Below are 288,358 nucleotides of genomic sequence, written 5' to 3'. Positions count from 1 at the left end.
ACTTGGCCTCTGACTGCAGTCGGGTGGCTGTGTTCCTGGTGAGAACACCGGTGCAGCCCATGAGTTATGGGACATGCCTCCTCCTTGCCCCAGGGGGAATCGAAGCTTCCAGACTCAAGGGCAGAGAATGCAATAGCTCCAGAGCCCTCCCAGTGAGATGGGGAAGCTGAAGAGAAGTTGGTGCCCAGGGCTGGCCCAGAGCACCAACCTGGCAAGAAATGGCCGCTCTGGCCACCAGGAAGGAGCAGATGCTGGGGAACTTGGCTATGCCACAAACGATGTTAACACAGACCTACCACACCATGGACGCACATTCTAAATGACTCGCCTCTCGGAGCCCAGGTCAGGACTTCTTATGTGTGGATTTCTCTTCATTTGCTGTTAATCAGAGGCTAAGAGGGACTTTGGCATGAGTTGATAAATAACCACTCACCTCACCTCTCAACTCCCAGCTGCCATGACAGGGCGCTTAGTGAATGGCAGTGTGCTTGTATTTCCAGATGGGGGTGGAGACAGACAGAGGACTGCCGTTCCCAAATCTTGGTTCCAGGCAGAAAGGATGGAGGGCAAGTGAGGAGAGGAAATGAAACTTTGCTTTCAGTTACCCTTGTCCTCCCATTTCCCATCTTCAAGAACCAGTTTGAGGTGAATGTCTGGCAAATTGGTTGTAAATATCCTTATAGTTAATTTTTCCTCATGTCATAGGATTCAAGGCCTCTTGAGAACTCCATCCCCCTTCATGGGCTCCATAATCATAAGTATTCCAGCCAAACCACTCCGAGTTCTCTTGTTTTCTGTCCCGGGATCTCTTCCTTTCCTCAGCGGCCCCATCTCTCCTGCATCTTATGTGTTTCAATTCTCATCTCCCTTGAAAAAGACCATCTTTGACTAGAAAAGCAGAAACTCTCCTGTATCCATGAAGATCTTTAATCACACCCTTGTTCTTGAGATGCAAATAAAAGAAGTAGTGGTGTTTTCAAGCCCTTCAGGCCTTCTTTGCCATGTCTAAAAGGAGCAACCTGAATTGAAGGAATTTTAAAATTTGACAAATTTCTTAATTTTTCCAGTTAAAAAAATACAGTTGTTATGTTATCAGAAAACTCATCCTGAAGAAACAAATGCCCACAAGTAAATAGTGCAGGTGACAAATCATTAAGAAAAAATGAAGCCCTTTTTGTGAGTCCTATTTATGGCTCAGTTATCCTGTCCTAAGTACCCACATAGAAATAAATTCAAGCATCACTAAAACAACATAGAATCTAATGTTCAAAATGTCCTAGAAATAAACTCTTCCTCAAAGGCACACACACAGCTACTCTTCTCCCAGCCAGAAGCACAGACCTTCCCGAGAAAATCCAAGCATCATAGCACGACAGTGCTCTGCCATCTGGTGGCCAAAAGTGAAATGACCCTCAATACTCAACCCAAAGACTGCAGATAGTCATGTGAATTCATAGAAATCATGAACAACACAGTTTCCTCAAGTCCTCTACCAATGAGCAGAGAAATGGCATTCTGAAAAAACAAACCCAATTTTGAAGAATCTTCTTTAAGCCGCACAAGCTCTTACGTTGCTTGCTTGGATGAGCCTGACTGGTTACCACACATGTACAGAAAAACTGCAGTTATTTAAGTCTGCAAACCTCTTTGCTCAAATGTCTACAATGACCAACCATTGTGCCACGCACATGTCTATTGGTAGCCAAGTGGAGGAAACAAGTAGCTCATTCTGATAATACAATTACAAGACGGGGACCTGGTACATTCTGAGAGCCACTCGTGAATGTATTTACAGAGTTCTGGTCCGCAAGAGCATTTCCCAGAGTCTGGTCTATGAAACACCAGTTCCGGAGATAACTTACAAAACCGGTCAGAGGGCTTCCCTGATGGTGCAGTGGTTAAGAATCCGCCTGCCAATGCAGGGGACACAGGTTCGAGCCCTGGTCCGGGAAGATCCCACATGCCGTGGAGCAACTAAGCCCGTGCGCCACAACTACTGAGCCCGCGTGCCACAGCTACTGAAGCCCGCGTGCCTAGAACCCGTGCTCTGCAACAAGAGAAGCCACCACAATGAGAAGCCCACGCAGTGCAACAAAGAGTAGCCCCCGCTCGCCGCAAACAGAGAAAGCCCGTGTGCAGAAACAAAGACCCAACACAGCAAAAAAAAAAAAAAGTAATCAATAAATATCTGATGAATAAGTAAATGAATAAATTATTTAAAAAGGAAGGGGGATGAAATCAATGTAAGGAACAAAATAAAACTTCAAAGAGGTATTAATTAATATTCTCAGAGAGGAGTATAGTGTCCACCCAACAAGAGTTGGAAGCTATTAGGATAGTGGGGCTGACAAAAATAACCAGGGAGTAAGAAAGAGCTTTACAGAGTAAATATGTGGTAGCTGAAATTTAAAAAATTCAATAGAAGGCTTATTAGATTAAGCTGACAAAACCTTCTAAAAAGCTAAACCAAAAGAAAATAAGATGGAAAATGGCAGGGGAGAGTGGGGGCAAAGGAGTGGGCAGGGAGAAAATTAGGGGATAGATCAAGGCAATCTCATATCTAATACAAGTTCCAAAAAATAAGAACAGAGAAAATGGAACACAGCTGAGCAATAAAGGGAAATCACAGGAAGTCATGTGTGCACCAAGCCAGAGAGCCCCAACCAACTGGAGCAGACCACAGAGGGCGGGGACTCAAGGAGACACAGGACTGATGGCTTGTGTGATTTGTCTGAGCATTTGGAGAAAGCATTATAAAGTACTTTGTTGGAAAGGTCTGTTGAAGTGTTTAGGGAAAAAGTTTGTGTAGTGGTAGATCCGCAGAAAACTACAAAACTGAAAAATTAAGATAATGATTGACTCCAGGAAAAGCAAAACATTATACAGTGTGTCAACGAAAAATTAATCAGTCGATGCAAGAAAGAAATGGAAAAATTTGTTTCGAATTTTATTTTATTTTTTTATACAGCATGTTCTTATTAGTTATCCATTTTATACATATTAGTGTATATATGTCAATCCCCATCTCCCAATTCATCGCACCACCACCACCCCCGCTCTGCCACTTTCCCCCCTTGGTGTCCATACATTTGTTCTCTATATCTGTGTCTCAATTCTGCCCTGCAAACCGGTTCATCTGTACCATTTTTCTAGGTTCCACATATATGCATTAATATACGATATTTGTTTTTCTCTTTCTGACTTACTTCACTCTGTATGACAGTCTCTAGATCCATCAACGTCTCTACAAATGACCCAATTTCATTCCTTTTATGGCTGAGTAATATTCCACTGCATATATGGACCACATCTTCTCTATCCATTCGTCTCTTTTTTTTTTTAACATCTTTATTGGAGTATAATTGCTTTACAATGGTGGGTTAGTTTCTGCTTTATAACAAAGTGAATCAGTTATACATATACATATGTTCCCGTATCTCTTGCCTCTTGCGTCTCCCTCCCACCCTCCCTATCCCACCCCTCTAGGTGGTCACAAAGCACCGAGCTGATCTCCCTGTGCTATGCGGCTGCTTCCCACTAGCTAGCTATTTTACATTTGGTAGTGTATGTATGTCCATGCCACTCTCTCACTTTGTCACAGCTTACCCTTCCCCCTCCCCATATCCTCAAATCCATTCTCTACTAGGTCTATGTCTTTATTCCTGTCTTGCCCCTAGGTTCTTCATGACCTTTTTTTTTTCCCTTAGATTCCATACATATGTGTTAGCATATGGTATTTATTTTTCTCTTTCTAACTTACTTCACTCTGTATGACAGACTCTAGGTCCATCCACCTCACTACAAATAACTCAATTTCGTTTCCTTTTATGGCTGAGTAATAGTCCATTGTATATATGTGCCACATCTTCTTTATCCATTCATCTGTTGATGGACACTTAGGTTGCTTCCATGTCCTGGCTATTGTAAATAGAGCTGCAATGAACATTTTGGTACATGACTCTTTTTGAATTATGGTTTTCTCTGGGTATTTGCCCAGTAGTGGGATTGCTGGGTCGTATGGTAGTTCTATTTTTAGTTTTTTAAGGAACCTCCATACTGTTCTCCGTAGTGTCTGTATCAATTTACATTCCTATCAACAGCGCAAGAGGGTTCCCTTTTCTCCACACCCTCCCCAGCATTTGTTGTTTGTACATTTTCTGGTGACGCCCATTCTAACTGGTGTGAGGTGATATACCTCACTGCAGTTTTGATGTGCATTTCTCTAATAATTAGTGATTTTGAGAAGCTTTTCAGGTGCTTCTTGGCCATCTGTATGTCTTCTTTGGAGAAATGTCTATTTAGGTGTTCTGCCCATTTTTGAATTGGGTTGTTTGCTTTTTTAATATTGAGCTGCATGAGCTGTTTGTATATTTTGGAGATTAATCCTTTGTCCGTTGATTTGTTTGCAAACATGTTCTCCCATTCTGAGGGTTGTCTTTTCATCTTGTTTGTAGTTTCCTTTGCTTTGCAAAAGCTTTTAAGTTTCATTAGGACCCATTTATTTATTTTTGTTTTTATTTCCATTACTCTAGGAGGTGGATCAAAAAAATCTTGCTGTGATTTATGTCAAAGAGTGTTCTTCCTATGTTTTCCTCTAAGAGTTTTATAGTGCCCGGTCTTACATTTAGGTCTCTAAACCATTTTGAGTTTATTTTTGTGTATGGTGTTAGGGAGTGTTCTAATTTCATTCTTTTACATGTAGCTGTCCAGTTTTCCCAGCACCACTTATTGAAGAGACTGTCTTTTCTCCATTGTATATCCTTGCCTCCTTTGTCATAGATGAGTTGACCATAGGTGTGTGGGTTTATCTCTGGGTTTTCTATCCTGTTCCATTGATCTATATTTCTGTTTTTGTGCCAGTACCATACTGTCTTGATTACTGTAGCTTTGTAGTAAGTCTGAAGTCAGGGAGTCTGATTCCTCCAGCTCCTTTTTTGTCCCTCAAGACTGCTTTGGGGGCTTCCCTGGTGGCGCAGTGGTTAAGAATCCACCTGCCAATGCAGGGGACATGGGTTCGAGCCCTGGTCTGGGAAGATCCCATATGCCATGGAGCAACTAAGCCCCTGCACCACAACTACTGAGCCCACGTACTGCAACTACTGAAGCCCACACGCCTAGAGCCTGTGCTCCACAACAAGAGAAGCCACCGCAATGAGAAGCCCGTGCACCGCAGCGAAGAATAGCCCCCACTCACCACAACTAGAGAAAGCCCACGCACAGCAAAGAAGACCCAACGCAGCCAAAAATTAATTAATTAATTAATTAGTTTTTTTAAAAAAGACTGCTTTGGCTATTAGGGGTCTTTTGTGTCACCATACAAATTTTAAGATTTTTTTTTCTAGTTCTGTAAAACATGTCATTGGTAATTTGATAGGGATTGCATTGAATCTGGAGATTGCTTTGAGTAGTATAGTCATTTTCACAATATTGATTCTTCCAATCCAAGAACATGGTATATCTCTCCATCTGTTTGTATCATCTTTAATTTCTTTCATCAGTGTCTTATAGTTTTCTGCATGCAGGTCTTTTATCTCCCTAGGTAGGTTTATTCCTAGGTATTTTATTCATTTTGTTGCAGTGGTAAATGGGAGTGTTTCCTTAATTTCTCTTTCAGATTTTTCATCATTAGTGTATAGGTATGCAAGGGATTCCTGTGCATTAATTTTGTATCCTTCAACTTTACCGAATTCATTGATTAGCTCTAGTAGTTTTCTGGTGGCATCTTTAGGATTCTCTATGTATGTCATCTGCAAACAGTGACAGTTTTACTTCTTATTTTCCAATTTGTATTCCTTTTATTTCTTTTTCTTCTCTGATTGCCGTGGCTTCCAAAACTTCCAAAATGTTGAATAATAGTGGTGAGAGTGGACATCCTTGTCGTGTTCCTGATGTTAGAGGAAATGCTTTCAGTTTTTCACCATTGAGAATGATGTTGGCTGTGGGTTTGTTTTATATGGCCTTTATTATGTTGAGGTAGTTTCCCTCTATGCCCACCTTCTGGAGAGTTTTTATCATAAATAGGTGTTGAATTTTGTCCAATGCCTTTTCTGCGTCTATTGAGATGATCATATGGTTTTTCTTCTTCAGTTTGTTAATATGGTTTATCACATTCATTGATTTGCATCTATTGAAGAATCCTTGCATCCCTGGGATAAATCCCACTTGATCATGGTGTCTGATCCTTTTAATATGTTGTTGGATTCTGTTTGCTAGTATTTTGTTGAGGATTTTTGCATCTATATTCATCAGTGATATTGGTCTGTAATTTTCTTTTTTTGTAGTATCTTTGTCTGGTTTTGGTAGTAGGGTGATTGTGGCCTCATAGAATGAGTTTGGGAGTGTTCCTTTCTCTGCAATTGTTTTGAAGAGTTTGAGAAGGATGGATGCTAGCTCTTCTCTAAATGTTTGATAACATTCACCTGTGAAGCCATCTTGTCCTGGACTTCTGTTTGTTGGAAGATTTTTAATCACAGTTTCAAATTCATTACTTGTGATTGTTCTGTTCATATTTTCTACTTCTTCCTGGTTCAGTCTTGGAAGGTTATACCTTCCTAAGAATTTGTCCATTTCTTCCAGGTTGCCCATTTTATTGGCATAGAGTTGTTTATCGTAGTCTCTTAGGATGCTTTGTATTTCTGCAGTGTCTGTTGTAACTTCTCCTTTTTCATTTCTAATTTTATTGATTTGAGTCCTCTCCCTCTTTTTCTTGAGGAGTCTGGCTAATGGTTTATCAATTTTGTTTACCTTCTCAAAGAACCAGCTTTTAGTTTTATTGATGTTTGCTATTGTTTTCTTTGTTCTATTTCATTTATTTCTGCTCTGATCTTTATGATTTCTTTCCTTCTGCTAACTTTGGGTTTTGTTTGTTCTTCTTTCTCTAGTTCCTTTAGGTATAATGCTGGATTGTTTACTTGAGATCTTTATTGTTTCTTGAGGTAGGCTTGTATTGCTATAAAATTCCCTCTTAGAACTGCTTTTGCTGCATCCCATAGGTTTTGGATCATCATGTTTTCGTTGTCATTGGTCTCTAGGTATTTTTTGATTTCCTCTTTGATTTCTCCAGTGATCTCTTGGTTATTTAGTAACGTATTGTTTAGCCTCCATGTGTTTGTGTTTTTAATGTTTTTTTCCCTGTAATTGATTTCGAATCTCATGGCGTTGTCAGAAAGGATGCTTGATATGATTTTAATTTTCTTAAATTTACTGAAGCTTTATTTGTGAGCCCAGATGTGATCTATCCTGGAGAATGTTCTGTGCGCACTTGAGAAGAAAGTGTAATCTGCTGTTTTTGGATGGAATGTCCTATAAATATCAATTAAATCTATCTGGTCTATTGTGTCATTTAAAGCTTGTGTTTCCTTATTAATTTTCTGTTTGGATGATCTGTCCATTGGTGTAATTGAGGTGTTAAAGTCCCTCACTATTATTGTGTTACTGTCAGTTTCCTCTTTTAGAGCTGTTAGCAGTTGCTTTATGTATTGAGGTGCTCCTATGTTGGTGCATATATATTTATAATTGTTATATCTTCCTCTTGGATTGGTCCCTTGATCATTATGTAGTGTCCTTCCTTGTCTCTTGTAACATTCTTTATTTTAAAGTCTATCTTATCTGATATGAGTATTGCTACACCAGATTACTTTTGATTTCCATTTGTATGGAATATCTTTTTCCGTCCCCTCACTTTCAGTCTGTATGTGTCCCTAGGTCTGAAGTGGGTCTCTTGTAGACAGCATATATATGGATCTTGTTTTTGTATCCATTCAGTGAGCCTGTGTCTTTTGGTTGGAGCATTTAATCCATTCACGTTTAAGGTAAATATCAAGATGTATGTTCCTATTACCTATTTTCTTAATTGTTATGAGTTTGTTTTTGTAGGTCCTTTTCTTCTCTTTGTTTCCCACTTAGAGAAGTTCCTTTAACATTTGTTGTAGAGCTGGTTTGGTTGTTCTGAGTTCTCTTAGCGTTTGCTTGTCTGTAAAGCTTTTGATTTCTCTATCAAATCTGAATAAGATCCTTGCCAGATAGAGTAATCTTGGTTGTAGGTTCTTCCCTTTCATCACTTTAAATATGTCATGCTACTCCCTTCTGGCTTGTAGAGTTTCTGCTGAGAAATCTGTGTTAGCCTTATGGGAGTTCCCTTGTATGTTATTTGTCGTTTTTCCCTTGTTGCTTTCAATAATTTTTCTTCGTTTTTAATTTTTGTCAATTGGATTACTATGTGTCTCGGCATGTTTCTCCTTGGGTTTATCCTGCCTGGGACTCTCTGTACTTCCTGGACTTGGGTAGCTATTTCCTTTCCCATGTTAGGGAAGTTTTCGACTATAATCTCTTCAAATATTTTCTCGGGTCCTTTCTGTCTCTCTTCTCCTTCTGGGACCTCTATAATGAGAATATTGTTGCATTCAATGTTGTCCCAGAGGTCTCTTAGGCTGCCTTCATTTCTTTTCATTCTTTTTTCTTTATTCTGTTCCACCGCAGTGAATTCCACCATTCTGTCTTCCAGGTCACTTATCCATTCTTCTGCTTCAGTTATTCTGCTATTGATTCCTTCTAGTGTATTTTTCATTTTAGTTATTGTACTGTTCATCTCTGTTTGTTCTTTAATTCTTCTAGGTGTTTGTTCTTTAATTCTTCTAGGCCTTTGTTAAACATTTCTTGCATCTTCTCAATCTTTGACTCCATTCTTTTTCTGAGGTCCTGGATCATCTTCACTCACATTATTCTGAATTCTTTTTCTGTAAGGTTGCCTATCTCCACTTCATTTAGTTGTTTTTCTGGGGTTTTTTCTTTTTCCTTCATGTGGTACATAGCCCTCTGCCTTTTCGTCTTGTCTATCTTTCTCTGAATGTGGTTTTTGTTCCACAGGCTGCAGGATTGTAGTTCTTCTTGCTTCTGCTGTCTGCCCTCTGGAGGATGAGACCATCTAAGAGGCTTGTCAAGAAATGGAAAATTTTATCCAAGCCAAATTATAACCCAGGAAGAGCATCTCAGAAAACTCTGAGAACTGTTCCACCCATTAGAAGTCAAGGCACGGTTATATAAGTTTTTTGAGACAGAGAGCTGTGCATCAAATGATGTATTATTGACAGTTTACACAATCCAGATCTAAGCATCATTGTGGCCCCTTACAAGGTCAAGAAGGAATGTTATCTCTTAAGGAGTTGTCTTGTTGATGCTGGAAGAATGTTGCTCTTTTTGGCTGAGGATGTATTTCTGCCAATGCAGGAGGTTTGGTCGACGCATAATGCAGATACACAATGCACAGTGCGGGGAGAGCCGGGAGGTCGAAGGGCAGAGAAAAAACGTTTTATGTTTAAATTTTTCCTGTTTTGCCATAAACTATGAATTTTATTTCACACATGTAACCTAGCAGTAAAGAGACAGGACTGTTAATTTATCCGCCAATGCTGATATCACCATTTTGGGAGAATGGGGGAGAGAAAGGCAGAGTGGAGGGAAGAGTGTAGAAGGAGCTAACTCCTCAACTACCAGGAAGCCAAGAGACGTGTCCAAAATGGATAAGTACTACACAGTAACAGGAGCATATTATTTATCAATATGGAGTAAATACAATGGGGGCCTAAGGAGAGTAGAGAGAAATGGAGCAGTAAATGAATGTTTTTCTTTATAAGACTTTTGATACACATTGACTTTTCACCTATGTGTACGTATGTCTTTGACTAAATGAAAGAAAAGGAAATAGGGAGAGTGAAGGAGATGCATGGGAAGGTATGGCAGATAGTGAGATCTGGGGCCCGGTGCTGCCTTCCTTCTCCTTTCGGATATTTCCAAATTTTCTGTAATAGAAGTGTAATGTGCTTATAATTGAAACATTTCAACAAACACTTTTAAAAAAACATACTTACAAATATTTATGCCAAAGTCATAGTCCCAAAATGTTGATATGCATAGACATTACCTGTGGAGTTACTTAAAATGCAGAAGCCCAGGTTTTACCCTCTGAGATTCTGGACCATTACGGATGCCCTAAATAGACCAGAAGTGCCACGTATTGTTCAAAATATAAAGCAATACCAAGCCAGGAAACTTTTCTTCAATTTCCTAAATTACCCAATCCACAATACATATAGAATGGATAGGAAGTTTAAATAGTGTTTTTCTAGACTGGACGATTTTCTAATCTGTGTGTGTTCCTGCAAAAGCCTCTGCTTTGCTAGTGCTCTCAGCAGCTGCCAGCTGGGGTACAGAAATTTGCATTGCAGCACTCTCCCCGGTTACGTAAGAAACACTGCTCCGGGACCCCATTCCACACGGGGGCGCTCTCCTAGTTTGGTCCCTGTACCTCAGAGTCCATACGAGATCCAGTTCTTCCTTCCACTCCCAACATCTGGGACCACTCCGTAACCACAGGGGCAAGAGACACACTTGGAGCTTTCCTGGAAAGTACAATTTGTTTGAGAGCAGCAACAGCAGCTAGTAAATTCAACTGAAAAAAAAAATTAGCATAGTGAAGCAAGTTCCCTCAGGCAATGGGAGTCCCAGCCTCCACTGGAAGTGTTCAAGCATTACTCATTCTGCTCTACCACCCCCAACCCCTCATCAGGGGATGACATAGAGAGCTTCCCACAGCCAGGAAATGGCTGGATTTCAAGGTCCCTCATAACCCAAGAGTGGTAGTTACCTACAGCAATTTTGCCTTTCCCCATACCACCCCCACAATCCCCCACCCCCACCCACCCCCAGGGACATTTAACAATGTTTAGAGACATTTTTCTTTGTTACAACTGGGGACTGGGGTGGGGTGCCACTGGCTTCTACTAGGTAGAAGCCAGGACTGCTGCTAAAAATTCTACAAGGCACAGGATAGCTCCCTCCACACACTCCAATAAAGTATTATCTGACCCAATATGTAAGCAGAGCCTAGAATGACAAACCATGTGCTAGAAACTGTGATACAATTATTCAAATGAGGTTAAAAGATAAGCTGTCCTCTTCTTTTACCACAATAAAGCTCTATTATCTATTAATACTTGGCTTGATAAAATGTGTTCTATGTGCAGAAATTAAAACCATTTACAGACAGGTGCATCAGTCACCCTTTCCCAAATAGGATCCAAACACACACTATCGCCACCTCTCCTTAGCAGGCACAGCTGTAATCTCATAAAAGATGCTTTGCATGATATGCTTTTCTTTAAGTCTTACTTCACATCAGAAGCTGGAGATGGTAAAAAATAAAATCTGTATACAAAGCTAGTGAGAAAAACAATTTGACAAGTGATGTCCAATGCTAAAAATAAAGTAAGAGGTGTTAGTTTACTAGTATTGAGGAGAATATAAGATGCTATAAAGCAAGTTCGAGATGCTATAAAGCAAGTTCAAGAATATAAGATGCTAGAAAGCATGACATTTGTTGGAACGGATGGTACAATTGCGACATCATACCAGAAATAAAAGATCTGGCAATGTGCTAAGGTAAGGTGGTCTGTTATGTTTTATTATCATGTAGATGTGGTGAGGCCAACAGATTAGGAGACGACTGATTGCCACTGAAAAGGATGTTTGTAACTCATACTTCTCAAGAGGAGAGGGAATGGTGTGCCACACAGGGCCACACGAGGAAGCGCCAGGGTCAGTTAGGAGGCAGAAGAGGGAAGCAACAGCAAGAGTATTGCAGTTTTCATGGGAAGGAATGGGTGAAACAGGGTAAGCAGGCTAGTTTGAATAATTTCATCAGGCTGGACACAAAGGGTGTCTCTAGCTGTCTGGTACCTGGCCCCAGGTGAATAGGGCAGGTGGATAGTGGTCCAGAGTGTGACAGCCCCATTGAAGGAGGTGATTGGGGTGTGGGCTCTGAATCAGTTTCCTTCCTTCTGACAAGCACACTGGAGGGCAAGCTGTTTACTATCTCTAGGAATTGGCTAACCCTGGGAGGGGCAGTCCCTTCAGGGTCATCAAGGCCCCAAATAACAAAGCATCAGAATACAGAAAATAAAAGACATGGTTAATACACAAAGGGAATGTCAGAATGAATAACAAAATATCAAAACAGTAAGCTTATTCTTGTTGAGTGTGCATGGGTCCATGGGAAGGAGATATATGTCCAAGAAAGGTGAATGAAGCATGAGAAAGAGGTTTCTCTCTCCTCTGTCCATCAGGTTTAATTCAAATGGCTGGGTCATATAATGGGTGAACAAAACCAGACATACACCCAAGCGCACATCAACTGATGAGTGTATAAATAAAATGTGGCATATTCGTACAGTGGAATATTATTCACCAATAAAAAGGAATGAAGTACTGATACATGCTACATCACAGATGAACCTTGAAAATCTCATGCTCCGTCAAAGAAGCCAGACACAGAGGGTCACATATTGTATGACTGTATATGAAATGTTCAGAACAACCGTTGTATGTAGATTAGTGGTTGCCAGTGCCTGAGGGGAAGGGGGAATGAGAAATGATTGCTAACAGGTACAAAGTTTCTTTTGGGGGTGATGAAAATGTTCTTAAATTAGATAGCAATAACGGTTGTATGTCTATGAATATACTAAAAAAATTAAACCGTACACTTTAAAAGGGTGAAATTTATGGTGTATTAATTATATCCAAATAAAATTGTTATTAAAATAAATAAATAAACAGACTGTGCAAGTTTCCTCCTAAGACACAGTGATGAATTTATAGTGACTGAATAAGAAGGTAGGGCTCTGGGCTGGCTGTCAGCCCAGGGGAAGGGCCTGCCCCCCAATCCCTTCCCGACTGCCTGGTGTGGGTAATTGTATTCCACCCGTAGCTATTTATAACTTTGAGACTTGAAGGCTTTTGATAGTCGAGAGCGTCCTATTAACATGCAAATAATCCTGGGAGAGTTGTAAAATAGCAATCACTCCCCAAAGTGGAATGCAGTCTTGCAAAAGAAACTGCTGGCCACCTGCATTCAAATGTGTTAGTGTAGGTATTGCAAAAACTGCCGTGAGCCTCAGCTCAGCAGGTGACAGCAGGTAAAAGGACGGAGGGTGTCTCAATCTGGGACAGAGAGCGAAGGAGGTGGAGCCTGGGAACATCCCGGGCTTCACGGGGAGGCATGGAGGTGAAGGCAGAGAGTGGCAGAGACAAGCCCGCACTCCCCACGCCGAGAAGACTCTCTTCATTCTCCCTGAGTTGACAGTACGGCCACCCACATCAGGATGGGACTAGGGTACAGACTGGAAAAGACCTCAAGTAGGCTCGGGGGAAAATGGAGCAGGACAGGAAGTTAAAGAAATCAGCAGGCACAGCATCACAGGCCAAGAGGCAGGGCAGGGCTCAGCTGGCCTCAGCCAGGTAGGAGAGGATAGAGGATGCTGAGTTCCAGGGACGGGACCTTAAGGCAGCAGCACCAGGACAAGCACAATGAGCCTGAATCTCTCCCCATATCAGGTTCTGACCATGGTTCGGTTCTGTACAAAGTGAACACCAATGACAGAAGTACCAGGCCAGCCCTCACCAGCCTCAGTAGAAGGATGTGCTCTAAGAAATACGTTGGTGATCGATAGATTGCCGTGACCTCCCTGTGTCAGTAAACATTACTGAAGTTCTACCTGACACAGGCCCTGCAGCATGTGGAGAGATTGACACTTGGTCCCAAAACGGAGCGGGGAGCTAGTTACACCCAGAGCTGGAAAGAAGGCAGAAGGTGTGCCTCCTGTGGTCGCTGGCAGAGAAAGGCATCCTCCTTTTAGACTCTGCAGCAGCGTCACTTCAGACAGTGGACTGGGGGCGGTGGCATAAACCGTGTCACTGCCTCCTATTTTGTGAGCAGATATTATCTGACAGCCTGGAGAAAAGGTACTTAAGAAGGGGAAGGGGGAAGGCACACACGGAGATGCTGCTGTACCCAGAAGCGGGAAAGCCATCCTGCATCCTGGTCTCAAACTTGAGTGAGCACCAGAATCACCTGGAACAGAAAGGCACATGGCTTCGTTAAGTCCGGGGTGGAGCCTACCAATCCCCAGACGACACTGATGCAGCTGCTGCCCATCGCAGCCAGAAATTACGAACCAGCCCTGGGTAAACTCTCTCACCTGTTTTCTCAGGTCACCTGAGCAGACGGGTCCTGAGAAGAAACACACACAAGTCTACAAGGAAAGGTCCAGCGCCACACAAGCTGGCTGGGGAGAAACAGAGGGAGAGATTCCACTGAAAAACACAAGGAGTGGAATAATAACAGCAGCTAACATGGATTGATTGTGCCCTTAGCATGTGGGGAGGACACTTTAAGTGCTCTATGATTTATCTCACTTAAACCACAGGACAAGCCCACAACGGTGGTGCTATTCGTATCTCTGTATCCCCTGTTTAGTTGGAAAGGGAAACCCAAGAACAAGGGTGAAAAGCAGCTGGCCAGTGCCAAGATTCAGGTCCAGATCAAGTGGACCCACATCCTTAACCACTGTGCCCTGCTGTTGGCAGAGGAAACAGAAATGACACTGGAAACAGAGATGCTCGAATCTTCTTTCCCTCATGAATCCTCCCGCTAGGCCTTCAGGAAGGCACCTCAACTTTGCAAGCTAGTCTCTTTCGGGAGAGAAGGAGGTGAAAAGGGAAGTGTATTCATTTGGTAGGGATGCCCAGCCGAAGTACCACAAACTGAGTGCCTTGAACGACAGAAACGTACTGTTTCCCAGTTCTGGAGGCTGACAGTCCAAGAGAGAGGTGCCGGCAGGTTTCCATCCTTCTGCTGGCTGCAGGGGAGAATCTGGTCCACGCCTCTTGCTTAGTTTCTGGTGGCTTGCCGGCCATCTTTGGCGTTCCTCGGTGGATGGACATATCACCCCATCTTTGCCTTCATGTTCTCACGATGTGTGTGTCTGTCTCCAAATTTCCCCTTTTTGTAAGGACACATTCATACAGGATTAGGGGCCTCATCACACCTGCAATGACCTAAATTCCAAATAAGGCCATACTCTGAGGTGCTAAGGGTTAGGACTTCAACATATAATTTGAGGGGGACATAATTCAACCCATAAGAGGAAGCAAAAATCTTCCTGGTATGAACTCCAAATGCCTAGATCCTAAAGATATCAAAAATACTTTGGGAATTCCCTGGCAGTCCAGTGGTTAGGGCTCTGTGCTTTCACTGCCGAGGGCCCGGGTTCAATCCCTGGTCAGGGAACTAAGATCCCACAAGCCACAGAGCACGGTCAAAACAAAAATACTTCCCTGGGCAGGGCCAACCCACCATATGTATACACTAAATAAGAAGCCCCACTTTTATCCAAGACTTTAGAAATAGGAAAAAAAGTAGGAAAAAAAGAGGAGTACCTTAAGGGAATTTTATAATGAGAATTCTTTTTTTCCTAACACTTTTCTTCAACTTTAATGCTTCTCTTTCAGGTATATCTACCATCCAATTATAAAGTAGGAATGCAGCAAGTCAGGTGAAAATGGTCTTTTGGTACCTGCCACTAACCACTGTGTGAACCTCTCCTCTTTGAACAGCATTTGAATAAAAGCTGTGCTCATTTGAGGAGAGCGAGGTTGAATCAGAGAAGATGGATGTGAAGATTTCTCGGAACAAAGGTCTAAGAAGTAAAGCAAAGAGAACTGATGTTCTGTATCAAACCGCCTGGGAAAGACAGCAATCTAGTGATTTCATTATTTGACATTTTCCCACTCCCTTCCACGACTCAGGGTGGGGTGTGTCAAAGGTAGAAAAACACAGTGTCTGAATCTCACAAGAAGTTCCTGTGACGGGGGACGGGCAGAACAACTTTTCTTTGGGGACAGCATCCTAATTAATTGGAGAGAGTACAGCAAGGGCATTCTTGAGAATGCCAATTTACATCCAACACAGAATTCAATTTGCCTTCATGTATATCATGATTGTTTAGAGAGGGGATGATGAAGGGACTTGGGGTCCAGCCTTTGCTATAAATACCTCATTCACTCTCTCCTTTATTCACTGTTTGTTGGACCCCGATGATGTGCCAGGTGTTGTGAAAACAGTGAGTTAGAAAGTGAGATTGAACCAGTGCCTCCTCTTGTGGGGCTCTTCGACCTTCAACAATACTTTTCTTCGTGTGTTAGTTCCTTAATCCGAAATTTGAAAATTGAATTTCCCTAAAGGATTCAACTCGGGCTTCTCTGGTGGCGCTGTGGTTGAGAGTCTGCCTGCCGATGCAGGGGACACGGGTTCGTGCCCCGGTCCGGGAAGATCCCACATGCCGCGGAGTGGCTGGGCCCGTGAGCCATGGCCGCTGAGCCTGGGCGTCCGGAGCCTGTGCTCCGCAACGGGAGAGGCCGCAACAGTGAGAAGCCCGGGTACCACAAAAAAATAATAAAATAAATAATAATGATAATAAATTATTGTAATAGCATCCTCCAAGCATATTAAAGACCACAGAAGTGAGCTCTGCCCTACAGGGTGCCACAGGTGAACATTTGCCTATGTCAGAGTAAAGAGCATTACCACCAGCCTTCCCTGTTCTCCAGAGACGACCCTGGGGCCTTGCAAGTATTGGCAGAATTTTAGCAGACGGTGAAATGACACACACACGTACACTCCCCCCGCATGTGTGTGTATGGTGAATGTGTGTGTGTGTGTACACGTGAACACAGATATCTATGATCTGTTGGGCTGATGATGCTGGCAGTGAAGCAAGGTGGGGAGGAGAGAAAAAAAAAAGTGTTGAGAGAGAGGAAAATGGAGAGATATTTAATCTCAATGTAACCTTTCGGTGACATTTCTTTCTGCAGTAGCCGTCTAGCTAGCGAATGATGCAGCTATTCTTGGGTTAACACCTTAAGAGAATTTTTTGATTGAAAATGTGGATTCTTTTCAAGAAAATAGGGAAAGCTACATATTTAGATGCAAGCCATTCAGGCCGAAGGCACAGCAGGCTAGGCCTTATCGGGTATGAATGTGCCATTGACAGCCTTGTCCTGTCAAGCCTCTGCTGTAATTAATTACACACGCCCTTCGAGATTTCAACAGAAATGAAGCTCTGAGGGTCTCCTGGGGACGATCCACGAAAGCCACAAAGCAGATCTCTTGGACACAGACTGAAAACATCAGGTAGGAAGGGGTTCCCTCGGCTGGATTCATGGGAAATAAAAGGAAAAATAACTTAATTTTGGTATTTGTGACAGGCAAGGCCTACAAATCTGCAAAGCCTCCACAGGCAACAATCTGGTTTCCTCCTTTTCCATGAATGATGCTCTGGGAAGGCCGAGCCGGAAGAAATAAAAAAACAACAGCCCTTCATTCAAAGTAGCTCCTTGGAGGAGCAAGGTCAGAGGGGTGAGAAGGATGGGAACATGTGACCCAGAGGACACACAAAAGCCAGGGAGGGGGCAGGGTGGGAGGGCTGTCACTGCCACCCCCCTCCTCCAGCTCTCCCCACCAAAGCCAGGGTCACAGTGTCAAGTTCTCCCCTAAGATCTCCTTTTGCTCTCAGGAAAAAAATTTTTTTTCTACTTGACATCTATTTTTAAAGATTTTTTTCCCCCTGTAGTGTACATGCTCAGGTCAAAAAGTTCACTCAGGGACTTCCCTGGTGGTCCAGTGGTTGAGATTTCACCTTCCAATGCAGGGGGTGCAGGTTCAATCCCTGGTCAGGGAGCTAAGATCCCACATGGCTCGGGGCCAAAAATCCAAAACATAAAACAGAAGCAATATTGTAACAAATTCAATGAACACTTTAAAAATGGTCTACATCAAAAAAAAAAATCTTAAAAAAATAAAAGTTCACTCAGTTCACTTTCAAAATGCCTCTGTGGTGCCCCTGTCTGAGCAGCTGACACAGGCGCTGAGAGCCAGGGCTTCGAACCTGCCCAAACTTACTTTGCAACAGTACAGAGTAAGAAAGGACCAAGCAAGGGATGGGGCCGGGGAGGGAAAAGCACTGACTCCTGGGCAGAGAGAGGCGGGAGTGTCTGAGGCCAGCTGCTACCTCAAGCATTTCAGCATCAAAAGCTGATCCAGCTGGAGTTACGGGAGCTCCATGTAACTAACTAGCATTTTCTCTTTTCTTCCTGGCTAATGGCGTGTGTGTGTGTGTGTGTGTGTGAGAGAGAGAGAGAGAGAGAGAGAAAAGATCCACTCAAAGTCCTGTCAAGAAACAACCGAGGGACTTCCCTAGCAGTCCAGTGGTTAGGACTCCATGCTTCCACTACAGGGGGCACAGACAGGTTAACTGAGGGGTGAAACAAGATGTTTTCTAGCCAAGAGGAGAATACACATAGATGTGTGTGTGTGTGTGTGTGTGTGTGTGTATGAAATGGGTATTTGTATCCCTCAAACATATATTTCTCAACTATTTTGTGAAGAAATTGAGAGTAGGAGATAAAACAGAGTGTTAATATTCACTTCTCATTTTCAGCCCGAGGAGCTCATTGGGCCTGAGCAGGCCTGAGTCCATTACTTAGATTGGGCTTGTTATTCGTTTCTCCATTTATATCCATTTATTGCATGTATATTTATTTTCTTTATGAAAATCATCATTTCTATGTACAGCAGAATATCCATGTTTAGTTCTCCCTCAGTTCTCCTCATTCTTTTTTCTGAATATTGAAAAATCTTCTTTTCAGAAAAATGTTGATTAGACTTGTCTACTGGGTGAAAAAAATCCATTCTCCAAGTGTAAAATGAATTAGTAGGAAAGGAGCTTTTTGGAAAAAATAGAATTATTGAATCTAGATTGGCGTAACATATATTATACTGCAGTTTACTCTGAAGAGAGAGGTGAGATATGGATGACATCATTCTAACAGAAAATCTCTCTGGAAAAATACTTTCCTGCTTTGAAAGAATTTTAACAAACAGTATTTTAGATGTAAGATTGAATCACATTGTAGGTCAAAAACAATTAAACATCCATAATTTCAATGACTGATTCGAATACAAGAGGACTGAGAAAAGCGTCATTATTTTTTTACTTAAATACAATAGAAGTTCAGCTTGAATTGTACATTTAAAATGGGTGAATCTTATGGCATATAAATTATATCTCAATGTTGTAAATTAAATGTTTGTGTACCCTCCAAAATTCATGTCGAAACCCTATGCTTCAGTGTGGCCTTTGGGAGATAATTAGGATTAGACGAGGCCATGAGGATGAAGTCTTCACGAGTGGGATTAGTGCCCTAATAAGAGTGGGGAGAGAGCTTGCTTCCCTCTCTGCTCCCTGCCATGTGAAAATACAAGAAGGTAGCTATCACAACCTGGAAGAATTCAACCATGCTGGCACCCTGATCTCGGACTTTCAACCAGGGAGAAATAAATTTCTATGGTTTACAGGCCATCCAGTTTATGATACTTTGTTATATAGCAGCCCAAATGGACTAAGACATGCGATAAAGCTGTTACAAATACTATTGAGTTATTTATTCATAACTATTTGCAAAGCACTAACCCATTATTTATAGGTAGGAGATATACTGAGGGTCCATGAAGCTCTATGAGTTATCTAACTTATCCAGAGAAGGGGAGAAAAACAAGCCACAATGAAAAGCCCAGACCTTGCTCCTCTTGGCTCAGTCCCCTACCTCACAAGACTTGAGTGTAAAAGGGCCCAATCTATTGCCAGCATTTGCAGCTCTCCAGGACAGGAGGATAATTAAGCCAAGGCCACAGAAGTTTGTAGAAAAAGAACCAGAAACTAAAGTCCACCGTCTCAACTGCTTCTTTCTCCATGGTAAGTTAACCATTAACTTGAGACCAAACAGGGACTTCGTCTTTTTCTCTGAGGCTTCCCTCTTCTACTGTGACACACCTGCTTCTCCCTACCCCACCTCCTAGCCCATCCTGGAAAGTGTTATCAGACAACAGCCTCCCTGTGGAAGTTCACCTCAACCCAAAGGGTCCATGCTGGGAGACAGGAAAAAAAAACAGAATTGGCAGTAACACTCTGAAAGTCTCCTGGGTGCTGTTCCGCGTGCCACCACGCTAGCATGCTTTCCTGGTAGCAGATGGATCCACTAAACCTACAGGAAGCCCTCTGAGAGGTGCTTCTCAAACTTGAATCCGCAGCGGATCTAAAACGCAGATTCTGATTCTTTGGGTCTGGGCTGAGCTCTGAGAGTCTGTATTTCTCCCAAGATCTCGGGAAATGCTGATGCTGCTTGAGCAGGTGCCACACTAAGCGGTGAGGTTTTGAACAGCACTGTTCAGAAGAAACGTAAGGCAAGGCAAAAACGTGAGCCCCGCAGACAATTTTAAATTTTCTGGTAGCTACATTAAAAAAGTAAAAAGAGGGACTTCCCTGGCAGTCCAGTGGTTAAGACTCCATGCTTCCACTGCAGGGGACCCGGGTTCGATCCCTGGTTGGGGAACTAAGATCTCACATGCCAGCGCGGTGCGACCAAAAGAAAAATAAGTAAAAAGAAGCAGATGAAATTAAATTTAATACTACATTTTTAATACATTTAATAAAAATGAACTTATTTACAAAAGAGAAACAGACTTAGAGAACGAACTTATGGTTACTGGGGGAAGGGCTGGGGGGATAGTTAGGGAGTGTGGGATCGACATGTACACACTGCTGTATTTAAAATGGATAACCGACAAGGACCTACTGCATAGCACAGGGATCTCTGCTCAGCGAAACGACCTAAATGGGCAACATTTAGGTTTCCTACTGAAACAACCTAAATGGGAAACAACCTAAATGGGAAAAGAATTTGAAAAAGAATAGGTACATGAATATGTATAACTGAATCACTTTGCTGTACACCTGAAACTAACACAACATTGTTAATCAACTGTACTCCAATATAAAATAAAAAGTTTTAAAAAATTTTAATACTACCTTTTTATTTAACCCAATAGTTCAGAATGTCATCATAACTAATGTAAGAATTTATTTTTGAGGTGTTTTACATTCTTTTTTTCATATTAAGTATTTGAAATCTGGTATGTATTTTACACTTACAGCACATCTCAATTCCAACAAGCTGTTTTAAGGGCTCGGTAGCCCCATATGACCAGTGGCCACTGTTACAGGACAGCTGTAGGGACCTCCTTACACGGCCCTGTAATGCCTGGCCAGGCACCCCACAAGCAGCAAATGCTAAGGGGAATTATTCCCATTCTACTCTATTCTTTCCTGGTGAGAGGTCTGCTAAGAGTTCCTGGAGATTCAGAAAAGGAGACAAGAATTGTCTTGTCTTTTAGGGAGGGGCATGATTCCAAGAGAGGAAGGAGGGCATTTGCATTTGGGAGCCTAGCAAGGACATAGGAAGTTCAGGGTGGCCAAGTGTGGTGGGTGAGAGGCAAGGAAGAGGCCCCAGAGCTCCTGAGCTGCTCTCCGGTCCCTGACTCTTCGCCACCCATCACTGACCTGGTGCTGCTTGGGTCCCTGCCCCAGACTCTGAGGTCACGGCCAAACTCACCAACCCTATGACTTGAATTTAGTGCCAAAATCAAAGAGGGCAAGAAAGAAATTAAAGAAGTATAAAATAAAGAGAAAAAGGAAAGTGAGAAAAGTGGGAGATAAAAGAATCCCAAGGAAAAGAAAAACTCCTCTAAACACTTAACCTCTATTTACTTTCTCACTTCCTCACTCTTAGTTCCCAGACTACACACAAAAAGATAAATTTTGGAGACTTTTTTTCCTGCCTTAGCCTAGAAACAGGAGGAGGCTTGAAGCTACAGCATTTAGCTTTTACAAAACCAGCATGAGACTATCCCTCATGACTCTTCTACAGAATTGGCTTCTGGAAGTCATAGAACTGGAGGACCATCGACTTCAAACTCCCTTCAAGGCAGGAATTCTTTCAGAAACAAGGACAGCCAGCCAGCCCTTCCATGAGAACTTCCAGAAAGAGTTCACTACCTCCATAAGACATCCTTTTCCATTTTTAAGAAATGTTACAAAATTGTTTCTATCAAGTGGAAATTTACCTCCATTTAATGTTCATCCACTCATCCAAGTCCTATTTTCTGGAACTACGCAAAATATATGTCATCCTTATCCTTTAAATAATTGAAGACAGATGTTCTGGCGGGCTTGTCCTAGATCTCTTCCTGTTCAAGTCTGCCAACACTTTTATATCAATCTGAGACCAATATATATAATATTCTAATTGTCCAGAAAGAGAATTAGTTAAGTAAATTGTAGTCCTTCCATACAATGGATTACTATGCAGCCATTTAAAAATGATGATGGAGACGGAGATTTATTGACATTGAAAGATTTTTACCATATGTTAAATGATTAAAAGGCGGGCTAGAAAACCATATGTATCATAGGATCCCATTTTAAAAATACATATATAAGTATAGATAAACAGAGAGAAAAGTCTAGGAGAATACACACTAAATTATCACAGAGGTTATTTATGGGTGAAGGCGTTATAGATATTTTCATCTTTTTGCTTAACAGCATTTTCTCATTCTTTTACAGGAACATGTGGTACTTGTATAGTAGTTAAATAATGTTTTCTGTAAATAAATTGTAACCAGTCTTCACAGCAGATAAGGATCGGTGACAAATCATTCATCATTCATTTATTCATTCAATGAATGAATGTCTACTATATGTCAGACACTGTTCTAGGTGCTGGGAGACAACAGTGAACAAGACAGTCAGAAATCCCTGCACTTCTGGAACCTACATTCTAATGAAGAAGACAGATATCAAAAAAGAAATAAGAAAAATATATAGCATATTAGTAGTAACAAGTGATCTGGAATAAAAATAAAACAGGCAAAGGGTGGCAAGTGTACGGGAGGTTGAAATTTTAGATAAGATTGTCAGGGAAAACCTGACAGAGAAGGTGCTAATTGAGTGAAGACCAGAAGTAGGTACAAGGATGTGCCACAGTTTAGGTGTGTGTGGAAAGAGAGTCAAGGGAGAGTAAGTACAAAGACCCTGAGGCAGGAGCATGGCCCACATTCAGAAACTATCAAAGAGCCCAGCAGGGCTGGAGTGGAGGGAGCTGGGGAGAAGGAGACAAGGTCAGAGAGGAAACAAAGGCCAGATCAGCGGGGCTTCGCATCACTCTAAGATGGGCAGCCCACGGAGGTTTCTGGGCAGAGGGCTCACGTGATCTGACTTGTGTTTTAACAGAATCACTCTGGCTGCTGCTGTTGAGAATAGACTGAAGTGGGTAAGACCAAAAGCAGGGTGACCAGGTGGCCTCTGGAATCATCCAAGCAAGAGATGACAGTGGCTTGGACCACCATGGTAACCGGGTGGTTAACCAGATTAACCAATTGTTAGTGACCAGAGTATATTTTGAGAGTAGAAGCCTCAGGATTAGCTGACGGTCTAGACGTGGGGTATAAAAGACAGAAAGGGGGGCTTCCCTGGTGGCGCAGTGGTTGAGAGTCCGCCTGCCGATGCAGCGGACACGGGTTCGTGCCCCGGTCCAGGAAGATCCCACATGCCGTGGAGCGGCTGCACCCTTGAGCCATGGCCGCTGAGCCTGCATGTCCGGAGCCTGTTGCTCCGCAAGGGGAGAGGCCACAGTGGTGAGAAGCCCACGTACAGCAAAAAAAAAAAAGACAGAAAGGAGCACGGAGGTTTTGAGGAGGAACGATTGAAGTGATTGGTATTCGAGATGGGGAAGACTGGGGAAGGGGCAGACAGGGTTAGAAGTCAGGAGCTCAGCTTTGAACATTCAATCTGAAAACCTCTTGGTGGTTTTCACCAAGTGGAGGTATCAAGAAGATAAATGTTTCTGGAGACAAAAGGAAGGACACTGGATAGAGATATGCTAACGAAACAAAATTCAACTGAGAGACAAAAAACATTCAACTGAGGACATTTGAAAGATCTTACTGGCTTCAGGCACTGATTCATGAATCAGGCAGCATCTAGTCTAGCAGATAGAAAGGAACCCCAAGGAGCTGTACAAAATGAAAAACTTTTATAGGCAGAAGGGTGCAAGAACAAGAAAGTTAGGTAAAAATCGGATCGATTTTCACAAGGTTACTTTCCCTTTTGGCAGGGGCCTATCAGGTAGATTATCTAACTGGTGTTGATCAGGGGATTCCCGACTGACTGGTTCAAGGTTCCATTTCTGGGAAAATCAAAACCTTAATTAAGCTAAATCTCGGTTTTGGTGACATGGGGCTTCGCATAAGCAACTCCTTTTGGGGTCTGTTGTTCGTAATAGACATAAATCAGGAGCTGTCAACAGATGGGACTTAAAGGTATGAGACTGCAGGAGATGACAAGACTGTCGGTGTAGGGAGAAGAGCTGCAGGTCTGAGCCCTGGTGCACCCGACGTTATAAGTTCAGGGAGAAGAGGAAGATCCAGAGGGAGACTGAGAAGCAGCTGAGTGGAGAAGGAAAAAAGACGGAGAAACTCTAGCATCCTAAAACCTAACTGAAAAAAGAGATTGAAGACGGAGGGAGTGGTCAACTGTGTCAAGGGCTGCTGCTAGGATAAGTGAAGGGAGGAACGAGGGTGACCTTGGGATTCAGTGACACAGAGTTGTGAGTGACCTTGGCCAGAGCAGTTCTGGTGGGGCAGTCAGGGCTGGAAGCAGTGGTGAAAATCTCCTAGGAGTAGGATCAAGAGAGGCTGGGAGGAGAGAAACTGGAGACAGCTTTCTGGGAGCTTTGCTCTAAAGTGAAGAAAAATAGAATCGTAACTAGAGAGGAGGAATCCAGAGAGGGTTTTTTGTTTTGTTTTTTCTGAGATGTGAAACATAACAGCATGTTTGTCTGTAAGTGGAAATGATCCAGTAGAAACAATAGGGAAGAGAAGGGAAAATTACCGGCGCAGTGTTTTGGGTAGATGAATAGGTATGGGATCCAAGCACCAGTGGGAAGTGAAGCCCTTGCTAGAGGCACAGGCTCATCATCCACTGTACCAAGACAAAAGGAGGAAATGGGAACAGATGCATCTACCAATAAGTGGATATATTGTAGGAGTGTGTAGGGTTGGTCTCCGATTGCTTTAATTTTCTTAGTGAAACAGGAGGCAAAGGATATCTGCCCAAGGTGAGGATGAGGTGTGAGATGAGGTTGGAGGAAAGAGGAGAAAGTGTGAACCTATCGTCTAGGAGAGGGAGAAGAGTAAAGGGATTACGGTACTTGTTTGCTAGGCAGCGTTAAAGGTAGGCACGCTTGAATTCAGTGACCATAACATCATGTTTGAGGCCTCCGATTTATAATTCCTTTTTTTTTTTTTTTTTTTTTTTTTGCGGTACGCGGGCCTCTCACTGTTGTGGCCTCTCCCGTTGCGGAGCACAGGCTCTGGATGCGCAGGCTCAGTGGCCATGGCTCACGGGCGCAGCCGCTCTGCGGCATGTGGGATCTTCCCAGACCGGGGCACGAACCCGTGTCCCCTGCATCGGCAGGCGGACTCTCTACCACTGCGCCACCAGGGAAGCCCCTACAATTCCTTTTTAAAGAATAACTAGGAATCAGTCAATGGAAATATTGACTTCATTACTAAAATCACAGAGCCCTAGACTTTTTGAATTGGAGGATACTTTAAATACTATCATTCAGCTTCTTTCTTTCAAAGAGAAAAACATAGGAGACCAGGGAAGTTAAGATGTTTACTGAACGAGGTCCCTAAACAAGTTAGTGGCAGAACTCAGATCCTTATGGAGGGGAAGAGAATAAATAATTGAGTGGTGTGTCCCCCAGATACAGACTATACATTAATAGCTGGAATGTATATAACACTTCCTCGCTAGAGATGTACAATAATGGCATGGGCTACCTGAGAGGGAGTGAAGGTTAAAAGACATCTTTTAAGTGTTGTGAAGGATGGCTCATGCATTACAGAGTTAGTCTAAATTACCCTTCCAATTCCAATGTTCTACCTTTCAGATGAAATGTTCAAGAATACTGTGCATGAGAAAAAGTGTACCAGGGCAGCGTTAGGACTACTAGGGTAACTAAGGCCCACAGATCACTCAACAAACCTCCTCCCCTAAAGTCTTCAGCTACAACTTTTGAAATGGCAGAACTGACTGAAGTTTCTTATTTCCCCTGCCTGTGCTACGGTACCTGTGCTTATCCAGCAGGAAATGTCTATAAAACAAGTAGCCAGAGGAAGAGGTAGGAGACTTAAGATGCTCGAATATTAGCAGGACAGATAATTAGTCCTTGAATAATTGATGCACTTAGGCTCCCAGGCTATTATTCTGACAAGCATTCCTAATGGTGCTTAAACTAATCCAAAGATTTCCCAGTGCCAGTCAATGAATGGACCACAAGTTTGCTCCAAAGGAAGTGCACAGAAATGATGATTATGTTGCTATTCTAATAAATAGGAATTGCCACAGGAGAGATGTTGCCTTTAAACAAAATCTGGGGAAGTTTCCTTCAATCTAGTTTGTTTCATAGCATGTTCGTAGTTTTTAAATTTTTCTACAGCATATTGGAAAAGAATTGGGGGAATGATAAGGACAGATATAACATGTCCACTGATAATTGCCGTGTGTCAAGCAGGGCTGGCAGATTCGGCCAGAGCCCTGTTAGATTCAGTTTATTATTTACATAGCAAAAGAGCAAGGAGCAAAGGTGCCAGCTCCTGTGTCCTCTGTCCCACAGAGGGGGCCAGGTGACAACAACATGGACGATAGGAAGCTCTATTGCAGAGGAGCTATCACCAAGCTCAGCTAAAGAGTTTAAAGCCTGCAGTTGTGCGCTCAGAGTAGGGACAAGGCCTCAAACCTCATCAGAGGCTGGGAAGCAGTGAGGAACTGTCTCATGTTGGCTTCCTAGGGAGACTGGGAGGCAAGTGGGAAATGCCTGATAGCATCTTCTCACAAGTCTCTCATGTTCTGAGACAATCACAGGGCCTGAGTGGAGACATGCACAGATCGCCATGGCGCCAGGGCGGAGCCGTCCCCTATACCATGGTGGGCTTAGAGTCTCTTGGGAAGGATGGTGAAAGAGAGGGAGGAATGACATGCAGAAATCAGTAAAAATAGTCAAAAGAGCTCTGATTAGGAAGCTGAGTCACTGACTAGTCGGCAAGAGAAAGAGGACCTACAGGCAGCATTGGCTCATTGAGGGGGGACCCACTAGGAGCAAGGAGCTGACAAATAGCCCATTGGACACAACATAACGGGAGAGTCCAGGGCATCCCCAGCACATGGATCTGAAAACACTACTTCACATCAACAAAATCAAAAGCTATTCAGAACAAAGAATTTTTTTTCTTTTCTTTTCTTTTTTGCCGTACACAGGCCTCTCACTGCTGTGGCCTCTCCCGTTGCGGAGCACAGGCTCTGGACGCGCAGGCTCAGCGGCCATGGCTCACGGGCCCAGCCGCTCCGCGGCATGTGGGATCTTCCCAGACCAGGGCACGAACCCGTGTCCCCTGCATCCGCAGGCAGACTCCCAACCACTGCGCCACCAGGGAAGCCCAGAACAAAGAATTTTTAAAGGCTAACGAACTGTTCTGAGAAACATATTATGTTATGTCATATAAATATGCAATTGAAGAGTTTCTGTCATAGATGGTGCTCCCTCATTATTGTCAGCAGACTTTGTTAGAATCTGGATCTTCCTAATCCTTCAGACCCTACACAGCTACAACCTGGTGGAATAAGCAGGGAAAAGTATAATTTAAAAAGAGAGAGAGAGGGCTTCCCTGGTGGCGCAGTGGTTGAGAGTCCGCCTGCCGATGCAGGGGACACGGGTTCGTGCCCCGGTCCGGGAAGATCCCACATGCCGCGGAGCGGCTGGGCCCGTGAGCCATGGCCGCTGAGCCTGCGCGTCCGGAGCCTGTGCTCCGCAAAAAAAAAAAAAAAAAGAGAGAGAGAGCTTCCCTGGTGGCGCAGTAGTTGAGAGTCCGCCTGCCAATGCAGGGGACGTGGGTTCGAGCCCTGGTCTGGGAAGATCCCACATGCCGCAGAGCAACTAAGCCCATGCACCACAACTACTGAGCCTGCGCTCTAGAGTCCGTGAGCCACAACTACTGATCCCACATGCCACAACTACTGAAACCCACGTGCCTAGAGCCCATGCTCCACAAGAGAAGCCACTGCAATGAGAAAGAGTAGCCCCCGCCTGCTGCAACTAGAGAAAGTCCACGTGCAGCAACAAAGAACCAGTGCAGCCAAAAATAAATAAATTAAATAAATTGAAAAAAAATAAAATAAAATTACCTTTAAAAAAAAAAATCACTTTTGTTCCCCTACTGGACTAGTTCCATGGCATCAAAAATAGCTTCCAGGGCTTCCCTGGTGGTGCAGTGGTTGGGAGTCTGCCTGCTGATGCAGGGGATGCAGGTTCGTGGCCCGGTCTGGGAGGATCCCACGTGCCGCGGAGCAGCTGGGCCCGTGAGCCATGGCCGCTGGGCCTGGGCGTCCGGTGCCTGTGCTCCGCAGAGGGAGAGGCCACAGCAGTGAGAGGCCCGCGTACCGCAAAAAAAAAAAAAAAAAAAAAAGCTTCCATTCTTAGTAATTTAAGCATTATTTTATCAGAACTTTAAGAATATGTGACTTTAATGTTTCATTGCATTATCTACCAATATTTTAATTTAGTCTTAGACCCAAAACACTTTCCAAAGGAGAGCATCTCCAATCTGGTAATTTATGTCAACAAGAAAATATGAATTAATATAAATCAGATTTACTGCCAACTTTTCATGAATAAATTTATTTTGTTAAGTAGCTTATTAATTAAATAGGAGTATGATAAGATAAATGATAATAATACAAATAAATTATAGCCCCTCTCTTGTTATTTTCAGAGAGAAATGTTGTAGGTAATAGCCATGAACAGGAAAACATGTTATACTTTCAATACCAAAATTCAAAAATAATTTTGGCATAGCTGCTCCATCAGTATATGAAAATTAAATAAATTAAAAAGAAACTGGAACACGTTTTTTTTAATTTGTTTATCTTATTTATTTATTTTTGGCTGCATTGGGTCTTTGTCGCTGCACACGGGCTTTCTCAAATTGCGGCGAGCAGGGGCTACTCTTCGTTGTGGAGCACGGGCTCTAGGCACACAGGCTTCAGTAGTTGTGGCACACAGGCTCAGATATCCTTGATTGTGGTGCATGGGCTTAGTTGCTCCACAGCATGTGGGATCTTCCTGGACCAGGGCTCGAACCAGTGTCCCCTGAATTGGCAGGAGGATTCTTAACCACTGCACCACCAGGGAAGCCCCTGGCACACATTCTTACTGATTAATATTCCACACATATTTTGAGCGAGACATGAATAAATGAATGCTGACAATCTAGCATATGCTGTGACAAATGAGTGTCATAGACAAGATCAGCAACATTGAATATCAAGATATATTTGAAGATTCCTCGTCTTCTCCCTACCCAAAGAAACCAGATGTATTATTTGGCTTCTGCTAAGCATCACAATGAACAACAGTTTATTGAGGATCTGCTGTAGGCACTGGGCCACCATCCCAAAACAAGGATTTTTAAAAGACAGCTATCCTAATGTAGCTTGTTCTTCTTGAGCAGACATAGGACATAGAAAGATAAATATATAAGTCAAGGAAACATATTTTGCATCAAATTATCACTACAGGTAATGAGTGTTGCCGAGGGAAAGTAACTAAGGATTTCTCTGGAGGAGGAAGTCTTCTTGAGGGTAGGATGGCTTGAAGGAAGGTAGCTCTTAGATAAGGAAAGGGAAGGTCTTCACAGTATGCACTATCACAGGTCTAGACAGGACTATGGGTATATGCACTCAAGTGTGTATAGATAAGTTTGGCTGGAAGAGAGGAGCTGTGAAGGGAAGCACATTTGTTGTTGATGCTCATGCAATGAAATGTGGTTCATACAGGTTAGAAGAGACAACATGTGGAGCCTTGAAAACCAAACTATGTTGGGGACTTCCAACAGGGGAATGGAAGGAGATTGAATGAAGGACGTTCCCACTGGAAATCATAAATTGCTCTTGGCCAATTTGGGAGTGTCGTGGGAAGGTCAGTCTGGCAGGAACATATGTAAAGGATGGGTTTGAGGAAGGAGAGATTAGAAGCAGGGATACCAGTCAGAAAACTAATGTGCTGGTTCAGTCACCAAGTGATGAAAAGCTGGGAGGCTGGGAGAGATCAAGATGACTGAAGATTCTAGTGTGGGTGACTAGGAGTCTTTATACTTGCTGAATGAATGATTGAACAAGGGAGCAAGGGCAGAAATTCAGAGTGAAAGCTGGTTTAAAAGGGATAGATGGTAAGTTTGGATTTAGACAAACCAAATTTATTGTGATGACTGAATACGGAGGTGGAGGTCCTCAGGAAGCAGCAGGAGATGTGAGACTAATCAGAGCAGTCAGAGCTGTAGACATATGTTTGGAATTAATCCCCAGGGAGGTCAACGTTTAAGCCATGGCAGTAGAAGGATCCTACACTGGGAGCTCATGTACAGAGAAGAACAACAGAGAAGGCTGAAGAATGAGGTTGAGACATGTTCAAACTTAGGGAGAAGAAAGAGGAGCTGGAACTAACAAAGAACCCAGAAAAGACATAATCTGAGAATTAAATGGAGAAACAGGACAATGAAACGTCGTCAGTGCTGACTGGATCAGAGCGGTTCAGGAGAATGACAGCAAAGATCATAGATAGCCTTGGAAAGAATGGCTTCAGGAAAATAACAAGGTGAAAGCTAAACTGCAATGGATTAAGGAGTAAAGGTGGCAAAAGCAAGTGTAATGCTTAGCAGTAGAAAGAAATGACAGCAGTTGAAGGGAAAAGAAAGTAAGGGAAAGATCTTAAAGAAATATCTGTGGTACAGAGCGTAAGTACTGCAGGGCACCATGCTTGACCTCTATGGACTGTGGAGGTGATATATGGTTTGACTCTTTAAATTTGATTTCTACTTTTTAGTTTAGCAGTTGACATGCACATCTTTTGATAAAGGACCCTCTACTAATTCTTTATACTTGTATTTTATTTTCTTAAATACTTTTTAACCCAATGTATATTCTACAAGTAAGGATACAATGATATATTTTGTTCCATTACATGAAGCTTTGTACTATATAAGGTTAAATGTAGAATTTATAAAAGTTATAAAGCAAAAGACAAATATATTTTAGTTTACAGGGTTTCAGTAACTGAATACATCCTAGAATATTTTGGAACTTGAGTAAGAGTAACCCTATTTGTTGGTTACCCATGTCTTCTTGTATTACAAAAATCAGCACTCCTTTATCAGACCCTTTATCTTCAGACACTTCTTACCCAATCTTCGTGCCTATCCTCATCCTCCTCCTCCACAGCTAACTTTTGTTCTTTTGCTCATTTTCTTTCCACTTTCCCCTAGACACCTATGTTGTTTGTATCTTCAGTCTTTTCCTCTAGTCATAAAATGAGCATAACTCATTTTGAGTCTTTTCCTCTAGTCATAAAATGAGCATAACTCATAAAATGAGCATAACTCATAACAAAGTGCTTACTTAGTACGTGCCAGGGACTACTGTACATGCTCTCCATGGGTTGTATCATGTAATCCTCCCAATGCATTTTATGGATGACGAAACTGAAGCAGGGAGAGGTTAAATGACTTACCCAAGATCACATAGTTTGTAAAAACAATGAAGCCAAGATTAGAAAACAAAGGAAGTCTTACTCCAAAGTCCATAGCCTTAACCAATTGCTACATTGCCTCTCACCAGATCCTGTAAGTCTCTTCAAATCTGCATTCCTTCCAGTCATGAACTTCTTCAGAGTACTAACTTCATTCAGTAATATTTTCCTGTGATTATGGGCAACCTACATCGTGCCAGGGGGCTGGGGGTTCAGGCGCTAAGAGTATGGACACTGGAGCGCCCTGTCCAGGTGAGGTGAACAAGAAGTCATTAGAATGGAGTGTGAGGGGTGAATGCACGTTCACAGGCCCTCACAGGCCAGCGGCAGGGGAGGGGCTGACTTTCCTCAACACCATCACCCCTAGGCAAGTCAGCCTGCTAGCCTTTACTAGATAAGAGACTGGAGAAATTATTGAAGCTCTTTTCAGGTCTGTAAGTAAAATATAACAGATTATGTAGTGTTCTCCAAAATCTGTCCTTATCTTTCTTCTCCATCACTTATAGCTGGCTTCAACAATCAACTGTATGTCCATAGCTTCTGCATCTGCAACGTCAGCTTGGTCCTCTCTTCTGAGCCCTAACTACAATCAGTTGTCCATGCCAATGGGATGCCCCTGCTTCCAACTCAAACCTTAAGTATTTAAAACCCACTGAGAACCAAACCAAACCAACCCACTGACTCTCTGAAACCGTTGTGTGTAGAGAGTGGTGCTGTCCACACCTGCCACCAGCACCTCCATTCTTCCAGAAATCCAGGGAAGAAGCCTCTTTTTATTCTTCCTTCTCCTCCCTTGGTCCTGACATCTAGTCAGTATGTTTCCCAGTTTTTTTAAAATTCCTCCTTCCTTTCCATTTTTTTTTTTACTGCCACACCAGTTTCAACTTCCTTAGCAAGCCTAACCATTGCAGTAGCAGCATCCTAACTCACCTCTCTGCCATGAACCCCGTCTCTTAAATGAGGCCAGATTAGTCTTCCTGAATCACAGCTGACCATCTCTCCCTGTCCCACTGCCTAGTCTATCCTTCCATGCTCCTTATGCTCTCACCCCCATTAACGTCTCCTCACCACTCTCCTTCATACATCTTATACATGTCAAGTTAAACCGCTCCCTATTTTCAAACCAACCATGAGGCATCCTGTGTATGCAGCTTCCTGCATCTGGAATACTTTATTTTTGGATGTCCAAATACTGCTCATCCTTGAATGCTCTGATCAGATGCAAAATTTTCTCTCCCCTTTGGTTGGAAATGATCTGACATGAACTTACACAGCATTCTATTGCACTTCGAAGCACTTGACTTATACCTTGTTTGTGTAGTCGTGCATCTTCTCTCTTCTACGTGGCCGTCTTGGAGTGCACAATCCCGTTGTGATTCTTTCTTATATGAATAGATACTGTCCTTAACACAAAGTGCTCAAAAATATAAACAAGTGAATAAAAAGAATGGAAGGGCAAAAAAGACAAAAGATGGAATGGCAGAAGATTGGAAAGATGGAAGAATAGAGACAGTAATACAGCATATTACCATGGGCTAGAATGACACTGCAGAATTCTAAGCAGGAGGCATCTTTCCATCACAGGGATTTAAAGTAGGAAAAATAACTGACTATAGTGACATGTTAGAGAAGAATTTTCCAAGAAGCCAGTTATGTGAAAGAAACAAAGTAGTACCACCTTAATGTTCAGATGCACACATTGCTGAAAGCTAGAAATTAATGCAAATAAGTAGGCTTTTAAACAATACAGGTTTTTTTTTTTTAAGAATTGTTGTTTTGGAGGGTTTTTTAAAATTAATTTTTATTGGAGTAGAGTTGCTTTACAATGTTGTGTTAGTTTCTGCTGTACAGCAAAGTAAATCAGCTATACTTATACATGTATCCCCTCTTTTTTGGATTTCCTTCCCATTAGGTCACCAAAGAGCACTGAGTACCCCGTGCTATACAGTAGGTTCTCATTAGTTATCTATTTTATACATATTAGTGTATATATGTCAATCCCAATCTCCCAATTCATCCCACCCCCTCCTCCCCCCCTTGGTATCCTTGTTTGTTCTCTACGTCTGTGTATCTATTTCTGCTTTGCAAATAAGTTCATCTGTATCGTTTTTCTAGATTCCACATATAAGCAATATTATACGATATTTGTTTTTCTGACTTACTTCACTCTATGACAGTCTTTAGGTCCATCCACATCTCTGCAGACGGCACAATTTCGTTCCTTTTTATGGCTGAGTAATATTCCATTGTATATATGTTCATCTTCTTTACCCATTCCTCTGTTGATGGACATTTAGCTTGCTTCCATGTCCTGGCTATTGTAAATAGTGCTGCAATGAACATAGAGGTGCATGTATCTTTTTGAATTATGGTTTTCTCCAGGTATATGCCCAGCAGTGGGATTGCTGGGTCATATGGTAGTTCTATTTTTAGTTTTTTAAGGAACCTCCATACTGTTCTCCACAGTGGCTGTATCAATTTACATTCCCACCAACAGTGCAGGAGGGTTCCCTTTTCTCCACACCCTCTCCCACATAGACTGTTTGTAGATTTTTTGATGATGGCCATTCTGACTGGTGTGAAGTGATACCTCATTGTAGTTAATAAGGGAGATGAAAGAGCAAGGAGCTAGAGATACGCTAATGAAGGAGTTAAGAAAACATATTCTCTTCTAAACTTGAATTTTTGCTTGTACCTGGCAATCCACAGGCTCTCACCCCATTAAACACCACCCCATTAAACACTGCCTAACTCAAACATTTCACTAATAAGCTTATCTCCTTAAGGCTATTTAAAAAAAAATCAAATCAAGAACTCAGCACAATCTCAAAAGTTTCTGCATTTACACAGATATCTAGAAAATTAACCTTAAGTAGAAAAGGAGTTTAAAATCAACTACTATATAACTGAAGAAATGGACAGATCAACTTCAAGCATTATTCTTCATACCCTGTCAATTTCAAATGCAGAGAAACGGATGAATGAAGCTGTCAGTGCTGGCCATTTCACTAGCACTGTAGTCATCTGCTTCTAGCTGCAGAACGTTAATTTCTTTTAGAGAAGCAATGTACAATTTTGGAATGTATCTTAAACATGCCTGGATTAGACAGAAATCAAGGAAAAAGTACAAATGTCCCACAAAAATTAAAAATCATAAATCTCTACACGAGGAATGTGTGATTAGAAGATTACTAATTTTTCTTTGTGAATTTTTTCCTAGCCTCTATTTGTACCACAAAATCCCTCAGTACAGGAAATGAAAAGTTCCAATCCACATATTAAAAAAAAAAAATTCAATTCCAAGGAGATACAAGGCACCTGGAAATGCCTTAAAGCAGCGGTCCCCAACCTTTTTGGCACCGGGGACCGGTACCCATCTGTGGCCCAGGGGTTGGGGACCCTTGCCTTAAAGGAAGAGTGTTTCTTCCAGTTTTTTGTTTGTTCTTATACTTATGAAACTATGAAAATGAATAGAGAAAGGGCTCCTGATTAAATGAAATAGAAATTGGCTTGTAAGACCTCCATTATAGCATATAACAATTTCCAATGCAACTTCCAGTTGGATTTCAAGGTTGGATACCACATTAAAGTCATCTTGAGTAGCATTTAATTGATCCACGGTTATTACACAAATATTAATCGTTGTTAGTCTAACCATAAAGTACCATGAATATAGCATCCTGGGGTTCTTGACAAAATATAAGGTATAAATATATACACACACACACACACACACACACACACACACACACTCTATTTAAATAACAAAGGGGAAAAAAAAATACCTACCCTGGATTAGCAGCTTCCATCAATATCCAGGCAAAAGAAATTAAACCAAAAGCAAGGCTACTTCACAGCAAGATTTATTAATACATCCAAAAGAAAGAAAGAAAAATCATTTTGTCACACTATATACAGATAATACATACAGTGTTTTATACACATATTACATCAGTTTTTACACAAGAAAAATATACATAAAAATGTAAACCTTTGTATACAAAAACCCTTAAACAAATTAAACAAGGACCAGATAACAAAAGGAGACCAATCCATTATTATTTCATCAAATTTTTAAAACGGTGATACAGTACATTCATTGAGATATATATGGAAAACGTGAGCCATCTCTTCTTGTTTAAAGGGAAATTACAAACCGAAAGCCCATCATCTCCCAAAATGTGGTCTCCCCCAGCAACTGCACACCCAATGCTATAGATATGCCTTTCCTCAGAACTGGGGCCTCTTCCCAAAATCTGCCAGTCTCCTCATCTAGCTCCTACAGTCTGTGCAGAAACAAGTGGCTCCTAGCTTTTGTGCATATAACTAAGCTTCCAGCCACTCTTTACACAAATACAGAGAAGATTCTCAGTTTGTAAGTTCCCTTTAAGCAGCTTTTTTTTTTTGTATATATTTTTCATGTATGGCCTTAAAACATACTTGTGTGCCAAGGTGAAGGAGAACACTGAAAAAGAAGGGCTTTGAGAACGGCTAGTCCTTGCTACCGTGCAGTTACTTCGTTAGAAGAGATTTCGAAACTGTGCAACCTGTCATTTTACTGGTTTCCAATAAGCTACCTCACCTTTGATTTCCCACTGCAACTTGGTTTCAATCTGTACTTCAGTACTCTGGTTAGTACCGCACAATTGCCAAGAGGCTTGTTAAAGGCTGCTTCTGATATCAAGTTTCAGCTAAGCTACTGTGTGAAATCCCTCAAACCCCAACCTCTAGAGTCTTCAGGGGTACTCTTACTCCACCTGTTTTCTGTTAACATCTTAAGATTCAGGATTGTCCATTTACACACTCCTCTCTCTATAAGGTCTTGAAATGGAATCTGCTGCCAGCTCATCACAAAATAAAATATGTAACAGTTTTCTCATAATATTCTTTCATTCAGTGTATCAAATTGATATACTAATGAAAAATACCTGAAGCTGTGGGGAGTAAGAATTAAATCTAGGTCAAGTGCGTGCAGACTTGGAGTTCTTAAAAAAAAAAAAGTCTGGGAAGACCTCTAACTAAACAAATGCAAAACCTACTTAAGACAACTGCATGAGAGAGCTGCCTTCTCTCAAAGCTGAATTTTGAACAAGGCTGAATAACAATTAGGTGATATATTTCCCTGCAGCTAGAGAGTAGTTAACTTCCCCCAGGCAAAATGATCTTAATGATCATTATTTATTAATGAAAGGAAGAGGCAAGTTGGTGAATTAAGTTGGTCTAGGAGATGGTGGATGACATACAGTAATGGAAATGTTAGGATTGCTTTATAACTGAAATAAACAGGTTAGTTTGTGGTACATCTCCATTTCAGAGAGAGGAAAATGCACAAGGTTCCCCAAGTGAGTCTCCAGCTCTCTTCCTCTCACGGGACAGATGGCATTTTTAAAATGACAGTCTCCCTTTCAGTTAAAAAAAATAAAAATAACAATAAAAGGAAAAGGAAGATAAATAAATAATGTGTGGACGTCTTTAGATGAGACTTTTAAATGTTCTTTAAATAACTTTTGATAGTGTATTTTAAATCATTACATACAACTGCCATTGCAGTGACAATATTCCAGTAGGGGCAGCATTTTGCTAAATGTAAAAGATTGCCATTTAAAACTCATACATATACATATGTATATACAGTATATCAACACTATTTATATACATATATATCTAGAGAGCAACATTTCATTGCCTTTGAACATCTATATATCCACTCCCACAATATATACTAGAGACATACTGTGTGAGTATATATGAAAGTATATGTACACATGCTCCGACATGTATATATACACTTTTGTCTGTGTGTGCATAAAAGCTTTAAAGGCACAATATATAGGGATGCAAGTTTTCTAGAGAGCTGCAGCAAAGGTAAGACAGGATGTCACCAATGTGAGAAAAGTCAAAAGGAAATATAGCAGAACTCATTACACACGAATTCACTAAAGCAGTTTCATCATGAATAAAATGAATTATAGAATTTAAGAGGCTTAGGTTATAGAAGTCAAGAGGCTTTCCATTAAAATGAAAATGGTAAATTTATGATTAAATCACAAAGCAAACCAAACTTTTGAAAGGACAAATTAATGACAATAAATAACAAAATAAACCTAACACTAATGTCAATCATAAAATCATAATTATGTTCTTTTTCAATTTAAGTAAAACGTCCCAAAATTATCTAGGTAAAACTTTCGAAGCAGTCTTGTTTGAACGTGGTTTTTTGGGTTTATTGGTTGTTTGTTTTGAGACAAAGATGATGCCCAATTCTCAAAATTACTATAAAAAGTATTATAGGGCTTCCCTGGTGGCGCAGTGGTTGAGAGTCCGCCTGCCGATGCAGGGGACGCGGGTTCGTGCCCCGGTCCGGGAAGATCCCACATGCCGTGGAGCGGCTGGGCCCGTGAGCCATGGCCGCTGAGCCCGCGCGTCCGGAGCCTGTGCTCCGCAACGGGAGAGGCCACAGCAGTGAGAGGCCCGCATACCGCAAAAAAGAAAAAAAAAAAAAAAAGTATTATATACAAAATTTGTATCTTCTGGGAAATTTCAGAGACAAAGATATTTAAAAGAAATGAGTGAAATAGTAATGAAATATGGCTAAGCCAAATGATTCTGGCGAGAAAGGACATAATAAAGGGAAAAAACACAACGAAGTGTGATTTTTAAATGTTGAGAGATTGACTTAGAAGGTAATGAAGATGAAGAATAGTGAGACTGGCAAGTAAGTACAGTTCTAAGAGGAACTCATAAACAAGACTATAATCCTAAGGACTTCCATCTTTGTATGCTCTGACGATTACCCTAGACTGTCACCTCTTCTTGTTTATAGAATAATCCAGAATTTTCCATAGACGTATAATCTTGCTTAACAAAGGCTGTTTATCTATTATACACACACTTTTTTTAGGGAAATATATGTATATATATATTTATCTATACACACACATATACATACGTGTATATATAGATTTATACAAATGTATAAATAAACATAATACTTCTCAATCTTTCCACTGACAAGGCAAGTTCACATTCAGCAAAGTGCCACCACATCCCATATACACATCTCTGTACAGATATACACAAAAGGGTCTATTTTCACCCTTCAATCAGGGGGAATTTATTCTAGCAAATCCCATAGTAACTGAAGGGAGAAATGGCACCAATACAACCTCCCTTCTTTCATTTGCATGCATATGTACAAGAAATACGCAGATTTTAAAAACCTATAAAGCGAAGAGTGAATGAAACTGGGAGATGCTGCAAAAAATACAACTGTAAAAAGAACAACGTACAAAGCTTTCCCAGGTCTTGAGTTATCTAAGATGAATGAGGCTTCAAAGGTAACTACAAACTCAGATGGATTATTAGAAGTTGTTTTGACATGTTTCAAAGTATATGATTTTTTAATATTAAAAATAAATGTGATTGGAGCATTTAATAACAACTCTAGCTTTGACTATTTTAGACCACCAGATACTTCAGTAATGAATGTATAGCAAAAAGACAAAACTCAAAATATAGGAATGTATTTTTTTTTAAATTCCAGATAAATCAGGTAAATAGTCAAAGGTAGCATAACTTTTCGTATAGCCAAAATATGGGGGTTGGGGGGCATGCTAACTTCATAAATAACAACACAACTGAGTAACTTTTTTTTTTTTTTTAAATTTTGGAAATAACTGAAATCAACCCAGCTTTGAAATGTTCATGGTGAAATGATCCCACCAACTCTTTAAACAAAGCAGCCCCTTAAAAAATGGCATTCTTTATAAAAGGCCTATACTTTTCTTAAAATTTCACCAAGAAAAGGTGATCAATAATATCTTATAACTCAGAAGATGAAGAAATCTATTATTAACATAAAAAAGGTTCAGCTGATCTCTGGTCCCATCACCCCAATAGATAAACACAGCTCATGTCCAGGTCTGTTTCTCTTATTTTTACTCTCAAAAGTGAGAGGCTGGTCTTTAGAACCTGCTGTTTCTTGAGTCATTTTAAAAACACAGCATAAGTTAATCAGAAGGTTAAAATAAAATGCACATGATATCAGAGCTAGCCTTTTAACATAACATAATCAAGAATTTGGTGTATTTATACAACAGAGACGATGAGAAAGTAACTCCAATACCCTCAACTAAATAAATCATATTTCTACTATACATTGTTACCTTTTTCTCTTTTGACCTAAGCACACATTCATCTCTCTCACACACGTGCCCCCAATGTATATTTTTGCATGTGTGTGAAAGCACAGACATATACATGCACACAAGCACTTTAATTCTATTTTTAAGTCACAGTGGGAATTCCTTAGTGAGGAGGGATAAAAAGTTCCTGAATAAGACACTGAGAACATCTAGATTTATTATTTTCTCTATTTTACTTCCCAACTTAACTGTAATTAAAGAATAAATCCATAGGAAATAAAAGAGGTTTTAAAAACTTAGTTTACAAATTCCAGCTACAGTAGTTGGGAGCTTTACTTGATCTATGTATTTCTATTTACCCTGTAACTAAGCTTCTAGCCATCGTAAGTGTAAACCACACATCATTTACTAAAGAGACATCATTCTCAACAGTTCTATGAGCAGTAATAAATGGTCTAAAGGTGTTCTATGTTTTGAGGCCCCAGGATATCCTTTTATTTTATATATCTGCAAGGTAGCAAAGGATAGCTATACACCTTGACACGGCAGAGATCCAGTGTAAAAAGGTGCTTCACTAGTTTGTTTTGTAAAAAAAAAAAAAAAAAAAAAAAAAAAAGCTCATATATAATTTTTTAGCTATTAAACACATAGGCAACATAATTCATTACACTCAATACAGCTTTAGTATAAAACTTATAATTTATGAGGTGATGTTAATAGTATAAATTAATATACCTTTTCTCTTAAAATCTACAATAAGTATTCTGAAAGCTCATTGGGGAAGGAAATTTTTTAAATAAAAGTTTTAAAGCTGTGCGTGGTGGGAAAGGATTCTGTATGCTGAGGCTGAGATGAGAGCCTGAAGGAGAAGGAAAAGCGTCCCATGCAAGACACCGTGGGCTACGAAACCAAATGTTTTCTCTTTCTTGCGCTCTCTTCAATGATGAGTCACCTTTAGCTTCTTTTAAAACTATTTTCTTATTTTAAAAACTGCCCTAATTTCCACAAGGAATCCCTGAGACATACTCAACACTATACAGTGAAAAGAACTATCACTGTTGAGAGGAACTGATTCAACCCTTCAGAGCAGATGAAGACACCGTCACAAGCACCAAACCTCCCATCCCTTCCACACTCCTCGGCTGGAGCCAACTGTACCTCAACAACGCAGGGTGGAGTCCTTTCAGGGCAAATCAGTCTATTCCCCAAGTAAAAGCAAGGGTGGCATTTAGCTGCATTAGAGCCTTCTGCACGGCATGTTGAAATTTTTTCCAAGGGTAACTTTGGGTGCATATAGAGCTTACTTCAGTGGTCCCCAGCTTAAAAAAACAAACAAAAACCAAGTGAAAGAAGAAGATTCTATTACTCTTAGGCCAGGAGCAGTACAGATTGTGTGTGTGTGTGTGTGTGTGTGTGTGTGTACACTTCAGTGCCGGGGCTCTAATAAGACTGTTTTTGGACTGAACTTCAGATCACCAAAACCCTGCCACTCAAAAGTAGCCAAACAGCCCCAAGATTTGGGAACCTGGGGTAAAAAAAGTCATTCCAAGTTTGCTCTCTTTTTTTCTCTCTGAAATGCCATGTTTCTTTTTATTTGCTCTGTATCACAGTGCAGAGAGGAAAGCTAACAAAAAATAAGAGCTGGAGTGAAAAGAGAATTTTTGCTATTTAGAAATAAGGCTAAGTTTGACCCACAATTTTCGCATTAATGACACCGGTCATTAGGAGAGACATAATTATTCATTTATGTTTTATGTTTTCTTTCCTAACTCACTGGTTAGGAAAGAAGAAAATGCTTAACGGATATCCAACTATGTCCTTCACTGATATCTTAGTACACATCTTTTGAAAGGTGGCATTTAAAAAATGCTACTTTATTCTATTGAACATGGATTTCGGGTCCTTCCAGAATATGATATTGGAAAGCTTTATAAAGTTCAGAATATTAAGAAGTCATTACATTGTTTTACTTTTCTATAGAATGCCCATGAAAATTCAGTTGTTTTCAATGTATTGAGAGGAAAAAAAAAAATCTACGTTCTATCACATATATATTCCCACCACCCCCCTCCACCCCATCCTCAAGAAATATATTTCTTGTCAGGAAAAAATCCTTGGAGCGATGTAGGTGTCTGTGATGAAAGATCTGGTATGACTACATTTTCTTCCAGGGAATCCTTTAAATTGCCTCATTAAACTGCAGAGTTCTGTTGACCATTTAAAAGACCACTGTATTATTCTATATATACCAGATTAAAAACAGAATTTAACAGAATGTTAAAAGAAGGCTAAAAAGAAAAAGGATGAAGAAACTGGAAACGAGACACCTAAACAAAATTTAAAGGAATTTCTAACCCTATAAAACTTGAACTGGTTCACCTGGTGGTGTTAACATCCTCGTCTCCTTGCGATACCATCCACAGCAATCTTTTGAACTAACGGGAGGAAAAGGCAACGTGCCCCACACAAGCACTGCCGACGAAGCTACCACCCGTCACCACCACTCCCACCATGCAGGGGCACAGGAAGGACTGCAGGCAGGTATCAGTGAACTCACAGGATGGGTGTGACCTACATAGGCTCAAATTCTAGTGCCCAATGATAAAAGCCCAACGGTAAAGGTCAACAGAAATATAAATTTCTTCATGTAAGAAGCAAATTGTACAGCTAGGGCATCTGCATGTATCACGGACACTGTTTCCTTCCAAATCAAAGAACTGTCTTTGCCTCTGTGGATCATGATCACCGACTGAGAACGAGCTCTGATAAGGAAAAGCTTCAGTGTTAGTCGCAGAAAGTGATGATTCTTAACTTGCGGTTGAGAGGTTGGGCTTATTTAAGAAATAAATCTTATAAATAACTATTTGGCAAAGATAAAGTATTAGCTTTCGTTAGCCTTAAACCGCTCAAGACAATAAACTACAATTTTAAGGAAAAGAAAAAAATTTTTTTCCAACTTTATCTCCATACCTACTATTTGCTTCTCATTAAATTATACTCTTTTCATGGAAGGACACTAGACACGCCGTACTGCCTGCCAACATGAAATTGCTCAGGAAGTCATTTATGAAGCAGTTCTATCTCACATGGTAGGTTACTAGAGAAAATAATCCTTTGCCATATAAGCTATGCGACGATAATTAGAAAATTTTTCCATTGCATAGTCTGTCACTTGGTGGGTTAAATGTAATTGCTATTTACTATTGCGAATTGTTAACTAACTACATAACCTACCCAGATGTGCAAATTGCTAAGCCATTTGTACAGAAGAAAAACAATGTCTTAAGTACTTTAATTAAAATAATACTAACAATTATGCAGAGGGTGCAAAGGAGAAAAACACATCTTTCCTTCGGATGCTACAGATCACAGCCAGTGAATATTATACGTTAGAATGGAATTCAGATTCTCAGAGCACAGAATGTATCCATTAACTGCAGCAATTTTGTAAATTAAATCACATTAACACAATCTAACTGGCCTTTATAAATGGTCCCAAAGTACTGCAGAAACAGAGTGAACCTTCTTTGCCACTATTTCTCATGAGTTTAACACTAGAGTGAAAGCTAGTATCCACCTAATTAGATAGAACCTTATATAAAATTTGTTTTTGATTCCAGTATTGCCTTATTATAGAATAAGTGCTATTTTAAAAGACACTGATTTTCATATTTCTGGAGTAAAAGACACTTCATTCCTTTCTTTACATATTAATAGCCAACCTACTACTAATAGACTAGAATTGCTCCATTAGCTGAAAGAACAACATAACAGATATCTCTCGGTTCACAGATGTTCTTCTCTCTTCCAAAAAGGGACTCACAAGAAACAGCAAGAACAAACAAATCGCAAGCTCGGATATTTGTTTCGAAGTAGACGAAACGAGAAGAAAAATTTGTTTTTTTGCTAACTCCTCAAACCTACACTGGTACTTTCTACAGGTGCCCTTCCTTCAGCTATCATCGTGGGCATCTACACAAAAATGAATTTACTCAAAGTTTTTGGTGTGAAGCTGTAACTGGCAACATTCCTGATCATTTCATGCCTCCTTAGCAGAAAGCAGAAAAGGGCTTAAAAATGCACAGAAAACAGAAAATTGCAAACAATAAAATGTGCAACTTACTGCAAACTCAGTTTTGATAACTGAAGAATTTTAAGCAGCTACCACAAGGGACAAATAGCCAGAAAAATTCAGATCAACGTCCCATGACTTGCCCTTCACTGTCAAAGAAAGGCTGATGAGAAAGTCAATGTGTATGTACCACTTTTACCTCCATAAAAAAGAAAGTCAATGGGCTGCTCTGCTACAACCTTTAATTAGTACACAATGGAGACGGAATCAAATCACTGGGAATGGACAGTTATCTCGTGATGATTATAACGGGATGTGAAGAGTTTAGCAAACTAAATGACACTTTTGAGCAGAGGTAACTACTCATCATCATTTCATTACAGTACATTAAAATAAAAAAGCTTACTAACATAGGTTCACAGGTGAAAAATATTCAGATGATCTCTTCTCACCCTTCAGAATAGAAATTTACGGTGCTACCAAATATAATTTTGCTTTGTGACATAATTTTATAATTTAGACATTTCTCAATCTGCAAAAAAGGCAAAGCTATTAAAAAATAAATCTTCCAATCAATTATCATGATTAAAAAAAAAAACTAAATATATTACAAACATATTTTTGGCCCACAAAAAGAAACTTCAATAAATACAAAATAGGGCATATAATGATTTCATACAGTCATGTGACATTTCCCCTCCATAATCTCAGGCACGTTTTATCTGCATAATGCCTGCTGATTACCATCATTCCTTTAAAAAGCAGAGAAAGGAAAGCTTTCAAAAGAAGGGACTGGTTAGAATTAGCACGGCATAAAGAGCACACATATAGGAAGTAGGAAAATACATCCAAATCTTTACCTATTGAAAAGGAATTAAGATCAAATATTCCCTGACAAATGAATTATTATATCCCATCATTAATAGATATGTTCTCTCTACTCATCTTAAAATATATATATGTAAATTAGACTAGACTCAGGTATAAATAGCCAATGGTATCTCAAGGGACAGTGAAACCTCTCAGCAAAAGCAGAGTACAGATGCCTTTAAAATCTAGTTCCACCCTTGGGCGGGGGGATCGGGGGTCGGGGAGAAGGCAGGTAAAAAGAAACCTCACATATTCATTTCATAGTCACCAACTTACTAAACTATCCAATGGGATTTTTAACCCTAAAGTTCTGGTACTTAAAAAAAAAAAAATTTCCCCAAACTTAAACCTAAATACTTAAATTATTTTAAAAGTACCAAAGGGTGGGTAAAATTTGTCTAATTTCCATATTCCGCTTTGAAAGAAACTTTAAAATGTGTATCCTTCAGATATTACACATCACTTCACAACTGGTACATCGATTCTACAAGTGTCTTCAACATTTTACAAATCTTACCAAAGAATCACTACTGTAAACATGAAAAATTCAAAAGCAAAAGATGGATCAAGGAGTTCACAGATCCCATCTTTCCAAACCTATCTGACCTATCCTGCTTTTCACATCAAAATATTTTAATTACATCTTGCGAATATATTCCATGGAAGAGGGATTTAGAAACAAATGCATGTCTAAAAAGGCAAGATAACCAACCACCAGACCTCAGAATCGCAGCAACCCTGCAGTCCCTCCAGGCAAGCTTTTCACGACATCTGCAGGGCACTGACATGAATTCAGCTTTTTGTGTTCTGGGCTAACTTAGCAGAAAAGGGTTGTGCTATTCACGCCACCAGACCGCCACCCTTCTCCATTCAGGAAAGTCAGTTAACTCAGTGGGAAAGAATGACCAACCTTATCAGGGCTGTGAGATGTGGGAAAGGAGAAGAGCCTTCTACTCATTAGGAAAGAAAAAAAAAAAAACAAAACAATGGGACAGCTGCTTCCTGCCCTGCACAAAAACACACGCGTGGGTGCACACATACACACAGGCAGTTAAAAGACTAATTTTTTTCTTTTTAATTAAACATGATCACAATTAGGAAGGGAATCCTGGCCTCATGTGATGTTTAGCAGTCGGTGCTAAGTCAGAGCCTTGATCTGCCTCTACACACCACTTGCCATCTCTTACACAGGAACTCAATGAATAGGCTCATTCCATTTAGAACCACCTATGTAAAGACCTGGTATTAGAATGGAAAGCATTGATCTGAATACTAGGAAATAGTAAAGGGCACTGGTAATCTGAGGTATCTTTCACTTCTAGGACTTGCTGCTAAAAGTCGATTCTATCCAGTCACTGTGCTGAGCCACTAAGGAAACCACTGGGGGAGAGTGGACCTGCCAGGAGGGAATGAGCACCAGTGCGAAGGAGCACATGTGAACACTGAAGCGAGGTCCACTGTGGGGTAACCTGCTTAACTGGAAAAGGGAGTTCTCCTCTAGTCCCCATCTGTTATTTTTAAAATCTTCTTTAGGAAAAGGGGAGAGGGGTGATAAAGAGGAAAACAAGATAGAAAACACCAGGTTCCCCATCTGCCTGCAAGCACACAGATACGCTCAGTTAGGGGAGGTAAAGGGAGAAGACGCATTATTGGTACTTGTAGCTGTGGCACCTGTCACTGTGAAGCCTGTGGGAGGCGCTATTGAGCTGTGGCTGGGCTGCAGGTCCTTGGGGATGCCACTGTGAGAACTCAGCTGGTGGCCGAAGGCTGCGCTGAACTGAGGGAGTTGCTGCTTGGGAGAGGTGGAGGCCAGCAGTTCAGCAGAAGGCCCCATGCCACTGAAGCTGGTCTGCGGTAACCCCGGAAGCACACTGGAGCTGCTGGGGGTCACGGTGGCGAAGGCAGGCTGTGTGGTCTCTGAGTTCGAAGTGGTGGGTGGTGTGGACAGGGAAGTGGAAAGAAGATGTCCATCTGCGCCGAGAAGGTTGCTAAATGGAGAGGGATCTCCGAGGCTGACAGGGAGATTGCCCCAGTGAGTTCTGGGGTTTACGACTCCTCCAAGTGGCACCTCAAGTTGGGCTGGGAGCAAGTGCTGCGCCATGATGGGCATCTCTGCTGAAAAGGTAGCTGCCATGTTATCACCAGAGTAAGATGTTGTGTGGGGAGAGGTGATATGGTCGCTGTAGGGAGACGGCACGTGCTCACTGTCATAATGGCTTCCGTGGGGCGAGGAGTGTGAATGGTCACTGCTGTATTGCTGTCGTGAGGTGATTAGGTCATCTGCCTTGCTCAGCAGCTGGGCAGGATGCGGCCTCTGCGAGGCATGGCTGCCATCGTGAAGTCCATGAAACTGTCCTGGGAAGGCTCTCTCCCCAAGGGCACTCTGGCTGATCAGAGTGGCAGAAGTAAGGCCAACGTTGGCTGGGGCAGAGAACTGCCCCTGGATCTGCCCTGCCAGGGGTGTAGGTGGGTTAGACAAGGTAGCAGAACGGAGCAGGCTCTCATCCAGCTCTAGACTAGAAAAGTTGTCGTGGACTATACGCCCATTCAGCAGCTCCCCCAGGTCCGGGTTTACCTCTCGGCTCAAGGACTGAATTCCTGAAGCTCCAGTCCCTGTGGAGAACACCCCTATTCCTCTGTCTGACAACTCCTGGACGGGCACACCATCTGACTGGGTGAGCACCCCAATGGTACTCAGGCACTCAAGAGACGTCACGGCCTGCAAGGCCCGCTCAAGCTCCTCGGCCTCTTCGGTGGTGGGGAGGAGGTCCCCGTTCTTGCCTGAGTAAACGAGAGCCATCAACAGTCAGCAGAGCTTTCACCGCCCCAGACCACAAAAATCATACAGCGGAATTATGTGTAACAATATTCTATTAAGGATCGGATGGAAAGGAAAAAAGTGAAACATTCAGCTGCAGGACAGGTGTGAGGGGTCAAGCTGTCCCGGAACCTGAATCACATCTTCAGTTCGTTTACAGCACTATCAAAATCCGTCTGAGCCAAGTGTTCAGTGCTTAGGAGTCTAAGCACTACCAATTTAAAACACGTGGTGACTATCTGATTTCACGTATGTTTTTACCCGAAGCTATATGAACGTCATTAAAACGGAAAACATGTCAGTCAGTTCAGATCTGACACAAAAGGCTGTGTGGGAGGAGCCGCCTTTGCTCCTCTACTCTTGGGCTCTTCCAGCTGGAAGGGCAGCTGTGAAGCCTACGATACAGAACTCACGTGCATATCTCAGCGCAACACCAAGCACTCAGCTCACTTCATAGGTTACCTTTTGAAATGCTTTTGCGTTACTCTCTACCCTTCCCCTCTCATCCTTCTCCCATTTCTAAGTGATTTTCACAAAATGGAAGTCACAGGCCTCACTGATTTCATTTCCAATATAAAAAACCCATTGTTAGGAACTTGACTAATCACCCCCAAAATATCCAGTTTTTAATGGTGAAAGAAACCTTCTAAGAGTAGAAAAGATTTCCCCTGAAAGCACTAGAGAATTGGCAGTATTAAGTCAACTTTGTTCTGGAAAAGTGCACTTCAATTGAAGTACATGGTGGGGTATTAAAATGAGGACAAGTTCTGAAAGGTTTCAATAAACTCAAATTTAAAATGTCTTTGTTCAAAAATAAACGAAGGGTGTATATGTATAACTGATTCACTTTGTTATAAAGCAGAAACTAACACACCATTGTGAAGCAATTATACTCCAATAAAGATGTAAAAAAAATAAAATAAAATAAAATAAACGAAGGCAGGTGCCTTCCCTGGCGGTCCAGTGGTTAGGACTTAGGGCTTTCACGGCCACGGGCCCACATTCAATCCCTGGTCGGGGAACTAAGGTCCCGCGTGCTGCGCGGTGAGGCCAAAGATAATAAATAAGTAAAGGAACAAAGTTATAAACGTAGCTCTCAAACCTACTGATCCACTAAGGCTAGGATATCAGTCTAAAAACTGTACATGCCTCACCTTCTAAAAAGAGTAAAACAGCTTCAGTGCTTTACCTTTCCTGTCTCTGGTGAAAGACGTTACACGTGAGGAGGGATACTCCAAACATATCTCAAAAAAGCTACCTCCCCCTTTAAAAAACTCATTTTAAAAACCAGTTTTCTCCAATCAAAACATTGACCATACCTTCAAAAAAATCAAAATCTTGTAAGTCATCAGGTAGCCGCGGCAGGACGTCTGAAAAGTCCTCCTGGTTCAATTCCAAGTCATGTGGAATGTCAGTGATCTCATTGGCAATGTCATCCGGCAGCTCATCAGCACTCAGCTCTGGCGTGGACGGGCTCCTGGGGAAGACGACACGATTGGCCCCGCCCCCCCCCACTTGACCTCCACATCAGTGTCCCCAAGACAAGTCTGTCGATGCAAAAACGGAAAATCCTAACTCAAAATGTCTCCCTTCCTACTCTAAGAGAAGAAATTCGGAAACCAAAACGACAGAACTCGCCATATGCAGTTACACACTTCTGCAACGCTTACCCATGTATTAAGAGAAGACAACCATTTGGAGATACTATTTTTACTGCAAATTAGAATGAATGACAATTTGGTGCACTAGTAAAATGAATTACAATTTGGTATATCAAGTGTGTCTTAGTACTTTATAGTAGAATTTAAAATCTGGTCAAAATAATAATTAAAAAAAAAAAAAAAAGAAACAGGGCTTCCCTGGTGGCGCGCTGGTTAAGAACCCGCCTGTGCCAATGCAGGGAACACGCGTTCGAGCCCTGGTCCGGGAAGATGCCACATGCCACGAGGCAACTAAGCCTGGGCGCCACAGCTACTGAGCCTGCGCTCTAGAGCCCGTGCTTCGCGACAAGAGAAGCCACCGCAATGAGCAGCTCACGCACCGCGACAAAGAGTAGCCCCCGCTCGCCGCAACTAGAGAAAGCCCGCGTGAAGCAACGAAGACCCAACACAGCCAAAATAAATAAATGATGAATGAATGAATGAATAAATAAATAAATTTTAAAAAATGAAACAGATAAAACTGGGATGTTTAGCTGAAACAGAAGCCTCATTCATCTGGTCAAAATGCTTATTACCCCTGACAAAATTAATAATGCATCAGATTTCTGATGGAATATTTCTGTTGGAACATATATGGAATTTCTGTTGAAACAGAAAAATCTGAGAGTAGTCAATTAAATTCCCAATATCAGCATTTGCTCTCTTGGTTATCAAAAGCTTTACTTCAGATCTAACCCCATCAGATATTTTGTAAAAAAGCATATTGAAAACTACAAGGTCTAGGCTTATATACCAAATGGTTCCTTTAGCCTACTTCCAACACTAGAAAAGTAAACGAAGCCAGATGTTCTGAGAACAATCAGAACACGTAAAGCAGACGTAAACTCTGGCGCCACCACTGACCGGATGTGAGAGGCCTCCACTGGCAGTGAGACGCTGGTGGGCATGCTGAGGTTCCCCTGAGGAACTGCAGGGGGAATGGGCTTTTGGGGTCGACGAGGTCCACGCCTTCTCTTCTTCTTGTGTTTTTTGGTAAGTGCAGGAGGCTTGGTTTTTTTCCTGGGTTTCCTCTGCTGCTGGTGCTGAACTTTACGGGAGCTATCTCCTCTCAAGAAATTATCCTTTGGAATGAATAAATGGGTATTTTTAAACTGAGATTATTTGGGAAAAACCAAACAGCTATCTGAAAAAAATACTTGTATCTCTTAAAATTCTATATAGTGCCTAAAACTATGTATAACGATAATTAAATGAATAAGAAATTCATTTTAAAATTTAATTCAAATCAATTCAATATATACATATAGCTCATCCCACATTTACAGGCATTGTCATAGGTGCTGTAGTATAAAAAATTGAATAAAATTTGATTTGTGCTCTCAAAGAACTTAGTCTCCCATGGGAAAAACATGACTACAAGGATACATAAATACAGTAGAAAAATTGGGCAATAATGATATAAACACCTTCTAAGGGTACACAAAAGGAAAATCCTGTATTTGTAGTTAATGTGAGATTAAAGGACAAACAGGATTTTAAGTTGTTGGGATAAGGGGGAAGATCATTCTAGGCTAAAGGAAATGGCACAAACAGACAAAAAGGACAGCAAATAATTGGGTATGACTATTGCTCGGGGTATAATGGAGGACAAAATATAAAAGTAACCTGTAAAGAAGTCTGGAACCAGATCCTATACGACTTTGAATACTCTGTTAAGGATTTTAAACTTTATTTTATAGGCAATGGGGAATGAGTTTTGATGACAGGAGTACATGTTTTAAAAGGATTAACTATCCTGCTAGTAACGTAAAGGGATAAAGAGAAGAGGCAAGTGAGTGGAGGAAGAAGTTCCAATCAGAGGGCTATTTCAACAAGTATTACGAGACTGATAAATAGCTGAGGGCCAAGTGAGCAGGAATGGAAAAGCGACGGCCTGTTGAGAGAGAATTCTCAAGATGTGACAGATCCTTGGATGTGGTGAGGATGTGGGGAATATAAAATTCTCAAATGTGTCCAGGATTTCTAGCTGAGGTGATTGTTAGGGGATAATGCCATTAGTTGGGATACAGAACACAGCAGAATCAGGAAAAAAGTTAAGGAATTCAGTTGGCCCCAGATAGAGTCTGAGACGTGAAGACGTCCAGGGAGGCAGGAGAAAACCATATCTGGTGCACAGGAAGGAAGACAGGGATGGAGATGGAGACCTGGAAATCTTGACACAGTAAAAGTCCTTCAAATAATTTATAGGGACCAGGGAGACATGGTAAAGAGAGAAGACAATGGGCACACAGCTTTATAAAACTGTTGCAGTTAAGTGAGGAGGCAAAGGAAGAAGAACCAGGAAGGAATAGAAACCTGCACTACAACTAGCTTTCTTCAGCTAAGTACCCTTAAATCTGAAGACCCAGATGCACATTCTACTCTCTCTACAATCGGAAAGCATTTTACAATGACGGCATATTATTCCTGCCGTCAGCCAGGTGATGGTCATTACAGTTGGTGCTGCCTACATGTTCAAAGTTGGTCATAGCTCTTTGTCCTGTCACTGTTTGAATGAAGGTATATGCATTGTTGGTTTTACATGCAGAGGAAAAACTGCTGAGTATGCAGAAAGGCACAAAAAGTGGCAGTGTGTAAAACTGTTACTGGTGAAGCAAATATTCACTATTGAAGAACTGACCACAATACCCCCCACCCACCTTTTTATTGCAAAGCCACAACCAAAGGAAAAAGGAAAATAATCCACAAAGTGGACAAAGCTGTGTTATAGTAGATGTATGTAGAAAATACTGCCTTTCACACACCAAGAATTAGCTGAAACCAGGAGTGCTATAGAAGATAAAAATATCTATGTCTATTTATCTAAGACTAAAAAAGCTATTTTGGTAAGTATAAAATAAAAATTTTAAGTGATAAGAAATGCACTGTGCAACATTTTTTCCTTCTTGGTGGTATATAAAACAAGCGTGGTTTTTACGATTGATGTCACCTTTGAGTTGATGAACTCAGTAATAACTCTTATAATCAAATACATAAAAAGACCTGAAGACTAATAATTATCACTAACATCAAACAAATTCAAAGCAAGAATAAAATTAAGCATAAATTCAGGAAATCTAAAAGATGTTTAATCCCAGACAAATACTTGAATCCAAACACAATTACAGACTCAAAATTCACAAATTTAGAAAACAACAAAAAAGAGGCTGCTTCCCAGCCTCTGTAATTCCTTTTGGTTCAACACGTGACGTCTACTTTTTTTATGCCCACTATGTAACTGAATAAATAGTGAATAAGCAGCTACCAGTACCCACCAGGTGCTGGCATCCATTCCAGGATTTCCCTCTAGGACCAGTGTGAATCTTGAGCAGGAGGGAGGAAGAGAGCTCTAGCCAAGAATATACTAATCCTACTGGCTCTGCTTCTGGGCTTCTGTCTTACTCTCACGCTTATGCTGTGTAGCCACACAACGTGTTTGGTAAGGTGCCAGCTCCTCCACACAGAAGTGCCCATGACTGAGACCCTGCCTGGCCCTTGGTGTTCCCTTACTTGGCTCCTCCAAAGAACACCTGTGTCCTAGAGGCTTTCCTAAAGCCAACTGTTCATGTACCTACACTACTTACAAACACTGTTCACTCCCAGCATTCTCACTGTCCCATTCTACTTCTACGCAGGACAACCCATTTAGTAACTTACCATCTGTTGTATGGTCTCATACCTGCTGAATACCATGTTCTGTCTGCCAGCCTGGACCTCGCGCAGCTCTAGCCTCTTCTACCAATGGCTGTCCTATCAAGTGGCTGAGTCTAGTTCAGAATCTCACCCCTATCCCCCACAAGCCATGTGCCTAACCGATAATTTATTCAACCATTACTTACGGAGCATCTTTGTTCCAAGCACTGGGGATATAGTAGCACTGAACAAAAAAATGTTCCTGCCTTTGTGAAGTTTACATTCTAGTAGGGGGATTCAGACAATAAACAAACTAATGAATACATAACGTTAGGCAAATATAAATGTTAGGAAGAAAAATAAGGTAGAGTACAAGGATAAAAAGTAGCAGGGTAGAGGGGAGGCAGAAATGAACTGACACTTGATCAGAAACCTGAATGAAATGAAGGAGTGAGAAATGGAGAATCTGGGGAAAGAACACTCCAGGAAAAGAGAAAAACAAGCAGAAAGTCCCTGAGGTGGGAGCATACTTAGAGTGTTTAAGAAAGAGCAAGAAGGCCAATGTTGCTGGAGCTGTGGAAGTGAGGAGAGGGTATAAGACGAAGCTGGAGCGGTTGCCAGGGCCAGATCAGGAAGTGCCTCATAGGCATGGTAAGAATTTCAGATTGGATTCTAGATGCGATGGGAAGCCACTGGAAAGTTTTGATCAGGGAACTAAAATGATCAGATGTATATTCTAAAAGGCCTGCTCTAAAGGCTACATACTGAATGATTCCATTTAGAAGACATTCTGGAAAATGTAAAATTATACGGACAGAAACAGATCAGTGGGGATAGAAAAGGGCTGACTACAAAGGGCAACACTAGAGACTTTTGGGGGGTGATGGAATGATTCTGTATCTTGATTATGTATCTGTATGCATGTCAAAATTCATAGTACTGTACACTAAAAAGAGTGAACTTTACTATATGTAAATTCAAAGACAGTGGGACCCACATGCATAGTCTACCCTGGCTGATCTGTGAGCAACACATCCGGGCACAGGAGGCGTGGCAGGAAGAAGGGAGACTAATTAGGAGGCTATTACAATAATGCAGGCAAAGATGATGGTAGCCAAGGCTAAAACGGTAGCAGCGAAGTTGGTAAAATGTGTGTGAATTCAAGATACTAGTCTGAAAGTAGAGCCATGAGATTTGCACAGTTTTTATCACCCAGTGTTAGTCTCTCACTGGGGGACGGATGGAATACAAGTGTTTGCTGTACTCTTATGTAATTTTAAACTTAAAAATAGCTCAAACTAGGGCTTCCCTGGTGGCACAGTGGTTGGGAGTCCGCCTGCCGATGCAGGGGACACAGGTTCGTGTCCCGGTCCGGGAAGATCCCACATGCAGCGGAGTGGCTAGGCCCGTGAGCCATGGCCGCTGAGCCTGCGCGCCCAGAGCCTGCGCATCCGGAGCCTGTGCTCCGCAACGGGAGAGGCCACAACAGTGAGAGGCCCGCGTACCGCAAAAAAAACCCAACAACAATAACAAAAAAAAAATATGGAAGTCATTCTTTAACCGTGATAACACCTCGATAAGCTAACAAAAATGTCTATGTTTTAAAATTAAAATGGGAAAGTAATTATTCAATATTTGTATACACAGTTCAGTATACAACTTTTCAAAATATATGGTCCATAAAGGAAATCTAGAAAACGAAACAGGTTCTTAGAGAAGAAGCCGGTAAACTTCATACACGGCTACTGAGGTCCAGAAAGGATGACTCATTAGTCCATGTTATACATATAGCTAGTGGCAAAGCCAGGACCACAGTGTTACACTACTAAGTCCTGTGCAATGGCCACTTGGTTACCCTGATGCATCCCTGCAAACTAAAATATGCTCATAGCAGGTAAGAGTTGTCTTATTCAATTTTTTAATACATAGGTACCTAGCACAATACCTTGCAAATAGCAGAACAACTCAGTAAGTGTCTGATGGGTGAAATGCATTTATTTTAAGTGATTATATAATTCAGGTAGTTCACTAATTCAGACTTTTCTCTCCAAATTATTCTGAATTAATTAGGGCTTACGCTACCAGCATTAACTAAAGCAATAATTAAGTCCAATGGAATTATAATAAGGGTTGGCTTTTGGCTGAAATTTCATCAAATATCCAAGACATTTGCAGAATTATATATAAGAAAAGCAAAATCCTAGAGAAATGGAGCAAAGAAAGATCTTGGGAAATCTGCCTATGTATAAAAAAATGTATCTTGAGAAGTATAGACTAGCTATAGATAATAAACAAAATGACCACATCTAACTAACTACTAAATACTTTCTAGAACAGTGTTTTCTTTCAGTGAGGGTATAAAATTAATTCAATCAGTTTTGACCAGCATTTTTCTTTTTTTTAGTGAAATAGAAGAGACTACAAAATATGAGGTACTAAAAGAGTATTGTTTCACAAAACTCGTTTCAGTGATTTACATACACATATAGTTTGTACTAAGTCATAAAATATTTCCTACTCTGGACAGCTATCAAAACTTTGAAAGCCTCAAGCTATTATATATAGGATGGATAAACAAGTTCCTACTGTACAGCACAGGGAACTGCATTCAATATCCTGTGAAAACCATAATGAAAAAGAATATGAAAAAGAGTATATACATATATGTATAACTGAGTCACTTTGCTCTACAGAAGAAATTAACACAACATAGTAAATCAACTATACTTCAATACAATTTAAAAAATATATATATGAACTTTGAAATCCTCTGTTGCAGAAAATAAAATTTGAACTTACCATTTTTTTGGCATGTTCTTCACACAGAGGTGTCTGGTGTGTAATGTCAAAAACGGGCACAGAGCACTGCTGTCCATCTGCAAACTTGGCCGTGCAACTTGAGAAGAGTTGCTGAGAGCGGTTCAAGAGGATATCTGGGTTTTTTTTAAGTTAGGAATAAAATACACTCAAACCATTTAATTTTTCTACATAAAATTTGTTTCTTCCCTAACTTGTGCTTAGTAAGTATAAATTTTATTATCTATAAAAGCTAAAGAACCAACCCAACTACTAATAATAGAAAAATGATAATAGTTATCATCTTTATTTCTCAGAATATACTTCTGAAGGAGTCTATTTTGCTAATGAGCTTCTAACATGAGTCTCCCATTGTGATTTATGGCCATTGTGATTTCTGTTATTTAGACAAGCAGGGTCATTTCCTTCCTAACACACTGACTCCTAAAAGTTCCACTATGATGATTAAAAACAAACAAACAAAAAACTTTCTTTTAAGGAAAATTTCTGCCTAAGATACTCATCAAGAATAAATATTTAAAGATATAATTACAAAAAACTTGACTACCCAAATTTGAATTTTTCATTTCACACTTCCAACACCAAACTCAAACTTATAACTTATGAAAAATTACTTTTAAATCAAAATTGTACTGTTAAAATTGGAACATCAGCTTTTTATCATCATCATTTTTAAGCATCTATACTTTTAGCCAGCCACTAACTACATTTCCATAGATTTACTTTTTATCTATTAAGGAAATACCTTTCATTTTTCCTTTATGCTTTTACGGTTAAGGTTATTTATAAAGCCTTTACTGCATAGAAACTACTGCTGAAAAAGCTGTGAAAATACAACACCAAGAACAGAAAGGAAAGCAAAAATCAGATAGATAGCAAAGAAGAGTAATTGCAACTATATAAATTTTTAAAATGCCACTCAACTTCAAATGTTTAATAAAAGTGAAAGTAATAAGATTTCATAACCAGTCTGAAGCTCCTTAACATAGGTTTTCCTCAAGCATATCCTGTCTTAAGATATATTCTTTCCTAGTCAGTGATGTTTGTTATCTTTCATCTCAAATCAGCACCATATTCTATAAAAATAGCAAATTAATCCCATACCAAAAAGTGTACTGTAAAACTGCATAACTTTCTTGGAAGACTAAAAACAGCTTTTGAATAATGGGATTTGACTTTCCCATCAATGAGTGTCATGGTTGCCTCATACAAACTACCTAGAACCACTGGAAGGACCAGAATCCTATTAACAAAATTTATTTAAGTGACAGCCACTGGAAAAACCTACTACTTGCTGTCAGCTTTGCTCATTTGATATGATTCTTGAATACAGAGTCACAATGATATAAGCAGAAAAAAACTATTAATAGGACACCAAGAAAATCAGAAGTAATATAAAAATTATTTTCAATTATTACAGTTATGATTTCAAAAGCCATTCATCACTTGGCCTGAGAATGAAATATATCATCCCAATGAATTAGTACTTTTCAATGCACACTTGATTTAGTTAAGAGGATACGTTGGAAACAATGTCTGGTGAATGGAAGGGCTTTGTTGGTGCACTGTTCACCCTTCACGGTCCCACTGCATGCTGCTGGCTCCACCTCCTTCAACTTGGTCCGGCTTATGCTAAGGAACAAAAGCCACAAAACTGATTTTTAAAAATGGTTTAAAAATCCAGGGCAATTATTTAAATAATGTTACTACTCTGTAACACCCACATTTTTAACTACCTACATTCATTATTTAAATGCAAATATGGGGGCTCCCCTGGTGGCGCAGTGGTTAAGAATCCGCCTGCCAATGCAGGGGACACGGGTTCGAGCCCTGGACTGGGAAGATCCCACGTGCCGCAGAGCAACTAAGCCCGTGCACCACAACTACTGAGCCTGTGAGCCACACTACTGAGCCCCTGTGCCACAACTACTGAAGCCCGTGCGCCCAGAGCCCGTGCTCCACAACAAGAGAAGCCACCGCAGTGAGAAGCCCGCGCACCGCAACAAAGAGTAGCCCCCACTTGACGCAACTAGAGAAAGCCCACATGCAGCAACGAAGACCCAACACAGCCATAAATAAATAAATAAATTTATTTTTTTAAAATGCAAATATGAATTACAATGACCAGTTCCAATACTTTTCCAACCTACTGACAAAACAAATATTACATTATAATTGGTCTCAGCTATGTCTATCTGTTTTTGTTTTTTTGCTTTTTTAAGTGATATTTTGGTTCCTTTTACTTTACAAAGAGGCAGTAGAGAATAGTGATGAAGACCATAGACTAGATCAGAAAGACCTGGTTCTGAATCTCCGCTCTACCTCTTATTAGCTCTGTGACCTTGGGCAAGTTACTTAGCCTTGCTTAAGCCTCAATTTCCTCACCTGTCAAGTGGAGATAAGAGTACTTCTAGTCGACAGGCAAGCACCAAAAGACATAACACACCTAAAACACTTACCACATACAGTATATAGTATGGTAAATAGATAATAAAGAGTCAATGGTTGTTAGCCACCACTATCATCATCATCATCATTTTTTCAGTTTATTTTTTTTAACATCTTTATTGGAGTATAATTGCTTTATAATGGTGTGTTAGTTTCTGCTGTATAACAAAGTGAATCAGCTATATGTATATATATCTCCATATCCCCTCCCTCTTGCGTCTCCCTCCCACCCTCCCATTCCCACCCCTCTAGGTGGTCACAAAGCACTGAGCTGATCTCCCTGTGCTATGCACCTGCTTTCCACTAGCTACCTATTTTACATTTGGTAGTGTATATATGTCAACGCTACTCTCTCACTTCATCCCAGTTTACCCTTCCCCCTCCCCGTGTCCTCAAGTCCATTCTTTACGTCTGCATCTTTATTCCTGTCCTGCCTCGTCAAGCTGCTAAACAATACAGCTGCAGAAAACTTAACCTAATGCATGAGGAATGGGATACAGAACAGAAAGCTACGCAGTGAAGAATCTCCTTTCCACCCTCGTCTTGATTTGCTAGTTCCCACTCGCTCTATAATAAGTATTCTTTTTTTAAAGGAACTCCTTTATTTATTTACTTATTTATTTTTGGCTGTGTTGGGTCTTCGTTTCTGTGCGAGGGCTTTCTCTAGTTGCGGCGAGCGGGGGCCACTCTTCATCGCGGTGCGCGCGCCTCTCACTATCACGGCCACTCTTGTTGTGGAGCACAGGCTCCAGACGCGCAGGCTCAGTAATTGTGGCTCACGGGCCTAGTTGCTCTACGGCATGTGGGATCCTCCCAGACCAGGGCTCGAACCCGTGTCCCCTGCATTGGCAGCAGATTCTCAACCACTACGCCACCAGGGAAGCCCAGTATTCATTTTATTAGTTTGTGATCCTTCCATAGTTTTATACAAACATAAAAAAAATTTAAAAATAAACAATATTTAAATTCTTGAAAGTATCAATATAAAAACTATGCTATCTATGTAATTCTATAAAGCGTCACAAACTATTAGGCCTTTACACATGCCTGAGCATGGAAAAGAATCTACTTAATGCACTGAGTCACAAGTCAGGCATCAAAAATAAAGAGATATTTTGAATTGTTTGTTTCTAATATCTTTCTAAGGATTTAAGTGGAATGATTTACACTAATTAGAGAAGGTCATATAGAATAAGTTACATATGAACTTATTACATAAAATCTAAATAAAAGAATATTTTCATTATAATTGTAACTTTCATATAAACAGTAAATGCAAATAGATGCTTCCAGGTGCTGCCCTAGAAGTTGCTTCAATTAAGAATTCTGCAAGGGCTTCCCTGGTGGCGCAGTGGTTGAGAGTCCGCCCGCCCATGCAGAGGACGCGGGTTCGTGCCCCGGTCCAGGAAGATCCCACATGCCGCGGAGCGGCTGGGCCCGTGAGCCATGGCCGCTGAGCCTGCACGTCCGGAGCCTGTGCTCCGCAACGGGAGAGGCCACAGCAGTGAGAGGCCCGTGTACCGCAAAAAAAAAAAAGAGTTCTGCAAGATTTGTCAGATCACAAGAGTGAGGAACTAGGTCATTAAGCCCTGTAAAAAGAATACACACTTTCAAAAAAAACGAAGCTTTACTAATTTGGCAGTTAAGCCTAATTTCTCTTGGTCTAGATTTAAATAGAAGGTACCTCGCTATTTTGAATGGATAATTTTCATTGAGCAGTTTAATAATTTGCTCAGCCAGCTACCAGGCCTAGTGTTACAACACGACCCTCACTTTCTTTACCCTAAACGTCAAAGTAAACCATTAGTTTCATTTTTTTAAAATCACCATTATGTTCCAACTCACCAATCTTTCTCTGAAAATACACCCAAAGTCAGAATTTCAATATCTCCATGGATAATTAAGGTAAAAATGCCTGCTGTGATGTTAGATATATTTTATTATCCAAATAATCCCAACAAAACAAAGGTTTTGATGTTGTTAATACGAAAATATCTACGACGGGCTTCCCATTTGTATGCTCTACTGGATACCCCATTAAAAAGGAAGTTTTCACACAACCAACACTATCTCTCTGCAGGATTGTGGGTTACAAGATACTGAGATTTGGGTTTACATACTTTAAGCTATTTCAATGACTTGTTCCACATATTCACCAATAAATATGACAAAGTTATTATATAAAGAACCTTTTAATGTTGTTCAGTTTATATCTAAACTATATTTAAAGAATACCTATTAGAAGGTAGTCACTATAGTTTTAATTTCTAAAATATTTAGTGACTTCCCTGGTGGCACAGTGGTTAAGAATCTGCCTGCCAATGCAGGGGACTTGGGTCCGATCCCTGGTCTGGGAAGATCCCACATGCTGCAGAACAACTAAGCCCGTGCGCCACAACTACTGTGCCTGTGCTCTAGAGCCCACAGCCACAACTACTGAGCCGGCGTGCTGCAACTACTGAAGCCTGCATGCCTAGAGCCCGTGCTCCGCAACAAGAGAAGCCACAGCAATAAGAAGCCCACACACCACAACGAAGAGTAGCCCCCGCTCCCTGCAACTAGAGAAAGCCCGCGCACAGCAACAGAGCCAAAAATCAATAAATTTATAAGTAAATAAATAAATGAAATATTTAACAGCGGGACTTCCTTGGCAGTCCAGTGGTTAAGACTCCGCGCTTCCACTGCAGAGGGCGTGGGTTCGATACCAGGGAACTAAGATCCTGCATGCCGTGCAGCACAGCCAAAAAATTTTTAAAGAAATAAAATTTTAAAAATTTAAAAATAAAATAAAATATTTAACAGCAATCTTTTAAATGTCTTTTGTGGAACTAGGTCTTTGAGAACAAAAAATATTAAACACAGAGGACATTATTCAACTGACAGCTGATTTCTGCAAACCTAAAATATATGTAATGTAAAGCAGTTAGTTACTAATCACCAAGGAATGATTATGGCACACTGTCATATGATTATCAGTGATGCACTGAGCAATAAACTTTTTACTAATCATGGGAGACATAACCAAATGACATCACATAAATCTGAGAACTATAATCAAGTTCATCTTGGTGTTTGTTTTGTAATACTTAGTTATCATGAAATTTTCTTAAAAACATCACTAAGGGTGGTTTGGGAGATGTTCTGAAAAGGAAGCAGTCGATTCTGCCAGTTAAAAATCATAGGCAAATACAGTTTCCACACAAACAGCAAATTGTCCCAAGCTCACAGTATAGTCTCTTTCATCTCTGACAGGGTCATTATAATATACGAGACCCGATACATACAATGGTCTACATCTAGATTGTTTTATGTTGGACAAAACTCAAATTTCTACTGAAATTATACTCTTGAAAGCATTATATAATATAAATGTTAGATACCATTATTTTAAAACCTATGTCAAACTGAGGGAGTTCTTTCAATAAACAGAAAATAGACCTTCACTTGTTCAATTCTATTCATTCATTCATCAACACTGGAGATTAAAAACAAAATATACATTGTTCCTGCCCTCATAGAAACCACTGTCTAGCATGACAGACAGACATTAATGTAAGTATAAATTCTACAGTGAAGCAGAGTACAGAGCACAACAGCATATATATCAGGGGGACCCAACACAGTCAGTGGAATCTGGGAATGCTTCTCTGAGAAAGGCAAGTCTCTGAGTAAGAAGTAAGCTAAGATGTTCTAAGATGATCTAAGATGTTCTATGATGTACGCTAAGATGTTCTATGACAGACACTACCTCCACTACGGGGGACTGGGAGCTCTTAAGAGTGAGGGGAGCTTTTTTCGTCTCGGCCGCCGACATGCCATCCCGACTAAGGAAGACCCGGAAACTTAGGGGCCACGTGAGCCGCGGCCATGGCCGCATCGGCAAACACCGGAAGTACCCGGGAGGCCGCGGTAATGCTGGTGGCACGCATCACCACAGGATCAACCTCGACAAACATCACCCAGGATACTTTGGGGAAGTTGGTATGAGGCATTACCACTTAAAGGGGAACCAGAGCTTCTGCCCAACTGTCAACCTTGATAAATTGTGGACCTTGGTCGGTGAGCAGACACGGGTAAATGCCGCCAAGAGCAGGAATGGAGCTGCTCCTGTCATTGACGTGGTGCGATCGGGTTACTACAAAGTTCTGGGGAAGGGAAAGCTCCCAAAGCAGCCCGTCATCGTGAAGGCCAAATTCTGCAGCAGAAGAGCTGAGGAGAAGATTAAGGGTGTCGGTGGGGCTTGTGTCCTGGTAGCTTGAAGCCACATGGCGGGAGATTCATTAAATGATAACAAGTGCTTTTCCAAAAAAAAAGCAGTGAGGGGAAATACTGCAGGCTGCAACCACTGTGGAGGTATAGTAGATATACATACACAGTTTCAAACAACTTAAATATGCCAAGAAGCAGAAAAATCTTAAGGGCATAGTATTTTTTGAGATACCCAACGGAAAAAAAGGTTATTTTTTTAGAGCAAATATAATGAAAACCGAATTACACAAAATGAAATTTCAAAAATTATATAGCTGTGTAAGGAATATGATCAATAGCTACAAAGCAAAGGTTAATTTTTAGTTTTCTGCTTTTTTCCTCAAATGACTCATGCCATGATCACTACAGAGAAATTAAAATACACAGACTACAAATTTTTTTTAACTTTATCAATAATCCCACCATCTAGAGATAAACACTGGTAATATTTAGGTATATAAACGCCGAAACGTTTTATCTATATAACGTTTATTTGCGCATGTGCGCACGTGCGCGCACACAGAAAAAGACTAGAAGGAGACAGGATCAAGATGTTCACAGTGCTTGGTCTGTTTTGTGAATGTTGACATTATGGTGATTTTCTGCCTTTTTCTATATTTTTCAAATTTTCACAATAAGCAAGTACCTTCATTATAAACAGAAGGGATTCCCCCCCAAAGAAATCCAATGTAATAAAACATTTTGAATACATGATATATGGGATTATGTAGATATTAACAGAAAATACAATGGAAAGAAAATTTTAAAATAATATAAGTAAAAAACATACAATACCACTTTTGTGGCTTAAAAAAAACTAAATATTACTTTTAAATAACACAAAATTTCTAAGCATTGTATTTTTTTAAAGACAGGTAACATTCTTGAATCCTCTACTGAATAAATTCTAATCAAACTCCAGCAAAATTACAGTAATACTTTAATTTTACTGTCACCTCATGGCAGGATTATTCTGCCATCATAGAACTTTGAGCAACAAAACCAAAATACAATGCTTAAATATTTCAAGATAATATGCCCACCACTCATTGTGTCTCGACTATCCTCTCAAAAATTAGAGAAAACAGACTGAGGTGAGTTCTTAGAAAGAGGTGGTAGTGTGAGGCTCTGACCTGGTCCGACTGCATGCAGCTCTCTGTAGCTCCTGGATCAACTGGCCAGTACATTCTGGCTCTCTACTGGCCGCCTGCAGCAAAGCTTTCCTAAACGTGTGCCGGCATTTCTTTTGACGAGATTCTGCCCGCTCCAGGCGGCAGAGGTGCTTATATTTCTGCTGAAAGTAAGTGCAAAGTTGGGTCACCCTGGAGCTCCTACTCTCTGTATCATCATCATCCGACCTAGAGAGTGCAGGGAGAGAAGCAGAAAACCTGATTACACGTTAGGCTCATTTTAAAAAGGGGAAAAGCAGATGAAGAAGGGGGGCTGGATGCACAGGCCTGAAACTTGAGGCATGTGAGCACACATTTAACAAAATTAGAGGAAGAGAATTTCAGTAGAGCCGCTGAAAATAAGTACAGTGTTTTTACAATAAGTGAGCAGTAGAGACAATCCAATGCTCTAAGAAGCTTAACCTTCTTAGCGTGTCATGATTAGACACTCAATGCATCAGTGTCTTCCAAGTTTTAAGTGACTAGGGATTTTGGGGAAGAAAATAATTTCTTTACCTCTACTTACTAAAAAGTCTGAGTAAATGACACGACGGTTATGAGGAAACAGCATAATTTCATAAACGATAGGTCATACCAGAAATAGAGCAGTGAATTCCAATGGACCATGAATACTATCTAAGAGCTGCTCTTTCAGATGTACTGGTTTTTAACTACCCTTTTTTTGCTAAGCACTTAAAAGAATTTTGATTCTAGGGATCACAATCATTCTACAGTATTTTTTTAAACTACAGGAGATATCCTAAACAACATTTCATGTAACAGGGAATTACATAGAGGCTTTTCTATCATTAACGCTAATGTTGATTGATTGGTGGCCCCTGCTGGAGCACTCCACTGAAAAGGATGCTGAGGGCACATTCAAGCTCAACAAGAAAGAGAGCTGTGGTTAGTTAGCAATGTCTACCACCAGGGAGGTTAAAAAGGTCACCTTTCTATAGAATAAATGTGACCTCATTTTTTTTTTACTGTTAGGAATAATGCACACAAGACTTGAAAACTGACCTGTGTTATTTTACCTTCCTTCTCTTATAACATAAACAAACAGCACACATATGACACTACAGATGACATATTTATTATCTTACTAATATTCTGTAAATCCTTTCCTGGTTTCTCTTCTTGAGTGGTAGTACCTGTTTTTTCTTCAGAATAGCCCATAACAGGCTACTCTGTAAACTTCTGTTTGGTATATGTCTTAAGAGTCATGTTCTCTTCAGTATAGTTTCTACTACAGATATACCAATTGAAGGATCTCACTTCAACCTTTTCACCTATTAGACATTCAACATTTACTCTATGTCTATCATGCTTTGTGAAAAAGCTAGGAGCTTTTTAAAATTGCAGTTTCCCAAGACCTACCCTACATCTACTGAACCAGAATTTCCATGGGATGGGATGCAGCAATCTCTATTTTAATTGTTCCCCGAAGTCCCACAGCAGGTCTCCATTCGGGAATTGTAGTAGAGCCAGTACATGCTGTTAGTATCTTTAATGTGAGGTAGAGAACAATAAACATAGGAGAGGTACAGATAAAATGCTTTTAAAGTTCCCTAGAAAGACTGCTGGATGAAAGGCTTTTTGTAGAGGAGATGACAACAGAACTGAACCTTGAAAAAAGGGTAGAATTTGAAGATGAGCACAGAAAGGTACCTCACAAGGATAAAGCAATATAAGCCAAGATACAGAGATGGACAGGATGGGAAACAGCAAGGACTGAGTAGCTTGGTTTGGCTAAGGCGTGGGGAATGCAGGGGAGTGCTGGTGGGTTAGGTAGCCTTTCTAAAGCTAAAGGCCAGATTAAAGAGTTCAACCTTTATTCCATAGGCAATGAAGAACCTTGTAGATTATTAAGAAAATAGCTAACAATAACAGAGCTATGCATGAGAAAGATTACACTGTCAGAAGATATAAATGGAAGAAGAGACAGAAGAAGAGAACAGTGAGGAAATTATGATAAAACTCCAGGTAAGAAATAACAAGAACACTACACCAGGGGGGCAGCAGCAGGACTAGAGAATATCAGAGGTAATCTGCATGTATGAGAGACTCTGGGGACTTCCCTGGTGGTCCGGTGGTTAAGAATCTGCCTTCCAATGCAGGGGATGCGGGTTCGATCCCTGGTCGGGGAACTAAGATCTCAGATGCTGTGGGGCAACTAAGCCCGTGCGCCCCAACTACTGAGCCAGCGTGTTCTGGACCCCGCATGTTCTGGACCCTGCACGGTGCAACTAGAGAAGCCCACGCGCTACAACAAAAGATTCCATTTGCTGCAACGAAGATCCCATGTGCCACAATGAAGACCCGAAGCAACCAAATAATTAAAAAAAGAAAAAAGAGAGAGACAGACTTTGTCAACTGGGCAAAGAAGATGGAAGGGACAATAATCTCCCAGCTGTTTCCATTGGCAAAGAGCAGGAAACAGGAGCAAGAGCAGATCTGGGGTAGGAAATAAATTCCATTTTAGACCTAGGTAATTTAAAGTACAGACGAGGGGCTTCCCTGGTGGCGCAGAGGTTAAGAATCCGCCTGCCAATGCAGGGGACACGTGTTCGAGCCCTGGTCCGGGAAGATCCCACATGCCGCAGAGCAGCTAAGCCCGTGCACCACAACTACTGAGCCTGCACTCTAGAGCCCGCAAGCCACAACTACTAAGCCCCGCGTGCCACAACTACTTAGCTCACACGCCTAGAGACCGTGCTCCGCAACAAGAGAAGCCACCGCAATGAGAAACCCGCGCACCGCAACGAAGAGTAGCCCCCACTTGCTGCAACTAGAGAAAGCCCCAGCAGAGCAACGAAGACTCAACGCAGCCATAAATAAATAAGTAAATTTATGTTTTAAAAAAAGTACAGATGAGGCAACATAGGGAGTGGTGGAGAAACAGTTGGAAATTATAAACTTGGGCACGTTTAGAGAAGAGATACAGATTTCAGAGTCAACGGCTAACAACTGGGAGGGACTAAAAGTAAAAGGCCACAGAGATAATAGAAAGAACACAACACATAAGGGCCATTATCACAGAAGAACTTGGTGACTGGGTATGAAGGATAAGAAAGGCAATAATGACTTTGAATCTGTATAACTAAGAGAATGGAAGCGCCATAACAGAAAGATGAAAGAGAAGCAGTAAGTCTTAAAGGGAAAATAAAGCTAGGGTGGAAAATCAACTGCCAACGTTGTTATTTAAAAAGACTCTTATTACTGCAGAGAAAATGGACTAGATGAGTGTTTCTCAAGTTAACCATGGGAAGATGCACCTGGATGCTGCATGTTACATCATGATAAAAGTTTTCAAAGCTTATTCATAACTTCCAAAATTATCTTGCTGTGGTCCAGTAACAAGCAGTTTGCAGACTAGCACAGATCCACAGACCATCCTTGGCACTGTCCTAAACTAGAAAATCTTCAAGATGCCTCCCACTTCTAAGATGCTAGACATTAATATTTCAAATCTGGTTGCTGAGGAAGAGTAGCAAATTAGGAAGAGAAAGGCCAGTTCCCATAATATACCAGCAGTGACAAGGGCTGGTACCTACAGCATTTCTCGATGTGTGTTAAGTTTCCTTCTTTCTTTAACTTTTCTCATCTGGGTGAAATGGAGACACAGCTGGCTCACCCAACTCCCATGGTCAAGAGAAAGAAATGATACATGTGAAATCACAATATAAGTACAGGTATTATTATTAAGATGCTACTAATAGCTCCAAATAAATACAGAGCAGTAAATTCCAAACCTGATTTCGTAAAACTTCAGGCTTGTCTGTAATCTCAAGGCATGACGTGAAATTTTCCAAATAAAAGTCACTTTATCTTATTTTATTAAAACAACAAAAGAGCGAAAACTTCCCACAAAGAAAAGATTCATGACCAGATGGCTTCACTGGTGACTTACACAAAATGTTTAAAGAATTAGGGGACTTCCCTGGTGGTCCAGTGGTTAAGACTCTGAGCTTCCACTGCAGGGGGCATGGGTTCAATCCCTGGTCGGGGAGCTAAGATCCCGCATGCCACGCGTATAGATAAATAAATATTAAGAAAAGAAGGCATAGTCAGAGCTGAGGGAAAAAAATAAGGCATAGACAGTTACACCTCAATAAAAAATAAATTTTTTTAAGTGACAGCAAAATAAAAACTTTTTCAGACTTTCAAAAGCTGAAAGAATTTATCACTGGAACACCTGCACTACAAGATATATTAAAGGAAATCTCTCATACAGAAGAAAATGACATCAGATGGCAATCTGGAACTACTCAAAGAATGAAGAGCTCTCTAGAAATTGTAAAAACGTGGGGGATTATAACATGGGTAGAAGTAAAATGTACGACAACTATAGCACAAAGGATGGGAAAGGAGAAATGGAAGTACACTGTCATACGGTTCTTATACATGAAGGGGTATAACACTTAAAGATACACTAAGGCAATTAAGTATGTATACTGCAAACCCTCAAGCAACCACTATAAAAATAAAACAGAGGAATGCAGCTAATAAGCCAAGAAAGGAGATAAAATGAAATCATCATAATCAAAAAAGAAAAATGGGAAAAAGGACAAGAACAAATAGGACGAACAGAAAACAAACAGAAGATTTTAGACTTAAATCCAATAGTATCAATAATCACATTAAATTTAAATGGTCTAAATACCCCAAATAAAAAGCAGAGATTGTCAGAGTACATAAAAAAGTAAGACCTAACTATATGCGGCCAACAAGAAACCCACTTCAAATATAAAGACTAATATAGGTTAAAAGTAAAAGGACTGAAAAAGATACCAAGTTAGCAGTAACCAAAAGAAAGCTGGAGTGGCTATACTAATATCACATAAAGTAAGATCTCAGAGCAAACACTATGACTGGGATAAAGAGCGTCATTTTATAAAAATAAAAGGATCACTTCATCAAGAGAACAGAACAATCTTAAATGTTTATGTATCAAATAACAGAACTACAAAATGGGTGAAGTAAAAAGCGAAAGAACTCATACAAATCAACAGCAAAAAGGCAAAAAATCCAATTTTGCAAAAGAAAACATACAGATGGCTAATAGGTATATAAAAAGATGCTCACCATAGTTAATCATCATTAAAACGCGAATCAAAACCACAATAAGATATCACCTCACACCTGTTGGAATGGCTACTACCAAAAAGAAATAAGTGTTGGTGAGGATGCGGAGAAAAGGGAATCCTTGTACACTGCTGGTGGGAATGTAAATTGGAGCAGTCACAATGGGAAACAGTATGGAGAGTCCTCAAAAAATTAAAAATAGAACAGAATTACCATATGATCCAGCAATCTCACTTCTGGGTAAACATAACCAAAGGAAATGAAATCACTGTCTCAAAGTGAAATCACTGTCTCAAAGAGATATCAGCATCACTGTATCATTATTCACAATAGCTAAGATGTGGAAGCAACATAAGTGCCCACACACAGATGAATGGATAAAGAAATTGTATGATATGTATACAATGGAATATTATTCAGCCATAAAAAATGAAATGTTGCCATTCATGACATCATGGACGGACATCAAGGGCATTATGCTAAATGAAATAAGTCAGAAGTAGAAACAAATACCATATGTTCTTTCTTATATGTGGAATCTTTAACAAAACAAAACAAAACAGGGACTTCCCTGGTGGTCCAGTGGCTAAGACTCTGCGCTCCCAATGCAGGGGGCCCAGGTTCGATCCCTGGTCGGGGAACTAGATTCCGCATTCATGGTGCACCTAAGAAGCCCGCATGCTGTAACTAAGATCCTGCATGCCACAACTAAGACCCAGTGCAGCCAAAATACACAAAGAAAACAAAACAAACAAAAACCCCCATCAAGCTCATAGATACAGAGACTTAATTGGTGGTTGCCAGAGACAGGGGTAATGAGTAAGAATAATAGGTGAACTGTGTTTTGGGGGATTTTGTTTTATTTGTTTTTTAGTTTCCCTAAATTTTTAAAATTTTATTTATTTTAATTTATTTATTTTTGGCTGCATTGGGTCTTCATTGCTGTGCATGGGCTTTCTCTAGTTGTGGAGAACGGAGGCTACTCTTTGTTGCAGTGCACAGTCTTCTCATTGAGGTGGCTTCTCTTGTTACGGAACACGGGCTCTAGGTGCACGGGCTTCAGTGGTTGTGGCACGCAGGCTCAGTAGTTGTGGCTCACGGGCTCTAGAGCGCAGGCTCAGTAGTTGTGGCGCACGGGCTTAGTTGCTCTGTGGCACGTGGGATCTTCCCAGACCAGGGCTTGAACCCACGTTCCCTGCATTGGCAGGCAGATTCTTAACCACTGCACCACCAGGGAAGCTCAGTTTCAATAAACTGAATAATAAAAAACGATCCTGTTTAGTCTCTCATGGTAGAAATAAGACAGCAAAAGAAACTTTGTGAACAATGATACCAAGAGTCTTATTCAGGGGCTGAAGGTCGTCCTGCTCTCCATCAACATTGCCTCACCCCATCTTCCACACCCAAGCATACATATGTTGTTTTTATTGGCTACAAAGCAAATGTGATAATATTAAGGGATGGTTTACAAATAAAGAATGTAATTTTCAAAAAAAAAAAGTGAGAGAACTAAAAGGAGAAATAATCAAATCCACAAGTGGAGATTTCAACATCCCTTTCCAGTAACTGACAGAACAAAATGAAAGAAAATCACCAAAGATGAAAAGAAAGAAAATTAAAGAAGACCTGAACAACACTATCAACCAACTTGACTTAATTGACATTTACAGAACACTGTAATCTAAATGTGGTCTCTGAACACAGTACAATTAAATTAAAAACCAATTCCTGATAAATCCCCACATATGTGGAAACTAAATACCACTTCTAAATAACCCATAGATCAAAGAAGACATCAAAAGGGGTATTAGAGGGAATTCTCCGTTGGTCCAGTGGTTAGGACTCTACTCTCTCACTGCCAAGGGCCTGGGTTCAATCCCTATTCAGGGAACTAAGATCCCACAAGCCACGCAGCATGGCCAAAACAGAAAAAGGCGGGGGCGGGGAGGGGGAATTAGAAAATATTTTGAATTGAATAAAAATGAAAACACGTCGTATCAAAATCTGTGGGATACAGCTAAAACCAGTGTTTGGAGGGAAATGTATAGCACCAAGCACCTATGTTAGAAAACAAGAAGGACTTCCCTGGTGATGCAGTGGTTAAGAATCTGCCTGCCAATGCAGGGGACATGGGTTCGATCCCCGGTCTGGGAAGATCCCACATGCCGTGGAGCAACTAAGCCAATGAGCCACAACTAAGCCCACATGCCGCAACTACTGAAGCCCGCACGCTGCAACTACTGAAGCCCATGCTCCGCAACAAGAGAAGCTACTATAATGAGAAGTCCACGCACCGCAACGAAGAGTAGCCCCCACTCGCCACAACTAGAGAAAACCCTCACACAGCAACCAAGACCCAACGCAGCCAAAAATAAAATTAAAAAAAAAACAAGAAATATCTCAGATTTAACTGATTTAAGCTATTACCTTAAAAACGTCAAAAAAAATTAAAGCCAAACAAAAGGAAACAAAGAGCAGAAAGCAATGAAATAAAAAACAAGAAATTAAAATAAAAAAAAAAAATCAATGAAACCAAAAGCTTTCTTCAAAAAGATTAAAATCTGGGCTTCCCTGGTAGTGCAGTGGTTGAGTCTGCCTGCCAATGCAGGGGACACGGGTTCGTGCCCCGGTCTGGGAAGATCTCACATGCCGCGGAGTGGCTGGGCCTGTGAGCCATGGCCACTGAGCCTGCGCGTCCGGAGCCTGTGCTCCGCAACGGGAGAGGCCACAACAGTGAGAGGCCCGGGTACCATAAAAAAAAAAAAAAAAAGATTAAAATCTATTTGAAGCTATTTTTTTATATTTATTCATTTATTTTTTGGCTGTGTTGGGTCTTTGTTGCTGTGCATGGGTTTTCTCTAGCTGTGGCGAGTGGGGGCTACTCTTCGTTGCAGTGCGCGGGCTTCTCATTGCTGTGGCTTCTCTTGTTGCGGAGCACAGGCTCTAGGCGCTTGGCTTCAGTAGTTGTGGCTCAGCGGGCTCTAGAGCACAGGCTCAGTAGTTATGGTGCACGGGCTTAGTTGCTCCGTGGCATATGGGATATTCGCAGACCAGTGTTCGAACCCGTGTCCCCTGCATTGGCAGGAGGATTCTTAACCACTGCGCCACCAGGGAAATCCCTATTTGAAGCTATTTTAATTAAAACTTTGAAGTTATTTGCACAAGGACAAATAGGCCAATGGAAGAGATTAGAAAATGCACAAACAGACACACACATTTATGTCAAGGCTTCCAATGCAATGAAAAATAAGTGTTCAATAAATAGTGCTGCTTAAATAGAGAAGCCATATGGAAAAAAAAAAAAAAAAGATCCTTGGCCCTAACTCACATCATATATAAAATATACAAAAATAAATTCCAGAAAGATTGTCAGTGAAACAATAAAGCTTCTAGACGATAATATGAGAAAATAGCTTCATGACCCTGGGGTAAGCAGTGATTTCTTATAAACAGGTCACAAATTAACCATACAGGAAAAAACTAATAAACTGTACCCATTGAAATTAAGAAATTAAGAACTATCAAAGACATCTTTAGGAATGTGAAAAGGGAAGCAGTTACTGGCAGTACTTACTGTTCCTTAATAGTACATTTAAGATACCAACTTATTTCTGCTACTGAGAGACGTAAGTAAAATCTTAAGAGCTCCACTTTGGCATAGGCATCTACAACTAAACTAAGTAACCAAGGTACCTCTGCCAAAACGAGGCCAAATTTTCTCCCCAAATTTCTTTAAGTACAATTTTGGTTTTGGAAGAAAGCCCATGAAAAGGTTCTTCGGGGGGAATGTAGCGATCACGCCACTGTGCCTTTTTTTCCCCCAAACACAATGAACTCACTGAGCAATTTTAAATGGCAAAACCTTGAGAAATTTCACATGGCCAAAACTTCTTGAAGATATAATGGACAGGCGAGGTAGGGCCAATTTTCTACAGCTCTCCATTTTCTATTACACTGAAGCACAACAAGAAGCTGGAATAAGGTAGTTCTATAGGTAGGCTAAAAAAAGAGGACAGAGGTTCCTGTGAGAGAACACAGTGGCAGATGCAGATGTGCAGCTGCAGGCACAGAAGGGATGGTAAACCAACGCAATCCCAGTTTCCCCCAAGGAAAAGAACGTAGTGCCCCATGCCTGAAGCATAATACTAGTTCAACAAGAATATGCTGAACAAGTGAATAAACAAATGAGTGAAGAGGAAAAGATTAAAGGGACAGCTGGGCAGGAAGTAAGGAAAATTGCTTGTAAAAAGGAGAAATATATACTGAAGGAAAAGAAGAGCCAGTCAAAGAAGAAGCAAGTTAGCCAAACTGGCCAAGAAAGTAAAATGCTACAGAGATGAAGACAAAGCTGATGGTCACAAGTCTGTAACAGCAAAAGAAATATTCTGAGAACTGCACTAGAAGGCAGAAATGGAATATACATGGCTCCTAATCGAGGGCAAATACTCCCAATACTAATGTTCAGGTAATTTTCAGAATTAAAATAGGATTCTTAGCTATCATTCATCATTTCCCATGAACCAGGTATTGTGCCGAGCACTTAGTTATGTTATCTATTTATAGCATTTGGAAAATTAACCCAAAATATCCCAAGTCAGGCTAAGCTGATGTGAATATTAACCTTAGGAAGCACAGTTGATATTATCTATAACTTAGAAAGCTTAAGCTCAATTGTACTTCTGTCTGAAAACAAGAAATGCTAATGGTGAGGAAACAGTCTTAAATGGCATATAAAATGGAATCTCAGAGAGAGAAAAAAAATATATAGCATTTTCCAATAGTAACTAGGAGACAGGGGAGACAGGGACAACTATACGGGATATAAAGCCCAAGAGTGGAAATGGAGGCATCAGGCTGTTATAGTTTAATGACACTGACCATTAATAAATCCAGCTAACTCTCCTTGCTCTAATCCATGTCCAAATAAGCTTCGGACTATAATTTGCTTCCCATATAGTTTTGCTTAGTGAACATCTGTACTACTTAATGATGATACTTCCTACTAAAAACTGTCATTTTGGCTTATACATTAGCCTCTAGTGAATCAGCTCTCTAAGCCTAATCATTTCTGGGTGTACTAACAAATCACATTTTTAAGCCTATAAATTCAGAAACCGGACCTTAGAATGTATATGCATACTATGATACTGTGAAATTCTAGGAGTCGGCCTGGGTGCAGATAGTCTCCCCTCTGTCTTGCTGAACACCTATTCAAACCACAGTACTTAAACGAAAATAATAATTAGCTGAGTCTGTGAGTCATCTTTTAGCCCCACAGAGAAGGATCTGTCTCAGTCCTGTCACACCGCACCAAGCATATACCTATTATGCTGAGGCAGTCCCCTGAAAGAGAACTAGTCGTCTTCTTACCACTGAAGGGGCTGGGCATTAACCTACAGCTTTCTGATAAGGTAGATATCGAGAACCTCTAACGAGATTATTTCAAAAAAATATTTTAACACAGAAACATTCAGCGCATTAGAAATATCAGAGAATGGATAGGGATATCCCTGGTGGCACAGTGGTTAAGAGTCTGCCTGCCAATGCAGGGGACACAGGTTCGAGCCCTGGTTCGGGAAGATCCCACATGCCGTGGAGGAACTAAGCCCATGTGTCACAAATACTGAGCCTGTGCTCTTGAGCCCACGAGCCACAACTACTGAAGCCCTCGCACCACAACTACTGAAGTCCGTGATCTGCAACAAGAGAAGCCACTGCAATGAGAAGCCCACGCACTGCAACGAAGAGTAGCCCTCACTCGTCACAACTAGAGTAAGTCCTCGCGCAGCAAAGACCCAACGCAGCCATAAATAAATAAATTTATCTTTAAAAAATAAAATGAGGGCTTCCCTGGTGGCGCAGTGGTTAAGAATCCGCCTGCCAATATAGGGGACACGGGTTCGAGCCCTGGTCTGGGAAGATCCCACATGCTGTGGAGCAACTAAGCCCGTGTGCCGCAACTACTGAGCCTGTGCTCTAGAGCCCATGAGCCACAACTACTGAGCCCGCATGCCTAGAGCCCACGCTCCGCAACAAGAGAAGCCACTGCAGTAAGAAGCCCGCCCACCAGAATGAAGACTAGGCCCCACTCGCTGCAACTAGAGAAAGCCCACACACAGCAACAGAGACCCAACGCAGCCAAAAATAAATAAATAAATTTATTTAAAAAATAATAAAATAAAATGAAATTAGCATATATAGGAAAAATCAATCTACTACAGTGGAAATTTAAGAATAAAAAGAGGGCTTCCCTGGTGGCGCAGTGGTTGAGAGTCCGCCTGCCGATGCAGGGGACACGGGTTCGTGCCCTGGTCCGGGAAGATCCCACATGCCATGGAGTGGCTGGCCCGTGAGCCATGGCCGCTGAGCCTGCGCGTCCAGAGCCTGTGCTCCGCAACGGGAGAGGCCACAACAGTGAGAGGCCCATGTACCGAAAAAAAAAAAAAAGAATAAAAAGAAAAAGGAAGACTCACGTGTGTCTTTCGTATCTGAGGGTCTCTCGGATGGACCAGGCAACCTGGTATGGCGAGGCCTGCTCTGAGTCCTCCAGTTCTTCTCCACTCTCTTCAGACCAGTCCAACCCTAGGACGGAGGAGAGGATGTTGCAAGTTAGAAAAAATGAACATTTATTTAAAATTTAGATAAAAAGCTACCTGAAATACATACCCCGACACCTATAACAAGTACTCTCATAGTGTGAATAAATCCCTCCTGATGAGTTTCAGCCCTGTTCTGGCAAAGGTATCAATAATGAATGTATGACACGCACTCGCATTTAAAATAAAGACATTACAACAAAGGCTATATTCCACGGATGAACTTCTTTCGTCAGATGCTTCACAAATGGAGTAGAAACAACACAAAGCAAAGAGAGAGTTCAAGTCAAAAAAAGGGGTAAAATTTCTTAAGTATCAAAATGTTATACACTAAAATAATGTCAAAAAACATAAAACATGTTCAAAATGACAGGAGAAGAAGCCTAATTCATGTTCAGGCAAGAAAAAGTCAAAAGGTGCCAGTGGACTCATGCTATACGTCAACAAAGAAGGGGCCTAGAATATATTGTGAAAGGCAGGCACATTCCATCCCCTTTTCCCAACAACATCTCTGGAGGAAAGGACACCATCCACTAGGCAGGGTCATTCCCAGGCTCTTGTCCCCTACGGGAAGAGGGAAGGGCAGGATGGCAATGTTCTATTTCTAGTATCGCTTGGGGTTTCTTTCAGTTCTTTTAAACAAGAGCTGTCACATTTTGAGTTCCATTTGGAAAACAAGGTTAGAGGGAAAAGTGGAGAAATACAGTATAATAATGCTTATTTATTTTGTTAAATCCTATTATTTTTAATGACTGGATAATTGTTAGCTTCCAACATACAGGTTTTGCCTTTTCTTTTTTTCTTTTTTTTTTGGCCACACAGCAGAGTATGCGTGATCCTAGTTCCCCAACCAGGGATCGAACCTGTGCCCCCTGCAGTGGAAGCACAGCATCTTAACCACCTGACTGCTAAGGAAGTCCCAAAGGTTTTGCCTTTTTAATTTTGTATCTTGAAGAGGTCTTCTGTTTGTTTTTTGTTTTTTTTTTTTGCGGTACGCGGGCCTCTCACTGTTGTGGCCTCTCCAGTTGCGGAGCACAGGCTCTGGACACGCAGGCTCAGCGGCCATGGCTCACAGGCCCAGCCGTTCCGCGGCCTGTGGGATCTTCCTGGACCGGGGCACGAACCCGTGTCCCCTGCCTCGGCAGGCGGACTCTCAACCACTGCGCCACCAGGGAAGCCCCTCTTGAAGAGGTCTTAAATACTGATGTTGCATAGCCTAAAATACAACAGTGTGTGGACTACATAACCTTAATAAACTCATACCACTATGAAACTTTAATTAGATACCTTGATGACTAGTATTCTATGTCTTCCTTCTCGAGACCCTCAAAAATCAAAAGACCATCTTCATTAGGCACAGTTAGTTAAAAAGGACCTCACAGATTTCTTCCATAATTTAAATGAGTTTACATGTGCCAAATTGGGAAATTAAGAAAAGGTTAATTGAAATGCAAATTATAAATGCTTAAAATTAAATATTGCCATTGGCATAAAGAAACGCCAAATCTAGTTCCAAGATGACTATTCAAAATGTCAGGTCATCTTAAAAACTAAGTTACTTTCTCTAACTAAAATAATTAGTAGTTTATTAAAGAGTAAATCAAAAAAATAAAAAACAAATAAGTGACCACATCATCACCTTCAGGATGTTGAAAGGTGAGATCCTTCAAACACAAAGTGACACTCAAGGCACCTTTAAAAATTGGAACATGAGTTGTTATTTTTTATATTTTCTGTAGAAGTCATAATAATGTCTACTAAGATACCCATGCTTTCTCTGAAAAAGTCAAGATCTAAGTCATAAGAAGTAAGATGGAAGTGTTTCTCCTGTTGTAAAATTAACTGTCCAATAAAGCAAACCTTTGATCTTGGCTTCATTATCACTAGTTTCAACGTAACTAATTGAGATAACCAGCCCAAACAGGACTGTAGAAGCCAATTAAATACTGCGTTTTTCTTTAAGTATTCTTTGCTGACATGAATGCAGAGTACACTTGGTTATAATAGTGCACTGTAATTTCTGGTTTCTCCAAAATAAACTTTTAAAAATTTGGGTCCCTCATATGCTTGAATTTTTAAAAAATAAAAAGACAATACTTTTCTATGAGTTTTAGTTCTGTTCAAAATGATTGAAAGTCAGCCCTCAACACAACATAAAATTTCATAGTTTCAAAAGCTAAAATATTATCAGCATCTAGAAATAAACAGAAATATAAATAAAAATTTAGCAGATGATATGGGTAAAAGGTAGAATAAAAGGCAAACATTTGGAAGAAAAGTTAGATCTCTGCCTCAAAACTAATGCCTACTGAGTTCCAAACAGATGACTAAAATAATAAAAGGGCTAAAAGAAAATATAGGTGAACATATTTATATACTCTTGGAATGAAGAGAGCCTAAACAAGAGGAGGAAAAAACCTGATTCAACAGGAAGAAATCTTTAAAAAGAGAGAGAGAATACATAAAAAAATTTAACCTCTAAATTCCAAAACCTTTATAGTAGATACTAAAAGCAAGTAACAAATGGGAGAAGAGGTTTTGCAACAAACATTAAATATGTATAAAAAGCTCTTACACCTATCAATAAAAAAGAGAAATGCTTAAATAAAAATGGATGAAAAAACTGACAAGATAAAATAGGAAATACATATGTCCAAAAAAAGTAGTATGAACCAATATTCAAAACTACATTATTAATCTAAAAGAGCAGTCCTTACTCAAAAGTATGGCCCACAGATCCCCAGGGGTCCCTGAAACCCTTTTTAGGGAGATGCTTAGGTCAACGCTATCTTCAAAACAATACTAAAATGTTATTTGCCTTTTTTACTGTGTTGACATTTGCACTGATGGTAAAAACAACAACAAAAAACCCATGGTGGGTGAAACTGCTGATGCCTTAGCGTGAACCAAGGCAGGGGCACAAAACTGTACCAGTTGTCAATATATATTCCATACCATGACTTGCAATTAAATGAAAACAAGTACACAAAAAACAATTTAAGACCATCCTTGATAAAGCACTCATTTATTAAAGACTTTATTTGATTATATCTTGATTCTTGTGTATCTGTCTTTATGATGCTGTGTGTGATGAAATGTGAGGTATATATAAAACAACTCTACTGCATCCGAAGAAAGTACAGCAGCTGTCTTGAGGAAAAGCACTTTGTAGGACTCTTAGTTGTGACCTGAACTAGCTGCTTTTCCCTCATTCAATACCAATTTTATTTGAAAGAGTGACTGACAAACTATTGGCTATCTTGCAGTCATTTTTTCTAAAATGAACATAGTGAAACCATCACCCCAAGGAAAACAATGAACAGTATTTATTGCCAATGGTAACATTCAAATGTTCACTTGAAAGCTCAGTTTTGGGGGAAAACTTGAATTTATCACTGAAAGTATGACAAATACCTAAGAGTTGGACTTCTCCGATAAGACTGGTGTTAATATTAATGAATGCAATCTAAAATTTTTGTATAATGAAATGTGTCAACATTTGGGACATCTGTGTAACTCAGTAGAGCAATATCTTCCAAATGACCAACATACGATGTTACAACATCACGCATGGGTAAAATATTCATTCAAACGTCAATGGAGGGGGGCTTCCCTGGTGGCGCAGTGGTTGAGAATCTGCCTGCCAATGCAGGGGACACGGGTTCGAGCCCCGGTCTGGGAAGATCCCACATGCCGAGGAGCAACTACTGAGCCTGCGCATCTGGAGCCTGTGCTCCGCAACAAGAGAGGCCGCGATAGTGAGAGGCCCGCGCATCGCGATGAAGAGTGGCCCCCACTTGCCGCAAGTAGTGAAAGCCCCCGTGTAGAAACGAAGACCCAACACTGCCAAAAATTAATTAATTAATTAATTAAAAAATAAAATCAATGGAGGGCTTCCCTGGTGGCGCAGTGGTTGAGAGTCCGCCTGCCGATGCAGGGGACACGGGTTCGTGCCCCGGTCCGGGAAGATCCCACATGCCATGGAGTGGCTGGGCCCGTGAGCCATGGCCGCTGAGCCTGCGCGTCCGGAGCCTGTGCTCCGCAACGGGAGAGGCCACAACAAGTGAGAGGCCCGCGTACCGCAAAAAAAAAAAAAAAAGAAAATCAATGGATTTTAATGTAACAGTATGCAAAATTCCTAGATATGGTTTCAGATTCCATGTTGAAACTAATTTTTAAGAAACTACCACTTGTCAAGTTTTGGTGTAGAACCAATTACAAATATCTACAATTATTTGGAAAAAACTATTAAAATATCCCTCCATTTTCCAGCTACAAATGTGTAAGGCCATATTTTTATCTCCTAACCAGAAAAAAAAAACCCACATATCAGGACACATTGAATGCAGAAGCACATATCTAGCACATCAGACATTAAGATTTGCTAAACAACGCCAAACAATGCTGCTCTCCCCATTATATTTGTTTTTGTTTTAGAAAAGTTATTTTTCATAAAAAGAACATGTTAACATGCAGTAACTTTATTGTTATTTTAAAATGAATTAGTTTTTTTTTAATTTCTCAGTTTTAACTTCTAATTCAGTAAATAACAGTAAATATAACTCACATATACAAAATCTCTACCACGTCCTCGATAATTTTTGAGTGCAAAAAAAGTGATTCTAAGGCCAAACACTTGAGAAACACTGATCTAAGGTATGCAAATTAAAGCAAACTTTCTATCAAATTTGCAAAGGCTAAATAATAATAATAATATCTAATATCCAGGGCTATAAAGATGTAGAGAAACTGTCATTCTCATACACTGCTGAAAGAAAAGTAAACTGACAAAATAATTCTGAAGGAAAATTTGGCAATATACATCAAAAACCTTTTTAAAAAGTGTAAAAGCTTGGGATCAGCAATTCTGCTTCCAGGAATCTATTTGAAGGAAAAATTAAAGACGTGACGGTAATTATTTTACTGAGAGGGCTATATAGTTACAACACTTTACACTTTAATAAATTAGAAATGATTTAAATTCAAGAAAGAATTCAGCTGTGACAAACTGTGTATGAAAAATTACTAACGTGATAATACATTGCAAAACATTTTTAAACAGGTTACAATACTGTACATACAACAGGAACTTACTTTTATATATCTAAAAGAATATGCCAAGATATTAACAAATAGGTATTAATAAGGCTTGGGGTGTTTTAATTTATTACTTTGCTTATCTATATTTTTTCTTTAAGTTTTATTAGTTTTTTTAATTACCAAAAGTCATACATGGTTTAATAACAAATGAAATAATATGAAGCTATAGAAGAAGAAATATCACTCCCATCTCCCCAAAACACATCCTGTCCAATTCCATCCCCCGCCATGGTAGCCAATGTTAACAGACTGATAGTGTACATCCATTCACACTTTAACTATGCTCATACCAGAGAGGCATACATCTATCCATATGATTGATCAATAGATATACTGATGTCCCTTGTTTGTTCACTTTGCTTATTTTTACAAACATGGGACAGTACAATACCTCTTGGTATTCTTCTACTTGTTAATGTATCATGAGCACATCCAGGTAAAAGATGGAGATTTCATTCATTCTTTTTAATAGCTGCATACTTCATAAAATGTATATGTACCAGAATTTACTCAATTCTGAATTTCCTATAGGTTATAAAGGTTGTTTTCAGATTTTTAATACTGCAAGCAATACTGTAAGCAATGCTGTAGTAAACATCCTGGAACACATATCTTTACATTCTGATATTTTTTTTATCCATAGATAGAGTCCCAAAAGTGAGCTTGCTGGCTATACATATACTTTTAATTAGTATATATTGTTGCATTACTCACCAGCAAAGTATGAGATCCCATATCCTCATCAACAACAGATATACTTTTTGCCAATATGATGGTAACTCATTGTTACTTTAATTTGCGTTTCCTCGTCTGTTACGAGGATTGAGGTTTTCATTTGTTTATTGACCATTTATATTTCTTCTTCCTCTATTCCCATCCTTTTCCCATTTTTCTATTGCTGTCATATGTCATGCAAATAATTTTTCCTAAAGTTAGAATCACAACTCACAACACATTCAAGAATAAATTCCAAGTGAATCAAAGGCTTAAATGATCAAAAATAAACAAACTATTAATAGAAAATACAGAATAACTGTATAAACTCGCTATCAGAGAGATTTTCTTGAGTAAGATAAAACTCAGAAGCAAAGGAAAGACAGACATTTGACTACATTAAAGTTTTATCTGTAATTTTTTGCTTTCCAATTGTGAACAGGTATTACTTTAAGATTTTTTTTTTTTCAGAAAACTGTCAGCAGATATTTACAATGCTATCTTATTCCAAAGTCCTGTGATAAGACATGTGGAGAACTTCATTAGACACACAGGGACTGAGCTCAGAGGCACAAAACCAAACACAACTGCTTTTAATACTGCTACTACTACTGCTAGAAGCTATAACTGGAATTCTAAATTCCCAGCTCCTATTTCTTCTGTAACCTGTTCACCAGTCACTGTCCTGTCCAGTAGCATATTTACTTTAAAGCGGTCTACCTAAATACGAATCTTTAATTGACCACTCTGTCCAAGTATTCTTTTACTCCTATGACATGAGAAGGTTATGAAAATAAAACCTTGTGCAATAGGCACGTCTTGTCACATTACACACACATGATATGGTAAAATAGACGGTAACTCACCTAAATGGGGAAACAGATCAGTGTCCAGCTGATGTTTTTGGGTGCACAGTTTCACCAGTCTCTGCAGTCGACTTATACAAGAGAAGTGTGGAGAGAAGGCTGTGGCTTTCATAAGGACCCGGTCAGTCCTGGGCGGGTCCACGACGGGAGCCCTACTAGATGGCAGGAGGGGCAGAGGCCTCTTGTGAGACAACTGCCTGGCTTGTGCTATAGTGTGTGGAGTGGGGGCCACTCCCTGCATTGGTAGGCTGGTGTTCTGAGGTTGAGGTGACTTGCAGACTAGACCCTGCGGTGGCGCTGGAGGTTTTAAAGTGGATAAAGGTGACAGGTGGGAGTGCTGCTGCGGAGGCTGCTGCTGAGAAGGTGCAGGAGGGGGACTAAAGTGCTCTTGTCGAACTTTTAAAATCTCTGTCTCTCTCTGGCGCTGCCGATTCTGGGCCAACTTGCTCTGCAACTTCTTTCTCACAGTTGCCCCTTTCTTTAGGTCATCATCTTCCTCGTTGAAAGCAAATGGGTCTTCCAACTCAGTTTCCAGGTAGTGGAGAGGGACCCTTGCCCCCGGTGGAGAGAGGGACATTCCATCCAGTCCATTGGGCATCTTCAAGGCCAACGTGGGCACCGTCAGGCTAAAGGCCATGGTATCCATCTGGTGCCTGACCTTTACCTCATCTATAGGATCATTCTTTTTCTTCCTCTCTTTTTTCGGGATAAAGCCAAGTACCTGCAAGTGGCTGTTGCAGTACCTTTAAAAATACACACATATACAGGAAAATGTTCATGATACATATTAAGAAAAGGAGAATATAAAACTACGTATCATAAAATGTGAATCCTAATATGTTCAAAATGCATGACTATAATAACTCTTTGGCATTCATGGATGTGATTTATACAACTTCCACTACCCTCAAGCAATCCTCAAAGTCTGTGCAATTTTGCTAAAGCAAATATATGAATTGCACATGTGAAGAGGCTGCCAGACAGAAGCAAGTCATTCAAATAGTGAGTGGCCCTGGATAACCAACCACGCAGCTATTGCTTCTCACACTGCTTTGTTATTCTCTATTCATAGCATACAAAGTAGCTCATCAGGAGTCTAAAGGATCACTTAAAATTCTCTTATGGAGAAAAAAATACATGTCCCAATGCCATTCAAGTATTGGAGATTCACAAAGATCTTATGACATAACACTTCAGAATGTTAAATGTCAAAGAAATGATACAAATGAACGTATTTACAAAACAGAAACCGGCTCACAGACTTAGAGAATGAACTTATGGTTATGGGGGGAGGGGGGAAGGATGGAGGGAAGGGATAGTCAGGGCGTGCGGGATCCACATGTACGCACTGCTGTATTTAAAAAGGATAACCAACAAGGACCTACTGTATAGCACAGGGCACTCTGCTCAGTGTTATGCGGCAGCCTGGATGAGAGGGGAGTCTGGGGGAGAATGGATACCTGTATATGTATGGCTGAGTCACTTTGCTGTGCACCTGAAACTATCACAACATTGTTAATCGGCTATGCTCCAATATAAAATAAAAAGTTTAAAAAAAAAGAAGAATGTCAAATGTCTACTGTGTGTGTTCTACACACACACACACATACACACACAAAGAGAGAGAGGGAGAAGGAGAAAATGAAATAATAAAACTAGTTAGTGCGATAATCGATTAAATGAGTTTCTCAATAGCCAGCCACGTGTTAAGTACATGGATTATCTCCTCTAGCTAGTTTCTACCTGCAGTAGGTACTAAAATAATGCCCTTTATACAGATGAGGAAACTAAATTTTATACAAATTAAATAACTTGCCCAAAGCCACCTATCTGGAAAGTGACAGAGCTGAGACAAACTAAAAATCAAAGCTTGTATAGCACAGGAAACAATATTTAATATCCTGTGATAAACTATAATGGAAAAGACTATGAAGAAGAATGTATATATATGTATAACTGAATCACTGTGCTATACAGCAGAAATTAACACAACATTGTAAATCAACTATACTTCAATTAAAAAAATAGAAAAAATAAAAGTCAAAGCTCACAAAGACTCAATAAGTCTTCAACAATGAGCAGGTTACTTCTGTAATATAAATAATATTTTAAAAATACTATGAAAAGACAGAATCCTTCTACATAATGAGAAAGTAGAATGCATGTTATTCCAATAAATTTCACTGAAATCCTGTGAAGGCTTCTAACCAGTAGAAAAGTAGTATTTCCTAAACTGGTATACCTCATGCAGTTCCAAGGTATGTTAACAATTATGTCATAAAAACAGTATTCCATGCTTAAATAAATTTGGAAAATGCTGGCTTAAACAGAATTAAATAATGATTTCATCATTTGTTTCTGCTAAACAACCTCTCAAAGCATTCTGTATGATACTGTGCATTATACACCAAGGGTAGAAATCTACCCATATAGCATTGCTTCCCAAACACATTTAAAACGGCACCTATTTTATTGCAGCATATTTATGACATCTCCATAGAACACAGTTTGGGGAAAAAGGCAATAAAGTAAATAATGCCAATCCCCAAACTCAATGGGCTGCAACAAAAAACTGTTTTAATGATTGTTAAAAACACAGATTCACCAAAAATCAGGACACATGGTTTTGTTGGTTTGTCTTAAAAATAAATCTATCAGAGGCACTCTTTAATTTTAAATAGAACTATTAAGAAAAAGCTTTCTGGACAGTAAAGAGACGTTACACTGTGTGTGTGTGTGTGTGTGTGTGTGTGTGTGTGCGTGCACGCACACGCGTGTGCCTAGCAGGTTTGAGCTAGGTCCCTTACACACCTTAAACAGAACAGAGTCATAAAGCTGCAGCCAACAGGGAAAAGGGTTTCAGGGATAACTGTACTAAGCTTCCCAACAAAGAGTTAATGGTTTTTGTTATTTTCTACTCATTTTCAAATTAACAAAAGGATTAGTACTATTAGTGGGGAGAAATGAAGTGGGTTTTTTAAATTTAGAAATCAAACTCTTCTGCTCATTTACATGGGCAGCCTGGACTGGTAAATGAGGCTACTATGTACTACATTACCTAATCCAGCAGAGGCAAATCCGCATGTACAGTCCTCCTTCAACCCCACCCTCAACTCCCACTCCAGCCACTGTCACACTATCACAACATTTAGCCTGAACTCTTAAAAACTCTGCCTCTTCTAAAAGGGAAAATTCTTCATAACTAGAATTAGAACAGCTTCGTTATGAACAGCATTTAAAGTAATGCAAATATGAATTTCCAGTCTAAAAGAATACAGGGAACTGACTGCAAATGGGTTGTTTTGAGGGGATGAAAATGTAAAATTAGACTGTGTTGATAGTTGCACACTCCTGTAAATAAACTAACAAATACTGAATTGTACACTTCAAATGCGTGACTTGTACGGTATGTGAATTATATCTTAAGTTGTTTTAGAAAAGAATAAATATAGGAAACAAGAAAATTTCTTGGTAAATACATACCATTAAATAAATATATATATAAAATTATATCAAACTTAAATTTAAAATACTATATAAAGTAACCAACTTAATATACCCATTTATCTCTAAGCTATCAAGGCTACGGTAATGGGCCTTAGCTTCCCACTGTATATTAGAAAATGGACTTTTCAATTATACCAGTACTTCTACCGAACATAACACTATTCTATCGAAAAGACAGAATCCCATAAGTTAGCACTTATAATACACACCAGGTTAAGTTACACACCAGATATTAAGAAGCTTCCTCTAGCTGACTACCAACCAGATAATTCTGTCAATTAAAAGTCCTTGGGAATTTGTTTTCTAAAACTATACATAAAACCATGTCAAATCCGTAAGTGTCCAAGCAGTAACTGCCTTAACAATGATAAAAGCTTATTTTCAAAAGAATATTAATCTTTTCTTCACTGTATCATATAGTACAGTTATAACTATTATATTTATACACAGGTTTAAACATATTATTACATGAATTCAATCTGGGTTTCTTGAGGTAATATATTACCTCCTACTAATGTCTACTTTAATCTGTTTTCAATCAACCCTACAACAAGAAAAGTATTCATAGCATTTGTGATGTGATTTTGGACCAATTCTGAAAAAATGTATAACTTAGCATTTATTAAGCCTAGTTTCTCTTGACACAGCAACACAAAAGTCCTTTCCCTTCTTGTTCTAAAAAAAGAAAATTACTTCAAATATAAAGGTGAAGATGTATGCTTCAGAGAATTAATATTTTGGAGAAATTCAGAGTGACTCTCACTTTACTTCTTGCTTTTAGCTATTAAGATAACACGTCGACTGAAATAAAAAAAATCCAAGGTTGACAAAAATTGCAACTGTGTGTGATAAACTAAATTTAAGACAAAATTATAGAAATGTGATTATAATGGATCTTGAAGTAAAAAAGTTAATCTAAGTCCATCCATTCTTCAAGTTAGAAAAGGGCAGCAGTAAGAAATTATTTTCAGTCAGCTAAAACCAACTGGACAGACATGCTTAGCCTAATACCTTGGTACCTTTCTCACCTGAGATTAAAATTTTATTCCTTTCCTCACTAAACAGCTGTTTCTAACTTTCAGGTATTGTAATCTGAAGCCTAAAGTGCTCATTAGAAATTCTACGAGAGTATTCCCAAATCACCACATTATACTATACTCATTTTCGTGGGATATTTATCAACACAAATTATTTATTTCACCCTAAAAGTTTAAAAGTTGCTCACCATGACATATAAAATACAGGATTCCTTTTCAACCAATTTACGTAGGTGACATTCGCTTATATATAGGAACAAAAATAAAGGTTGTATATGTATTTTTTAAAGACAGAAGTAAAAAGTTCAAATTTCTACCTAAAGATAACAAGTATTTGAAACTTTTAGGAAAATAAGCATGCATCTCTCTGTAATATCCTACAATGATCAGCATGGTTTCTGGAGAACTGAGAATAAAGAGACATAAAAAAAGAGATTACATGTGAAATCATACAAATTTTCCTAAGAATATGAAAGATGAATAATCAGCATAAGACTCCTTTAAAAACACCTCCACATTTTATTTAACTCAGAAAAATATAAATTCATAATCCTAGTCAAAAAGCCTACTTTACTATGAAAATACAGTTTCTAAATTATAGTAAATATAGTCTATATGGAACCCTTTTTAACCAAAAGAAGTCTGAGAGGAAGTAAATCTGAATGATTCAAGTAATCATTCTTTTGAATAACTCTTTTTCAATAAGTACATACCATTTGCTACCTTTCAAACAAAGATTTAAAAACTCTAAAATTATTATCATTAATTATAACACCTAAGTAGTTCCTATAATTTCTCTCACTTTGGCTGATGAAATTCTAAGTAGAGAAATCAGGAAATACTTTCTAAGGCTACAAACCAAACACATCAGTGCCAAGACTTCAAGCAAAAAAATTTTTTTAAAAAAATAATCCTAGAAAGTCCATTAAGTAAAAAAGAAGAAAACAAATATACATTTCAAATAATTCCCCAAAGTTACTACTCCATTTCTTAAATATTGCCATCACTCATCTTTAGAACCATTCTAAAGTTTACTTAGATTACCCCCAGAACTCAACATTTAAGTTCATCATATCAAAACACAAACAAACAAAAAAAACCAACTCCCAAGCCTACTAATTAATAATCAAAGATTGCTTTCCACTGTCAGCGCTTACCTGCGGTCCTCTGATTTAGGGATGGGGTTGGTGCAGCGCTGGCTATTATACTTGGCCACATATTCACATTGCTTGAAGGGGGCAGTCTTGTCCTCCAGAACGTGTCTGATACAGAAAGCGTAGCCGTTGAGTCGCCGCTGCTTGCACAGTTTGGGGCTATATGAGCACAAGGGCTTATTGTCAACCTCAGAGAAGTGTATATGTTTCCCTTCATACATCACGTGACTCTATTCCTTGTGAACATCAGCTAAAAGACCACCACAAAAAAAGAAACCCAAATGATAAATCAGAGAGTATAATGCAGATTTAAGTTGAGAATTTCACTGAGGGACTTCTGCCCCACAGCCATACCTGATTTTAAATCTTCTGCACCATAGCAATGTTAAGAGAACCCCAAGGATACCACAGTTTGGAATGCTGCAGAATCAAGATGAAGCAGATTGTCTACAAAAATATCAAAAGGCCTAGTTAACAAAGAGAAATAAGCAAAGCTTGCTCATCTGGGAAGTAAAATACTAGGATATCACCCTTCCTAACAGGATGGATTCTTCATTGTAATCCAACATCCCAATATTGAATTCAAATAATAAGACACATTATAAAATATTAAGTTGCCCTTCCACTCCAAATTGAACTAAATAATTTTTGCTTTGGTTAAGTTTTGTAAATAACTCAAAGCAGCAGGGCTCTTCCACCAAACTAATGTCATAAGGTGGCAAGTCACTTTTTTCACTACTGATGGTTGCATGCTATGCCTATTTTCAGAACCCAGGTCTCTTTAAAATGACAATGGAATGAACTCATAGACCCAAAACTTCCCCCAGAACTTCTACATTTTTTGATATGTTGGCAAAATATTTAGCAGCTTATAACAAATGTTTCTATAAACTACAAAAAAAAGAACAAATTCCTGTTTTAAAAAGTCATTTTCCCTCTAATATTCCCCCCTACCTATCCCATCCAGACTGTAAATTTCTTGAGTCCAAAGACTGTTCACCACATTTCCACCATTCAGTTGAGTGCTCTGCAGCACACTGTCCTATAGTATAATTATCATGGCTTATGAGTCTTTGGAGGTTTAAGAAAACAGAAGGAAGCAATCACACAATAGTCACTATCTCTCTACACACAAAAGGTCCAGCAGTAACATTTATGTACCATAACACCATATAGTCTGCAATGAAACTGAAACAACTAACCTGTCACATCAGGACATAGGGGGCTGCTGTGGTCTAACCCAGGGATCCCCAACCCCCAGGCCGTGGACCCGTGATGGAACCCGCGGCCCACCAGGTGGGCAGCCGGGGAGTGAGCGATGCTGCATCTGCCACTCCCCATCACTCCCCATCGCCCACATGATCACCTGAACTATCACCCCCACCACCCCACCGGTCCGTAGAAAAACTGTCTTCCATGAAACTGGTCCCGGGTGCCAAAAAGGGTGGGGACCACTGGTCTAACCCACCTTCTCCACATTCCAGAAGTCCCCCAGACAGCTGATGAACAGCTTAGATACCAGCTACAGAGAAACTCAAGAAACACTCTGTCACTTCCAAAACTAAATATGAAACTCCTTATACCAGTGAATGACAAGATACATAAATCCTTGAAGAGTCAGAAGATAAGTCTGCTCAAGTCTGATTATCTGCCAAGGTAACTACAGTATCCACCTTGAACAAATGATTTAACCTCAGTTTTCTCATCTGTAAAATAGGGATAATATTAGTAGCTATGTTATCAGGTTGCTCTAAGGATCCGATGATACAAAGCACGCAACACGCGAAGTACCATGCCTTGTATAAGTTAAGCACTGAAGAAATAGAAGTTATTACTCATAAATGTTCTTATTATTACTACATTTTACCTGCTGATGATAAAGGTAGAGAATTTGTACTACCTTTGAGAAGCATTACACTTACTTTAGCAAAAAAAAAAAAAACCTGAAACATTAGCCTGGTTAATAAAAATCACATTTATTACTGAGCAAACCTAATCATACATCAATGTAAAACAAAAATAAGAGCTTTCCCTTTTCACTTTATCAGGAGGCAAGGAAGAAAAGTTGGACTAAAAATTTAAATTTAGCTGCCCCGAAGGTCTGGATGTTCAGGACAGGAAATTATTTCAAAGCAAACCCATGCTGTTTCATTTTTACACCCTCTTTGGCCTGCTCATCCACCTGGCAAACATAAATCTTTCATGAATTAGTCCAAGTAAATCTACATGAACTTCAGGAAATAAATAGGCTGGAAATAAGTGACTGAAAAAAGTAACTGCCAGTATGAAAAAAGTAGCCTATATATGTATGAGAATATTTTATAAATCATATGAAGGGTTAATGTTCACTTTTTACTGACATATTATATCTAGGTGGCATCATATCTATCAAGATTGATGATTCCCCCTTTCTTTCCAATGTTTATGCATCTTCTTTTTTCCTATTTGCATTGGCTAGAACTACTGGAACAATGTTAATAATAGCAACCACTGGTACTCCTAACTTTAAATGAGAACTGTTTTGAGTAATGGCAGCAATAATGCTGACTTCTGTGTTATGTTAAAAAAGTATAAAGAAATTCGTACTTTATTAAAAGTTGTTTCTTTTTTAAAAAAAACTCAGAATTGATGGTTAATTTTTACTGAATTCTTTCCCAGCTTCTAGGGAAATGATCATTTTTCTCTTTTGTACTTTTAAAAATATGTACTAAAAATATTTAGTATTGGGCTTCCCTGGTGGCGCAGTGGTTGGGAGTCCGCCTGCCGATGCAGGGCACGCGGGTTCGTGCCCCGGTCCGGGAGGATCCCGTGAGCCGTGGCCGCTGGGCCTGCGTGCTCCGCAACGGGAGAGGCCGCAGCAGTGGAGGGCCCGTGTACCGCAAAAAAAAAAAATGTACTATTTAGTATTTCCTGATACTGTACTCTTCTTACACTCCTGGGATGAAAGCAACTTGGTCATCATGCATTATCCTTCTAATGTATGGCTGAGTTACAGTTGCTAATATTGAGGATTTCTGATTTTTGTATTTTTGAGAATGTCTAGAGGTTTTTTTTGTGCTTTGGCAGAATTAGGTGTTAATATAATATTTTAAAAAACAATTTATAAAATCTATGTTCCTGAACAGTTAAAAAGCATTGTAGTTATAATGTTACTTAGAAAGTTGCCTGGGCCTGCTAGTGTTTTCTGCAGATCAGGTTTTCAAGTTTATCTGCACACAATTTAGCAATGTGACCTCTTACGTTTAAATTTCTAAATATCTGTGACTCATTCTCATATTCTGTGTATGTCCACACATATACGTGATATTTGTGCTTCCTCCTTTTGTTCATGATTGGGTTCAACAGGAGTTTATCTGTTTAATATTTTTACCAATATCCTCCCCCAAAAAACAAAAGCAAAACAAAACAAAACAAAAACCTCTTGGATTTATCAGCACCTCCATGTATTTTCTAATTCATCAATTTCTGCTTTTATATTTGTTCATTCTTTCTGCTTTCTTTCCATTTATTTTATTATTTTGTTAACTTCTTGGGCCTAATTCTTTTATTTTCATTCTTTTCTTGCTTAGTAATTTGTTTACATCTATGAATTTTCCTGAGTACTGTTTTAATCATATCCCATAGGTACTAATACACAGAATTCTGATTATCAATACTTTCTAGTTGATTTGGATTTTATTTTTTTATTTCTCCTTTGACCCAAGAGTTATTTAATTTTTTCAGATGGTAGAGTTTTATGCTTCCCTTTGTTTTAGTGCTAGTTAAGAATAAGGAGCATTGGGAATTCCCTGGCGGTCCAGTGGTTAGGACTCTGTGCTTCCACTGCCGGGGGCCCAGGTCCAATCCCTGGTCAGGGAATTAAGATCCCACCAAAAAAAAAAAAAAAGAAGAAGAATAAGGAGCATACTGGTGTCTGAGTGATTCTCTGGGCCCAACAAAGGAACCAAGTTTCCAGAGCTCTGATGACAAGGGGTAACACCCCAAAATATGGACTTATTTTCCATTCCACCTTCATTGGCCTAGCAGCTACCAAGAACAAAGGCTGCATCTCCAGATACCTAGTAAACAAACGCAGTACTGCTTCATGAACTGATTGCTTCTCTGAGGTGCCCACAAGCGTATCTGGGGAGAAGCTTCATGAGTAAGTCGAGGAATGGCTGTCTTATAAGACTGGAGAGATTCCACAAAAGAATGGATGTCATGAAGGAGGCAATGGTTCAGGCAGAGAATAGATGCTGAGATTATAAGGAAGCTGGAGAAACAGAAGAAACACTTGAAGAAGGAAAAGAGAAACAGCTGGCTGCAACTGCCCTCACATCTTGAGAAAACAGCAGCAGTGTAGAGGAGTGTGAGGAAGGACAAAGGTGCTGAGACCTTGCTGAGAGCCCAGAGAGCTGACTGCAGCACACACTCATGCCCTGGGCAAGTCCTCCGCTGCCTCCCAGGAGTGTAAGACCCCAAATGAAGAAAAGCAAAAGCCCCAGTAGGCTCCTCAGGAGAATGGAATGGAAGACCCATCTCTTTCTCCAAACCCAAGAAAAAGAAATCAAGAAGCTGGTTAGCAGTGACCTTGAAGAGACAGCTAGCAGTGGAAGTCTTCCCAAGAGGAAGAAATCGTTCCCCAAGGAGGAACCAGTTAGTGACCCTGAAGTCAGAAACAAGAGTGCCCCCAAGAAAAAGAGGAAATTCTCTTCCAAGGAGCAGCCACTCAGCAGTGGACCTTTAGAGTCTGCTGGCAGCAAGAATAGCAGCTCTAAGGAAAAGTTCTAAAAGTTATCCCAGGAAGATCAGAATGGACACTTCCCTGGTGGGGCATAACCCACGGAGATATTTCTCAACCCATCCCCTATATCCTAATAAAAACAAATTCACAAGGAAAAAAGAAAAAGAAGGAGCATAATCTGCATATATTTCTGATTTTGGATTTGACTGAGTTTTTATTTGGGGACTAACAGATATTCCTGGGAAAGAGTATTCGTTGTTTCCAGGGTATGTTGTTAGTTGTATCATATATCATGCTATTAACATTCACTATGTTATTACTTATTTCGTTTGCTTTCTCTATCTACCAAGAGCTGGAAGAGATGAATCAAAATCTCCTACTATCATCTTATTTGTTTCTCCTTGTATTTATTTTATAAATTTTAAAGCTGTATTATTTGATACAGAGATTCATGATCACTAGACTGTCACTCTTTATCATTAGGAAATATAACTCAATTGATGCTTTTTGTCTTGAATTCAACCTTGTCTGACACTAATACCTGGACTCCATTTTTTTGGATGTGAACTTGCTGGTTAAGTCTTTACCCATCATTTTACTCTCAGGTTTTCTGAGGCACTGTTTTAGATCACAGGTCAGCAAACACTGGCTTATAAGACAAATTTGGCCCACTGCCTGTTTTTGTAAATAAAGTTTTATTGGAAGGCTGTCCTGTTCATTCATTTACATGTTGTATATGACTGCTTTCATGCTGTAACAGTAGAACTAGTAGTTGTACCACAAAGCCTAAAATATTTACTAAATTATTATTTGTTGGTCCCATTTTTAGATGCACCTCTTAACAGGTTTGACTTTTTTGCTCCAATCTGAGTCATTTTCTTTTAATAAATGAGTTCATCCAATTAATAATTTTGTATTTACTTACATGACAAATGTTTCATCTTAATTTTATTACCTTATTTTTTGTATTGTTTTTAGCTTTCAATTCTATCTTTTTATTACATATTTCACTATACAGTCTATTTTCTTGGAAGATTTATAGTCTGTGTCCTTTAAATAACATTTCTTTACTCCAAACTAAGAAAATTAGTATATTTAGCATTATTGTGATTAATCTCATGTTATGAATGAGAAAAAATTCCGTTTTTGTTAACTACCTACCCATTCCAACTCAGTGTTTCTTCCTTAGATTAATGTTTGTCCTACATTTAAAATTATTCGATGCTAATCACTACTCTTTTAACTTCGTTTTCAATTCATCTCTTGATTCAATAGTTTATAAAATATTTACCTCCCTTTTCCACATTCCCCACCAAGGACTGATTTATGGAAAATAAGCCATGGTTTTTGTTTAAAAATATAAGTCAACTGAAATTATACTTAAACTATAGCTTGTCTGGACATAAGTCTTGGATCATATTTTTTTCTTTTCTGTCTATTGACTTTGTATAATTTTTTTCCATGTCTCCTAGAATGAAAAAGCCTGAGGCCAGCCTCTTTTATCGGAGGTTTGATTGTTTTCCCCCCCACTTTAACCTAACAATAAAAGTCTTTATGGGAATTCCCTGGCGATCCAGTGGTTAGGACTCAGCACTCTCACTGCCGGGGCCAGGGTTCAATCCCTGGTCAGGGTATTAAGATCCCGTAAGCCACGTGGTGTGGCCAAAAATTAAAAAAAAAATTTTTTTAAGTCTCTATATTTAAATACTAGAAGCCATTCTAGAATTTCGTCTTTTATTGTGGGAAACTCTTCCTTAGTATCTTGAATTTTTTTTTCTACTTCATTTATTCTATTGTATCCTTCAGGGGTACCAATTATTGGTATGCTAGATTTACTGTCTTCCATATCTGTCTGTCTCTAGTCTTTATTTTTCGTTTATTTATTTATTTGCGGTACGCAGGTCTCTCTCTGTTGTGGCCTCTCCCGTTGCGAAGCACAGGCTCCGGACGGCCATGGCGCACGGGCCCAGCCGCTCCGCAGCATGTGGGATCTTCCCGGACCGGGGCACGAACCCGTGTCCCCTGCATCAGCAGGTGGACTCTCAACCACTGAGCCACCAGGGAAGCCCTTTAGTCTTTATTTTTACTTTTTCCATTTTGGATTGTTCAAATTTCTCAAGCTCACCTCCATTATCATCAGCTATAGTGTATATGTGCTGTTTTGAAAGTGACCTTCATTTCTACAATGACTATATTTTCCTCTTTTATTTCATACCCTGGTTCCCTGAGCTCACTCTTATATCTTATTTATTTCTTGAGCTTTTGTATCTCATCTTTAAACTCCTGTTTCAGAGGAGCCATGTCTCGCCCCCAACTCTGCACACCACCTCCCAGCATAAGGAACTATTTATTCATAGTTTTCACTTTCTCTGTTCTTTCTGAAAATGATCATCTCCAACACTCCTCCCTTAAGGCTTGACTCAATGTTGGATTAGTCTCCCCAACTCGCAGGGGCCCACATGGCATAGATTAGGGGATGATAATTTAGGCTTTATTTCTGTTCAGTTGACCAGATCAGCACCTATATGGCTGCATGCTGCCAGTTTCTCCTCTACTCTCAAATTCTTGCAAAAATAGTAGGACTCTACGGTTTGTTATTCAACCCCACCTCTCCTGCCACTCAGGGAGCACAATGTATATACCAACTTTGACATTCCTAGTAAGGGGATCACTAGTTTCGTCCACATGGTGTGTCACCTACTTGGGAGGAAGCTGCTCCCCCCACTTTGCTTGAGTTCTACAGAAGAAATCATCCTCTCCTTGCATCCTCTCTTGCCCTGGTTCCATTCCCACTGCACTTAAATAGCACTAATTCATATATTCTGATTACAAGGGTTTTTTTAGTTATCAATGATTGAGTTTTTCTTCTGTTTCTCATTCTCCTTATTCTTTTTAGTTGGTTTAGAGAACAGAGATGTCAGTATTCTGACATCATTAACCAGAAGTATCTTTTAAAATTCTGTATAGTAAAATGTACCAAAATAAAATCAAAATCATAAAACAAATTATCTAAGTTTTACAACAAACATATTCCTTACGTTATTTTCTGTTTATTTTAAAGAATCAACATGTTATTAAAGAAGTTACTAAACTTGATTCATTTTCACTACGTCAAATCCATGTGATTCTAGCTTTAATGACAAGTATTTATTTATTAAACACTGATGGCAAGTCCATCATTTTCGGAGAAGCTATAGAGAATATTAATAGTAAAAGACATAATTTTTTCCCTGAAAAGATTATAATCTATGCAATGAGAGGCACTCAATAGAAAGGAAGTGAATAACTGGAGGACTTCACCCAGAGCTCTGAGCACCCAGGCGCCTCTGGTCTCACTAAGCCCAAGGATAGGCCCTCTGTCCAGAGCAACGGATGTCTTCCTCTTTGTGCCCCCTCCTCCAGCCAGCCCTAGCCTCAGAACACAGCTCAGTTGTCACCACATGCAGATTCCCTAAGGCTGAGTTAGTTACATGCTCCTCTGAGGTACTCTGTGCATTTCCCTGTTTTAACCCTTATCACATTCTACTTTAATTGCCTGTTCTTCCGTTGTCTTCCGCCTTTGGAAATAAGCTCCTAGAGGGATAAACAGCTTTCTGCTCATCATTATATCCCAGAGCTCAGCATAGTGCCCAGAAGTTAACAGCTGCTCAATAAGTACATGCTGCCTACATAATAGCTTGTGTAGTACCTCAATTCTAGGTTGTCTACCCAAAACAGATTACTAGATTCACCCACCAATCATTAATTTTTAAAAATTACTAAATTGGTACTTCAGACAGTCTACACAATAATTTCTAATAGCCATAGCCATATACCAAGAGAAAGTATAATTTAGAAGCTTTAAATTTTTTGAATATTGCAGTACATCTGAGGTAACACCAAACGTTTCATCAAATAGATTCACATAATTTGCTACCCAATTGTCTATCTGGCAAATAATGTTTTGTAAAACAATGTAAGGGGCTTCTCTGGTGGCGCAGTGGTTGAGAGTCCGCCTGCCGATGCAGGGGACACGGGTTCGTGCCCCGGTCCGGGAAGATCCCACATGCCACGGAGCGGCTAGGCCCATGAGCCATGGCCACTGAACCTGCGTGTACGGAGCCCGTGCTCCGCAACGGGAGAAGCCACAACAGTGAGATGCCCGCATACCGCAAAAAAACAAAACAAAACAAAAAACAATGTAAGGGGTTTTCCCTGGTGGCACAGTGTTTGAGAATTTGCCTGCTAATGCAGGGGACACGGGTTCAAGCCCTGGTCTGGGAGGATCCCACATGCCGCGGAGCAACTGGGCCCGTGAGCCACAGCTACTGAGCCTGCGCGTCTGGAGCCTGTGCTCCGCAACAAGAGAGGCCGCGATAGCGAGAGGCCCACGCGCCACGATGAAGAGTGGCCCCGCTTGCCACAACTAGAGAAAGCCCTCGCACAGAAACGAAGACCCAACACAGCAAAAATAAATAAATTAATTAATAAACTCCTACCCCCAACATCTTCTGAATTAAAATCTACCTATTCAACTTCCTCCTAACTCTAAGAATTCATTAATCTATCCAACTGCCCTCTTTCAGCGTTTGCCACAAGGTGCCAAAGCTCTTGCTAATGACCTCTATGCCATTACAAATGGGTGTTTAATTGCAATATCTTATAAACAACTTCTCTTCAACCTTAGTTTTTTTTACATCTACCTGTTATTTTTTTTCTATTAATATTTCTTTGATTTTTAACGTATTAAAGTCCTACTAAAAGCCAACTTTCCATCTCCTTTTTGAACAATCACCTACCTGTTCTCCATTTTCAAATCCCTCTTTTAAAAGCCCAATTCAGGGACTTCCCTGGTGGCGCAGTGGTTAAGAATCCACCTGCCAATGCAGGGGACACAGGTTCGATCCCTGGTCCAGGAAGATCCCACACGTCGCGGAGCAACTCAGCCACCGCGCCACAACTACTGAGCCTGCGCTCTAGAGCCCGAATGCCTAGAGCCCATGCTCAGCAACAAGGGAAGCCACCACAGTGAGAAGCCTGTGCACCACAACGAAGAAGAGTATCGCTGCTCGCCGCAACTAGGGAAACTTGCACGTAGCAACAAAGACCCAATGCAGCCAAAAATAAATTAAACTAATAAAAAAAATTTTTAAGCCCAATTTAATCTTTATACTTATATTTTCAATTCCTTAATGTATTCAAACTCACTTTATATACCATAAAAGGAAAGAATGTTGGGGGACAATGGCCCTCTGCTTTGAAATCTAACTTCCTTCTTAATGAGTATTATTTAATATCAAAACCACTTTGTCTATAGGGACTTCCCTGGCAGTCCAGTGGTTAAGACTGCACTTCCAATGCAGGGGGCACTGGTTCGACCCCCGGTTGGAGAACTAAGATCCTGCATGCCGCATGGCATGGCCAAAAAAAAATCACTTTGTCTGTAAACTGGAAACAACTATTCATCTGGTCTTCTCTACATTAACAGGTTTTTCCTTTTAAATTAAAGAAGAAATCATCACAAAAGCGCTAAGGTAGATCTCAGGGGAAGAAAAAAAAAACTATATATTTTTCATTTTTTACGTCTAGCCTCCCACCACTTAAGTTCCTCACCCCTACTCCACCAAAGATGAAGTTCACATGGCCTTCACTCATTGACATTCATTGTAAGATAAAATAAGAGATGAAACATATAATTTATAAAGTCCACATGATCTTAATCAAATGGCTTACAGACCCTAATATTTAAATACAATCCCACTGACTAATCCACTTAGAACTATACCTAAGCTCTACCTTTTAATACACGATGAATATCACTAAAAAAAAAAATCCTAACCAGACTAAATTTATCACAGCTATAGTACATACTATATTCCGCTGTGGAAATAACTTGTTTAGAATTAGAATACAAACAGATCTATGCTCCCTTAAATAAGAGAATTAAGGTAATTAAGCACTTAAGAGCAGCAGTAGAATATACACTCTTATTATTACCAAAAAAGCAAAAATAACTTATTACTGAGAATAGACCCACAGAAAGAATACTTTCACAGCAAACATATCCATATACTGAAATTCAAGAGAAGGAAATATGGGTCGGTGTAAAACAAAACAAAAAAATCCTTCTTGATATTACATGCTGAGTTTAATGAAAAATAAATTCCTTTCCAGTTTCTTTCTTCTGCAAAAACGGAGGAATAAGACATTAGCAGGGGGCTTCCCTGGTGGCGCAGTGGTTGAGAGTCCGCCTGCCAATGCAGGGGACACGGGTTCGTGCCCCGGTCCTGGAAGATCCCACATGCCGCGGAGTGGCTGGGCCCATGAGCCACGGCCGCTGAGCTTGCGTGTCCAGAGCCTGTGCTCCGCAATGCGAGAGGCCACAAAAGTGAGAGGCCCGCGTACCGCAAAAAAAAAAAAAAAAAAAAGACATTAGCAGGGAGAAAAGTAAGAAAGATAAGCTTTTTTTTTTCCCCTGAAGTCCCTGTTTATATTTCTTTTTTTTTTTAACATCTTTATTGGAGTATAATTGCTTTACAGTGGTGTGTTAGTTTCTGCTTTATAACAAAGTGAATCAGTTATACATATACATATGTTCCCATATCTCTTCCCTCTTGTGGAGACAAAAGACCTGTATGCAGAAAATTATAAGACACTGATGAAAGAAATTAAAGATGATACAAATAGATGGAGAGATACACCATGTTCTTGGATTGGAAGCATCAACATTGTGAAAATGACTGTACTACCCAAAGCAATCTACAGATCCAATACAATCCCTATCAAACTACCACTGGCATTTTTTACAGAACTAGAACAAAAAAATTCACAATTTGCATGGAAACACAAGACTCCGAATAACCAAAGCAATCTTGAGAATGAAAAATGGAGTTGGAGGAATCAGGCTCCCTGACTTCAGACTATACTACAAAGCTACAGTAATCAAGACAGTATGGTACTGGCACAAAAACAGAAATATAGATCAATGGAACAGCATAGAAAGCCCAGAGATAAACCCACGCACATATGGTCACCTTATCTTTGATAAAGGAGGCAAGAATATACAGTGGAGAAAAGAGCCTCTTCAATAAGTGGTGCTGGGAAAAACTGGACAGGTACATGTAAAAGTATGAAATTAGTACACTCCCTAACACCATACACAAAAATAAACTCAAAATGGATTAAAGACCTAAATGTAAGGCCAGACACTATAATACTCTTAGAAGAAAACATAGGCAGAACACTCTATGACATAAATCACAGCAAGATCCTTTCTGACCCACCTCCTAGAGAAATGGAAATAAAAACAAACAAATGGGACCTAGTGAAACTTAAAGCTTTTGCACAGCAAAGGAAACCATAAACAAGACCAAAAGACAACCCTCAGAATGGGAGAAAATATTTGCAAATGAAGCAACTGACAAAGGATTAATCTCCAAAATTTACAAGCAGCTCATGCAGCTCAATAACAAAAAAACAAACAACCCAATCCAAAAATGGGCAGAAGACCTAAATAGACATTTCTCCAAAGATAAGCTTTTAACAAAAGCAACCTACAGCCCTTTCGGTCTTCCAACAGCAACCATAAACCAATTTGCAAAAATTTGAACATTATTCTCTTTGGGACTGCCACTGTATCACCTCCATGTGGAATCTCTGCGTGTCATTACTGTTCTTTTGAGTCTCAAGTTTCAGAAGCACGTTCATTTCACTGCCACAGCATTTTCCCCTAATTGCCATCTGTAATTTTATATTCTACCCCCTTTTAAGAGCCTGGACCTACAACATACCTTACAATTTTTTCTAATCCAACATGAACCTAAATTCTCAGAATGTTAGTTTTCTAATATATTTAATACAAACAAAAAGAATTTTTACTTATTCCAGATCATATAAAGTCTTAAAAAGCATGTCCCCCCTACTTTAAGCTTTTTTTGAAATGAATTTTAATTCAACTTCATGGAGCATAAAAATGCGATACTAAACAGATTATTATTATTATTATTGATTTTTTAAAAAACCAGCAATATCCCACATATCAATGTGAAAAGTAGTAAAATTAGACTCAGAAATGATAAAAATCTATGAACTGATGTGATTCAAAGAGAAAGATCAGTGAGAAAAACTGTCTATCACCCCAAAATATAAACAATATTCAACATGAAGTTCAAACTTCAACATGAAGTTCAAACAGAAATGATAAAAATCTATCAACTGATGTGATTCAAAGAGAAAGATCAGTGAGAAAAACTGCCTATCACCCCAAAATATAAACAATATTCAACATGAAGTTCAAACTAGAATATTTAAAAATAAATTGCTTATTGAATGTCTATTATGTGCCAAACACTGTGCTCAAACAGCATTGTACAAATAAGTTTGCACTGTGAATTTTAATTAAAATGGCCTTTATGCTAGTCGAATTCTTTACCTAATTTACTAGAAAGGTAAGGATAGCTCATGCAGCAGTTAAGAGCACTTACTGGCTTTAGTGGGCATCAGAGATGGTGCTTCAATCTGGCTCTGCTAATTACTGGGTGTCTGACCTTGGGCAAGTTATTTAGGTTTCAGTTTTCTCGGTTGTAAAGAAAGGATTTACAATAGTATGTACCTCATTGAGTCACTTAGGAGAATTAAATTAGGTATTTCATGTGCATGGTACCTAGCACATACTAATCACTTAATGTTAAGTACTATTAGAAGCAGTAAGTAGTAGTTTATTGGTATTATTTTAATCAAAGACCTGCAGGGCTGAAATGCAGTCTCCAGCTGCTGCTGGTTTTCTGAATGGTACAACATAATTCTTGGTTAAGTCAGGTCCTCCCACCTTCTTGAGGCTAGGGTAACAGAATCCACTGAGACCTGTTTTCTATAATCCATATTAAAAATCTAATATTAAAATATCTTCTACATTCTACAGAACATCTATATTCCTGGTGTTCTGGTGTTCTTAGGATGACAATACTAGCAGAATGAGCAGTGTTTGATTGGGTTACAGCATTTATTAGCTCCAGTTAACAATCCTTTACAACAAATGCTTTCCGAGTTTCTATCCATGCCACAGTCACTCTCAATTGTTACAGAAACCTTATATTGCAGGACAAGAAGAAAGAAAAATTAAGTTGTAGTTACAGTCCTCAAAGTTCTTTTGTTCTAAGAAATCTGAAACCAATGGCCTCTTTGTTGCTAAATTCCAGGTCCACCTTTCCATCCTTATCTCACTTGACCTCTCTGCGGCACCTGACACTTTCTCTTTCTCGAAAACTCTCTTTCTGGCCGCTCAGTCATGGCTTCTCTTGACCTCAGGCTTAAATGTCAATGTTCCCCAAGATGCTCTTAATCTTGTTTTATAGGGATCCAAGATGAAATGCCTACATGGGCCACAGGGGTGGGCCATGGCCGGACTTCGGCAAACTTTGCTTATCTAAAGGCAGCAGACTCAAACCAGTTCCAACAAGTTGTCAGGATTAAAACACTCAGGCGCGCCTGGACCCAAGGGTTCCAGATCTTCCAATTTTTCAAAGACAAAAATCCAAATTTTCCCACAAAATCTTTTCCATGTCAGCAGCTCATTTAAACTGTTGAAATACAAGATGCGTAACCTTGAGCAAGTTATTTTACAAATCTGTTTCCTCATCTATAACGTGTCAATGATAAACTCACACACAAAGAGTGAATGTCAGACAAAACATTTTTCCAGGCTTTCATTTTAATGTCTGCTCTACATCTACCCCAAGATTAGATTATTCCAAGTTTCAAGCAAATGTATAAAACTGTGAATAGGCATAAATGCATTTTACTGGAGAAGGGGCCAGAAAGATCATCAGATTCCCAAAAAAGACTAAGAACCACTGACTAAACCAAATTTTTCTAATTCTACAACTTCAGCTGTTACCTATACGAGGATGGTTCCCAAATCTACATCCCGTCAACCTATGAAGACTGCTTTTTACCTCCGTAACAGCCTCTGCACTGACTCTCTCCATCTCCACTGCCACCTCGTTAGTCCAAACCTTCAATCTCTTCTCAGCAGCTGTCTCACTTGCCCTCCTTCGTTCCACTTTTTGTACAATTCAAATCTTCTAAAATGCAAATAATTTATTTGGCCAAAGGCCTACATAAATGTAAAATGAATCCAAATCCCTTGGCCTAAGTACAAACTCCTTAGGACCTGGTCAGGCTGACCACTCCCTCTCCCATTACAGATTCCTACTCCCCCAATTCCTACAATTTGCAATACAGAATACTCCTTTGTCCTTAGGCATTTATTAGTACTTGCAGGTCCCACCTCCTGGAATGCCTTTCTAACTCCTCCCATTCGCTCAGGGCAGAAATCCCCCCCTGGAAAATGCTAACTGCTTGCCCCTAGGCCAGAATAAGTAGGTTTCCTTCCTCCAGGCTAAACTATCCCTCACCATTCAAAGATGTAAATGTCAGCTTTATTTTTCTTCTCCACTAGACTAAAAACTCCTCAAGGGCAGACAATGTGTCTTTTTATTACAAGGCCCAGGGCTACCACTACAGAAGCTAATCTGTTAAATGAATGAAACACCACTGGCTTCAGCAAATCCTACCGGTCACCTCAGATAAACATCCTACCCTCCCAAGGTGAGCCTACCATAAGCCACAGACTACTCAGCCCTTCAAAGCCATGCAACACACACAGCTGCAGGCAGATAACTTCTAGAGTTTAAAAGGAGCTAGAAGTAAACCCACCTTCTCTGCCCACTGGTGTACTTACCACTCCTTTACATTAACCAACTCAGAGTTCAACGACAGAGACGAGGCTAACATCAAGCTACTGAAACTTTCTATGAATATACTGCTGATTTTTACTGGCACAAAAATATTTATTTGCCCCATGAAAGTAATTATTATATTGTATCTGTACTCAAATACGTATTAGTATTAATATATGCTGAGTCAAGCACTCATTCACAGTGAAAAATTCACATCGAGAATATTAAAAAATCTTTAAAGGAAAATATTATATAAAGGTCACACGCCAGGCACCACTCTAAAGGCTTTATGTGCAATTCCTCATTTAATCATCACAGCAACCCTATGGAAAAGGTGTTATTATCACCCCCTTTCACAGATGAATAAACTGAGACTTAATGAGAGTAATTTACCCAAGTTACATAGGTAGAATTCAAAGCCAATTTGTCTCCACAGCCCAAGCTTTTAAGCAATACAAAACTATACAACACTGTTAAATGGAAGATCCTGAAATTATGCGGTATGCACATACAATCACAAAATAGGGAAAAACACACACACACACAAAATGTTAACAATGGTTATCTCCTGAATGGGATGAATATGAGCAAATATTACCTTTAGTCAGAAAAAAAGCAAACAAACGAGAAATAGTATAGACGGTGCTAATAGAAAAGTAGAGTGGGTTAGGGGAATTAGGAGCCAAGCACATGGGCTATCTCATCTAATCTTTACAACAAAAAGAAGTTATTTCTGTTCTATAGATAAAGGCTGAGAACCTGCCCAGTGGAAGAACTGGGATCAGAACCCAAGGCCCAGCCCAAATACGGCTGATGGCAGGATACTATGCTACAAATAAAATGCAACCAAAAAGCTGTCTTAAAACCAAGTCACATTCTGGGAAAGAATCAGAACCAAGTAGCCTGGCATCTAAGTGCAAGGAGGGGAAAAAAGGGAGACCTAAGGTTTTCATTTTAAGCTGATCAAAAGTAACTCTGCAAGTGTCCCCCAAAAAGCCAGGACCAGCCATTACAGTCAGGGTTCTGGAATAAACTCATACCTAAAGGAAGTGGGGAGGAGACTCCGCTGCTGTTTGTTTTGCAAAGCACAGAGTCGCATTAGCATAAGTTAAATGGACTTGGATGGGACACCATTGTATAGGCAGTGGAGTAGCTCCACTGGGGACAATTTGCTGCCTCCACCCCAGTCTCACCATTTCATCCATTGTTTACAAGTTACCAGGTGTGTGTGGGGAGACACGGAGTGCTACCTGTCTCGGAATATTGCTGTTAACTGTATTCACATACAAATACCTCTCATTATCAATAACTACTGTTCCAAAGCTGGATAGTGAGAGCTACTAACCCTGGGGAAACATTTCAGGTAAGAATGAATGGATCAGCATTTTTTTTTGAAATGACATGTTTAATTTTGGGTGCTCTGACTTGGAAATTTTTAAATCCATCTAAACTATAATTTCATTTCTCTAAAAATAGTACTAACATTACTCACTGAGAAAAATGGTTGGGGTAGGGTATACAAATTTCCTTACACAATCTTTTGGAGGAAAGAAAACGATTACTTCAGACTTATAAATGAAAATTAAACATCTGTTTTTGAAACTAAATATTTAACAGTGAGAAAGTATATTACCTTAGCAACTTAAAATTCATTTAATTTTGCCTTGAAAGTCTTTTCTTAGTTTCACATACAATGTATTTGAAAACCACCCTTCCTTCAAAAATAAAGTAGCCCATGGGGTGATTAGATCAGAAAAGATGTGTAGGCCGGGGAGTTCAAAACTTTTGGGATTTGTTCATATACAGATTTTGAAAGTCTGGGAATATGATGCCAACAATATACCTTAAAAATATCAAATTATGAGGCAAAGAGATTTTTTTAAACCTTAAAATGTCCTAAGAGGCTCATAGACTGATTTCTTCCATCCAATATGCTCCAAAAATAAGGACAAGCTATAACAGAAGTAATAATTTTGGGTACACAGTATATGAAAACATCAAAATCAATAAGCAATTTCAATTAATCAATAAAGTTAAACAACCATTAAATGTAATTTGCATTTTTGTAAGAAATCCATACAATCTCAAATATCAAGCCTTTCTTAAGTAAAATACTAAATGGCTGGATGGCTGTCATTGTGGAGAAACAGAAGGAGTTTTATTTTAGGCAGACAAAAGGAAAAGAAGCCACACTTACTAAGAATCACAGAAGGAATCTCACTTCCACGCCTAACAGAAGTCAGCACTGACCAAGTCCTGGGTTACCCCTTGCCCTCTGCAAGTACCACCTTGTCCCTGGGTAACAGTGTTCTGGGTGGGTGGGGGAGGAGGGATGAGCAGTCAGAATGTGGAACACCTCTGCCAGCCAACTCCAGCCTGCTACCAGGCAGGACACACATACCTACACACAACCTCCTGTCCTAGGTCTGCTAAAAAAAAAAGCTGGGAAGAAAAGGGGGAATGAAAGAGGAAAAATCACCTCTCCAAACATGCCCACGCTGGGGGCTGGGAGTGGGGGGCAGGGCACATTAACATTTCGACTTCCACACTAAAGAACACCAGGAGGTTAAGTGTAGCCACAGGAAACATCCCATCCCCGAAAACCAGGAAATCTAGATTTGGAAATTTAAGTTTTCGATTTCTTTTTCTTTTTTTTTTTTTTTAACTTTCAAAACTCACGGCACCAAAATATAGCTAAAATTGGATCCGTTTAAACATAGAGAGAGAGAGAAAAAAAAAAACCCATACTCAAACCACACCGTGTCAGCTATGTTCTGTCCCCCGAGGACTCTTCCACAGACCCTTCTGAGTTGTGGCAATAACAAGTTTCCTTAAAATGCCCATTTTTCTATTTCTAGGGTCGAACCTAAGAGTATCACAGAAATCCAAATAGCTGTTATCAGAATAAATAAACGACTGATCCTTAAACTGCAGACTTTGTTTCAGGAGCTGCCCTGCCCACCTCCACTCCCTCCTCATTCTTAATGCTTCCCAGCAGGGTCCGTCCTGAGAACCTGGGTCTCCCTCTTGGGTCCCGTCCCCGCGCTTGTTTTCCCGGACATTGACCAAATAGGACAGGAAACTCCTCCATCTGGGGGCTGCTCGAGACATCCAGCCCCCTCTCACTGACAGGCTCCTCACCGCTCCCTACCTCTTTCCCTCAGCAAGGCTGTCCAGAAAAGGGGACTCGAGACCCAAAGGAGCCAGGGATGGGAGGAGGGTGGGTGCTCAATCTGAACATAACACCCCCGGTTTCCGGGGTGAAGGCTAAAAAAGCGATCAGGAAAGCCTGCCCCGTAGAAATACCACCTGAATTTACCTCCTCCCTTCCCACTGCAACAAGCCCAGTCACTAACTAATAAGCTAAGACAAATCCCTGGAAAACTTTTGCAAACGGGCCGAGCGGGCCCTCTCCCCAGCCGGGGGGCTCCCGGGGAAGGGGCTGGAGTCTGCAGCCCTGGAAGGGCTCGCCGGGGAGCGGGCGAGGGGTGCAGGGGCGGAGTACCTTCCACGGACAGGAACTGGCAAAGAGTTTCAAAATAGCCGAGTGCTCTCCCCCACGCCCTCGGGGGTCGCGAGCGCTAGGACCGGGGCTCCCCGAAAGGAGACCAGCCCCCAATTCGGGCCTAAAAGGAAACTTTCCGGGCCGCGGCTGCACCTGACTCTTCACCACCCCTTCACCCCACCCCACGCCCGCCAGGCCGCCCGCCCCGCCCCGGCCTGACCGCCCGGAGCGCAGAGGAGGGGGAGAAATAAATTCAACTATTACCGGAATCGGGGGTGGGGGGCGTCGGCGAGAGAGCGGGGGAGGGGGGCGGCTGGGCGCCCATTCCCCGCTCCTAGGCCCTGACGCCCCGGTCCCGGCCGCCCGGGCCTGCCGCCCCGCGGGGGAGCCTTCCGGGGCCCCGCGCAAGATTCGGCCCAGCAGCGCCGCCGTCCCGCCCGGAAGCCCCGGGAGACCCGAAGGGGCACGGGGAGGCTCGGGGTGCGGGGGCAGGGCGCGGCCGCTGCGGCGCCCGCCGGCCCGAGGCCTAACCGGCGCCCCCACCCCCACCCCGGCCCGCGCAGGCCGCGCCGCTCGCCCCGCTCCGGCCCCGGCTGCACCCCCGCCCGGCGGCCTGCCGTCGTCAACCGTGGGCGCCCCCCAGGCCCCCGAGTCCCCAGCCCCCGCCACCCCGGCGCCGGCCCCTCTCACCCTTTCATTCTCTGCCCGGGGCCTGGCGCGGGCCGGCGAATCCCCGGCCTCACGTAAGCGCGCTCGCCGCCCGCCCTGCCTGCGCGGCCCAGCCCGCCGCCCTACGGGAGCCCGGGGATGTGGGCCGGGCCTGGGGCCGCCTCTGCTTACCTTTCAGCTGCTTTTTTTTTTTTCTCCTTCCCCCCTTTTCCCTCGGCTGGTCTGACAGATCAGAGTGAGAGGCGCTGGCAATGGACTAGGAAGCTCGGCCGCCGCTGCTACTGCTCCCCCCTGGGCTCCGGCAAGAGCCTTTCCCTGTCAAGCAAGAGGGGTGAGGATCATATTTTTATTTTGGAAACTAAAAAGTGCTCCCAGGGTCGGTGATTATTAAGGGGAAATCCCTGAATATACTCTCCAGCCAAGAAGGCAGGGCTGCCGGAGCTGCACAAGAAGAGGCAGCAGCCTCCTACAGCACCACTACAGGCACTGCGAGGACATAACACCAGAGAGCAGCTCCTCTGCCCTCCGAAACGACAACTTTCCTACCATCTTGGAGGCAGAGGAAAGGGGGGCCGGGGGGAAAAGTGCACCCGCTCCCGGTAAAGTACAAATTTCGAATTCTCATCTCTGGAAAAAAGTCCACACCGGCCGTCTACACCGGCGCCTGGGGGAAAAAGCGGGGAAGAAACTGGGGGTGCTTGAGAAACGTTTGCATTTGCACCAGGGGGAAAAATGTTTCTGCATCTTCTGATGGCAAGAAATCTTTACAAGACACAGGTTTTCCGGTGATTATTGTTTTCTATTTTCTGTTTAATTTTTTCCATGTTCGTGAGAGTGGTGTTTGAATTTTTTTTCAGGCTAATAATGATTTTTTTTTTTTCCGTTACAGATCTAAGTTCTGGGTCTGGTGGTCAGTTTATAAATTTGGACTTCAAGAGACTTCCTAGCCACTTTATTTGTCTACTTATTTATACGTTTTTGTATTGATATACAGAGAGATTTATATGTTTCCTCATGTATAAAAATTTGTGTTACATATTCCCCTCCAAACTGAGATTGCTGGAAGACAGTTGTAAAGGGATGTCTTTTGTCTCCTTTTCTCAAAGCAATGTAAATAAAACCTATTGACTGTCCAAAAGGGCAAGATACAGCTGTTTATTTTTCACAGTGCAAATTAAGGCAGAGATCACTGGGGGCATAAATACAACTTAAGTATAACTGACCACCTTTATAGAAATAATCCTAATGCTGTTATGATCTGCCCATGAAGAAATATTACTGTAAAACTGAAAACAGATTTTAAAGACAGCTTTAGATTTTCTCTAAGTACAATTGCTTATTTAGAATTATGTACAGGCATTTAATTTTTATTTTAATTTAGATCCTTTAAGGTTTAGATCTTTGGTGCATTACACATGTTGCTGTCCACTTTCTGTGTCACAGAATTGAGAAATGTGTCTATTCTTGTTAGAGTTGAAATGCTCAGAATTTCTAATGTGCTGCCAAACTGTGTGAAGTGCTTTTAATATATTGCAATGGATGTCAGGAATCTACTTTTTTCCAATAAGCAAAGCTTAGTAGATAGATGGGAACAAAGTCACACAGTGCAGAGCTAACACAGGTGAGGGAGAGAAGGGTGCTGCCCACTTGCAGCAATTGCCATAGAACTCTTACTGGAGAAGAACAAATTGCAGAGAGATTTTGCTGTTTTTATGAAGAAAGAGAAGAATACTAGAAAATGAACAAAAAGTCTTTTTGTATGTTCTGCAGGGAATGATGAATCTTGTACAAAGAGTTATTTTTCTGACGCAGGTTGGCTGACATAGTGGGAATGAATTTGTGATAGTAGTGCGTTGCATCAGTAGAATATTTATTTTTAATTGGGGTATAGTTACTTTACAATGTTGTGTTTCTGCTGTACAGTGAAGTGAATCAGCTATGTGTATACCTATATCCCCTCTTTTTTGGCTTTCCTTCCCATTTAGGTCACCACAGAGCATTGAGTAGAGTTCCCTGTGTAGAGTTCTCATTAGTTATCTGTTTTATACATATTAGTGTATAAATGTCAATCCCAGTCTCCCAGTTCATCCCACCCCACCCCCCTTACCCCTTTGGTGTCCATACGTTTGTTCTCTATGTCTGTGTCTATTTCTGCCTTGCAAACAGGTTCGTCTGTACCATTTTTGTAGATTCCACATGTATGCGTTAATATACGATATTTGTTTTCCTCTTTCGACTTACTTCACTCTGTGTGACAGTCTCTAGGTCCATCCAGGACTCTACAAATGACCCAATTTAGTTCCCTTTTATGGCTGAGTAATATTCCATTGTATGTATGTACCACATCTTCTTTATCCATTCATCTGTTGATGGACTCAGTAGAATATTTAATTTCTTTCATTTAAAATTTATTACAAAGCATTTAGAAATAACTGATGACTCAGTTTAAAATGTTTTTTGAGCTTCCAAATTTAGAAATTCCCATAATGTTAAAATGAGTTCAGATAATGCATGTAACAGATATTTATTATTTTCATGCTGACCCCCATCTTTATCATCTATATTTGAATACAGTACCTGAATAGTCTTGGTTTTCTTTTGCAGTTTTTTTCCCTTACTCTTTGCTAGAAAAATCTAAAGTAATTAAAGTAAAATTAACTGATTCTTATTGTCTCAGAAACCTCAGTTATGAAGTTGTGTTCTATTTAGTTATTTTTTTAACGTTTGGAAATCAAACACTTCGGTCACAACAAGGAAATCCGTTCCCTTAATGAAGAAATCTAGACTTGAAAAACGTGTTTTTGAGCAACTTGTTTCTTATATGTGACATGACATGACTTTGTAGATATGCTTTGAATTTTTCAAGAAACTAAGATGTGTTTGCCTTAAGCTGACTGTACCCTTTTATGCAATCCCTCTTGTGACCAACAAGCTTGTTTGTGTGATGTCCATCAGGGGATAGGGATATGGTGCATAATCTTAGCATTTCAATGTCTTTCTCTTTATAAAGCTTGACTTGTACAGGGCTGTGATCCATGATGTTTATCCACCAGCTGAGCTAAATAGCCCAGACTTGGGGAATTACAGCCCCAACAAGAAGAAATCCTGCTAGGTTTGTAACATTGGTGAATTTGATTGGTCAGTGTTTATTTCACTTGATAATTGAACTCATTTCCGGTGTTATCTCTTTTTTTTTTTTTTTTTTGCTGTACGCGGGCCTCTCACTGTTGTGGCCTCTCCCGCTGCAGAGCACAGGCTCCGGACGCGCAGGCCCAGCGGCCATGGCTCACGGGCCCAGCCGCTCCGCGGCATGTGGGATCTTCCCGGACCGGGGCACGAACCGGTGTCCCCTGCATCGGCAGGTGGACTCTCAACCACTGCGCCACCAGGGAAGCCCCCGGTGTTATCTCTAATTCCTAGAAACTACAGGTGCTGACAAAAGTACTGACATAATTAACCTAAAATAAACGTATTTTGCCCAATAAAATTCCCAATACTGTACTCAAATTTGGCTAACATTGAGCCCCTAATACATCTTGGTAACCTTGCTGGACACTTTTATGTATGTGCTCTGGTTTAATTCCCCCAAGGGCTCCAAAAAGCATTATTTTTCTTTCCCTTCTCCCCTCCTTCTCCTCCCTTCCACTTCTTTCTTCTTTTAAATACAGTTGGGATAATCGTCTTCAATTTCAAGGAATGTAGACGTTCTGGGCCCTAAGGCTTTCAATAAGATTCCAAATCCTTTAGCTCTATAGTTTCTGAGGTGCCTTCCACAACTCTGTATGCTATATCTGGAAATGCTAAGTTTCTGCCATTTACTCTTTGCCAAAAACAAACTGAGTAGCCGGCAGCTGGAGCCCCTTCATTCACTAGTGGCAACCAGCGGCTTATTTCACCTTCATGAAGTCCAGTACCTAAGTCTATCCATTGTTTTCAGACAAATATATATTTGTCAGTTGAAATGCACTGTGTTTAAGAGAGATTTCCTTCCTGATCCTGAAAGGGAACAGTACATGTAATGCACTAGCATAATTAGAAATGTTACCTATGTTGTAAAGTTATGGTATTTTCTAAAAGATCTAGTCAGTGGATGAAGTGACCTGGAGCCATGAATGCCAAAGTTTTACCTATGTGATACTTAGAGCAGTAGTGTCTTTTATTTATTCTGTTATTATGCCTTAATTTCACCAGTAGCTTGTTTTGGCCTTTAGTTGAAATAGGAGACACTTGCCTTAATATTTTTACTATTATAAACTTTAATTGATCTGCCTTTTGGTATTAATGATTTTAATTTTGTAAAAATTGACCACCTTATTGTGAACACTATGGTGAAGAAAACACCACCTAGGGAATTCCCTGGTGGTCCAATGGTTAGGACTCCACACTCTCACTGGCAAGGGCCCAGGTTCAATCCCTGCTCCGGGAACTAAGATCCCACGAGCCACAGGGTGTGGCCAAAAGAAAAGAAAAGAAAATACAACCTATATTCTTAAAAGAGCTCATTCACAGATTGTGTGGATTTAAAGTGAAAGATTTATGCCTGTTTAATATATTAGATGTTTTTAAGCAATAAAGCCATGCCTTTATTGGCGAATGTTTTGCTGACAGAATCACCAAGTGTTTAAAAAGACACTGACAGCAGACATGATTATACAAATTTAGTGGGGGGGGTTTGGGAGAGTAGGGGTGTGATTATAAACCTTCCCTAATCACAGAAATGTTTTTTTCTAACATTTCTAAAGGCAAACTCTGAAGTGATACCAAGAGGTCCCTAGTAGTTTGAAAACTTCCAAGGAGGTGAAAAGAAGTGTGTGTACAGAGCCTAAAAGTTTTCAAAAATCATACTATTATGATGGCCATAAATGTAATTTTTTTTCACTTCAAGCATTTCTGTTTTGGAAACATTTGTTGGTAATGTTTCTATCTAAAACAAAGATTTTCGTTTTATTGTGGTTACTGTGCCCTGAAGAAAATGTTTCTGAGACAAGCATTGTATTTGGGAGACATCCACATCATAGCTTTAGGTTATTCGAATATGAAATTTCTATAATATAGATGCAACTATAGTCAAAACACACATGGTCAGGTAATCTCCAAGTTCTGACACCTACCCAGGGGCACTGAGACCTGGGGACTACTACCTAATGCCAAGCCAGAAACCAAGAAAGTCTTTTTTTTTTTTTTTTTAAATCCCCATAAGGGGCAAAAGATACCCTCCAAAAACCAGATGGTCACTGGCAGCAGCAGGTGCAAGACACATCCCTGGTGCCATTTCCCTGCCTTCTCGTCACGCTGCAGGCAGAGGATGCCCCATCGCCTTGGCCATAGCATTCTTGGGCCATTGTATTGACTCCTTACCTTACACTGGGGAAAACACCTCTCCAACTGAAGTTGTTTTTAAAGTAATGGTTAGTAAAAACACCCCAAAGCAGTATTAAAGATTGGATTTGGGCAGAATTATAAGTGTTAGCCAACTTTTTCTATAATTCATAATGAGAAAACTGAGTCCCAGAGGTGGTGGTTAGCTAAAACATTGTAGTAAGAAGAGAAATCCATAGAGTCCTCGGAATGATAGGCAGAGATCAACACAAAGGTGACTGTTCATTTCTGCTACGTTCCTGGTTAAGCAAGCTTTGTAGACCCGCTGGGAACTTAACCACTATTTCCATGGGAAAATAAACCCCAGGTTCCAAATAACTAGTTCACAGCGATATTCTGGAACACAGCCCTTGAATAAGTTTGGACTTCCTGTTGTATAATAACTTTGCCATATATTTGTTACAGGCTGCCAGAATTCAATCGTAAGGGAAAAGGGGGAAATCCTCTCATTCAGTTAAGGTAAGGAATAACTATTTAACACAATTTAAACAGCTTGATTTAAATTCATGTAAGGAAGATTATCAAAGATACAATATGGTGAGGCCAGTTGTAGTACACCAGGAAGAGGAAAAGACCTCAGTCAAAAATAAAAATTGTACTGTTTACCTTAACCGTATACACTGGTGTTTCTGTTTCATACATACCTGGGTGCTGTATGGTCTTACAGTAGGTATTTGCATTCTGTTTTATTCTTAAGGAAAACCAGGAGAAAGAAATGAGGGCACAGAAGTAGATAAGATTCTGCTAAAAATTACCCAACCGAGCCTCCTCCTATTAGGCCAAGGCTGTTTTTGCCCCACAGAGCAAGCCACAGCCATTCTTGTGATGCCTCTTTTCTTCTCAGCTCTGCCAGGTCAATCCTGCTCTGCTCTGAGGACTTCTTCAAAATCTTGTTCCTGAAGCCTTCTGGTGCCAACCTGAGTGTACAGTGACCTTATTCTTACTTTAATGCCTTGAGTTGTTTTCTAGGATTTTTTTTTCCCCACATGCGTTCCTTTTGTGCAGGAGGAGCTGTAATGGTTTAAGAGTTTAATCTCCAGTCCAGGCCATCTGGTTTAGAAACTTGGCTCCACCATTTTCCTTGGTAGTGTGACCCTGGGCAAGCTACTTAACCTCTAAGGAATAAGAACAGTACCTACCTCATTGCATTGTTTGAGGATTACAGGTCATAGTGCATGTAAGGCACAAGGCGGGTCTTAGTGCCGTGTAAAGCTCAGCTGCTCTCTCTGGTTGCTTGCCAGTAAACACCTTACAGGCAGCACATCCCAAGGTCAGGGAGTACTGCTTTGTTTGTGTTGTGTTTTGTTTTTAAACACCACCAAGACAGTGGACTTAGCAGCACTAGTCACAAGTTGAATTAATTCAATACAGAAAAAGATAGAAGACTATGATTATGACATACCAAATACCTACAAAAACAATCCATTTTTTCCCCCAGATATTTTTGAACACCCAAATAGTTGACAGTCAGTAGCAAAGATTTTTAAGTTTAGCTGAGATTTGGGTGTCCTTCAGACTCAATCAAGGTCTTAAAGAATATAAAATGAGGACTTCCCTAGTGGCGCAGTGGTTAAGAATCTGCCTGCCAATGCAGGGGACACGGGTTCGAGCCCTGGTCCAGGAAGATACCACATGCCAAGGAGCAACTAAGCCCGTGCGCCACAGCTACTGAGCTTGTGCTCTAGAGCCTGCAACACACAACTACTGAACTGTGTGCCACAACTACAGAAGCCCACAAGCCTAGAGCCAGTGCTCCACAACGAGAAGCCACTGCAATGAGAAGCCTGCGCACTGCAAGGAAGAGTAGCCCCTGCTCAGAGCAACTAGAGAAAAGCGTGTGTGCAACAACGAAGACCCAACGCAGCCAAAAATAAAATGTAAATAAATAAATAAATTATATATGTATATATATATTTTATATATATATATAATGAGACACAGGAAGAGTACATATAGAACATATAGCAAGAGAAATATTGTTACCAGTTAATGCCTTTTCATTAGCCGTTCTAAAGAGAGAGATGCATTTAAATTTCAATATGAGATATTGGAGAAGACTTTTCTGACAATAAGGCATAAAAAGGTTTACAAAATATCTTCAAAGCAAGTCATCCTGGGACTTCCCTGGTGGTGCAGTGGTTAAGAATCCGCCTGCCAATGCAGGGGACACGAGTTCGAGCCCTGGTCCGGGAAGATCCCACATGCCACAGATCAACTAAGCCTGTGCACCACAACTCCTGAGCCTGCACTCTAGAGCCCGTGAGCCACAACTGCTGAGCCCATGTGCCACAACTACTGAAGCCCACACGTCTGGAGCTGTGCGCCGCAACAAAGAAAAGCCACCGCAAGGAGAAGCCCACACCGCAACAAAGAGTAGCCCCTGCTCACCACAACTAGAGAAAGCCCATGTGCATCAAGACCCAATGCAGCCATAAATAAATAAATAAATAAAAATTTTTAAAGAGTCATCCCACAAAGGGAATAGTAGGTGTTTGACACATTTAGTGTTTCCAATGAACTGTTTGATAGGGCAGGTACTAGTTTATTGTTTTAAAATGCAGTGTTAAGTAGTAGACAAAGTGTGGGGTTTAGATCAGAAAACCATGTGTGAATTCTGGAGCTAATATTTATTTACTAACTGTACAAACTAAGGCAGTTTCCCTAGACCCTCAAACCTCAGTGCCCTCATTCTCAACACAATTGCTTGAATAAGATGATTTATAGAACCATATGTAGTATACTGTATGACATACAACAGCCACTCCACAACTGTCCATTTCCATTTTTTGTTGCTGAATTCATAGAAAGTGCCTAGAATTAAGGCAGGACTTTAATTAGAAAAGTATAAAAAGCGGTCATGCTCTAGAAGCAATTTCTCAAGTACTGAAGAACAAATATCAAATTAATTAGAACCCTATTTACATATTTACTACTTTTTTGCATGATTTGTGTGAGATTTCTCTGTTTGGTTAGTTACTAGTGCTCTTGAGAAAATGATTAATTATTTTTAAAACATATGATCAAACTGTATATTTTCACAGTAAGAACAGGCTCAGCCAACACAAAACCACAAGCGTTTATTCACTCAGCCTTGTGCCAGACAGCTATGCAGTTCCCTGGCACTTGGCTCTAACAGAAAATGATTGTGGGGTCTTATTCAGGGTCCTGGGTGATGCAGTGGTGAGAGACCTCATCTCAGCTCTGGCATAGAGTCTTTACAAGAGGGAACTTAAATCAGTTTCGCAGCTTATGACCTATTAAAAAGAGTAGAGTGATATAGAATAGAAAATACCCAAAGTCATTGCAGTCGAAGTATTATTTCACAAAAAATTTCAGCTATAGATACATATATGTATATTTTTATGGTGGGTTAAGGACAAAAAGTTGAAGAGATACTGCTATATCTTATGAGGCTGACGTTCGTAGCATCCTGCAGTGGTGAAGTGGTGAGCAAGACAGGCGGTCCCTGTCCTCATTGGCTTTACAGTCTAGGTACAGGATAAGGGTCTGAATTGCCCTGGTTGAACACTATAAGGAAGGTGAGGCCTGAGAGGAACTTGGAGACCACTGCGCTTAAAAATATTTTAAGTTTTTTTTTTTTTTCCGACTCCCGGCCAAGCTGGACGCATCTGTGGTAAATGTGCTGGCTGATGAGAACCTTTGAGCCTGGATAGGTTATCTCATCAAAATACAGCTTGTCCATGCAGTTTAGCTGGCTGTACCTCAAAGACACGAAGGAGTGGTTGTATGGTCAGAGAGAACCTGGAAACACTAGGTCTTCGTTGCTGGTAAAAATAAACTGAACAGGCTTGTAATTCAAGTCAATGAAGGAAGTAGATCAGCTGAACATTAAATTGTTTACCTACAAGTCAAAGATAACTTGCATCTCCAGTGGTTGAGAGCAGTGGTTGAGAGTCTGCCTGCCGATGCAGGGGACACAGGTTCGTGCCCCGGTCTGGGAAGATCCCACGTGCCGCGGAGCGGCTGGGCCCGTGAGCCATGGCCGTTGAGCCTGAGCATCCGGAGCCTGTGCTCCGCAACGGGAGAGGCCACAACAGTGAGAGGCCCACATACCACAAAAAAAAAAAAAAAAAGAAAAAGAATTTGTTGCAAAGGTTAACTCCCGAGGTGGTTAACCTTCTCAGTTAGCAGGGTATTTATTGAGTGCTCAATGGGCATGGTACTTGGTTAGGCTCTGCAGGGAAGTAAAAGAAAATATGTGCACAGTTGCACATATGTGCACAGTTGTGCACAGGGAGTTTATGATCTACTTGCAAGGTAAATGACATCTGGGAAGCCCTTGGAGAACAATCAAGGGCTCAGTAGGGAAGAAAAGGGGCAGAGTAAGAGAAGCCTGCCTTGGGTTATTGTGGGAGATCCGGCCCTGACTCAGTAGCCGAGGGACCCCTGGCTGCTCTCAGAACTGTGAGCCTCTCCCACTCTTAAAACCAATGAGAGTACGTGTATAGATTCAAGAAGATCTGTGGACGTCTCTAGCACAGTCCTGGCACATAGGAGATACTAGATCAGTGTTTGTTGAATTTAAATGGAGAGAATTTTTATTTACCTGGACAGAGAAAAAGGCATTTGGTAAAGCAGGAGTGAGCGTGTCTCAACAGAAGGTGTGTGTGGGAAAATGGAGGAAAAGACAGCAGTAGGGTAGGGCCCAGTTAAGAGGACTTTGAGAGCCAAGCTGAAAAGTTCAAACAGATGTAACAGGCAAGATCTTCTGGACTTCCCTGGTGGTCCAATAGTTAAGACTCCATGCTCCCAATGCAGGGGGCCTGGGTTTGATCCCTGGTCAGGGAACTAGATCCCACATGCTGCAACTAATTTCCTGAGTGCCACAACTAAAGATCCCGCATGCTGCAACTGAAAAAGATCGCGCATGCCGCAACTAAGACCCAGCACAGCCAAACAAATAAATAAATAAAAGTTTTTTAAAAAAAGATCTGCTATTTAATTATTCAAGGAGTACCTGTGAATCATTTATACTGTGCTAGGCACAGTGGTTAGGATATTAGGGAAACAGCAGTCCCTGCCCTCAAGTGTCTTACGTCTGGCAAGAAAGGAAAGAATTATTGTTTGGGGGATGTTTTATTTTTATACAGATCCTACTTTTCAAAATATAAACTGTGGGGCTTCCCTGGTGGCGCAGTGGTTGAGAGTCCGCCTGCTGATGCAGGGGACACGGGTTCGTGCCCTGGTCTGGGAGGATCCCACATGCCGCGGAAAGGCTAGGCCCGTGAACCATGGCCGCCGAACCTGTGCATCCGGAGCCTGTGCTCCGCAAAGGGAGAGGCCACAACAGTGAGAGGCCCTGTGAAGGCTAGGGGGTTTTTGTTTTGTTTTTATTTATTTATTTGGCTGTGTGGGTCTTAGTTGCGGCATGCAGTATCTAGTTCCTTGACCAGGGATCGAACCCAGGCCCCCTTTGTTGGGAGTGTGGAGTCTTAACCACTGGACAGCCAGAGAAGTCCCAAGGCTAGGGGTTTTGTCCTTTTTTTTTTTTTCCTCTTGAGCTAGTTTGTTGACTTAGCATCTAGAAGAGTGCCAAGCACAAACTATGCACCATAAATATTTGAATTAATGAATATTTGAGATTTTGAATTTTTAAGCAGTACAATCTCTTTGAGATTGTTAGATAATCAAGATATGGCTTCTGGATAGGTTAAATGAGAAAGGTTCTAAGGAAGCAAGTATGGACTTTCTGTTGTCAATCTCAATACAGGTCCAAGACGATTAGTAAAATATCTGTACAATTTTAATTATGTCAATAACCTTTGAGCATTATATTCCATTTGACCATGTTATAGTCCAGTTAAAAATATCTGGGATTGTTGTTAAGTATTCTTGGCGTATTTCCGTTGTACATTCTTTTTTTTTTTGACCACACTGTGCAGCTTGTGGGATCTTAGTTCCCTGACCAGGGATCGAACCCACGCCCTTGGCAGTGAAAGCTCAGAGTCCTAACCACTGGACCGCCAGGGAATTCCCCAATTGTTGTACATTCTTCATTGGTAAAAACACTTAAAATGTATGCTCTATTTTTGTTTATGTATTTATTTTCTGTATACTCTACTTTTAAATGACTAATGTCACTTAATATTGAACACTTGACAGGCTAATAAATACAATATAAGAGAATCACCCGAAGTAAAAGGCAAACATACAAGAGGGAAAAAGTATGGCTTTCAATTAAAGCCTTTTGTGTGGAAACGCTCAAGCATATTTGAGCAAATATCTTGGAGTGTTCCCTTCCCCCATTTTGTAGGACGTAATCAACTATACCATCTGCTCCTCCAGGTAACTTGGCAGCTGTTAATTAACTAACATTGTTCCCTGAGTTTTGCTGTCACCATAGATGGTTCCAGAACATAAGAACCAAAGATTTGTCAGAATAGCTTTCATACTACAAGTTTCCTTTAAATTATAGACGAGAAAAAAAAAATCAATATTGACCAACTGGGAAGAATTAAATAAATATTTACATAGTCATAAATCATTTCAGTTTTCTCAGAGCTTATTACCATGATGTTTTATATATCTAAATGTTTTAGGTGTGCACAGCAAGAGCGGTTAAGTAATTTAATACCAACAAAATTTATACTTCAAATGGGGAAAGAGTGGATCATCTCGGTTTGTGGTAAGATACACAGATGCTTCCTGTTGCTCCGTCCAGAATGATGTTAACATTAACCTCAGAGGAGGCCGTTAAGCCAGCCTTGAGCTAGATGTTAGGCACTATGTTTCTCTCTATGGAGGAAGGAGGGAAGAATTACGTTACCTAAAATGTATGAGCAGCAAAGTCAGAGTACTTCATGCAATAATCACTGATGCAGTGATAAATTATCACTCAGTCTCTACAGGATGTGTCCAGTTCTCTGAAATGAAGCTAAGAAAAAGATTATAGGGAAAGGAGACGCATGATACCATTCTTAGAAAACTGATGTAAATACTCCATGCAGATCATTTGCCCTTTTTTTTCTCTACTGGAAGGGCATTTCTATCTTGTCTGAATCAAACTGTTCAAACAGTGTTTTTTGCTTCCCTCCCTCTGTCTTGACTTGAATTCAGGCAACTTCTGAAATGTTGATTTTTTTAAGCTGTTGAAAGGATTTTGTGTATTTATAGTTCTACATGCCAACTCCTTAATTTGAAATAATAGTAAAAAGCAAACATCAAAGCAACAACCACAGAAGCCTCCACAATATACTAAGTTGTCTAATTTTTCATTTTTGGATTGCATCCATTAATAGTATTTGTTTTCATTGATCTGTACTGTTGCACCAAAGCCATTATAATGTTGAAGCATACTGAGTCTTCCAAAACACAGTAACTCTTCCAACATGTAGCCATCTTAAAGGAAAATAGCAAAGACAAACAGTAAGCAACACAACAGTTACTATTTCAGCTAAGAATCCTAAAGCACACTACAAATGCTTTTCGTGTTACCTAATAACTGGAAAAACATTCTAGAAGTGAATTGCTTAAGATTACATAGAGTCGCCTGATTCTTTAGAGGAATAACTGGGTATGTTCTGTTGTAATTTTTGTTGTTGTTAACTAAATTACAGACTTTATTCTGATTTTGCAGGTCTACCACTAATGTCCTTTTTCTGCTTCAGGTGCTCAGTCTGTTCTTGTCTTTCATGACCTCCACCCTTTTGAACAGTACCAGTCAGTTATTATTTTTTTTAAAACATCTTTATTAGAGTATAACTGCTTTCCAATGGTGTGGCAGTCAGTTATTTTGTAGAATGTCTCTCAGTCTGGGTTTCTCTGATATTTCCTCATGATTAGATGAGGGAATGTATTTTTGGCAAGAAAATCTCAGACATCATATGTCCTTTTCAGAGCATCCTATCAGGGAGCACATGATGTTGACCTGTGTTACGACTGGTTGTATGGTTTTGTGCTGCTGCTGTGACACGTCCCCGCAGACCTGGCACCGTAGAACAACACCCAGCTTTTTGTGTGTGTGTGTGGTACGCGGGCCTCTCACTGTTGTGGCCTCTCCCATTGCGGAGCACAGGCTCCAGACGCGCAGGCTCAGCGGCCATGGCTCACGGGCCCAGCCGCTCCGCGGCATGTGGGATCTTCCCAGACCGGGGCACGAACCCGCGTCCCCTGCATCGGCAGGTGGACTCTCAACCACTGCGCCACCAGGGAATCCCGACACCCAGCTTCTTATCTCACAGTTTCTGCAGCTTAGAGGGCCAAGCTGAGTGCGGCTGAGCTCCCCGCTCAGGGTCTTCCAAGGCCAACATCGAGGTGTCAGCTGGGCTGTGTCCTCAGCTGGAGCTTGTGGTCCTCCAGCTCATTCATGTTGTTGGCAGAGTTCAGGATGGACTGTTTTCTTGCGGGTTGGCAGCAGGAATCACTCTCAGTTCCTAGAAGCCATTCTCAAATTCTCACTGGTGGCTTCTCCATTTACAAGGGCAGCAGGAGAATTTCCCTCCCCTACAGTCCCTCTCACGCTTTGAATCTCTGACTTCTAGACCCGGATTTAAAAGGCTCATATGATTAGGTCAGGCCCAAACCCATAGTCCCTTTTTTAAAGTCAACTGTGTCACATAACCTAGTCACGGATTAAAATCCATCGTATTCACAGCCTGGATGGTTATGAAAGGCATGTCGAAGGTGGGGAGGAAGGGGAGGGAGTGGACATCTTAGAATTATGCCTACCACACTAGTGCTATTAGCCCAATTACTTGGTTTGGCTGGTGTCTTCTGGTTTCTCCGTTGTAACGTTACTATTTTGCCATTTGTAATTAAAAGATACCTTGGGGGAGATACTTTGAACTATGCGAATATTTTATTTCTCCTCAAACCTTCCTACACTAATTTTAACATTCATCAGTGGAACTGTCCATTCTCCTCCATTTATTTATTTATTTATTTCATTGTGGATGCATGGATATATATTTTATTTGGGGAATTAGAATCCAACACTATCATTATTTTGTTGTTCTAATTGTTCCAGCTTTGGCCATTGGGAGCTCTTTCAGGTTAGCTCCTGTGCCCTTTCCACGTGCTCTCATCCTTTTTCAGCACTTCTTTACTTTCTAACACCATGAGACACTCTAGATTCACCTTGTATTTCTTCCTGCTCCAGCCCCAGAATAAATCACTTTTCCACGGATAACTCCAGTTTTAATCCAAGAGAACTAGAAGTACGTTTCAGTTTGTACTGGCTACAAATTGGTGTCTCCACAGGTTAGGTGCAGATTAATGAATGTATTCGTTTCGATTCGCTGTCCTAACAAAGTACCACAAATTTAGTGGCTTAAAACAACATAGGTTTATTATCTTACAGTCCTGCAGGTCAGAAATCCGAAATGGTTTTACTGGGCTAATATCAAGGTGTCAGCAGGGCTACGTTCCTTCTGGAGGCTCTAGGGGAGAATCTGTTTCCTTGCCTTTTCCAGCTTCTAGAAGCTTCTACCTGCTTTCGTTGACTCCTGCTTCCTTCTTACGTCTTTATTTATTTATTTTTTGGCTGCACCTCATGGCTTCTGGGATCTTAGCTCCCCTATCAGGGACTGAACCCAGGCCCTAGGCAGCAAGAGTGTGGAGCCCTAACCACTGGACCGCCAGGGAATTCCCCTTCCTATGTCTTTAAAGCCAGCAACATAGTGTCTTTCAACCTCCTCTGACTCTTGTCCTGCCTTGCTCTTATTAGGATCTTTCTGCTTACATTGTGCCCACCCAGACAATCCAGAATAATCTCCCTATCTCAAGACCCTTAATTCAGTCACATCTACAAAATCCCTTCTGCATGTAAGGTAACATTCACAGTTTAGGGGATTAGAACATGGACATATTTGGGGGCCATTATTCTGCCAACCACATAAATATATTTGGACTAATGGGACTATCAGTCCACATAAATCAGGCAAAAGGAAAATATCCCTTTAATAACAGGTCCCTTTTTACTTCTTAGCCCAGTAGGTCCCTTTTTTAAAAATTGCAATATATTTGCACATTTGTCTAAATCCTTTGTAAAAGTAATGTCATTAATCCTCCATTGGTAGGACATTGGATTTTTTTTTTTTTTTTTTTGCTGTACGCGGGCCTCTCACTGTTGTGGCCTCTCCCGTTGTGGAGCACAGGCTCCGGACGCACAGGCTCATCGGCCATGGCTCACGGGCCCAGCCGCTCCGCGGCATGTGGGATCTTCCCGGACTGGGGCACGAACCCGCGTCCCCTGCATCGGCAGGCAGACTCTCAACCACTGGGCCACCAGGGAAGCCCAGGACATTGGTTTTGATTTGTCCTCCAGAAGCAGTGAAGAACTCCTGTTCATCTGCCTCTCCTCCTCCTTCACTGTCACCAACAGCACAGATTTTACAGGATCACACCCAGTTGTAAAAGCAATTATTATAGTTTACCATGATGCATTACTCTGCTGTCCAAAGAGCTCGGTTTCTATAATCTGTGTGTACATTATTGGTTGGAAATTACATTGCCAGCGATAAATGAAAAAAATTAAATGTTCTGGGCTTCCCTGGTGGCGCAGTGGTTGAGAGACCGTCTGCCGATGCAGGGGACACGGCTTCGTGCCCCAGCCCGGGAAGATCCCACATGCCGCGGAGCGGCTGGGCCCGTGAGCCGTGGCCACTGACCCTGAGCGTCTGGAGCCTGTGCTCCGCAACGGGAGAGGCCACAGCAGTGAGAGGCCCGCGTACCGCAAACAAACAAACAAAAAATGTTCTCTTCATACTCCTGCCTATAACTGTGCATTTACTTTTTATTCATTTCTGACTGTGCAAGACACTAGATAGATATTAGTGATGACCAGTAAGATGTAATAAATCATGGTTCAAAATATGGGGATATTGCTTTTAGAAGCTTAACCTCAGGGAATAATTCAAATATCTAATTCTTATATACTTATTTTCTGTCTGGGAGTTTGTTTCTAAAACCAAGGTTTTCCCATTCTTACTACTTTCAACAAACTAGAAATACAATTTTGATGTCAAGTATTATGTGTGAAAAGCCATTTAGGGGCTTCCCTGGTGGCACAGTGGTTAAGAATCTGCCTGCCAACGCAAGGGACACGAGTTCGAGCCCTGACCCGGGAAGATCCCACATGCCGCGAGCAACTAAACCCATGCACCACAACTGCTGAGCCCACGCGCCATAACTACTGAAGCCCACGCGCCTAGAGCCCGTGCTCCGCAACAAGAGAAGCCACCGCAGTGAGAAGCCCGCGCACCGCAACAAAGAGTAGTCCCCGCTCGCCGCAACTAGAGAAAGCCCGCGCAGCAACAAAGACCCAACGCAGCCAAAAATAAAAACTAATTAATTAATTAATTTTTAAAAAAACAACAAATAAAAGGAAAGCCATTTAATGCTTTCTATTCTAGTACTAAACTATAGATTGGTTGCATACTAAATCACAGGCTTCTAAGTATACTTTTTCATTCTTTCTTTTTAAAGGATGAAATATCAACAACTTATTAAACACTTATTCCTGCCCAGTGCTTTACACATAATATGTTATTTGGTCAACTCTATGAGGCAGGTGTTACTATCATCATCACCCCCATATCAATAGGTAACAGTAATAGAGATGACATGGCTGCTAAGCAGTAGAACCAGGACTTAAATCTAGGGAACCAATTCCAGAGCTTTCTCCTCTAACACACAGATCGGTGTGTACAGTATCACATAGTGTTGCCACCAGTTAAAAAAAAAAAATTTGGATATAATGATTGTTCCAAATCCTGCTCGTAACTGGATCATTTTCCCCAACTTTGGCATATAGCTGAAAACTGTAATCTCAATAGACTGTGATACATACGAACAGAAACTTTAGAAACAGCCTAAATGCTGCACAGACTTAGTAAATCTAAGTCCTATTGAATGCACATACAATAACTAGAGCCCAGGACATTTCAGACTCAAGTTCATCATTACCGCTGTTGAAATCATCTCTTTAATTTGAGGGCGTTACTCAGGGAGAATGTAGCTCCCAGCACAGTTATTCAGAATAAGGTAGAACTATACACTTGTATCTTTTGCCATTGGCCGTTACTTTCCCATATTTAAGTTGGACTGCTATCAATTTAGGTATTTGCTATGATTTGAATGTTTGTGTCTCTTTAGAATTCATATGTTGAAATCCTAAATGCCTAAGGTGATGATATTAGGAGGTGGCGCCTTTTGGAGGTGCTGAAGTCATGAGGATGGAACTTTCATGAATGGGATTTGTCCCTTCCATGTTGAGGACACAGTGAGAGATGGTAGTCTGCTACCATCTGTTGCAGACCCTGGAAGAGGGTTTTCACCAGAACTTGACCCCAGCCTCCAGAACTGTGAGAAATAAATTTCTGTTGTTTATAAGCTACCTAGTCTGTTGTATTTTGTTATAGCAGCCCAAACAGATTAAAACAGTATTATTTCTCCAGTTCTTGGAAAAATCCTGGATGGAAACTTAAATTTTTGCTGCCTCATGATAGATTTTTTTTTTTTTTTTTTTTTTTTGGCACACGGGCTTAGTTGCTTTGGGGCATGTGGGATCGTCACGGACCAGGGCTCAAACCCGTGTCCCCTGCATTGGCAGGCAGACTCTTAACCACTGTGCTACCAGGGAAGCCCTTGTGATGGATTCTTAACAATATATTCTGTTCACATCTAGTCAGAAAGAATGATTTTCATGTTTACTTTATACATTTGAGTACTTACGTATTTCATTCATAGAAATGTGTAAATTTTTCCATTCCAGAACACCTGAATCAAAAATATTTTCATGTTGAAGTTTGTAGATATTTCCCAACCTAGTTATTTTTTTTTAATTAATTAATTTATTTATTTTTGGCTGTGTTGGGTCTTTGTTTCTGGGCGAGGGCTTTCTCTAGTTGCGGCAAGCAGGGGCCACTCTTCATCGCGGTGCGCGGGCCTCTCACCGTCACGGCCTCTCTTGTTGCGGGGCACAGGCTCCAGACGCACAGGCTCAGTAGTTGTGGCTCACGGGCCTAGTTGCCCCGCGGCATGTGGGATCTTCGCAGACCAGGGCTCGAACCCTGGTTATTATTATTATTTTATTATTAGTTATTGTCTATCAATAACTTTAAAGAAATAGAAGATAGTGTCCTAAAAGACCAATAAAAATTACACAGCATGAAGGGCTACTAGTCAATAAATGGATTATTTTTCTACATTTCTGTATTTTCCAAATGTATAGAGAGGCAGTTACTCAACATTTGACAAACTAGCTAATTTCAGACTTTTTCTCTGGATCTTTTGATTTATTAGTTTGCCTGAGATCAAATTGCAACACCCTTAAACTATATTATGAACAGGGTTCTCCTAAAGAAGATACAGATATTTATTATTTAGGGGTAAGACAAAGTTGTGTTTTTTTAAGAGAGGACCTTAGTTTTAGCTTTGGAAAATTTATGCATGGCCTTGAAAACTTTATTAATTTATTCATAAAATATTTACAGTGAGCCTACTTAAGGAAACTGTACTAGGACTTATACAGATGGTCACATACTATAAGGGGTTGAGAAATTATTGTCTCTGATAGTTTCTGGTGCAATAAAGCACATGTATGCTTTTAGTGACCAGAAAGATACCAGATCTCAATTTCCTATTGGGCCCATAGTTCTTTCCCTGGTCCCTGGATGGGTAACCCTCCATTATGTGTTTTCAGTGATACATATGAAAAATGTATACATTCATATTTGTGCCTCTAAATCCATAGGTGGTAGATAAAGTAGGTGGTACCTAATATCCCCATTTTACAGATGAAAAAATATATATCAAAGACGCAGTCATTTATTATTTTTTTTATTTTTATTTTATTTTAACATCTTTATTGGAGTATAATTGCTTTACAATGGTATGTTAGTTTCAGCTTCACAACAAAGTGAATCAGTTATACATATACATATGTTCCCATATCTCTTCCCGCTTGCGTCTCCCTCCCTCCCACCCTCCCTATCCCACCCCTCCAGGCGGTCACAAAGCACCGAGCTGATCTCCCTGTGCTATGCGGCTGCTTCCCACTAGCTATCTACCTTACGTTTGGTAGTGTATATATGTCCATGCCTCTCTCTCGCTTTGTCACCGTTTACCCTTCCCCCTCCCCATAGCCTCAAGTCCATTCTCTAGTAGTAAGTCTGTGTCTTTATTCCTGTTTCACCCCTAGGTTTTTCATGACATTTTTTTTTCTTAAATTCCATATATATGTGTTAGCATACGGTATTTGTCTCTCTCTTTCTGACTTACTTCACTCTGTATGACAGACTCTAGGTCTATCCACCTCATTACAAATAGCTCAATTTCGTTTCTTTTTATGGCTGAGTAATATTCCATTGTATATATGTGCCACATCTTCTTTATCCATTCATCCGATGATGGACACTTAGGTTGTTTCCATCTCTGGGCTATTGTAAATAGAGCTGCAATGAACATTTTGGTACATGACTCTTTTTGAATTATGGTTTTCTCAGGGTATATGCCCAGTAGTGGGATTGCTGGGTCATATGGTAGTTCTATTTGTAGTTTTTTAAGGAAACTCCATACTGTTCTCCACAGTGGCTGTATCAATTTACATTCCCACCAACAGTGTAAGAGGGTTCCCTTTTCTCCACACCCTCTCCAGCATTTATTGTTTCTAGATTTTTTGATGATGGCCATTCTGACTGGTGTGAGATGATATCTCATTGTAGTTTTGATTTGCATTTCTCTAATGATTAGTGATGTTGAGCATCCTTTCATGTGTTTGTTGGCACTCTGTATATCTTCTTTGGAGAAATGTCTATTTAGGTCTTCTGCCCATTTTTGGATTGGGTTGTTTGTTTTTTTGTTATTAAGCTGCATGAGCTGCTTATAAATTTTGGAGATTAATCCTTTGTCAGTTGCTTCATTTGCAAATATTTTCTCCCATTCTGAGGGTTGTCTTTTGGTCTTCTTTATGGTTTCCTTTGCTGCGCAAAAGCTTTTAAGTTTCATTAGGTCCCATTTGTTTACTTTTGTTTTTATTTCCATTTCTCTAGGAGGTGGGTCAAAAAGGACCTTGCTGTGATTTATGTCATAGAGTGTCCTGCCTATGTTTTCCTCTAAGAGTTTGATAGTGTCTGGCCTTACATTTAGGTCTTTAATCCATTTTGAGCTTATTTTTGTGTATGATGTTAGGGAGTGATCTAATCTCATACTTTTACATGTAGCTGTCCAGTTTTCCCAGCACCACTTATTGAAGAGGCTGTCCTTTCTCCACTGTACATTCCTGCCTCCTTTGTCAAAGATAAGGTGGCCATATGTGCGTGGGTTTATCTCTGGGCTTTCTATGCTGTTCCATTGATCTATATTTCTGTTTTTGTGCCAGTACCATACTGTCTTGATTACTGTAGCTTTGTAGTATAGTCTGAAGTCAGGAAGCCTGATTCCTCCAGCTCCGTTTTTCGTTCTCAAGATTGCTTTGGCTATTCGGGGTCTTTTGTGTTTCCACACAAATTGTGAGATTTTTTTTGTTCTAGTTCTGTGAAAAATGCCAGTGGTAGTTTGATAGGGAAGACCCAGTCATTTAAATCAATAACAACTGCTATGACCCAGGGCCTATTTGCTTTAGTTTCCCTGTCTCTACTCCTAGTTAAATAACAGAAATGATGTGAGCAAAGAACCACCTAGATGGTAAAGCACTAAGATGACTTTCTAGCACTTTCGCAAGCAAAATTTTAAATGTATAAAGAGGATGGCTTACTGCTCTAGTAAAATGCTCCCTCCTCCAAACAAATGATACATTTGGAGGAGAAACGTTTTCTCTTCAAATAAAATTGTGCTGCTCTTTGATCCCATGATGTCATTTCAAGGAATGTGTCCTAACAGATGTATTTAGAAAAGTATGCAAATGTTTACGTCTAAGGATATTTATTACTACATTATCTGTAATAGAAAAAAATATCTAGGAAAGCCCTAAATATCCCATCAATAGGGAAGCAGTATAGCATAGTGGTTAAGAATCACCTGGATTCAAATCCCATCTCCATAATTTACTATGTGATCGTGGACAAATTATCTCACTGTGCTGCTATCTTACCCATCTGTAAAGTGAAGCTAGTCACAAAATTTACTCCACTGGGTTGTGACAGTGTTTAGAACAGTGCCTAATCCATAGTATATGCTCAATACATTTTAGTTATCATTATTGATAGGGAATTGGGATCCATTTTTGTAGAGGCACACGATGGAATGCTAGGCAGCTTTTTAAAAAAGACAGCTTTATGCACTACTTAACCAGAAGGCAGTCTGTTGCTGACTCATTCTATCTCCCTCCCTCCAATGCCCCCCAAAATATGTAGCTAGAGAGGGGCTAAATTTGGTGCGTATATGTTGAAGAACAGAGAGTAAATTTGGGGGGGCTCTGGTGGAAAAGAGTAAATTTCGAGGGTTTGCGGGGGAAGGAAGGTGAGAGGCTTTGGGGCAACATGGAGGGTGAGGAGAGAAAAGACCAGCCAACTTTTCTTTTTTTTAAAGCAAAGAAAACTTATGTTTATTAAAATGTTTGTTAGGTGACACACACTTTGCTGCCAATTTGACATGAGTAAATAATTCCATTTAGTCCTCAGAGTAACCCTAAGGGGTGGGTGTTCTTGCTGGTTGACCACAAAATCATAGAGGTGAAGTGGGCTGGTTAAGTCACACATGGGGCTTGACCAGGATCTGTGAAACTCCAAACCTGTATTAGTTCATGACTTCGAGATACTTTTCTCAGCTCGATGCTCTTCACTTAAATGTCCTCTCTAGGTGAGGAGGCACATCCATCAGTGCCTCCAGATAAAGCATAAGTTCCTTCATGAAGCAAACCACATTGTCTGGCATCTACAAACCTTTACGGCACCATTTTGTCAGAGCCGCTGTTTTCCCAAAAGGGCATGCTTTCTCAGATCTCTGCGTCCTTGCTTGCTGTGCTCCTTCTGTCCACTTGGCTTACTCCTACTCAACCCGCAAGACTCCTCACAGTAAGCACTTCCTCTTGGAAGCCTTCCCTGATAGCTCTTGACACCCTCCCTGTCAGGGCTGTCAGGAAGGTGCCTTCTCTGCTATTCCCAGAGCACCTTGTTCTTGTTCTGTCACAGCACTTGCACATAGATGCAATCATCAGTGACTTGTCTGTCTTTGCCACTGATGACCGGGTCTATCTCCAGCACCTGTACAGTCCTCAACCCATAATAGTTGCTCAATTAACATACAGGAACTGGGGATGGATATTATCCCTAGTTATCACTCTTCTTGAGCTTTTTTTTTTTTTTTGAAGTATAGTTGATTTACAATATTCTGCTAGTTTCAGGTGTAAAACAAAGTGATTTGGTTATACATATATATTATGTATATATCTATATTCTTTTTTTATTCTTTTCCATTATAGTTTGTTACAAGATATTGAATATAGTTCCTTGTGCTACACAGTAAGTCTTTGCTGTTTATTTGTTGTATATATGGTAGTCTTCATCTGTTAATCCCCTACTCCCAATTTATCCGTTCCCTCCTCACTCCCCTTTGGTAACTATAAGTTTGTTTTCTTTGTCTGTGAGTCTGTTTCTGTTTTGTAAATAAGCTCATTTGTACTATTTTTTAGATTCCACATATCAGTGATATCATATGATATTTGTCTTTCTCTGTCTCGCTTACTTCACTTAGTATGATAATCTCTAGGTCCATCCATGTTGCTGCAAATGACCAGCTAACGCTTTTGATGTATTAGTTTGGTGGGTGGGTTCAGGGGAGAAAAGGGACCAGGGAAAGAATTATGGGCCCCATAGGAAACTGAGATCTGGTGGTCTTTTTGGCCATTAAATGCATACATATGTTCTACTGCAACAAGAACTCTAGCAGAGACAATAATTTCTCAACCGTTTATTGTGTGGTAAGCATGCTAAGTCAGAAGTGAGTCAACACTGCTCTCTGGGAGGTGCTTGCCAGGGAAAAGGAATGACTTCCTGGGCTGCAGGGCCGATTTAGGAAAATTCCTTGCCCAGCGCCCTAATCAGTACCTTGGTGCCTGGGAAAAATTAACTTATTCCCAGGGGTGAGCCGTTGACTTGCTCCACTCAAGCTTGAGGATTAGGCATTATAATTTGAGTTAACATCACAATGTTCAAATTTAAAAACTGAGCAGGCACAGTCCTTGCCTAGTAGCCTTAGTTGTAAAGCTATTAAAGATAATAGCAGGTTGGTGTATTCGTAGCATAGAAGCTCCTATTAATCTCTTTGGTAGTTTGCCTAGCAGAAATGTCTCTGACCCCTTTTAGGGTGGTTTCTGTTTTCCTTCTGAAAACTGCTTTTCTTGCACAGGGACTTAATGAATTAACTCACAAAACATGAAATGGAAGAAACAATTCCAATCAAAAAGATCTTAGTGGAATAAGATGTGGACTCTCAAAGAATCAAACAAGTTATTTAAAAAGATTAGGTATCTCTTTTCTGGCAATCAATAGATTTATACAGGGTACCACATTTTCCTGAAGCCACTCCCTTACAAAATATTTATCCTAATATTCCAGTTTTGGATGAGAATCTGAGAATCGTTCTGGTTTAACCAAAGGGCAATATATTTTGTATGCTGAGTCACAATGAAGGAAAGGTACAGATTACATGAGATGACAATGACAAATGTGAACCTGTAGAAAATGAGCCTCATATATGACTGGGAACGACGTGAGAGGAAAAGTATTAGCTAAGAACATGAGAGACAAACCACTAGAGATATAAAGAGTGAAAGAAGTGAGGAGCAAATCCTACCTCTTATGGAACAAGAGGTTTTAAGAGAGATGGACAGCTGCATTTGACTAGAAAGTGAAGGGTAAACATAGGGGAGGGCACCGGTCACAGAGTAAAGACATACGCAAGTTACTGAGGAACAACCCCAAATTCCCAAGGGAATGCTGCTGCCCCTCACTCCTCATTCCCTCTGCGTTTGCAGATACAAAACAAGCTCCATCTCATGACGGGGTGCAGCTGTTTAGTTGCGGCTACTAAGCAAACCATAAATTTCCACTTTATGCTTTATGGGAATTGTAGTTTGGGGTTTGAGGAGCTATCTGAAGGCTCTATTATGATTTAACTTTATCCACATAACAACACATCTCAGATCAAGACCAGGTTACTTTCAGTCGTCAAAGAAAAAAAGCAGAAACAGGCAAAAAAATTTTTGACCTTTATTTTTCTTGGCAGGGGAAATTGAGATTAATGAAATTTAGTCATGCTTTACTGCTCCTTTTAGATTTCCAACATTATCCCAGGGCTTTCCAGCAGCAAGGTATATGCTTCTGTTCTAGAACAATGGGACAAGGTCACCCTAACCCTAGGCACATAAGGAAAATCCCCAAGTCTTGGAAGAGTTTAAAGACCTCAACAGACTCAGTTCCTGTCCTAGTTTGCCCATGACTTGCCACCTTTTTTTAATTCAGAAAATAATTTACATTAATAACATACAGTACATTGTCTGGCAGGGGGGTTGCTTACCCTGCTGAAGAATATAGTAAATCCTGTGAAGTGGAAATGGAATAGGAGATACTGAAAAAGTACACTTTGGGTTCCACTACTGTACTCAAACTGTGATACTAAATATATTACTTGAGGAACATTACTCCATTTGGCCTAGTACTTACCCAATCTGCAGTAACCCAGGGTGGACAATCTGTAGGCAACCTAACAAAGGCTCATTTCCTCCTCTAAATAGCCTTAATCCCCCCAAAAGCATTTCAGTTATAGGTGCCAAGGTTCTTGAGTTATATTTAAAAGCTTAAAGAATTAGAGCCAAAGAGAAGGGCCTGAACTCTATCCTATATATGAGAGGGGACTTACCAACTTTATACTAAATACAAAGCAGTCGAGTTGTGGTAAGTAATGAGAAAATAGCTATAGATTAATTGGTATATTATAGAAACTTCACTTTATAGTTGATTATAGTCATTTTTTCCTGTGTATCTCCCTCTTCATTACTGCAGTATGTATCACAGGGCCGATGGCAGGAACTAATTGTCCCCCAATACCTATTCTCCCTTTGTGGTGGTTTTAATTATTTGACCCTCCTCCCATCAAGAGGTGGGATGTATGCTTCCTCCCCTTGAATCTGGGTGGGCTCTTGAGACTGGCTTGACCAATAAAGTACAGTGAAGTGATGCTATGTAACTTCTGAGGTTGTCATATAAAGCCTTGCAGCTTCCTCCTTGGTCTCTAGGAACCCTCTTGCTCTTGGAGCCCTGAACCACCCTGTGAGTACAACTGTCCTGAGACTGTTATGCTGAATAGGCCACAGGTAGATGCTCTGTAAGACAATCCCATCTGACCCTGTCCTTCCACCATTCCCGCCCAGGAGCCAAACATGTAAGTGAAAATGCCATCTGGGGACTGAAGGTCCTCCAGCCACAGCTGCTCCAGTTCCCAGCTATTATAGTCATCCCCAAATATTCTAGTCATCCAGCTGTGACTCCATCTCCCTGTGCCCTTTCTATATTTTGGATCCACGGAATCTCATGAGCATAATAAAATGGTTGTTGTTTTACACCACTAAGTTTTGGGGTGGTTTGTTACATAGCAAAAGATCAACTAGAACACATCTTAGAATTTCTGTTTTAGTTGAGTAGATGGCTGTCCAGCTGGAAGCTGCATTTCCCAGCATCCTCTCATGCAGGTGAGTGTGGCTATAAGTCTTGCCTATGGTATGTGAATGGAAGTGATGCAATTTCCAAGTCATGTCAATAAAACATCAGTGCTTGTCCTCCACTTCTCGCTCACTCTTCTTGTTGGCTGAGACATAGTGATAATTGGAGCAGCTACGTAGGATCCATAGATATTCTACATGGCTGTCACGGTTTGGATTCCCCAGGTAGCACACTCTGGGCAGAATTCAATGTGCAAAATATTTATGAAGGAGTTCCATGGGGGTCAACACCTGTAAGGGAGAGGAAGAAGGCAGGAGTGGGCAGAGGGAAAAGTTGAGCTGCAATGCAGGTCCAATGACAGCCTCAGCCAGCCCCACAGAACGCTTGAGAGCTAAACAGCCTTTGAGAAGTGTCCTCCATTGGGTCTAGATGGCCAGGGCTTTATACTCCCACGTGAGTCAGTCATTGGATGTGGGTACCCTGGTGTATGCCTTTGCCTGGTTGTAATCATAGTGTATTATCTATTACTGCATAACAAAATAACCCAAAATTTCGTGGTTAAAAACAACAAATATTTATTAGCTCATAATTTCTGTGTGTTAGGAATCCAGAAATGTACGGGGTTGCAATTAGGCTGTTGGCTGGGGCTACAGTCACCTCCACTCAACTGGCAGCCAGGATTCAGCTCACTGATACCGTTACTGGAAGGCCTCTTCCTTACCACATGAGGCCTCTCCACAGGCTGCCTTAAGTATCCTCACAACATGGCAGGCAGTGATCTGAGACGGAGAGAACCAGAGAGCCCAAGACAGAAACCACAGACTGTTTAAAACTTCATCTCAGCAGAGGCATCCCTATCCATTAGAAGTGAATCAGGAAGTCTAGCCCACACGCAAGGAGCGAAGATGACAAAAGAGTGTGAATCCCAGGAGGCAGGGATCATTGGGGCCATGTTAGAGGCTGCCAACCACATGTAGTATGCATACAATTTTGCATCCTATTTTTAGTTTTCATCAACTTAAATGTTTTGTTTTGCTATTTTTCATTTAAACAATGTTTTTAAAAATTACAGAAGCAATATATTCTTATCGTAAAAGCCTTCAAATGCTCAAATGTTGTGGTTTTTTTTTTTTGCAGTACGCGGCCTCTCACTGCTGTGGCCTCTCCCGTTGCGGAGCACAGGTTCCGAACGCGCAGCCTCAGCGGCCATGGCTCACGGGCCCAGCCGCTCCGCGGCACGTGGGATCTTCCTGGACCGGGGCACGAACCCATGTCCCCGGCATCGGCAGGCGAACTCTCAACCACTGCGCCACCAGGGAAGCCCCAAATGCTCAAATGATAGAGGCATACAATCCTTTTCTTTATGCTATTCCTCAGACTAGTTGAACTACCTAGAGGTAAACACAATTGGTTTTTTTGCATCTGCTGAGATACTTTTCATATATGTATTTCTCTTTGTAGTCCTAATACTTAATATTGTATTCACACACAGCAGATACTCTGCAAATCTTTAATAAATGATGGAGCTGAGTTTCAGGCTTTGAGATGTCACTGAATCGGGAGTCGGAAGGGCTGGTTCAAATCACAGGATCTGTCCCTTCATTTACTCCTTATTCTCCTTGGCCTCCATTTCCATAATTACCAAATGTACGTGTGATACTAGATTTTTTTCTACAGTCCTTTTCAGATCCGAAATTATATGCATCTAAGAAGGAAATTAGGGACTTCCCTGGTGGTCCAGTGGTTAAGACTCCGTGCTTCCACTGTAGGGGGCATGGGTTCCATCCCTGGTTGGGGAACTGAGATCCTGCATGCCGTGCAGCATGGCCAAAAAGAAATAAGAAGGAAATTGTTATTCATCTTATGATCTCTTTATATACCAATTCAAATTAAATATTGTAAACTAATTACTAGTTCTAGACTGTACATTTTACCCTGTTTTTCAATATCAACATATGCTTTTCAGTGTAAGTTACTTTAAAAAAATTAAGATGTCAATGATTTTGAATATCAATCAAAGTTTGAATATCAGTCATAGGTAAGTCTTTACTCTTTAAAATTTTTCAGTAATAAAAACCATAAAACACTTTAAGCAAAAGGGTATTTGGCTCTGAGATCTTTGTTCTCTTACAATCTAGATCTGAGGTCTAATCAGATTTCTCATTAACATTCTTGTCTCTTGGGCTAAATGAAATAAGCAACATACTGTGCAACTGTTAAGACATTTTAAAATACTGGTTATTAGAAAATTATTTGGGGATTACTGTTTTCTTTATCTTTTTATAAAAGGTGCCCATTATGTATACACACATACTTTTTTGGTTCCAAAATGTCTTTATCAAGGTTCATTTTTTTCACATGTACTTGTTTCCAAAAGTTGGGTCAATCACAAACCTAAGGTCTAGCTATGCTAAGGTAGGATTAACCTTACAAAATGTCTAAAAAATTGTCATACTCATGCGTGTCATTTATTTCTGCTTGAACTATTCCCCAGCCACACTGGGCCTTTGGTAACAGGGGTTTGTAATCACTTTGCTAGTGACATTTTAACAGTGGTCATGAATGACATTGTTAACATTAAAAAAAAACCCCACCTCTTACCACTGCTTTTGTTGCTAAGCTGCTTTAGTTCTTCTCCCTGTGGGAGCTTGAATCGTGGTGGGGTAATTTGTTCCGGCAATAATAAAGCTGACAGTTTATATTAGCTAAAGCTTCATGTTGGCAAAAGAATTCACCTGTCCCCTTTTATGCACATCAATAGCTCTTACCCTCCTTCAGTACCCTTTCTATCACCAGCATATAGTTTTCCCTCTTCTGATTGCATTGCTTTTTGGTTTTGCTTTCAGAAGTAGTCTCTTTTAAGGGTTAGAATCCAACAGACTCAGTAAATCTTACTGTGACTAGTAGAAATTCCATCAAAATATGCAGAGCTCTGCAATAATAAATTAATCTTCACAATCCTGGTGGACAGTTTGTAGTAGCAGTATTCTGTTACTTAGGTTGACCTTGGACAAGTCATTTAATTCTCAAGTCTTAGGAAAGAAATACATTTCTTTAGGAAAACAGAAGCTAGAGGTTATATTAGGCATGACTTTCCCTCACAATCAATGGAATTGAGTTTTGTACTCAATTCACTTAGAAGGGGGACTTCAAGGGCTCCCATGGATGGTTAGTTGCAACCTCCTGAAACATCCCGCAAAGTTCTGAACACACATTTTCCTATAATGATGGTTCTCAGTCCCTAAGCACATTGAGCATTCACTGTGTCAGGAAATAGGCCAAGCAAGTTTTAGAGGCTTTCTGACTTGCTCCTCATAACAACCCTCTAAGGTTGGCGGTAGGTACAATTATTAGAACATTTATCCTCATTTTACAGATGAAGAAATAGTTAAATTTTTCCAAGTAATATTTCCAAAGTTGAACAAGATCTGTCTGACCTGGCAAGAAACAGTGTTTAAACAACTCAGCACCAAACAATAATAAATTATTGTATACTGAGTATTGTTAACAAGGTATAATACTTTTTATTGATGTATTCATTATAATACAATTCACAATAAATTTGGGGGGCATTCTGTATGAAGTTTAGGCTTAAAAATTTTTCCTGTATATCTATTCAATTCTTATAGTGGTCCACAAGGTTTTTTGAGGCAAAATGGGACAGTAAAAAATATCTCTAATTAAACATTCTTGCCTTTAGTCTTTAACTGGGTAACAATGGGCAAGTTATTTGATACTTCTTGGGTCTTAATACCGATTGTTAGCAGGGTTTTGTGAAAATTAGACACAATGTACTTAAAGCTTTAATGGCACGTATTAGAATATCTTTTCTAAATGGTATTATTTATTATTCCAGGGTCTTCCAGATTGCCGTCTTCACCTAAAAGGACTTGGCCTTGATCCTTTGTAGATTTCTCATTGTTGACTCCCTTGTTGCTTACAGTCAAAATTGCATCAGCTGTTATTCTTCTCATCTATATGTATTTTTCTTCTATCTGGGTCTCTTCTTCAGAAAGTCTTGCAACCATCTTCAATGTTTATGGTCACAATAACCTTAATATTTAGCATTAAGTGACTAATAGGCACCCATGGGACAGACTTTCATGTTTACTTTATGTAAAAACCAACAAATTTTATTGAGTACTACTTAGCCCAAACAAGGTATTCTTTACAGAATTCCAAGTTCAACACATGCTGCCTAGATGGCAGTCCTAGGATCCTGGACCATCTTAGTTATATATCACCTTTTCTCCATTTGAATGCAATATTCCCTCACCAAGAATCCTATGAAGTCTACACTCATTCATTGAAGAGTACTGTGCAAAACACAAAACTGAAAGTGTTTGCCCCCTTGAGGTCAGCAACAGTGCTAAGGGATAAAGAAGGTAGAGAGAGATAAGAAGTTTGTATTAAATTCAAAGACTTTCACCAAGAATTTATACAATTTATACAATTTCAGGCAACTGAGAATTTTAAGCAAAGTACTTTAAGCAAAGTATACAATTTCATGACTGAAGTGAATAAAATAATTCTGAAAAAACTGTTACAGGTGACAAATTTTGTATAATTTTTGAAGATAAAGTACTGGTGACATACTATAGTCTAAAATTTTTATCCTCTGTTGTATCAGTAAAATCGCAACCTATAGTTGGGCTAAGTCTTTGATGAAAGCAAAAAGGAATAAGGATTACAAAACAAAGGATTCTGAACATAGATTTTGAAAACAAATTAATATAGCATTAGATTATCTCCTAGATTAATTGTAAATTTTTAATTTTTTTTGACAATTGAAAATTATGAGAGCTGTTAGTTTTGTCTTTTATTACTGGAATAGTTTAGTTGACTTAATACTACAGATGGTGTTAATATAATAAATATGGAACATCAATGAGGACCTAAATTATGTCTCTTGAAACCTCCCTCATTCCAAGGGTGTATGTGTGTGCAATCTATTATACAAAGAAAAATATCCCATAAATCACCATGGCATTATATAAACAGATTCAAGAGAAAACAGAAAAATGTGTTATCCATTAAGCTTCTCAATACTGATTCTTAGACGTAACAACCTATGGAATCTGTACTAATGGGAGGAAATTATGTGCAGCAGTTAAGAACAATGGGCTTTGAAGTCAGAGAACCAGGCTTGATTCTATGACTCTTTTGCTGTGGCCTTGGGCAAGCTACCCATTATCCATGGGCTTTAGCTTCTTCACCTGTAAAATGAGATAATACTGGCTGACAGGGATGTAAAAGGACAAAACAATATAATGTATGTAAAGCCAGAGTGCTTAGTATGTAGAAAATCCTGACTAATCATTAGCCTTCATTATTATGATTATTATTAGCGCTGTCCAAGATATACATCTGATGTATGATTATATTATATATATTTTCTATTTACCCAGCTTCACAGAATACTTAAATCTTTTCTTTAGCACTAGAAAAAAATAGGTCCTAACGGAGCTATTATTTCATCCATTTTACAAACGTAAGTGATCAATGAAGATAAACAAAAATTCGTATTTTAAGGATTTTCTTTTTTATGTCACAAAGATTACCAGTGCTTTTACATGAAAGGGCATCTATACATGTTTATTAAACTATTTAACATTTACATGCAATACATAAATGTTTGGAAACCTCAAAGTTCTTTGGCAATTGCAATATCGTTTTCAAATAAAGCATGGTAGAACCTTAAATATTACATCATTTAGATTATTTTTTAGAGAGATACACCTCTAAGAGATCATGCCAACGTAACTGTGCTTTAACTAACTGGGTGCTAGTAGATGTTTCAGCATATGGATGGTTCCTCTACTGCATGGGCACCCTCTGTGACAGCTTTGACACATTTAGCCATTGTCTGTGAGGCTCTGCTAATTGAATCTGAAAGATATCAAGAAAATGTGCGTTTTGATAACTTCAAAAGAAGCACACAGTAAAACTTTCCTGTTGCACATATTCAGGAACAACAACAATAAAAAAGACTGGAAGAGTCTATGTAACTATACATAAACATTGTAAAATCAGTAAGTTCAGAAGATAAGCCCCTTAATAGCTAAATGCTTTTAATAAGTACTCCTAGGAATGATTAAATAATTATATACAGCCATACAAAGGGCCAGTATGCAACCATTAAAAATATTATAGAAAAGTATTAAAGACAGGAAAAGAATGTGCAATATACCATTACTGAAAAAAGGTTACAGAACAGTGTACTAAAATCCATGAATTCACTTTATGGGTGAATTTTATGTATGTGAATATTTCAAAAAAGCTGTCCAAACCCTCTCTCCCAGAGTAAATAAGTAATCTCATTTTTAGTTTAAATAAATTAATATATGTGTATATCCCTGGATGACTGGCCAAAATGTTAAACATAGTTATTTCTGGGTAGTGGGACCATAGTGATTTTTCCTTGCTCTTGTGGGCTTAGGTATGTATTCTACAATGAACATAACTTTGATAATACAACTGAAAAAAACCTATTAAAAATAATCTGAGGGCTTCCCTGGTGGTGCAGTGGTTGAGAGTCCGCCTGCCGATGCTAGGGGACACGGGTTCGTGCCCCAGTCCGGGAGGATCCCACATGCTGCGGAGCGGCTGGGCCCGTGAGCCATGGCCGCTGAGCCTGTGTGTCCAGAGCCTGTGCTCCGCAATGGGAGAGGCCACAACAGTGAGAGGCCCGTGTACAGCAAAAAAAAAAAAATAATAATAATAATCATCTCAGGGCTTCCCTGGTGGCGCAGTGGTTAAGAATCCGCTTGCCAATGCAGGGGACACGGGTTCAAGCCCTGGTCCGGGAAGATCCCACATGCCGTGGAACAACTAAGCCTGTGTGCCACAACTACTGAGCCTGTGCTCTAGAGCCCATAAGCTGCAAATACTGAGCCTGCGTGACACAACTGCTGAAGCCTGTGTGCCTAGAGTCCATGCTTTGCAACAAGAGAAGCCACCACAATGAGAAGCCCGCACACCTCAAAGAAGAGTAGCCCCCGCTCGTCGCAACTAGAGGAAGCCTGCATGCGGCAACAAAGACTCAATACAATCAAAAATAAATAAATAAAAATTAAAAAAAAAATAATCTTAGATACAAACTGCACCAAGAACTTGAAAAATATACTCCTATCTGCTTTTAGACAGAAAATATTATAAATTGTCTATCAACTATCTCATAACCTAGATGTTATATCAAGTGTTGTAAAATCTGTAGTAAACAAGTTTGTTAGTCTGCATTCCTTAAGCACATTCTTAACAATTTACATCAGAAACACCATTTGGCATGTTTCACATTTTAGTGTTCTGATTCTTCTACTGTAATTCTCAGAAAAACCTTCACAGATGTTTGTCAGTTAGAAAATTCTCCCTAAATTGCTATACAGTAATTCTTCATACAGTAGTAAAATTTTATATTTAAAATCTGTTAATTCTTGGATTTTCAAACACTACTTACATTTCAGAAAGAAAAATTAGAGTAAAATCAGAAAATATAAAGTTACATTAGTTCTGATATTTGAAAAATCTTCTGAGATTAAAAACATCAAAAAAAAAAAAAAAAAAAAACATCAAATACTACCGCTAGCACGTTGGAATCATAATGCTAAATTAGGTGATTTTACTCCTCTCTACCTTTCATGTTTGGCAGTCATGCTGACAACTGCGTACCTGTCATGTAGAAGTCTTTTATTGTTAGCTGAGGTGGAACAAGTGGATCAGCAAGAAGGTGCTGGTTCACAAGCTGCAAAAAAAGAGTAAGAGATCAATAATAATAGTATTGAAAATTAGTACTGTTACACCAGAGGATACATTATGATGAAAACTGCGTATAAAAACTGTGTTTTTACCTTGGAAAGCTCATTTGCTTGCTGGAAATAATTAGCTCCTTCGACATCATCATATCGAACAAGATTAGGAGAGACTTCTTCCAATCTGTTCCTTACTTGATCCAGAGTATCATATGGAAGAGTCATACCTGCAATCTATAACATAACAGGTTCCAAAAATTGACATAAAGCATTAATACTTAAATATTTCAAATAATACATCATTGCAACTATGCTAAAATAATGCAGTACTACTATGAAAAATATATTGGTGTCCATTTGTATGTATATTAAGCAGGTGGTTAAGTGGGGAATACTACTGTAAATAATTCTTCTAATTCATAAACAGCTGTCAATACATTAGTAATTTGTTTTAGAAAATACACTGATTATGAAATAAAGAAATGCTTTGCTAAATTTGAATGCTTTGGCTAACCTGCTATTGCTCATATATAAAGTTGATAGACAACTGTATATTATTATTTTAAATCTCATGATGCTTCTTTTTATAGTTAAAGAGTTAAAAACACAAGTCAAAAGTAAAAACACCTATTTCAAATCCCCATGTTTTTTTTTTTTTTCGGCCACGCCACGTGGCCTGTGGGATCGTAGTTCCCCCACCAGGGATCAGACCCGCACCCTTGGCAGTGAAAGTGTGGCATCCTAACCACTGGACCTCCAGGGAATTCCCCAAATCCCCGTTTTCTGAACACGTTTCTCCTACAGAGATTATTCAAGTCATCTCTGCATTTCAGACGTGCATCTTCCTTGACTTCGAAAATCATTCTGACAAGCTAACATGTCAAACATTCCATTAGCAGCATCACTAAGGACAAATACCTCAGAAAGGGCTCTTATAATTTTCCAGTCTTCTCTTGCCAAGCCAGGAGGTGTCACTGCTACTTTAGTCTGCTGAGCTCGGCCCTCAGTATTGACATAAGTAGCAGACTTCTCTGTGTAAGCAGCGCCGGGGAGAATAACATCCGCTATAGGAGCTCCAACATCACCATGATGTCCTGTGAAAAGACGGAAAATGGCAAACCACATTTTAGCACAAAGCTGATTAGGTATTATACATGAACACAGTATATATCCTTTTAAAATTACATTTTTATAATTATAAGTATTTTAAAAATTAAAACAATATAGTATTGAAGTATTTGGAATAAAAATTAAAGCCCACTTTGCCCACAGTTAAACTCCCTTCCCAAAGAAAACTATTGTGAAAGCATTTGGTATGTGTCTTCCCAGATTAATTTTTGCAAATACACAAATACGTATAACATCATAAACACACATATTACGGGCAACTAGGTGTATCATTTCTCTTGATCATTACAAAGTGAAAACGCTCAGATGTATGTTAGTGAAATTTGGTAAAGTAAACTGAAATGGTGGAGGAACAAAAAGTGTCAGGAGTATGACATACAGGAGTATGATTAAGAGCATAAACAGAAGATTACAGAAAATAGTATGCTGAAAGACTATCACTCATTAAAAGTTTAACAGAAGGTGTTGGAAGAAAAAAGAAACTTTAATTAATTGAAAGAAAAGCCAATGTACATGTTTGCATATGTACATGTTTGCATATGCATAGAAGTACATATGAACTGTGCATCTATCTAAACCATCATCAATGATTATCTCTGGATAGAACTAGGATAGGATTTCAGTTTATGCATTTTGGTTTAACTTTATTAAACTAAAGATAGGAAATATTACATAATGCTTTTTATGTGGTATGGCAATAAAAAGCCTAGTGTAAGTGTATGGTGTTTGTGTTAAATGAAGTGAAAAGTTATATAATACTTTTCTCTATAAAATATCCAGGAATACTCGACTTCTTTTATTCCAAAGAGGCTTGATTACATTTGCAATGAGTTAGAGATCAAGAAAATGAGTCAAACACAAAAAACCAAAGGAGTGCTATTAAATATAATTCATTAAGTGTCTTATGACACAGGACTCGTGATTTTCTAACTTTTACACTGTTTATATATATAAAAAAGCTTCCCCTTGATTATATAACATTAAATATTCTTTGAAAAACTGAATTTAATGTTACATAATATTTCATAATTTAAATTACTATTACTGGGGGCATTTAGGTTTCTTCTAATTATTTGTTATTAAAAAACATGAGGTGGGGCTTCCCTGGTGGCGCAGTGGTTGACAGTCCGCCTGCCAATGCAGGGGACACGGGTTCGTGCCCTGGTCCGGGAAGATCCCACATGCCGCGGAGCGGCTGGGCCCGTGAGCCATGGCCGCTGAGCCTGCGCGTCCAGAGCCTGTGCTCCGCAACAGGAGAGGTCACAACAGTGAGAGGCCCGCGTACCGCAAAAACAAACAAACAAACAAAAAACATGAGGTGATAATTCTTAATAGCAATAGCAACTATGTAACTAATAAACCTATTTTTTATAAAGGTATTTTTTTAAATATAAAATCTAAAACATTTAAATATCTATAAAAATACATATTAACAAATATGTTTTTAAAATTGGTGTGTATGTAGGGAAATTCTCAAATGGAAAATATTCAATCCACTAAATATATTGCCATACAGTTCCTAATATACACAATGTACTATTCTCTTCTGTTTCTAGTGCCATAGATGCTACTAACCTTGATAAATAATGAAACAATCCTTTGGCAAATCCTGTCGAGTAATACAACCTCCATCTGCTCCCAGAAGAAACAGCACTTTGGGAGGGTTCTTCCGAATTGCTTCCACCCCAGGTTTATAGCCAAGGTCCAAAGCAGCTACTTGGCTTGCAATCCTGTAAAACAAGTACGAGTTTTTAGCATACTTGTTGTGTTTTCATTATAAAAATTTAAATGTGATTCTTGAAATGATACCTAGTCTCTTTTCTATTCAATGCTGTCAAAGATCTTCCCTCATCATTTTTACCCATTTGAAATAGATGTCAAAACCAGAAGCAGCTGTCTTTTACTGTTTTAAGAATGGCAAAAAAGTAAATAAGATGCTTAGGACACTGTTTCTTCATGAAGTAATACTTAATGGACTAATTCTGGAAACTTTATGCCAACTGCAATTGTCTTAAGTTGATTTTTATTCAATACAGTAAGACTTGATAAGTCAAGCACAGTCATTAAGAGAAAAATTAGATGATTTTGAAAACCAAAAGGGAAAAATTTAAACACCACTCATAAAACTAATTCAGAGAAAACTATAATTAGTATACTGTTGTATGTTCTTATGGAATTTTTTCAATGAACATATATTACTATTAGAAGCAGATAATAATCTTTTAAAGAAAAGGTTTCAAAGAACTATACTTTGAACATTTGGGAGTCTTTGGTCTAGTTTGCTGTTGTTAATTTTCTTACAAGAGATAGTAGCCATTTTGAGGACCTACTGTGAATAAAGCTAGTTGGGTTTTACGTATTTGGTAAGGGAGGAGGGCAGGTCAAACGAACTCCCAATAGATGCTGCTGCTCTGTCAAACTCTCTAATGGGACATCAAAAGAATAAAATAGTTTGAAAAATTTAACAAAAGAAGTGCAAGATTTGTATAATGAAAATTACAAAACAACTCCAAAGGAAATTAAAGACCGTAACAAATGGAAAGACATCTATGTTCATGGATTGGAAGACAATATTGTTAAGATGGCAACACTTCCCAATTGACCTACAGATTTAAGGCAATCCCTATCAAAAAATCACAGCTGAATCCCTTGCAAAAACTGACAAGTTGATCCTAAAATTCACATGGAATGCAAGGGACCAAAACTAACAAAATCTATCTTTTTTTTTTTTTTGTCACTCTGCATGGCTGGCAGGATCCTAGTTCCCTGACCGGGGATTGAACCTGGGCCCACGTCAGTGAATGTATGGAGTCCCAACCACTGGACTGCCAGGGAGTTCCCAATCAAATCTATCTTAAAAATGAACAAAGTTAGAGAACTCACACTTTCCAAGTTCAATTTCAAAACTTAGCTCCCCCTGCCGCCCCACCTACACAATATATTTTTTAAATGTCTCTCCTTCTAAGCCTGGATGTCTCTCAATCACACACTAACTTATGACAGAGCCCACCTCATCTTGGAAAACAAACTAAGTAACCTAAGTTTGCCTCTGCGAGAATGATCAGTAAACAAAAAAACGATTAAAAGATTCTCCAAGAATTAGAAAATATGCTTTACTCTGAAATAAACTTACTATAAGAAATAAAGACAAGGGACTTCCCTGGTGGTCTAGTGGCTAAGACTCCGAGCTCCCAATGCAGTGGGCCTGGGTTCGACTGTTGGTCAGGGAAATAGATCCCACATGCCACAACTAAGAGTTCGCATGCTACAACTAAAGATCCCGCATGCTGCAACTAGAAGACCCTGCATGCCGCAACGAAGATACCGCGTGCTGCAACTAAGACCCGGCAGAGCCAAAATAAATAAATAAATAGATAAGATAGATAGATAAATAAATATCCAAAAAAAGAAAAGGAAAGAAAGAAAAGGTTTTAAAATATCTGTTTCATGTTCTCAACAAGCATTAAAAGGTATGTCCTAATAAAGTACATTGAATTTTCACGAAAAGGAAAACTTAGGTAAGAATGAAATGAAATAAAAAAATAAGGTTAATCAATTAAAAATTACAATGTCAGTGCTGTGGAGCCTGTGCTCCACAACGGGAGAGGCCACAACAGTGAGAGGCCCGCGTACCGCAAAAAAACAAAAAAAACAAAAAAACCAACTACTCAACTTACCTATGAAGGATATTCATAACTTTCCAATCACCAGTAACACCACTACTCATCCGAATCTTTTGAGCAATGTTGGAAACAGCTGCAAGAATTGCTGCCCCATCATTTCTTTGGAGTGCAGAACTGCCTAAAACCACCATTGGTTTTTTAGCTTCCTTTAGGACCTTTAAGAAAAAAGAATTTTCATTTAAAAAAACATTAGAAGTGGGAAGGAAATCTAAAAAAGAGGGAATAAATGTGTATGTATAACTGATTCACTTTGCTGTACAGCAGAAACTAACATAACATTGTAAAGCAACTAAACTCCAATAAAAATTAATTAAAAAATAAAATAAAGGGCTTCCCTGGTGGCGCAGTGGTTGAGAGTCCGCCTGCCGATGCAGGGGACACGGGTTTGTGCCCTGGTCCGGGAAGATCCCACATGCCGCGGAGCGGCTGGGCCCGTGAGCCATGGCCGCTGAGCCTGCGTGTCCAGAGCCTGTGCTCCGCAACGGGAGAGGCCACGACAGTGAGAGGCCCGCGTACCGCAAAAAAAAAGAAAAAAAAAGAAAAAAAAAGAATTAGCTTTAAAAAATAAAATAAAATAAACAAACATTAGAAGTAACTAAATCTAACCAAATTTGCATCTATAATATGCTGTCCCAAGTTTTAGTTCTAACGTGAATGTCTTAATTTGCTAGTCGACATATGGATATACATACAACCAGATTTACTCAAAAACCTCTTGCCAATGCTACTGTGAAACAGCTAAACTAGTATCAAATAAAACAGATTTTCAAAAAGGAATAATTGGGAATTAAAACTCTAGCCAAACATCCTTTGGTCAGAATGACGATGGATAGGTCCCAGAAAAAATTGTGGAATGTCCATACAGAGGTTCAGGTGATACTTTGTAACAGGAGAAACCATGCTGAAGTACCATGTCTACTATAGTCCATCTACTCTCTATGCCCCAGACAGGGAGGAGAAGGTAGGGAAAGCAATGATCACTAGATCACAATGCAGAATACCTTAAAGTTAAGGGCTTTGCTTTAAGCCATAGTAACTACCTGAATACCAAAAACTGAGAGGAAATGCATCCCAAGTGCAAAAGAAACTACACATACAGTAGAGGATGGAAAAATTAGAAGTAAAGCTGTAGACTATAACAGTTCACTCTCCTGCCCATCTTCTGTGTCATTCTTCAATAAATAGCTGGACCCAATCAATGAATCAGCATGAGAATTATGCCTAGATACTATAAAAAGGAGGATATTCACAAGAGGAATTTCCCAAGGAAATGTGAAGTGCTTTCAGTAGCCTCAAAAAAATAAGAAACAGTTTTCAATAGCCTCAAAGAAAATGAAAAACAATCCCTCACTTAAAAAAAGAGCTCAGAGAAGTTACATAATAGAGAGTATTATGGAAGACTTTCATCAGAGAATTCAAGAAAGAAATAGAAGAGAAACAAAGCAGAAATGAAAATCATTCCAGAAACAATAAAAAACAGAATTAAACATGACTATAAATACCGGGACAAGAAAGATAGTTTATATGAAATTATATAAAATAAACCAAAAAAGAACAAAAGAATAAAGAAAAAAATGACAGAAAAGATAAAAGAGGAGATCCAATATCTGCACTGTTAAGAGTTCTTAACAAAAAGAACTAATTAATGGAAAATACATTTAAATATATTAGAGAAGAAAACTTTCCTGATGAACACTCATCACCTTCTGGGGCATGGGGATGTGAGCTAGAGAGAAGAGAAGGATTCTTCTCAATACATTAAAAAAAAATACTTTTGATCACAGTAACAATAATGATGTTATTCAAAGCCGACAGACAAAGAAGTTGGGTTTGGCTGCTTTGTCCCCTCACACTTGATTTTCTTCTTGCCTACACCTGAAGCTGTCAGTAAAGCAACCATCCTGGAACCATGAGGAGAGGCTCACACACAAACACACGTGAGTGAGTAAATGCACTGAGGATAGCAAAGCAGGAAGGTAGGCTCCTGCCTTGATGACATCCTTGGACAACTGCACCATCTGTCAAACTGCTTACCTTCAGAACCACTGTTATGTGAGAAACAGAAACCTTTTACATTTTTTTAACAATCACCATCCCACACATCTCACACACACACACACACACACACACACACACACACACACACACACACACACCTCCTAAAATAAAGAGAATCTTGAATCTTCAGACTGAAAGCTGTATGTCCCATTAAAAAAAAAAATGGTAGAGAACCACCATCAGTAAGACATATTCTAGTGAAGTTACTAAATTTCAAAGATAAAAAATGAAGCATGAAATATCAATAAAAAAGTATCTAGACAACAACAACAAAAAATAGGACAGGATTGGAAGAGAATATGGCTGACACTGGGCTTCTTTTCCACAGTTACAAAAGGCAGTATCTATAAAGTTCAGAGGGAAAAAAAAGTATAACCCTAGATCTTTATATCCTGTCAAGGCTCTCTTCAGGAATAAAATAAACATTCTCAAGCAAGAAAGAACTCAAGGAATGGTGCACTTACATCTCCTCTAGAAAACAAAAACAAACAAAAACAAACCCAAAAGCTCTAAACTCCAGATGGCAATTAAATGAATGTAAATAAAGAACTTAGTAATGAAAAAGTCATGTAAAAAAAACTGGTGAGGGACTTCCCTGGTGGTCCAGTGGTTAAGACCCCACACTTCCACTGCAAGGGGCATGGGTTCGATCCCTGGTCCGGGAAGTAAGATCCCACATGCCGCGTGGTGTGGACAAAAAAAATAAATAAATAAAAAACAAACAAAAACTGGTGAAATTTCTTTAGGAATAATAACCCTTGCTGTAAAGAAAGATTTCACTGAAGTTTAAAGTTTAATTCTTTCAGTTTTACTTCATTTTTTAATGATAACTTCAAGTAAAATTAAACTCTGATAAATAAAAAATGTACAGTATGATTTCATTTTTGTTTACCTATCCATCCATCTTGCTCTATATATGAATAGAGAAATGACTGTATGATGTTTCATCAATGCTTGTTTGGGGTAGTGGGATTTTGGATAATGTTTACTTTCTTATATATTATTTTCTATGTTGCTATATATATGTAGTTTTTAACAGCAATCACATATTATTCCAAAAATAATAAAATTTAAAAATAATACTTAAAAATCAACAAGAGTAGATACATATAACTCAAGAGCACCTGGCTGAAAGGATGGCTGCCCGAAGCAATGTCTTGAAGAATTTTGGGAGAATCTCCCAGATGGTCGTAGCTGTAAGTGAGATCAACAGGGCTGCCTATAAGGGCCACTTTTAAGTCATTGTGGAGCCAACTGAAAGAAAACAACAGAGTTTTTAGAGCTAAATCACTAAGTTAGCAGTTACTGGTCTCTTCAATGCTATGTGCTACATCTATTTAAATTAGAAAATGTTAAAAGCACTAAAGCCCTCCCAGAACATTTAAATTTAACAGATATTATTGTGTACCTTTCAAAAATAAAGTGTTGTAAAAAATACAGGCATACCTTGGAGATATTGTTGGTTCCTTCCCAGACCACAAAATAAAGTGAGTCACAATAAAGCAAGTCACACAAATCTTTTGGTTTCCTGGTGCATATAAAAGTTATATTTACACTACACTGCAGTCTATTAAGTGTACAAAATCATTATGTCAGAAAAACAATATACACACCTTAATTAAAAAATACTTTATTGCTAAAAACATGCTAAACATCGTATGAACCTTGAGTGAATGGAAATCTTTTTGCTGGTGGAGAATCTTGCCTCGTGCTGATGGCTGCTGACTTTGATCAGGGTGGTGGTTGCTGAAGGCTGGGCTGGCTGTGGCAGTTTCTTAGAATAAGACAGTAATGAAGTGTGCCGCTTCGATGATCTCTTCCTTTCATGAACAATTTCTCTGTAGCGTGCAGTGCTGTTTGATGGCATTTTACCCACGGTAGAAATTCTTTCACAATTGGGAGTCAATCCTTTCAAATCTGGCTGCTGCTTTATCAACTTAAATTTATGTAATATTCTAAATCCACTGTTGTCATTTCAACAATTTCTTCACAGAATTCACCAGGAATAGATCCTATATCAAGAAACAACTTTTTTTGCTCATCCATAAGAAGCAACTCTTCATCCATTAAAGTTTTATCATGAGATTGCAGCAATGCAGTCACATCCTCAGACTCTACTTCTAATTCTAGTTCTCTATTTCCACCACATCTGCAGTTACCTCCTCAGCTGAAGTCCTGAGCCCCTCAAAGTAATCCAGGAGGTCTGGAATCAACTTCTTCCAAACTCCTTTTTAACACTGATATCTTGACCTCTTCCCATGACTCAAGAATGTTCTTTTTTTTTTTTTTTTTTTTTTTTTTGCGGTACGCAGGTCTCTCACTGTTGTGGCCTCTCCCGCTGTGGACCACAGGCTCCGGACGCGCAGGCTCAGCGGCCATGGCTCACGGGCCCAGCCGCTCCGCGGCATGTGGGATCTTCCGGGACCTGGGCACGAACCCGCGTCCCCTGCATCGGCAGGTGGACTCTCAACCGCTGCGCCACCAGGGAAGCCCTCAAGAATGTTCTTAATGGCATCTACAATGGTGAATCCTTTCCAGGTTTTCAATTTACTTTCCATCAGTAGAATCACTAGCTATGGCAGCTACAGCCTTATGAATGTATTTCTCAATAATAAGACCCAAAAATCTTACTCCTTGATCCATGAGCTGCAGAATGGACGTTGTGTTAGCAGGCACAAAACAACATTAATCTCATTGTGTATCTCCATCAGAGCTTTTGGGTGATCAGGTGCAATTATCAATTAGCAGTAATATTTTGAAAGGAATCTTTTTTTCTGAGCAGTAGGTCTCAACAATGGGCTTAAAATATTCAGTAAACCATGTTGCAAACAGATGTGCTATTATCCAGGCTTTGCTGCTCCATTTACTGAGTACAGGCAGAATAGATTTAGCAAAATTCTTAAGGGCCCTAGGATTTTTGGAATGGTTAAGTTGAGCACTGGCTTCAACTTCAAGTCACCAGGTACATTAGCCCCTAACAGAGTCTGTCCTTTGAAGCTCTGAAGCCAAGCACTGACTTTTCTTCTCTAGCTATGAAAGTCCTTCTCCAGCAATGGCATCTTTTTCCAATATAAGGCTGTTTCGTCTACACTGAAAAATCTGTGGTTTAGTGTAGCCACCTTCATTAATTATCGTAGCTAGATCTCCTGGATAACTTGCTGCAGCTTCTACATCAGCACTTGCTGCTTCACCTTGCACTTTTATGTTATGGAGACAGCTTCTTTCCATAAATCTCATGAAACAACCTCTGCTAGCTTCAACTCTTCTTCTGCAGCTTCCTCACCTCTTTCAGCCTTCAGAATTGAAGAGAGTTAGGGCCTTGCTCTGGATTAGGTTTGGCTTAAGGGAATGTCATGGCTGGTTTGATCTTCTATCCAGACCACTCAAACTTTATCCATTATCAGCAATAAGGCTATTTTGCTTTCTTATCATTCATGTGCTCATTGGAGTAGTACTTTTAATTTCCCTCAAGAACCTTTCCTTTGCATTCACAACTTGGCTAACTGGCACAAGAGGTCTATCTTTTGGCCTGTCTCGGCTTTCAACAAGCCTTCTTCAGTAAGTTTAATCATTTCTAGCTTTTGATTTAAAGTAAAAGATGTGCAACTCTTTCTTTCACTTTGACACTTGGAAGCCATTGTAGGTTATTAAAACACACCAACATTTATTAAATTCACCATATTATATGGGTATGGTTTGTGGTGTCCCAAAACAATTACAACACTAACATCAAAGATCGCTGATCACCATGATAAAATGTAATAATACTGAAAAAGTTTGAAATATTTTGAAAATTATCAAAATATGACAGAGAGACAAAGTGAGCCGATGCTGTTGGAAAATGGCACCAAAAGACTTACTTGAATGAGGGCTGCCATAAACTTTAAATTTGCAAAAAACACCATATCTGCAAGTACAATACAGCAAAGTGCAACAAAATGAGGTAAGCCCGTACACACCAAAGAAATTCAATGAATTAATTTGCTGTGTTAGAATGCTAACTCTAAGCTAGCTATAAACAAAGACTTTAATTTTAGAATAAATGATCTGTAGTTTTTATTTTGTCATACGTACACAGCAGAGTCAGTTACCTCCTAATTATCCATTCAGGCCATTTAAATAAATTTCATAAAAAACAAACTACATCATTCATATTTATTCTCTATGACAAGGAAGTATGGATTCAGCTCCTCCAAAAATAGTTATAAATGTGGTGACCATATAACTCTGGTTTGTCAGAGACAGTGGTGGTTGTAACCTGTCATCCTGGAGTAATTAACAACTCCCCTTTCTACTCTCAACAGTGTCCCAGTTTAGACAATCAATTATATGGTCGATCTATTAAGTCTCTAAGATATAAATAGATGGAGAGTCATTCTACAAAATAACTGGCCTGTACTCTTCAAAAAAAATGTCAGAAAAGGAGACTGAAGAGTCATGACACTAACTGCAATGTGTAACTCCAGACTGGATCCTGGGCAGGAAAAAAAAAAATTATAAAAGAAATTATGGAAGAATCAGTGAAATCTGAACACAAACTATAGATTAGATACGAACACTGTATCAATAGTAAATTCTTGATTAAATAATCAAATTCTTAAATGGAGAATATCCCTTGTTCTTAGGAAATCCACACAGAAGTACTCAGTGTGGGATAAAAAGAGCATTATGTCTACAACCTACTTTCAGATGGTTATATTCAAACAAATATATACATGGAGAGAGAATAAAAAAATATATGAAACATGAACATTGACTAATCGGGTGAACATTACACAAAAATGGGTATACAAAGAACATTTCAAGTATCTTGAATTATTTCAAACTAAAAGGATAAAAAGATCAGCAGGGGGAGAAGCGGGGAATGGAGAAGTTAGAAATTGCCCTCCAATTATCTTTTGGAGTCTCACTCCCACTAACACTATTAAGAATCAGCTAAAATAGTCTTTTCTACATATATAAAACAAATTATCATATAAATGTTTTTAAAACCCTGAATATTATTACTAACCTCTTTCGAATTCTAGCATTAAATAGTGGTGCCTCAAAACGTGGATTTGTACCAACCAGGAGGACAACATCTGTCTCTTCCACACCAGCAATTGTAGTATTAAGAAGATAATTGGAACGTAGATCTGTGCTAGAAACATGAAATATAAAATGCAAGTTTTACTTTAAAACTAACACACACACTGACAATCCATGAAATACTCTCCTGTCATCAAACCCATGGCACTCCCAGACAAAAAAAGAATCTATGAAGCATTCTTAAATTACATCAAAGGTTCAGATACTTATTAATAACTGGATTCTCTAATAGCTCCTGGTCTGACTTTGGTCTATATGTGATAATAAGCTGGTTGGTATGTTGGCGTATCCAAGCTGTCACATAAAAGTCATTGATGCCACAGATGTGTTGGTTTAAACACATCTTGTAACCAGAAAAAAAAAAAAAAAGAACGAAAAAAAAAAGAAAGCCTAGATTCTAGCTTCAAACTTCTCACCCAGCTCCTGTGGTAGGGAAGACCTCTTCAGTGCATAGGGTGTCAGAGTCCACTCTATTAAGTAAATCTTTGAGAGATACCAGGGCTTCAGCATCCACCAAGCCACCTGCAATTGCTGCCACATCGTTGCCTTGAAAACTCTGCAACTAAAAATGGATGGAAAGGCTATCACCAAGAAACCTTCATTCAGCAAAGGATCACAATGAAATGTTCAGAAAACAAAACAATAATGTCATTTTCAAGTACAATAAAAGGAACAAACTTCTAACTAAAATGTTCTCACACTAATTATTAATCTGAAAGTGAGAAGCAGAAGCGTACATGGGGCCAAGGTTAATAACATCAGCCTGAAATAAAGATGTATGTATGTATGCATGTATTTATTTATTTATGGTTGCGCTGTGTGGCATATGGGATCTGATTCCCTGACCAGGGATCGAACCTGTGTTCCCTGCAGTGGAGGTGTGGAGTCTTAACCACTGGACAGCCAGGGAAGTTCCTGTTTGTTTTCAAATTAGGAACAAAGGGTCTCAAAATGAGGTCTGGAAGATGAAGACTGTGGAATTATATTTAAATACAACTTCATCTGAAGGATCTGTCATTCCTTCAAGCCCTTTATGTATGTTGCTTTTCTCTGACCAGAAGGCCATTCCCCGTTTTTGCTCTGGCAAGCTTCTATTCATGCTTAGACTTTGCCTAAGGAGTCACCTTACCTATGTGACACGATACCTGGTTAGGCATCCCTCCAATGTGCTCTCTCATATATCATTTTCTGCACAACTACCCAAAGCAGCATATGATAATTGCTTAATTATGCATCTTTTCCTAAAAGACTGTGGGAGGTTAAGAACTATGTGCTAGTGGTCTTTATATCCCTACATCTAGCATGACATGTTGTACAGTTCTCAATACATGTTTTCTTTTTTCCTCAATAAATGTTTGTTAAATGGAAGATAATCTTGGCAAGATGAAAGAAGTGAAGAGAAACATATCCCCTCTTCATTAGAAAGATGTGCCTTGGAAATCACAAATATAGTTATTCTATACTTCAATTTTTTACCATTCCAGCTACACGAGAGAGTGCGTCCTCCCAGGTGGTGTATGTTAAAAGCCCCTTTTCATTTCTGACCATCGGCTCGGTAAGTCTTTGACGTTTTAGCCCATCATAGGCAAATCTAGATAACAGAAATTATACCATTTGTGGAATCTTGCTAAAAAAGGCAACTACAATTTTCAAGTTTAAAATCTAAAAGAAATGATATTAAAATACAGTACTGGTTAAAGGTCAAATAGAACAAACACTTGGATAAAAGAATTATTCCAGGTTTCTTTGGAGATGAACTAATAAATATTCTACAAACATCATCTAAAACTAAAATACCACCTAAAATGTTTGAGTTCTTATAATTTATTTTCAGCTACCTGAATAATCTTAAAATTACAATACACAAGAAATCTGGTAGCTGAAAAAGCCAAACCATTTATAAAACTTGAGTATCTTTAGATATTTCATCAAAATTATATTGTGCAAATCTAACTTATATTTAGCTTCTATTCTCCAATGAAACAGAGGCAAACTGAAATAGATAAAGTATCTTAATTTACTTCAATTTCTCTATCTGGGAGGAAAAAACATATTTCTCAATATGAAAGCCAGTTAATATGAAAGCCAGTGATATACCTAGGACTATTAAAGTCAGTTTTGTCTAATTCTCTATATAAACAGTCCAGATTTCAATAGTCTATATACATTAATTTGCAAATATAAAAGACTGTTCCTTAATATTAAAATTATTATAAAATTTCCTTTAAATCAAGTCCAAAAGTTAAAGGAAACAATATAGCACATACCTGGTTTTATCAGAGATCCACTCTTCATTGATGTCCTCATGCATCCTTGGCAAAATCCTCATTACCTCTCCAGTTCTTGTGCTGACCACAATATTACTTCCAACTGCATCCATTACATCAATGGATTCTGTCTTTCTAAGAAAATAAACACATATATTTACTAGTTGATTTTGAAAATAAGGAAAAAGTTTCTGTTACCGGGTTTACCAAAAACAAAAAATTTTACAAATTTCCTTTCTGAATTTCTAAAACTAATGGAACTCAGAGGAACTGTGATTTAAAAAATTAAATAAATAAAATAAATATACCCTCATATTTGAACAGACCGTAATGCAAAAATGAAGCCTTTAAAACTGTTATCTAAAACAGAAACCAACTGGAACAGCTGCAAATAGCAAAATATGGACAATTAGAGTATCAAAATAAATAATAAGAGGGGCAAGATTTTGGGGTATGGCTGATTAAGGAGCTTGACAAATCCTCCCCCCAAAAACAAAAATAAAGCTAGACAAAAACTGACAAAAGCAACCAATTCAGCTCTTTGGAGAGCTAACAAAAGCACACAATATCATGAAAAGCTTTCATGTGTGGGAAAAACTCCTGAACTTCAAGAAAGAACAGTGGAAATCAGTGGTGTTCTGGCTTGGGACTATTCTTATCCCCTTTCCTACCACCTTGAACTGGAGGTTCTGCCAAGATGGGGCAAGCTATGAAGACAGGAGCTTCTTTCTTTCCTACAGACAAGGCTCACTCGTTTTGGAGAAATGGCAAAAGTTGTCTGTGGAAGTGGTATCTTGGAGGCCATTGAGCCGAGGAAAGTCAAGAGTACTAGCCTGAGGCTGTAGTCACAGTCAGGGCAAGCATTCCTAGCGGAGGCTGCACATATGTGCAGCTGAGACCAGAGAGAGCCCAGGCTATTCACACTCTCCTGGACAACACAGAGACCCAAAAGACCTGGTGTAAAGTACAAGCTGGGTAGACTTGAAAACAGCCTTATCTCTGAATATGCTCTTCTATTCACACACAGATCCAATGGCAGAGGATGAAAGCTTTATTGGCTCAAAGAATTTAAGCACAGTCATTATCTGACTACTAAGCTATGCAGACACAGGAGCAACTCCTAAGAAGCCTTGCTTAAAAATAAAAACAAGAATATTAAAATATGTTCAAAGAAATAAGGAAAATCATGTTTGAAGATTAAAGGGAAGTATGAAGCATTGAATCAACAAAGATTCCCAGTAAGGATACAGAAATTACAAAAAAGAACGAAATAGAAATTCTGGAGTTGGAAAGTATAACTGTAATAAAACAAATCACTATAGGGGTTGAACAGCAGATTTGAGATGACAAAAGAATGAATGAATGAACTTGACAACAGATCAACAGAATTCATCCAATCTGAAGAATAAAGAAAAAAATACTTTTAAGAAAAATGAATAGTGTCTCAAAGACCTGTGACACAACATTAAGTGTAGCATTTGTATGTATTATGGAGAGGAGAAAACACTCTCTATTTAGACATTTCAATTATGTACTGTCTCCTCCCTGCCCCCAGCTCCCGAAACCTTTTGTATACACAAATACATGGTTTAAAGTCTGGAGTTTTTTTTTTTTTTTTAAAGCCTGGAATTTTAAGATACTCCCATATACTCTGGTACTCTGGTAGGAGTTTAAAACCAGAAGGCAATTTGATGATATATTTCTAGAACCTTAAAAGTATACAAGTTTATTGCAACGATCTATTTCATTTCCTAATTTAATCAGAAGAATCAGAGATATATAAGAAAAGTTATAAATATGTTCGTTTTAGATTTGTAGGACTTCCCCGGTGGTGCAGTGGTTAAGAATCCACCTGCCAATGTAAGGGACACTGGTTCGAGCTCTGATCCAGGAAGATCCCACATGCCACAGAGCAACTAAGCCCATGTGCCACAAATACTGAAGCCCGCACGCCTAGAGCCTGTGCTCTGCAACAAGAAAAAGCCACCGCAATGAGGAGTTTGCGCACCGCAATGAAGAGTAGACCCCACTTGCAGCAACTAGAGAAAGCCCATGCACAGCAACGAAGACCCAACACAGCCATAAATAAATAGTTAGATAGATAGATAGATTTTAAAAAATAGATTTGTAATTATAAAGAACTAATAAGAACTAATTAAAGTATAATATGTATACGTGGTTGAAAATTTAATGTACAATGAGAGGAAACTATAAATTTTTAAAAATCAAGACAATCTTATTCCTTGGAAGAACACGTGAATAAAATAATTTTGTGATTAAGTACTTTGGAATTAATTTCCAAGAAAATTACAATTAATTTGCACAGTTTCATTCTATCCTTCAATTTAACAACTTATCTTCTATTAAAAGGGTTTTACTTAAAGCAAATAAATAAAAACTTGGACCAGAACAATTAGAACTCATGAAGAAAATGAATCTTAAAATTTTTTGAATAGTACTGAATTAAAGGACAAAAAATACCACGATGAATACCTTGTTTCCCAAGGCCGAGCAGTAAAGGCATAGGGCTTAGAGGTCAGGGCACCTACAGGGCAGATGTCAATGATATTCCCAGAAAGTTCAGACATGAACATCTTTTCAATGTATGTGCCAACTTGCATATCATTTCCTCTGCCTGTTGTTCCCAGATCATCTACTCCTGCAATCTCACTTGCAAATCTGCAAGATAAAAATGTACCATCAAATGGTCAAACGCAGCAAACTTACCTCATTTCCTATTCATTATCACAAAGGTAATGATTTTCCAAACACTAGAAAGATAGATTTTCAATGGAAAATGTAGTCCCTGAATAAAAATAATAAATGTTTCCATTTAATTTGAGGTGTAACACACGTACAGAAAATTGCACAAATCATGTGCACAGCTCAGCAAGTTATCACAAAGTTAATGCTTGTAGATTTTGATTTTTAAATCCAAGTGAAGTTGATATTAACTAAAAGTGAAAACTTATTCATTTTACTGGCTTATGTAAAAAACACTGAATACAACATCCCTCTTCTTTCACCAAATAAAAGTTGATATCCGTTCCAGTGGTGTTATTCCACCAAATTTTGTGAATATTAAATAAGTATACAAATGATATTGCAGAAGAGAGAAGGAGAAAAAGATTACCTGATGCACCGAGTACACTGTATACATCTAGTCATAATGGTTTTTACCAATGGCCCAATGTTCTTGTCCTCCACAGCACGTTTCCCCTCTAAAAACCGGCTCCTATCACTTCCAAACATCATGGACTGGTCCTTAAGTAGATTATGAAAGAGTTAACCAAATTTTGCTAACAAAATTAAAACAAAAAGATTTAAGGAATTAGACTACATACCTGCAGATCACATTCACCTCCCTGGTCACAAATAGGACAATCCAGTGGGTGATTTGCTAGTAGGAACTCCATCACACCTTCCCTGTGAAGAAAATTGTAATATATATAATTACATAAATTGCTGACATTCAAAATGGTTTACATATAGCCTATTTAAATAACTGTCACAGATGTATACTCTCATATAGTTAACATGGATTTTACATTTACTATAAGAAACGCCAATGTAACTATCGTAAGAGTAGTATTAAATACATAATCTAAAAAATGTTTACAGGATTCCAGAATAAAACATCATTAGAGAACCTAGAAAATTGAGTTTTAACAATACAGAAATACCAAAAGTTGCTGAATGGTCTTCAGAAAACACTGGCATTAATTCAAAAAAACATGAATGTAAAGCAAAAACAAACACAATCAGTGCCAGTACAGTACAGTACAATATCACTGCAATAATCTCAGTTCAATAAGCCCCAAACAAACTCACTGTTACCACAAGATGAGCAAGGTTCTAAACAAGGGATTTTAATGCTGATTCTGCTGCAGGCTCAAAACCATAAACACCTGACTTCACCTCCTCTATGTGTACTCACTTCCAACTGCTCCTAGAAGCCAAGCACGCCAACTTCTTCAGAGCTTGATACTGAATTTCTCGTCTATGGGAAGGTCTACATACTGAAATGTGCAATTTTCTGCTCTAATAAAAGTCACTATGCCAAGTTAACAATAAAGTACCTGGCTTTCTTAGTTTTCTCTGAGTTTGTCAGGATATTCCAACCTTTCATTACTGGCATGGCACAAGCAGCTACAACCTGGAATTTCAATGCAAAAATCTCTAAGTATTTGTATTTATTTGTAATTATAAGTTAACCCAATATACAAAAATATTAAATTAACATTAGAAAACCAGGAAAGAACAGAGTATTTTTGAAGACTGAGTTTTTTAGTTTTCATATTTATAATATGATAATCTGGCACGATACAGTTCTCTTAGAAACTAGACATCTTAATTTTATTCTAATAATTAATAAGATTTTTTATAAGAGGCTCTGAAATAGAACATCAAATAACTGTGTTTTGATTAGCAGGCAGTACTGAATTAAAATTGCACAAGCCAAAACGAAATTAAACTGAAAGTGAACCTCTTCACTGCAACCCTTTTCTCTAGTGAAAATGGCACAGCATAAGCACTTCTAATGTGCTGCTTGGCAGCTCCACATCCTACTTGTGTGTCACACACCATTTGGAAATAGTGAGTGCTCTAAAAAGACCCATTTAATTTCTAAATGTTACCATTATATGCCACTTGCATTTATATAAAGCACTTTCTTCAATGTGTTTCCAGTTTTGAAATGAAGAGAATCAATCACACAAAAAATAAACTTATAGATAGAAGTAAACAGGACCAGATTCTCCACTACAACAATACTGATTCTAAATAAAGTCTGCTGCAAGATTTAAAGTTTTCTACCTTCTACAGCATGGTGTGGAATTTTAGGTATCAAGTACCTTAGGAGCTTTCTCAATTTCAACAAGGCACATCCTGCAGTTTCCAGCAACAGACAACCTTTCATGATAACAGAATCGAGGGATCTGCATGCCAACCTTCTCACAAGCCTAGAAGACAAAGTAAAAACCGTTTGCACTAGAATAACCTGACCTCATCCTTGTCTTGTCTAAAACACAGTAAAAACAAACAAAAAACAAACAAAAAAACATGAGGCCATCCCCTACGTATCTTATTACTCCTACCTACAAATATCTGTAACTTGATCCTCAGAGAGATTTCCCTCCTTTTCTTTCCTCTTGATTCCAACCCCTACCTCTTTAAAGATCCTCACCATGCCTATACCTTACGTGGAAGAAACTGGATAAGGAAGCATATTCAGACTGTGCTAAAGGCTTGACTCCCCATTTCTACTCTGAACCATTGTCTACAAAGACTCCTCCTTCAAACTCTGTCCCAGTGGTTTCATACCTTGACTTCCTCATTGACTAGCCCTCCTCCTTTAGATTAGACTCCACTTTACACCTTCTAGCTGACTACAATCTGGTTCTATCTTTGGCTCCAAATACCCCAGCCAGGACTCTCACTCCCTTCCCAGTTCCCATTTGCTTAGTGAAGGATATTAGTTCCCTCTACCAATTATCCCTGCTCCTTCTCTGAGCCTACAAACGTACTCAAACTTCCTCTAGAATTAGTTCTTCCATCCTTAGCCCTCACTCTAAAGCAATCTCATCGATTTTCAATATTTTAACTACTTAGCAAAAACGTATGGAGTCTTCCTGTGTGCTAGATGCAGTGGGTCAACTGTCCCAGCCTTCACACTAGCTCATTTACGTATGATTACATTCAAAACTTCATCTGTGGCCCTGAGGGTCTGCAGCCCTCATAGTCCTCCACTTCTTTAGATGTAAGTAGGCATTCACATGTGTACACTCTACAGACAGTTAAAATTCAATCTATTTCTGTCCCCTACTATACATCCCCAAATAAGCTAACAAAGGCAGAAATCATAAAAACTCCTCTGCTCTTCATCATTCCTAAAGGCCTGTCTATCTACATCTCACTCTCCCCTGAATATACCCTTGTTTTCATTCCCATTGCCACTATTTTAGGCCTTTTCACTTCCTGCTCCACTAATGCAAGATATACTCTTTCTGTGTCTCATTCCAGTCTTATTATTCTCCAAACCACCATCCTCTACAGTCACTGTCATACTGCTTAGTAGCCATGAATATTCTTGATGGTCCAAACTATAAGCTCTTCAACATTGCATAGATTGTCTTTAATGACCAGACCTTCTCTACCAGAATAATCTGCTTTCCTGTTATCTCCTCTTCTACACATACCTTATGTTCCATCAATACCAAACTACCTGAAGCTTCCTTGTCCACATATAAAAACCTACTCATCCTTTAAAATCTTCTCAGAGGTCACCTGAGATATTCCTGACATCTCTTTCTACCTATACATGCCAAAATACTCTCCACTGTACATTGTACATAATTTTGTTATATATTTATGTTTACATGTGTATGCCTGACAGTCTAGAAATTACTGTTAAAATGAATAAAGAGCATTTAGCTCTGCAATAATTTACGATGGAATGAAGCACTTCTTCTCCATGACCAACTCTGTTAGTTCTGGAGGAATTTGGAGAAATTAAATACTTAGGGCATAAATTCGAGAACCTACTACCCTCCATTTATCTGCTTTGTAGGACACATTCCTAGAAATATTATTAAAGATAGAAAGGTTACATAAAAGTGAAAAGCATCAAGCAGGCTCACAACAAAGGTCACCTTTTCCCCAAACTTACCTATACTAACTAAAATTTTATTTTAGGTAACTTAAAACTTCTAAACGGGAATTTATTTGAAGGCAGAAGTGAAACAAAAGAACGGCCACAGTTCACTTAGAAAGTCAGAAACTGATAAATGATAGCTCACTCACTCTGAAATGCCAAGATTTCAAATCAAACTTATTTTCATATAAGTTTACTATCTATATATAGTTCTTTAATGAGCATTTGTCAAGGAATCTTGAAAATTTTAGAAGCAAATGAACAGTATAAAGAAAATAAATTATTTTTGTTTTTTTAAATCAGAACAAACGCAAAAATAAAGAATTAAAATGAATGCCTACTTGGAGGACGGTAGTTCCTGGTTCCACCATGACAGACTGACCATCAACAAATACTTCAATCAAGTTGCTTGCTGCTGTGGCAGTTGTTCGAACTGACCATCAAAAATATTGAGGTGAAAATGAAATTAACAGAGTTCAAGTTATTACAACAGAGGATAATGGATTAATTAACCTTCACATCTAAATTTTTTCCTCATTTTGTACTATTCCCTTCTATTTCTCTAGATGCAAACTTCTAAATTACTGACTTAGAGGAAAGCTTTTCCAGTCCTGAATACCAAACAGAAAATGGCTGTCTACTTTTAAGAGCAGTTTAAGTTGTAACTTTTAATACCACTGAAAATATGTTCCTGGGAAGACCACTTCTCAAAAGCAAAATGACTGCTTTTTACATTTTGGCACTGATGGGCAATTCCTACTACTTTCTATTCCACGATAATTTCTATAAAATGTTTAAAGTTGTATTTTGAAAATTATTCTATTCAACTTGGGTCACTGTTTCCATTTTTATTTAAAATATATTATGGGTCTTTCAAGAAACATTCCATAAACCTATGAATTTACAAAGACAGAAAGTCTAGTACCCACAAACGCAAGTTCAAAAAAAAGACACTCACCACATCCTTTAGGAGACTTAGAAAGGCTCACTAAGGCCCTTCTTACAGGTATCCTTAACATATTGCTAAGAATAAAACAAAGAAGAGTTATATTATCATAGGAAAAACAATGCCAATCACAAACTTTTGGGTAATATTTTATGGTTTTAAAGCACTTCATATATATACATTATTTCATTGAACATTTCACAAGTCCTGATATTTTTCCTGAAATTCTAGAGATGAGAATACTCCATCTCAGATAGATTAACTGACTTGTACAACATTAAGAAGCTACAAAGGAGCAGCTAGCACATAAATCTGAATCTTCTAATTCTATATAAAGGGCAGATTTGTTGTTTTTAATTATAAACAAATGATCAAACTTAATATATTACTATATAGTAAAATAAATTTGAAGAATTAACAGTGAGTTTATCATTAATTGCTATGTAAAATAAAGCCTACATTTCTGCCTTCATTTCCTGCTAAAATGCATTCTAACATTCTACGTTCTGAGCAGTTATCTACTAAATGCTTCTGAGATATTCTGAGCTGGCTCACAAGCCCAAGCCTTTAAAAACTCTGGAGTGCTATTTTCTGTGTCCAGTAATACATTTATCTTACAGATTTGCAATTATCTGTTTATGTGCCTGTTCTACACCCCCGTATTATGAACTTCTTTAATCTTTCTATCCTCAGTACCTACCCACAAGGCTGCCACACAGTAAGCTCTAAAACAGTGGTTCTCTATAAGAGATAATTTTGCTTCCCAGGGAACATTTAGCAATGTCTGGACAAACTGTTGTCGTGACTAGGGGAAAGCTATTGGCATCAAGTGGTTGAGGTCAGCGTGCTACTAAAGATCCTACAAGGCTCAGGACAATCTCCCATAATAAAGAATTACCTAAAGTGTCAACAGATCAGCAGTTGAGGAGCCCTCTCTAAAGGATTTGCTGAATTACTGAAATAAATGGAAGTGGATTATATAAATTAACACCAATTAAAGGTATACATAAGCAAAAAAGAGAGAAAAGTTATCTGATCTTTTAGAGTTTTTTGTCCATCCACTTGATCATATCGGTGAAGCACTGAACTTTCTGTCTACTCACTTGATTATATGGGCTAAGCATCTAATTTTTCATTTGGAACTCTTAAAAATACAACAAATTATGTGATCAGAATGTATCGCATAAAGAATTTCAAAGTTTATAGTAGAAAACTGTATATATACATAAGTTTTAAGCATGTTTCACAGAAATTTCATTAATTCAGACGTCAATAACTCAAACAATTCATTAATTCAGAATTTGTGATACTGAATCTGCAGACATCTGTCACCTACTAGTGAGTGACTTTTTGGTAAATCACAGTTTCTGTCTCTTTATCTATAAAAGAAAACAATACCTCTTAGGCTATGTGTTACCAGTAGGAGCTCAATAAATGTCAGTTACATCTGAATTCAATTTAGACGGTACTAGCCACTGAAAATCAGTTTTAAAGGGCTCTTCCTTTGTGCTCCTTCTCTTTACTACCAGCACACACTGTGTATATGTGTGTGTGTGTATATATATATATATATATATCTTTATTATTCCACCTACTAAACTGTAAGTTAGCAATCAATTTCAGTATCTCTAGTCTGTAAGCTCCTTGACAAGGAATGGTGCACTTTGGTCATTTCCCTTTTCTGAAGACCTAGCACAGTGCCCCTAAGAAAATGAACCATCAAACAGAGTTGATCCTTAAACAATATGGGTTTAAACTGCACAGGTCCACTTACAGGCGATTTTTTTTCAATAGTAAATACTACAGTACTACAAGATGTGAGATTGGTTGAATCCTGAGATGAATCCTCAGATGCAGAATCATGGATATAGAAGGCCAACTGTAAGTTATATACAGATTTTCGACTGCACAAATGGTTGGAACCCTTAATCCTCTCATTGCTCAAGGGTCAACTGTAGTCTTACCACCAAATTCCAGAATGAGTAGCATCTGTCCCATTAAAATCTATTCATATAAAGGTAAAACTGAACTTGCTAAGTTAAAGACAGATCAAAATCAACAATATTTCATACAACAATGTAAAAACTTTAATATTACATTTGTCTCCAATACAACATGAAAGTGGTGCCCACTTTAGCTAGGAAATCCACCAGGACTAGGCTGTCTGTTGAAAACCCAGCATCAAGTGGAAGACTGCATAGCCCCAATGTAAGAAATACAGATTTGCAAAACTTTGATAAGCACTTTACACTTATTTGGCTACCATGTAAGAACAGAAATAATCATCTCTAAGATGGGAAAATGCTAATGAATAATCATTTCTAAAACTAGACTGGACACTTTTTGGTGCAGGGACAATACTACTCCACATTCTCCACCAGGCATCCCACATCCATCCACTTCTCTCTCTAGGTACTGTCCTATTCCAAGCCACCATCATCTCTTGCTTGGACTGTTACAGTAGCCCCCTAACAGGTCGCCTGGCTTCCACACTGCTCCCACAGCCTCTCCCATCTTCCCAGGGGCTGTGACCTCAGATGGAAATGCTCTTCCCTCAGATCTTTCTGGCCCCTCCTCATCCTCCAAATGTTGGCTTAAAAGGCATTTCTCAGGGAGACTTTCCTTGACCAGCCTAACTAAAATATCCTAACTACTCCCCAGTCACATCACCCATTTAATTCTTCCTTGTGGACTCACTTCTAGCTTATAATAGGTATTCAACAACTATTTGTTAAATGAATTCTATCTCTACTCTCTGGCCATCACTTCCACTTTCCTGGTATTAAAGAGTGCAGGTGCTCCGGCAGCCTTACAACACCCTGCTTAAAGATGCACACACAATTCAGTGGGAAAAAAGGACGTTCCGCAAAAAACCAACTTGATGTTTATTCATCAGAAACAGTTCACGTTACATTTTCTATACCCTCAATTCGTTTTTGAGCAGAGCTGTACCTGATCCACGTTTTTACAGTACATGTACATGCACTGGATTCCCAAAATTTTTAAACAACGTAGCTTTGTTATTTGCAGTGCGACCTTGAGCCAACTTTTCAAATGTCTTTTTTCCTCAGTTGCCCCACCAGTGAAAAGAATAAGAAGTATTAGCCAACGCAATCTATGGACAAAACCAAAACACGAAACAACAGAGGCATGGACGGTTGCTAAGGCAACAGCAGCCAAACAAGGATGCACTATACCAGCTATGTAGTAATTGGGGGGAAAAGCTCAGTCTTTAGGCCTAAGTCACTTGACAGGTCCTCTCCCGGGAAACAAAACGGCCTCCTCTCCAGGAAGGGGACTGTCCTGCATTCCCCTGCAGAGGGAAGGTCACCCACAAGGCTGCACTCGGGCCAGTGCTCCCCAGGGCCTCGTGATTTCCTCCTCCTCTCTGCTCCGTCAGAGCACAGACGTTGGCTAACAGTCCTCACCTGCCAGCTCTCGGGGGTTCCCGAGGAGGCGGGGTGGGACGCGGCGCCCATTCAAGGACAAGAGGAGAATGAGTCGGTTGGGCCAAAGAAAACAGTCTCGTCAATAAACACACTCCGGGGACCAAGGCACCTCAGCCTTCTCCCCCAAACACAACCTCACCTTCTCCCTGGAGCCGCCGAGGCTGCCCTGCAGAATTGTCTACAACCTGCCAACTCCTTCAGAGGCCGGGTTTCTTATTCAATATGGCGGCCTCGGGTATCTCAGTCAGCCGGGCCTGGAAGAACGGAAAGTCGGGAGGGCCTAGAAACCACAATTCGACAATTTCCCGTTTAGATTGAGCTCGGCAACTTCCGTCAGCTTGACAGAGGGCGGGGTGGAGGACGTAGCAGCCGGGAGGAAGCGGGGGCGGGAAGTTCCGCCGGAAGTAACCTGGGGCCGAGGCCGAGCGTCTTCCGTCATTTCCGGCGCTTCAACGGGCGGTTCCGGTAGTCTTTGCAAACCTTGGAGGTTGTGATTTAAGCAATGCCGATTTTATTAGTTGATTTGCAAACACAAAGAAAGCTCGGCGGATAATTTGTGGGCCGTTAATTAAGAGCCCTTGATTTTTACGTTGAGAAATCTTAACGTAATTTACTTTTAACCTGCGGCTGGGGGCATCGGAGAGAAACGCCTCCGTCTCTATATAAGGCATTTCCGGCCTCGTTGCGGGCCTTTTTTCCTGTTAGCGCTCGGCAGTGACTGTCTGCGCTCCTCTTTAACTCCGCTGCCTCCCAGTTCCCTGTCAGCCGTCGCCATGGGTTTTGGAGACCTGAAAAGCCCCGCCGGCCTCCAGGTGCTCAACGACTACTTGGCGGACAAGAGCTACATCGAAGGGTGAGCTGACGGGCCGGGGTCTGGGCAGGGCCGGGAGCAGTGGTGCCACGTGGCGCGGCCTCGGCTGCGGCTGGAGGAAAGGAAGCCCGACCCCAGGGCTCTCCCGCGGGAGGGGACTGCGAGGGGAGAAGGGTTAAAAATGTGCTTTGTTTCGGCTTACTTGACTCCACCAGGTGTTTCCGCGTCTTTGCTCAGTTAACAAATGTAAACCTGTAGGTCCACGTTAGCGATTGCAATTTCTGAGGTCTAAGTGGCAGTTGTGTCTCAGGGTAGCTCGGAGAACCAAATAAATGATCCCTGATTCTAAGGAATTTATTTTTTACAGAAAACTAAAGCTGCTTAGGTAGCCCGGTAACAAGAGGGCGAATTGCCACTAATTTGACGGTTGTAGCTAGCGTTTGTCGTTCGTTGGCTGGTGTTTGTGGTTTTTCTTTTAAAGGTGTGTGCAGTTACTTTTGCATCGTTGGCAGGTATGTTCCATCACAAGCAGATGTGGCAGTATTTGAAGCAGTCTCCGGCCCACCACCTGCCGACTTGTGTCATGCCCTACGTTGGTATAATCACATCAAATCTTACGAAAAGGAAAAGGCCAGGTAAAAGTATCTTTGTGTTTATCTGAAGAATAGAATGCTTTCTAAGCTTAAACTCAGGGTTTTCACGTGACAAGTTAGGGTTCAGGCTACTTTAGTTTTGTGGGGATATTGTAAGCTAAATTTCTCTGTGACTTTAGAAGGCCAAGAGGCTGAAATCCTCCGTTTTTTCATGTAGAACATGTAACAGGTAGAACATGACAATTTTGAAGAAAAAATCAGTCAATCTAAGAAAGAGAAAATTTTATTCAAGCCACATTGAGGATTATAACCTGTGAAAAGCCCATCAGAAACCTCTGAAAATTGTTCTGTGCATATAAGTGGTTTTTTTTTTAAAATTTATTTATTTACTTGTGGCTGTGTTGGGGTCTTTGTTGCAGTGCGCAGCCTTCTCATCGTCGTGGCTTCTCTTGTTGCGGAGCACAGGCTCTAGGCGCGTGGGCTCAGTAGTTGTGGCCTGTGTGGCTTCAGTAGTTGTGGCACATGGGCTTAGTTGCTCCGCGGCATGTGGGATCTTCCCAGACCAGGGCTCGAACCCGTGTCTCCTGCATTTACAGGCAGATTCTTAACCACTGCACCACCAGGGAAGTCTCCATCCATATAAGTTCTTGTTTTGTTTTTGTTTTGTTTTGAGTTTTTGTGTTGTGTTTTGTTTTTTTTAACATCTTTATTGGAGTATAATTGCTTTACAATGGTGTGTTAGTTTCTGCTGTATAACAAAGTGAATCAGCTATACATATACATATATCCCCATATCTCTTCCCTCTTGCGTCTCCCTCCCTCCCACCCCTCTAGGTGGACACAAAGCCCAGACCTGATTTCCCTGTGCTATGTGCTATGCGGCTGCTTCCCACTAGCTATCTGTTTTACATTTGGTAGTGTATACATGTCCATGCCACTCTCTCACTTCGCGTATAAGTTTTTGAGACAAGGTTGCGCATTAAATAACGTATTATTGACAGTTGATGCAATCCAGATCTACAGGTGCAAAGCGAGTAGTGGGTCATGGGTCATCATGGCCCAAGATTCAAGATTCAGAAGGAATGTTATCTCCTCAGGAGGGCTGGTTAATGCAGATGCACGATACACTGTATAGAGGAGGGAGGTGGTCCAAACAGGCAAAAAAATTTTTATGTTTAAATTTTTCTTGTCTTGCCACAAATTATGAATTTTAGTTCATCAACAACAGCAATTCAGCTTTTCCCCACACTGGCCTGCCAGTGTGCCTGACCCTGGCCTGGGGGACCCACCTCAGGGGTGAGGGGTGGCTCATTCTTTCAGTCCTTTGCCATTCTTCTGAAACTGCTAACAAGGATGGAAGTTTGGGCAGGTGGACTCCAGTTCACTAAGAATGGAACTGAGCGTACTTAATGAAATCTCAAACAGAAATACTCATTCTGAAAGTAAATCTTTGTGTTTATTGAATATAGTGTTTCACATGCTACTAATGTTTGTTGGGTGAGGAGCTAAACATTTACCTGGGAATGTTGAAGGGTAAATTCTTGGTACAAAAGGGGTCTATTGATAACTTGTAGTGAAAACAAGTTCTCATGTATTGTTTGAAAAGAGACATCATACCGACCTAATAGTAGCTAGCTGATTAAATTTTTTTCAAGCCTGCCAGGAGTGAAGAAAGCTTTGGGCAAGTATGGCCCTGCTAATGTGGAAGACACCACAGAAAGTGGAGCTACAGATAGTAAAGATGATGATGACATTGATCTCTTTGGATCTGATGATGAGGAGGTATGGCATAAGTTGACATTTGTGCGTATCATTGTGCTTAAGCACAGGCTCTGTAGCCAAAGTGCCTGGGTTTGAATCCTGGCTTCACTTTATTACCTGCCTTTTAAAAATTCTCACTGGCTACATGATGAATAAAATTAAATCGCCATCTTTCGGCTGAGCTCATGATGGATTTGCTTTTTTCTGATAAAGCTGGTCTGCTTTAAGCTGAGGACCCACCAGCCTTAAGCTGAGGAACAACCAGCTTTGTGAAGTATATTAAATTTTTTCTTTACAGGAAAGTGAAGAAGCCAAGAGGCTAAGAGAAGAACGCCTTGCACAGTATGAGTCAAAGAAAGCCAAAAGTAGGTCATTTTATAATTTGTGTTTAACTTAATTGTTTTCATAATAATTTGAATAATCTTTTTCAAAGACTGATCCCCAAAGTAATTTCCTTTCCTCCCCATTCATTGAATATGTCAGTATTTCAAAACCTTCTGTTGAAGTGGAGCTTCAAAACTTCCACAGCTACTGGTCTGCAGCTGTTTTTATGGTAGCAGTTGTGGCATTCCTCTGTGGGAAAGAAACTGTTACACAACTAAACACCTCTTTCTCAGCAAAATAGAAAGTGGGCATATGTGTGACGAACACAAGGTGTATTTTCTATAGTTTTATGTGGCTAAGGAGATGATCCATTTAGAAACAAATTAAGATTTGTTAAGTGTCTTGAAGTAGGGCAAAAATAATTATTTGAATAATGCTGTTCCTTGTACTCTTTTTTAGAACCAGCACTTGTTGCCAAGTCTTCCATCTTATTAGATGTGAAACCTTGGGATGATGAAACAGATATGGCAAAACTAGAGGAGTGCGTCAGAAGCATTCAAGCAGACGGCTTAGTCTGGGGCTCTTGTGAGTTTAGTCTTTGCCTTTTGACACTGGCATCTGGAGTTTGCATACAGTTTAAACCTTTGTCAATCAACAGGACTTATCTAACTAAGATTTTTCTTGATGCTCTTTTCAGCTAAACTAGTTCCGGTGGGGTATGGAATTAAAAAACTTCAAATACAGTGTGTAGTTGAAGACGATAAAGTTGGAACGGATATGCTGGAGGAGCAGATCACTGCTTTTGACGAGTATGTGCAGTCTATGGACGTGGCTGCGTTCAACAAGATCTAAAATCCATCGTGGATCAGTGCTCTTAAATAAAAGCTTGAAAGACACTCTTGGCTCTTGACTCCTAAATAAGAGGATGGTATTTATTTATATTCCTTCCATTTTGAAGGAAGAAATTTAATGGATAGATAATTCATAAATAATATAAATTTGGGTCCGCATTGTCGTTCGACGTTTAGCCCAAAGAAGGAGGGAACTACCTGGTGTAAATACTGTGACTATGCATAGATGTAGAGTAGACTTTATAAACAAATGAACAGAAGTGGACTCAGTACAACAACTTTACCCATTAGTGATGTCCTCAGTATGCGATGATACAACTTTTACTACAGTATTTCAAGTGTTTATATTTGCCTTGTTTTTTAAAAGAAATCGCGGAGGTAAACTTGACTGAAAATTTTGTAGTAAGAGGTTTTTTTGTTTGTTTGTTTTTTGACCACATCACGCGGCTTGCGGGACCTTAGTTTTCGGACCAGGGATTGAACCTGGGCCCAAGGCAGTGAAAGCAGCCAGTCCTAACCACTGGACCACCAGGGAACTCCCAAGAGTTTTGATTTTAGATAATTAGTCCCATATATAATGGTTCAAGACCTTGCCCTTTGCAAGGGGTTACAAAGTTCCTTAATATCTGAGCTGGCTTTCCTCGATGTGAATGTTGGGAGTACCTTAAAGAATCAAGAAATGAGTCAAAAACAGGGAAGTGCTCAGGTCAATACACAGCAAATAATGTCATTTGCCAGGTCATGAAACATTTGGAGATAAAGGAATTAAATGCCAGGACTAATTTATAGTTAGTAACCAGTGACTTTACAGTGGCTGACAAAGTAATTTGTTGTGACCTAGCATCTTCAAGTTAGGGGTTACTTGTGACTAAAAAAAAAAAATCACACGTTTACAAATCCCACCTAAAATTAATGTTATGAGTTGGCACATGCGGTTTACTAAAGGACGCCTAACCCAGGGGAGGGGAGGATTCCCAGAGTTTGTGGAGGCAGATGTTGCAAATTTAAGGGATGCCTCCTGTACTGTTCAGGGAGAAGTTGTGTTGAGCATGTGACTTTGAGTAGTAGTGTGTCCTGGGAGGGAGGCTACATGGGTGACTGATCCCTTGGGTGCAGTTCATAAGCCTGGCTTGGGTGTGGAGGTGGGACATCTTACCTGGGTTTGTAAGTCTGATTGAGCCTGTTGGGGTGTGGAGACTTCAGTACTACGGTGGTGCTGCAGGTGAGTGTACTCAGAGGATGGTGTTACTGTAGTCAGGTGAGACTCCAGTATTGGAAACCACTGCATCTTAACAGTTAAATTTGGGATGTATCGAATATTTGAGTATATATTTTTTACAGTAGTAGTGTTCACAAAAGTAGGGCTTGGGAATTGTAGACCTCTAAAAATCATTTTGTAGTCTCTGTAGGCCAAGGAAATTGAATGAGGTCCAGGTTTTCCTAGCTGAACCAGACGATGCTGTTTTCTTCCCTCCCAATCTGATTTTCTTTGTATGTGGCCAACCAACTTGAATGTGGGAAATTGTTTAAATTCTAAAGAAAATGTACGCAATCGGACATATATGTACTGATGAATAAAATCACCTTCAACATTTAGTCCAACAGACTCAGTCTAAAATCACTGGGGAAATTTTCAGGTTTTCAGTATCGTGAGAGCCAGCAGAGGGCAGCACTTCATTTTCTGGAGAACAGGAGAGCCCGGGGATTCTGGAAATGCTGTGGAAAAGTAGAGGTGTAGTAGTGAATAGCCAAAAATAATTCACAACCAGTGAGATGAGTAACAGCTTGATTGAGTACCAAATAGTTTGGCCAAAACATTAAGTATTAAAAATTATTAATGATTTGAGAGTCCGCCTGCCGATGCAGGGGACACGGGTTCGTGCCCCGGTCTGGGAAGATCCCACATGCCACAGAGTGGCTGGGCCCGTGAGCCATGGCCGATGAGCCTGCGCGTCCGGAGCCAGTGCTCCGCAACGGGAGAGGCCACAACAGTGAGAGGCCTGCGTACCGCAAAAAACAAAACAAAACAAAAAAAATTATTGATAAATGATTAAAAATGTGGTTAAAAAATTTAAATAGTCAACAAACCACAGCTGTCTTGTGAATCTTAAAATAATGAATGATGAAGCATGTGACTTTTAAGATCTTGACTCTATGGCCTTGAATAAAAAATGTTTAATGGTATCTTTTAATGTCATTTTAAAAGGTAGATAATACATTAACATCATTCAAAATTCTAGAGGTTATACAGTTACACCTCCCCTGTCCCCCAGGTCTCCCATTCACTTCCATAAAAGCAACCAATGTCACCAGTTTTTTAGGTCTTTCCAGAGCTAGTCTAAGCATCTATGTAGGCTAATTGTAGCATATGACACAAACTTCTGCATCTTAAGTTTTGTCCCTAGAAATAGACTTGGATATCTTGGAGATTATATCTTGGATATTTTGTATCGGTACATAAAAGATTTCCTCATATTTTAACAGTTACAGAATCCATTGTCTCATATCTTACTGAACCAGTCTAGTTATTGGATCCTTAGTTTGCTTTCAGTGTTTTGCTCTTACGAGCAGTGCTTACATATTCATGTGAGCCAGGATACTGAATGAACTGTTTTTGAACCAGTGGGTTCAGAAGGCACAGGTATACATAAAGAGATTTTTTTTTTTTAATTGTTTCTGGCTTTGGAATAAGAACCCACGTTTTTTTGCATGCTCCATAAGTGATTACATGACCCTGAAACCTTGTTTCTTTTTCACATTCAGCCATAGCTAGTACAAGGACTGGGCACAGTGTGGGAATTCAAAACTGATTCATTTAATGTCACTATGTTAGATGCTATAAAAATACAAAAGGATTAAGAAACCATAAGGGAGGTGGTTCAAACATACTTAAAACTGTTAAGAATAAAAGTAATTTTGTGATTAAACAAGTACAGTCATTCCTCAGTATCTGAGGGGGGATTGGTTCCAGGAACCACCCCCCAACCCTCAGGTACCAAAATCCTCAGATGCTCAAGTTCCTTATATAAAATGGTGTAGTATCTGCATATAACCTTAACCTGCTAACACCCTCCTCATTAAATCATCTCTAGACTACTCATAATATCTAGTACAATGTAAATGCTATGTAAGTAGTTGCCAGCAGGCGACAAATTCAAGTTTTGTTGTTTTGCAACTTCCTGGACTTTTTTCAGATATTTTTGATTCGTGATTGGTTGAATCTGTGGGTGTAGAACCTGCAGATAAGGAGGGCTGACAATAATCCAAAAGTCCAGAGGGTCAGGGAAGGCTAGAATTAAATAAAAGTTTTTTTAGAGGAGTTAGGACTTGAGCTGGAGAGACCTTAGTAATCCGTTTAAAAAAAAAAAAAAAATCCAGGATGCTGTGAAAGGCAGAATGATAAAGGCAAGAATGAGAACAGAGGTTTGGGAGGCAATTAGACCAGTTTGGCTGGATTTTGCAGCGTCAGTTTGGGATTAGATAGGGCCAGGTTTTAGAGGCATCTGAATTATAGGCTGGCTCATTCTGTGAGCGCAATGGGAAGCCTGGTTTCCAAGCCAGAGAATGACAAAAGCAGAGCAGAGGTGGAGGTGGGAATGGGTGGGAGGGGTGGAGGGTGGTGAAATAGATGAGAGGAATTAAGAGGGACAAACTTCCGATTATACAATAAGTCACGGGGATATGATGTACAGCATAGGGAATATAGTCAGTAAAATTGTAATAACTTTGTATGGTGACAAGTGATTACCAGACTTCCTGTAGTGATCAATTTTAATGTTTATAGATGTCAAGCCACTATGTTGTACGCCTGAAACTAATATAATATTGAATGTCAACTGTATTTCAGTAAAAAAAAAAAAGGCAGAGCTCCAATCTGGAGATGATGTGGATAGAATCAGGGAAATAAGAGGACTGTTTTAATAAACAGAAAGGGCTAAATTATGGCATATGTGAAACATTTTATAAATTTAATATATTTACTTTAGAAAGTAATGGAGATTATAGCAGCATTGAAAAATGCTTGATTTTTCATTGACTGTAACTATGAAAAGATAAACTTATGGACAAAGACACAGATACCAAAAGAGTTGCATTAGTGTTGGGGGATGTATGTGTCATTTTTTCCCAAACAAATACATTTGGCAATGGCAGTCATGTGTCCTTAGAACAAAAAAGGAAAAAAAAATGCATGCCTCACATACATTGTCTAATATGAACCCCATTATAAGCCTGTGAGATAAAGGCAAACACTGTTATCAGCACTTACAGGTGAGGAGACAACTCTGAAAGATGATTCCCCAGTTATCCACCTAGTAAGTGAGAGAGGAGGGACTCAAAACCAGGTCTTCATGGGCCAGATAATGTATTGGCAATAATGGGGAAAGTTCTTCATCCCTGCTTTTAGAAATTTGATTCTGTTTCACGTAACCCTTTCTTCATACCCTCAATTAGGAAAAGTAAGAACGTTAAAATCACATAAGTGTAAACCTAAAATGAAAATTGAGGCAGTTAAACAGATATTCTCTCAATACATGCCCTGTATAGATGATATTAGTTGCATTTAGAAAATGTCCCAAATGGAAGTCTGTCATTTGGAATGTTATTGGCCTGAATAGCTTTTAGTAAAGTAAAAATCAAAGGAAACTGTCCGTAGACTTCTAAGTATGCATCACCTAAAGAACTACTGCTCAGGAGGCCACAACAGTGAGAGGCCCGCGTAGTGCGGAAAAAAAAAAAAAAAAAGAACTACTGCTCATATGTGAGAATATTAAAGAACTATGAATTACTATTCAAGCCTGATTCCAACCTGGGAATCTTCTATCCTCACTTTGTCCCTATAAAATGGGACTAGTCTCTCTTTTCTGAACGTAGCCTGTTTTCCAGCCTCTGAACATTTGCTCTTCCTATGCCACCTACCTGAAATAGCCTTTTTTCACCTGCACTTGTTAAAATTATAGTCATTCTTCAAGATGCACTTAAATTACCTCTTTCAAGAAGTCTTTCAGTCTACTTTTTCCTGCCCCTTGCAGCCTCTCAGCCCATATCCTTTTATAGTATTTATAAACTGTGTAAATTAAAAAAAATTTAGAAAACATTTAATTAATTTATTTATTTGGCCACACCTCGCGGCTTGTGGGATCTTAGTTCCCTGACCAGGCATTGAACCCAGGCCCCAGGCAGTGAGAGCACGGAGGCTTAACCACTGGACCACCAGGGAATTCCCAATAAGCTTTATGAATTTTTTAATAAAATGTATAAATTTTGAAGTTCTTTGTGTAAGTTCCCTTATTCTTCCTATGAGATTTTTACATTCATTCAAGAGGAAGAAGGGATCTAACATTTACTAGGTAATTACTATGTCAGAAGGTGCCAAGAGTTTCACTGAATATGTATAATACCAGGTAATATTATATTAATAATAGGTATTTATAGGGCTAAGCACCACTTTTAGTGCTTTACCTGTGTCAATTCATTTAATTTTCATAATAACCCTATGTGGCAGTTACTACTATTGTGATCCCATTTTGCAGATGGGGGAAACTGAGGTCTAGAAATTTGGATTAATTTAGCCAAGGTCATAGAGCTAGGATATATTGGAGCCATAATGCAAAGCCAGATATCCTGCCTCTGGAGTCCCTGAAACTTGCCCACTGTTTCGAAGAGCTTCCTTCCATCGAGAGGGAGCCAGGTCTGTCTTGTTGGGTTTATGCCCCAGTCCCTGGGAGCCCTGAGATTCTTTATTCTCCTGCCAACTAGGCATTGAGCTTCCTTGCTTCCTCCTCAAATTGCCCCAGTGCCCTCCTCTCCTCCAGCCCCTCTGTCCTTTCGGTCACTCATCCTGCCCATTAGGGGTCATTAGACCCCTGGAGAGCCCCACTATCCAGATTCCAGCTGCCAGGGGAGGAAGCTGGCTGGGGAGTCTCCAATGCTGGGGTCCAAGCTTGGGTCCTATGCTACACTTTAGATCTTCCCTCAAGCTGAGAATAAAAAATTAACTCCTGTTTCTGCTGGAAAGTTCCTGCCCTGGTTGCTACTTTCTACTAGTAGATTCCTGTAAGTCACAGCCCCACTCTCAGCTATTTAAAAAGCCACTAAAACTGGAGTTCTTAGCCTAGGGTACAAGGATCCCCTGAAATTTTATTTAAAAGCATTTTTCTGGGGAAAGGACCCATAACTTTCAATCGATTTTCAAATGAATTCAGAGTATTTATTAATTCTGACTTTTCAAGTTATTTATTATTTATTTATTGGCCATGCTGCGAGCCTTGCTGCATCTTAGTTCCCCGACCAGGGATCGAACCCAGGCCCCTGGCACGGAAAGCTCGGAGTCCTAGCCACTGGACCACCAGGGAATTCCCTCAAGTTTTCTTTTTCTATTCTAGAGCCAATGATACTTTTCAGGATCTCAAATATTTTCATAGGCCTCTGGAAAGCTCACAGGCCCTAGATACTGTGCCTGTAGCCCGTAGCGTGGGAAAAACGAACAGCTCCGCCCGGGTTCCTAACTCACAAAGCTTAGGAAGCACCGCCCTGAAATGTAACTTCCCGACCACCACCAGCTCTGTAAGTACTCTTGCCCCTGGTTGCTTAATCCCCTTCCTTCCTGCTCCTCAGCCTTCCTCTTTCTCCCCCAGCCTTCAGAGTCAGTGTCTCCCTTTGCCCAAACTAGGGATGAACCTACAGAATTCTCTTTTCTTTCTTGGATCCTCCAGCTTTTCTCCTGATCCTGAGAGCCTGTCCATTGAGGGTTGAGGGGGACACCAGAGTGGAATATCGCAAGCCCTGGTGGTGCAGGGGCGGGGTTCAAGGGTGCACAAAGGGCTGGAAACTCACAATGAGCCTTTCTCTCCTTGTCTTCCCTTAACCCATACTGAGTATGGCAGAAGCCAGGAATCTTGGGAACGACAGAAATTTGGGATAGGCTGAGCTATGCCACACATTTTTTTTCTTGGAATGATTTCCAAACCAGATCTGATTGTTGCATGGGGCTAACAGTAAAGAACAGAGCCAATAAATGATCTGATCTTAGCATTTTTAAAAACTATGAGATGAAATAAAAAAGGATACCGATTCAAGGAATAACATAGCTCCCCTCACAACTTTCAAAATAAAACCGAGAAATTATAGAAAATTAAATGTTTTTAAAATTGCAGTAAATAGCAGAGTTTGTATTCATAAAAGACAGGGTACAAACAGAGACGTGAAAAAGGAGCAGGATCTTTAGGAAACCCCAACTGCAAGGACATAGATTTCCAGTGTTTCTTGACCTGCACACTGGAGGCCATCTCTTTCCTCTGAACAGTCTACATTTGTCTTGGCTCTCTTATGGCACTTACTACTGTCTACCTTGTTTTAGGATTGTTTTTATGCAAGTTTAATCTCACCCCCTGTAAGTACCTTATGCATCTTGGCATCCCTCACAGTATCTGTCTACCATGGTTCTGTATAACTCTTATTCATCTATTTGCTAAAGGCATAAATGAATAGAAGTCAAAATACTATTAGTCTTAAGTGCAAAAGATTTGCACCATGAAGAGGTCACTGACTTAAAGGTATACTTTATTGGTCTTATAAATATAGGAATAGAAGGTAGAAATATATCAATACGTCATACATACTTTATTTTCCTGAAATCATTCTGATATTGAGCTGGCCTATCTACTATCTGGATGTCAGTGTTTCATGTTTATAGCAATCTTATACTTATTTGCGTATATACATACTCAGAATTTTCCAAAAACATTAATTTTTTTTTTTTTGGCGGTACGCGGGCCTCTCACTGTTGTGGCCTCTCCTGTTGCGGAGCACAGGCTCCGGAGGCGCAGGCTCAGCGGCCATGGCTCATGGGCCCAGCCGCTTCGCGGCATGTGGGATCCTCCCAGACCAGGGCCGAGCCCATGTCCCCTGCAACGGCAGGCGGACTCTCAACCACTGCGCCACCAGGGAAGCCCAACATTAATGTTTATAATGATATCATGGGGAATTAAAGATGGGCATATATCCCCATTGAGAGGTAGGGTATATGTCCCCTCCCTTTGAATCTGAACTGGCCAGTGACTGCTTTGGTCAGTAGAGTACAGTGGAAGTGATACTGTGCCAGTGTCTGGCATAGCCTTTAAGAGGAGTAGAAATTTCTACCCTGGTCTCTAGAGCCCTACACTGCCATATAAGTCCGGCTAACCCTGAGGTGCTATGCTGGAATACCCGTGTGAAGAAAGGAGAGGAGAAGAAGGGAGGAGGGAAGGGGAGGAGAGAGAGGGGAAGGAGAAGGAAGGGAAGGGGATGGGGAGAAGGGAGGAGAGCCGCTCAGCCAGTCCCCAGCTGTTCTAAACCTCAGGCAGCTGGGTCATCCTGGTCCAGCTGAGGCTCCGGATATTGCGAAGCAGAGAGGCAAACCTCCCTTCTGTGCCTTGTTTAAATTGCTGATCCTCAGACTTGTGAGATATAATAATAATAATAAATTGCTATTTTAAGCGACTAGATTTTGGGACAGTTTTAACCTACTCTAACCAACTATTACTTTAATTCATAAATGCAAATACAGATTACATGAAATAAAGAAATTAAGTACATATGTTGTATTTTAAGACTAGGTCTAATAGGTTACTTGTGCAAAATTAAAGTGAGCTTAAGCACACATATTTTTATATTTTTGAAATTAGTCATATATTTAATATTAAGATTTAGAACTTTTAAAAAGTCATTAAAATTGAAAAAATAGTGTTAATCCACTACAGTATAATTAGCAAGAATAACACAGATAATTTAAGTTGTTGGAAAAAAATGAAGATCCTTCTTATGTTTTATATCAGTAGAAAAATATGATGCCAATAAAATGACCAAAAACAATAAAAAGATACAGTCAGCTCTATGTCTTGGACCCAAACAATCCGAAAGCATCTGTCAGGGGACCCACACAAAAGCCATATGATCTGTGCAAGAGTAAGAATTCACTGGGCTGTTTCCAGGAGACACGGATTCTTGGTTTCAGAGTTCCTGAGCTGTTCACTTACTGTGCCAGAACAGCTCACTTCCCACAGCGTATATTTTAGTATCTCAGCAACTGAGGCCCGAAAGCGTGCTTGGAACTTCTTACTAATTAAGACATAAAGAATGGGGTTCAAGCAACTATTGAGGAATGCCAAGCCAGTGGAGAGGGGGATTCCGGCCTGCAGCACCTGGTGGAAATAGCTATTGTGGTGGATCGTGAGCTCCCAAATGCTAAACAGGTGATACGGAGTCCAGCAAATCAAAAAGGCAGTGACCACAGCCAGGATGGTCCAGAAGTGCTTACTGGAGATCAGGATGCTTCGCTTCTTCACCTTGAAGATGAGGCACAAGTAGCAAATGCTCATTGTTAGAAGAGGGAAGAGGTACCCAACAATAACTTTTACCCAGGTCAGAATATGATGCCTCATCAACGTGAGGTCAGGATCATGCTCGTGGAAGTTGTTATAGCAAAGAGTGTGGTTATTGAACTCCAGAGTGTCCCGGAAAAACAGGGCGGGACCACCCATTAGTGAAGCCAAAAGCCAAACAACTATAATAACAATCAGAGAGTTCCTTAGGGTCCGGTACCGATGAGATAAGACAGGGTGGATCAAGTAGATATAGCGGTCCAGGCTTATCACCGTCAGGAAGAAAACACTGGCAAACATGTTCAACTGGGCAATGAAGGAATTGGCCTTGCACAACCAGATGCCAAAGGGCCAGTGGAAATTCATGGCCACATAGGAGATGTACAGGGGCAAGAAGAGAAGAAAAATGAAATCTGCGATGGCTAGATTGAGGAACCAGAGAGTGGTGACTGTCTTCTTCCACTTGAATCCCGTAAACCAAATGACAAGGGCATTTCCTGGAATGCCCAGAACAAATGCCAAACAGTATAACACGAGGGAGACCCAGTGAACGACTCCTAGGTGTGCTTTCTCCTCCAAATCAGTCTCTGGGGAGTAATATTCCAGGGCATAGGAGTAGTTCTCAAAGTCTTCAAATAATGTTTCCTCTAGATCTTCCATGACCTTGCTAAATGCAGAATGAAGAAATCTATGGAAGCAAATTTAAAAAGAAAGAAAACAATTTTTAAAAGAACAAATGTTTAGTGAATGATACAGAACATAAGGATAAAAATATTTTATCTTAATAGACACTAATAACAATTTAGGACCAAAAGGGGGACGTAACCACAGAAGTAGAGATTTTTTAAATGAGAGGAAGCTATGAAAAAAATACTTATTTGAAATATTTGGCAAAATGTTTCCTAGAAAAAAATGTACTCTTCCAAAATGGACACAAGCAGAAACAAAACCTGAATAGACTTACAACCATTAAAGAAATATCATATGTTAAAAAAATGTTTTTCATCTTATGAACTAGAAATAGTATATTTCTGTTGGACACTCCAGGTGTCCAAGTCTCAGTGGACCTAAGTGTTGCTATAATTATTCTCAAAGCTGTGAGAGTTTATTTTTGTAAAGTATTCAGTAAATGCTAAATTAAAATGATTGACTCTATAGGTACAATTCCTGTGTTCATAATGCTTGTAGGGCTGACTAGAGAGAATCTAACATTCAACAAATATTTATTAAGTTCTTACCAGGCATTATTATTTTATGGAAGATGCAAAAGAAAACAGATGAATACTTATGTGGTGATGACTTCAAAATCCTTATTTGTACCCTGACTTCTTAAGATCTAGACAGAGTTCCAATTGCTTCTTTGGCTCACCCACCTGGATGTCACGGGCAAGCACTGGAGATTTTGACCCACTGTTTTGCACCCATGGATGTTTTGATTCTAGGTTTATAAATTCAAATATGTTCACCAGAATTATATCAATATGGAAGGCTTTTCAACTACAAGATATATTTTGGAATGAACTTGACTATGACCACTTAATTTCTATATTAATTTCTTATAGAGTGCAGTTAAGCTTTATTTAAATTTTTTATTTTCCTGAAATTACTTTGTTTTGAATTAATTCAAAGTAATTCTTTTCTACATTACAACAAAGATTTGATTTATTAATCAGTTTTATTTTTTGAGGTATGCGGGCCTCTCACTGTTGTGGCCTCTCCCGTTGCGGAGCACAGGCTCCGGACGCGCAGGCTCAGCGGTCATGGCTCACGGGCCCAGCCGCTCCGCGGCATGTGGGATCTTCCCGGACCGGGGCATAAACCCGTGTCCCCTACATCGGCAGGCGGACTCTCAACCACTGCGCCACCAGGGAACCCCTTTATTTTTTTAACATCTTTATTGGAGTATAATTGCTTTACAATGGTGTGTTAGTTTCTGCTGTATAACAAAGTGAATCAGCTATACATATACATATATCCCCATATCTTCTCCCTCTTGCATCTCCCTCCCACACTCCCTATCTCACCCCTATTTTGTTTATTTTTATCCATACCAAATGTTATCTATTATAATTTTATGCAAAGTAAGTTTTCTTTTGTGGCCTTTTTTTTTTTTTTTTCCCCTGCTATCCAGTCCAGTTTCCTGCATTAAGAAGACTTGAATGTCAATTTTTCAACCAAATTGTTTACTGGGTGTAAATATAGCTTCATCAATTTATTTTGTGTTATTTCTATCTGTAGTATTCAAAATCAAGTAGAAAAAAGACTAATAGTTATATTCATTTCATGGAGCTCTAATCATTAATGGGGCAAATATGTAAGATTTGAGATTATAGTAGGGTTAGAACAAAGAGGTCAAAACATCTTGCGTTGCTCACAGCCAGCTCAGACTCAATTTGACTAACACTAAATTCATCATCCTACCTAAAATCATTTGAGGAATCTAGCAGGGCATAGTTAAAAACAAAAGCACTTCATTAGCATTCTCCCAACCCCAGACCCAGCTAACTTCTCTTTATCTTTCAACATTCAGCTCAAATGCCACCTTTTCTTGGAAACATTTTCTGACATTACCTTCCCCCATATAATTATAATACATAATAACAACTATTATTACACACAATAGTCAATGCTATTGGGAATTTACTAGATGCCAGGCATGTATGATCTAATTTGACCCTTGAAAGAATCATATAAAGTGGACAAGTACTATTGTTATTTCCATCTCCAAGAAAAAATACTGAAGCTTCAAGAGGCTTAGTGACTTTCCCAGTTTCACGCAACCTATAATTGGAGAGTCAAGATTAAATTCAAATCTGTTGAAGCCAGATCCTGGGCTCTTAACCACTACGACATTCCCCTCTTCTGCCATACTTCTCTTATTGTACTTAATACACTATACTGTCACTGATTTCTCTTTGATTCCTGCCCTACCAAACTGTGAACTCCTTGAGAATGACTGTCATCTCTGTAACCCACAGTGCCTAGTACAGGTCTTAACATCTCACAGGTGCTCAACATGTGCTCAGTAAATAACTGGCTCCGCTAGAAAGCCTGTTCAGAACCAAATGTAATTTTAAAGCCTCAGGTGAGAGTTTGTGAGTTCACCCCTAAGTCACTCTCATTGCCAGAATCTCTCTGGCCTTGACCCACAGTTCTATCCTCAAGATCTAGACTTGTTCCATGTCACTGAGTCCTTTCCTTCATGTGTCCAAGACTGGCTTCTTTCCCGCTACCCTTTCCTTTCAGGTCTGGGACCTTACTCTGCCCTCTTCACTCCTTCTGGTAGCTGAACCCCCTCCATGTCAAATCCTTTCCAGCCTAATCTCCAACTCCCTGTCTTGGTTTTCTGCCTGTATACTAAGACACCCTTACCTTCCTGGTGCCTATGACCTATTCTTTTAGACTATGAGCAATTCTGAGGTCAAATGGCCCTAAATCACCTTACAAAACCCTAAGCGGTGAGTAGATGGAACTTGATTCCCCAAATATAGAAAAGCCAGTGGAGGACTTCTAATTACACAAAACCACTATCCTCAGCAAGTCAGGAGCTTACAAAGTCATTGCTGACTGTGCTGAGCCGGAATGGTCGCAGGGCCTGCTGAAGGATTCCAACCGCCCCTCATCCCGTTTCTCTTGGGGCAGGGGGAGGTACCTTGACGATGAGTGATTTTTCTGAACAGAATCCCTTCAAACAGAAACCCTTGTTCCAGAGAAATTCCTAATCTTCCAGAAAGCAGATGAGTAGGTTAGATGCAATGAACAGTTCAGGCTGGAGAAAGATCTTCAAGAGGAGCTGAATACTGTGTGGAGAAAAGGGAACCCTCCTGCACTGTTGGTGGGAATGTAAATTGATGCAGCCACTATGAAGAACAGTAAGGAGGTTCCTTAAAAAACTAAAAAGAGAACTACCATATGACACAGCAATCCCACTACTGGGCATATACCCAGAGAAAACCACAGTTCAAAAAGACACATGCACCCCAATGTTCACTGCAGCACTATTTACAATAGCCAGGTCATGGAAGCAACCTAAATGCCCATCGACAGAAGAATGGATAAAGAAGATGTGGTACATATATACAATGGAATATTACTCAGCCATAAAAGGAACGAAGTTGGGTCATTTGTAGAGACATGGATGGACTTAGAGACTGTCATACAGAGTGAAGTAAGTTAGAAAGAGAAAAACAAATATCGTGTATTAATACATATATGTGGAATCTAGAAAAATAGTATAGATGAACTGGTTTGCAGAGCAGAAATAGAGACACGGAAGTAGAGAACAAACATATGGACACCAAGGGGGAAAGCAGCGGGTGGTGGGGGTGGGGGTGGGATGAATTGGGAGATTGGGATTGACATGTATACACTGATGTGTATAAAATGGATAACTAATGAGAACCTGCTGTATAAAAAAAATAAAAGAAAATTCAAAAAAAAAAGAAAAAAATTGCAATAAATGCAGCTTTTTACAGCATTATACAAAAAAAATAAAAAGAGGAGCTGAATACTGCCCAGCTGAATCCTTCACAACAAATATAAGCTAGGAATTCCCCTCGGACTTGAGTAGATGTTTTTGTGTGCTGGTGATGGTGAGAGGGAGGGGTGGGATGGAGAAGTAAGACAGAATTCAGCAACTATCCTACCAAGTCCTTGGCTAGAGACAGTTAACCCTTGAGGGCATATTCTTGCTTAATTATTGTACCTTGTTTGTATATTGCTTTATAGTTTATAGGCACCTCCAGATAGAATTTCCAAACCTTACTTAGACCTACCCAAATATCTAGAGCCTAACTAACTGTATTAGTTTCCCAGGGCTACCGTAACAAAATACTCTAAACTGGATAGCTTAAAATAACAAAGTTATTGTTTCAAAGTCTGGAGAAAACTGAAATCAAGGTGTAGGCAGGGTTGTTTCCTTCTGAGGGCTATCAGTGAGAATTTGTTCCATGCTTCTTGTCTAGATTCCAGTGGTTTGTTGGCAAACTTTGGCAGTTCTTGGCTTGTACATGCAACAAGATGTTTTGACCTCGTCGTTCTATGCCAGAGTCTCGGGCCTTCCCCTACCCTCTTTCTCTTCTTCTCATTGGCTGAATGAGGATGCAGTGATGAGCCATCATGTACCAGGTGGATAAGGAAAACATGATTGTTCACAAGGTAGAAGCTTGGGTCCCTGGATGACCTCATGGAGCAGAGCTGCCCTACTTCTCTGAACCACCTCCTTCTGGATTACTAAGTGAGAAAATATTTCCCCCACTATTCTTTTAAAGCAGCTGAACCTGTATCCTAACTCATAGCTTCTCTAGGCCTTGACTTTAAGCACTGTGGTGGAGACTTGTCAGTGCTCACCTCCTCTGAAAGATGTTATAAGAAACCCTTGAGGTGGGAACTGTTCCTAACAATTGTCATGGCTTCCGGAAGAAAGAGAGGGGAGCTTCCCTTAGGGAGAGCACAAAGAGGAAAAAGCTGACTTTGTAAGGAGGATCTCTTTTACCCCAGCAATGGTCAGGGAGCCATTTAACGAACATCCTTTTTAGCCATCAAAAGAGAATGTGAGAGAGTTTTTGCAATTGATTCAATTGATTACAGTGAGCTGGTAAGACTCCTGCTTTGTAAGGAAATGAGGGGCAGATCTAGAGTTGTAATAGACCTATGTTATTTGGGCAGAGTTAAACAACCTCTGCCCTTTATTTCATAATTTAAATGTCCCAAGGGCAGGGAACTTTAATGGATGCAACAGTCCAAGTTGGGGAGACAATGGGATTTGGGTAAACCAAAGAGCAGTGGACTTGCTTTCAGTGGAGAGCAGCTACTCAGTTCCAGCCAACGGCTTCCACGTGGGAAATGAGGGCTTAGTGTTGCCAGAGGTTTTGACAAATGGCTGAATATCTATATTTTTAATGTGAAAAGTTTCCAACTCCTAAACTACTGTTTTAAAATGAAATAGTTGTGGGCTGTATTCAGCCCAGCTATAAATTTGTGACCTCTGGGGAAGGCAAACTCTTTGAAGACTCTGAGCTTTTCAAAAGCATAGGAGGAGGCTATACATTAAATAAGACAGGAACAAAAGGACAAACGTATGCTTGTTCTTGTATGCATAACTATTCAGGTTCATAGACACAAAAAGTAGAATGGTTGTTGCTAGGGACTAGGGGAAGACTGGAAATGGGGCTTTATTGTTTAATGGGTACAGAGTTTCAGTTGGAGAAAGTGAAAAAGTTCTGGAGATGATAATGGTAATGGTTGTACAACGATGTGAACGTATTTAATGCTACAGAAGCGTACACTTAAAATGGTTAAAATGGTAAATTTTATGTTACATATATTTTCCCACAATAAAAAAAGAAAAGAAAGAAAGAAATTCAGAGACTTTCTGGAAGAAGTGATCTCTGCTTGTCTTATAATTAAAGAATTGAATAAACAACACACACATATATAGTTTTTATCTTCTGTGTCTAAACAGAGTAAATGTTCATTGTAGGAAAGTTAGAAAAGTATAAAGTATAAAAGGAGAAAATAAAAATTGACTTCCATAATCTCAAAAAACAAACAAATAAATAAAAATAAAATGGAAATAGAAACTCTGAGTTGGCCTCTGAGAATGACTTGCCTCTTTGTCCCAGCAAGGCAACCATAAGATTTTATGCTACTCGGGGCCTCTCCATAGATGCTCATTTTAACCTTCTCCAATTTGATATAAGAGATTGACTATAAGAGTTGAGACAACTCTTTTTTTCTCCAGGAAAAAAGATGCTACGTACAAGTTCCTAACCTTACTGGGTTTCTGTTAGAGTTACTACAGAGGACCATGATAAGAAAGGCAAAGAAATGGATCATAACCTAGAACCAGAGCTATCCCTTGGAGCGGTAACAAAGCTGGTTCTCAAGAGGAATGGTGAGTAAACTCCCTGCTAAATGACCCTCACCCTGTCTTCTGCCACCTCTCATTAGATCCCTATGTCCCCGCCTCATCATTGCTCTAAGTCCCACAACTTGGGCCTTTCAACTCCTACCTGTAAGCTCTGCTGTGCCCCAAACTTGAACTCAAATATGTTCCTTGTTCAAAGTGTAACTTGGCAGTCATGCTGATCCATGGTTCTCTTTCTACTTCATTCTCTGATTTGGGTAACTGGGTTATTGCCTTGTCCCTCGTCCTTGCTCCCAGGTTCCAGTTTTGGATTGCCATACCTTAGGTCCCCTGGAGAACACTGACCTCTGTTACCACATTTCCGTGACTCTGCTCCTTTGCTCTCTGGGAGGATCCATGCTTCTCTCCTACATTGGTTAGACTACTGACTTACCACCCCAGGAAGCATTGCTCTGACACTAATTCTCATCCCTTATTACCACCACCAACATCTGTACCAGCGGTACTCAACCAGGGACGATTTTGCCTCCCAGGGGATATTTGACAATGTCTAGAGACACTGTTGATTGTCACAACAGGGGATGGAGGATGAGGGGGGAAATGCTACTGGTACCTAGTGAGTAGAGGCCAGGGATGCTGCTAGGCACCCTGTAATAGACAGCTCCCCACAACAAAGAATTATCTTGCCCCAAAAGTCAAGGATGCCAAAGTTAAGAAACCCTGATCTACACACATTGAGCTCAGTCTGAACTCCTTTCTTCTATCTCTTGCTGCTGAATCTGCTGTTTTCCCGTGGGCACCTTCATCTTGGGAGTCCTGGCTTGGCCTGGTCTGCTCTATCCCGCTACCAACCAACTGTGTTTTATAGAGGGTGCAAACTGTTAGTCTGTGTGTTGGTCTGTGTGTCTGTGGTTGAAAAAGTGTTAAAGATGTTTGGTGTAGATGCTAATATTAAACATTAATAGAGGGCTTCCCTGGTGGAGCAGTGGTTGAGAGTCCGCCTGCCGATGCAGGGGACATGGGTTCGTGCCCCGGTCCGGGAAGATCCCACATGCCGCAGAGCTGCTAGGCCCGTGGGCCATGGCTGCTGAACCTGCGCGTCCGGAGCCTGTGCTCCGCAACGGGAGAGGCCACAACAGTGAGAGACCCGCGTACCGCAAAAACAAAACAAACAAAAACAAAACATTAATAGACTTCACAAAAATATTGCAATTTTTAGCTTCTTTTGATAATTTGTATCATCTGGTAATAATGGGCCTGTATTTTCTGTAGCAGCATTTGCATTCCTCTCCAGACAAGGTATGTACTCTGACTTGCCATGGTCACCACCACTTCCAAATCACTCATTTATGACACTTTCCAGGATGCTGTCAGTACTTGAATTTGAAGTCTTTGCTAACACTATGCCTTGTATATAGTAAGAAATAAAATTACTGGGCTTCCCTGGTGGCGCAGTGGTTAAGAATCCACCTGCCAATGCAGGGGATGAGGGTTCAAGCCCTGATCCGGGAAGATCCCACATGCTGCAGAGCAACTAAGCCCGTGCGCCACAACTACTGAGCCTGTGCTCTAGAGCCCACAAGCCACAACTACTGAAGCCCGCATGCCTAGAGCCTGTGCTCCGCAACAAGAGAAGCCACTGCAATGAGAGGCCTGCGCACTGCAAAGAAGAGTAGCCCCCACTTGTCCCAACTAGAGAAAGCCCGTGGACAGCAACGAAGACCCAACACAGCCGAAACTAAATAAATTTAAAGAAAAAAAGAAATAAAATTATTGAAAAAAATAAAACTATACACATATGAGGGTGCAAATGAAGTGTGTGATAATGCAATCTCAAGATAATATGTGCAATCTCAAAGTAAAAATGTGGTCTGCAAAGAAAGGTTACTGCCTTGGGCATTTCTGCCAATTTAAATTTAAGGACCTACATTTAAGAACATGTATTTTTTTTTTTTTTAAGAACATGTATTTTTAAACTTTTAAAAACTGATGTTCTGCTTATCATCCATCATGATGTGTTATACTGATCTGTTTATTCTTAATGAGATAAGAGAGAAAGAGCAAAAAGAGGTGCAGAAAGAAAATATGGGGAAATTTGCCCTCAGTTAAACCATGTGGCTATATATACACATACACAGGTACATACATATGCATATATGTGTGTGTGTGTGTCTGTATATATATACACACACAGACGCACACACACTACTTTTTTTTCATATTTTATTTTATATTTTTATTTATTTATTTATTTTTTGCGGTATGCGGGCCTCTCACCGTTGTGGCCTCTCCCGTTGCGGAGCACAGGCTCCAGACGCTTAGGCTCAGCGGCCATGGCCCACGGGCCCAGCCGCTCTGTGGCATGTGGGATCTTCCCAGCCTGGGGCACGAACCCGTGTCCCCTGCATCGGCAGGCGGACTCTCAACCACTGCGCCACCAGGGAAGCCCCTTATTTGTTTTTTTATACAGCAGGTTCTTATTAGTTATCCATTTTATACATATTAGTGTATATATGTCAATCCCAATTTCCCAGAGATGCAGAGGTGAAACTAGAGGGATATCTGGGCAATAGAAAAAAGCCTTGCTAGGCAGTAACCAGAAATGAAGATGGGTAGCAGGCAGACTTAGGTCTTTAGATCCAGGTTTAAAGGAAACTGTCATTTATTAAATAGGAAGAGTCAAACTGTCTTGGCTGGCAGTGACTTTCCATTGAGATGTCATATATTTTTCTCAGTTTAGAAGAGCACAATAACAATGCCAGGATGAGGCTTTAGACTTGACTGAAAAGAGGAAATAGCTACTGTATTTGTCTTAAACCATATGTGTTGCTGAAAGGCAAATAAGTAATTCTGACTGAAATAAAGACTAATAAAGATCTATATGATCTTAAATCTTTTGAGTAGCCACTGAAGTGAGTGCCAAGCTGCATTGTGGACATGAATATAAACAGGTCCACCCAAGTCCATTAGAAATGTGTGAAAAATGCTTGGTGTGGAGCAAAGTTCAGAGAAGCATCCCTCAAGTTTGTGGTTTGGTTTCCAAAGAATGTGAAGAGGCATATTTACTACAGGGATTCAGCTGCTGTGAGGAACCAAGTTATCACATTCCTGGGTTACATTTACTTCGATACTCAAGTGACAAATATCTAGTTCTGGAGCACAGAACTGTTCGTTGAATTAAACAAACTGGTTTCTTATCTATGCAGATTTAATAGATGGTAAAGCTGAAACTCTTTTCTGAGTAAATAGATTTCACTACAAAGAGTTCTGGCAGAAAGAATAGTGATAAATAGTCTATAAAATCCAGATGATTTGGGGAAAGGACGTCTGGTAGAAATGTGTATCATTAAACTTTTAAGTGTGGTTTTAAATGAGGCTTGGCTGTAGAGGGAAACATTTTGTTTATCCACCTTGACAAAACACAGATTCTTTCTGGCAGAACATTTGGTGAATGCAGAGGGGTTCAATTTAGTTCCATATCGTTGAGTTAGATGGGTTTTCATGGACCATTGCAGAAATGTATACCTAACAGAACCTTAAGAAAATTTAGGCTCTTATCTGCTTTGATCAGAGAGAAGGATTTGGTGTTGCTGACAGTTGTCTACGTGGATTGCCTTTGTAGAGTTCCCCATACACCCTGATAAAAAAGAACTCAAGAATGTATCTTCTGGGCTTCCCTGGTGGTGCAGTGGTTGAGAGTCCGCTTGCCGATGCAGGGGACGCAGGTTCGTGCCCCGGTCCGGGAAGATCCCACATGCCGCGGAGCAGCTGGGCCCGTGAGCCGTGGCCACTGAGCCTGCGCGTCCGGAGCCTGTGCTCCGCAACGGGAGAGGCCACAACAGTGAGAGGCCCGCCTACCGCAAAAAAAAAAAAAAAAAGAAAAAAAGAAAAGAATGTATCTCCTGTAAAATGCATCTCCCGTGAAAAGAACAGGGGCGCTTGAGGGAACCTGTACTCTGCTTCTGATTGAATGACAGGAATGAGTAGAAAGAATCAATGGACATGAGAGAGAAACTCTTTGGTGAAAACCACAGATCCATTAACCGGCAAACATACATCGTCAGCAAACTTTACTTTTCAAGAGCCATCTACTTAGGGAAGAGAGATTTTGTTGAAAAGCATGTGTGTGTGTGTGTGTGTGTGTGTGTGTGTGTGAGGGTGGGGGGAGTTATTTGAGGTCATTGCTCAATATTTTCCACTAACTATCAAATATAAACTGTATACCACACCCTAGTTTGTGCTCAAGATGTTTGGCACCAGCAGAATATTTTGCTACCCTTTGGAAAAACGATCTCTGCTTGGAAGGTGTTGGGGCACAGTAGTATTTTATAAAGATTCCCTGTTTATTCACCCAAGAGAAACAAGGGAGTTTTAAATGGAAATTGAAGGTTGAGTGTGATATTGATGGTTCCTGGGGTTGGGAGGTGGTAGAAAGGTAATTGTTGGATCGCACCTTTCCACCCCAAGGCCTGGCACAGCCTCACCTTGAATAAGAGAAGCGTCTTGCCTATCTGTAGCTCCCATGTCATTTATTGCTTAATGCCATACTTTAAGACAAATGACAATATTCTTTGGCTTATTAGGATAAATGTAAGTGTTTTGGTTTGGCTGGAAAAGACACAACAAAAAAAGGGAGTGTTTTGGTAATGAAGGCCTTTGAAGGTCATACTTAGGCATTTGGATTTTATTGCATTGTCAGCTGGGAGCAAATAAAAATGTTTGTAGCAGGGAGTGGCATTGCTGAATTTTTGTTTTTGTAAAGATCATCTGGTAGCAGTTTGGGAGATATTGCCGCAATTGAAGTCAAAGATGGAAGGGCCTTAGGCAGTGAGAGTTAGAATGGAGATGAGGGAGACTTATTTGAAAGACATTCATTTAGGAAATTAATAGAAGCTTTCAGGAAGCTTAGCTAAGCTAGGATAACCTTCACCATAACTTTTTTTATTGAGTTGTCATTGAAAATCAACCCTGGATAGAAAAACTATAGCTAATTTCAGGCATACAAATATTTTATTCCATTTTAAAGGCAATGGGGTGGGGGAAGAGAAAATTTTTTCTTTATGAAAAAAATACAATTGAATCAAGTGCACATGAAATGATACCTATTTTCACGCTGTTGAGATCAAGGTCTTTTCATAAAAGGCACTTGCAGGCTGATTTGCATATCCTACCCCCAGGCTTCACTAGGACAGTTTAAGAGAACGCAGCACATATTTGAAAGGTCAACGCCTACTTACATAACAGTTGATTTAATGCTCCACCCAGAAGTTTGTGTCCCGATTTGTACAATCTGTATGGCTCTGTTGATTGTGGGGAGGAAAACAGAGTGAATGATTAACCTTGGGTCAGGGAGAAACTTTCAGGCTTAATTTCTTTGCAAGACTTTAAGATAATGAACACATGGGTAAAATTTAAATATCAGGCCATAACGTGGTCTATCGCCTCTGGAATCAGAATGCCTGCTTTCAAATCCCAGTCTATTTCTTCCTGGCTGTGGAATCTTAGACAAATCACCTACTACCTTGAAGCCTCAGTTTCCTCATTTGTAAAATGAGAGTAGTAATAGTTCTAACTCATAGGGTTGCTAATGATGATCACAAAAGGAAATCCTCAGAAAGTGACTAGGTCAGTGCCCGGCACAGAGAGCATGCTCAATAATTGTAGCTATTGATTACTACCAGTTGAAGACTAAAAGCAGTACACAATGGAGGGGGGTAGAGGGAAAGTAGAAAGGTAACGGGATTTCTTTGTATCACTTCAGGAGAAAAATGAGAAGATTTAAGTACAGATTTTAAAACTTGTTTTGCGTGTTTTATATTTTGAAAAATATTGATCTGTATTGAGATCACACCTTGTTAGATGCCTGCCTTCTGAAGGCAGTTGGGGCACCCCTATGTCGAGCCCCCAAAGGCCACTATTATCCCCAAATCTGACCAAGAGTGGTGAGAAAATAGACACTGTAAAGCATTATATTTCTCTTCCTTTTTAAAAAAGCTATTTTCATCTTTTGTTAAAGGTCTAGGTCTTTACCTCACTTTTCTCCAAATTTTATCTAGAGTCTGGGAAAGAGTCACCACCATTAGCAATGTAATGTTTCAAAGCCTTGGTCAGAGCAGAAATCCCTAAATTTCCTTAAAAAGTGATTTCTATGTATGCAAATAATTTTTTTGGCAAGAAGAAGTAGGCACTTAATTTGGAAACCTTGATACCATAGGACTTCTGTAACTCTATTTTTGTAGGGCATATGACTAGATAGCTACTGGAGATCTGAATTGTTCAATTTATGTCGTGGATATTTTCATCCACATAAGCAGTCAAAATTAGAGCTTTAATCCTTTTTAGGGTCTTCTGGGCAATGTTATGTCTACTGAAGAACTGATCTTGGAAGCAGCAGCCACAACAGAATACCTACCAGATTATTAAACTGCTCAAAAATTGATACCATGGTTTGGACAGTAAAAAAAGGTTGTACATGACTATGTTGGTCTGCGTCTAAAATCGTTAACCATGACCTGAAATCTCTGCAAAGATATGCTTCAGAAAACTCAGGGACACCGAGTGGAAGTTTGTGCTGCTACTGTAATATACCTCTGTTTTCTGTTTCATCATTACTTGGCCCTAAAAATGTTTTGGCCTTAATCACGTATTGTCAATAAAGTTGACAGAAATCTAGGAAGAATTCCCAGTTGAGGATAGAAACTGAATTAGCAGCTATTATATGCTTATTCAATTTGTATCAAGATATTTCCTTTCTAAAAAAAAAAGAAGGAACAACACTCAAGTAATTTGCAAAATGTATTGAAGTTGCAGACACTTCACAAAACTATTCATCATCCAGAGAGGTAGTTAGTGAACTTGGTAAAGCAGGTGGAAGGGAAACTTGTTTTGGTAGCAACGGTAATGTTTTTCAAGACAGAAGCAGAAAAGTGGGGGGAGGTGGGAGGGACAACAATTCTAGAACTTCCTCCCATTCATACAAGATTACGCCTGAAAATATTTCTGCCTTTTTTTCACTTAGAAGGAGATATAGGAGGGAGTATAGGATCAAACGTAGTAGTGGAAGATAAAATAAAGCACCATTTGAAAGATTTGCCCATTGACAGTAAACAAACAGTTGAGTTCCACAATCATTATTGCGATGGTTTAGAGACATCCTTCATGAACACTTTTAATTATTTGACAGTAGTGAAAGTAAAGCTAGCAGGCTCAGCATTCTACTTTATCATGGTCAGTCTATATTAGGTGTAGTTTGTAGAGGTCTGCAAAAACAGATGTTGAGGAGACCACTGGAAAAAGCAGTGCAGAAGAAAGGACTCCAGAGACTGAATTATATCTGTTGGAATGGTTGAAGGAATCAGTGAGAAAGGAAGACTAAAGGAGTCTGAGATTGCAGCGCTGTTTATAGTAGCCAAGATATGGAAGCAACTTAAATGTCCATTGACACATGAATGGATTAAAAAAAAGATGTGGTACATATATGCAATGGAATACTACTCAGCCATTAAAAAGAATGAGATAATGCCATTTGCAGCAACATGGATGGACCTGGAGATTATCGTACTAAGTGAAGTACATCAGACAGAGAAAGACAAATATCATATGATATCACTTATATGCTGAATCTTTAAAAAAAATGATAAAATGAACTTATTTACAAAACAGAAACAGACTCACAGACTTAGAGGATGAAATTATGGTTATGGAGGGGGAAGGGTAGGGGAGGAGGGATAGATTGGGAGTTTGGGATTGACATGTACACACTGCTATATTTAAAATGGACAACCAGCAAGGACCTACTGTATAGCACAGGGAATACTGCTCAATATTCTGCAATAACCTAAATGGGAAAAGAATTTGAAAAAGAATAGATACATGTATATGTATAATTGAATCACTTTACTGTACACCTGAAACACAACACTGTTAATCAACTATGTTCCAATATAAAATAAAAATAAATAAATAAACTAATTAATTAGAAAATAAAGGAGTCTGAGAGCTGTTTTCAGATACTTGAAGATGAGGAAAAAGTAAGACATTTATGCTGTCTTAAGGTCATAAATAGTAAGATATTTATGTTGATTCCAAAGTTGGAGCTAGGGCAAAAAATTAGTTGGCATAATAGCTAGGAAAAGTTTGACTTAGTGGATGGGATTTCCCTGGTGGTCCAGTGGTAAAGACTCCGCCTTCCAACGCAGGGGACACAGGTTCGATCCCTGGTCAGGGAACTAAGATCCCACGTGCCGCGGGGCAACTAAGCCCACGCGCCACAACTACTGAGCTTGCGCGCCTCAACGAGAAAGCCTGAGTGCCACAAACTACAGAACCCATGCACTCTGGAGCCCGTGCGCCACAACTACGGAGCCCATGCACCCTGGAGCCTGCGCACCACAACTAGAGAGAGAAAACCCTCATGCCACAACTAGAGAGAAGCCTGCGTGCCGCAAAAGAGCCTGCGCTGAAGCAAAAGATCCCGCATGCCTCAACGAAGATCCCAAGTGCTACACCTAAGACCCAATGCAGCCAAAAAAAAAAGAAAAGAAATAAATAAAATAAATATTTAAAAAAACGTTTGGCTTAGTGGAACCAAGAACTTACAGCTGTTCAAAACCTACCAACTGGAATGCCCTGGATGGCCAGTGGTTAGGGCTCCATGCTTCCACTGCAGGGGGCCTGGGTTTGATCTCTGATCAGGGAATTAAGATCCCGCACGCTGTGAGACGAGGCCAAAAAAAAAAAGAGAAAACCAACCAACAAACCAAAGAGATATGTATACATTGCACTTGAATGGCTGCTGGTGGGGACACTGTAGATGGCACTGACATCTGCACTCAGGGGGTCTTTAACATCATCCATTAAGGACAAGAGTCTATGATAATAGACATTACTTTTGAGCCCTTATTCTCTATTTACTGCTTAGGAAACTGAAGGTGAGGAAACTGCAAAAACCATTCAGTTGGCAAGTTGCCATGGTTAGATTCTTATCGAAATGTGTAAGTGCCCAAGTTCTTACCCTCTGGGCACCCAAAGTACAAGAATCCTTCCTCAAGAGTGTTTAAGGAAATAGTTTTTGAGAATGACACTGAATTTAGAGAATAATTCTACTTTCCTTTTCTAGAACTATACCTGTGGCTGAATAAAAAAGCAAAACAAAAATAAACCACTCTCCCCTGCAAATGAGGAAGACTACGTAGGAGGAAGCTCAGAATGATATAAGATAAAGAAATCCTCTTTGTTTTTTAATTAGACCCTTTCTCACCACTCCTCACCGCGCCCCCCCCCCCCCCAAGGCCCAGTGGACCCAGCTTGTGAGACCGGTTTTTATCTTTGAGCTTGTGTTGTGGCTACACAGTAGTGCTGTGCCAGAGGCCCATACCTACCCAGAATCTATTCTATTCCTGGGCCTGGTTCTAACTCTGCTGTTAAAGTTACTGCAAATGTGGAAAAGTGAAGAACCAAATTACCAGACCAGGAACCAAATTACCAGATCATGGCTGGACTCCTATCCGGCATGGCAGCTGGATTCTGAGGACATTAGGCAAACACATATTCTTTACTGCTCCATAGCAGGTTAAGTCTCAAGTCCCCTCGTGGTCTCTTATGGTGACCTGGGCCATATATGGACTGCATTTGCCCAAGAGCCTCTTCTTTCTGCCGGGACCCCACTGTGATTTCTTCTTGTTCTACAATGGGCAAGGGTACTTTCAAAGGGTGCATATCCACATCATGGCTTAATACTTCAGGCACAGGACATAGGTGAGAGAGAAGAAAATCAGAAAGAGGAAGAAAAATTTAATCCAGTTTCTAGTTTTTTTTTTTTAATTAATTTATTCTTTCTTTATTTTTTTATTTGTGGCTGCATTGGGTCTTTGTTGCTGTGCGCGGGCTTTCTCTAGTTGCAGCGAGCAGGGGCTACTCTTCGTTGTGGTGCGCGGGCTTCTCATTGCGGTGGCTTCTCTTGCTGTGGAGCACGGGCTCTAGGCACGCGGGCTTCAGTAGTTGTGGCACGTGGGCTTCAGTAGTTGTGGCTCGCAGGCTCTAGAGCGCAGGCTCAGTAGTTGCGGTGCACGGACTTAGTCGCTCCGCGGCATGTGGCATCTTCCCGGACCAGAGCTCAAACCCGTGTCCCTGCATTGGCAGGCGGATTCTTAACCACTGCGCCACTAGGGAAGCCCCCCAGTTTCTATTTTTGATCAAAGCCCTCCAACCAAACCCCACTGTGAGGCTCTGAGGACTCCATTTTGTCTTCACCTAGCAGAGCCCTCAACAGGAACCAGGTTCTTCATGGGAGCAGTGCCCCCTAGAGGTTAGCATGACCCATGGTCACATCTCGAGATTTTCCTCTTACCTTAGATATGTTTCTTATTAAAACAAACGAGAGCTATTTTATCTCAGTACACTACTGTGGATACTCGTGACCCATCTCTGAACATCTGGACATCTTACTCTATCCATTCCAGGATTCCTTCACAATTATCCCTGGTGTCCCGGTTCCAGAATAGTTTCTTGTTGGTTTTCCCCATTGGTCCACCCACAAATTCAGATTGCATGACATAGGGTCAAGATTAGGGTGAGGCAAGTGAGGTTGCGTCATGCAAGTACAGAGCCAGATCCTGACTTCACTTAAAATTTTGATAGTTTGTTCAGCATGGATCTTTTACATACATTTTGTTTACTGAGATTTTTGGTGCCTGTTAAATTTTGCCTTAATTACCTCACCCTAGTTCCAGCCCTGCCATGACACCTGAGCCCATTGACGTCAGTGGAAGCAAAAGCCCCCGCTTCCACTGCAGGGGGCTACAGTTGAATGGTTGTAAGTGGACTGGTTGTTTGCCCTCGTGATCACGTGGCTGCCTGGGAGCTGTGTCTGCCGCTGCTCCCCAGCATCAGGAGAGAGTGTATCGCTATATCATATACTGCATATTGCTAGCTGGGAAAAGGTCAAAATCCAAAATTCCAAGTACAGTTTCTACTGAATGTGCTTTGCTTTTGCACAATCATAAAGTCAAAAAATAACTTGAATCATCATAAGTCGGGGACGGTCTGTACTTTGGATAATTCAAAAGCCAAGTATTTCTCCAAGCACTCAAGCCTAAGAAAGCAGTCAGAAAATGTCCTGGCACCTATACAAGTAACACAATGTATCATCACTGAAACATAATGCAAGCAGTTTATTTCCTGACAAGGAGCTTGGAAGAAACTGAGTAGCAAATCACTTGATACAATAAAATTTCTTTTTAAAAATTCTACTTTTAGAACACATTCCTCTATCTTTTCTGTCCATCACAGATTTTCTCTAATAAGACAAAGTCAGACAAACCACTTCAAGCCTAAAGTCTGATTCCCTGAAACTATGTTTAATAACTCATGTGACTAGTTATTAAAAGAAAAATCTTGGCAATTCTAAGCTCAACTTTAAAGCCACTTAAGAATAGTCATGTTAATAGTAACCATAGATATCTTGAGTCAAAAACACTTTAGTTTTGCTTGCATTCAAGATAAAGTTTTGAAGGTTCCAGAAAGAGATATTCAGAATGGTCATTCTGTTACTTCTAAAGAAGTCTAATTCCGGGATTCCCTGGTGGTGCAGTGGTTGAGAGTCCGCCTGCCGATGCAGGGGACACAGGTTCGTGACCCGGTCCGGGAAGATCCCACATGCCGCGGAGCGGCTAGGCCCGTGAGCCAGGGCCGCTGAGCCTGCGCGTCCGGAGCCTGTGCTCCGCAACGGGAGAGGCCACGACAGTGCGAGGCCCATGTACCGCAAAACAAACAAACAAACACACAAACAAACAAAAAAACCCAAAAAGTCTAATTCCACCATACCGACCTGGAAAATTGACTGAAAGGCAGTGTCCAGAATGTTCTTTAGAATTTACCTGTCTTTCACTTCGGAACTAGCTTGTTAAGCAACACCTGCGTTGAACTTTATGCCAGTTACAGTGCAAAGCAAATCATCTTCTCAAACAGGTTCTCCCAGCTGTAATGTGCTGAGGCAGCAGTTACAGGCCCTGAATTATTACCCTAAAATGGATTTGGTAAGCCTGCATTGAAGAGATAGATAATATGAACTCATGGCTTATTCAGTGCCTTTTCAACAACCATGAGAAGGGAGTCGATGTGATGTACCCAGAAGGTATCCCAATCAACCACTTTCACCTGCATTTCCACGGAATGGGCACCGTTCACCCAGGTACTGAGATTGGTGCCCTTTGGTGACCTCTTCTGACCTTTGGGCATGCTAAATTTCTGCTCAGCACAAGCTTTCTCCTTGACCGTGAGCTCAAGTAAGTCAAGAAAGGGATGTGGCAGCCTAAAATAAAAAGAGGGGGAGTGAATTTGCCCTTGGCTGTTTTCATAGAATTGGGGGAGGATTTGTCCAACTCTGCCTGAGCTGGTCAGAATGCACCCGGGGGTGCTGTGTTCTTTCCTTGGAACTAAATTTATGAAGAACAAGGATAAACTGGAGCGTGTCCAGAAGAGAGGGAATAGGTTGAAGAGAAAGCTTAAAATGACATCATGGGAGGAGTGCTGAATGAACTGGTGGAAGCTATTTATCCTGGAAATGAAAGAGCAGGATAACGTTTTTCATGCAGAGAAGGGAATTGTTTTATCTGGCCAGAGAGTAAAGCTAAGAATATGAGGGAAAGAGAAATTTTAGCTCAGTATGAAGCAAAACTTTCTAGAGATTATAGTTGTTAAAAATTGGCATTTCTTCATTTAATACGTATTTCCTGAGCATCTCCTACGTGTTCTAGGCCCCAGTGAAACAGAAGCGAATAGCGATGAGCTGAAGCCATGGAGCTTTCAGCCTAGCACAAAGCTTTGTCAGATAACGGCCCATTTCTCACACTTAGAGATGTTTAATGAGACAACCATAAATTGAAGGTTTTTCTGGCATCGAATGTGACTGGACTTAATGTCTAAAATTCTGCCAACCCTGAAACTCTATGTTTTGTTTACTCTCATGTTACACTTGATGCAGTTTGATGGCTCTCCTGGCCATGGGTCAGGATGTATGGCTCTGATTCTGTGGCTTAGCCATGGTCTTCTATCAGTCAATGCGTATATGCAGTGCTGCCTCTGCTAAGTGTAGCTTCATTTTATTTTATTTTATTTTGTGCTAAGAGGGATGGGGTGGCATGGAGAGAAAACACTATAAAAGTTCTTTCATATGTGACGTACAGTGAAGGGAAACAATTTTCTTATGTCCCATATTCACCCCCAAAGATCTGGTTGTCATTTCTATTACTTTTATTCTTTTTCAACTTGCCATTATTGCTTGGGGAATGGGAGCTCTTCCTTTACAGACCAGTTTCAATTCTTTAATCTCTTTGAAGGAGGAAGGAGTCAGGTGGCTAAAAACCACAGAATCATAGTCCTTAAAGTAAGATGAGATAGTAGAGATAATCTACTCTGGTCACACAAGAAAACAGAAATTTAGCAGAACACTTTAAAAGACCTGAATAGAAAGACAGAAGCACCAATAACCACTAGAATTTTAGGCAGAATATCGACTTTGGGCAAAGAAAGTTTTATGAAGAATCAAACAGAGGGACTTCCCTGGTGGTCCAGTGGTTAAGACTCTGCCGTCCCAGTGGAGGGGGCACGGGTTCAATCCCTGGCTGGTGAACTAAGATCCCACATACCGCATGGCACGGCCAAAAACAGAATCAAATAGAACTTCTAGAAATTACAAAGTTAATCTTGAAATTTAATTTAATGGATGCATAAGATGTAGCTTAGACCCAGTTGAAGGGAGAATGTAAACTAGAAGACATATCTGAAGAAGTTATCCAAAATGTAACACAGAGAGACAATGATATGAAAGGTATGAAAGGAAGGCTAAAAAATGAGGAGCAAAGAGTAAGAAGATCTAACATATATCAACTCAGAGTTTCAGAAGGGGATAAAGCCTTGTGTTAACCAGGTGGTTAAAAGTGGATGCACAGGGACTTCCCTGGTGGGCCAGTGGGTAAGACTCCGTGCTCCCCACGGAGGGGCCCTGGGTTCAATCCCTAGTCAGGGAACTAGATCCCACATGCATGCCACAACTAAGAGTCTGCATCTGCAAGGAAGATCTCACGTGCTGCAACTAAGGCATGGCGCAACCTAAATAAATAAACAAAAAAGAAAGAAAGTAAAAGCCAAGAATCTTTAAAAAAATTTTAAAAATAAAGACAAAAGAAAAAGTGTATCCACAATCAGAATCTAGTTTATATTCAGATGTTTTGATCATTCAATAATAAAGGATTATAAAATAATGTCCAGGACAGAGGATGACTGATTTGGGTACCACTCAATCTGGTGGTTCTCAGAGGTGCCAGATATTCTCTGGAGAGGAGAGGGTCCCCCATTGTCTTGAGAGCATCCACAAATCCTTACATCTGTGGTTTAGGAGGAAGGATTCCTGTGGTCTTCATCTAACTACAGAACAACTCTTTAAGAGAATAAAATTGGAAGACAAAAATCATCCTAAAAGGAAATGAGAACCGTGATTTGTAAAATTATGAAATGCCTGTAAATTTCTCATATTGATCATGTTTTTGCTATCTAATTATTCTCCTCTAGTGAGTAATAGGAAAGTCCTTAAGACAAATATAAATTTTTGCGGAGCAAAGAATATGGAAGTTGGAGAGATTTGTGACAAGAGAAGTAGGTAGAGTCAGCTACTGAGAGAGAGGAAAGTGCGGAGTTTCTGGGGCTCCTCAAGGATAAGAAGAGAAAACCGGCAGCTGGTTCAAGCCTGGCTCTGAGGTTGAACAGTAGAGAAACACAAGCAGGATTCCCCAACAATGTATCACTGCAGTCAACATAATAAGTTTTTCCTCCTTACTATAGTCAGATAAGAAATGACAGTGTAGGTAGAACCTTCCTAAGGACAACAATAATATCTCAAAAGCTAGGTGGAGTTGTGTTTCTGGCAATATGGTATTATAGATATTCTTTTAAATCTTTTCACTACAAAATCTCTAAAAGCCACTGTACTAAATGTAAAAATCATCTTTTTAAATGTATGGCTGCGCTAGCAATAAAGTAAGGAAAATCCTTAGTGGCCTGAACTGAAATGGGAACAGGAATCTAGAGAGACATCATAGTTTTTGGCTGTCTTATCACCCATGTGATCTTTCCTTTGTTCTTACCTCCATGCAAAGCTCAGAAGGTATAAGGTAGGACCTGGAAATTTCCTTAAATGCCTAGAACCAATAAGCAACCCAGTTTTTGGTGAGAGGCTCTGTGTGCATATTGGGGGTGCATTTTCAACTCTGCCTTAGCTTCCACTTTCCTTGCACAGAATCTCAAGGTCATCCAGAGGTGAGAGCTTAGGGCCTTTTCAGGTCTTTCTTGTCAATGCACAGAGCCCTGGGCATGTGCACCACCCTATACATGCACGTGGCCTTCTTGATTCAGAAGCTTCCCAAAGCCCCTCTGTATGTCTCATTCTGTTTTTAATTTTTTGTTAGTCTAATGTTTTCCCCCAACTGGTATCCATCACCTCAGACAGCTGCAAGGTTAAGTAATTGCCTGTAATTGTTTTCGACAAATGTTTATGGGGAAAAAGTTTTTCACACTTAATGAGCTCTGAGTTAAGTCAGTCTTGCAAGTGGGATTTTCCAGGGAACAAACAGGTCATATAGTAAGTCTCTGGGGATGAAGCTTTGAAGGAGCTCCAGCCCCTTTCTGTTCCTTCCAGTGGCTGTCGGGCTGCTGGTCTTCACCATGAATGCAGGCTGTTGGTTTTCAAGGATATCACAAAGCAGGAGAGTCCGAGATGGGACTAGGGCAAGTGAAAAATGCCACAGAGCTCATTGCTTTTACTGAGATTGAACAGTTTTTTCCCCTCCTTCTCCTCCTCCTCCTTCTTTTTAAACACTCCCCGGATTGTTGCAAGCCTTTGGGAAATTTCCAGAGTTCTGCAACATTTGATTCTGACCATTAGCCAGTTTCTTGTTGCTTCTGTGGAAGAGAGAATTTTCTGAGGTCCTTACTCCACTATTTTTGCTGATGTCACCTCGATAGGGAGTTTGAACTGGCATACTCTGTGTGTCTGGAAACCACTTGGCCCAAATAGCATGGTGTTCTTTTAAAAATTAGGCTTATGAAATCTAGGAGGAATGTAGACTACTTAATAGTTAAATTCCTATGGAAAAATGTATATTTTCCCACCATTTCCTTCTCCTTCTTAAGCTTGATTTAGCCCTAGAGACTATAAAAGTGAATGAATAAATAAATGAATTAATCAGTTAAATTCGTGACTCATCAAAGCGTCCAGTACAGGGACTTAAACATAACGGACACTCAAGGAATAGTGCTGAGCCAAAATGGATTGGCTCAAAATAGGCAAAATTGACCTGTTCTCTATTATATCTTATCCTATTCATAACATTAAATATTTGGATTTATATTTATCCCACACAAAATTGTATACTTTTTATATTGAAGATTTCCCACTTCCTTTAGTTTTTATGGGATATATATATCTTAGTTTGGGTAAAAAATAAGTCCTATAATATAGATTTTTTTTTTTTTTAACTTACAACATAGTTTTATAAAGGCCCACAATTACACGAGATAAATGATAACATCTACACAGTTTACGCACGTTACATTTACAATGTAATAGGGCAGGAAGAGATATGGTAAAACATTTAAATGTGTTACATTACTTCAATTATTTACAGATCACTAAATAGAAGGTACTATTTACTTCTGAATCCTAGTAACCATACAAAAATTATTCCTCTTTTCAACTACATTTTTCAAAACATCTATCACGTAAACAAAATTGTTGTATCTATCTTCTTGATTTTTCTCTACTATAAACCATAAGGGCACACTTGAAGCAGAAAAAAGAAAAGTAAGCATCATTCGGTCCATCCTTAAGGAATCCAGATCCTTCAATTTATGAAGAAGGACAACACTTTCAAATGTTTCCTAACTAGTTTTACTTATATCTAGTAGGAATCTTTGTGCCTCCAACAGTAGACCCCCCTTGACCTGAAATGTGGTCAACCCAAAGCCTGTAGGAGTTCAACTAGGTTTAAGCTTTACACAGCATTGACAGTGAAACATAAGTACAATCTAAATTCTACAGCATTAAAATAAGCAAAGGTATCATACTCATGGCTTTAATATAATGTTCCTAGTCTAGAGCACAAGTGTTTCTGGTATAAGCAGTACCTGCCAATAAATAATCTAGACATGATTTAAAGAACACTTTTATTATTACAATATGCTCTTGTAACTTACTTTAAAATTAAAAGAATAACTATTTTAAATGTTTCTTAGAAATTGAATGTTGCTAGACTGGTTCAGTTAAACCCATTCTAGTCAAAGACTGCTTTGCTCCTTTATAGAGTACCCCACAGTAGTAAAGATTTTTGGAGATTCATAACAAAAAGCTTCACAAATAATATTTCCAATAACAGTTTTATATCATTTGTTCAGGACATTCTGATTGATAAGCAGTTAAAGGTAAAAGAAGGAAAAAAAAATGCTCACCGCTAAAGACAGAAAATCTTACTCTATTATAATGAAATGATAAAGGTTTTCCTGAGATTTTCCTAATGTCTGCCAGTGATGCTGAGATAATTTTTAGAACCACTAACACCTTTCAACATTTAAGGTGGTTCTAAATAGCAAAGTTCAAGTAGCATCACATGCCTAAGGAATAGGAAATCAGAATATCCAGAATCTTACAGTCATCTAATTATTTGGCCAAGTGATGAAGCAATTTACCTGCTACCCCCACCACCACCACTGTGACTGTCCATGCCATTTGACTGGTTTAGGTAGGAGTCCATGGATCTTGGACCCCCCCAGGATCCATGGCCATAGTCACGATCCATTCCATTAAAGCTCTGATAAGTATTTCTGCAAGCAAAGTGTGTGTAATCGTCCTCGAAGTCCACGGCGGAGGCTCGGGGCCGACGGCCTCAGTGGCGCTGGGCTGAGCTGTGGTGGGAGGCGAGCGCCCGTGACCCGCGGTTACACACAGCCAGTCAGCGCGACCAAGAGCCTATAATATAGTTTTAACAGTAAATTCTTTCCATTAAAAAAAAGAAGAAAGGAGAAAGGAGGGAGGAGACAGGAAGATATTCTTGTCAGTTGTCAAGGTGGTGGCCACTGACAAATTTTGCAAGTATTTTGACAAACACCTAGCAGAAATAGGCTTATTTTCCATCAGAAAACTCATAACTAACTGAAGGATATTAGGTAAAGAAGCCTGTTTGGAAATCATCTGAAAAGATTCTTGTGTCTCATGTCTTTCTTAATTTGTTATAATGAATGAGTCATAATATATTAAGAGGATTAGAGCTGCTTATAATGAGAGTGCTACATTTAAAGGACTAACAATATAATATAATATGATTACGATATAACATAATATGATGGGATAAGATAATATGATTCTTTCATTTCCTGTTCTCACTAACACATTACAAAAACAACTAAGTGGCTTTTCATTTTGCTTTATTTTGTTAGAGAAGATGTGAACGTTAAGTAGAATCTGGCTATGTTTTCCCACACAAACACATACGTGCACAAATAATGACAACTCAGTTTTATAAAAATGTAATGAAAACGGTATAAAAACCGTTTTATAAAAAAAAACCAAAACGTTGTATCTCTTTACTTCTCTTTGACTCTCCTTAATTAATAATGGATATAAAAGCAGACCTTTAATTATTATTCTAACAAAGATAGTCCACATCTTTAAAAATTCTTTCATCTGTATTAATACTTAAAATCATCTAAGAAAAAGCAAATGGTATTTTCCTCAGTTCTTGTGACATTATGTCTTTCAAATTTGAAAAAAAAAACAAACAAAAAACACTCTGAAAAATAGGAAGGTTCTTCAAGACATCACACCCAGTCTCCTTAGAAAGTCTTTGATATGGAAAAACAGAGGGATTGTTCCAGTTTAAAAGAGAAAAGACCAAAAAAAAAAAAAAAAAAAGGAATTTAACATGACTATTGAGTAGATACTGATTTTAAAACACTATAAAACATATTTTGAGGATAATAGGGAGAATTTGAATATGAATTGAATATCATTAAGATATCTTTTCATTTTCTTAGGTATGTTAATAATATTGTTTTGTAGGAGAATCTTCTTTATTATAGGTGCATGCTGAAGTTTTTAGGGCTGAAGTCTACAACTTAACTTTCAAAAGATTCAGAAAGAGATATATATATATATATATATATATATATATATAGTCCTGGGATAAACCATAATGGAAAATAATGTAAAAAAAAGAATGTATATATATGTATAATTGAGTCACTTTGCTGTACAGCAGAAATTAACACAGCATTGTAAATCAACATTGTAAATCAAAAGACAAGAAAAGAAATATATATATATATATATATATATATATATATATATATGTACACACACATGGTAGTTGTCCAGCTGGGAATGTAAAATCTGATTTCAATCATGAAATGTGGTAAGTGGAAATGCATTGTCCAGATCCCCCTACAAGGACAAACTAACTCCTGGGAGAGCTGTCAAGAGGCCACATCCAACTAATAGCCCTTCAGAGACTGCTGCTACTACACAGAGCCCCTTTGCCCAAGGTCATGCCCTTCTAGGTTAGCCAACTGTCAGCGATGATTGAGGTGGAAGTAGAAAGGCCTGGTCACTTTGGATCAATGGGGGATAATCCTGATGGGTCCATTTTAGCTTCAGAGGTCCATTTGGAGTCGGCTCTGTCTGTCAGTCCTACCTTACAGCTCAACTTCTCCCTCTGCCCGGTTGTGTTGTTCCCCCAATGCCCCGCCCCATTCCACATGCAGGTATCGATCCTAAGGGCACAACCTAGTAAATATCTGACCCTTAAATTCTGTCTCAAAGTCGTCTTCTAGGAGAACTGAATCTGCGACACAAGATGGATATCAGACAACCTCTAAATGATGAACATTTTTTTTTAAAGTTCTGTTTTCTTAAAAAATAGCAGTGTCATCAAAAACAAAGAAAAGCTGTGGAAATGTTCTGAATTAAAAGAGGCTAGAGGGCTTCCCTGGTGGCGCAGTGGTTAGGAATCCGCCTGTCCCCGGTCGGGGGGACAGGGGTGCGATCCCTAGTCTGGGAGCATCCCACATGCTGCGGAGCAACTAAGTCCGTGCACCAACAACTACTGGGCCTGTGCTCTAGAGCCCTCGAACCACAACTACTGAAGCCCATGAGCCTAGAGCCCGTGCTCTGCGACGAGAAGCCACCGCAATGAGAAGCCCGTGCACCACATCGAAGAAGCAGCCCCCGCTCGCGCCAACTAGAGAAAGCCCGCGCGCAGCAATGAAGACCCAATGCAGCCAAAAATAAATAAGTAAAATAAATAAATTTATAAAATAAAATAAAAGAGACTAGAGAAACGCATGACAACTAAATGAGATATGTGATGTTGGACTGCATCCTGTACTAGAGGAAAATAAAAGACCAAAAAGAACACTGCTGGATCAATTGACAAACTAGAATGTGGATTACAGATGAGATTTTAAAAAGTATTGCATCAAAACTATTACATATAGAATGGATAAACAGCAAGTTCCTACTGTATAGCACAGGAAACTATATTCAATATCCTGTGATAAACTATAATGGAAAAGAATATTTAAAAAAAGAATGTATAGGGACTTCCCTGGTGGCACAGTGGTTAAGACTCCATGCTCCCAATGCAGGGGGCCTGGGTTTGATCCCTGGCCAGGGAACTAGATCCCACGTATATGCCGCAACTAAGAGTTCACATGCCACAACTAAGGAGCCTGCCTGCCTCAACTAAGACCCAGCACAACCAAATAAATATTTTTCTAAAAATGTGTATATATGTATAACTGAATCACTTTGCTCTACAGCAGAAATGAACACAACCTTGTAAATCAACTATACTTCAATTAAGAAAAAGTACAGCATCAATTTTAAATTTCCTGTAATTGGTAAATATACAGTGGTTATGTAGGAAAATGTCCTTGTTCTTAGGAAATAGACACTGAAAAATATAGGGGAAAGGGGGCACATTGCATGCAACTTCCTCTTGAACGGTTCAGAAAACGTACATACACACATACATAGAATATAGTAAAAGAAAATGGGGCAGGGAATTCCCTGGTGGTCCAGTGGTTAGGACTCTGCACTCTCACTGCCCAGGGCCCAGGTTCAATCATAGGTTGGCCAAAAAAAAAAGCAAATGGGGCAAGAGTCTAAAAGTTGGTGAAGCTAGGTAAAGGGGGTGTGAGAGGATTCTTCTTACTTTTCTTGCAACTTTTCTGTAGGCCTGAAATTATTTTCAAATAAAAAATTAAATATATGTACATATATATGTATATATAAATATAAATAATAACAGATCAACCAGCTGTAGCAAAATGTTAACAATTGATTTATGTTATAAGTATATAGTTGCTCTCTGTCCTATTCTTTGAACTTCTCTGAATGTTAAAAATTTTTCATAATGATAATTTGGAAAGAAAATACAGGCCAGGATGTTTGCTGTGGCTTACCTCTTTAAGGCTTGCAAGATTATGCCTTTAGGGCTTCCCTGGTGGTGTGGTTAAGAATCCGCCTGCCAATGCAGGGGACACGGGTTCAAGCCCTTGTCCGGGAAGATCCCACATGCCGCGGAGCAACTAAGCCTGTGTACCACAACTACTGAGCCTGCGCTCTGCAACTACTGAAGCCCAAGCGCCTAGAGCCCGTGCTCTGCAACAAGAGAAGCCACCACAATGAGAAGTCCGTGCACCTCAACAAAGAGTAGCCCCCCGCGCGCCGCAACTAGAGAAAGCCCATGGGCAACAATGAAGAACCAACACAGCCAAAAATAAAATAAAATAAAAGATTATGCCTTTATTTCAGGTTGCTGCCACGAGCTTTTGGTCACTCTATTTGTGATTAACTTAGAGAACACAGATTAGCATACCAATTAGACTCTTAAAATTTCCCCCTCTATAAAGTAGAACTCTGTAGATCATTAACTACCTCCTCACTCTAAGAAACCCTGTTAGATATACAGTATAAACTCTGAGTACCAAAACTTTGGCTTTTTTTATTCTCTACTATGTCCTTAGTTGCTAGATAAATTCCTAGAACATGGAATATGCTCTGTAAATACCTGTTAAAGGAACAAGTGAGGAAGATCTAAAATAACTATGATTTTGGTATAGATGAATAATTTTACCTACCAAACTCCTATCAAATCAACTCTTTTACCTACCAAATCAACTCCTATCATTATGGTCAAAATTAAATTTGGTTTTACTGTTTTTGCTTACTTTCTCTTTCTTACTACAAGTTGGGAGAATCAGAATTTTGTCATTATTTCAGCAAACAAGTAGTTAATCAGGGTGAAGCTGAGCCGGGAAGTAGCTTGAAGTAGTGCTTCTGGGTTCCTGGGGGAAGCAGCAGAGAGTCTTTTGAATGCAAACCCATTAGGGTGCTCAGGTGCAGGGTGACCTTGAGGAAAGAGGTGCAATGGTAGCTAAGGGCTTAGGAGGAGAGGACCCACCACACAGGATTGAGCTGACTTGAAACAGGAGAACCAATGCTCCACTACATGTGGAGGATTGAAGTCAGGAGGCTCTATGAAGCCGCACGTCAGAGAATATAGCCCATTTATTAGCAAATTGTCAGTACTCACTCAGTGAGACTGGAAATGAATAAAGCTGCAGGAGACAGAGTAGCCAGGAATCAGAATGCAGAGATTAGGACTGGAGCAGGAACCAAGAGGAAACTAAACCGATGTGGAAATAGGGCACAGCGGCTGGAGGCAGCAGTTTTGTCCTGTTTGGATGTTTCCCCACATGGGCCTGGGCAGAAGTGTTAACCATGAAGCAAGAGCCTTCCCGTGATCATGACCTCCTGACAAACCACTGGGGCTGACGGTGCTTGTGGCTAACTGGGGCTAAAGTGTCCCTCTGAGGCACACACTGCTGTTGTTTCAGGGCACCCTTTATCTTCTGCTTTACTATCCTTACTGTTTCTACTTCCAGCTCAGAATCAGAGAAAGTAGAGCAAAGTATCACCAAGAGCCTGCCATTTTTCATCTTTATCCTCCCATCCAGAGCCCACCTTCTCATTTGCAAATCTAGAAAGCTGTTTTCTCCCTAGGCAACTTTTATTCAAAATAATGTGTTTAAATTTATAATTATTTTGCATTGAATAATTTAAAATTATCTTTTAAACGAACAGATCAGCAAATTATCTGAAATGTTTTCACAGTGACGTCTTATCATACTGCTTAAAAAGGACCACACTCCTCCATGTCTTGACACATTGAGGTGGAACACTGGAAGTAAAATCAGTACAGTGGTCTTAATACAGAGAGGTACGCCGTCAGACATGACTTATGATATTTAGGCATCCTGAAAAATACGGTTTATGGCTGGGTTTTATTTCAGGTTCTCTCTGCTTGTCATTGTCTTCGTCTATTTTGCAATCGTGCAATAGTCTCCTCCAGAGAAATACAAATGAATTGTGTCTGATGGAACGCAATCAGTTATTGCCCTGTAAATACCGACGAGTTCTGCCAGTTTTGTAACTGTTTATAAATCCATCTCAGCATTCCTGATGGTCTACACATTTGTGAGACTGTGAATTCTTTTTACCCATTGTAACATCTTCTTTCTTTCTTTTTTTTTTTTTTTTTTTTGCGGTTACACGGGCCTCTCACTGCTGTGGCCCCTCCCGTTGCGGAGCACAGGACGCGCAGGCTCAGCGGCCATGGCTCACGGGCCCAGCTGCTCCGCGGCACGCGGGATCCTCCCGGACGGGGGCACGAACCTGCGTCCCCTGCATCGGCAGGCGGACTCTCAACCACTGCGCCACCAGGGAAGCCCCCCATTGTAACATCTTAACTGATTCTATCATTAATAGAGTTAAATAAAACCTTTGAAACAGGTTAACTTTATATTTGTGAGTCATGATTTACCTGTTTTTTAAAAAATGGTCTTTTAATAGGCCTTTAGTCTAAAAGTATTAGTCTGACCTTAGGAGGACAAATGAGTAGGGAGAGGTGGTTTTTTAAAAAGTGTACATGAAGTTTTTTTCTGGCCCATTCAATTTCCAAAACCTAAATTTACCTTCCACTCCTAGGATGATGATGGAACTGAGCATCGGGACAGGGGGAAGCACTCATTTAGGGGAAAGGGGTGGGGTAGGGCTGGGGGGCTTGGTTTAAGTGCAATACCAGGCAAGCAGGGAAGGGCTGAAGGAGAGAGAATTCTGATACCCCCCCCCCACACACACATTTGTATTGCTGAGCAAATTCTTTCTTTAGGGATCCCAGCCTCTTTTCCCTGCATCCTTCATTCCTATCTGCTCTCTTTAAGGCCATATGTTAAAGCCAGGCCCTTGATATGACTGCTGGAAGATTAATACACTTGTTTGACACAGCCAGGATATTAGCACAGCATTCAAATATGTGCAGCTTTCCTTTTCTCTCTCTCTCTCTTTTATTTTTTTTGCAGTCAGACTGAGGCCTCTTAATCCCTTCAGCTGCTACTCAGAGGAAGGGAGTCAAGCCAGTGTTCTAGCCACACCAAACTCCAAAATAATTGGTTAGACATGGCACTTTGCCTGATCAGCGCTGCAGCTGGAGAACACAGAATGCCTTCCTCGGCCTGAGGATGGATACACTGTCTGCCCCACCGAAGAGGGATGAAGAGAAGTCCCAGTACTATCTGATCAGCTCCTGCCCTTGCCTCAGCTCTCCCTTGGGATAACTAAACCCATCAGGGTGTTTATGCAGAGTGGACTTTTATTTCTACATTCCCTTCTCCAGTCCTCCCGGTCCGTCTTCTTTCTCTTCTGTCCCCTTGGTTAAAATTTCCTCTTCCCTACCAGTCCCTCCTGACCACGTGCTTCGACGTAATCCAGAAACAATTACCATCCTTTCTGGGTAGTATTTTATGGTGGTTAAGAATGAGAGCCCTGGGGTCAGACAGGCCTCAGCTTCTAACTGCAGTGCCACTTACCACCTACCTGTGTGGCCTTGGGAAGTCAGTCAAAAGCTCTAACCATCAGTTTTTCCATCTGTAAAAATGATAACAGGGACAATAATATCTACTTTATCGGGCAGCTGTGAGGAGGAAATGAGGCAATGGAGTGAAGCTCAGTGTTCGACACAGTCATCTGTTATGACTATAACCTTCTTCTCAGTTTCCAGTCTCCTATTTCCTATTTTCCCTCTGTTTCTAGTGTACTTCTATTTCCTATTTTCTTTTTTTTTTTTTTTTTTATGCGGTACGCGGGCCTTGGCTCCGGACGCATAGGCTCAGCGGCCATGGCCCACGGGCCCAGCCGCTCCGGGGCATGTGGGATCCCCCCAGACCAGGGCACGAACCCGTGCCCCCTGCATCAGCAGGCAGACTCCCAACCACTATGCCACCAGGGAAGCCCAATTTCCTATTTTCTTATTTGTAGGTACTACTTCACATTTTTCCCCTCAGTCCAACATAGATACTGATGAGGTTCAAGACATGCTAGCCCCAAATATGACACCTTGGCATATGGAATAGTTTTTTTTTTTTAATATTTATTTTATTTTATTTATTTTTGCCTGCACTGGGTTTTCGTTGCTGCGCACGGGTTTTTCTCTAGTTGCGGCGAGCGGGGGCTACTCTTCTTTGCGTGCACGGGCCTCTCATTGTGGTGACTTCTCTTGTTGCAGAGCACGGGCTCTAGGTGTGTGGGCTTCAGTAGTGTGGCTCATGGGCTCAGTAATTGTGGCGCACGGGCTTAGTTGCACCGAGGCATGTGGGATCTTCCAGGACCAGGGCTCGAACTCGTGTCTCCTGTATTGGCAGACGGATTCTTAACCACTGTGCCACCAGGGAAGCCCTGGAATAGTTTAAACTGAAGAAATATGAGAAACAACAGGTACAGGAAGGATTTCTGACCTTCCCCTGAGTCAGGACGTGAGATCCTCATGTGAGAGGTGCCCTCTCCACACCCTTAGGAAAGGAGCATCTTTATCTCCAAAGAAGGAGGGATGCTGAGAGGAATCTGAATGAACAGGCCTTGCTAAGTTTCCCCCAATTTACCACCCTTAGCACATACCCCTTTGGTCCTATCACATTTCTCCATGACCACTTTTCATGCAACCTAGTACACATAAAAATACTCAGGTTTGGGCTTCCCTGGTGGCACAGTGGTTGAGTCCGCCTGCCGATACAGGGGACGCGGGTTCGTGCCCCGGTCCGGGGGGATCCCACATGCCACGGAGCGGCTGGGCCCGTGGGCCACGGCCGCTGGGCCTGCGCGTCCGGAGCCTGTGCTCCACGACGGGAGAGGCCACGGCAGTGAGAGGGCCGCGAACCGCAAAAAAAAAAAAATACTCAGGTTAAACTATTTCCTCGGGTCTTCATTTTCTTATGAAAGCTCCTATGTCATGTAAAACTTTTATTTAAAAATGTGTATGCCTTCCCCCTGTTAACCTGTCTTTTGTTATAAGTGCCCCAGCTGAGACTTTAGAAGAGGAAGAAATGATATTTTTTTCCTCCCCTACATTAGCAAATCAATGACAGTGGTCACATGTACCATATTTTTTGATTACAAGCAATTTCAGTTTCTTCATCTGTGATCTGGGGAGAAACACCATCAGTAAACCATTGTAAGGCTGTTGTAAGAATTAAACAAGATAATGTATATAAGTGCCTAGCACAGTGCCTGGCTCCTAGTAAGAGCTCAGGAATTGTGTTGTATCTCACTTTATTAATCCTTTCATTAGGGTGTATTATGAAATAATTCACATAACTAACATATCGCTTTGTTGAAAAGTAGGGAATTCTTGGGCTTGCAGCTAGTTTAATGATCACTGGTTCTAATCAGAGAGCTTGTTTGATGATATTATTTGTAATTAGTTTAGATATCATTTTGGACTTACGTTTCATCCTAAAAGAAAACATTAGCTGAAAGATACCACTCTGAGCAACAAAATAATGGTTTCCTACTGTTACAGTAAAGCTACATTATGCTCATTCCTTCCTTTCCAAAGGGGGACATTTTGACCCTGTGATAATGTTTTACTTAAAGGAGTTTATTTTATTTTACATCAAATGATTCATGTAGATGAGTTCATTTCTTGTGATGAAGATGGAAACGAAGTAGCTGAGCTTCTTGCTGTAATCTCACTGACTTGCTGTAATCCAACTGGCTAGAAAATACAACAATTGTCTGGCTCAGAAAAAAAAAAATAAAACAAAAAACGAGCTTTCCCAAAGAAATTCTGTTTGGGCATTCTCTTCAGTTTGATGAATGAATTGTTTACTGAGCTTGAGAAAGTGTAAAAAGGAAGAAATGGCCTTTTAAAAAAAATTTATTTATTTTTGGCTGCTTTGGGTATTCATTGCTGCGCGCGGGCTTTCTTTAGTTGCAGCGAGTGGGGCCTACTCTTTGTTGTGGTGCACAGGCTTCTCATTGCAGTGGCTTCTCTTGTTGTGGAGCACGGGCTCTAGGCATGCGGGCTTCAGTAGTTGTGGCACATGGGCTTCAGTAGTTGTGGCTCACGGGCTCTAGAGCGCAGGCTCAGTAGTTGTGGCACATGGGCTTAGTTGCTCTGCGGCATGTGGGATCTTCCTGGACTAGGGCTCGAACCTATGTCCCCTGCATTGGCAGGTGGATTCTTAAACACTGCGCCACCAGGGAAGTCCTGAAATGGTCATTTTCAAGAAAATTATTGAAGTGCACTCAGTGAATTTGAGCAGATTGCATTTGACGTGGCTTGAAAATAGATGTAGTTTTTAACAAATCAAGCTTTTGTTTAATTAAGACTGAAATAAAATGAGTGAATATTCTTGTAAATAATCTAATAAAACGTTAAAATGAAGAGACACTCTCCACAGTCATCTCCACGCCTGCCCGTGTTCTGGGGGATAGAATACATTTCTGAGGAAATCTGAGAATACCACTTTTATATTGTGTTTGGTATATTATAATTCCTCTTAAGAGATACACAGTTTTAGGTGTGTGCTGAAGTTCCCCCTTCCTTATTCAATCTCTCAAAAACCAAAAGGCAAACCAAGGAGAAACGCTATGCTTATACATGAAATATCATTCCAGAGCAAAGGCATCTCTCCCACACAAGGAAGGAAGAATTTAGTCATTTTACTATCTTCTAAGTTTTTCCATCTTCTTGGTTGGTGCATGTAAAGAACTGAATTAAATACGTTGTGTGTGTGAGTGTGTTGATAATGATAAAATCACCCCAGAGATGAATGGTTTTATTTTGAATAGAGTTAATGAAATGAAAGCCCATATGGGGCAGAATGACAATCAAACAGAAGAGTCATGTTTAGTATTATCTATACAGTTGGGTAATAGAATAAACAATTTGTTTATACTTAGTATTTCCCGTAAAGTAACCAAACGATTGATTTGACTAAGCTCTTATTTCCTGAACTTGCTGATGGTTTGGTATTAAGGAGAGAACCACCATTTCTCCTAAAGGGTAAGCTGTGTTTTTAGATATTACTTTCCTAATGAATTCTTGCCTGATCTCTACAAGCCTATCCCCCAACTTATTTCAGGGTCCCTGCTCTACACTCTTCACACAGAATTTTTAGTTATATATTTGAATGCTTATCTGATGAATGTCTCTCCTCCACCAGCATGTCGTTTTGCTTACCTTATACTCCCAGAACCTAGCACAGTGCCAGGCAGAGAATAGAGCTCAATAATATTTATTGACTAGAAGAACAGCTATTCAGTGGGTTTTGATACAAGGCATTCATGCTCACGGGCATCGCAGCAACTAACATTTATTTATATTTGTCTGAGAAGGCAAAGGTGAGTTTGAGAAGGAAATTTAAGCTCTTAATTACCATCAAATCCATTAGGTCTTGTTCTCAGTTCCTCGTCTTATTAAAGGTGTTAAAAGAATGTTGCATCTCACTCCTTAGAGATGTATTAAATCTGTCTGGCCACTTAATTAGACCAGGACTTTTAAATGACAACAGGTCCCACTTACAGGGAAAGATGATGAGGTTTTTCTCTAAACTATTATCAGGAGCAAATTACTTCACTATAAACCAGTTGTCTAATAATGTATTACTTATAATTAAGACCAGTTTACCTAATACATGCAAAATGAGGAAGCAAATACCAAGCACACCTAAGTATATAATACCTTTTAACACATTACAGTAATACGGTAACACCTCCTGAGTACTTCTTAAGTACGCTACAATGCTAAGCAACTTTACATGCATTTTCACATTTCATTTTCACAACAACCCTGTGAGGTACTATTATTATTTCTATAAGGCTAAGAGAGGCTGGGCAATTAGCAAAAGTGGTGAAGCCCAGGCAAGACTTCTGGGTCTGTCTGACTTCAGGGACTTCCTTCTTAATCCTTGTACACAACGTCTCTGTAGTAATCATCTGTTAAGGTGTTCATCTCCCTTGCTTAACGTGAGAGCCTTAAGGCCAAGGTCTAAGTTTTACTCATCCTTGTATCTCAAGTACAGAACAGAGTGCAGGAAACATAATAGGTGCTCAATAAAAGTTTAGTGAATAAAAGAGGAAGTACTTTCTTTTTTTTTTTTTTTTTTTTGTGGTACGCAGGCCTCTCACTGTTGTGGCCTCTCCCGTTGCGGAGCACAGGCTCCAGACGCGCAGACTCAGTGGTCATGGCTCACAGGCCCAGCCGCTCCGTGGCATGTGGGATCCTCCCGGACCGGGTCACAAACCCGTGTCCCCTGCATCAGCAGGCGGACTCTCAACCACTGCGCCACCAGGGAAGCCCCAGGAAGTACTTTCTCATCCTCAAAACTATAGTATGTTTAGTATAGTTTTAGTGTTAAACATAGTTAACTATATAATGTGCATAAATAAAATACACAAATCAAACAAATACTTATGTAATAAAACAAATCATATATGAATATATCTTACTGTTTTTGTTAAATTAGTAATCCATATTTTATGTTGAAGCATACGACATTGTCAAGGTCAAATAACAGCACTTTTATATGGTATAACTTCATTAAAAAAAAAAACCTATGTCAACTCTTAGCTACATAATTAAGCAGAATGCTCCATTACCAGATGTTTTCCCCTGAAACAGAGGTTTATCATTATAAACTGCCCAAGAGAAAGTTTTATGAAAAATTAAGGGTGTCATATCTATAAGCACTTTCTTCTAGGTCTAATGATCTAATTTCATATACAAATTATTTTTCATGCCCTTAGGTCCTAATGAAAATTAACCCAGCTCATATTATTACACTTGGCTTTGATTCTCTCTTTTCTAAGCTGCCAGGTTGCATACCTCCTTGCAGAAGTCCTTCTTCATGAAGTTCTCCCTTTTTGGTATTAACTCTGCCTTTATCCCAAGCCCTGATGCACCCCCTAGTGTTCCTCGAACACTTCTATAATTATTATATCTGTGTATAATGATCACTTTTTGTTGAATGCTGGGGTCTGTTATACACGATTGTGTAAAGCATTTATAATGGAGGAACTATACTGAAAGGGAGCAGAATATGCCACCCCCAAATATGCCACTTTGGCATGTTAATATTTTGAATTAAAATTACTTGAGAAACAGCTGGTACAAGGACACTCTGACCCTCCTTTGTCCTCCTGAAAGCAGAAAATAAATTTCCTATGTGAAAGGTACCCTCCCAGTATCAGGAGGGTAGAAGATATCCTTATCACCAGAAATAGGGAATTTAGGGCCAAGAAGGCTGTATAAACAAAACTTGTTACTTCTTCACTAATTTACTACCCCAAACCCAAACTTCTTTGTACTGTCAATTCTTCACAAATTTATTGTTTCTTTGTCTAAAAGGTATAAAATTTGCCTGCCTTGGTTACTTCTTTGACTCTTTTATTATATGGACTCCCGTACACATGACATTAAATTTTTCTCCTGTTAATCAGTTTGATGCTAATTTAATTATTACACCAGCCAAAGAACTTAGAAGGGAAAAGTTTTCCACCCCTACAATACCCAACTGATTTGGTTATTATACTAAGTGACTGGCTGGTTGACCATGGACTGTTCTTAAATAACTTTTTTGTTTCTTGCATAAAAAGAAACACAAAATTAGAACTTCAGAGAGTAACCCTTGAGGGCTTCCAAAGCACACAGCGTAACTTTGCTTCTGCATGATTCCTGAGCGAAGACTATGACCTCTCCTTACTGAATTCTTCATATGCTAAATTTTATGAAATAAATTACTTTCTTGGTTTCACCATGCTTTGAACTTTGCCATCTAGTGATTGCATTTTTGTCAGCAGTACCAACGAGGTCTCATGTTTTTGGTGTTCTAACTTAGTCCATCTAACCCCCTGGTGGGCCTGAATTCTTTTTCTACTCTACTTCAGTATTCAATTTAAAAGCTACACCCTGGGACTTCCCTGGCGGCGCAGTGGTTAAGAATCCACCTGCCAACGCAGGGGACACTGGTTCGAGCCCTGGTCTGCGAAGATCCCACATGCCGCGGAGCAACTAAGCCCGTGCACCACAACTACGGAGCCTGCGCTCTAGAGCCTGCGAGCCACAACTAGTGAGCCCGTGTGCCACAACTACTGAAGCCTGCACACCTAGAGCCCGTGCTCCGCAACAAGAGAAGCCACCACAATGAGAAGCCTGCACAGCACAGCGAAGAGTAGCCCCGGCTTGCCGCAACTAGAGAAAGCCTGCGCGCAGCAACGAAGACCCAGTGCAGCCAAAAATAAATAAATAAAAATAAATAAATAAATAAAGACTCCGAGCTCCCAATGCAGGGGCCCCCAGTGAGGGGGGCCCAGGGTCAATCCCTGGTCAGGGAACTAGATCCCGCATGCCTCAACAAAGATCCCGTGTGCCGCAACTAAAGACCTGGCACAGCCAAATAAATAAATAATTTTTTTAATTAAAAAATACAATTAAAAAAATAAAAAATACACCCCAAGCAAAGTCCACTTGAGAATTTCTTGGTCCTAGTTGGGTTAGCCTGGCTTTGAGTTGCACCTATATGATCTGGCTTGGTTAAATCCTGAAATACTGTATGTATATCAGCAACACTGGTATTACAGGTTTTCGGGACATAATGAGAAACTTCAATGCAGAATTTAATTAGGCATGGATTTCCTAGAGAACAGAAATAACACAGTGAAAACTGTAAAGTGCTATGTAAGTATATTTTTATTGTAACCTGAAAATTTCCCCTGTTGACAGTGGGCACAAATGGGGTAGTATTTAGAATTTTAATTCAGGATTCATTAAGGTGTCCCCATTGGCTGATGTAATATCCACTATGTTTGCCCAATAAAGAGATCATACTTGAGAAGAGTTCACTGAAAAGTATTTCCAGGGCCTCCAGAAGATGCATTACATGTGTCTGTAGACACGTTTGCTCCTCTTGGGTACCACGACTCCATCAGGTGCGCTGCCAGAGTGCTGGCTACTCGCCTTGTCAAAGCTGGCTAGAGACTGGGGATGAAGTGAGGGCAGTGGGCTCAATTCGCTTCCATTATATAGATCTTTTTTTTTGTTAGAGGAGACCCAAAATAGGCCTGCTTGTGCCCTGATGTTTTAGTGGAAACAACTCTGCATTTTTTTTTTTTTTTTTTTTTTGCGGTACAAGGACCTCTCACTGCTGTGGCCTCTCCCGTCGCGGAGCATAGGCTCCGGACGTGCAGGCTCAGCGGCCATGGCTCACGGGCCCAGCCACTCTGCGGCACGTGGGATCCTCCCGGACCGGGGCACGAACCCGCGTCCCCTGCATCGGCAGGCGGACTCTCAACCACTGCGCCACCAGGGAAGCCCAACTCTGCACTTTTAATTGCATGCTGCTCTTACACCCCCTCTCCTCTCAGAGGTCATAGGCTGTTCTGGGATCCCCCTCCAGCAAGTTCTTCCACAAGCTTCCTCAGGCCAAGAAGGACTTCTGGTGGGTACACTCCATCAGTTGCTCAGTCAAGTCCAAATCTTGTCATCTCACTTTGACTCATGATGGGACACCAGTACCCACCTCTCTCACTGTGTCACCTCTTGCATAAACTGTTAACTTGCATACTCGCATCCACCTCCATCCCTCCCTTTTCTAAACTCTATATCCTGTAAGTATTACATAGGTTTTTTTTTTTGTTTTTTTTTTTGCGGTACGCGGGCCTCTCACCGCTCTGGCCTCTCCCATTGCGGAGTACGGCCTCCGGACGCGCGGGCTCAGCGGCCATGGCTCACGGGCCCAGCCGCTCCGCGGCACGTGGGATCTTCCCAGACCGGGGCACGAACCCGTGTGCCCTGCATTGGCAGGCGGACTCTCAACCACTGCGCCACCAGGGAAGTCCAGTTTTAAAACTTTTTAGTTTAATAACTTAATTATGTCTCCCAGGCAGCACAACTCTAAGCTTACTGAGGGCAAGAACTTTCCATTAAAATCCTTGTGTCCTCTCCTAGCAAATCAGCTGATGGTTCAATATTTGCTTGACTGAATGTGATATGTCAGATGGTTTCTCTTAGTTAATGATAAACAAACAACCTCCTTCACCACCCCCAAAATGGAAAATAGCAAACTTCCAAAACAAAACAAAACAAAATTTAAATCATTCAGAAAGCCCTAACATACCTTCTTTATTTGATGTGATAAATTCCTTTATCACAAGCAAATTCTTTATTTGTACTCATCCTGCAAAGACTCGCTGTGTGCAGTGTTTCACACACTCGAGTTCACATGGGCTGGTTGATTGCGTTTGCTGAACAAGGGGCCAATGAGACTAAGGTTGGATGGTTGGCTCTTGCCTGGGTCAGTATGCTTCACACAGAGAGAAACTCTTCCAGAGGCAAAGCCAGGGTCTATTTAACCCCTGCCCTTCTACCTTCTAATGAATCATCTTGCCCATTATATTCATTAGGCTGAAGGAAGGACTTGCAAATAATTTCTAGCAAAAAGTTTGTGCCTGACTTATATTTACTTTGTTCCTACTGACACCAGTTTCTTTAACAATGAAGAGCATTTTTCATCTTATTTGGGTATCTTGGAATAATCAGAACATGCTATGACAACTGAAGAATATGAAAACATAGAATCTGAATAAAAGATTTGTCTCACCAAATACTTATTAGGTACCCACTGTATGTGCTAGGAACCCATTATATATAGCACATTGAGCAATGACTTAGTAAGCAGAGGTTGAAAAAAGGGGAAGGGGGTGAGATTGGAGTACTGGAAGGAACCTTGCCCGTCAGGTTTATTTAAGAGGAAAGGAAACTGAGGCCCATGAAGCTTGCTCTGCCTCAAGCCATGAAACAAGTTAGAGGCATAGTTGGGATTAAGCTCTGGGGTGACAGACAGAAGCAAAACAGCAAATATAAAGATATTGTGGGACCACAGATTGGGGGCATGTTTGGAAATTGTCCAATTTAAGATGATGCTGCATTACTAACCTTCATTTAGCTAGTTCTGTTTTTTCTATCTTTAAAATTTTTATACTATCAGTTTTTATTGTGGTCTTGGCTTTTACTACTTTCATTAGAAGTTTAATGAGGCAGTGGGGGTGGGGGAGGGATGGATTGGGAGTTTGGGATTAGCAGATGCAAACTATTACATGTAGGATGGATAAACAACAAGGTCCTACTGTAGAGCACAGGGAACTATATTCAATAGCTTGTGATAAACCGTAATGGAAAAGAATATGAAAAAGAATATATACATGTATAACTGAGTCACTTTGCTGTACAGTAGAAATTAAACACAAGGGGACTTCCCTGGTGGTACAGTGGTTGAGAATCTGTCTGCCAATGCAGGGGACATGGGTTCGATCCCTGGTCTGGGAAGATCCCATATCCCAAGGAGCAGCTAAGCCTGTGAACCACCGACTACTGAGCCTGTGCTCTAGAGCCCTCAAGGCACAACTACTGAGCCCGCATGCCACAACTACTGAAGCCTGCACACCTAGAGCACGTGCTCCACAACAAGAAAAGCCACTGCAATAAGAAGCCCACGCACCACAACAAAGAGTAGCCCCTGCTCGCCACAACTAGAGAAAGCCCGCGTGCAGCAACACAGCCAAAAATAAATAAATAAATGAACTTAAAAAAAAAAGAAAAAAAAAAAGAAATTAAACACAACATTGTAAGACAGCTATACTTCAATAAATCTTCTTTTTAAAAAGGAAGTTTTATGAGGCAGGAACCTTTACTAAAGTTAATGCCACCAAAGAAACCAGGTGAGTTAGAACTGAAGACCCCCCACCAGATTGAGGGTTTAACTTTTTGTGGTTTATATGAAAATTGAGACCTGAAGAAAAAAGTAGATGGGACTTTTCAAAATTTTGAAGTTTTAAAATTATACAAGTAATGAACTATTAGAGAAAATTTGGGGAAAAAAGAAGAGCGATATCATCTGAAGGGGTCCAGCATATGCTACTGTGGCATAAAAATTATTTTGAGCAGAAGGCATTTTGAGGTCCCAAAAGAACTCAATTGTCATAAATCCCCTCCCCAGGAGCAACAAGGAAAGGCTGACTCATCGCCGTAGATGAGAAGTCTCACAAAAACTATCGTATCGTCTATCTATTCTCCTAAAGCCCATTTATATTTCTAAGAAGTCATTTGTTTTCCCATAAGTCCCCTTTCTCCCTCTCCTCTTCCCTTATTAAGAAGTCACTTGTTTTCCTGTATCTTTCTCTCTCTCCCCTTCCCCTTAAGATGGTATATAAGCTCCAAATTCTAGCCTTCCCTTTGAGTCACAATTTTCTGTGAACTCCCCTGTGTATGTTAATAAAAATACATGATTAAATTTTGTTGTGTTATCTCTTGCTAATCTGTCATTCGTTAGTTTAATTCACAGGCCTTCAGAACCAGAACTTAAGAGGACAGAGTAAAAGTTTTTCCTCCCTGATATACCATCAGTTCACTGTCAGTTTAACACAACCATTTTCAATTTTGCATATTTTTCTTCAATTTTTTCAACTCCATTTACTTTTTTACATAATTATAATTATTGTTAGTATTATGAGTACTCATCCATGATGCTATATATCCCTCCAAGTTATAACTTAATGACTACTAAATATTTCCATTGAGATAATATACAAGATGTTTCTTAACTAGCTTCCTAGTGCAACCATAGATTTGGGTTGCACTAGAAAGCTATTTGTTGCATATTTGTTGGATATTTAGATAGCTTCTGACTTTTTAAAATTATAAGCAATTTGGAAAAAAGTCTTTTAGCATAAAACTTTTTCTTCTTTTAAAATTACTTCCATGAGTTAGCTTCAACTGCTGTAGCCTTTGAAAGGGGAATGTTGGGTTAAATAGCTATCTCTCGGGGAGATGACAGTGGTAAAGTAACACAGAAAATGTATGACATTCTTTTATAAACTAAAGGACTTAAGTCTTGGGTAAAATCATAAATAAAGGCCGTGAAAAAACTTAAAAATCATTTAGTGTTTGGAAGAAGTGCAAACATGATGAGAATTATTTAGAAAGAGGAATTATTTGAACTAGGTAATTTGAGATTCAAGAGCAGTCCCTTGAATTTTTCACGAAACAAAACAAAACATACTAGTGGATTAATTTAGCAACAAGTTTGTGGAAGCTTGGGTGAACGAGTTTTTTTTTTAAGTGAGAAGGGCCAATTTAAGAGAATAATTGCTGGTGAAAGTTCCGTTATCAAATTTTCATTTGGTTTTCACTAGCTTTCATTTGGAGGGAAGGATAAACAATCAGACAAAAAACAATTGGTACTCCCAGTTATCTGACTACCAAAAGAAGAGTCAAGTTAGCTGAACCTTTTCTTCCAAGTACTTGCCTTCAATTAGCCATTTGTCCTTCATTAGATGAGCCCAGATACCAATTATTCTAACAGGCAATTGATTAGGAGATTTCAAAAAACGCAGCAACAACAAAGAAATGTTTGTTTTGAAGAGCCACAAGCTATTCATTTTAAAAAGACAGGAGAAAACCAAGCCACATTACAACTCAATTTAGAACTTTTTTCCTGCCTTGTAATTGAAGGAGGGCAAAGTCAATTTTCATCTTGAGTACCATTTCCTCCTACTCGATTTCACTACAGTGGGCTTTCCACTAATGACGTTTGACATTTCTGAGTCAAGGCTACATTTATGAGTTGTAATCTGCTAGGTAAAAGCTGAGGAAATGACTGAAAGTTCATTGTGCCCTCCCAACCCCTACCCTACCAACCTCCTCCTGTTCTCTCAGGGTTTTAGATTTAATCACAGCTGTTGTAAACCCTGTTACACTCTTCCTAAACACTTCTGACAGGACCAAAAATATGAATCTGCACAGAGAGCTTTTCATAAACTATCAGGAGTCCTTTTCCTTTTTTGCCAGCTGGTAGTTAGTCCAAATACTGCTTTATAAATAAATCATCTGCAGGCATCCTCATCAGGTCAGTTCCAAACGCGGCAGTTCAAAGAAAACAAGAAAGCACTTACCAGTTAATTTTCTGCGAGGAGAGAAGCTTTTGTGATGTGTGGCGTAACCTCCCTGCTCCAGAATGAAATGGAGGGTGGTTTTCAGAACAGCTACGTTGGACACTCTTCTCCCAGCCTCCTCGTTTGGCTTTTACCTGGCTTTTGAAATGACACTGTAGAGGAGAATGATGTTGGGTTTCACTTGAATGTGGTTCTTCCCTTCCTATCCTACCCTCCATAAAAATTCATCATGTATTCCAGGAGAAAAGTAAGCAATGAACACACTGCACAAATTCTTTTACTCAGCGTGTACACGTGTGTAACTGAGGTTTGTTTTTTGAATAGAAATCATTACTGTTGGCTGCAGTGCCGCAGGCTGAAAACCAGTGATGGGGGAGGCACCAATCCCTCCTTTGTTTGGGTGGACTTTTGCTTATGAAAAGTCAATTTAAATTTCATTCCAGACTTCCCTGGTGGCAGAGTGGTTAAGAATCCGCCTGCCAATGCAGAGGACACAGGTTCGAGCCCTGGTCTGGGAAGATCCCACATGCCGTGGAGCAACTAAGCCCGTGCACCACAACTACTGAGCCTGCGCTCTAGAGCCCACGAGCCACAACTACTGAGCCCACGTGCCACAACTACTGAAGCCCACGTGCCTAGAGCCCATGCTCCACAACAAGAGAAACCACCGCAATGAGAAGCCCGCGCACCGCAAAGAAGGGTAGCCCCCACTCGCCGCAACTAGAGAAAGCCCGTGCGCAGCAACGAAGACCCAATGCAGCCAAAAGTAAATAAATAAAATAAATTTATTTTAAAAAATTTAATTCCAACAATGGAATGAAAAGAACCTTAGAATGTCAAAGGAGAGCTCTTCAAATGCACCAGGGCTCATTAGGAGAGAGATTTTATTTCCTGGGTTTCAGTGTATTTCTGATAGGGAAGAATCAGAATCACACCTTAGTAAGGTATGTTTTTTTTTTTAATTTAATTTTATTTTTTTAGACAGCAGGTTCTTATTGGTTACCTATTTTATACATATTAGTGTATATATGTTAATCCCAATCACCCAATTCATCCCAGTTAAATATGAATTTTAATTTTTATTTCTTTACTTAGGTGGGTTGAGAATTTTCCAGGCTTTGAGGAAATTAAAGGTCTGATTCTTATCTCTCATCTTATCTGTGGCCCTGGCAGATGAGGGCATGTCTGTGTACCTGAAGCAGGACTCAGAATTCAGAAACTCACGGGGTGAGATGTGTGGAGGCTGACAGGAAGCCAGCCTTGATGCGGCTGACTTGTCCGTCTGCAAAGCTAATGTGATTTTCATAACGCCTAACGTCAGCTTGAGAAACTGAACATTATTGGGTCATAAAACGTTGTTAGGCAAGCTAATTGAACACTGTTAGCTGAGCAGCCAGAAGAACACACAATTTGCATTTGTCTGCTGTGAATGCTGAGGGCTTAGCAGAATGTGCCACCGCGAAATATGCCTCTTCGGAGAATAAGAATTATTTTGAGCTGTTTATTTTAATGAACTGCAGGCATAGAAGAAGCTCTGAAAACAGAATAGAAGTTACCCATTTGTAAGGGAAATTTTACATTTGTAAAGAAAATTTACATGAGAAAAGGGGTCTGTATCAGGAAGACAGCTATTATACTTCTTCATCTGAGAGACTTATCTGCTTGACCCAGCCGCCTTTGTTTACCGAACATTTCCTCTTTTCACCTTCTGGTGAATTGCCTTCCTGGACCTTTAAGCCCCAGACCCCATCCCTTTCCTTAGCTCAGGATGGAATATAATCCTCAATCTTCTGGCCACCTTTTAAGTGGGGCTCCTGTATGTATATAATTTAAAAAATTTTTCCTCTAGGGCTTCCCTGGTGGTGCAGTGGTTAAGAATCCACCTGCCAATGCAGGGGACACGGGTTCGAGCCCTGGTCTGCGAAGATCCCACATGCCGCAGAGCAACTAAGCCCGTGCACCACAACTACTGAGCCTGCGCTCTAGAGCCCTCAAGCCACAACTACTGGGCTGCGTGCCACAGCTACTGAAGCCCGCATGCCTAGAGCACGTGCTCCGCAACAAGAGAAGCCACTGCAATGAGAAGCCCGTGCAACAAAACGAAGAGTAGCCCTTGCTTGCCACAACTAGAGAAAGCCCCCGCGCAGCAACGAAGACCCAACACAGCCAGAAATAAATTAATTAATTAAAACAATTTTTTTCCTCTATTATTCTGTCTTTTTTACGGGGTGGGAGTGGGGTACTTAGCCAGGAACAATGAAAGGTAGAAGGAACATTATTTTTCCTCCTCTAAAAGACAAAGTCTAGAAAATCGAAAGCAGCAGTCTCCACTGAGGGTGGGGTGGGAGCAGATTGGAATAACCCTGGGGGAGGGAGTGGGTACGCTTCTTCAAATTACAAATATCCCTCGGCACCATAAGGATGTACACTCGCCCACGTTTGCCCCTAGTCCCTTGATTCCACAGAAATAATCACTATTAATAAACAGGGCGTATCTTTTGTCAGTGTTATCTGAGTTGGTGAAGGAGGTCATAGTAAACCATCTGCTGGAGGTGATATCCAGTCACCAGTTCCCACCCCTTGGCATCAGCTATATTAGTATTTACTGAGTTATATGCTGTCTTCTGTAATCACACAAAAGCACAATTTCATCCATAAAAGACATTTTTGAGGAGAATTTCAGGAAGTTTTGGTTACTTTATATGGTTTGGGGTTTATTTTCTGGTAGTGGAGTGAGAAGCATTGAGCAGCAAAGGACAGAGAAAGAAGACAAAAGAAATGACATTTCACAAGCATTTACTGTGTGCCAAGCATAGTTTAAACACAGCCCACCCTGAAACCCAGGAAAATATGTCAGCCTTTTTATTTTTACGTTTTACCTACCACCTAAAACAACCGAGTCGTAACAGAAGTTTACTTAGCTTTGAAATTGGTCCCCCCAAATCAAGGACATTAAATAAAATCTCTCTCCTAATCAGCCCTATAGTCTATAGTCTGCTATGTGTCTGAGGAGCTCCCTCTGACATCCTAAGGTTTGCCTTATAGTTGATCCTTTATTCAAAAGTAGTTAAAGCTGAAGTGCTCAGGTGTGCTAGACATAACTTACTTGCATTGGTTAAGCTGGTGAGTCCATTCATTGGAGGTCTGTTAAGGGAACCTCTCCTGTAAATTGCAGAGTTGGAGTTCAGTCCTGAGCATTCTGACTCCAAACACCATGCTCTTAAGACACGTAACTATTAGACTGTGCAGCTCTCTATGAGAGGAGATGTTTCCAGAATTGAGAGACTAGGAGGAAGGGGCAGGAATGACTTCTGCCAAATGAAAGGCTTTCAGGACGGTTCCCGCACGTTCTAAATCACTGCAAGTTCTCTGAAGCCTCGTGTGGTCAGGGTTTCAAGGGGTCTTTCCAGAGGGGCACATGTGTATAAGCAGGTCTATAGGGCCAGCTGGGCTCAGAGGGGAAGATACACAGTGCCTCTATCATATTGTTTTGGGGATTGGGATCTTTCTCTAAAAATGGCTTTTCTCCACTGATGCTAGAAATTTCACTGTTAGAAAATTGTTCTTTTGAAGAAATTCCATTTTATTTTATTATTGATTTAATTTTTGGCTGCGTTGGGTCTTCGTTGCTGCATGTAGGCTTTCTCTAGTTGTGGCAAGCAGGGGCTACTCTTTGCTGCAGTGCATGGGATTCTCATGGCGGTGGTTTCTCTTGTTGCAGAGCACAGGCTCCAGGTGCGCAGGCTTCAGTAGTTGTGGCTCGCGGGCTCTAGAGCGCAGGCTCAGTAGTTGTGGCACAGGGGCTTAGTTGCTCCGCAGCATGTGGGATCTTCCCGGACCAGGGATCAAACCCATGTCCCCTGCATTGGCAGGCGGGTTCTTAACCACTGCACCACCAGGGAAGTCCCGAGGTTCCACTTTAAAAGACAGGCTTTCTATTAATCAAGTGAAGCTCTAGTAGTTAGAATGGACTGGGTAATTTTAAGATGATCATCTCCTCTCCCTACCCCAACCCCTCCAGAAAAAATTGGGGTCAGCAACTTGGCCTCCCATCTTACGATATGATCAAGAATATCTTTATTCTTTTCTTTTCTTGTTTGATGTTAAAATAGCACACTTGCCCCAAACACCTGAATACTCTGATGATAGAAATTTCAGAAATAGACATTTGGGAGAATATAATCATTTGTTAATGATTTTTTAATGGTCATTTCTAGCCTTTTTGTTGTTGTTTGCAAAAAAAAAAGAAAAAAAGAAAAAAAATTGACCCAGAACATAACCACTAGAAAAGAGATAATATGATACAGATGGACATTTTCTTTTAAAAGAAACTAATTTGTGAAAAAGGGAAAGACTTCACTTCTTTTGAGTTTTTTTCCTCTTATACAGGGAGATGACTGCCTTCACATGTAAATGCCCTTCTTAGGCCTGTTTCTTTGTGGTAGACAGAGTCAGAGATTAGACTTTGGGGTCTTTACTGGGTTAACAGTAAGGCTTGGGACCATGCAAAGCTTTTCCTCGGGACTCACAGTTGCAGACTCTGTGTTTCTGGGAGGTCACATAGAGAAGCCATGCCCACCTGGCCATACGGGGCAGCTTCCATGCAACTTAAACCAGAGAATTCTTAATGGGCACAGAGGACAAAGGCTTCATCAAATTCTTGCTTTAAATTCTGTTTGGCCCCTGCAGGAACCCAACCTTGAGGATACTTAGAAATTCTGTTAAAGGATTTAGCAAATAGCTTTTTAATTAAGATACACAAAGCTTTAATTCCCTGTGGAAAACAGCTTCTATTGTCTTTCATTGGAAAAAAACCTTCTCTTTTAATATGCCAAATGCCAAATCAAATGAAATCTACATACAGGGATTTAGAATGATGTTCTTAACTATCAGATGCTCAGGGCCTGAAACTTTTGGAGGCTAATAAAACACTCACTTCTCAGAAGGTGCCCATGCAGTGCAGCGGCAGGGAGGCTGGTGGGCAAAGGCTTCCGGGCTCTGTGCTCTGAATCTTTGTGGTAAAATAATTTCTCCGGGAGAACTGGCCGCAGCTACTCCGAGTCTTGGAAGAAGTATTTCCTCTTTTTGTAACCAAGGGAGGTAAATAATCTTTTAACTTATTGCCCTAGGGAAAAAAAAAATGCGGTTTAAATAAATCTGGTGTATGTCTCTTAGTTAACAGGCATCTGGGTGACACCATCCTTGGCTCTGACTCGAGAGAAAGGAGGGCTCTGGACGTTCAGACTCTTTAATTATGCTGCTTTTCTTGTTAAGCTGCAGATTATGGATATGACGTAAGTGTATCCGGATTTTTCTAAAATGTCACATTTGGGGAAAGGAAAAGGATCGAAGAATAAAGCATATTTTCTTGGCTTCTGTAACTGGTTCAATCACTGCTTGCGTTTTTCATTAGGAAATTGGTAGCCTGCGAGCGTACTGCAGCTGCAGATGTGTTTTGTTTGCAGTGCACAGTGTTTTCTAGAGTTTGAATTAATTTCCATCATTTAAAAATCAAGGGATCTTACACAGACATCAGATTGTTGGCTCCTCATGAAAAAAATTACCAGATCAGGGTAACCATGGGCCTGCATCCCACGAGGATACATTTAGATGAGGCTGAGTAGGGGCCGCGCCTCATGCCACCTGGCCACTTCCGGCAGGGCATTTCTTTCCATGTCGACACTTTTCTCCCCTGCCTCACTCACTCACTCACTCATGGACCACATTCATCTGGATCTTCTGGGAGTTTGCACTTGCAACCCTCATGTCCCTTTCCGATTCTTCTCCTCTTGAGTTTCTTCAGTTTAGGACAATTGCGTACACAGAAAGGTAAGTCATTGGGCAATCATTTTTATTGCATAAGGAATTTTAGGTTTGGTCATTTAAAAAATATGAATTCCCAGTGCTTCCCTTCTAAAACCTGACTGCATTATAAAGTATGATTAAATCAACAAAACCGGCTTCAACTAGCTTAACTATGGAACACTGGTGGGTGAAAAGGAAGAGCAATGGAAGAGATCTGCCCCGTGCAGACAATAATAGAGAGCTCTGTCTTTAGTGAATTTTAAACCAGTAATAAAACCAACTAAAGCCCTTCTGCTTTTTGTGATCACTGTGTGCCAGCAATTCTAAACAACTGAAAAAAAATCTTTAAGTTCTTTAAAATCTTTAAGTTCTAAAAAATATTGCTGTGATTATGTTAAGGGAACCACTGACTGAAACTGCCTGCCGTGGCCAGGCATGATAGTAACCACTTGCATGAGTTATCTTACAACAGGAGTCCCTGGTAAGGAACGAGGAACTAACAAGCTACCACCCACCAGAAGAATTCGGGAAAGGTCAAAAGGACAGAGGAAATGCCAGTCGATATGTCCTACCAACCTCCTAGAATCCTTCTCGCTGGAGTCCATCTTGGCTGAGCAATGCATGTGCCATCAGGATGGACCCTGAGTCAGAATGACTGGCCAGAGACAACCTGGAAACTAAGCCCATAACCGTACAACTTGAGACTGCAGGCCACATGGCAGAGCGGTTTTCCTGGGCTCCCTTACCCTCCTGCTCTCCGCCCAGGTGCCCCTTCCCAATAAAGTCTCTTGCTTTGTCACCAAGTGTGTCTCCTTGTACAACTTATTTCCAAGTGTTAGACAAGAGCCCCATCTCAGGCCCTGGAATTGGCCCCCCTTCCTGCAACGATTATTCTGACTTTTAATTACATATACATAATTAAGTAAATTTTATTTTTTGGGACTTCCCTGGTGGCGCAGTGGTTAAGAATCCACCTGCCAGTGCAGGGGACACAGGTTCAAGCTCTGGTCCAGGAGGACCCCACATGCTGTGGAAGCAACGAAGCCTGTGTGCCACAGGCTTATCTGGAGAATGGGGATCATGATATTATCTACATCAGAGTGTTGTGAGATTTCTATAAGACAGTATAGTAAAGCACATAAAGAGTAAGGTCTCAATAAACGTTTACATTATCATTACTTGCTATGAATTGCCCAAGGTGCTTTTCACTTATACAATCTGTTGATGAAGGGCTATTATTACCTATCCACTTTGTGGCAGGGACCATAACTGCCTCCTCAAAATCCATTCCTTTCTTCTTTCTTACCTTCAGGACCACAATTTTATTTAGGAAATAAATATTGTTGTTGTATCCAGATAAAACGCTACATTTCCCAGCTTCCACGGATGCTGAGAATGACCACTAGGATTTACGTAGAAAACATGGGCTGGGGCTTGAAGAAAAGCTGGCTCTGCTTTGGAGGGATGCTTTGGAAGGTCGACCAGATGACTGAAGATTCAGCAGCTCTTTAGGAACTACAAGGAAAGGAAAAGTGCAGGAGAGATGTTACAAAAAGCCTAGACTCCTCGAGACCTCAGCCTGGAAATTCTTGAGGCTGTATTACAATCTCCCACCTCCAAACTTATTGTTCATTAGAAATATAAGCCTTTATGTGTTTGGGTCACTACTACTTTGAGTTTGCTGTTATTATATTTTATTACATTTTGCCAAACCAAATTGTAACTCACATACACAACACCATGCTAAAATCCTTAAAAAATAATAATAACTTCATCATTCGAGATATCATTATAGGGAATTCCTTGGCGGTCCGGTGGTTAGGACTCCACGCTCTCATTGCCAAGGGCCTGGGTTCCATCTCTGGTGGGGGTAGTATAATCCCACAAGCCATGTGGCACAGCCAAAAAAAAAAAAAAAAAAAGGAATCATTATAATTATATTAAAGTCTCATTGTGTGAGGTAACCCGGGTAAGTTTGTCTTGAAACAAACAAAGAACTTTGGGAATATACCTCACAGTGTTGTTGTAAAGATGGAATAAAAAGGAAGCAAGCACATGAATTGACTTGCCTGATACAGTCCCTGGCATGTAGTGATTATTTGGTTTGTAGTGGCTAACATGATAGGGCTATCCCAAAGGGAATCAAGCTTGAGAAGACTTTGCCTTGTCCTTGGAGTAGAAAGCAGGGACAATTATGTTAAGAGCTCATCAGTTGACAGTATGTACCATTATCTTTTTTGTCTGATAAATTCATTATTCAAGAGGATTTCATTTCAAGAGTGATTGAGAAGATAAGTCATAAAGGAGGGTCAATAGACTTCCTGAGTCTGGAAGCACAAAAGGAGTGACTTTCTAGTCAAAGATGATGCCAGGCCACAATTTGTAATCTCCTGATGGGAGATTGGGTTTCTGGTCTATGAGAGAAAACGTATCCTTGTACCCTGTATCTAAGCTCTGAACTGATCATGTCACAGTTTAATGTCTAGGTAGGATGTGTATTCAGAAAAGCACAGCTGTGCCTGGTCCAGAGAGCTTGGCTCATCACTGCCTGATGCTTTAGTCCTATTTGCTGGTCATACAACCAGCATATCACAACACAGAACAGGAATGAACTCAGTGGCTCTGTGTGTTTCTGAACAGTGGAAACATCTACAAAGATTGTCTCCCTAACCTGTGGTGGTCAGTGTGATTAATGGGTGACTTTGAAACTTTCAGACAGATGGTCATTGCCAAAAACCCTCAGTGAAGTCACAATTCACATGCTGAGGAGAATTTTTTTAATTGGCTCAGTCTGTTTCAGCATCATACTCTTTTCAGTTAAGCTATAAAAGAGAAATAAAATGTCAGAGACAGCGCCCAGTCGATGTATATTTATCTCATCTTAAGTTTATTCTCACCGGACTTAGGAAACGGGCCTCTCTGAAAATTGTTGGCCATGTCATGAGACATCTTTTGTGAAGCCACAGTGTCCAAGATGATGTGCAAAGCACATAAGACTACTGCTTTCCCAGCATTTTGTCCTGCTTATCCAAACAATGGCCTAATTTAAGTGGAAGGAAACATTTTCTATGGCAGCCATTCATAGATAGTTCATACATAGATAGTGTAGAATTGGTAATCACATTCTAATGTTATAAATTGTTTTATGACATTAAAAAACAAGCTAACTCAATTCTATGGTATATATAGGAGACACACCTAAATCAAAAGGATTATGCCACCTTCATACAATGGAGTCTTCTGCAGGTGACAAAGGAATAAAGAATATCTCTAGGGCTTCGCTGGTGGCACAGTGGTTAAGAATCTGCCTGCCAATGCAGGGGACACGGGTTTGAGCCCTGGTCTGGGAAGATCCCACATGCTGTGGAAGTAACTAAGCCCGTGTGCCACAACTACTGAGCCTGTGCTCTAGAGCCCACAAGCCACAACTACTGAAGACCGGGTGCCACAACTACTGAAGCCCGCACACCTAGAGCCCGTGCTCCGCAACAAGAGAAGCCACCGCGATGAGAAGCCCGTGCACCGCAACGAAGCGTAGCCCCCGCTTGCCGTAACTAGAGAAAGCCCGCGTGCAGCAACGAAGACCCAGTGCAGCCAAAAATAAATAAATAAATGTATTTTTTTAAAAAAAGGAATATCTCTACATACTGATGTAGAGTGTTCAGCAAGATAGTTTCAGTAAAAAAAAAAAAAAAAAAAAAGATGGGTCCAGAACTGTATTACAGTATGCTACTTTTGGAGTAAGTGTTGGGCTATACTCTGAAGGCCTACAAGGCCTGCACTTGCTCAGCTTCAAGACCAAAGAAAGAGCCTGGAGTCAGCAACAGAGACATCAATGGTTTAATGGATGGGGGATCCTACACGTCTGAAGCAAGGTCCTGGAGTGACATCCCACTGTGTGCTGCAGCCTGTGGGCAGCACATGGTGGCGGTCTTCACACCCAGGGGAAGGGAAGATTGCCAGGTATGGGAGGAATTGACATTAGGTTGGTTCATTAGTTACCAGGGAAACCAGCAGAGGGGCATGCCCCTCACTGTCCCTTTGGTAAGAACAATCTCTATGTAAAACAACTATACCCCAATTAAAAAAACAACAACAATAATCTCTAGCTGGGGCCTGGGGCAAGTGCACAGGAATGTCAGTCATGTGAGTAAGGTATAGATGAAGCAGACACTGGTAGGGCAGAGGATGTACAGAGAGCAAGAGAATAGCCATCTTGAGTGGTCTGACCATACAGTAAGATAGAGTGTATGTGTATGTATGTATCTACGTGTGTGTATGTATATGTATATATTGACAAAGATTCTTTGCTTGACCAAACTTTACTCCATCTCCCCTGAACCCTCTCTTCACCAAGGATTCTTTCTTGCAAAATCTAGTTTTAGCAAGAATCCTGCTAAGTCAGTTTAGGAGAACTCCCCACAGATGCCTGATATATATGCTAAATTACCAGCCTCTTTCTCAACCACCCCCAAAATTTAAGTAGTTTCCAAGCTTCTGGAATATGCCCCTAGGTTTCATTTTGAAGCTCTCGACCTTTGGTGGGATTTTCGTCCTCCCCTGAGGAAGAAAACTTCTTTCACATTTATTTTTTTAATTGAAGTATAGTTGACTAACAATGTTGCGTTAATCTCTGCTATACAGCAAAGTGATTCAGTTATACATATATATACATTCTTTTTTAAAATACTTTTTTCCATTATGGTTTATCATAGGATACTGATATAGTGCTTTGTGCTATACAATAGGACATTTTTGTTTATCAATTCCATATATAATAGCTTACATCTGCTAACCCCAACTTCCCACTCCATCCCTCCCCCAACCCTGTCCCCCTTGGCAACCACAAGTTTGTTCTCTATGTCCGTGAGTCTATTTCTGTTTCGTAGATAGGTTCATTTGTGTCATATTTTAGATTCCACATATAAGTGATATCATATGGTATTTGTCTCTTTCTGACTTTCTTCACTTAGTATGATAATCTCTAGTTGCATCCATGTTGCTGCAAATGGCATTATTTCATCCTTTTTAATGGCTGAGTAGTATTCCATTGTATATATGTACCACATGAGGAAGAGTACTTCTTTAGGATGACTCCTAAGGAAATCATAAAAGAGATCTACATAGCTCAAATAGCAACTTCAGACTCAGAAAGAATTGGATGGGAGATAGCTGGATGTTTGATCCACTTAGATGGACTTTGGAAACACCAAGATGGTTGTTTGGTTGCTCCTAAGTCTGTCTCTTGACTCACTCTATATGGTTTACATACACTTGACTCAACATGGAAAGGACAAATTGTGGGATGTATTAGACAAACACATTTTTTCTGTGTTTACAGAGAAGGTTTTTACATATCTTGTCACAGGAAGCAGGATGAGACACTCCAAACTTTAGGAAGTGTGTAGAGGACTTGGTAAGCATTCAAAGAACATGTTTAAGGGAATTCCCTGGAGATCCAGTGGTTAGGACTCTGCACTTCCACTGCAGGGGGCATGGGTTTGATCCCTGGTTGGGGAACTAAGATCCTGCATCCTGCATGCCATGTGGTGTGGCCAAAAAATAAATTAATTAATTAAAAAAGCAAAAACAAGAAACAAAGAACATTTTAAAATATATTATTTATTTATTTTTTTGGCTGCATTTGGTCTTTAGTTGTGGTATGCAAGATCTCATTGCCGTGAGTGGACTCAGCAGTTGTGGTCTGCAGGCTTAGTTGCCCCAAGGCAGGTGGGATCTTAGTTCCCTGACCAGGGATTGAACCCGCATCCCCTGCATTGGAAGGCGGATTCTTAACCACTGAACCACCAGGGAAGTTCCAAAGAACATGTTTAAGGCAAATAAAATGGTTGGGAAATTTGACGCAGTCCAGGCCTGGAAACTCTGAAACAATCATAATGGAATATTAGGAATTCCTTCCCCATCTTCATACAGGATCTTGAATTTGTTATCCGACTTAACCTTTTTTTAAAAAAATTTTATTTATTTATTTATTTATGGCTGTGTTGGGTCTTCGTTTCTGTGTGAGGGCATTCTCTAGTTGCAGCAAGTGGGGGCCACTCTTCATCGTGGTGCATGGGTCTCTCACTATCGTGGCCTCTCTTGTTGTGGAGCACAGGCTCCAGACGTGCAGGCACAGTAACTGTGGCTCACGGGCCTAGTTGCTCCGCGGCATGTGGGATCTTCCCAGACCAGGGCTCGAAACTATGTCCCCTGCATTGGCAGGCAGATTCTCAACCGCTGCGCCACCAGGGAAGCCCTCTGACTTAATCTTGATGTCATAATTCAGGAACTGCGGTGGTAAAGTACTGGCTCTCCCAGTTTTCCCTCTGCGGAGCCCCACTGTGCAGGAATGCCATTAATTTGCCCATGGCATAAAATCCTAGCTAATGCTTCAGAGGACCAGGCTTTGTCTTAGAAATATTTTCCAGTGGATAGAAAAACAGCTCTTCCTGTTTTATAGCTCACTGCAGGCTCTGTCCCTGAGAGTGTCCGTGGAACTGCTGATGCAGAAGTTTATTTCAGTGAGGCGGTATTAGGCAGCTGCTATGAGGGTGAGACTGACTCCCCCTGCTGAGTCTATGACTAATCACTTTATCCAAAACTTTGTTCCCTTTCTTGTTCCACCCATGTATTCCCCTCAGAATTGAGAAGTATCAAAGAAATGGCGGCAGGGGGCGGGGGTGGGGGGGTGGGGGTGGGGGGGGGAGGTGGGTGGGGGGGGGTGGGGGTGGGAGTGGGGGTGTTGGGGTGTGAAACCAAGCAGAACTGTGCGGGGCCTTCTCAGGTACAAAAGCCCCTCCACATCTCCCATGTCTTGTTTATAGAAAAAAGGCGTTAGTCTCTTAGGCCTTTCCCCAGTTCCAAAAAGCAGACTCAAGCAGTTACTAATTTGAGAAATGAGGGAATGCAGAAACGAAGGAAAAGCAGTTAAACAAGAAAAGTAATGATAGTTGAAACAATGTTCAGCGATAAAACAGAGTGCTGGTTCCTCCTCAAGGGATTTACATAACAATCTGATGTATATCTTTGAGTGTTCTGCAGGAACCAAGACCCCTACCGGCTGCACGATGGTGACTACATGCTGACCACAGGGTGGAACCTGATGATTAAAATTCCCTAAACATCACCCTGTTACCTCACCACCAACCAATCAGAAGAAATTCCACGAGCTGCAACCCTCACCATAAATGATGCCCTGAAAGCTACTGAGGAATTTGGGTCTTTTGAGAAAGAGCTGCCCTTTCTTCTTGTTTGGCCTTGCAATAAACCTGTATTTTCCTTTGCCACAGTCTGGTGTAGGTAGGTTGGCTTTGCTGAGCAGCATGCAAGAGGACCCAAGTTCAGTTCCAAAAAAATTTTGGTGATTACTAGGGGACAGCTATCCTGAGTATCTTACCCTTGGCACATAGGCTCCTGGCTGGTGGTGTCACTCAGATCCTCTCCAGCACTGCCGCAACAACTTTGCCTCACAGACAGTCCTGAGCACTTGCTGCACACCACCATTGTGCTTGCAGCAGACCATCACTGGCCCATGGCACTTTCGATTCCATGATGAAGGAAACATTTCTAATGCATGGTGGAAGCTCATGTGGGATGACACCAATGTATTTTTCCCTACTGGGTGGCCTTGATTGGATTTTCCTTTTTTGGGGGTTGGGGGTGGGAAGAAAGGCAAAAGACTTGGTCATCTGATTTTGAGTGGAGTGCTGCTGTTGCAGGAAGGGGGACCAAGAGTGGGTTCTTGTCTAACACTTGGAAATAAATTGTCTGAGGAGACACACGTGGTGACAAAGCAAGAGACTCTATTAAGAAGGGGCACCCGGGCGGAAAGCAGGAAGGTAAGGGAACTCAGGAGAACTGCTCTGCCACGTGGCTTGCAGTCTTGAGTTGTACGGTAATGGGGTTAGTTTCCAGGTTGTCTCTGGCTAATCACTCTGACTCAAGGTCCTTCCTGGTGGTATGCACATCTCTCAGCCAAGATGGATTCCGGCGAGAAGGATTCTGAGAGGTTGGTAGGACATATGGACTGGCATCTCCTTTCTCCTTTTGACCTTTCCCGAATTCTTCCGGTTGGTAGTAGCTTGTTAGTTCCTCGTTCCTTACCAAGACCTCCTGTTTTAAGATAACTCATGCAAGTGGTTACTATTGTTCCTGGCCAGGCGAGCAGTTACACCCCTAACAATTCCCCCCTGAGAGACTTCATTCTCAAGATACTTGTTGGAATTGGGGCAGAGGTCTCTTCTTCTGCAACTATTTCTGAAACAGGAGGGAAGTGGGCAGGGCACAATCTTTAAAAGAATGACATAGCCCGAGAACATGACATAAACTGATTAGAACCATATAGGTCCAAGATGGCGGACCAGTCGACTTCCACTAGACCTTGAGCCTCAGTCTACGCTCATTGTAACACATCAGCAAGCTAAATGACACACTCACAGGTGCCATGACAGTTCCAAGGCTGACCATAAGGGTCAAAAAGTGGGCAGGGGCCCAATTCCTGGAAATCTCCACCCCTTCCCCAAAGTAGTTGGACTACTCCTCCCACTCACTAGCCTATGAAATTACCCACCCCTATTAAAAACTGACACCTCCATAACCTGGGGCCACTCTCACCTTCTGAGATGGCCCACACTCTGTCTGTGGAGTGTGTTTCTCTCTAAATAAATCCACTTCTTACCCATCACTTCGTTTCTCACTGAATTCTTTCTGTGAGGAGACATCAAGAACCTGAGCTTCGTTAAGTCCTAGACCAGGTGTGTAATCTCAATTAAAAGACTGTGGGTTCAACTCCCAGTCTGAGTTGCATGGTTTCACCACTTTAACTGGAGTTTCCCTTCCGGGTTGAGGAGTCCCTTGGCCATTGGGCACCGCTTGAGTGGTAATTGGGAAACTCCCTGTTAGACCAAGGCTTGTTTGCACTTCTGTCTGGAATGGCAGGTAGGAAACTTTCCATTCTAGTGCTAGGGAACTTGCCACCCTGAGAAGCTGCTGGATGCGGATCTGCCAGTTTTTCTGCCTCTAGTAATATCGGCCATGAATAGAAACAAGTGTTCTATTCCATCTTGTAGTCCCCTAGCATGTATTTTGCAAAGCTGGGGGATCTTCAGCTAGGTTCCCATGAAATAAAAAAAATGGTATTTTATCATAACACTGCTTAGCTTCAGTACTCCTTGGGATGTGGAGAACAACAGCCCCTAATGGCTCTCTAAATTATAACAGCATCTTTCAACTAGAACTGTCTTGTAAAAGGGAAAGCAAATGGGATGAAATTCCTTATGCATAGGCTTTTTGTGCTATAATATCAAAGTGAGCCTTTTGAAATTGGTTTGGCTTTTACCTTGGGTGTGTGTGTGAGTATCTCTGTACATGAGTCTGAATCCTGTTTTCTCTTCCTGGTTTTGACCCTCCTTAGGCGGTCCTGGTTTGGGGGGAGAACCCACTGGTGAGGGAGAAAGGAACTGAAAGGATTAATCATTCTCAGAGACACTCCTAGGACTGACCCTCATTAGAGGGCCATGGTACTGACCTTCATTAAAGGATCCTGATAACTTTCATCAGGCTGTTGAATGTTCTCCTAGGCTCATCTGTGCACTTCTTTGTAAAGTCCAGTTTTAGCAAGAATCCTGCTAAGTAATTTCACCAAAACCTCCCGCCCTCCGTATTTGACCACCCTGGATATCTGATCAGAACCCTCATTCTGAATTCACCCTCAGGTGATTCACCACCCTGGCCTGTCTTCAGCAAATCGTGTTAGGTGGGTTTTGCCATAACCTTCCTTATTCCTGATGTTTCCTCTTAGTAATTTTCCCTTCACTGTCCCCCCTCCTGCTCCATAGCTGTCAATTTCCCCTTGTCCATGCTGTATTCAGAGTTAAGTGCAGTCTCTCCTTTACTGTGAAGTCCCAGCTGGAGAGGTTCCCATACCTTTGCTACTGCCCTGAATAATGCTTGTCTTCCCATTTTAACAAGCTGTAAATGACAAATTAATCAGTCAATCTAAGAAAGAAGTGGAAAATTGTATTCAAGCCAAATTTGAGGATTATAACCCGGGAAGAGCATATCAAAAAGCTCTGAGAACTATTCCGTCCATTAGAAGTCAAGGCACAGTTACATAAGTTTTTGAGACAAAGGGCTGTACATCAAATGACGTTTATCGACAGTTTATATGATCCAGATCTAAGCATCATCAATGGTGGGTCGTTGATCCTTACAAGATCAAGGAGGAATGTTATCTTTGGAGGAGTTGTCTCGATGCTAGGAGAAGGTTGCTCTTTTTGGTTGAGCAGGTTTGGTCGATGCACGATGTCTATACAGTGGACAGTGCGGAGAGAGGAGACCAAAGGGCAAAGAAGAAGATTTTTTTTTTTTTTTTTTTTTGTCACTCCCCGGAACATGCGGGATCTCAGTTCCCCGACCTGAGGGATTGAACTCGGGCTCATGGCAGTGAAAGCACTGAGTCCTAACCCCTGGACCACCAGGGAACTCCCAAGAATTCTTTTGTTTAAATTTTTCTTGTCTTGCCATAAAATATGAATTTTATTTCACGAAGCATCACTGAATATCATTCTTCACGGCAGCACCGTAAGGGACACCGCGACACCTTGCGGCCAAACTGCAGTGTCGCACGGACCTCAGCACCTGGAGCGAGTGCAGATCTCGGAGTCTCATGGAACTCTGCACCTTGGCTCCCTAAGTGATACTTCCTATCACTTCTCCCTGCTGAATACTTCCTCCCTACTGGATCGCCCTGTACCTCTGCTCGGTACGAGGGGCCTTCCCCGGGCACTCTTTGGTGAGTCTTTGCTTTGCCTAATTTTAGTCAGATCCCTGACGCTTCTAGACTCATCTGTGCAATTCCTCTAGAATCCTGTTCTGGCAAGAACCCTGCTAATCAGTTTCACTAGAACTTTCCACCCTCCATAACTGATCACATTAGATATCTGATCAGGTTTGTCATTCTCCAGCCCCCAGGATGAGTCTGACCAGCCTGTTGAGTGTTTAGAAGAATTCGGTTGGATTGGTTTAGTCAGAACACATCTTTTCATGATGTTTCCTCCTCATAATTTTACATCCACTGCCCCCGACCCTGCTCTTGGCTGGAAGTTCCCACTTGCCCATGCTGTATCCGGAGCTGATTGCAGTGTACTCCCAATCGTAGAGGTCCCTATCCCTAGGGCTGTGGTCCTGAATGAAGCCTGTTTTACCACCTTAACAACTGTCATTGAACTTTTGTTTTAGAGTGACACCGCATACCACACTGTAAACTGCATTGCTGGCAACAGGCATCTATGGCATCGCACATGTCTCGTACTTAGCCCAGTCCGTAGGTATTGCAAGCCGCTCCTTTCGCGGCACTTTGCACGGCACTGTCAGGAAGAGCGAGAGGAGGGAGCTCAACGTTCTTTTCGAGCTCCCTAAATTTTTTTTTTTTCAGGTAAAAACCATGTTTTCCTTTTTATTGACACCTTTTCCTCTCTTGGCTGCTACTTTGGTAATAATTAGGTCCCCACCTCTCAAGAACACTGCATCTGAACAGGCTGAGTATTGCATGTAAACGCTGCATGTGAACACAGTCTCCAAACCAGGGCTTTTGGAATAACAAGAACAACATAACTAGGAACAAATAACAAGAACAGCAAAACCAGCCTTTCTCTTCACTTACAAAGGAGTCACTCAGAGGGGCTTCCCTGGTGGCGCAGTGGTTAAGAATCCACCTGCCAATGCAGGGGACACGCGTTCAAGCCCTGGTCTGGGAAGATCCCACATGCTGTGGAGCACCTAAGCCCGTGCGCCACAACTACTGAGCCTGTGCTCTAGAATCCGTGAGCCACAACTACTGAGCTGCGTGCCACAACTACGGAAGCCCGCAAGCCTAGAGCCCGTGCTCTGCAACAAGAGAAGCCACCGCAATGAGAAGTCCACGCACCGCGACGAAGAGTAGCCCTCGCTGGGCTTCCCTGGTGGCGCAGTGGTTGAGAGTCCACCTGCCGATGCAGGGGACGCGGGTTCGTGCCCCGGTCCGGGAAGATCCCACATGCCACGGAGCGGCTGGGCCCGTGAGCCATGGCCGCTGAGCCTGCGCATCCGGAGCCTGTGCTCCGCAGCGGGAGAGGCCACAACAGTGAGAGGCCCGCGTACCGCAAAAAAAATAAAAAAAAAAGAGTAGCCCTCGCTTGCCACAACTAGAGAAAGCCTGTGCGCAGCAATGAAGACCCAGTGCAGCCAAAAATAAATAAATATATATTTTTTAAAAAAGGAGTCACTCAGAGGGTCCAAAGCTCTGCTTTCCAAATGTAGAAAACCTGGAGCTCAATGTAAAACTGGAAACCAAAACGTACCAGAAATGAAGCATAGGACAATACTTCCTCAAATGCTCAAGGTCTGATCATCCTGCCTCTTCTACGAGGAATGGCCCCACTCCAGCATTTTTAAAGGAAATGCTATTTCTCTTTCTATTTCATTTTCTAGCTGGGTATAAGATCTGCTAAAAATGATACAATGAATCAGAATAAATCAGCTCAGTCACAAGAGATCCTCCCAGATAATGATTTTTGGTTGCTGAGATTATTCAGCACATCATTTCAAAGTGGCAAAATTCAGGACAATCTTGGAGAGAATTCAAAAGTGGCAGCTATACTCGCTGATAGGTTCACGTGAGACACAGGTACATACAACCCCATTTTACAGTGTATATGTCAAGGGGCCAAGACCCCTGATCAGCACCACAAGTTATTTTGTACATTACACTGCACAGGACAACAGAGGGAAAGACACCTTCTTGGAGAGGTTCTTATCACTCTGAAGGAGGCTAGAGTCCAGCGCCCCGGGTGGTAAGACGAAATACCAATAGTTCAAAAACCTACCCTGGACTTATTTTGAACCGAGGTAGAAAGACACACAGATATGAAAATGATTTCCATGAAGGAAGAATATATTTATGACACCATAGTCTCCCACAGCTGGTCATGCAGGACCACCTGGGGAGGTAGCAGGCAAGGTCAGCAGGCGGGGACCGGGTGCAGAGGCAGGGGGACATCGAGTGGGTTGGAGCCTTTAGGGAGGTTTTCTTGGGAAAGAATGGGAAAAGCAACGTGTGAAGCTTCGACCCGCAGTCCCGCAATACTTGCAACTTCCCAGTCTTGAGATTGAAGAAAGAATTCAGGGTCAGAGTCAGAGATATCAACGATTTATCCGACAGGGAATCTTACAAGTCAGAGGCAAAGGTCCTGGAGGGATGCTCCACTGAGTTCGGCAGGTAGGAAAGCACAGCAGGCTTTTCTACACACGGGAGGAGGAGGTGATCACTTATGGGGGGCATGACGTCAGAGGGGCTCCTTGGTTGCGAGGGGACTGATGGAACGCATTCCCCCACAGCATTTTGGGTTAGCAACTGTTGAGAGGGCCGCTGTTTCCTGCTGATGACCGAACAGATTGGAGCCATTCTGGTCCGAGGGCTACAACAATCGTTAGCTGGGGATTGGGCCAATCACGTGGGCAGTTATTGATGAAATTTTCAGCTTAGCTAACACAACATTGTGAATCAATTACACTTCAATAAAAAAAATTAACGCAGTGAAACAAACAAACTCCCCAAAGATAATGTAAAGGAACAAATTCAGTTAGTCCTTGTTATGGACTGAATCGAATCCCCCAAATTCATCAGAACGTGACTGCGTTTGGAGACAGGACCTTTAAAGGGGTAATTAGGTTAAAACGAAGGCATATGGATGGGCCTTAACCCAATATGACTGGTGTCCTTATAAAAAGAGGAAACAGGGAAACGGTCAACATAAACAGAGGGAAGACTATGTAAGGACGCGGTGAGAAGGCTTCTGTCTCTGAACCAAGGAAAGAGGACTCAGAAGAAACGAACACTCTCAATACCTTCATTTGGGCCTTCCAGCCTCCAGAACTGTGAGGGGATAAAGTTCTGCTGATTAAGGTAAAAAAAACTAACAAACAACCTTTTAGCTTAGAGAGATGCCTAGAGGCACGAGGCTGGGAAGCGCACCTACAGGGTGTCCCGTGAGGAGAGGGAGGGTGGGTGTGCGAGTCCACAGCCTGGGGCACTTCAGCTCCTTACCTGGAGGCACCTAATGTCCCAGCAGAGCCGGACAAGCATCCTACTCAAGCATGAGGACCGCTTCGCACACCCAGTGCAGAGCTGCTGGGCGTCCCCATTGTCTGACCATAACAAGGGCTGGATTCTCACCCAGATCTGCAAATCAAGAGACACATCTCTCTGGAAGATAAGAGCTCCATCCTCAAGATAAAAAAAAGAGACTGGAGGAATACCTGTGTAGGGAATCCTCGCAAGGAAGGACGGCCATACCTGGACCCAAGGGGCTTGCTTCCTGTGGGGGGCTCCTGTCTTATGTGCAGCAGACAGAATGTCATAGTGACTCAGCAAGGGGGGTGCTCCAGGGGACCGAGACCATCATGCAGTATCTCACCCTCTGCTACACCGTGTAGTCGTCTTTTTACAAGTGAGAAGTACGACATTATTCTGCAAGCGGAAGATTCCAGAGGCTTAAAAACGCAAAGGTTTGCACCTTGGGAGCCCCTTGGAATGTTGACAGCTCAGGATCTAAAAGAAAGTTCTGTGTTGATGAGTTACACTGTTCACGTGGAAGGAAATGTCAGTTTATAATCAATAATAATATCAGTGGTCCAGTGGTTAGGACTCCCCGCTTCCACTGCAGGGGGCATGGGTTCGATCCCTGGTCAGGAACTAATATTCCGAAAGCCGCGCAGTGCGGCCAAAAATAATAGTAATAAGAATAATAAGAATACTAAGAATAGGGATAATACTGAGTGAGGTTATAACTAAACCTCAACGTATAAAGGAGATGTAAAAGGAGCACATAACTTAGTGGGTGAGCCATGAAACTAGAGATGGGATTTGGGGGTAAATTTGCTACTATCTGAATTTTAATCCAGACATCTCTGTTAACAAGCCATTGGGAAGTCATTTCCCACACATTTCCTCCTTTTTACAAAGAAAGGGCTGGCTCAGTTATTTGATAAAGACTCTTTCGGGCCTGAATTCGTTGGCTAAGATTTACTGTAGTGTCTTAACGCTTTTTCATGCCACAGTAGTGTGGAATATTAGAGGAAAATCTAGACTTTTAGTTGATAGAGAGCCAGTTGGAATATCAATGATAGGATTTAGTTTTAGGAAAAATTGGTTTGATTTTTAGCTTGATTACTTTAGCTTTAATATTATTAGGTGAACTTGAGCAAATCATTTAATCTTTGAGCCTAGTTTTCTCACTTACAAAATGAGGCTAATAGGCTAAATGATTTCCGAGTTTCCAGCTAGTCCCAGAGTTCTGTTTCTACATAGTTGTTTTATCATACTGTTGCTTAACTATCATGCTGTGACTAACACTTTAGAAGCTACTAATTTTACGTCAAGCTTTAAAGTCTATAGTTTTTTAAAAAAATAAATAAATTTATTTATTTATTTATTTTTGGCTGTGTTGGGTCTTCACTGCTGTGCGGAGGCTTTCTCCAGTTGCGGCGAGCGGGGATTACTCTTCGCTGCGGTGCGTGGGCTTCTCATTGTCGTGGCTTCTCTTGTTGCAGAGCGTGGGCTCTAGGCGCCCAGGTTTCAGTAGTTGTGGCTCGTGGGCTCTAGAGCGCAGGCTCAGCAGTTTGGCGCACGGGCTTAGCTGCTCCGCGGCATGTGGGACCTTCCCGGGCCAGGGCTTGAATCCGTGGCCCGCTGCACTGGCAAGCAGATTCTTAACCACTGTGCCACCACGGAAGCCCCTAAAGTCTATAGTTTTTATCTTCGGAAAATATTATTTGATCTTCAGTATGTCCAAGTCAATTTAATAAAATCACCTTAAAACAGGAGGAAAAAAACTTTCAGCTTAGGATGGGGAGGCAATCATACACCTAGGTAAGGGTGAGGCAGGGCCAGGTCCAGCAGGGGATATACAGAGAGCAAGAGAGCAGCCATCTTATGAGACCTGATCATACACAATGTAAGCAAGGGTAACATGCTGCAAAAAAAAACAATAAAAGCTGGGACCTAAACTCCCCCTGAGCTCCTGTCTTCTGTCTTCTGACGAGGTCAGCGATTTTCCACACGGCCCCGTGCGTCATGCCTGCTGGCGGTGCCTTCGGTCTTTAGGACCTGGAAAGGTTCACTGAATAAAGTGTATATATATATTTTATATATTCTACTGTAATCCTTGGTGTCAGAGGATGGCAACATCAAACTGAGCATTGAAAACACCAATTTCAAAAGTAAAGAAAAGATACACTGGAAAATGTAAAAATGAATGGAGACGATATTAGTCAAACTAAAGTGAACGATCGGAGGATGACAGCTCTCTCATAAAAACGACAACAACAAACAACCTATCACTGGAGAGTCTGAATAGCTCTTTAGCTTTAGGGTTGTTTCCCAGCTGTGTAAAACGTGATCGTGGAGAGTCTGAGGATCTTAGTACCTCCTGAACCTTGGGATGCAGGCCATGCCGGCTTCTCCCAGGCAGTGAGCCGTAGCTCGGAGACCATGTTAGAGACCCCTTGACATTAGTCGCTCTTTTATTTTCTTTTACTTAAAAAAAATTTTTATTGGGGACCTCCCTGGTGGTCCAGTGGTAAAGAATCCGCCTTCCAATACAGGGAATCGGTTCGATCCCTGGCAAGATCCCATATGCCGCGGGGCAACTAAGCCCGTGCACCACAACTAGAGAGAAGCCCGCGTGCTGCAAGGAAGATCCTGCGTGCGGCAAGGAAAGATCCCACGTGACAAAGATCCTGCGTGCCCCAACGAAGATCCCGTGTGACAGAGATCCCGCGTGCTGCAACTGAGACCTGACACAGCCAAATAAATAAATAAAAATTTTTTTATTGGACTATAACTGATTTACAATGTTGTGTTAGCTGCTGCTGTACGGCAAAGCGAATGTTATACATATATCCACTATTTTTTAGATTCTTTTCCCATATAAGTCATTACAGAGTTTTGAGTAGAGTTCCCTGTGCTACACAGTAGGTCCTTATTAGTTATCTATTTTATATATAGTAGTGTGTATATGTCAGTCCCAATTTCCCAATTTATCCCTCCCTTCCTTTCCCCCCTGGTAACCATAAGATTGTTTTCTGCGTCTATTTCTGTTTTGTAAATAAGTTCATTTGTACCATTTTTTTAGATTCCACATATAAGCGATACCCTTATCCTTATTCTTATCCTTCTCTGTGTGACTTACTTCACTCAGTATGACAATCTCTAGGTCCACCCATGTTGCTGCAAATGGCATTTGTCACCCCCTTATTTTCTGTCTTTGATATAAATCCTTAAGGATAGTCTGAATTCTCTCTAATCTAGGAAAGTTCCTCAGTCTCTATCTCCTCCTCTCCCCCACCATTTCCCTCCATCGGGTGTTCACCACACACACAGTCAGTGAGTCCCTCTGCCTGCTCTGAGCAGCAGCCTTGCAGGGACTGGGCCATGGTAGTGAGAGCCCCGAATCCCAACCACTAAGTCACCAGGGAACTCCCCTAGTAGCATCAGTTTTATCTTTCCGATGCTTTTGCATGCTAATAAATGGCAGCACTGGGAACTCCCTGGCGGTGCTCGCTAGGTCTCAGCTTTCGCTGCTGTGGGCCCGGTTCGATCTCTGGTCGGGGAACGAAGATCCTGCAAGCCTCGCAGCACAGACAAATAAAGAAAAAAAAAGTGTCAGCACTTGATAGCACACATACATTGATTAGGTGCTGTGTAATCTCTCTGTTTTTTTTTTTGGTTCATAATTGATTAGTTTTGACAAAAGGTCAATTGATGACTGCAAAGAACGTGAACTGATAGAATGTAATATTCAATTTTATGCACATATTTGTCTTTTTGCCAAAAAGTGGTGTCCTATTTCTCTTGAATACCATATATCACCTCAGTATTTAACATTTGGTTCAACTGAATACAGATGGTTACTGTTTAACAGTATTTTTAAAATTGAAGTATAGAGGATTTACAATATTATTGTAGGTTAGTTTCAGGTGTGTCGAATAGTGATTTAGTATTTTTACAGATTATAGTCCTTTTTTTCATATAATCTTTTATGAATTGGTCCACCTCTTGGGGACTTTTGGGGATAACTGGAACCAGTTGCTCCTTCCCCCCTTTTCATTAACCATTGAGCTGTTGGTCTCCAATGATGTGACCCCCGAAATCCCATTGGTTTGGGGGACAAGTCACGATAGTAGCAAGGCAGACAACAGTGGCGATCTATTCTATTCTATTCTTTTGGCCAAGCCTTGCGGCACGTGGGAGCTTAGTTCCCCGACCAGGGATCGAACTGGTGCCCCCCGCAGTGGAAGCGTGAAAACCTAACCACTGGACCGCCAGGGAATTCCCACAGTGGTGATGTTTTAGACCTGAATAGCCATGTTCAGTGGGCCACGATTTCCTGAGAAGGAGACCCACACCTGGACCCCAGGAATGGTCTGAGACCCTTGAGATGGCATCCGGTGGTGCACTCTCTCCGTACTCCGTGAAACAGGCCGGATGTGGATACAGCAAAGCGCAGAGAAAAATGGGACGTGGTTTACTGGGTGCCCCAGAAGCACAGAACGTTCTGGACACAGGCACTTTCATCTAAATGACTCAGATGGCCCCATTGCCTATTAGACTCAACTCTCACTAGGACGGGAGTCACTCCTCATCCCCTCAGACCACCTTTTCCAGAAACTGATGAGTTCAATTCCCTATATACCCCCAGGTGCTCTATCCTGGACACTGGGTGCTCACCAACCGGGACACGTATGTAGAGTTCCCCCGGGCAATGAGTCCCAGACACTTACCCTTGACCCCAGCTTTGTACAGGTATCACTGACAAATAGAAATTGAAAATACTTAAAGTGTACAGCTCTATAATTTGATATACACATACATTGTGAAATGATTACCCAACCAAGCTAATTAACACGATCATCCCCTCGCATAGTTACTTGTGTTTGTGTATGTGTGCTGACAACGCTTACAATCTACTCTTTTAGTAAATTTCAAGAACAAAATACAGGGACTTCTCTGGTGGCACAGTGGTTAAGAATCCACCTGCCAATGCAGGGGACACGGGTCAATCCCTGGTCTGGGAAGATCCCACATGCCACGGAGCAAAAAAGCCCGTGTGCCACAACTACTGAGCCTGCGCTCTAGAGCCCATGTGCCACAACTACTGAGCCCACGTGCCACAACTACTGAAGGCCGCGCACCTAGAGTCTGTGCTCCGCAACAAGAGAAGCCACCGCAATGAGAAGCCTGTGCACCGCAACGAAGAGCAGCCCCCATTCGCCGCAACTAGAGAAAGCCTGCACGCAGCAACAAAGACCCAATGCAGCCAAAAATAAATAAATAAAATAAATAAATTTAAAAAAAGAACAAAATACGGTATTAACTATAGTCACCATGTTGTACTTTAGACCCTCAGAACATACTCATCTTTTTTTTTTTTTTTTTTTTTTTTTGAGCAGACAATGGTTTATTGCAGGGTGAAGCAAAGAGACAGGCAGCTCGTGATCAAAAGACGCAAACTCTCGGGCTTCCCTGGTGGCACAGTGGTTGGGAGTCTGCCTGCCGATGCAGGGGACGCGGGTTCGTGCCCCGGTCTGGGGGGATCCCGCATGCCGCGGAGCGGCTGGGCCCGTGAGCCACGGCCACTGGGCCTGCGCGTCCGGAGTCTGTGCTCCGCAACAGGAGAGGCCACAGCGGTGAGAGGCCCGTGTACCGCAAAAAAAAAAAAAAAAAAAAAAGACCCGAACTCTCCAATGGTTTTCAGGGAAGTTTTTAAGGGCAAAATTTGGGGTGATGGCTGCAGGGTGCGTGACTGACTTGTTGGTGGTGAGGTAACAGTGGTGTTCGAGGAATCTCAAGCATCAGCCTTCTGGTTCCGACCAGTCTGGGGTCTCAGCATACAATAACCATCCTCCACCTGGGTGGGGGGCTTAGTTCCTGCAGAACAACTCAAAGATAAGTGTCAGATTGCTATGTCTGCCCCTCGAGGAGGAATTAGGACTCTGTTTTATTGCTACACTTGTTTCTGGACTGCTTTTCCTTTGTTTTTGCATTCCTTCACTTCCCTAATTAGTAACTCCTTGAATCTATACACTTTGAAAATCAGGGAAAGTCTAGGAGACTCCAGCCTTTCTCTACAAACAGGGAACGGGGGACATGGAAAGGCTTTTGTACCCTGGAGGGCCCCACAGGGTCCTGCTCAGTTTCAGAACGCCTTAAGTGTCACTCCAAAAGTCTGTGGCTCCCACTGGGTGGGTCCCCATCAGAGAGAGAGTAGAATGAATACCTGCGTGCGTGCGTACGCGCGCGTGTGCACACACTCACATACGCACACACACACACCCGCTGCCCTCCACTTCTCCCAGGCTGAACTTGGTGTTTCAAACTTAAACTGCCCTTTAAGCCTGGCTGAAGATCTTCTGCCCCTTTAAGAGAAGACCCACGGGGTAGGAAAAGACCAAAGAGCCAAAAGAATTACCATATTCCTTTTTTACCTACTGCCCTCCTGCTGCTTCGTGATGACTCTGTCTACCAGAGGCCAGAGCACTAGGACGGACATAGCCCCCCAAAGAATGAGAATGGACTCACTCCTTGGTCAAAGAGAGCACAACTCGCCTTTTTTCAACCCTGGAATTAAGCTTTGGGATTCCTGATAAAGTTTGGTCCCTTTAGGGTTCCCCCAAGACCACCAAAAGTCCTGAGCCCAAGTACAGGATTGGGCTGATGGTAGCTAGGAAGTGAAGAGGAATTGTATGCTGCTGGCTCTAAATATGGATTGCAGAATTTGCTGGACTCTGAGCAGCAACTTCCTTCGGGCGGTGGTTCGCCAGTAGCCCGCGGTCCGGCAGTACCCAGCACCGCAATCCTGCTCAGATGCTGAGGTTCTCTGAGGTTCCTCTGGCCTCCCTGCTCCACGCCTGCCAGACCATGATTTGTGACCACATTTCACCATGATTTCCCAGGTTTCCCAGCATTTGCTCAGATCTCTGATGCTTGAAATGGCGTGTGACTACTCTCCAGGTCTCAGGGACCTAAAGGTCTGGGTACGCTCTTCATTTCCCACCTGGAGCAAAGGGGCAAGAGTAGTAACAACTGCAAAGCCTCTCCAAGATGGCCTTGGTAAATTTCATCCCTAGGGAAGCTCCTTAAAGCCTGTTGGGGACACCCTGTTTCTTTAAGAAGAAAAAACTCAAAAGCCAACTGAATTCCAAAGGAGGCTCAAATGCCCCTTACTGTTTTGCAAATGGCTCTCTTAGCCCGAGGTGGGTCTGCCTGTGACTGGCTGTATCCTTCTCCGCTTTGAGTCCTGGGGGTCTAAGAAATTGAGTTTGGGGTCTCTGTCGGGGGAGGGGGGGTCTGGCACCTGCAGACTCACCCAAAAATCATTAGCTACCCCTTTGGGCAAAAAGAGTACAGCCTGCTGTTGAACTACGGTGTGCCAGTTGCCAGAGTCCTGCCAATTCCCCGTGGTTCGCCAGGTGCCCGCGGTCCACGAGGTGCCCTGCCCACGGTCCACCAGATGCCCATGGTCCACGAGGTGCCCTGCCCACGGTCCACAAGATGCCCACGGTCCACGAGGTGCCCACGGTCCACGAGGTGCCCTGCCCACGTCCACCAGATGCCCAGAGTCCACAAGGTGCCTTGCCCACGGTCCACGAGGTACCCTGCCCACGGTCCACCAGATGCCCACAGCCCACAAGATGCCCACGGTCCACGAGGTGCCCTGCCCACGGTCCACCAATTGCTTGAGGCCTGCTGAACTGTCATCCTGCAGCATTGTAGTTGCCACGCTGAATCTGCCCTCATCCCCTTAGCTTCCCAGCCCTTCTTTTTTTTGTTTTTTTGCAGTACACGGGCCTCTCACTGCTGCGGCCTCTCCCGCTGCGGAGCACAGGCTCTGGACGCGCAGGCCCAGAGGCCATGGCCCACGGGCTCAGCCGCTCCGCGGCACGCGGGATCCCCCCGGACCGGGGCACGAACCCGCGTCCCCTGAATCGGCAGGCGGACTCCCAACCACTGCGCCACCAGGGAAGCCCCCCAGCCTTTCTTTGCTTCTCTACACACACCTCCCCGTGACTCACTATTAGTGCAAGTTCGTGTGACGGATGCACAGTGAGGCCAACAAACCGAAATGTCAGAGTTTGGAGCAGAGAAAGGTTTATTCCAGGGCCATGCAAGGAGACAGAGTTGTACTCTTTGACCAGCATCTCCCCATTTCTCCCACCCTCAGCCTCTGGCAACCACTGTTTTACTCTCTGCTCCTATGAACTAGACTTTTTTAGATTCCACGGAAAAGTAAGATCACACAGTGTTTGCCTTTCTGTGTCTGGCTTATTTCCGTAGCATAATGTCCTTCAGGTTCATCCACGTTGCAGCAAATAACAGTACTTACTTTTTTTTTTATGCGGTACGTGGGCCTCTCACTGTTGTGGCCTCTCCCGTTGCGGAGCACAGGCTCCGGACGCGCAGGCTCAGCGGCCATGGCTCACGGGCCCAGCCGCTCCGCGGCATGTGGGATCTTCCCAGACCAGGGCACAAACCCGTGTCCCCTGCATCGACAGGTGGACTCTCAACCACTGCGCCACCAGGGAAGCCCCAGTACTTAACTTTTTTTTAAACCCTGAATAATATTCTATTGTATATATCTATACACCACATTTTGCTTATCCATTCATCCATCGATGGACACTTAGGTTGTTTCCATGTCTTGGCTACTGTAAATAATGCTGCCATGACTTTGTGAGATATCATTTCCTCTGGATATACACCCAGAAGTGGGATTGCTGGATCATATGGTAGTTCTGTTTTTTATTTTTTATGGAAACTGCATTGTGTTTTCTAGAATGGTTGTACCTACTCACCCTCAATTTTTTTTTTTTTTTTTTTTGCATACGCGGGCCTCTCACTGCTGTGGCCTCTCCCGCCGCGGAGCACAGGCTCCGGACGTGCAGGCCCAGCGGCCATGGCCCACGGGCCCAGCCGCTCCGCGGCACGCGGGATCCTCCCGGACCGGGGCACGAACCCGCGTCCCCTGCATCGGCAGGCGGACCCCCAACCACTGCGCCACCAGGGAAGCCCCTCACACTCAATTTTTTTGTGAAGGGTTTAAGGACTTCTCCACTTCCCATTAGAGAAGTCCCCGTACTACTGCTATGTTCCTGAGTAAGACATGTCTTGCCACTTAAACAATTTGAGGCTGGGAAATCACACTACTAACACCCGACAAAAAGCAACACGATGCAGTAGCCATCAAGCAGCAAGCCAGCCAAGCGCCAGCGGTGCCCTTTAGGCAGTGGTTGCTGCCGTTGGGTCCCACTGATGCGCCAAGCAGTCCGAGGACCTACCATCTCCGTCTGGTGAAACCACTCTGCCATGCAGTGCCAGTTGTTCTAAAAACCTACCCTGGATTTGTTTTTTTTGTTTGTTTGTTTTTTTTTCGGTACGCGGGCCTCTCACTGTTGCGGCCTCTCCCGTTGCGGAGCGTAGGCTCCGGACATGCAGGCTCAGCGACCATGGCTCACGGGCCCAGCCGCTCCGCGGCATGTGGGATCCTCCCGGACCGGGGCACGAACCCGCGTCCCTTGCATCGGCAGGCGGACTCCCAACCACTGCGCCACCAGGGAAGCCCTCTGGATTTGTTTTGAGCATAAATAGTAAGACACTCGCGCAGCGAAAATAATTGTGATGAGGAAGAAGTCCTGTACTAATTTCACAGTCCCCTAGAAACAGGAGGGCCACCAGGGAAGACAGTCTGCAGGATCAGCGGGAAGAGAGAGGTGAACGGGGGGCAGGGTCCTTTCTGGAGGTTTTCTCCAGAGGGGATGGGCAAGATAAACAAGAGCAGGAACTATGATTGGAGAGTTGGAACAGTTACTAGGAACCCTGGACCATAAGGTTGGTCTCCAGTAGTCTCACACCTGGCCCTGCAGTGATTAGGGCAGGGGATAGAGTCCTGGACTGCAGAGGTCTGATAAAAGGATCCGCCTGGGCAAGGGGGTATGGACTCTGAATTGGTTTGCTTGCATATCAAAGTTTTGCTGGCGGGCAAGTTGCTTGTTATCTCTTGGATGTAGTTAATCCTGGAGAGCGGGTTCCCAGTGTCCACAGGCTCCAAATGCCAGAGAATTAGGAGTACATTAAATAAGACAGTACAGTTAATACAACTGACCCTGTGGCACTCAAGCATTTCTCAGAGGCTTGGCGGTAAGGATGATACCTTAGTCATAGTAGATACGAAAAATGAACACGTTCTAGAAACCTGCTGTGCAACACTGCGTACACATAAAAATGCAGTATTGTGTACCTGACTCTCGGTTAAGAGGGTGGATCTCATTAAATGTTCTTACCACAATAAAATGAAGTATAATAAAATAAATATAACAGTAGGGAACTACATTATTACAGTATTTTACGAGGCAAACAAGCAGGCAATGGATCACTAACATACCTATCAGTAAAATTAGCAAAAGTTTGAAAGGTTTGTTACTTACAGCTTACCAGGCAGGGTAGACTATAGCAGGATCCCGGGGGAAGTAAGCTGCTAGCTCTGGAAGGTAGACACCCCATGGGTGATATTGCTGTAAATGGTCCCAGAGACGCTTAGGGGAGGAGTAGGAGAGGCTGCTGTAAGTGTGGAGCGACACAGCTGGGTTGAGTCCAAGGGGCAATTCTGCGTAAGAGCTTGAGGAGGACGCGAAGTCCTCTTTAGCAGTGAACTCCTGGGCTGGGGTGATGCTATCCGTGGCAAGGTCCTTTCCAACAGTGAGCCAAAATCCTTTCTGAAAGGTGGAAAGTCCTCTGTACCCTGGTTCATCTATTTTTTTTTTTTTTTTTTTTTTTTTTTTTGCGGTACGTGGGCCTCTCACTGTTGTGGCCTTTCCCGTTGCGGGGCACAGGCTCCGGACTCGCAGGCTCAGCGGCCATGGCTCACGGGCCCAGCCGCTCCGCGGCACGTGGGATCTTCCTGGACCGGGGCACGAACCCGTGTCCCCTGCATCGGCAGGCGGACTCTCAACCACTGCGCCACCAGGGAAGCCCTGGTTCGTCTATTTTGATGCTGGAAAGCCCCACGCAGGGCTGCCAGGCAGCAGATATTCTCTCTGCTCTCAGGTCCCTGGTGGTCTGGACAAGTTGTTCTGGCAGTCTCAGGTTCAGGTGGGGAAGCAGCACCTCAGTTTCTGAAAAACAACAGCAATGACAACAATGACCACCACCACCACCACCACCACCAAAATGACTCCAGTTCTGACTCCAGTTTGTTATTCACTGTATGGTCATGTACAAGGGATTCTGAGGTCCATTTAGGAGCAAATACTCATAAATGGTGTTTCCAAGGATGCCAAAGTTTTCATCCCTACACCCTCTTCTCCAAAAGTCTCTTGAGTCGGGCTCCTGTTCCAGAGTCCATCATCAGAACTCTATTTCTCCATTGTCTAATTTACTTTAGTTTAAATTTTAATTTAGCTAATATTTCACATAGAAAAAAATTCAGATAACTCATAAACTATAACATAATAAGCACCAGAGAAAAATTTCACTCTCTTCACTGTCATCTTTCCCATTTCTCACAACCTCAGCTCTGTCATAAATGATTTTATTAATTTCCTGAGTTTCATTTGAGTTTCTTTGTGAAAATACAATTACTGTATATATTTATATTCCTAGTTCTCCTTCTCTAACACAAAATTATTATACTTTGCTTTTTTCTCTTAATATATTCTGGAGCTCTTTCCAAATAATCAAATGTCACCAGTGAATTTTTAAAAAATAGGGTCTATGGAATTCACATCAGCCTCTAAATTCTTCCTTATAGCAACTGTATTCCAATGGAATACTTCTAATATTGTTGCAAGTCAACCAGTGAAAACATCTGGGAGCTTAGAGGAAAAGGCTCAAGAATATAGTTCTCATATTGATGACTTCATCATACAGAAAGCCAATAGGAATTATTGTGTTTTTTAAAGTTAAAACTCCAGAGAACATAAGTTTTGCCATGATTTTTGAGCTAAAGAAAGGAACAAGGGGACTTCCCTGGTGCTGCAGTGGTTAAGAATCCGCCTGCCAGTGCAGGAGACACGAGTTTGATCCCTGGTCCGGGAAAATCCCACACGCCACAGAGCAGCTAAGCCCATGCACCACAACTACTAAGCCCGCGTTCTACAGCCGTCGAGCCACAACTACTGAGCCCAAGTGCCGCAACTACTGAAGCCCGCATGCCTAGAACCCGTGCTCTGCAACAAGAGAAGCCACTGCAAAGAGAAGCCCACGCACCGCGGTGAAGAGTAGTCCCTGCTCGCCACAACTAGAGACAGCCCGCATGCAGCAATGAATACCCAACATGCAGCAATGAATAGCCAAAATAAATAAATTTATTTAAAAAAAAAGAAAGGAACAAGTGTTAGGTTAATGACATTTTTGGTCCTGATCATTACCAGAAGTTGAAAGCACTGTTTTTGAAGGCTACAACCTATGTTTCTGCTAGCAAGAAAAAAGGAAGGAAAAGAAAAAATGTGCAGGCGGAAGCAAAAGAGGGGAAGGAGAGAAAGAAAAAAGAGAAAGGAGTAGAGTATGGTAAAAACTGGTCAAGAATTATTGCGAACTATGCCAAACATGTCCCAGCTTTGTCTTTGTATGAAGGTGTATTACAGGTGTTTCCACAGACTGTAAAAGTGGAATAGAGTTGATCTGATTAGACTGAAAGAAGAATAGGGTGGGAAGACTAGAACAGAGATGTTAAATCTCACTGTGCATAATTTTAAATTGATCTGGGGGAAAATGTTATGATATTAAAAGTGTAGCCGCTTGCCCTGGTGCCATGCCTTTGTCTACATCCACTCCTGACAAGCAGAAGCAACTAGCAAAAATGTTTTTGGTCTTTAGTTCTGGTGGATCGTCTGTACGCTTAGTTAGAAATAGGCTTATATTGCTATTTAGTGATTTGCCAACTTTAGACATTATGCAGTTGACTCGAACAAGGCTGGGGTTGGGGCACTGTCTCCCCCTGTGCTCTCCTCCCCGTATTTACCCTGCCATTCACCTCGGTCCGCCATATACCTCTGCAACTTTAAGCTATATACTTTAACTTTCATTCCCTTTCACGAACCTCTTGTTCCAACAATCAGAAAGATGAACACATTAGCACTACTATCTTTTCCTCATCCTTCCTTCTTCTTCTTTTTTTTTTTATTATTTATTTTTGGTTGCATTGAGTCTTGGTTGCTGCACACGGGCTTTCTCTGGTTGTGGCGAGCAGGGGCTACTCTTTGTTGCGGTGCATGGGCTTCTCATTGCGGTGGCTTCTCTTGTTGCGGAGCATGGGCTCTAGGAGCGTGGGCTTCAGTAGTTGTGGCACATGGGTTCAGTAGTTGTGGCTTGTAGGCTCCGTAGTTGTGGCACACGGGCTTAGTTGCTCCACGGCATGTGGGATCTTCCTGGACCAGGGCTCGAACCTGTGTCCCCTGTATTGGCAGGCAGGTTCTTAACCACTGCACCACCAGGGAAGCCCCTTCCTTCTTCTTTTAGATGAAATTTTTGTCAAGGATGGGAAATATCTTACAGGAAAGAATCAAGAACAAGATAAAATGAATGGATGTATTTTGTGACCATTCTCATTAATTTTTAAATTGTGAGTTGAATGGGGCATATGCGTGAATTCTTTTCCCTTAAAGATGACATTATACCCTTTAAAGAGGTAAAATGCCAAGCTAATGGATAAGACCTTCATAATGATCTGACTTGTGAATAGGTAGATAGGCACAATAACAGAACTTGGGGGAAATATAATCCAAACTCTAAACCTATGGAATCTAAACTCTTTTATGGCTCAGGAATGAGATCTAGGTTTTCCCTATAGCCTTCTCCCTTAAGACATTAGCCTAATGTTAGCTTACACAGTTCACAAAATACAGGTATTATTGGAATGATTTCTGGACATAAAAGAGAAGCTCTTATTCTTCCTTTGAAGAAAGAATATGAAATAACATACACATAGGATCATTTTTCTCCCTGAGGAGGGAATGGAATACATATAATCCCAACCTTGATTCCTAGGGTCCTTTAAATAAATATTTGCTGAATGTATGGGTTTAGATCTGTAGTGGATTAATAAAGGATTGGGGGGAAATTACAAGTTTTAGAGCTTCATCTTAAAGATAATTAAACTCTGTCGAAAATGCACCCATTGCCACTTGACAGAAATCTGGTCTGGAAGGACTGCTAATCTGATGCAGGATAGCACTTCCTCTAATTTTACATGATAGTGTCACGTTGGAAAAAAATGCAGCCAACCAAACTAACATGCAATGGTTTCCTGTAACTTAGTATTTTTATTTCATACTTAGTGAAAGAACAGTTTCAGACTCAGATACAGACTGCTATGTATCAATCTTGTGCATGCATAAAAAAGGAAATATAAGTAAAATTGGTTATGGTGTTCCCCAAATTTCTTCACTTTCCAACTTTTCTAAATCACTTTTTGAATCAATTGTTAATGGCTGTGGTTTACCATACAGTACTGTCTTTTGTGCCACCAAAAGTGTTGGTGGTGCACCAAGCCTTCAAAAAGTGCTCCATTACCAAATCCAGGATTTTTTCCAAGCTGCAGATCCTATTCCTCAAGTTTTGATGCCAGCACTTTCTTGATCTATCCTGAAGAGTTCAATGGATGGTTTTCAGGTAACATCCAGACTCATTTTCCTTCTTCAATGATTTGTTTGGACTAAAACTTAAGAGCAGTTGTAACTGACTAACCATACCATCAGGAATAATAACTATGTAATTTCACTTTTTTGGGGGGGGGATGTTAGGCTTACTATTTAACTGTTCAGATATAGGTTTCCAAAGTGCATTAAGAACTAATGTACTTGGTGAGTAATTCAGGGCTCCCACGGTTTAATAGCTTGTAGCGAGTGCCATCTCTCTCTTTTGTAAGTGCTGGAGAAATCTCTTTTTGGTCTTGGAAAAATCTTCCCTCTTTTTCTAAGAAAAACTCCCTTTAAGTCTGAAAGACTCCTGTGTCTCTCCCTCCCCTTAATTCCTCCTCCTGTTAATTCCCTCCTCTGAGGGCTGTGGGCTTTATTATATTAAAAAATGCACTTAATTCAGTTGAAATAAGGACAATGTGAACAGCTACATTCAAGTTCCTATGTGTGGAGGGAAGGACAACTAGGTTAATATAATAGCCACCTGGCCAATATTGAGGCCAGTTTGTAAAATGCACCCCGATTTCAGAAATGTTAAAGAGTGAAAAATGTGTGTCTTAGCATCTGTGAAATACATCATGTCATGGTGGCTGGGTTAATGGTGATGGGTTTTCTTTGATCCGTTCCAAGGTTGGGATTTGGAAAGGGCTTAACTTAAAAGAAATCAGTACTTCTTGGTGTGTTTAAAAAATCTAAAGGGGTTGACGAACGAACAGTTGCAATAGCCCTCACTTAAAGCGGAGGAGAAAGTTGTAACAGGGGGAAAGATATAGTGGGGGAGGCAGGAGCTGAGAATTACATAAAGAATGGAAACTACGGATGCCAAAGCAATGCATAGGTTTAAAAAAGGGGAGGGGGACAATGTCACAAGCTCTCCAAAAAAGCATAATGATAGTTACAGCAAGAGCCACAGAGCAAAGTAGCTCATGTTAAGATTATTTTTACGTAAGACATAAGCTCTCCAACTGGAGGCCCTCTCATTTTAGGTATGATAATTTTCCTTATCACAGATTATTATGATATATTCAGTACTGTGATTGATTTAGGTTTGTATCCATTATACACAAAACTGTTTTTGCACACCACTATACTTGTAGTGAGTGGTACAGAATATAATTAAATGACTGAGTAGATTCTGGTCAATATTCGGCACCCTTTCATATGCAATGCAGGTCTCTGAATACCTAACTTCTTTAAACCTCACTTTTCTCATTTGTCCAAGGGGGTCATAATAGCATTCGTCCTAAGGTCCTATAAAGGGTTGCCCTGAGTATGAATTGCAAGAATACACACGTAAACCTTAAACACGATGCCTAGCACAAAGTAAGCGCTCATTAAACAGCAGCTTTTGTTAGGTGCACCTCACGCGGGAAACACACGAAAACAGCGCGAAAGACTAGCTCTCTTAGTTCCATTTTCTACAGTTCCTACGTGGCTTTGACTTGGCAAGCAATTTCTATTTGGTCCCTCAAATGCTAAAACCTTGATGTCTATCCTGCGTTATAAGCCTAGTCTTTTGGGTTGGAACACGTTTGATTTCACAAGCTCCGGACTGGGGCCCTGACCCTGGAGGAAGTGTTCCCTTTCAAGATGTGGGGACGGGACAGCGCGGCGGGAGGAAGGGTACTCCAACCACCAGGGGCGGGGGTGGGCAGGGGGCGGTCCCGTGGCTCCTGCGTCAGAGGGGCCCCTGTTTTCGCACCTTCGTTGACGTCAAACCTTAATGAGGGCTGCAACGCTACATTCCCCGTGGACGTCTACGTGGGCTGAGTCGTGATTCGGGACCCGGGTCCTGCGAGTGACGCTCTCGCTCTGCTTATCCTCTCCTCCCGCACTGGCGGGAGAGACGGTGGCTCCAATTTCTGGCTCCGCGGGCGGCGGGCGGCTCTCCGGACACCCCGGGGGTCTGGGCGTCGTGGTGGATCCGGAATAGGAAGGGAGCGTACTCCCTGGGTCCTTGGCCTCCACCCGGGCCGGGAAGGAATCACGGCGGCCTCCACCGAGGTGAGAACGGCCGCAGGGCGGAGTGGGGGCGGGGCGAGCGCGGGAGGGGCGGGGCCGGGAGGCGCGCAGCAGAGGAGAAGATCTCTGGCCCCGAGCGCGCGGCCGGGGGTGGGGCCTGCTCGCCTCTTTCGCGGGGAGACTTCTTCCTCCAGACGGACGCGTAGACTGCTCGCCCGGCTCCAGCGCCCGCTTCGCAGGTCCTTGGCTTCCCCTCACCCCGAGTCCCTTTCTGCCCCTCTTACGTGAGCGGGGCCGGCGTCTCCGGGCCGGGATCGAGGTGGCTGGGGCGTGGGTGGAGGTGGCGCGCAGGCTGCCTTGCCCGTCTGTCGGGGGCCCCAGGTCGGAGGGGCTCGCGGACTAGGCCTTGGGCAGGGGCAGGGGAGGAGGCGGCCTGCGGAGGTCGGATTTAGGGCTTTGTGCCCGCGGGAAGTGCAGGGGCACCTATGGGGCCGAGATCCGGAGCCACCTGTCCACAAATCCCTTTCTCCCAGTGCCCTGCGTTGTGTCCAGCTGTCCCCAAATCTAGCCTTTACCGGCCTCTGGCGATCAGAATTTATTTTGGAGACGTTAGATTTTTGTGTTAACAATCATTTTACTATTGTCGTGCAACAGTTGTGCAAATCTGGTCAAATTACGCCGTTGTTATCACGTGCTCCTAAGGCCCTTTCCAGTTCCTAACATTTTCCGGCGCGATGAATCTGGCAGCGCGTGGGAGAGATACTGACTCTCAGGAACTAAAACGCTTTTTACCCCTTCAAATTGAATTTTGTTTACCTTTGTTTTTGTTTTTTACAGCAATTATGTACTATCGGGGGGGAAAAATCGCTGAAAAAGCTATAGCAATCTCATCGTCAAGAGAGAGTCACTATTAACAATTTGGGATACATAAACAGATATTCGTGTTACATAAATGGGGTGCTAATGTGATCTACTGTTTAATACATGAAGGACTTTTTCTATATCAATGCATAAACATCTTTCCACTGCCTTGTCAACTTGCACTGATTTGGACCCAAAGCCTGTAAAGCAAGAATTTTCTTCTCCCTGAACCTTGACCAAGTGGCCAACCTTAGCAAAGAAACTCCTAAAAGATTTAATAAAATATCACTGCAGTGGCCAAGATGTTGGATAGAAATAAGCTGAATTCAGGGTAACAATCATTTTCTGTGAAGTATTGTTTGCTCGCTTAATAATTTGAGGCAATGTGTTTTTTTAAATGGCAGTTTTCAAACCATTAGTGAATTGTGAGATTAATGTAGTGGGTCATAACCACTGGTTTCATAAGCCGAAATAAGATAACATAGAAAATACCAGAATGCATTACCTGTAATGAAGATATTGTTTTGTGAAACTTATAAAGTGTGCATGTGTGTGTGGTGTGTGCATGTGTGTCTACATATGCTGGGTTGTGATATAAAATGTACTGCTTCCCGTGTGCCATGCTAATCAAATTTGAAAGTCACAGTCACTAAGGTACTGTCAGCGCTCATCTCAGAAAGGGAGGGAAAAAAAAAAAAGAATGGGAGCGATGATGCAATTAAGTTTAACAATAGTTCTACTTTTTTCTTTGGAACATGTGACAGTGTTTATTGTAGCGAATTACATCTTAATTATTTGTTTTCACCTAATATTAAAACAATCAATTAGCATTCCTGAAAATACAGAGAGAAAGCCTTTTAAAGAAGTTCAGAGGTTAAGAGCATAAACTGCTCAGATTGACCTAGGGTCAAATCCCAGCTACGCTGGTTATTTGTGTGTGACCTGGAACAAGATAGTGCTTCTCTCCTGATTTGTAAAGTGGGAGTTACCGGAACACCAGCTATATAAGGCTGTTTGATATTCAGATGAGATAATGCATGTGAAACTGTTGATTTAGTGCCTGCACAGATTAAGTACTCACTACAGGTTAGCTATTAAGACTGAACGGAGGTATCCAGGATAATTCTTGTCGCCAGAGGTAAACCCATAGAAGGTGGATAATCCAAAAGAGGGGGAAATTGAAAATCGGTTAATAATGTTATAAGGAAAGGGACACTGAATTAAGATGGTCTTTTTATATCATTTAGCCATTGTTTTGTGACTGCTCCCCAATTGTTTTTCTATTGCTAGAAAAGTAATTTAGATTATCTTATTCAGTAGACCAAATGCCCTTCTATTGTCTTTACTTATTTATTATTGAACTGATGTCTCTATTGTCAAGCAACTGAAAAATATTTGCCACAGGGATTCTGGGTTTTGTTAGCTCTTATTCAGTACCAATGTCAGCTTGAGAAACTCACACGCTTATAATTCAAGGCGCTTCAAAAATGTGTTTGTTTATCTCTGCAGTAGGTAAAGATCTCAGGTATGCAAGAAATAATACTAAAAAAAAAAAGCACTTTATTTCTATTTTGTGACACTTCTGCTGAAGTTATCTCAGGCATTTCAAAGATCTCTCTTCACTGCCCCAGATTGGTTTTGCAGTTTTAAATGTTACATAAACCAATGAAATAAGAGTGTAAGCATTGTCATTTTTCATAGCACTTTATTTTTATGAAAAATAAATCAAATGCTTTGGCCTCAAAAAAAGGCTGTTGCAAAAGCACTTAATTGGGTATCACAACTGTAAAAGGTTGGGGGAAATCTTAAACATTAATTGTAATACTTCTCTCAGTTTTGAAAATGTCTTTAAGTTCTTATTCTGTTTTAGAGGAACCAAAATGGAAATGTTACCGAACCGAACTTGGGTCTGCTCGCCCGCTGCACAGCAAAGCCAATCTACTGACACCGGGTTGTGGTGAAGGAAAGTACAGCGTTTATTTGCAGGGTGCCAAGCAAGGAAAACAGGCAGCTCGTGTTCAAAAGACCCGAACTCCCCGATGGCTTTCAGGGAAGGGTTTTTTAAGGCCAACATTTGGGGCAAGGGTTGCAGCTCGTGGACTTTCTTCTGATTGGTTGGTGGTGAGGTAACAGGGTGATTTTTCGGGATTCTTAATCATTAACCTTCTGGTTCCAACCAGTCTGGGGTCTGCCTTCCTGTTAGCATGTAGTCACCATCCTCCACTGGGTGGGGGGGTCTTAGTTTCTGCAGAAAAACTCAAAGATATGCTTCAGATTGTTATGTATATCCCTTAAAGAGGAACTAGTACTCTGTTTTACTGCTGAAATATTGTTTAAGCTATCATTACTTTTCTTGCCTAACTGCTTTTCCTTTGTTTCTGCATTCCCTCACTTCCCTAATCTGTAACTGTTTGAGTCTGCTTTTTGGAACCAGGGAAGGCCTAGGAGACTAAAGCCTTTTTCTACAAACAAGAAATGGGGGACATGGAGGGGCTTTTGTAACTGGGAGGGCCCCACAGGGTCCTGCTTGGTCTCAGTCCCCCCTTTTCTTTGATACTTCTCAATCCTAAAGGGAGCAGGGGTGGGACAAGAAAGGGAGTAAAGTTTTGGATAGAGAGGTTAATCATAAACTCGTCAGGGGAACTTGGTCTTAGGGGGACTTGGTTTCAGAAACTCCTTGAGGGTAAATCATGATGTGTTTATGAAAATATGAAAAAAATAAGACTTGGAAGTCTAGCTGTCCTATCCACAAAAAGCCCTCAATGAAACAAAAAAGTCTATCTTGACCTTAAATCAAACATGTATTCATTTGTATGTTTTAAGTTAGATAAAATATTAAGGTTATGTGTGTATGTATTTTAAAAATCATCTTATTGACCAATTTTTAAAAAGTTAACTCACCAACTACTGGGTCTTATCAGATAAGAGGGCTTTTATCTTACACTGATAAAATGAAATAGTATGCAATAGTATGCAATCTTTAAACATACTGTTTTGAATTATATATAATCTCATATAGAGGTGCTCATCATATATGGTTAAATGAGAGAGGAGACTATAGAATAGAATGGGTAGTACCATTCCATTTTTGTAAAAACATGTTTAGAACAAAGAAGAATATATGGCAAATGTAAATGGTGGGTAGTGGAATTACGGCTGATTTTATGCTCTTTATTTCTTAATTTTTATAATTGTACTATCATTTTGTTTTACTTTCATAATAAAAATTAATAAATTAATAAATATCATAAAATTAATAAAAGTCATTTCTTAAAGAAAAAATTAATGTGTGTTTTCCTAATTTATAAGTATAAATGAGACTAAGTCTTTGCTCTAAGGGATACTGACTCTTTGAACTTGGATGTTTTGGGTATTAACTAATTCTCCAATATTCTAGGAAATAGTGCTGAATAGTTTAACAGTTATATTCCTTATCCTATGAAAAGCATCTTTGAGTAGGAAAGAACTGTTGTTCCAGAATTTTCTTAAAGCCCTCCTTGAGTACACTGCTTTCCAAAAAATTTATACACTGCCTGAAGATATGGTCTAAATCTTTAGTCTGCTTTTAAATCCTATCATGTCAAAACTCAGTCTACTTTTCTTGCTTTATTGCCCCTTAAATTCTTAAATGAAAACTTAGCTCCAGATGAATTTGTCAACTCACTATCTCCAAAAGTATCTTGTGCTTTCTTGCTTTTATACTTTGCTTCTTTGTTACTTGGAATAGCTTTTCCTGACAGTTGTGTAAACAAATTCTACCCAGTTTCCAATGTCCAGTTAAAAAAAACATATCCACCGTGACATCCCTGGTTCCTCCAGCTAAAACTGAATTTTGCAGCTAAACCTATTTGCACTTATTATTTGTGCCTAGGCATTTCTCAGATACCACCTGATATTTTTGCATTTATTTCCCAATTCCATCTAAACTTCTTGAGAGCAAGAAAGCTTGTATTATATTTCTCTCTATCCCTTGACGCTCCTAGCATAGAACCCTGCACAGGGTAGGTGCTAAATGTTTATTCCTTGATCGTACGGTGGTGTCAAGTGTTGAGTTCAAGTGCTGGAATTTCTTGTTAACCAGTGATCCTCGGTAGGGGGGGTTAACACTTTGCCCACGACAATGTGGACAAATAAAAAAAGGATAATTTGGCTTAATTGTCAATTGATATAGATAGGTGATAAGGAATTGACAGTAGTTTTTATTAAAACTAACACAAAAGCTAAGAGTTGTGTAGTTAGTTCAGGACTCAAACTTAAGTTTCACATAAATATTTCTTTGAAAAGTCTCTCATGAAGCTCATTTTGGGTTTGATGACCTCTGTTCTTAACCCTCCCAGAGGCACAGGTGTGCCTCGCGTTCTTACAGCTAGTGTTCCCAGAACCCAGAGATCTGAAGTATTTGACGGTGGGTTATATGCACCCTCAGAGTTACTCTGTTCCAGAACATCTTAAGAGGTCATGTGGGATTCAGTGCGTCATAGTATGTAAAGTGCTTTGTGTTCAAAAGTTAGTAGTTTTTCTCCTATTACTGGAAACATAATCGTGTCAGTCTTCAAACTTAAATTGTGACGAGGGTATTTATTTAATTTGGTTAATGGTAGACACTCATAGGGCTTATCATTTTTTGTTAAACAGTTTTATTTTAATTTATAGATGTTTGCCAGGACTAAATATAGCTGATGAAATATCTGACCTTTTCTGCTCAAGGTAAATGATTTGTTACTTTATAAAAATACCAGGTACCAATAGAATTCAGAGTTTGTATAAAAAGACCCATTTGGTCTTGTAAAGTAATGTAATCCCGGGCCCCAAAGAAATGATCTCTTTAAGAATTTTGTTAGTACATGAAAAATGACGTATTATTGGTTCAACCTATATCAGAATCACCTTGGAACATTTTAAATATGTGTAATATGCATGTGCCTGGCTTCCCACCAGGGGATTTTGATTCCATAAGTTTTTGGGGTTTTAGCATGTGAATTTTTCCAAATGCCAACAGGTGCTTTTGGTTTACTGTAGCTCTGTTTCATTGTGGCATGGCACTAGAGATGATGAAATGGCAGGTAATAATGCCATGGGAGTTAAAGTCCATAAGGGTTAAAGATCAAAAAATATTTAAAGTTTTTAAATTTTGTGTGTGTGTGTGTGTGATGTTAGACTCATGCTTTCATTTTGCCTTTTATTCAATGAATGTTTTAATTATATTTTAAATAAAGCACTAAAAAGTTTATTTAATGATTTTTCAGAGTTCAGGTTTAAACTCTAGAGTTCTCTCAGCCTGAAAATTGCCACATCTATGAATACAACTTAAACTTTCTTTCATTTTGTTGCTTCAGGTTAATAAGTGACGTAAGTTAATGGAAAAAAGACGAAATTTTAAGTAAATAATTTCTTATATATTCTTTATTTCAGAAGCTGGTTTAATTGATTTATTTTCCCTATAAGTGAGAAGTCAGAAACTGTCAAAGTTTCTCATAATAAAAAGTAATGGGTAAGTGAATGTTACGATAGCATTTTGATTTAATGAAGCTTTTCTATTCTTATTGGTTTTAAGGCTGTGGTTTCAATTTTTGAACATTGATTTTAATGAATAAACTTTTTCTGTTGCAGGATAATCTTATCAGAAACACTCATAACGTTATAGGATCATTCTCTTTATTTTTTTCGACAGATAAGAGTGTTTAAAATAATTAGAATTAAAACCTTGATGAAATTATCTCTTAAAATCCTATTTTCACTTTCACAAAACAGCAAAAAAACTCATTGTATTTAATTTATTACTTAAATTTGTTATATTTTGTGTATGTGAATAAATTGTGTGTGTATCATAATTACTTGGGAAATTTAAAAAATTCTGAATTCTAGGCTCTATTCTCAGATTTACTAAATCAGAATTTTGGGGTATGATTTTTATATTCAGCCTGGTTTGGAAACCAGTATGTAATGCAGTATGTAATGATGAAGGATTATAGTTTTGGGGAGGAGGGTAGAAACTTGGAAACTATTCTTTATTTGTAGAGAAATCTTATTGCACTAATTGGAAAAAAATTCTTCATATTCGTTTGGTTTATGTAATTGTCAGAAGAGAAATGTCTTTTGTTTCAGAGGCTGTATTAGTTGCTATTTTGTTTTTTAGCAACTTTGTTGGATAAATTACTTTAAAATCTGCCTCTGTGGATTAAGCAGAAAATAAATGTAGTATCTTTACTCTCATGCTAGAGAATAAGATGTTATATATGACACTGAGAGTTCACATAATCTGGGATTTTGTGTAGAAACATAATGGGAAAATTAATAAGCTTTGTTAAAGTATAGTAAATATACTATAGTAACAACTTAGAAATAGTAATTTGTCTTTATAAATTGAGTACTGTATTCAATACTGAATCACTTTCTGATAACTCTTAACAACTTAGAAAATCAATAAAAAATGTAGTCATCTAGGCTTCAAATACTGGCAACACACTACTCTTTTAGAAGATGCATAGGTCTCAGAGAAAGACAGATACTGTATGATATCATATATATCCACGTATATGTGGAATCTAAAAAATAAACTAGTGAATATAACAGAAAAGAAACAGACTCATAGATAAAGAGAACAAACTAGTGGTTACCAGTGGGGAGAGGGAAGAGAAGAGGGGCAAGATAAGGGTAGGGAATTAAGAGGTACAAACTGCTATGTATAAAATAGATAAGCTACGTGGATATATGGTACAACACAGGAAATATGGCCAATATTTTATAATAACTATAAATGGAATATACCCTTTAAAAATTGTGAATTGTACTGTGTTGAACACCTGAAACTTACATTGTGCCTCAACTATTCCTCAATTAAAAAAGAAAAGAAGATTCAGAGGTCTCATTTTATTCCAGGCTCATTGATTGGTTCAGTAGCTCATGGTAGCCTTGTCTGTTTTCGCAATTATTAGAAATATGAGTGGGTAGGACCCAAGAATGAATTTCTGGTCTCTGATATTATCATAGCTATTTTCCTTATGGTAATAAGGAATTACTGTGCTTTTGCCATTTTTGTTTTTTTCCAGTTTGAGTGTTCAAGGACAATAGCCATCTGACTTTGGTTATTCAATATGCAGAACAGACCAGGATATTGCAGCTATTGCTGTGTGCACTATAATAACCTGGAACAGGTGAGAAGATCCTATTACTATGGTTATACCACAAAGGACCTAGTCGTAACTTTCCCTTCTTTTACGTTTAATTAAATTCATTTATTCCTTCATTGAACAGACTATATTGAGACTCTACTAATGGGCAGATACTGTTTAAGTTTCTAGGGAAATGGCCATGAACAAAATCAGTTTCCTTTATTCATGAAGCTTATACTTTAGTGCAGTAAGACAGAAAGTAAGTAGTCATATAAGTTTAGTACATAGTATGTCAGATTGTGATAAATGTTATGAGGAAAATAAAATAGGGAAGAGTGTGCAATTTTAGGTAGAGTGGCCAGGTAAGGTTAAGGAAGTGACATTTGAGTTGAGATTTGAATGAAATGCAGGGGCCAGGCTTGCTTATATCTGGGGGAAGAATTTCTGGGTAGAGGGACAGGAGAGCAAGGATAGAGACCCTGAGGCAGAAGAGTGGTTAGCATGCTAACTAAAAGCCAGGAGGCCAATGTGGCTGCAGTGGAGGTCAGGTGGGGGGTGGAAGTTAAGTGACAGGTGAGGAATTCAGAGCATTAGATTTTGTAAGTCATTGTAAGACAAGGTAAGGACTTTGAATTTTATGCTTTGATGCACAAAAGTTTAAATTTTTGCTATAGTTGAATTTGTCTTATCTTCTTTTGTTACTTGTGTTTTTGGTGTCATAAAAATTGCCTAAAAAAAAAATTGCCTAATCCAAGTTCATGAAGATTGATGCCCTGTCTTTTAAAAATACGGCCACATTAGTGGTTAGAACTTCAACATAAGAATTTGGCAGAGGTGGGAGGGGTGGACGCAGTGCAGTCTATAGCATTTACACTGTTTGAGTTTTGGATGTTAAACCAATTTTTCATTCCTGGGATAAATTCCACTTGGTCATGGTGTATAATTCTTTTTATATGTTGCTGGATTTGGCTTGCTAGTATTTTGTTGCAGATTTTTGCATATATATCCATAAGATATATTGTCTGTAGCTTTTTTTTTTTTTTTTTTTGGCTGTGTTGGGTTTTCATTGCTGCGTGCGGGCTTTCTCTAGTTGTGGCGAGCGGGAGATACTCTTCCTTGCGGTGCACGGGCTTCTCATTGTGGTGGCTTCTCTTGTTGCAGAGCACGGGCTCTAGGTGCTTGGGCTTCAGTAGTTGTGACATGTGGGCTCAGTAGTTGTGGCACGCGGGCTCAGTAGCTGTGGTGTGAGGGCTTAGTTCCTCTGCAGCATATGGGATCTTCCTGGACCAGGGATTGAACCTGTGCCACCTGCATTGGCAGGCGGATTCTTAACCACTGTGCCACCAGGGAAGTCCTCATCTGTAGCTTTTTTTCCTTGTGATGTGTTTGGTTTTGGTATCAGGGTAGTACTGGCTTCATAGAATGAGTTGAGTAGTATTCCTTTCTCTTCCTTTTGTTGGAAGAGTTTGTGAAACATCAAGTATGGAGATTTTGAAATAAGTATTCATGGTCATAGTAGCTGCAGCTTTCTGACCAGGATTGTTAACTTAGAAGATTCTCAAGTTTTTCTTCAGCTGTGGAATTGTCTCATAGGTGAAGCAATCATATAATGAAGCTTCTGCTAGTGCTAAACTGTTTGATCTTTGATGATATCTAAGACAAGTTTATAATATATAAAAATTATGCTGTTTAGTAGCATTTGTTTTGTTTAATGATCTAATAGTAAACACCTAAATTCATACTAGGAAGAGTTTTTATTATTGTGATTTCTACATCTCTGCCTTTTTAAAAAAGAAATAATTTTTAATGCTGGTTATAAACATGAGGAGGCAGATAATAAATCTCAAGTTCTCTTCAATATTTCTCTCATGATTGAGAAATTATATCATCACTTGAATAGAAAATTATTTGTTGAACTTTTGCTAGTGATAAAACATGTTTATGCTTTAACTACAAGTTCTAGTCAATAAGCATTCAGTATAATTTTTTTGCTTAAGGTTTAGAATAATAATTTTTAGACATTTGGATACTCCTGTACTAAACTGACATTTAAAAAGATTCTGTTGATGGTAGCTGAGGTAATTTGTACTAACTATAAAAGCTTGAAAAAATACACACACACACATATATATGTATATATATGATTCAAAGCTTTGGTGAACTACTAAGGCAGTGAAGACATATGGGGCCCAGATCTAGCTGAATATTGATCAGAATATTCAACAGAAATAATGGAAGCCAAAGGAAAGAAAACAACTGCCAACTTAGAATTCTATACTCAGTAAATAAGGTGAAATAAAATATTTTCAGGAAACAAAAATTAAGGGAATTTATCACCAGCAGACACTTATTAAAGGAAGTACTAAAACGAGTTTTTCAGGTAGAGGGAAAATGATTCCAGTTGGAAGCTCAGAGATACAGGAAGGAACGAAGAGCAATGGAAAGGTAAATAGATGGGCAATGTAAATGAATAATATCTTGTGAGATTAACAACAGTGGCATATAAATTGGAAGGGGAGTAAATTGAGCTAATACCTAAGGACCTTGCATTGTTCAAGAAGAGAGTGGGGACTTCCCTGGTGGTCCAGTGGTTAAGACTTGGCACTTCCAGTGCTTCCAAGGCAGTGGGTGCAGGTTTGATCCCTGGTCAGTAGAACAAAGATCCCACAAGATCCCACATGCCATGAGGCATGGCCAAATTAAAAAAAGAGAGAGAGAGAGTAAAAGTAACAAGTACTTTTGATCAGTCAGGGTTGCATGTTATAGTCTGTTACCACTAATAGACTAGGAAAAAGTCTATATAAAATATAGATCTTTGTAGTCTATATAAAATTGGAATAATAAAAAGTAGTCCACAAGAAAATAAGAAAGCAGAGAAATAGGGACACTGTGTAGGCAAGAATAGAATAATAAAACAGATTTAAAAATAAAAACAAGAATTAACTACAAATGTATCAGTAATAAATTACGTGAAAATGGACGATGCTTGAATTAAACTATATTCAATATTTTATCAGAGGTCCTGGTCAGGGAAATAAAGAAAGAAAAAGAAAAGAAAATGATAAAGATTAGAGAAGAAGAAATAAAACTGTTACTATTTGTATACAGTGTGATTGTGCACAAAGAAAATCCTAAAGATATTTAGATGAACTATTAGAATTGATAAGTGATTTTTAAAAACCTTTGGGCCAACATAAAAATAAATTGTCTTCTTAGAGTAAATATATATATGTATAGCAATCACTTTGCTGTACACATAAAACTGACATAACATTGTAAGTTAACTATACTTCAATAAAAAATAGTTAGAAAAAAAGAATAAAAAATTGTCTTTCTATATATAAACACCACATAGAAGATGATATTTGAAGAAGATATTTACAACAGCATCAAAAATCATCAACTTTTAAGGAATATGTATAAAAAATATGTATAAGATTTTTGTACAGAAAACTATAAACATTGAGAGAAATTTAAGAAAAATTTAAAAATTAAATGCACACACATACACAAAAGAAAGTGAAAAGGCAAGCCACAGAGAGGAAGATGATACAGATCTTCCTCAACTTATGATGGGATTACATCCTGATTGTAATTTGAAAATATCTTAGGTTGAAAATGCATTTAACACACCTAACCTATTGAATATCATAGCTTACCTAGCCTAACCTAAAATTACTCAGAACACTTCATCAGCCTACAATTGGGCAAAATCATTTATGCAAAGCCTATTTTATAATAATTGAGTAGCTCATGTAATTTATTGAATACTGTACAGAAAGTGAAAAACAGAATGTTTTGTTTGTTTGTTTGTTTGTTTTGCGGTACGCGGGCCTCCCACTGTTGTGGCCTCTCCCGTTGCGGAGCACAGGGTCCGGACGCGCAGGCTCAGCGGCCATGGCTCACGGGCCCAGGCGCTCCGCGGCACGTGAGATCTTCCCAGACCGGGGAACGAACCCGTGTCCCCTGCATCGGCAGGCAGACTCTCAACCACTGCGCCACCAGGGAAGCCCCCCTTATGGTTTTTAGATGCATATTTTAGAATTGCTTTATAGAAAGGGTATATTAATTTATACTTCTACTAGGTGTATAATGAATTTATATTGTGACACTCTCACTACTAATGAGTATTACCCATTTAAAAATATTCATTTTCTTTTTACTTTATAGCATATATCCAGTGATCAGCACAGATACTTGACCACACAGAGTAGACAATTGATGGCTACCACTAGTTTGATGGATCGTTTCTTGCAGGATGTTCTGAGGCACCACCCACATCATTATCAAGAAAGCAGGTAAAGTAACTGAGTGGAATAATATTAGCACAAAGTTAGTTATATGTTACAGTAAATGTTTGTGTTAATTGTTCTAATACTTCCTAAAATGAACCTTTGAATCAAGGAATATAACGTGAAATTTTATCTAGTAACTTACCTTTGCAATTATTTAAAAATTTTTCCTAGCTTAGGTAAGAAATTTCACTCTAAAAGTTATGGACTACACTGTGCTTTTTCTAAAGAAAAGTCTTAGGCCAATAAATAATTATATATCATTAAGGTGTTTTGTAAGGATGTCACAGGATTAAACACGGTAAAAAGGTGGGAGCAAACATAACTTTTACGAGATTAGTAACCAGAAAGTTGGTGACAGTAGCCAAGTAAGGGTGGTTAAGGTAAAAACTAAGTTAATTCCACATTAATGGAACTATTTGCTATTTTGTCAAATAGAATTGGCTCTTTTTATAATTTGTCAGTATCTTGATAGCTTACTCTTGTATTAATTTATTTTGGTTTTAATAAAAATAAATATTTTGATAACATTTAAAAAAGTTAATGTCCTATGTTAAAGAAGAACTTTGGTAGAAAATCAGATTATGTACTGTGGTGAGTTTGCAACTACAGCTATACAAGATAAGGCAAAATAGATCATTAGCACATCTGTGCAGAATTATTTGAGTTCAGCACTAGCAGCAGAAAAAAGGATAAACTTCTTGAACGCTTTGCAAGTCACCAACCTAGAACTTAGTAAATGGCGAAAAAGTTTTAATGGGAAAAAGTCAGGAAAAAAATATGTGGTTTTCGTAGAGAATGAACTTGAGGACATGGGGAGGGAGAAGGGGAAGCTGGGACGAAGTGAGAGAGTAGCATGGACATATATACACTACCAAATGTAAAATAGATAGCTAATGGGAAGCAGCCGCATAGCACAGGGAGATCAGCTCGGTGCTTTGTGACCACCTAGAGGGGTGGGATAGGGAGGGTGAGAGGGAGACGCAAGAGGGAGGGGATATGGGGATATATGTATACATATAGCTGATTCACTTCATTATACAGCAGAAACTAACACAACACTGTAAAGCAATTATACTCCAATAAAGATGTTAAAAAAAATTATGTGGTTTCTTAGCTGGTGGAAAGATGGAATTAGCCTATCTTGGGGTCAGTATAAATTACCAGTTTATAGTGTATATAAACAATGCTTCAACAAACATATTTGTACATGCAACTTTTTCTGTGGAGTAGATTCCTAGAATTTGAACTTTGGGGCTAAAGTTTATGGACATTAAAAATATTTTTTATTTTTTAACTTTTCATTTTGGAATAATTACAGGCTTACAAAAATTTAGCTGCAAATGGGATTGTTTCCTTAATTTCTCTTTCTGGTAGTTCATTGTTAGTGTATAGAAATGCAACAGATTTCTGTTTATTAAGTTTCTATCCTGCAACTTTATCAAATTCTTTGATGAGCTCTCGTAGTTTTTTTTGGTGGCATCTTTAGTATTTTCTATGTATAGTATCATGTCATCTGCAAACAGTGACAGTTTTACTTCTTCCTTTCCATTTTGGATTTCTTTTATTTCTTTTTCTTCTCTTGTTGCTGTGGCCAAGACTTCTAAAACTATGTTGAATAAAAATGGTGAGAGTGGGCATTCTCGTCTTGTTCCTGATCTTGGAGGAAATGCTTTCAACTTTTCCCTGTTAAGCATGTTGTTAGCTTTGGTTTGTCACATATAGCTTTTATTAAGTTGGGGTATGTTCCCTTTATGCCCACTTTCTGGAGAGATTTTATCATAAATGGATGTTGAATTTTGTCAAATTCAACACGGACACGGCACAAACCCGTGTCCCCTGCATCGGCAGGCGGACTCTCAACCACTGTGCCACCAGGGAAGCCCTGAATCAGTAATTTAAAAACTCTCAAGAGACAAAAGTCCAGGACCAGACAGTTTCACAGGTGAATTCTACCAGACATTTAGAGAAGAAAATTTTAATTCTTGATAGACATTTCCTGGAAGGCTATACCAATTTATATATAATTTATTGCATAAATTGTATATATATGTATATACACCGGTAGTATATGACAGTGCTCATTTCCTGTCACTTTTGCCAACATTGCGATTATCAACCTCTTTCTTTCTCCCTAAAATAATAGGCCAAAAAGTGTCTCTTAATTAACCTTTATTTATTTATGAGTAAAGTAGAATTTCTCTTGCTATATAGTTATTAGAAATATATTTATCCAATGGATTGTTTTTTCATATACTTTGCTTATTTTTCCATTGAATTGTTTGTATATTTTGGGTTTGTATGCAATATTTATGAATAATAGTTCTTTGTATTTTAAATGTTATTTGTATTTTAAATATCAGAATCTGTCATGTGTTTATCAACTCTGTTATCATGTGTTTATCAACTATATGTTATTTTTTACCATATAGAAAGAAACATTTTGACACAATCTAAGGAGAATTTTTCTTTATGGCTTCTTTCATGTCTTTTTCTTAATTCCATTTTTCTCTTCTTTTAAATATTTTTAATCTTCTTGGAATTTATTTTTATAAGTGGTATATAGCAGTACTTACTTTTTAAATATACTAATTATCTCCACTGATATAAAACATCACCTGTAACATAAAATTCCTGTATTTGTGTGTGTGTATCTACATCTACTTCTATATCTATATATTGGATTTTGAATACCATTTTCTTTCATTGAATGGTTTTAATCCCATGCCAGTACCACATTACTTATGTTTATAAGCTTTCTGAATTATATAGTTCATCTTTAAAAAATTTCATCTCTCTTTCCCCCCTTGTCTAGACATTGTTGGTTTTTCTATTATTTTAGTCTTCTTGAAAGTCAGCTCTTGCTTTACTTTTGTTTCCTATTTATTGGTCTTTTTCTTAATTTATATCTTCAAGTTTCCTGAGGTAGGGGGATTTGGTTATTTTTCTGTCTTTTTGAATTAGATGCTCATTTAGTTAATTTCTGTTTACTAATTCCTATTTTAATGGGAAATTTAAAAGTGTGAAGTTTTCATTTTGATCACATCTCATAAATTTAATATATAGTTATTTATTTTGTTTGTAGATAGTTTAAAAAGTTTTCCTTTTTAGCATAAGAGTTATATAAAAGAGTGGTTTTTAACCTTTAATGGTTACATTTTTGGAGGCCTTTTTTTGTTGTAAAGTTAGTTTAAAATGAGTAGAAATACGGATTGTGATTTAGTTGTTAATTTTATTTATTTATTTAGTTGTTAATTTTAAACACACATGAATACAGATGAAAATGTTTTGGGATTTCCAACTTGTTTGATTTTATGATTCTGCCTTCCTTTCTTTTCTTAGCCAAATATTACAAAATTAATTTTAATTTGAGACTGTGTCCTCTAGGAATCTTGCCCAGGGTAGGAAGAAAATAACATTTATTATGCATTTAATAAAAATCTTAAACAGATGTTAGAGTATTTTTATGGATTTTTTTCCCCCTTGCTTTTTAGATCAATGCAAAATGAGAGACTTCATATGACTACTGTGTCACCTTCTGGAGTGGTTCCGAATGACGATTTTGTTCCTGAAATAATGACTGAGGATGCTACTGGAGTCAGAGAAGAGATGTCTTCCAAGGCTTCTGAACCTGTTGAAGAGCTGTATTCTAAACCTAGTAAATCTCAGGAATATATACAGAGTGTTTCAATTCGGCCATCAGTTATTCAAAAACTGGAGAAAGGACAGCAGCAGCCCTTGGAGTTCATTCATAAAATTGGGAGCCATATGAAAGAATTTAACCCAGTTGGTATTGGTCATGCTACAAATAGTAGACAAAACGTAATATATTCATCAGTGGTTTCTAATGCTTCTGTTAGTTGTTTACCTGAAAGTTCTCATGAAAGACCAGTTACAACTAATGCTACTACTGGGTTACCACTAGGATCCCATTTGGATTCAGTTAACAAATGTGACCCAGACAAAGTTGACAAATACTTTAAACAGCTAGACAGGGGCTCTAAAAACCCTATGCTATCATCCCATCCAGAAACTTCTTCAATAACTTATCAGAAACCTAAAGAATCAAACAGGAAATCTTTATGTATAAATTCAGATAAATTGGTTATACAGGAAGATGTAAAATCTCAGGGTAAAACTTTGTCAACTGGCTCTAAAGTCCGTGAATTTGTGGGTGCTGAAGGCTTCTTAAAATTGGAATCTCTTTCCAGATTTACAGTAAACCCAACAGTCAACCTGAATAAAACTGACATGCCTTCTAATAAAGGAATCTTTGAAGATGGCATTCCAAAGCATCATGAGAAATTCTTTCCTAATATGGATCATACCCAAGAAGGAAAGCATTTGGTCTTTAACAAGTCAGCCTTCTTGGAACAGAAGATCTCAGTGAGTTCTGAAATGAAGTTTGCTGGTGGCTATCTTCAGTCAGCATCTGATCACCATGAAGAGGCTGTGCCAGACCTTTGGAAGGAGGAACAAATTGACCAAGAAGATAAGAACTGTGAATCAAGAGGTTCTGAAATGAGTTCTGATGGCAGTTCCTCTTCTTATTCACTGACGGACCAATCTAAAGTGACTGCCAAAGAAATAAACCTCTTAAAGGAAGTACATGCTGACTTGCAGTATAAGATCAATAAATCTTGTGTTTCTGAAATAAGCTCTGATTATGATGGCTCCCTTCAGTTGACTTCCAACCAAACTCAAGTAATTGTTAAAGATGTAAGTGTTCAGAAGGCAATGCATATTAGGCTGGTTGATGAAAGCTATGAATCTAGTGATTCTGAGATGAAGTTTGATTGTGATGCCTCACTTCAGTCAACTGATAACTACCCCCAACAGCCTGAAAAAGAAGTAAACCTTCCCAAGGGGGCACACGTTGGCTTGGTTGATATGAACTATGGATCTGGTAGCTCTGAAATAAGTGCTGATTCTGTTTTCTCACATCAGTCAGTGGTTGACCAATTCCCAGTGGCTGTCACAGAAACAAAACTCTGGAAGAAGGTTCACATTAGCTTGGTTGATAAGAACTATGGATCGAGTTGTTCTGAAACAAGTTTCGATTGTGATGTTTCTCTTCAGTCAGTAGTTGACCATCCTCAACTGGCTGTCAGAGAAAGAAACCTGGAGGATAGGCTTGTCTATCTGAAAGATAAGAATCGTAAGCCTAGTAGTGCTAAAGCACATCTTGATTGTGATGTCTCTCTTCAGACCATGACTGATGAACCTCAGAGGGCTGTTGAAGAAATCTATCTTCTGAAAGAGAAGAATGACATTGTGGATATGAACTGTGGGTCTCATGGTCCTGAGATGAATTTTCATCTGATGAAAACAGATGCTAAGTTAGTGCCTGACCAATCCCAAGTGGCAGTTAAAGAAGTAAACGCTCAGGAAGTAGCTCTTGACCTGGAGAATAAGAGTGTTAAATCTAGCATTTCTGATCTAAGTTTTGATTCTCATGCTTCTCTTTATCGATCAGCTAATGATCAACCTCAGGGGGATTGTGGTGAAATAAATCTGAAAGCGTTAAATGTTGATATGGAAATTAAGAGCTATGGGTGCTCCAGTTCTGAGTTGAGTTTTGATTCCGATCCTCCTCTTATGTCAGTTACTGAGTATACTGAGCTGGATGTTGAAGAAATAAGAAAGAAGCACATTAACCTGGAAGATGAGAGCTTTGAGTCAATTAGCTCCAAAATAACTTTTGATTCTGATATTCCTCTTCACTCAGTAGTTGACCAATCTCAAGTAGCCATTTATGAGGAGGAGTCTATTGATCTGGGAAATAAGAGTAATGAATCTTGTGTTTCTGAAATAACTTTTGATTCTGATATACCTCTTCATTCAGGGATTTATCAACCTGAAGTAGCTGCTAAAGAAACATTCATTCAGAAAGAAGAGTATATACACTTAGGAGGGAAGGATGATGAACCCACCGATTCTGAAATAAGTTTGGATTCTTATATCCCTTTTCACTCAGTGGTTAACCATCCAGAAGAAGCTGTTAAAAAGCTAAATCCTCAAAAAGAAGAGTGGGCACCCTTAGAAAATAAGGAAAATGAACCTTGTGGTTCTGAATTAAGTTTTGATTATGATGTTTTTCGTTCAGTGACTGGATGTTCTGAAGATCCCATTAAAGAAAGAAACCTTCTGAAAGAGGAGATTATACACTTAGAAAGTAAGGGTAATGTATCTGTTGTTTCTGAAAGCAGTATGAAGTCTGATGTTTCTTTTCATTTAGTGACTGATCATCCTGGCATAGCTATTAAAGAAGTAAACCAAAAAGAAGAATATGTAAATTTAGCAGATAAAGGTAATGAGTTAAGTGTTTTTGAAACAAATTTGGATTCCAATATCCCTCTTCAGTCAGTGATTCACAAACCTGAAGTGGTTGTTAAAGAACTATGGCTTCAAAAAGAAAAGCAAGCTAAGTTAAAAGGTAAAAGTGCTAAATTTAGTGGTTCTGAAATAAACTTAGATTCTGATTATTCAATGACTGAAACTCAAATAGCTGTTAAAGAAATAGATGTTCAGAAAGAAAAACGTGTTGTTCTAGAGAACAGGAGTGATAAATATAGTGGTTCTGAAATAACTTTGGACTCTGATGTCCCTCTTCAGTCAATGAATGAAAAACCTCAAATAACCATTTTAAAGGAGGACCATGTTGACCCAGAAGATGAAAGTACTGTACATAGAGGTTTTGAAAAAAATTTGGGTACTGATACCCCTCTTCATTCAGTCATTGACCAACCTCGACTAGCCCTTTTGAAGGAAAAACATGTGGATCTGGAAGATACAAACAATGAATCTAGTGATGGTAAAATAGCTTTTCATTCTGATGACCCTCTTCAGCCATTGACTGAACAATTTCAGGAAGTGGTTGAAAAAACAAACCTGTGGAAAGAAGAGGGTATGGGCCAGAAGAATAAGGTTGATGAACCTAATGCTTCTAAATTAATACATAATTCTGATGTTCCTCTTCTGTCTGTGTCTGATCAACCTGAAGTAGCTGTTAAACGAATAAACCTCAAGAACGAAGGTCATGTGTACTTGGAAGATAAGAACAGCCAATATAGTGGTTCTGAAATGAGTTTGAATTCTGATCTCTTGGTTCAGTCAGTAGTTGATCATGCTCAGATAACTATTTTGGAGCAGGAGCATACTGAGCTAGAGGATAAGCACAATCAATCTTGTGGCTCTAAAATAAGTTTTGATTCTGTTGACCCCCTTCAGCCAGTGGCCAACCAGCTTAGAGAAACTGTTAAAGAAGTAAGCCTTTGGAAGGATGAAGTTGACATGGAAGATAAAAGAGATGAATCTAAGTGTTTTGAAATTGTGTATGATTCTGATGTCCTTTTTCAGTCAGCGGCTGGCCAAACTAAAGTTGTTAAGGAGATCAACCTTTGGGAGGAGGATGTTGACTTGGAAGATAAGGTGGTCAAACCTAGTGATTCAAAAATAGATTTTGTTTCTGATGAACCTCTTCAGTCTGTGGCTAATGAAATTCAAGAGGCTATTCCAGAAATAAATCTTCTGAGGGAGGGACATGTTTGTCTGTGTACCAAGAGCTATGAACCCAATGATTCTGAAGTCATTTATGTTTCAAATGCCCATCTCCAATCAGTGGTTGAGCAACCACACATACTGGAAGAGCAACAAGCCAGTTTGGAAGATAAGAGCAATGATCCTTGTGGTCCTGAAATAAGTTTTGTTTCTGATGATCCCCTTCAGTTAGTGACTAGACCGCTTCAAAAAGCTGTTGAAGAAATAGGTCTTTGGGAGGAAGGCCATATTTACCTGGAAAATAAGAGATATAAACTAGGTGATTTTGAAGTAAGTTATGATTCTGATGTTGACTTCATAGCTGGGCATTCTCCTGTGGCTGTCAAAGAAATAAATTTGCAAGAGAAGGATCATGACCTTCATAAGAACTGTGAATTTAGTGTTTCTGAAATAAAATGTGATTCTGGTGTTCATCTTCAGTTAGAAGTTGACCAACCTCAAGTGGTTTGCAAAGAAGTAAACCTTCAGATGGAAAAGCATCTTGGCATGGAAGAAAGAGTCAGTGAACCTAGTGATTCTGAAATAGTGTGTGATTCTGATGTTCCTCTTCAAATAGTGATAAACGAACAAGTGTCAGACAAAGAAACAGATCTTCAGAAGATGCTATTTGTGGACCTGATGACCAGTGATAACGATTGTGAAATGATTTCAGATTCTGATGTCCATTTTCAGCCGGTGATTGACTCACCTCAGATGACTGTCAATGAAATCAGCTGTATAAATGAAGAAAGTTTTGTTCCAGAAGATGAGAACTGTGACTCTTGTGATTCTGAACTAGAATATCCTCAATCAGTGACAAACCATTCCAAAAAGGCCTTTAAAGTAGTAAACCAGAAGCAAGACTATATTATTCTGGAAGAGACAAGCTGTGAGCCTTATATTTCTGAACTAAATTTTCAAATTGATGCCTCTCATCAGTCCATGACTTCCCAGTCACAAGAGCCTGGGAAAAAAAAGGCCAAATATATTGACCCCAAAGATAAGAGCTGTCAATCTAATCGTCCTAAAAGAAATTTTGAACGGGAGGAGACTTCTCAGCCAGTGACTCAGCAACGCCAGAAGGCTAACAAAGGAGTCAACCTTTGGAAAGATGTCGAAAATATTGGCCTAAAAGATAAGAACTGTGAATCGAGTGTTTCTGCAGTGGATTGTAATGAGTCTCCTGAGTTGGTGATTCATCAAATGCCTGATAAAGAAAACCTTTTGAAGTTAAAACATACCAATCTAAAAAGTATGAGCTGTGAACCTTGTGGTTCTGGGAAGAATTTTCAATGTGATCCCTCTCTTCAGTCTGACAATGACCAGCCTCAAGAAGCTGTTAATAAAATAGACCTATTTGAGAAGACGTCTTTTGACCTGAAAGAAACAAACCATAATTCCCATTCAGGCTCTGTTCCCATGGTTGATTCTATACGGAACCTGGAAAAAGCAAAGGAAGTCACGGAAGATGATCCTGATGAACCAGTTCTTGAAGGCTTGCCTCATGTCCCTCCTTCATTTGTGGGGAAAACATGGTCTCAGATAATGAGAGAAGGTGACGTGAAAATTAATGCTGTCGTGAAGGAATTTAAGAAAGGTCGTTTCCACTGTTACTTTGATGATGACTGTCAGACCAGGAAAATTAAAAAAAAAAAATCGAATGAAGGAAAAAAGGTTACCTGGAGTGACCTCAATCAGGACACTACATCAATTCAAGTTCTTTCGGATTGTGATGATAATGCAGGTGGTATTTCAGATATTGATGACTTTTCAGTGGCCTTAGATAAACCTAGCCATTATCCTTCAGCAAAGAAGCATTTTGAACAAACATGCCGAGTGGCTTCTCCATGCCAGGCTATAAAAGTCAGCCATGGAACTCAAACCAATCTTGCAAGTCACCCAGGGACAAAAAGAAGAATAACTGGACAAGAGAAAGACTCTCCAGTAAGGAAGCGTTTACTTTTACAGAATGACAGAAAAACAAGAAAGAAAGTAAAAATTGGAAAAGTTGAATTTCCTGAGTCCTGTATTACAGTTTTGAAGCCTTTGCAACCAAATGCCTTAATTTATGTTCTTTCTTCAAATATTAAGCTGAAGAAAGGTGAATCCAACGACTTCTCTAAAAGGAGGCACGGTAGTAGAAATAATTGGGATCTTAGCATACAGTACAAATTTAACCAGAGTTCCTTTAATTGTTATGACCCATTGAATAAACAGATTGTAATTGATCCTTCTTTGAACATAGAAGTACCGGGGCCTGACAGGAATAACTGTATGGAAATTCATTTTAGCCACCTAAATTCTAATGCAGGAGATGATGATACTTATGTACAAAGCTCTGCTTCGGCACCTTTTATGACAGTGTCAGTAGGACATGAATTAATGGCACATCAGGAGGCCAGTGAATCTGTGTTTCTGGAAAAATCCAAGATTTTGAATTCTAGTGAGGTTTCCAAAGAAAGTAATTTCCAGTCAACTCTTTTAAATCATGATGTTGCCAAAATTTCTCTGAAATCAATTAGAAATAAGTTTTTGGAAAATAAAAGGAAAATTCAGAGAAGGAAGTTGACAACTAATAATAAGCCAGGTTTTCCCAAAGAAGACTGTAGACCAGTTATTCCCCAGCAAAAATCCAGAATTGCTTCAGAAAAACGGTCAATTTGGATTCAGACCAAACTAAGTGATATAATTAAAAAGTATATTCCAAAATACTCTGTGTTTTTGCGTCACAAATATCGGTCCAGGAGCACTTTTGTTAGGATGCATCTTAAGAAGAAAAACTCTGATGTCAGTAGGTTAAAGAAGGCAAAGAGACCAGCTAAAATTCTTTCAAATGCCTCGATTCCATCAGCTGGAGCTGAAGAGCAGTCAAGAGCTATAGCAAGCTCTTCTCCCAAGCAACCTGTGCGGGGCTCTTCTGTCGTTGCAGGAAGTAAGAAGAATGGTAATAAAAAACGCCCTAGAAGACAACAAAGAAAACCTTCTAGACCTGTTAGAACATATGCTTTGAGAAGTATGTATTCTGGTGTACCATATTCTGATAGAATGAGGACACGGCTCTCTAACAAATTGTGAGGTAATGAGGTAAACTAGAGGTGTTTCTATTAAGGGCTAGTTGAAGATTCAGTACTTCAATTGAAAATATATTTGGTACCTAGTGTACATAGCTTTCCTAACTTTGGTGAAAAAAATGCACCTTCAACTATTTTGCTATAGACTTATTTTTCAGAACTTTTATATTAATTTAAAGTTAGTGTTTAGGGTCCTTTTTTTTCAAATTAAAAAACTTCCTTTGTCCATTTGCTGTGGAAGAGCTTCATCTTAATTTATATCACATAATTTAGCACAGTATATACAACTTTCTCCCTCAAATCATGTCCCTCTTATTTATTTTTTATGATTGTGTCTCTCATGTCAGCAGGTTATATTATTGCAAAAATGGATGTGGCAAACATAAAATGCTTTTACTTTTTAAAAATTGGAACAAATGAATATGTAGTTATTTTCTGTGTGTTTTAGAGTGGCATTGTCAATATCATATTCTAACTAGATAATTAAAAAGAAGAAACTCTAATAGATTATCTCAGCTTTTGAGTGGGATTAACCTAAATAATCACGCACAAAATATAATTTATCTTTCTTTTAAAAGCATTCCAGAGAATGAGATTTCATAAACTTTAATCCAGTTTAAAAAACTGCCCGGTGATTTTACAAACATAACACAAACTCTTCCTCCTTCATTTAAACTGAATCTGCAGGTATCTAACTTTCCTCATTTGGACACATGCGTACATGCAATCTCTGCAGGTTTTTCTTTAGCATTATTAGACCTTAAGGGGAAAATGATCTTGCCAGTGTGATTATGCTTTTCTACCACCTTTTCTCCCCTCCACCTGAAGGGTTGGTGGTTTAATGTGAGAATCCAGTTATCTTATGGCCTTATCTCTTAAAAATATTTTAGATGTTTCCATATCCTTTTAAATAGCTTGAACTGAAATGACTGGTTTGGTAATTTGGGCAGATCATTAATTGTTGTTATTAATAAGTTATAATCTTAATAATTCAAAAGATCTAATAAAAACTGATAACTTAAGTGGTGGCCCATTTTGCAAGTGAAAAACTGTATTTGTGCATTGGTTTGGCTTTCCTTCAATTTGCTAACTGATTTTGGTAGTTCACATAAAAATGTCAAGATATGCAGTTTAGGTCTGAGGTACTCAGAAAGTCTTTAGATCCTTTATTCAGGGATACTGGTTGAGCTGGTACAGATAATTATCCTGTTAAGTCAAGGATCCTGGATCCTTTTCTATCACTGATGTTAAAGAGAAACATGAATTTCAGCTACTACATTGTATAAACCATATTTTATTGAAACTAGATCAGTGTACCATGATTTCAGAGATAAAAATTTGTTATCTTAGAATTAAGTATAGTGTAACAGTTGGTTTCTAAATGTAGTTTTATTTCAGGGGCCATTATTGAACCTGTGGGTATGTTATGGTGTCACGTTGTAATTTCTGTACTTGTAAATTTAAAACAGTAATGATATTGAAAAAAATGGACAAATGTTTATATTTTTAGTTCCAAAGCAACTTCAACTTTGCCTCATCTACAAATATTTTAATTTCCTTTCTTAAAATATCTGTAAACCACTAGTTTAATCCTCCAATCTGAATTTAGAAAGAAAACTGTCCTACTGATTAGGAAGTAAACAAGCAGCTAATTCATAAAAATATTCTATTTGTGGGTATTGTTTTTTTTTTCCTTGTGAAGTAGACACATAATTCCCTTGAGTATTGTTGGTAGGCATTCTGCCATCTTTTAGTGTCAGTTTAAAAGCAAGAGATCATACGGAAAAAATGTACCATGTAATTATGATGTATCATATCTATTGTGATTACATCGTGCACAGAGAATAGTTCTTATAATTCAAGTGATAAAAACTTGAAGTTGAAAAAAAATACCACCTTTTTCACATTGGAAACTTCTAAGTACGATTTTTTTTTTAGAGGAAAAGGTTTATATCTGAATTATATTAAAGTATAAAATAGTCCTGATGATTTTTTTAAAACATTTTGGAAATGTTTACTAAGTTCCTATAATCATTATTATTTTAGACAGGCTTGAAAACTTGAAATTGTAAAAGTTATAATTGAAATTAAATAAATAGTGAATAACTTTCAGAATTTGGTAGGATACAAGAGTGCCCCTTTGTCAAAATTTGTTTTGGCTTAATTTGCGAATTAGGTAAAAATTAGATGTTTTTTGTGTATTCAAGTATGCATTAAATTCTTTTAATAGTAAAAAATCGAATTATAACCATAGTGAATATTTTTATTAATCTTGTCCTTGTTCAGTATCTTGCATAGATGTTTACTATAATTGTTCCAAATTGTGCAGTATGTAGACAACGTTGTGTGAAGTGTGTTTTGGATTTGTGCATTTAACTTTTTTGTGTAACTAGGGCTCTGAGTGACAGGTTTTTTTGCTAAAGAGAAACTATATTTAAATATTCAAATAATTATATATTTCCATGTAAAACTAATGTGAAGAGTAATGTATTTTTTATAATGCAATTTAAAGAGTAAGTTTGTTTTCAAAGTTATCAAGATAAAATTGATCAAATAATTGAAATTTGCCTCTACTTTCTCTTCATGTTAGGAACTTTATCTGGGAATACTTAAGGAATCATAGATTAATGAAAACAGAAGTTCATTTTATAAATGGTCCTAGAGATAATAAATAGAGGAATATAAATGTTGATGCTGGTGAGAAAATAGTTTAACCAAAGATAAGCAGGTTATGTTCAATGAAGTAGTTATTTCAAAGGATTAAAATTAAACAACTGTTTCTTTGGTGGAGTGGTGGGTTAGCAACTTTTTACTTTGTATACCTGTATTGGAAGAGTCAGTGAACAGGACTGAGTTCAGGAGGCAGTATCTATATCATTATTTGACACCTACTGGAAGAGAGAACTTTGGTGCCTCCAATACCATAGCGTATGTTTTAAAGAACGAGAAAACATGGAAGAGTGTATCTGTGTCAGTGAGGTCAGTGCCTTTGGCCTCAGCAGTATTGACTTCTAGAGTTTTTGGTCCAGGATTATATTGTTAAGATGAACAACAGACTTCTCTTTATATAAAAAAGTTAATAGAGTAAAAATGTAAGATGGAAGCTCATTTTCAATAAAGGACTTTTATGTATAGAAAAAAATGTGGAAATATGTGAAAAATCATGTAATTAGGAAATTACACATCAAAATGTCAACGTAAGAAGATTACAGGCTGAGGAAGAGTCTCAACATTTCCTTATACTTCATTGAGACCGTAAATAGTAGGGAAGTAACAGTATATTTAATGTTTCCTTTGTTCTTCTTATACTTGATTGTACAATACATATTTTAAAATTTCTCCCAAAGTATTTTAAATTATTTACCTTGGCTAAGGAGTTGTCTAGGATGAACTATAGTTTGTTGCTGAATCTTTGAAGTATGAACTTTTACTTTTCTCTATGTTTATAATTTATTACATGGATGTTGCTTTTTTCATGCATTTTATTTTCTGAATTTTTAAACTGGACATGTATGTGTACATGTTGAGCCTTCACTAAGTACCAGGCATTGTTCTAGACTTTTAACCTGTATTACCTCATTTGATTTTCAAAGAGCCCTTTTGAGTTAGGTACTATAGTTGTGACTAAATAGCGGATGAGAAAATTAAGGCATAGAGCCTCAATTTTGGGATTACAAATGAATGTTGACTGTAATCAAATGGGGATTACAGATAATCCCCATTCCCATCCCCAGTCCCAGGCTGCCCCTAATCTACTGTCTGTCTTTATAGTTTAGCTTTTTCTGGACATTTCATATAAATGGCATCATACAATATGTTGTCTTTTGTGTCTGACTTTTTTCATTTCCCAAAATGTTTTAGAGGGTCATTCATGTAGCATGTATCAGTATTTTCTTCTTTTTTAAATTGCTGAATAATACTTATAATTAGTTTTTAATGAAGCTGGTGACAGAACACTGGTCTTCTGATGACAAATATGATAAAAACTGTTAGGTTTGAGGCTAGATGTTCCTTTATGCCTCTCACACCTGTTATCCTCGATCACTACCCCAAATCCACGACCACCTGCATATCTGCCTTTGTGAGTGCTCTTATTGCATACTTGAATGCTTTATGCTTCCTCTGTCTTTGACTCTTATTTCCTTTACTGACCATCTTGGCATTCTTTTCACTGTGCTTTGTGAATTTTCATTTTCAGTGTCAACACATTACTCTGTGTTCCCAATCCTTTCATTATGAATTGCTTGCAAGTGACCAAACTGAGATTCATATTCAAGTTGCCCTTTATTCTAACCTACATGAGCAGTAAAGCCAGGAATTGTTGATGATGTACAGGTCATAGTGAAAGTTCTGGTTTAAAATTACTGTACTACATAACCACAGTGTACATCATCAAAATCAGGAAATCAATATTGATACAATACAACCCTCTACTCCACAGGCCTTGTTTGGATTTTACAGATTGTTCCAAAATATTCTCTATAGGTCCAGGATTAAATTCAGGGTCACATACTGTCGTGATTCTAGTTTCCTTCAGTATGGAGCCGTTCCTCAGCCTTTATTTTTTATAACTTGACATTTTGAAGTGTACAAACAAGTTTCTTTGTGGAATGTCCCTCATTTTGAGTTTGTGTGATGTTTCTTCATAATGCTTTTCTTTGTGGGGGCAGGGCAGAAATTCTGTGGACTTCTCAGTGTATCATAACAGAAGCCATGTGATGTCAATTTGAATAAATGTGGTGATTGAAGATATCCAGTTTTTGTTCATGCTTTAGACTAAAAGCTTTTAATAATCTGAAATGGGGGCTCTTATAGAGGGTAAGATGAGTTATCAACAAATAGTTACATTTTTTCACAACCGAGCTTTGAGGCAATTGTAACTGTGAATATTTTATCTGTTATGTTTATCATCTACCCGATCATAGATAAGACAGTTACTTATTCATACGCTTAACAAATATTACTTAGACCCCTACTATGTGCCT

The 288,358-nt window shown here is 40.3% G+C and overlaps 6 protein-coding genes, 2 non-coding genes and 1 pseudogene across 22 annotated transcripts; 5 read left to right on the top strand and 4 right to left on the bottom strand.

Annotated features, from left to right (window-relative positions):
- Positions 1-35,278: 35,278 nt before the first annotated feature.
- Positions 35,279-107,335, bottom strand: INO80D (INO80 complex subunit D). 4 transcript variants are annotated; one of them, XM_019939063.3, is made up of 11 exons: positions 107,199-107,335; positions 87,767-87,859; positions 87,416-87,662; positions 81,715-82,457; positions 74,912-75,020; positions 63,315-63,539; positions 57,008-57,117; positions 55,468-55,601; positions 49,900-50,117; positions 48,655-48,812; positions 35,279-47,298 (listed from the first exon to the last, which is right to left on the bottom strand). In XM_019939063.3, exons 3-11 carry the CDS (start codon positions 87,631-87,633, stop codon positions 46,133-46,135), a joined length of 3,081 nt encoding a protein of 1,026 aa, XP_019794622.1. In that variant the 5' UTR covers positions 87,634-87,662; positions 87,767-87,859; positions 107,199-107,335; the 3' UTR covers positions 35,279-46,132. The 4 variants fall into 4 exon arrangements, with proteins under 4 accessions (XP_019794622.1, XP_019794623.1, XP_073663460.1 ...); XM_019939064.3 differs by lacking the exon at positions 87,767-87,859 and having other exon boundaries at positions 107,199-107,321; XM_073807359.1 differs by lacking the exon at positions 87,767-87,859 and having other exon boundaries at positions 87,416-87,571; positions 107,199-107,318.
- Positions 61,746-62,246, top strand: LOC101323957 (large ribosomal subunit protein uL15 pseudogene; annotated as a pseudogene).
- Positions 107,336-138,543: 31,208 nt separating the features above from the next.
- NDUFS1 (NADH:ubiquinone oxidoreductase core subunit S1) lies at positions 138,544-166,340 on the bottom strand. 2 transcript variants are annotated; one of them, XM_004319669.4, is made up of 19 exons: positions 166,183-166,340; positions 162,607-162,671; positions 161,990-162,081; positions 159,850-159,957; positions 159,076-159,152; positions 158,341-158,422; positions 158,130-158,260; positions 157,490-157,675; positions 154,997-155,131; positions 154,206-154,320; positions 153,146-153,291; positions 152,653-152,781; positions 148,766-148,895; positions 145,578-145,738; positions 143,476-143,630; positions 141,691-141,866; positions 140,872-141,006; positions 140,693-140,765; positions 138,544-138,913 (listed from the first exon to the last, which is right to left on the bottom strand). In XM_004319669.4, exons 2-19 carry the CDS (start codon positions 162,665-162,667, stop codon positions 138,822-138,824), a joined length of 2,184 nt encoding a protein of 727 aa, XP_004319717.1. In that variant the 5' UTR covers positions 162,668-162,671; positions 166,183-166,340; the 3' UTR covers positions 138,544-138,821. The 2 variants fall into 2 exon arrangements, with proteins under 2 accessions (XP_004319717.1, XP_019794625.1); XM_019939066.3 differs by lacking the exon at positions 166,183-166,340 and adding an exon at positions 163,493-163,514.
- Positions 166,341-166,545: 205 nt separating this feature from the next.
- Positions 166,546-170,428, top strand: EEF1B2 (eukaryotic translation elongation factor 1 beta 2). The gene is made up of 6 exons (XM_004319673.3): positions 166,546-166,896; positions 167,367-167,489; positions 169,103-169,229; positions 169,507-169,573; positions 169,992-170,117; positions 170,230-170,428. The coding sequence occupies exons 1-6, from the start codon at positions 166,817-166,819 to the stop codon at positions 170,382-170,384; spliced, it is 678 nt and encodes a 225-aa protein (XP_004319721.1). The 5' UTR covers positions 166,546-166,816; the 3' UTR covers positions 170,385-170,428.
- On the top strand, positions 169,346-169,424 carry LOC117313065 (small nucleolar RNA SNORD51). The gene has a single exon (XR_004527528.1). It is a non-coding gene; the product is annotated as a small nucleolar RNA SNORD51 (small nucleolar RNA).
- On the top strand, positions 169,729-169,861 carry LOC117313067 (small nucleolar RNA SNORA41). Its single transcript, XR_004527530.1, has one exon. It is a non-coding gene; the product is annotated as a small nucleolar RNA SNORA41 (small nucleolar RNA).
- Positions 170,429-177,922: 7,494 nt separating the features above from the next.
- Positions 177,923-260,455, bottom strand: CMKLR2 (chemerin chemokine-like receptor 2). Of its 8 annotated transcripts, none has more exons than XM_073807360.1 (7): positions 260,239-260,455; positions 256,940-257,387; positions 254,328-255,014; positions 228,937-231,320; positions 224,001-224,152; positions 191,848-191,910; positions 177,923-180,430 (listed from the first exon to the last, which is right to left on the bottom strand). In XM_073807360.1, exon 7 carries the CDS (start codon positions 180,400-180,402, stop codon positions 179,335-179,337), a length of 1,068 nt encoding a protein of 355 aa, XP_073663461.1. In that variant the 5' UTR covers positions 180,403-180,430; positions 191,848-191,910; positions 224,001-224,152; positions 228,937-231,320; positions 254,328-255,014; positions 256,940-257,387; positions 260,239-260,455; the 3' UTR covers positions 177,923-179,334. The 8 variants fall into 8 exon arrangements, 7 of the variants coding, with proteins under 7 accessions (XP_073663461.1, XP_073663464.1, XP_073663462.1 ...); XM_073807363.1 differs by having other exon boundaries at positions 254,335-255,014; XM_073807361.1 differs by lacking the exon at positions 256,940-257,387.
- On the bottom strand, positions 202,468-210,725 carry LOC101333558 (DBIRD complex subunit ZNF326-like). The gene is made up of 2 exons (XM_033860440.2): positions 210,692-210,725; positions 202,468-204,542 (listed from the first exon to the last, which is right to left on the bottom strand). Exons 1-2 carry the CDS (start codon positions 210,723-210,725, stop codon positions 204,343-204,345), a joined length of 234 nt encoding a protein of 77 aa, XP_033716331.1. The 3' UTR covers positions 202,468-204,342.
- Positions 260,408-288,125, top strand: ZDBF2 (zinc finger DBF-type containing 2). 4 transcript variants are annotated; one of them, XM_073807358.1, is made up of 6 exons: positions 260,408-260,540; positions 263,230-266,066; positions 266,772-266,850; positions 268,409-268,513; positions 272,642-272,769; positions 276,258-288,125. In XM_073807358.1, exons 4-6 carry the CDS (start codon positions 268,454-268,456, stop codon positions 283,375-283,377), a joined length of 7,308 nt encoding a protein of 2,435 aa, XP_073663459.1. In that variant the 5' UTR covers positions 260,408-260,540; positions 263,230-266,066; positions 266,772-266,850; positions 268,409-268,453; the 3' UTR covers positions 283,378-288,125. The 4 variants fall into 4 exon arrangements, with proteins under 4 accessions (XP_073663459.1, XP_073663458.1, XP_073663457.1 ...); XM_073807357.1 differs by lacking the exon at positions 260,408-260,540 and adding an exon at positions 260,582-260,737; XM_073807356.1 differs by lacking the exon at positions 260,408-260,540 and adding an exon at positions 260,608-260,737 and having other exon boundaries at positions 261,336-266,066.
- The last annotated feature ends 233 nt before the right edge of the window (positions 288,126-288,358 follow it).

Source organism: Tursiops truncatus, chromosome 7 (genome assembly GCF_011762595.2).
Source record: "Tursiops truncatus isolate mTurTru1 chromosome 7, mTurTru1.mat.Y, whole genome shotgun sequence".
Classification (NCBI taxonomy): domain Eukaryota; kingdom Metazoa; phylum Chordata; class Mammalia; order Artiodactyla; family Delphinidae; genus Tursiops; species Tursiops truncatus.
The sequence above is the reverse complement of the archived record's forward strand: the minus strand, read 5'-3'. Positions and strand labels throughout refer to the sequence as shown.

Coding starts and splice junctions, on each gene's coding strand:
- NDUFS1 (XM_004319669.4), bottom strand. CDS start 162,667: ATGTTAAGGATACCTGTAAGAAGGGCCTTAGTGAGCCTTTCTAAGTCT. Junction 158,423..159,075: donor GAGAAAACTAAGAAAGCCAG/GTACTTTATTGT, acceptor TTTTCTTCACAG/GGAAGGTGTGATGGAGTTCC. Junction 141,867..143,475: donor TTGTTTCATTATTTATCAAG/GTTAGTAGCATC, acceptor GTCTTTTCACAG/GACATCATGGTGATGTTGGA.
- LOC101333558 (XM_033860440.2), bottom strand. CDS start 210,725: ATGCTCAGTTCCATCATCATCCTAGGAGTGGAAG. Junction 204,543..210,691: donor CATCATCCTAGGAGTGGAAG/GTAAATTTAGGT, acceptor AGCGCCACTGAG/GCCGTCGGCCCCGAGCCTCC.
- EEF1B2 (XM_004319673.3), top strand. CDS start 166,817: ATGGGTTTTGGAGACCTGAAAAGCCCCGCCGGCCTCCAGGTGCTCAAC. Junction 167,490..169,102: donor TACGAAAAGGAAAAGGCCAG/GTAAAAGTATCT, acceptor ATTTTTTTCAAG/CCTGCCAGGAGTGAAGAAAG. Junction 170,118..170,229: donor CGGCTTAGTCTGGGGCTCTT/GTGAGTTTAGTC, acceptor TGCTCTTTTCAG/CTAAACTAGTTCCGGTGGGG.
- ZDBF2 (XM_073807358.1), top strand. CDS start 268,454: ATGCAGAACAGACCAGGATATTGCAGCTATTGCTGTGTGCACTATAAT. Junction 268,514..272,641: donor ACTATAATAACCTGGAACAG/GTGAGAAGATCC, acceptor TTTACTTTATAG/CATATATCCAGTGATCAGCA. Junction 272,770..276,257: donor CATCATTATCAAGAAAGCAG/GTAAAGTAACTG, acceptor CTTGCTTTTTAG/ATCAATGCAAAATGAGAGAC.
- CMKLR2 (XM_073807360.1), bottom strand. CDS start 180,402: ATGGAAGATCTAGAGGAAACATTATTTGAAGACTTTGAGAACTACTCC.
- INO80D (XM_019939063.3), bottom strand. CDS start 87,633: ATGTATGAAGGGAAACATATACACTTCTCTGAGGTTGACAATAAGCCC. Junction 63,540..74,911: donor CTCAGATACGAAAGACACAC/GTGAGTCTTCCT, acceptor TGCACTCTCTAG/GTCGGATGATGATGATACAG. Junction 55,602..57,007: donor CACCAGACATTGTTTCCAAC/GTATCCTCTTAA, acceptor AAAAAAACCCAG/ATATCCTCTTGAACCGCTCT.